The following is a 241,493-nucleotide window of genomic DNA, read 5'->3' on the forward strand; positions in this document are numbered from 1 at the left end:
TGCCAGGCACTGTGCTAGACTCAGTGAGACGGCAGTGAGCTAGAAGCCGTGCTATCTGCCGCCAGGGAGCTGGCTGTTTACCGGGGTGCCAGGTGAGGTACCAACAAATAACTGCACGGTTAGGAAATAAATCAAAGGCAGAGATGGGAGGGGACAGGGGCATTCCACGCAGAGTAAACAGCAGGGGCAAAGGCCCTGGGGTGGCATTTAATTCTGCCATCATCATCCTTGTTGTCGTCGCCACCTCTGCTGTCATCTGCCCGGCACTCCCCCTGTGAACTCATGCAGCGCCGTGAATCTCCGTATTTCCCATCTCCTACGCTGGAATCTAAGCTTCCTGAGGGTGGGCACGGGGTCCGCTCGGCCCAGTACGGCTTCCCTGGTGACTCAGACCGGCGCGCGGCACAGGGTTGTCCCTCAATCCCGTTTGTTGAGTGAATGCAGAGTGAACAGGCACGCCCCGTGCTAAGGGCCCTACACCTGCTACCCGGTTTAATCCCCACAAATCAGCAGATGAGCTGGTTGTCGGTGAAGACACCGCAGCCCAGAGAAGGGTGTTTGCCCAAGGCCACGCAGCCAGCAAGTGACAGAGTGGATTCAGACCCGGTTCTCTCTGGGCTCTTTCTCTCCACTGCCCAGGCCTAGGGTGTGTGTGTGTGGGGGGGGGGACGGGCAAGGCTGGGGGGGGGGCGGGCTGTGCAGCAGACAGCAGGGCCCCCAGCCACCTCCCCTTGAAAGGAAGCAGGTCTAAGAGGGATGGTCCGGCGGGCTCCATAAATAACCCAGGTCCCTGGGCCCTGCCGGAGGTTTAGCGGCCGAGAGTGAGTGTGTAATACAAACAGCTCTAATCCCCTGTCAGTTAAACTGGATATCAGAGGAGACAAGCTTCCGAGCGGGGAGGCCTAATTGAATCGAATTGAAAAGGCGGAATGGGCAGCGGGGCCAGGAGGCGGGATGCGGCCGAGCGGGAGCAGGAGCGCAGCTGGCCGGGCCTCCCCGGCTCTGGCGGCGGGACTCCAGCCCCCACTGCAGGGAGGGGGTGGGGGGTCCCCAGCCAGGGCACTCCGCCCCCTCCGGCCTCCCCTTTATCTGCTGGCTCTGCCATCTTCTCTGCATTTCTGACCCTTTCTCTGTTCCCTCTGTTATCTCGAATAATGTCACTGCCTCTTTAGAATCTATTCATCAGAGCAGAAAGAAGCCAATGCTGACTCTGATAAAAAAAAAAAAAATACCATCTGTGCCTCCCGGGGAAGAGCTCTGCACCCAACCTCTGGCGCCCCCGCCCGCCCCCGCCCCCGCCCGCCTGCCATTTCGCGGGGCGCCGAGGGGTAATCGGATTCCACCGGAGGCAGGGTGCCCTCCCACAGGTGGTGCCCTCACTCCCCTCGCTCGCCCAAGCCAGGGGGAGATGGGCTCTGAAAGGGGTCTCAACCCCGGGTGGCTCTCCCTCTGCACAAGAGCCTGATTTGGCCATTTGAGCTTTTCTTTTAGTTGGTTGGCAGTATTTCAAAAACAGGGTTATTTCATCCCCAAATCTAGATTCTGAATTCTCTTTGAAAACTGGATAGGAAGGTTGGACGACCGTGGGTCCACCACCCATAGACAACACATGGCTGGAGCTTGGGGTGGGGGCACGACATCCTTCCCCCAGCCTGATCCCACCGACTGTGTCACCTGCCCAGCCCCTGGAGGTTTGCAGGGGTGAGACCTCCGAGTCGGTGGGGGCGGGGTTGTCCCTCGGAGTGGTGGTGGGGGGTGGGTGGAAACCTTCAGGGCACTTTTCTTGGGGCTGGAAATATCTTCAGGGATGATAGGAAACCAAGGCCCAGACAGGGGAAGCCATTTGTCATCACACAGCATTTCAGACATCTCCCAACTTAGGGATGCCCGGGTGGCTCAGTGGATGAGCATCTGCCCTCCGCTCAGGTTGTGATCCCGGGGTCCTGGGATCGAGTCCCGCATTGGGCTCCCTGCAGGGAGCCTGTTTGTCCTTCTGCCCATGTCTCTGCCTCTCTCTGTGTCTCTCATGAGTAGATAAATAAAATCTTAGAAAAAAAAAATCTCCCAACTTGTGGACAGTGTGTTCCTCAACCACATGAGGCAGATGGGGCAGAGGCGGTCCTGACCCTGGCCCACCATGCCTCACTCCTTGCTCCCCATCAAAGCCTGGTAGGACTCCCGTATCTGTGCATGCACTGCCAGCCCTCCCGGGAGCAGGCTCCACTAGCAGGGGTGCCAGTGTCTCCCAGGGCAAGCAGGGACACATCGCAGCCCTGGCCACTGGAATGCCCCATCTCAACCCAGAGCCCTGAGATGGTCATGCGGCCTGGGTTCAGATCCCAGCTCTGCCACAAACACACTGCGTGACCATGGGTGGGTCACGGTTCTTCCGTGTCGCCGTTTCCCCATCTACAGGGTTTATAGGTCCTTCAGCTCTATCTGGGAATGCCACTGTCTCAAATGGTGGATCTGCCTCTCTGGGGCAGGTGGTAGGACCTGGGAATCTGGGGGTGAGAGCCCTTCCAGTCGATGCCCACCCACAAGGCCACCCACATGCACAACGGTGCCAGTGTGGGCCTGAGAGGGCCATTACATGTGCTCCCCTCCCCCAGCCTGGCTGTGGCGAGGAGCCCCCCCCCCCCCCATGAAAGTCAAAGGGCATGCAGAGCAGACTGGATGCTATCTTGGTAACAGAAGGCAGGTGCTCAGTCTGAGGGGAGCCTCTTCCCTCGGAGTCACATCCCCAACTCCCAGACCCACGATGCTCACTGGTCTTGGCGACCACAGGTGTGGGGCAGCTCCACCAAACCCACCTCCTCACCCGGAGTCCCGCCAACCTTCTCCCTCCGGAAGCAGGACGAGTCCAGAAAACCTAGCCTTGCCCAACAAGGACAGTGCGGGGAGCCTGGGCTTTGCAGCCAGATGCTACTGGGCTCCAGTTCCCGCTTGGCCACCTCCGGGCGGTCATGTCACAACTCTGAGGCTCAGTTTCCCCCATCTCAGATGATAAGAGCATCTCCCACTTGCTGGAAGCCCACACCACGCACCAGCTCCAGGCTCTGTGTGATGTGCAATGCTGCCGGCATTTCCGCTCTGCGGACAAGGAACCCGGGGCTCAGAGAGGGGATGTGGCCAGCCCCAGTCCCTCAGCTACAGGTGATCGGCCGCAGAACAAGGCCAGACCTGCCTGACCCCAGAGCCACAAAATAGTGATCCCTGGCAAGAGGGAACAGGGACATGAGGTCAAAGCTCCTGACGCAGGAGGGCACTATTATCTCAACGGACGGGGTAACCGAGGCCCAGAGAGGGCGAGATACCGGCATAAGATCCCACAGCAAGCCGCCTTCCGGTTTTCTCCTCACAGCCGGGGGGTCACCCAGAGACCCATCAGGCATAGCTTCTGACCCTGCTGACTTCCTGGCTTGGAGCAGGAGCCCTCTCCCAACCCCAGCCTCAGGTTCCTGTAAAACCCCCACTTTCCTCACAGGCATGCTGTGGGTACAGGTGGAGGGTGCAGGTGTGAAGGCACCCAGAGCCACAGGCCGGCGCACCCAGGGGTCCCCTAGGCAGCCCCACCAGCAGCCTGGCTTCCCCAAAGCTCTGCCCAGTTCCTGGCATACAGTAGGTACACATTTAGTATTTGCTGATTGAGAGCGTCCAGGAGCTCCGACCCGTGGGGGCGGAGGGCAGGGAGGATGCCGAGGGGGCCCAAGAGGCCAGGTTCAAGCCAGGTGCCCCCATCAGCATTCAGGTGATACCACGGCCTCAGCCAGTACATTATGCAAATGCCTCGAAATGGATGTTTTCGTTATCAGATTTAAAACATTGTATGAGAACAGACTCAGTTAATCTCCTGAGCCAGGGAGGGGTTTGGCAGGAGAGCCTGTAAAAAAAAAAAAAAAAAAAAAAAAAAAAAAAGTCCAATTCCCGTCTCTTCCCCTGTGTAATTAGGCTGCTCCCCGCTCTGTTAGCCCATGAGGGTGGTGAGCACGGGGGCATTCGGGCCTCCCCTGACTCTCCCCCCTGCTGGGAGGGGGTGGGGATGGCCCAGGAGGACAGGAAGGGCCTTGCTCTCTCCTTCGGGCTGTGGCTCCCCAATTCCTGCCCCACCTCGGTTTATAGGAAGGAGCAGACCCCCCGCCCCGCCGAGCCCCACGCTGGCCCGTTTTCCTGCAGCCTGGTTTGTCACATTACAAACTTTACATGGAAAAAAGTAAAACTGATTGATCTGATTTTTTTTAAAAGATTTTATTTATTTATTCATGAGAGACACAGAGAGAGAGAGAGGCAGAGACACAGGCAGAGGGAGAAGCAGGCTCCATGCAGGGGGCCCGACGTGGGACTCGATCCCAGGTCTCCAGGATCATGCCCTGGGCCGAAGGCAGGCGCTAAACCACTGAGCCACCCAGGGATCCCCTCTGATCTGATTTACTAGCTTGAGCCAGTGTACCTGGGGCCCTTGTCTGCCTCTGTTTTGACAAGTCACGGGGTGTGGCGCTTGTTCAACCCACCACCTGGGTTTAAATGGGGTGGCGGCTCCGGGTGGTGCTGAGAGGAGAACCCACTGTGTGCTTCAGCAGCTTGGGCACTTGGCCTGTTGCTGTGTTGGCAGGACTACAGGGGGTCCAGGGTGTGGGCGGCAAGGATGGCCGAGGGGCGGAAGAGGTGAGCTGAGCTGGTGCCTCTGGGGTGGAAGCAACATTTTGGCCATGACGATTAGGCAGGGATTGGAGAGGGGGCTTTGGGACGTCCCTGGTCATCTCCTGGAGAACAGTGCAGAAGAGTGGCCAAGAACAAGGCTCTGAAGTCACACACACCTGGGTTCAAATTCCACTCTGTCGCTTGCTTGCCTTGTGATCCAGGGGCAAGTCACTTCCCTTCCCTGGCCTCGGTTTACTCATCAACAGAATGGGGAGAAGGAGGACACCTATCTCATTGAACTGAGCGGATTCACAGGGTGAGGCATACAGAGCAGTAGGCAGCATGCAGGGTGTGCACAGGTGTTCAGGAGGGTTGGCTGTGAGCAACTCGGGGGCTGACAAAGCCACCAGGAGGGGCTGGACTCTGAACGATGAATGCAGCTGATGGGACGTTCTGCAAGCTAACTGGCCAGGTCTCTTGAGTAAGCTGTGTCATGGAGAAATAAGGTGTGCAAACACGTGTAGGGCTGCTGTGTGGACTAAAAGAGAACTTAGGGCTGTAACAGCCAGATGTGTGGTCCTGGACAGGATTCTGGGTTTTGGGGGGACAACTGGGCAGAGATGTAACTGTGGCCTGGGAATTAAGGGGCAAACATATTCTAGGCATGTTGCTTAACCCCTCTGCCTTACTGCCTGGCACACGGTGGGGCAAAGGCACTGGCCCAAGCATACCGGGATGGCAGGGCGGGCCAGACCTTGCGTGCTGACCTGCAGCCAGCTCCCCTAACTCCACAGGCTGCCAGCTGCCAGTCCGTGGGGGGAGCAAACCGTTCCCGACAGAGAGAGCACGGGTGCAAATCACAGCAGCTACTGTCTGCCGTGAGTCACAATATTTGCTGCCTGTCTCCCGACGTGAGACCTCTGCCAGCCTGGAGGAACTGTGAGCTTGAGGCTGTGAGGGTGGGTGTTAAATCTACCATAGGCTGCAGAGGCTGGGAGCGGCTCCAAATGCTGACTTGAGAGATTGTTCTTCTCCAGTTGGCAAAGTGGGCACTGGCTATGTGACCACCTCTTCGGGGAGGGAGCCAGGAGGGAGGTTGGAGAGGCAGTGGGCACTGGCTGTTTCTCTCCAGCAGTGATCCCCGGGGTCTCAACCTAGGGGGCTTGGACAACCAGGGCTGGGTGCTTCTAGCCAACTCTGCACCGCTCTGAAATTCCTGAGCTCTGAGAGACACTCAGTCTCTCAGCACAGGACAGTTACGGTGATGAGCATCCGCGAGCACCTCCTGTGTGCCAGGCACGGTGCCATAGGCTTCGCGTGCACTTTCTCACGCACTCTTCACAAAACCTCTCTCAGGGGGGTATTACTAGTTTTTCCACCTTCCAGAAGAGGAGTCTGTGGCTTCCCGAAGTGGATGGGCTTGCCTGAGGTCATGTAGCCAGTGGGTGGTAGAGGTGAATGGAAGCCCAGGCAGAGCTTAGTTGACCTCTGGGGTCATCTAACTCAGTGTCCTCAGCCTTGACTCTGCATTAGAAGAATCACCTGGGAGCTTCTGAAAACTATCCAGGGCTGAATCTTGGTGAGATTAGTTATATCAGAACACTGGGGGTGAGGCAGGCATTCCAGGGTAGTTTTGATGTGCAGCTGGGAGTGAGAACCCCAGGCAAGAAGGGGGGTGCTCCCTGCAAATGCAAACTATCTACAAATGCAATGGAAGAGATCAGTGGCCAGGAGTAGGCACCACTGAGGCTGGGGGTGATGGCTGGGGTGAGGCGGTACCGGCCAAGGCATGCAGGTGCTGCTTTGCTCAGGCATGAGTAATGGGTTGGCCTCTGCTCCTGGAGAGACACAGGGTCCCCAGGGAGTGAGGAAGAGGGAGGGTCTCAAGGAGGAAGTAGATTCTGGGGGCCTCAGCCTCTCTGGACACCTGGTACGGGCACCTCTGATGAAAATACCCAGACCCTGGGCCCACTCTGACCAAGTACAACAGAATCCAGAAGAAATAAGGAGCCCAAGTGTGGAAAGCAGCAAGAATCGCACCAACCTGTGTCCAGGCGGAAGCACGCAGGGGTTGAGGACAGGTGCTGTAGTCAAGCTACCTGGGCGGGAATCCTACCTCTGATGCGGATTAGCTGTGTGGCCTTGGCTGAATTACTCAACCTCTCTGAGCTTCCGTTTCCCCGATCTTTAAAATGGGGCTGAGACTAGCAATTATGCTCCAAGCCTGAGGTAGATGAAAAGAGATGATGTATCTACAGCGCTTAGAACAGCATCCTGCACATGGTTAAGTGTTCAGTATTAACATTATTGTTTTATGCATTATTTGTGTTTCAAAGGGAACCAGGCAACCCCCATGAGTGATGCCAGGACAGGCAACCTCCGTATTGCCCTCATGTCCCTGGCAGGGAGCCCAGGCGCAGCCCAGGAGGCCTGGCATGGCAGGGAGGGTGGTGGGGGCGGTGGGGCTTAGAGCTCAGATCCGGCTCCGCAGGCCCGCTCCCATTCACCCTCCCTGGGAAAGGCACCCGCTGCCCCCTAGTGGCCAAGGGCAGCAGCGCAGGGCCTTTTTCAGCACGCCCTGAACTCCCTGCCCAGCCCCCACCTCCTTGTGTGCCTCACCAAGGCCCAGGGTGGCTGGAGCTCCCCACGGGAGGGCTTTTTGATGGATTCTCCGGTTTCAGAAGGAGCTTTGAGTAGTAATATCCAGTTCAAATAGGGCCAGGTAGGTGCCAGGCACTGGGCGACTAGCACTTGAATATTTTTTCCCCCACCCAGGCAATTTCAGGAAAAAAAAAAAAAAGATTCCAGAACCTACAGGTTTTTGTTTTCAAGTCTGTGAATGTTTTTTTTTATTTTTTTAAAGATTTTATTTATTTTTTCATGAGAGGCAGAGACAGAGAGAGAGGCAGAGACACAGGCAGAGGGAGAGCAGACTTCATGCAGGGAGCCTGATACGGGATTTGATCCCGGGCATCCAGGATCATGCCTTGAGCAGAAGGCAGGCGCTAAACTGCTGAGCCACCCAGGGATCCCGAAGTCTGTGATTTTGTGAGTGCTCACGACTCCAGGGGCCAGGAAACTTAAAACTCCCCTTCCTGGAAAAGCAGACAGAATTGTGCCAGAGGGCTGATGGCCCCAAGACACACAACAGAGTGACCCAAAGCCCTTCTTCTTCTTCTTTTTTTTTTTAATATTTTATTTATTAGAAACAGAGAGAGAGGCAGAGACACAGGCAGAGGGAGAAACAGACTCCATGCAGAGAGTCTGACATGGGACTTGATCACGGACCTCCAGGATCATGCCCTGGGCTGAAGGCGGCACTAAACCGCTAAGCCATCGGGGCCACCCCACCCAAAGCCCTTCTTTCCTTCAACTCCTTAAGAGCTCCATGGAGACAGTGACCAGAGAAGGGACAGGACAGAGGAGGCAGGCATGGACGTGAAGGAGACGGTACCAGATGGTCATCCTTCTTTCTAGACACTGAGTAAAGCACTGGTTTACTCAAGAGCTTTTTATTTCCTCTCTGCTGTGTTTTCTGCAAATCCCATGGGTACAGACTGGAAGAAACCGGGTACATCCACCATGCCTTTGGCCAGCTCTCAAACGGGAGGGCGGAAGGCAAAGACCACCACCCAGACCACCCCTCGGAAGCCCACAGTCTCGCCGGAGAGCAGACCACACAAAGTGCTGAACGGTTCAAACAGACGGGATGTACAGGAGGAAGGTGGGACTAGGGTCACCTCCCTGCCAGGGGTCAGCGAAAGCTTCCTGGAGGAGGTGGGAGGGGCCAGGCCCTCAAGACAGGTAAAGAGCAGAGGCGCGGGAGGGAGAAGGCACACTGCTCCAGAAGCCAGACAACTGCATCGGAGCCGCCAGCCCAGTGGGCAGAGGGTGTCAGAAGGCGACAGAGGCCCAAAGCAGATGGGTGTGTGGGAGCTTCGGGGAGGATAGGAAGCTCCTCACATCTCACAGGACCCCACATGGTCCCACTGCCCGGTGGCTCAAGAGAAGGCAGATCACAGACGGGGTCTTCCAGGGCACCCCTGCCCACTGTAGGTTCCGCGTTGCACTGCTGGGCCTGGAGGGGTGCGGCTGCTGGGAAGGCCGTCACGCAGGGCTGCGGCCCGTGGCCAGCAGAGGTGGACTCTGGCACCCGGAATACTCCAGGAGGGGCTTCTTGGTGGGGCTGCAGTGGGCGGGCTCATCTCAGAGGCCATCCAGGGCTCGCTGCACCTGCGTGTCCAGGGAGGCAGCCGAGTGGATGGAGATGCCGGGGGCCCCGATCCTGGTCTCCCAGCAGTCAAACCCGCAGCTGGTCAGAGCCTGCTTCATGGCCTCTACCTTCGGCTGCTCCAGATCTGGGCGGAGGGAAAGTGGAAAGCGGCAGGTCACCCCACAATCGTCTGTGCCCTTAGAGACTGTTCAGCCAGGAAGAGGCCTGGGACCAACCAACCAGGTCTTCCTGTGGGAATGTCGAGCTCTGCACCCTCTTGGTGGTGGGGGGCACTGGGGTGTTGGGTACAGAGCAACCGTTAAAATCACGAGTCACATGGACCTGGCCTTGTCATGGATCAGTCCTGGGGCCTCAGACGAGTGACTTCCCTTCTCTGAGCCTCAGTCTCCTCATCTGGGAATGAGGCTAAGAATCTGTACCCCTCACAGGTCCCTGTGAGGCTCACATGGGAGAATGCAGGCAAGCCGCCTGGCACAGCGGACATGCCCCAGGAGCCTTCTCTCTCATCACCGTCAGTGGCCATGAACTAGGAGCCCACGGTCAAGGTCGGCCGCTGGCTGTGCCGACCTCTTGATACCTGGGAGCGCACAGAGAGCCGTGGAAGGGGCTGAGGCCACAGTGGGCTCACTGCAAAGCCACAGTGAAAGGTGGGAATGGGAAGACGAAGGAGGCAAAGGTAAAGAAGGGGAGAGAAAGCCCTTTGTTTTGTATTGTAGCAAGGTCAGTCCCTGTCCTGGCCACATCACGAGGTGACAGCAAGGGAGAGGGGTAAGGCTGACACGAAAGATGACAAAGTCCTGGTTATTTCTCAAGCTCGTGGGAGACTTGGCCAGTAAGGAGGTGGTAGGGACAGCCACCACAATAAGAGCCCCTACCACAGCCCAGCCCTGTGCCAGGCTTTCTACATGTATTTTTCTCCTGGAATCCAGACAGCAATCCCCTAAAGAGAGGTCGGCATCCTCATTTTACCACTGCAGCAACAGAGGCCCAGAGAGGTTAATTAACTTGACCAAGGACACACAGCAGAAGGGGGACTGTCCTCCAGCTTCTTCTTCCTCCCAAGGCAACTGCCCAGGTAGGACCTCTGCATGAGCCCCGGGTGGCGATTGTGCCCCGCCCCCAAGTACCTGGCCTGAGAAGCGTAATGCCACAGCCACCGCCGCCCGCACCAGTGAGCTTGCTGTGCAGTCCATGGGCCATGGTCACCTGGCACAGCTGGTCCAGCGAGGCATGGCCCACGCCGAGGGCATTCAGATGGTGCTGGTTGATGTCGATGAGCTCCTGGAGGAGAAGGTTCAATCTGTTCCCACTTGACATGCCTGAAACCAAGGTCTTGTGCCCACCCCATCCATGTGATAGCCGCTGGTTCGGGACAGCGAATGGCTTACGCAAGCCAGCACTGTGTCCCTCTCCACTGATGAAAGAACCTCTCCTTCCTGCAGGACTCCTGTGGGACTGGGATGGAGCTGGTGGTAAATACATGTTCCAGGCCTGGCCAAAGAAGCCTCTGACCATGGTGATTGGTCAGGGATGGGCCTGTGACCATAGCCCTCCCAGGGTTTTCTCTGCCTCTGCCCTGGAGCTGCTAAAATTGGTTGACTTCAGAGGTAAGCTGCCAGACTTATCTGCCCTGCACATGGTCAGAGATCATATGCAAGATGGAGACTTCGGACAGAGTTGTTTGGCCCCTGGATCCAGCTATGCCTGAAGTTGTTCTTGCCAGTCTTCATAGTTTTGAGCCCATAAATACCTTTTCCGCTAACCCTGATGGAAATGGATTTCTATCATCTGCAGGAATCTGAAGTAATATGCCATCCTACAGCTGCCTCAGGTGCCCATTTTCAGAATAAGAACTGGTTTTTGGTTCTAACAGGGTCACAAAGTAGGGGAAAGAGCTGTTTTTCAGGTTTCTTTGATCCTGCATAAAATTCCTGTTCTTCTGAGGCTCAAACAAGATGCAGGTTGATGAAATACCAAAACTGACAGTTAACACAGCCCAGGTGCCCCCGACTACATTTATTATACCAGTGTTTGCCAAACACTGTGCTAGATGCTGGGGCTCTAAGAAGAGCATCCAGCTATAGTCCCCGCCAGGCAAGTTAAGAATGTGGGATCTGGAGTCAGGGGGGCCTGGGTTTGAGTCCCAGCTCTGTGACTTCTTGGTCCTGGGGCGAGGTCTTCCATGCTGTGCCTCAGTTTCCCCACCTATAAAACTGGCATTATAAGATGCTCTGTCTCATCACTGTGGGGATGAAATGAGGTGAGTTTTCACATGATGCCTGGCCTGAGATTAGGGCCTCTGGAAAGTCTGCTGCTATCAGTACTCTTATGGTCACATCACCATCATCGCCATTTTAGGGGACGCTAAGGCTCAAGGAGGAAAGTGACTTGCCTAAGGTCACTGAGCTGGTAAGGTCCTGGGCCAGCACCGGCAGCTGGTCTGCCTGATGCAAAGCTCATGTCTACCCTGCCTCCAGGAGCGCCCTTGGCATTCCGGCTGCCACCTACTTCTCATGGTGTGTGGCTTGACAGCACACAGCTCTGCTCTAGGGAACAAGGAGTGCCGGCGTGCCGCGAGGGTTGCCAATCACCGAGCTGTCTGCTGAGGCCCACCTGGTTCTCCTGCCCCAGGCTGTCGGGCAGGCTCGGGTCAGCCCTCCCCTGCAGCCCGCCTCACACACCCCAGCACTTCTGACAAATGAGCAGACAGGCGTGATGGCCTGGTGGCAGCCCTGGGTGCCTTTCCCCAGCCCCAAGGGCTGGATGGGAGGGAAAACTTCTGGGGGCTGCTCTCTATGCCTGAGCGCCAGGTGTCACGTTGCCGAGGCAGGTTTCAGACACCTGTCACATTCTGATCCAAAATCTGTCAAGGATCAGATGACAGGTTGTGACACAGGAGAACAGCTCGCTGGTTTGAGCACAAAGCTGTCCAGGAGCCGAGCTGCACATTTCAGCAGCTGCCACAGCCAAAAATATACACAATGTATAATCAACGTGCTGTTCTGTGGCATTCTCTAGGGGCTCAACAGGGTATATTTTAGGCAGTACTCTATCATTATTAATTTCCTACTCAGGAGGACTGTGTTCCCTCCTTTGTACATGAAAGGAATTGAAGCCAGCCATGCAAATGCTGGGGGACTGGAGGCAGACAGCTATGGAAATGGGGAGGTAAAGCACAGAAATGAGAGAGGGTCACTGCCCTGGCCCGGGTGGGTGGGTGCTCATTAAAGATCTGTTGGCCTAAGAGACAAGCAAGTCATTCAGTTTGATGCCTGGCATGTCAACCTACTAGTTGGTGAACCTTGGAGAAAGTTGCTCCTTAGGCCTCAGTTTTTATATCTGTAAAATGGGGACAACATACCTACTTCCCAGGGAGGTAATTATAGAGATTAAGAGAGAAATCACTTGTAAGAAGGCTTAGCCTAGGAGCTGCTCTTTAACGTCGACCCATATTTGCCAGCCACCAGGACTGTGGGGATAAGCCTGCGCCCTCTGGCTTACTGTGCTGGTGGTTCATCAGGAATGATGGCTGCACGTCACCTCCCAGGCCTTGCTGTGTTAAGACGCTCCAGTGAGACCAGCAGGAGTGAGCCTGGGATCAGATCGTGACCTGATCTAAACCCAAGGTCTCAGCCTCTATACGAGAATTATGCAAAGAGTGGTGGCTCAGGGAACAATCAGGAAAGAATTGTGTTAGAGTATATCTGAGCTGCGGTGCCTGGGTGGCTCCGTTGGTGAAATGTCCCGACTCGTGATTTTGGCTCAGGTCGTGATCCCAGGGTCATGGGATCAAACCTCATGTCAGGCTCTGTGCTCAGTGCAGAGTGTGCATGTCCCCCCTTCCTCTGCACCTTCCCCACTCCTAAGATAAATACATAAAATCTTAAAAAAAAAAAAGGGGGGGAGGGACAGATGCAGTCAGCAAGGACAGCAGGAAAAGAGGTGGCCATGCAAGAAATTGCCCCTGGGCCAACAGAAGATGGTGTCAGCACTAGCCCGGTGCTCCTTACAGGCATGAACCCAAACCTGGCCCCTAGCACGCGCCAGGCCCTGCCCTCGGTGCTTTGCATGTCCTGGCTCAATGGCTTTGAAACATCTATGAAAAGGCCTAAGAAGGAGGCAGGCTGCTGGCCTTTGTGTGTACAGGAGCCCAGGCTTAGGCCCGGCCTCTGTGCTTCAGCTCAGGGGATCCCAAGGTCAGATGAGCACCCGTCCCAGACAGTGGTGTGGGCGAGACCCTGAATCCTGCAGAAGGGCTCTTACTTCCAGCACGAGGTAGTGCTCTGGGGCTGGGGCCGAAGCCATCTCCTCCAGTGTCCGCTCGCATTCCAGGGAAATAGCGTTTATAGATGTCAGCAGGGGGGCCACGATCTCAGGGAACTGGAGGGAGAGGAAGCAATGGCCAGTGAGGTCTGGGGTTGGGCAGACACCGGACAGCTGCCGGGCACCAGGAGGAGAGAGGTGTCCCCCCAGGCCCCCACTCTGAGGAAACCGCCTCCCCTACCCTCTGGGTATCTGCCTTGCCTGGCCCCCTGACGTAAGTGGGGGATTCTCATTGCCAAGCCAAGGGGTGGGGGGCACACAGCACCTCTCTGCCTGCCAAAACCACCTCCCTCCCCCGGTCCCCATCACCCATCTCGCCCCCCCACGAAGCCCTGGGGCAGAGGGAGAGCTTGAGCTCCCAGACCTGGCTGGCCTGGCCCGGTGAGAACCCCGCCAGTGGTGGCACGGGATGTACCTTAAGTAGCCTGCTCCTGACGCTGGCCACGAGAGCCTTGGTGCTGCGAGGGACTTTGGTGTTGGTCAGCAGGATCTTCAGAGCCGGCAGCCTACAGGGCGAAGCGGGGCCACGGTGCACTCAGGGCGGAGGCCCGATCCCAAGTGTCACCCCACCCTGTCCCCGAGGAGAGAGCGGAGGCCCAGGGAAAGGACATCGGGGGCCAGAGGGATAGTGAGGGGAGCAGGGGGCTCCTGCTGCCAATCGTAGCTGCATCTCCGCTCCAGCCCTCAGGCAGATGGACACTGTTTTCTGGCTCGCCACCCACCCACCTGATTGCAGTTGGGCACCTACTATGCGCTGGGGACACGCGAGGGGGGCCTGGCTTAGCCTGGAGCTGCCAGAAGACGCCAGGTTCACGGGGTTGGAGTTCAAAGGCACGACAGCCAAGAGTATAAGAAGGGGTGGAGGCTCCGTCACATGGACCACCTTGGCGTGCTGGAGTGGAAGGTTCCAGGGATTTAGGAAGAAAAGCGAGCGGGATGTAGGGCAGAATCTGGCAGAGGGGGTGCTCGCAGGGAGGGAGGATACCGCGTTAGTGGGTACCGGGGAGGGCGGGCTCGTGCAGGCGTCGGGATCCCAGCACGTGGAGCCCATCATGCCCTGCCCAGACCAGCTGCCCTGGCACAGCCAGATGTGGTCAGAGGGAGTCGGTCGTCCCTGCTCAGCTGCCCCAGGTAAGCTGGCTCTGCGGCATGACCCTGCTGCCCTCACCAGCCCTCTGAGCTTTCGGATACCTCCTAAGGTCACAATCCCAATTGTCCCATGGCTAGTGGCCTTTGGAGGCTCGGGGCACCGTTTCTGGTCATCCCCAAGCTGCCTGTCGAGCGCTGTGGGCCGGGGATGGAGGCTGGAGCATCTGGACGAGGTCTGGCCCGAGACAGCTGGAGACAGCAGACCCCCTGATACCTATATCCGTTTTTCTTTTCACAACCCAAGACTGTAAAATCCAATAGGGCTGAGAAAGGCTGCCAGAAACCTGCTTGATCTCACCGCCCATAAGCCCATGAAATTAATATCGATTCTCAGCCTTGGAGGCTGGCTTTCTTTTTTTTTTTTTTTTAACTTTACAAAAGATGAACATTCTATTTGGCTTTTCTTTTCCCCTTAAAGACAAGCTGTTCTTCAAAAGGGCAGCGTTCTGGGAGGCCGCATCTTGATCCACTTCGCAAACAATGCATTTTTTTTAATGGAGAAGCACCATACGTCGTTGGGGGGGGCGGGGGGGAAGGGTTCCTCTTGAAGCCATTGGTGGGATTAATGTGGAGTCTGGCCTCCCGGCTTCTCAGAGAATCCGCCATCTGCTCGCCGTGGCGCCCTGCAGCCAGCACTGAAGGTCGGTCTGCTGTGTTCCCATTCATCCGGGCGGGAGGAGTTGGAATATTGGGTCTTCATCTTCCTTAGATAAGTCCTCTGCGAGCAGGCTTGCTGCCAGCCCCACCAGTCCCACAAACCCCCATGGCTTCTAGGGCATCTAGAGACTACCACCCAGGCTATGCCCTGTTAAGTGCTTGTGCCTGCTAGGCCTGGCTAACTCTCCCATTTTAGGTCCTTTCTGCCCTCCCCGGGTGTTCACTCTGGCCATCCTGGCTTCCTATTTGCTGTTCAACATGCCAGGGACGCCCCTGCCTCAGGGCCTTTGCACTTGCATTTCCTCTGCCAGGGACCTAGCACCGTCCTCAACAGCTCCAGGACTCACTCTAGGGTTTCATCCAGGTCCCTGCTCAGATGTCATTTCATTGGAGGCTCCCCTGGTCATCCATTTGACTGCCTGACAGGCTCTTACAGAGCCATTTGTTGGCTGTCTTCTCCCACAAAATATTAGTTTCATGAAGGCAGGACTTACTCTTCCCTGCTCAGGCCCCAGCACCAAGGATGCGGTATTTGTGGAATTAAATATGGTCAGCAAAGGGCAGAGCACCCTACAGATACTGTTTCTGATTCCATGCGCAGGATTCTCATAATATAAACCAGGAGACATCTGCCTCAGGAAAAGTGACTCACTCAAGAGCACCTGGCTCATGAGTGGCAGAGCTGGGCTCAAAGAAAGGCCAACAGACCCCAGAGCCTCCGTCTATCACACCACCACCAGCTGGCCTTGGGGCCTCTCCTCCTGCCTCCCACCATCTGGAAAAGCCTGTATCACTCATCTCTCTCAATTCCCCTCCAGTAGAATGTACCTATGTGCCCACACCATGTTTTAGCTGGTCTTCTATCCCTGGGGCCTACTGCAGTGCTCAGGATACAACTACCTCTCAGGAAACACTGAACGAGATGCCATTGCCCCCATGAAGGACCCCCACATCTGTCGCTGAACTTCTGACACCTCTCACTGCCATCCACAGCAGCTTCAGTACTTCCTGGATGGCTTCGCTCTGAAGATGAGTGACTGCCTTCTTGGACGGACTGTGAGCCCCATGGGCAAGCCCAGGTCTGACATCTGAGTCCTGACCTTGACTCCTGATGTCACTGCATGGGGCGTCAGTCTACCTGGCAGAGGTGCCCCCCTGGGCCCCGAGCTCCACTGCCCTGCATGCACAGCAGCCAGAGCAAGCTGGTTCTACTCTCCCCAACAGCTCTGCTTCCTCCTCTGTGCAGAGTGGAGGTTGTCATCCAGGGGAGATCTTGGCCCTTTAGGAGACATGTGGCAATGTCTGGAGACAATTCCGGTTGCCACAACTGGGAGATGGGGGAGGTGCTACTGGCATCTTGTGGGTAGAGATCAGGGATGCTTCTAAATATCCTAAACATGCTGCATAAGGCAGCCGCCCATCATAAGGAACTATCCAGTTCACGATGTCAATGGTACCAAGGTTAAGAAAAAAAAAACCCTAATGTAGAGGCTCAGAAAGGCAGGCTTGGCTCATGGAAGCCAACAGAGCTGAGGCAGGAAGATCTCAGAGGTGCAGGTGGAAGCAAGAGTACAGCACCACTATGTCACGCCAGCTCATAGAGCCACTGACAGAGCAGCCCAGTTGGTGAGGGCAGCGGGCTAGAAGCCCATCCACAGTGAAGAGGACTCTCATCACCATGGAAAGGCCACCAGGGTGGGGCAAAGCGCCCTGGGACAAACACTACCACTCAACTTGATCGAGGGCTCAAGGAACTACCAAAAAACACCCACTCCTGGGATCCCTGGGTGCTCAGTAATTGAGCATCTGCCTTTGGCTCAGGTCATGATCCCGGGGTCCTAGAATTGAGTCCCACACCAGGCTCCCCGCAGGGAGCCTGCTTCTTCCTCTGCCTGTGTCTCTGCCTCTCTCTGTGTGTCTTTCATGAATAAATAAAATCTTAAAAAAACACCTGCTCCTGCTTGCAGAAGCACATGAATATGCTTCATTCCCCACATCCGGCATTTGCACTCCGAGTTCAAAGAGAAATGTTCTATTTTAACATGCACGTTTGTAAGTGCGATTCCTCTGGAGGGAGGGGGTCAAGGAACATGTGAAACAGGCTGAGAAGTCATCACAGGTCGCCCCCGCTTGAGGCTTCTCACAAGCTCTGGAGCCCAGGCTCTGCCCTGAGGGTCTCACTGTGGCAACTCTCATGTTTCCCCACAGGGGCTCTGTGCGAATGTCTGTCGGCCTTCCCCTACTCCACCCCTACTTCCACGTCCCACCCTGCCAAAACTGTGGCTGAGACTCATTTTTATAGCCGTAGACCCTAAGACAGTGTCGTTAGGAACACAGGAAGACATCAGTTCTTGTTTGCTAAATGACTACATGATCAAATGAATTAAATGAATGAGAAACCAGGGGTCTGGTGGGGATAGTCATGCTCTGGAAGGTGAACGGCATGGCCACGCACAACCTCTCCCTCTAAGCTCTTGGCAATTTAAGGGCCATAGCACAGAAGGTAAGAACAGGGTGCCCTCCTGGCCCATGGCCTGTGAGGGCCTCATGGGGGAGAGGATGGAAAGCCTGGGGACACCAGGCCCACACATTCCCTCCCCTAGAGGTACAGCCCCCCGCCCAATGGACGTGTTGATGCAGCCAGGAGCCAGGAGATGCTGCGCCACCCCACAATTACCTCTTTATGGATGAGATCTTTCCTTGTTGGTATCGGAGTGCTCCTCCTAAAGAGAAAAGGCAGTGGGTTGGGGCTATAGAAAAAGCTATGTAACTTTGCCTCCTGATGGAGAAACCAGGCTGGAGGTGGGGTGAAGGTGTTGGCCCATCCAGTGAACAGACTGAACCCCACCACCAGTCATCCCAGTTTCAGTTACAACAAGATCCAGGAAGGTACAAAGGAACTCCATGCTCTGCCAGGGAGCCTGCCCTCCCCCCAGGCTGCCCAGCTTCACCCACAGGCCACGTGGGGAGGGTGAGCCTGGGACTGTGGCCAGGTCCCCTAAGCCAGTGTCCTTACTGGAGGGTGGCCAAGCTCGTGTGGCTACCAAACACTCCAGCAATGAGTGGCTCTGCAACTTTATCCCAGAGATCCTTGTAAGGTCCCTGAAACTGTGGCTTCCCAGACCCTACCCCAACCCCCCAGAAATGCCCCCAGAGATTCGGGGTCAGGAGGGGTGAGGCAGGGCCCTGTAATTTCTCCCACCCCTCGTCCACCCCAAACAAGAAAATATTATGTTCTTCAGAATTTGCTGATTTCATTCACCCAAACCAACAGCCTGAGCATCTACAATGATCCTAAGAATTTCTAAAATAATAAAAATAAAGAAAACAAGCCTGAGGCAGCCCCTACCCCAAGTGCTGATGGTGTTGTCCACTCCAGAGGGGTTCCCATGAATCATTCTCTCCCCTTGGAAGGCCCACTTGTTAATTAATTCCAAATCCTCCATGGTCCACCTAAAGAAGACACAGAAGTTCATCTGGACCTCGGTGGAGAGTAAGGGGCCAGGGCCGCTGGCGGTAGCAGGGGGAAGGATCCACAGGTGGAGATCAAAAAAGTCAAAGGGGCTTGGGCACTTGAACTCAGAAACAGAAAAACACCAGAATCTCTCCACTACCGAATGTGCTGGACCTTCCCTTCCCTCTAAAACCCTCCCACCCGGCACAGTGGAAGGAGACCAGGCTTTGGATGCACACAGTCCTAGCAGCTGAGGGACTCTGGGCCCGTTACCTAAACTAAGCCCCATTGTCCTCATCTGTAGAATGGTCACACCTGTCGAAGGCTAGTTCCAAGTGTATCCAGGGCCAGCGAGGTGGTCCGCAAGCAGTGGGCAGTGTTACTACTGTAACAGACCCCTACATAAGCTCCTGTTCTGGAACATAGCCTCCTATGAGGAAGAGTGAGCAGAGGCGTGACTTTTCCCAAAGCCCGACTGTTAGGAACGTGGATTCCAGGTGCCCCAGACACTGTTGATGGGTCAAGTGTGCACTGACCACCTCCGGATCTTTCCTGAGCACATGGCCATGCTGCCTTCCTCGGGAGAGGACAGCTTGAGTGAGCAGACCCCAAGCCCATGAGTATCGAACAAGGATACATGGTCAGCCCCTCCCCCGCCCCTGTCTCTCAGCTTTCATTTCCTTTCTGAGGACCGCTTGCCCCCAGGAAACAGGGTGCTGTGGCCCCAAGAATGCCAGGCCCCAGGGCAGAGCTATGCAGCAAGCAGGGACCCAGCCTGCCCCTGACTCTCTGGGCATTCCTGAGCAACGGCGTCACATCCGACCCCATTTTCTGATCTGTAAAACATGGGTAATCATGTCTCCCTCATTGAGGATGTCTGAGATAGTAACACACCAAGTGCTTTGTAAAAACGCCGGGGAAACAGTATGGGCTCTGGAAGAAGGCCACCTGGAATCGCAGCTCCTGGATTCACCCCAAGCCCAGCGCAATGCTCATTTGCTGTGAGGCCTTGGGCACAGCCACCACCCCCTCTGAGCCTCTTTCCTCACTGGGCAAAAGAGAATTTGATGGCCTCGCCACTCAAGTGGTGGCTGAGAGGCTAAACACCATCACCAGGTGCCAAGCACTGTGCTTTTCTCAAATGGCCTGTCTCTGTAATCTGCAAAAAACCCTACAGGGAAGGTACGGTTACTCTCCCTCTCCTACAGAAGAGGAAACTGAGGCTCAGGTGAGTAAAGCAGATCCCAGTGTTATTGACTGCTACATTAGGACCACATCTGTAGGCTGGAGCCCAAGCTCTCAACCACTGAGCTTTATGGTACCAACGAGACTCCCTCAATTGTCCACTATTTACTGAGCATCTACTACATGCCTGTGACTAAGCTCACAGCAGGGAAGGAACCAGACATGGCCCCCAATAGCTTGAGGCTTGGTGTCTTATAGAGAGTGGATGCCTAGAAGCAATCAGCACTTAACGACCAACCTCCAGGAGATGGGTGCGATGCAGGGTGGATGGAGTGCACCCCATCTGGATTGTGGACACCCTGAGGGACAAAAGGGGGTGGTCAGCAAGGCAAGACATGTGAGGGAGCACTCTAGACTGAGGCAGTACAGCATCTGGAACTGGACAGGAGCTGACCTTCACTGGGAACTGAAAAGTGAATGAGCAGCAGGGCAAAGGGGCAGCTGGGCCTAGCCCAGGACCTGGCCTTCTCCAAGGAGAGTCTCCCTCCCCTTCTGTATACTGTTCATCCTTCGGAGGCTCAGATTTCTAACCCTGTCTTCACGGGAGACCAGATTCCAATTCTGTATGATTTGGAAATGCTGGGGCCAGGGCAGGGGCTGGGGCCTGCTCCCATCAAAGGTCAGGGGAAGGAATGACTGACTGGGCCTTCAGGGGAGGCGAGGAACTGGTTATAAGGAAGCAGCGGGGGAAAAAGCGCACACACATGTGCACACACGTGCACACACACTCACATGTGCACACGTGCACAAGTCACTTGCATCTTCTGAATGGCACAGCTAGTCTGCTGGCTCATATATACAAGTCTATTTGGGGGACCCCAGGCGTGCAGGCCTTCACCGATGTAGGTTACAATCAGTGATCCGCACACATTAACAAGCACCGTTGTCTCTCAGGATCACTAAGTGTCAAGGTTGGAGGGCCCCCCAAAGGGCCATCAGGTGCAGTCCCTCGTTTCCAGATGAGGAAACAGAGCCCAGAGAGACAAAGGGGTGGCCCAGTGGCTTACAGCGAGTTAACAGACAAACCTCACTGAAATTACTGAAAACTGTCACCTTGCACTAGCTGCAGGTGCGTCACTCATTACCTTCTGGATTCTTGCCCTGACAGAAGCCGCCTCTACCCTCACCCCTGCTGCTTCCCTCGTGCACAGGAACTATCCAAAGCGAGCCTGAGGAATGCTGACAGACGCATCACACCGAGAACCCTCAGATCCGCTGTGGCCACGAGGATCAAAGGGACCTTCAGGCTTAGTCTGAATTCAACTGTATTTTAACCTCCGTGTCTCAGAAGAGAAATCATTGGTCCTGACAGGGTGCCCAGAAGGGCCTGGGCTATCTGAAAACCACAGCACTTTCAGGGCAGAGGAGGGAAACCTCAATTCAAAAGCAAGTTCGGAAAGAGGAATGAGGTCACGAGCTACAGCTTGTGCAACATGTCCTTTGGATCTTGTTTCAGTGCGTGCCCGTCTCGGGCGTGGAGGGCTCTGGGAGGAAACACTCAGCCACATCCAACCTGGCACCCAGCACTGCCTGAGTGGCTTTCTCCTTTGCTGGCTACACAGGGAGGTGGACGAGGCCAGCAGCGCCCCGCTCCTGATGCAGCACGTAGTGGCTACTGACAGCTCCCCAGTGGGAGGGCTCCCCTTAGCCCTAGCAGGGCCCAGGAACAGGCCTCACCGAGAAGCTGCCAGGCTGGATTTTGGACTTGGGGCGGGGCCCGGGACAAACTGCATAACCTCCAATCCTGGGGTGGCTTCTCGAGGTGCGTTCCCCAAGCCACAGAAATGGATGCCGACAACACTGTCCCAGTGAGCCTCACTGACTCCTGGTGGGGATGGCAGAGGCGATACCCCCTCCCGGAGTGAGGCTGAGGGCTGCTACGAAGGGAGATGCCTTAATCTAATAAATACCCTGTGTTGATTTCTTGGCACACTTTACTTCTTCTCCTTCTTTTTTGCATAACCGTCTGGTAGGACCTGTTACAGAGAAGGACACTGGGGTCCCAGGAGGTACAGCGGCATGGCCAAGGTCCCACAGGGAGTTGATGGGAGAAGTGGGCCCCATGGCTTCCTACGTCTGGGCTCAGGTTCTTTCTCCCACACCACAGATACCTGAACCCAAAAGAGGCAAGGTGGGGGTGAGGAGTGGGGGAGAAGTGGCTTAGCAAAGGGGCAAAGGGGTCGGGCTCTGGGTCCAGGCCACCTGGGTGGCAAGTCTCGTCCTGCCGTCACTAGCTACATAGCCCGGGCCCACGCTCTGCCTCGGCTTCCTCATCTGTACAATGGCCACGTGACACCTCTCACCTCACAGGGTGGCAGGGAGTCCTCAGCGAGGGAACACACGCTCGGGTTGTGGCGCCCAGGGAGGACTATGACCAAGACAAAGGCAGTGATTACCTGCTAGCGGACTCGCCATTGTTCTGCGGGTTTGGAATCGCCTCGCACGCGGTCAGGAGAGCAGCTGCCAGACACACAGAGTAGGCGGCGCTGGAGCCCAGGCCAGCCCCCGTGGGCAGCTCTGACCACACCGTGATATCCAGGCTGGGCAGGGTCCTGAAACACAGTGGGGCACAGAGCATGGCTCCCTTGAAGGGTGGCGAGGTGCCAGCGTCAAACTGGCAGTCATGGTCCAGGACTGGACATTGGCAGGGTCTGACCCCAAGCCTTTGCCCTAGGTATCTGAACTTGGGGACACTTGTCGACCCCAAAAGTGGCCCTATGGGATAGCAGGAAGTCATGGTGAATCAGCTTGGAAACAGGTACCAGAATCACTTTTTTTTTTTTTTTTTTTTAATTTTTGATACCAGAATCATTTAAAGCATGATGTTCTCTTGTGAACCACCAATCATTTCTCTAAACCCCATCCTGTTCCCTGCAAGAGTGAGACCCTTCTGTGGCCCTGCTCTGTATCCCCGCCTGGGAAAGCTCTGTACCGCTTTTTCCCCCAGGCAAATTCCTTCCCATCCTGCAAAACGCCTCTCAAATGCTCCTTCCAGGGATCCCTGGGTGGTGCAGCGGTTTGGCGCCTGCCTTTGGGCCAGGGCGCGATCCTGGAGACCCGGGATTGAATCCCACATCGGGCTCCCGGTGCATGGAGCCTGCTTCTCCCTCTGCCTGTGTCTCTGCCTCTCTCTCTCTCTCTCTGTGACTATCATAAATAAGTAAAAATTAAAAAAAAATATTTCAAATGCTCCTTCCACTATGAAGCTTCCCCTGGCCACCCACAGGAGCCATGCCTAGCAACCCTCGACGACCCCCTTTCTCTATTGCTGCCTTATCCAGGCGATGCGTTCTATCAGGCCTCCTTTCTATCACTAGAAAGTTCGGAATCACGGCATCTTGCATGTATTTCTCCCAAGCGAGGACTATCAAACTTTGTGTTCTGTATTTTCTATTAAGCAATGCTGCTGTCTTCCAAAATGTAAAATGATAATGCCTAATCTGCTTTTCAAACTGCACCCACCCGCCCCACTCAGATCAGGAGGTTCTGAAAGGTGCATCCCTTCCCGGAAGGCGACATGCCCCACTCAAGTTGAAATCCTCTGGTGGGGCAGCCCGGGTGGCTCAGTGGTTTAGCGCTGCCTTCGGCCCAGGGCGTGATCCTGGAGTCCTGGGATGGAGTCCCACATAGGGCTCCCTGCATGGAGCCTGCTTCTCCCTCTGTCTGTGTCTCCCATAAATAAATAAATAAAATCTTAGAAAGAAAAAAAAAGAAAAAAGAAAATCCCCCGGTGGACAGCAACAGTTGAGACATTTATGAATGTGTCCTCTGCACTGTGCCTGGCCCAGGGCCTGCTCAATGCATCTGCTGTCTGAGTAAAGGGGTGCCCCCTGAGGCTTTCCCTTTGGGTCTGGGACCAAAAAAAAAAAAAAAAAAAAAAATCACAGTGAAAAATCTCTATGGGCTAGTTATAGAGCTAGGCCCATTTTATATATAATATTTCTAACCCTCCAATAGTTTTCTGATGAGAATAACCTAACAATATCTCGTATTTCTCAGGCAGTGTGCCAGACACAGCACTTTAGATAAATTAACTCACTAACCCTCACAAGAAGCCTAAGAGGTAGGTACTATTACCACCCCCATTTTACAGATGAGGAGACTGAGGCCCAGGAAGGGTAAAAACCTCAAGGAAGGTGGTAGGCAGCCGTTGTGGAGTCTGACCCAACCTGACCCAACTCTCCATCACCATGTGACGCTGCCTCAACAGCACTGCCATCCTCTGGGAGCTGGCCTCCCCGAGGGCAGACAGCCCAGATCCTATCTTAAGGGGTGGAGTGGACGCATGCTTCACTTGGCGAATTACAGGGTTTCCCTGGAGCCCGCAGGCCATGGAACAGGGCTGCCTCTGTGGACACGGCATGGGAAAAGCCGTGTGGTAGATTCAGGAATCTGGCTTTGGGTCTAGGCCACGCACACACCTCTGCTTCCGGCAGATGGACAGGTACAGGTAAAGGAAAGCCAGCACAGCCAGACACTCGGGGTCGGCGCCATCCTTGGGGATGCCTGCCACCTCCTTCAGCTTCTCCACTTGCTCTGAGGTGGGCGCTGCGGCGTCCCCCGTGGCGTTCCCTGGCTCTGTCACAAACAACACGTGAGGCTGGGTGAGAGGGGTTCAGGCGCTTTCATAGATCACACAACACAGAAAACTGAGCAGTAGTGAGAATCAGAATCTGATGGACATGGATTCATGGCCTGAGCACCAGGACCGCATCTGCTGTTGGTCTTCCGGCTTTGCAGGCACACAGACTTGGGTGTGGGTCCCAACTGTCCCATCTATCGGTGCTCTGGCCTTGAGCACATGCCTTACCCTCTCTGAACCCCACTTTCCCTCATTGGTAAGCAGGAATACCTCCTCTAAGATAAACTGAAATAAAGGATGCAAGACCCTCGGCGTACCTCCTAGTGTGTAATACATGCTCAATTAACGGTAGTCTTGAAACACTGATGCACACAAAGCGAATGCTAGCTCGACTACCCAAAGGTCTGCATTTGACGCCCACAGTACAAAACCAAAATGAAAGGAAGCATTAAATTATTCCCTGGGCACCTGGGTGGCTCAGTGGTTGAGCGTCTGCCTGTGGCTCAGGTGGTGATCCTGGGGTCCTGGGATCAAGTCCCACACTGAGCTCCTCACAGGGAGCCTGCTTCTCCCTCTGCCTGTGTCTCTGCCTTTCTGTCTGTGTCTCTCATCAATGAATAAATAAAATCTTTAAAAATATAAAATTATTCCCCAAATGTGTCCCTCTTCTCAAAACTATTCGTGAGGATGGGACACTCACAACCAGAGAACGGGAAGTGCTGAGATTTGCTTGGACCTCGGGGAGAAACCCGGGAGCAGTTTCTCTTCCAGTGCACAGAGGAAGCTGGACCACTGTCCCCCAAGAGCCTGACGAGGCCAAGCAAGCCCGACCAGCTCATCTTTACAAATAGCTCCCTGAGTCCTGGGTCCAGCTGTGAAGGGGACAGAACACTGGGCTTGCTGTACTCATGCTGGGAAACACTAGGGTGGGGACACACGAAACGCTAGGTGTTCCCTGAAATTAGGACACACTAAAAGTGGCCAAGCCAGTTAGCAGACATTTCAGGGCCCTACAGGGGAAATAGAATGACTCACTGAGACTCTGGAGAGTTTAGAAAGATCTGGTTCTGAATCCTTTCTGCATCACTGACAATGCTGTGGGACCTGAACCGCTTCACCCCTGAACCTCGATTTTCTCATCCATAAAATGGGGATGGGGGGGTGCCTGGGTGGCTCAGTCAGTTAAGCATCTGCCTGTGGCTCAGGTCATGATCCTAGGGTCCTGGGATAGAGCTCCGCATCAGGCTCCCTGCTCAGTGGAGAGTCTGCTTCTCCCTTTCCCTCTGTCCCTCCACTTGCTTGTGCTTTCTGTCAAATAAGTAAATAAATAATCTTAAAAAAAAAAAAAAAGCAACAACAGTGATGGCTACCACCATCTATGTCCAAGGCGGGCTGGAGAATTCTGAGAATGCCAATGTACATGAGACACTAGTCCAGTGCCTGGCACACATAAAGATGCCCAATGAGACATTCATGGTGGTTGTAACTATTAGGAGGCAACCAAACAACACTGGAAGAAAAAGATGGAAGAGCCTGGCAACCTAGTAGAAAACATGTCTCTGAAAGGCTCGTGTTCCATACTCCTTTTCCCCTTGGGGAAATCACTCCCAAGCCCTCACTCATGTCCTGCACTCTGCCAGGCCCGGCCCACCTCCCAGCTGGCTGGGTCCTCACAGCAACCCTCCCAGGCAACAGGACTCTGCTCAAGGAGGCTCAGGGGGTTAAGTGATCCGTCCAAGCTCACACATGCAGGCGGAGGGGTCTGGGACATGTGCCATGCCACCTGCCTGCTCCCACCAGTGCTACTGACACACGAAAGCAGCAGCCAGCCTCGAGGGGAGGCCCTGTGCACCATGGAAAGCAAGGTCTGGATTGCTCTGGATGGCCATTTTCTGAGGCCTGCTCCAAAGCAGTACGGGCTCTTCATGGAGGATATTTCTGGAATCATCCAGGGAACTTCTTTCAAAATACACCTGCCTGGGGGTGCCTGGGTGGCTCAGTGGTTGAGCGCCTGCCTTCGGCTCAGGGTGTGATCCCAGGGTCCTGGGATCGAGTTCCACACCAGGCTCCCCACGGGGAGCCTGCTTCTCCCTCTACCTGTGTCTCTGCCTCTCTCTCTCTCTGTCTCTCATGAACAAATAATCTTAAAAAAAAAAATACACCTATCTGGTCCGGTTTCACCACAACCCCCATTCTTTTATTTATTTATTTATTTGTTTGTTTATTTATTTATTTATATTTTTAACTTGATTTTATTATTTTTAAAATATTTTATTTATTTATTCATAAGAGACACAGAAAGAGAGGCACAAACACAGGCAGAGGGAGAAGCAGGTTCCATGCAGGGAGCCTGGAGTGGGACTCCATCCTGGGTCTCCAGGATCACGCCCTGGGCTAAAGGCAGTGCTAAACTGCTGAGCCACCTGGGCTGTTTTTTTTGTTTTTTTTTTTTTTTTTTTTTAGAGATTAACAATTAACAAGTATGTTGCTTTTATTTTTAATGATTTTGAATGATACCCAACACCAAACGATATCTTCTTCTCGTCAAAACCATATTCCAGAAGGAAGGCTCCCTTTGTCCACTCAGACCTTAGGACCCTCTCAGAGGTAACTAATCACCACTGTGTGTACATATGTACTGATACTAAAGCTGGGCCTTTTCTCAGATACACACTATTTGCATCTTGTGGCTTTTCACCCAACAATGGGCCTTGAGGATCAGTCCACCACAGCCCACAGAGACCTAGTGCATCATTTGACACTCATTTAAAAAAATAGGTAAGTAAAGGTAACTTTACAGGGTCAAGAGAGAAAACACTCCTGGAGTGGCTGGTCTCTAGCCCCCTCAGGGATGGCTGAGGATAACTACCCAGCTCTCCCCTTCCCCGTCTGGTCAGAGCCCAGGCTCTTGAACACCTGGTTCCTTCTCACTGCACTTACCCAGAAAGCTTGTGTCCTGCAGCTGAAGCCTGGCCACATCCCAGGCCCGCTTGACGCCAATGTTCGGCAAGTTGAGGCACATTTTCCCATTGCTGTGGGGCTGAAGCCGGAGGAATGTTCTCAAGTTCAAGGCCACAGCCAGGGCTATCTGTAGAATAAATGGCAAAAGCAATGAGCCTGAGCATGGGGTAGGGGTGGGGTTGCAAAGACTTTGGCTCCAGTCTTAAAAACAGGGGTTAATGTCAATGTGCTGAGGAGAGAGACCACATACTAGTATACAGGGCATGCCCACCTATGCCCTTAGCAGATGCCTCTGATCAACCTTGGCATGCCCTCTTCCTATGTGGCACAGATGCTTCCTATCAGTTAGGATAGTTAATATCTTATATTTTCCCTCCCCATGCAAAACCTCAGAGGTCCTCAAAACCAAGGAATGGCTTCCCTACAATCACCACGTTAGCAAGGATAAATATAAGTTAAGAACATAAAGCATGACAGAGCAGAGGAGCGGAAAAAGCATGAGCAACGTGTTCAGACTCAGGTTCATTCCCAGTTCTGCCAAGGTGCAGAGGACCCTGGTCAAGTTACCAATCCTCTCCTAAGCCTCTGCTTCCACATGTGCAAAATGGGATAATCAAAGTTTAACTTCAGGGGGGCCCTCTTAAGAGTTAAATGAGATAATGCATATCTCAGATTCCTTTGCTGGATCCTACTCATCTTCTCCATTTCTGAATGTTGGGGTGCCCTAGAGCTCAATGCTCCCATTGAAGCCCACCTTCCAGGTTGACTCATCCCACTGACACAGCTTTTTTTTTTAAATTCATAAATCTTTTTCTTTTAAAGATTTTATTTATTTATTTTTAAAGATTTATTTATTTATGATAGACATAGAGAGAGAGAGGCAGAGACACAGGCGGAGGGAGAAGCAGGCCCATGCCGGGAGCCCGACGTGGGACTCGATCCCGGGATTCCAGGATCGCGCCCTGGGCCAAAGGCAGACGCTAAACCGCTGAGCCACCCAGGGATTCCTGACACAGCTTTACATTTCAGCTTTGTGCTCTTACTGGGTGAGACCAGAGAAGCACTTTGGTGGGTGTAAGACCCATCTCTTCCCTGCTGTGTTGCAGAGAAACTGGTCTTCTCTCTTATGTATTCCCAGGCGATGCCTTCAGGCTTCCTTTTAGCTTAGGGTCAGAGAGAAAGGGTGCCCAGTTCTCAGAGGCTCTGGGGGGGGGGGGGGGGGCTTTACCTTGCCATGGACCACGGCATGCTCTCCATGAAGGATGACTTTCCCTGGGGCGGACACCAGCAGGACTTCTGACAGCATGGCTCCGGAGAACCCTGAAACACAGAGCCAGAGAGGGGATGAAAGGACCCAGATCTTAGAGATATTAGAGATGCCCGTTCAAACTTCTCATCTAACAAAAAAGGCAGCTACCATTCAGCACATGCCATGCGCCCCAAAGACTGTGCAGTGCAGCAGCACATTAAACACATCAGCAAGACTCAGGTTCAAACCCCAGCTCTTCCACTCCCCAGTGAGGTCTTCTTCACGAACTCACTCAAACGCTAGGCAACTTGATTTCCTCAGGTTACAGGAGAAGTAGAACTGTACTTACCTCGATGGGGTTTGGAAAGGTTACATGAAACAAAGCAAGCGGAACACCTGGCAGCTCTGGCATATGATCATTCCACTACGGATAGCTATTTATTGCTGGCTCTGTTCTTGGTTCCAGCTTTTATCATCGCTACTGCCGAAGGTGGAAAGTTAAGTGAAATCAGGGGCCAGAAGGAACGCCTCCCTGGACTCTTAGGCCGTTTCCCATGCCTCACGATGCTTTACCATGGGCTGCACAAACAGCTGTCGAGCCCCCTCCTGCGCGCCCACGCCAGCATCTCTGCATCACAGAGTCCCAGAAAGTGACTCGCTCGGTCTACAAGTGTTGTAGATTTTTACACATCAGGCAGAATTACCATCCGTTCAAGGCCTCACGTGCACTACCTTAACACGGTAAGGCCCGAGCCGCACTGTGAGCCGAGTACTATCGTGATTCCCCCGTTTCTTAGCGGGGGAAACTGAGGCAAGGCGCCAGGAAATCCATCCACTTGCTTGCCCAAAGCTCCGGATCACTTCAGACTCGAGCTCGCCCGGCGCTCGGGACGGACTCCCAGAGTCGGGGAAACTGAGCCAGAGGAGCCAGAAGCGCGGCCCGAGGTCGCGCTGGGGCTCAGCCTCCAACCTCGCGCCGCCGGCCGCGCGAGCCCACGTCCTCACCTGGCCTCAGGTGGTCCTGGGACCCCAAGCCCGGGCGGCTCTGGATTTAGTCCCCGAGCACCGCCCCCGTCCGGGGAAATCGTCCTATCTCTCCGCCAATCAGAGCGCTCGAGCCGTTAAGCAATTGGCTTGGCCATTGGCCAATAGATTGCTCGACCAAGCTGTCACGGGGTTCCCCGCCCCTGCCGCAAGCCAATGGGAAGCAAGCCCCTGGGCTTGTCCCGCCCCGGGTCGAGAGCCGCGAGCCAATAGAAAACGGCGGCGGAACGGTGGCGCGGCCAGCGGTAGGTGGAGTCGCCCGCGGTGCCCGGACGGGAGCCTGGCTGGGTCAGCCCCCGACGAGCAGCCGCGCGCATGGCTGTGTGGGGCCTGGGAGGCCGCGTGGGCCTGCGCGGGGGCGTCGGCGCCCGTGGGCTACTGTGTCCCCGTTTCCAGAGCCGCCGCTCCCAGGGCGTGGAAGACGGGGACGGGTGAGTGCCTGGCTGGGAGGGTACCTGGACACCTGCCGTGGATTGCGGTGTCGTCGCCGTGGTGACGTCACACCGCTGTGAGAGCCGCTCTTGGTCGTGACGTCACCGCGGCCACGTGGGCGCCGTGGAGGCCAGACACCGAGGGTTCTTTGTACAAATGAGAAGGAACCTCGGCCCTCATCATCAGGCAGGGCAGGCACATCCACGGGGGCCAGTTAGGTCTCCTTGCCCGGCCTCACGCTCAGGTGGGGTCTCCATTCAGAGTTTGACCTGCCTCCAAGGCACCTCATACCTCAAGACTCAGAGGCGCGCCAACACGATCCGGAGAGGCCGTCATCCTAGACCTTGAAGCTTGCACCCCCATTCCTGGGCCTCAGGACCTGCAGAGTAGCATGAATGAGTAACTGGGTCAGTGTACGTCATAGATCCAGTGACAGGACGTTTCCAATGAGCTTGTGATGCCACGTTTTAGTGTTGAAGCCCGTATTCAAGGTGTTCCCTTGCTACTTGAAAATGCCGGAACCCGACCCTGTTGTGGCAGTTCTTCATTCCTGGGTCTACTTGGAGCTTCATAGGATGGAAGTGGCCCAGATTGCCTTCTCTGCAAGAAGCCCTGGCGTGGCGGACTAGAGGCCAAGAGTTTGGGCTGGTACAAGTCAGCGTGGAAGTAATAGAGTTTGGGTGAAGTAAGGTAGTCTTGGGCATGAATCCCAACCTTATGGTTTCCTTCCTGGGTGACCTGGGAAGGCAAGTCATCCCATGAGCTCCAGTTTTCTCAACAGTAAAATGAACGTCGTAGGTAGTTCCCACCTTCTGGGGCTGTGGGAAGATTCCAGAGATGATTCCAGGAGATGAATGCCAGCAATCCAGTTAGAACAGTGCAGAGGTTATGGAAAGGGGTCAATAAACTCTTTCCATGTTTATTAAGCATGAGCTACTCTGCAGATACATATACGGGCAAGACACAGAGCTTGTCCACAAAGGACTTAATTAGGAAGAAAGGAGGGGAATGATGTCAACAGAGATCCAAGCAGAGGAGGGGTAAGTGCCGCCTCAGGCCATAAGCAGCAAGCTGTGACCCACTGAGGGAGGTGTCGCCCTGGGCAAGCCATCCCCACTCACCACATCTTGATGTCTGTTTCTCATCAGGCCACAGTCTTCCTCAAAGACACCCAGGATCCCCAAGATATACACCAAAACAGGAGACAAAGGTAGGGGGGCAGGTGAAACATGCAAAAAAAAAGGTTAACCACCTTTTTAACGCTATTTTAAAGTTCTGCGAAATCATTCACAATCATTAAAAATTATGTAATGGATCTCACTAAATATCATCAAGTGGGGTGTGATATTTAAAAGATGCCAAAGATACCGGGAGAGAAGTGAGGATAGTGGTTACCCTTAGGATTGCAACTGAAGGGGGTTGTATGGGGGCTTCAGGGGTGCTGAGCATATTCTATTTCTTGATCTGGGTGCTGGTCACAGAGGTGTGTTCAGGTAGTAGCAATTCATCAACTTGTACATTTATTTTTTTTTAAGATTTTATTTATTTATTTGAGAGAGAGAGAAAGAGCATGAGTAGGGAGAGAGGGAGAGGGAGAAGCAGGCTCCCCGCTGAGCAGGGAGCCCCACGCAGGGCTCAATCCCTGGACATCATGACCTGAGCCGAAGGCAGACACTTAAGTGACTGACTGAGCCACCAAGCGCCCCCAACTTGTATGTTTATGGTTTGAGCACTTTCCTGATATATGTCAGGTGGAAAGTTTTTTAAAAAGAGCATATCAGGACTACCAAAAAATCTTAATTTGGGTGGCTAAACATTTTTTCACAGGGTTTTCTAGCACTTTCACTGGAGAAAGGAGACCTAAAGATGACCAAGTGTTTGAAGCCGTGGGAACTACAGATGAATTAAGTTCAGCTATTGGGTAAGGCAGACAGCATTGGCCTCGAGGTTGGGTTTGAATTGACATCAGTGTAATTCACGTGGAGCTCTTGAGAGTGCTGGCTGGTCCCCGGGGGGCTGCCAACCCTCGATGAGCGTGCCTCAGCATGGCAGCACAGGCACATGGGGTCAGTGCCACCAGGCTCCCGGGCTGCGGGCACCTTTGCCTCCCAGCACCGCCTGCTCCTGCCTGGCATCTGTCCCACGCCACACGAAGCTGCCTCACCCCTCCATCCCTGGCTCCCCCACCCTTCAGGTGCGCGTGCATGGCCGCGGCTTCTAATGCTGCATCTGACTAGGTGAGATACTCAGGGCAGATAATGAATGACAGGTGCAGAGGTCCTGGCAGCAGAGTAGAGAAGGCCGACTTGTGGGTGTGTGTGTGAAGGTGGGGGTCGGGGGCAGAACAAGGTAAAGTGGGCAGGGGGAAATGAAGGTGCATTCTAGCATCAGCTGTTTAGAATTAGCCCATCGGCAAGCTACCCCCCCCCCATCTTTGTGGGCAGGAGATCAGGGACACCAAGCTGTGGACTCTTTGTCAGATAGTGAGCGAACATCTCCATGTGCCAGGCACCACTAAGCAGAGCACCTCAGCCCACAGGCTTCGCAGAGTGCACAGTCCAAGGGGGCTGCGGTTGGGGGGCAGACAGACCTCAGAGGGGCTCCTACAGGTGGTGGGGGCCCACACGTGGCCCGCGTCATGTGGATGCCCTCAGTGAGGTTGCCCCTGAGTGCCTGCTTTGTGCCAGGCAGGAGGATACTGCTGTGCTCAAGGCAGACTGGCCTACAGACTCGTTCCCTGCCATCCGAAGGGGGAGACCCACACTAGATGACAGACACATTTGTCTGTTTAGTCCTGACTGTAGGATGGGCTAAGAAGGTGCACTGGGAGTTCTTCATAGGCCCTTTGAGGCCATTCTCCCTTGTCTTTGCTGGTGTGCCCAGGAGGTGGCCTTCATCACGTGGTGACCCTTTGACACACACACACACACACACACACACCCAGTCCCCTCTCCCTCTGGCTTCCAGGTGGGTCCAGCCAGTGGGAGGCACCAGCAGGAGATGGGACGGTGATGGGGACAGATGTGGGAGCATTCTGTCCCCCATTCCCCAGTGACTCTCATGCAGCCAGCTGCATGGCTCCTGGCGGTGGCCCCACTGAGAATCCAGCTCTTGTGGGTCGGTAGCGCCGTTGACCCTCCCTTGCCTCTTCAAACCCCTATTTTTGCTTATCTTCGCCATCTGTTGTCAGTTTCCATAACTTCCCACACCCTGTTCATAGTCCCTTCACCGGCCTTTCCTCAAGGAACCCTGCGAATGCACCTGCCAGGCCCTGAATAGTACAGAGAGAGGGAGCAGAGTTTGGAGAGAGGCAGAAGCTGGGGTCCTTCCTGTGCCTGGGGTGCTTAACGTTTCTCGTCCCACCTGCCTTCCCAGGGAACTCCTACTCAGCCTTCAAAGTCCCACCTCCAACACTGCTTCTTCCAGGAATCCCTCCCTGAACCCCAGCCAAGGCCAAGGTTCCCAGGACTAGGACTCCGGCCCTTCCTTCTGGAGCACTAAGGATAGTTTGCGACTTCACATTGAGTCCTGTGATACCCGGTGCACATCTCCATCTCCTGCTAAACAGAGCCTGTGTTACATGCGCTCACACTGGGTTGCCTAGATCGGGCCAGAGTAGGCCCTGAAAAGGGAAGTGTTCATTGGACGAGTAACGAGTATAGAAAAAGGCATTTGAGCAACAGACACCCCCCACCCAAATGAAAGTTTATGACGTTCTTCCTGTCAGCAAGAAAGGTAACAGTGTGTGTGTTAGAGCTATGTTAGCTAGGGGACCTACCACCTGAGAACTTGCTGCCTTATGTAAGGCAGGGTCCAGGGACGTTATATTAGAGGCACATTCTTTTCTTTTTCCTCATAGATTTGCTTTGGAATTCATCACAGAAAAAGGCCACCCCTTTGCTGAAGAGCTTCAGAAAGTGAGTAGCAATGTGTCGCCCCACGTTGGGATATTCATCTGTGCGGCCGGGTGGCCATGCCTGGGTCTGCCGTCTGACCATGTCTTCCTCTCTCTGCCACCTGGGGCTCATCACTCTTTCTCTGGGAGCCTCAGTTTCTCCACCTGTGAAATGGGGATGCAGATCATCCTCCCTCCCAGTGCTGAGGACAGCACCGGGAGGGGGACGTGTAAAGCAGTGGATTTGATCCAGGGCGATTCTGTCCCCCAGTGGAGGTGGGGCGTCACTGGCATCTAGTTGGTAGAGGCCAGGGAGGCAGCTAACTTCCTGGCAGGCATAGGGGTGCCCCTACGGCAGAGAATGCCTTGGTCCCGGACATAGGCAGCCTGGAGGTGGAGAAAGCCGGGAAGGCCTGTGTCAGCTAGCCCTCAGCCGGGGGAATTTATGGCCGTTAGTCTCCGTGTTCTGCTCCTTAGGAAGCATGGAGGCTCCAAGCCATGGACAGCACTTCAACAGTGGAGGCAAGCACACTGCCCTAGAATGCACAGGAGCAGACAGAGGGCCATGAGGGGGCTGCAGAAGGACAGGAGGCTTCAGTTGCTGGAACGTTCTGTGAATGAGGCACCTTCTGTGCACTGGAGGCTGGTTAGCAGCCTCATGATGGAAAATTGTTCACATCCACCGTGGTTCTTTCTAGACGTCGTGCTCATCTCTGAGCAGAGTTTGCAGAGGGAAAAGGCTGGCAGTGATGTGACGAACCTACCTGTGCTTTAGGCCTCTGTACTCTGGGTCACAGCTTCAACATCACCTGTTCTGGGGCCTTGGCTGGCTACCCGGCCTCTAGCTGGGTTAGGCACCCCTGCTGGTCTCCACAGCTCCTGCCCTTCCGTATCTGACAGCAGGCACCACAGAGGGTGTCACATGTCTGATCCATCTGTCTCCCCACTGACCTGGGCCCCCTGAGGGTGCAGACTGTGGCTTCTTCACCTGGGAGTCCCACCAGGGCCTGCTTGCAGGGCCTATGGAAGAGTGCTGGGCAGCCCACACACTGCTCTCCCTGCAGAAGCCCGTGAGCTGGAGGTTAACGTCCACATTGCATGGGCAACACAGAGACTCTGAAAGGGCCACTTGCCCCAGGCTCCCCAGCCGGGAATCAGCAAAACTGCGATCCGATTCCCAAACTGGTGCCAGCTCCCTCCTGTCCTGGGGGTAAACGCTGCAGTTGGCCAACCAGTGGGGTAGTAAGTATTGTTGTTCTGCCTCTCACCAGAAGCCCCAGAGACACCAGGTGCTCAAGAAACTCACCCAAGTGGCAGCCCAAGGAGGATTCCAGTCCACTGCGGGCAGGCAGTGTCTGATCTCATCCCCTATGTCCCGCTCCTGGCCTGCTGTCATAGGGGCGGTCTTAGCAGGTGTCACGGACCTCCGCCCACCCCACAGCCCCCCATACAGCTCAAGTGGACTTTGGCAAGGCACAAAGTCAGGGGCAGTGTTTGAAGGTGTCCCTGGCACAGGCTCCTGTGGGCCATTAGTCACATGGGGGCTGACCACATTCTCAGATACTTGTCCTTTATAGTTCAGAAAGCACTATCACATTTGGTGACTTGGCCCAGCTGTTACAGGTCAGACAAACCAAAGCCATCAGTTTGGAGAAAAGGGGTCACAGGGTCCAAGCAAAAGGGAGACGAGGACAGAGTGAAGGTACTCATCACTGGGCTATCAGTGGGCCCATTGTTGCTCATTGTGTACCCCAGGTGTTCCCAAGGGACCTAGGGATGCTCAGAACCACCATCCAAGGTTCGGATGCAGAAGGTTCGGAAGGACTTTTTAAAATTCGTTAGCCTTCAAATGCCGGCTAATGGAAGGTTCAGATAATCCCCATCAGGTCAGCCCCTGCTCGTCTTGCTGGTGTCAGGCGGCACCTCTGCATATGCAGTCAGGTCATCTCTGCTTGGCCCGCTGGGAATGGATCTTCATTCTCACCTTCTCTTGCTTCCCCAGATCCAGTGCTCGCTGCAGGACGTCGGCTCTGCCCTGGCGACACCGCACTCTTCGGCCAGGGAGGCTCACTTAAGTAATCTTCTCTCTGAACCTATGGCGTGTGTTAGAGGGCCCTGGAGGGGCCTCGGCCTGAGGGGGTGGGGCTCTGTCCTGGGTGTCACCTGGGACCCCTGGCAGCCTGGCCCTTAGACCTCAAGAAGGAAGGACTTCCTGAGCCAGTGGGAGTGGTTTGCAGAGCATCTGGGCAAAAGACATAGGGTGGTTTCCTTGGTCTGGCGGACGATGGACCTCATGGCTGTGTCCTTCTGCTTCTCAACTCCTCAGGACATGCTACATTTGAGGCAGGGCCCATCCTGGAGCTGGAGCAGTGGATTGACAAATATTCCAACCAGCTCCCACCACTCACGGCTTTTATTCTGCCGGTAGGTACCAAGTGGTCTCAACCAGGGGATGGCTACAGGCCAAGTGTATTCACAGAAACACAGAGGCATTGAATAAGTCCCCTTTTTAATTTTTGCCAGCAACAGGAGGTGTCCACCAGCCTCCCAAGTGCCCTCCAGACCCTTACCAGCCTCTCCCCACCCCTGCTTGCTTTGGCTTCGGGGGGGTCACACAGCGGGTGTGCAGGGCCCCCTCGAAGCATAATGCTGCCCATTTGGGGGGGGGGCAGGGCCCTATGTATCTGTTGGTCCAGCTGTCCAAGGGGCTCCCTGTCTGCCCTGGACACACCTGCACCCCCACGCTTCCCTCCTTCCCCCCACTCCACTCCAGCCAATACCCACTTTCTACAGTCAGGGGGCAAGAGCAGCTGTGCACTGCACTTCTGTCGGGCTGTGTGCCGCCGAGCAGAGAGACGGTAAGGGGGCCGAGGGAGAGGGTGAGGGCGGGGGGGGGGGTGGGGCGGGTCAGTAGCAGGCAGGCCTGGGGGGTCAGCTCTGTGCCATCCAGCTGCCCACTGACGGACTTCAGCTGCCACCGTCACCATACCAGGCTCTGTCCTCAGAGCCCTGCAGAACGGAAGGGAGTCAGTGATCCAGGGGCAGATGAGTGACAGATGATGTCACCACATCAAGATCTGAGCTTCCGGAGAAACAAGAGGTTACAGGTGAACAGGGTAGGAGGAGAGGAGGGGGCCTTGGCAGGTTTAGCTGGTTATTTATAATTCTATATTCGTGTGGTATGAAAGTCAAGAGGATCCGGGTGAGACTCCTTGTTCCTGGGGGTTAATGTAAGTGGGGCAGTGGCAGCCGGGCTGAGGTGAGGGGAGAACCCCACACCAGGGGTGGTGCAGTGGGCACAGGAGGGCCTCTCCCAGGCACACTGTGTCAGCCAGGAGTGGAAGGAGTGGGGGCAGGGGGAATGGTGTGCAGGGCGAGGGCACAGCAGCAGCAGAGGCAACATCCGTACTGAATAGACACAGAGGAGGCCGGATGTCGGGATCCAGAGTGAGAGGGAATGTGGGGCACGATGAGGCCAGAGGCCCAGCAGAGCCTTGTAGGTGCAGAGGAGTCTGCACCATCCCCTGAGAGCAACAGGAAGCCATTGATGGGTTTTAGGCCATAGAGTAGAGAAGGGCCCAGAGGAGCCCACATGGCTCTGGGGGGCCCAGGGGGGTAGCTGTGAACAGAGCAGCCCAGCGCTGTGCCCACACCCTTGACTGAGTCAGGGAGAGGAGGGGCCCCCAAAAGCTACCGACGGGCTTTTCAGAGAAACTTTAAAAGAGCTCCCTGCAAAGTGTCCATTCGTACCACTCCTAGGCCAGCTGGCACCCAGCTTTCCAGAGAAATGGAAGTAAAGCACCGCCCTGACACAGTAGGCAGGGCTATGCTGGGCACTTCTGTGCATCATTTCATCGAGGCCTCACAATAACCTTGGCAGAGAGTTGGTAACAGCACCCAAGACACAGGAGTCAGGATATTGGAGCGCAGAGAGGTGACATCATGGCCAGGGCGGTCCCCCAGCTGGTCCTAAGCAGAGTCCAGATTTGAGCCCAGGTCCATCTGGTCCAAACCTGAGCTCTGTCCACAGCCCTACATCATGAAGGTCTCACCTCTCATGAAACGCTCTTGGGCCCCTATGGTCCCCAAATGGATCATGGGTAACAGAGCTCCAGCCTCAAAAGAAGAAACAGTCATTTGTACAAAACCATCCGCCTCAGCAATGCTCATCATAGCAAAAAACCCAAAGGCCCAGCAGTGGGGTCAGTCGAGTGGAGGAAGGGTCCTGAGTACCCCAGGCAGGGAGATGGAGGTGTGCCTATGGGATGAAAAAACCCCTGTGGCAGGGGCCACGAGCCCAGAGCCCTGGTTTGGGGGAGCGTACCTCCTCGCCAGAGTTCTGTGGCAGAGGTGACACACGTGGTAGGTGTGAGGGCCCTAGGAAGGACCCACCACATCGCTGGTGCTCAACAGAAAGTAGGCCACCGTGTGGGACGTCTGTACCCAGACTGGCGAGGACACCCGGGAGGCTGCTGCGAGCTCTGGAGGTGCTGCTGTGAAAGCAGCCCGGGGGGGCCCCGGGACATCAATCCCGTAATGTACGAGAGACCTACGTTGTTTCTTCTTCCAGCGTGGTGCCGCTTGTCCAGATGGGTGAGACCAACGCTAATGTGGCCAAGTTCTTAAACAGGTACTTAGCTGGGGTTCAGAGGGTCTCACACCTTTGAAAAATGAGGCCCCTTGTGGGAAGTAACCACAGGCCTGGGGCCCCACACACTTCTTCATTCCTCTCATATCCTCTGAGGACCTGCGATGTCCCAGGTGCTGTGCTGGCCACAGGGATGCTGCTGAGAACAAGGCAGGTACCATCTCTGTCCCTGGGGAGGTAAAGGTCTCACTGGGAGACCTACTATAAAAACCAACAACACAAAACAGAACAAAGGAACAATGTATAGCTAGGGACCCCACTTTCAGGACCAGGGAGCTCAGGCAGGAATCTCTCAGCCCTTCCCTGCAAATCCCCGGGGCTATGTGAACTGAGAAGAAATGGCCAGGCCAAGCCAGTTCAGTGCCCTCTGAGCTGGACTGGCCCAGGGAGGGCTTCAGTGGATTCTGTTCCAGCCTTGGCTCATGCAGTTCCAGTGTGGGCCAGGTCAGGGCCCAAGGGCAGGCTGAGAACCCAGGGGCCCCTGAGAGCTGTCCTGGGTGTCCAGAGACTTCACAGTCAGGGTCTGGCCCCTCACTGTGGTTGCTCCTCCCACTGGGATGTGACCTGACCAGCTCCGTTCTTCCTGGGAGGTGGGTGGGCCCCAGAGGAGCGAGGAAGCTTCCAATCATCATCACAGCAGTGACCTTTGGGGAACATATGGTCTCTGAGTGTTGTGTGGGTTGAGCCAGTTCATTTCCTCAGCAAGGAAGGCCTCACTAAGCAGATGAGAAACAAGTATGTCACCACCACCACCCCCAGGAGCGAGAGACGCCAAGAGCAGAATCTCTTGTACTGCTCCCTCCAACCCCTGCCTCCAGAGAGACAGCCAGGCATTGCTGGGGAGGCTCGATCCCGGGGAGGGTGTGGGTCAGGGAAGGTTCCAGCCAGACTGGGCATGGCACTGGCCTCAGAATAGGATTGGGGCCAGGAGAGGTGGAGGAGGGTGGTGACAAGGAAAAGTGGGGGACAGTTGAGAGGTGGGTGGCTTCCTGAACTCACTGCAGGCTCCCTAAGGGCAGGCTGGATGTCTCCATTTGGGGTGTCTCCATCCTGGTCCCTGGAAGGTGCAGAAACCAGCCTGGGGAGGGGCCTGACTGGCAGGAACCACCCCAGCCCTGGCACTAGAGTCACAGAAGCTGGCCTGGAGGGCCATCCATCAAGGCCAAGTTGGCTGAGCACCCGCCATCCCGCCTGATGCTCCTAGGGCTGGTGATTTATATTTCCTCCTTGAAGGCTAATATGGGAAGGACCTGGTTAGCATTGACCTCTCATTTCAAATCCTCCCGTTTGCTTCTCTCTGCCCTTCCAGACTCAGCGACTATCTCTTCACATTAGCCAGATATGTGGCCATGAAAGAGGGGAATCAGGAAAAAATATACAAGAAAAATGACCCGTCGGCCTGAGCCTGCGGCACTTGGAAGTAGTGCAGAAGGGGAGATGTGCAGCCCCCTCGGAGGTGAAAACTTTGTCCTTCCTGTCCTGATCCCTGCAGATCTCCGCCAGGGGCGCTGGACGAGACTCCTGCCCACTCCCCTAGGCTCTCCTGGGTGGGAATGAATGAGTTCAGTACTGCAGAAAAAGAAGGTAAAGTGACTGCTGCAAGGAAGAGCCACGTAGAAAAAAATAAAAGTGGGAAAAGCTTGAGCTGTGTGCACACGTGCGTGCATGCGTGTGCGTGTGTTGAGAGAGCCCTGCTGCTACCAGCTCAGGTGCCATGAGGATTTGGAACGGTGCCAGAGGCCCTTGGACGCGTAATTGTGATTTAGCTGTGCCAAGGGGGATTTAAATGTCACATTTATAAAGGTGAAGGGAGACAGGATTTGGAGGTTCGGGCCGCTTGGAGCCACCAGTCCCACCTCTGTAGGGGATGGACAGCTGGGGTGCATGGCGGGAGTACAGCCCAGAGAGCCCCCTCCTGGAGGGGAGGCTCCCTCCCTAGGGGTGCTGAGGGGAGAGGGACAGCATCGCTCAGAGGAGGACTTCTGTCTGCTGGTTTAGGCCTCTCAGATCCGTGCCTCCGCTGTATTTTATTTCTCTTGTCACCACTCCCCACCCCCAACCACGAAAACGACACTGCCAGTGCCAGCTGTGTCCTTGGGAAGGGGATATTTATGCAGGGCAAGGAGGCGGCCCGGAGAATGTGAAGGCTGCACGCTGCTAATTGCAGGAAATGACTCCAAAAGGGCAGGCTCTTGCGAAGTGCTGGGGCCGAGCCGCCTGGTGAACTCAGTTCAGCAGTCATTCCCTCAGCGAGCCCCTGCTCGGCCCGGGGAGCCGTGTCACTCTGGCTGCCGCCTTGCCAGCCGGTCCGTGGACGGTAAAACAATCAGAGCCTGCTGTGGCTCTCATTCTTACCACCGTGTCTGTTAGTTTTGCTGCAGGAACAGGTGCCCCTGACTGATCCTGCTGGGTCCCCGGGGTTTCCCAAGCCAAGAGTGGGCGAAGGTGAGGTCCCTCCGGGGCCTCCCCAGCCCCGCCCAGCGGTCAGCGCCAGCTCAGGTACACAGCAGGTGCTCAGAGCTGGTGAGCAGGGCCCAAAGCGTTGAAAGCACCCACACTTCAGGAGAGACTGAGGTGACGAGCTGCCCTTCCGACACGCAGGCTGGCCCAGGGGGCAGCTTGCTCAGGAGCTTACTGGCGCCCGCTCCACTCCGTTCTGCCCCTCCTCCTCCAGATCTTCCTGGAAGGAGCAAGACGTATATGCTGAAACGACAACTCCACCCTCCTTCCTAGCCACGGTCAGACACCCTACAAAGGACCAGAGAAGCATCAAGTGAGGCTTCGAAACAAAGCAGCTGGCCTGTTGCCAAATCCTGGCTCCACAAGCCCTTGCTGGGACGGGCTGGGGCGGGCCTGAAGTTCACTCCACGTTCCCAGGCCCTGCCTCAGCCTCCTCGCTTTGGCCGGCAGACATGCCCCCAGAAACGGGCCAGGTGCAGGGCAGGCGTCGCAGCTCTGGAGGGGCCTCCCGTGTGGCCAGCCCGGGAAACACAGAAGCGGCCTACTCTGGGCACCCAGGGACGGACTGGTGTGAAACGTTCGCTGCTCTGCAGTGCCGTACAAAGCCGCTGTGGAGCCAGAAGCAAAAGGAAGACCCTTTTGCACACCCCTGTGTGCGCTCACCAGAATCCCTCCCGTGCCTGAAACATTAACACCAAGCTCCACAGTAAAAACACACAACTAAGTACAAAGCCCGTGTTGCCCAATCTGTCTACACTCACAAGGGATAGTCCCCCTTGCACACAAGTGCAGGGTTGGGAAAGAAACAGTGAAAAAAAAAAAAAAAAAAAGTGAGCTGCTTTTACGTAAAATTGTGATGCCTCAGGGCACGTGGCTGGCTCAGTCGGAGGAGCCTGTGACTTTTGATCATGGGGTTGTAAGTTCAAGCCCCATGTTGAGCATAGAGATGACTTTAAAAAAAATTGGTGATTCCTCATTGATCCTAAGTCTTTTGCATAATTTTGATTTTTTAAAAAAATACTGCATGAAAATTGTATTTACCTTGATTCCCGGGGGTTTGGGCACTCCCCGACACTGGCACCCAGTAAAGTGCCTCGCCTGCCTACCCCTAGCCCAGGCTGGGTTCTCAGGACGTGTTTAGTACCCTTGCAGAGAGCAGCTGGTGGTTGGGCCGTGTGTCAGAGAGAACCGCACGTAATCATCCTGCCGGCCAGCAGTGGGGACGGCCTGCCCTGTGCTGGGCCACAATCTGGGGGCACCACAGACTTCATGCCCCTCCAGACCTCACAGCAGCCCCGGAACAGGCACACCCTGCGGGGGATAAAGCCGGCTCGGGGAGGGGAAGCCTCTTGTCTCAAGGAGTCTGCACCAAGGTGTGGGTCCTGGGTGGGGGGCCCCGCGACTCCCCCTCCACCGCCCCTTGACAGCCGTTTTAATCATGACCTGGGCCGCCGAGAACAATGTCACACGTTAATAGATTCTGCTGTCTCATTTCTCAACCTAGTTTCCCTTAACTGATATCTCCTGGCTATTGTTAATGTGCATTTTTCACCGAGTAATTTTCTCAGCCCGAACTTGTAACACATCCCCGTGACAAACGTCCCGGATCTGAATCCCCCGTCAGCTGCAATGTCACCCTTGCCTCCTCCCCGACACCTTCCTCCGACAGCCCATCCAGTTTTATGATCGCTCTGTCCCAGTCATCACTACTGAACCTTTAAGAATCCAGACGCACTTCAAGTTTAATTGAATAAAATTCATTGTATAATAAATTCCGCACACACGCTACATACCTCAGTACCTAGAACCATTCATGGCTCATCCCTCCCTTCCTTCCGCCTGGGCTCACGAGCCTCTCCGGTGATGCTGGACCTGAGCTGGCCCAGTCTTGCTTATTTGAGAGGACTCACCTCTGCAGCCCACTGGACGTGTAGTCCCCCTCTCTGAGAGTCCCTCGTGGAAGGCCAGGCTTGGGCCCGAGGCAGGGAACAGCCAGGTTGGGGACATCCGAGGCCTCGGGGATGGTCCTTGTGTTCCCTTGCATGCCACAGAATCAGACACTTTTTTTTTTTTCAAGATTTTATTTATTCATGAGAGAGAGAGGCAGAGACACAGGCAGAGGGAGAAGCCGGCTGCCTGTGGGGACCCTGGGATCACGACCTGAACCGAAGGCAGATGCTCAACCGCCCCTGAATCAGACACTTCTGATGGAAGGTACGTGCACACTCTCCCGAGACACGTGTGCACACATGTTCGCAGTGTGCATACAACTTGAGGAGTTCCTCGGAAGCCCTGTTTTAAAATAACCAGTTCTGCCCGCTGTGCAGGAGCCCACCCGATTCTCAGGCTGCCTGCTCCTGCAGCCTTTTCTGGGGTTTGCGGAGCTCCGGCGTCCGGTACGAGCAGCTGCACTCGGGGCTGGCCGGGGAGGCCGCCCAGTGGCCTCCGACGCTTATGAGAGGGCAGTGAACACCAGTCAAATGTACGGCTGGACATCAGCCTGGGCAGACTCGGTCTAAGACCAGCTCTGAAACCTCAGCTTCATGATTCTGGGTGGGTTGTTCCGTCTTTCTCAGACTTGCTTCTTCATCTGTGAAATGGGAGTGACAAGAATACCTACCCCATAGAGGCCACCAAGCTCAATAAAGCAGTATTTAAAAGGAGTTGGGGCCCCTGGGAGGCACAGCCAGTTAAGTGTTCAACTTGGCTCAGATTGTGATCTCAGGGTTGTGGGATCGAGCCCCTCATTGGGGTCCATGCTGAGCTCAGGCTCTGCTGGAGATCCTCTCCTTCTCCCTCTACTCCTCCCTCCATTCTCTCTTTCAAATAAATCCTCAAAAAAGGGGGGGCTTAGCACATCCTCTCAGCAAGTTAGCTGTTTTCATAGCTGTTACGATTTGAATTCAAGTTCCAGCTCTGCCGCTTGCTGGCTGAGCCACCTCAGTCAGTTATTTGACTTCACTCAGCCTCTGTCTTCATCTTTTATGACTGGGGATGATTCAGCTTCCAGGTGTTTGGGGAATAAGCTCGGTTTGGCACCTGGTAGCAGCTCAAAAAAAAAAAAAAAAAAGTAGATATTGTTGAGTTGTGTCTTCTCTTTTACAAAGGAACTTTCAAGTAGCTCAGGCCTGGGTGAGGTGCAGAGGTTTGGAACTGCTGAGGCTGAGACAGGTGGGGGGGGTGTGGTGAGGGGGTGGGAGCCCAGTCAGACCAGGGGCCCTGGCTCCAGGGACACCATGCCTCAATACTCAGTGACAGAGCAACGAGAACCAGAAGGGATCTCAGAGATCAGTGCTCCATTTTACAGATGGGAAAACTAAGGCCAAAAGAGAATTTAGTAAGTAAACATTAATAATGACCACAAATTGAGTAGTAATTGTGTCCAGTCATCTTGCTAAGCACCTTACATGCAATAGTTCATTTAATTCTTCTTTTTTTTTTTTTAAGATTTCATTTATTTATTCTTGAGACACACACACACACAGAGAGAGAGAGAGAGAGAGAGAGAGAGGCAGAGACACAGGCAGAGGGAGAAGCAGGCTCCATGCAGGGAGCCCGAAGTGGGACTCCATCCCGGGTCTCCGGGATCACACCCTGAGCCAAAGGCAGACACTCAACCACTGAGCCACTCAGGCGTCCCCATTTAATTCTTCTAACAGCCCATGAAAGTGGTCCTAGTAACATCTCTGTTGTCTCTGAATTACAGGTGAAAGCCAGCCCGGAGCAGAGAAATGGCTTTCTCAAGGTCACACGGCTCTAGGAGGCGGAGCTGGGCTTAGAATCAGGGTTCTACACCCTCAACACCACGACTAACATTTACTCAGCACTCGGCCACATGCTCAGGTGTGCCCCGATGCCATAGTTAACGCGTCTGACTTCTCAGAACCCGCTGAAGTCTGTGCACATATTCTCCGTTTCTCAGGTAAGGACAGTGAGGCTCAGAGAGGTGGGGTCACTTGCTCAGAATGACACAGGATCTGCTGGGCAGATGTGATGGGAGGAATACTCTATTGAGCAATAGGAGAGAAACTTCCGTGTGCACTAAGCACGTACTACTCCTCCCCCTCAACGGGCCCCTTGGGTAGATACTAGTAGCTTTGTTTCAGGTGCAGACACAGAAACTGAGGCACAGGGAGAGAGCCCTTTGGCCAGTGTCCTGCAGCAAACAAGAGGCCAAACTCAGATTTGAACTTGGATCTGCCTCCAGCATGTTCTTACCTCTCCACAGTGACTCACGCTGCCTGGGGGTCTGTCTGTGGACAGCAGCAGAGCTGAGACAAGAGCCCCAGTCTCCGAGTTCCTGTGGAGGGGGGGGTGTGATTGACAGTGAAGTAGGGGTGGAGATGAGAGAGGGTACCCTAAACCTCAGGGGAAGGGACCCTACTGGCCCTGCTGCAAGCTACCTCTCTGGGGAAGGGTGAGAAGCAGGCACCGGTTCAGGGGGCAGAGGGGCAAAAGTGGCCTAGAGAAATGATTGAATAAATGGCAGAAAGGCGTCCAGCTGCCTCAGGACCTAGGGGTGATGGGGTGACCTGTCCCCCACCAGATGCTCCCAAGGCACAGATCCTTCAGCCCTCATCACTGGCCATCTGCAGCACCCACGTCCCTCCCCCCGCAAGCAGGGGCCTTTATTTACGATCACCTTGGAAGGGTCGAGCAGACATATGTTGCTAAGGGTCGTTTATTCTTGTTTATAAAATTTATGGCTTCACCTCGATTACACACTGTCAGAACGGGAAGGATTGGACCCAAAGTCTCTTGCCGCATGACTGCCTCAGACGTGCGTACATCTGTTAACTCCGTAGGAGCTGTAGAGGGAAATAAGGTGGGTGATAGCTCAAAAGCTCGCTGTCCCGTCACAAGGTGTGGGCAGCCCGCCTCCAGAAAAGGCATCCGGGCACATACGTGGGAAGGAGGGGGTCAGGGTCTGCGATGGCTGCGCCAGGTGGCACCAGGACCCTGCCCCCTCCTGGCCATGGCCTGTCTCGGGTGCTCCGGGTTGCCTAGGGGGAGAGGAAGGGCTTGATCCTGAGGACCCCCGGGTCCGGCTGCAGGGCCTGGCAGCTGGAGAGATTTCTCAGCCTGTGACTCTCTCCACCTCCAGGCTTCAGCGGGGAGAGAGAGACACGGTCTCTCCACCGCTGGGGGATCAGAGACAGGTACGACTTTTCGGGAGAGCAATAGGGCAGTGCCTACGAAGCCCTAGAAATGTGCGTCATCATGGCCTGGCCAGTCCGTGTCCGAGAATTTTTCCAAAGGCAACAGATACATCGGTGGAACCAGCAGGATTTTTTCACACCAGTGCTGCTCATTACCATGAAAAACTGGAAAAGGTGTCCCACAATAGGGAGTAAATTGTCAAATAAGGAAAATGTTTAACAATAAGGGGCTGTAAGAAACACAAAACTACTGAAATTGATGGTGTCTGTGTATTTATGACTATGGAAAACTGTTCAACATCTCTTAAGTGAAAAAAAAAGTTATAAAATGGTATAGTATAGAATGACCTAATTCCTGAAAAAGAAATGTGTGGTGTATATACACCATGGGAAAAAATATGCAAGGATCTGTTCCATGTGTTAAAAATACCTCTAGGGGCACCTGGTTGAGCATCTGCCTTTGGCTCAGGGCGTGATCCTGGGGTCCCGGGTTCAAGTCCCACATCAAGCTCCCCACAGAGAGCCTGCTTCTCCCTCTGCCTGTGTCTCTGCCTCTCTCGGTGTGTCTCTCATGAATAAATAAAATCTTTTTTTAAAAAAAAAACCCTCTAAATCATGGGATTATGGGTGATTTTAACTTTCACTTTCATTTGTTTTGTTTTGTTTTTTTTTTTTGACAACATATTTGGGTTGGATTTGACAGAGGCTTACTTGTGTAACAAACATGAGTGCAAAAGAGAAGAGAAACTGACAATTGCTTGCCAGGCCTGTCATAAATCATCTACCTCTCTTGGGGTGTTTGGAGCCAGGGGAGGCTGCCAGAGCCATGGGGCCCCTCCAAAGTCTAGAAGCCTGCAGGACATGCCCCTGGTTGTTATCTAAGCCAGATGGCTATCTGGAGTGCAGCTCCTGTGCAGTCTGAACGTGGATGCTTGGCTTCCGTTCTAGGGCAAGAGAGGAGGGAAGAAAACTGACCCTGGCCCCACTGAGGATTGGGTCCGGGGTTGGGGGGGAGATAGTCATGCCAGCTTTTCACAGGATGCTCGGGATGCCGGCGTCCTTCTTTCTCCTCTGTTGGTTGCTGCATCTTTAACTTGTATGGGGTTTGAGAATAGACAGAGGACATTGACATCTATTTCGTTATATGGATCTTCACCATGGATTATCACCCCACCTTCACTGGGACAGACTGGCACCCTATCTGGTAAAGTGATGGAGTCCAGCGTGCCACAGTCAGCAGGTGGCAAAACCAGCACTTATCCCGGGCCTTCTGTCTCCAAGTCCAGCTTCCTTTCCCGACTATGTTCTGCAGGGACAGTGGGAGGGCTTATCCCAGGGAGAGAAGCACCAATGCTGGGTGATTGGAAGGGGCTGCCTGGAAGGAGCCGGAGGCTGGGTCCAGATCCAGCAGAGGGTGTTGGTAATCCATTAGTGATACCTAGCATGGTTTCCGATGGAAGTAGTGGAACAAAGGGTGTGTAATGGACATTTTGGGATTCCTGGGCCAAGGCCCTCACAGATTTCAAAGAGTAGGGACTCTAGAGGCAGGTATATAGTCTCCAAGCTGTCTGAGCGTGGTCAGACCGTCCCTCCAAGCCGGCTCTAAAAGTGGCTCTCTCAACCCCACGGTCCCTCAAGAGGGCCAACTGGCAGGACAGATTTCCCAGAGCTTTGAGGTGACGCATCAGGGTCATAGATCTCTGAGAACCAAATACTTATAAATCTGACTAATTGATGAGTCAGCCCTGATGAGCTCGCCACCATAATTCAGAATCTGTAATTACATTTCACATTAAAGCATGCAAAGTTCAGATTAAAGCTGGTGAGAAATAGTGTGACACCTCTCATTTCCAGCCCACCCCAGCCTCTGGCACTATCGTCCCCCCACCTCCTCCTGCCAGCAGGCAGCTGTCCTACGGCCAGGGGCTGTCATTCTAGAAGCCACATCTTCTCTCAGTCCTCTCTGGCGGTGCTTCCTTCCTGCTATGCTAGGCACCAGGTCCAGTTCTCCCTGCACCGCTGCATTTGGTGGAAGCAAACACTTCATTTAGGGAAACATTTTGAGTTTATGGTTTACGATGCCCTCCCACCAAAGACCGCTAAGAACGCACCCATAGTTGAACAATGTCAGACTGTTGTTGCAAGGAGAGAGCACACACACCCAGGGAAATGTGGGGGTGTTTCAGGAGGAGGATTTTTCTTTTTTTAAAGATCTTATTTATTTATTCATGAGAGACACAGAGAGAGAGAGGCAGAGACACAGGCAGAGGGAGAAGCAGGCTCCCTCTGGGGAGCCTGATGCAGGACTCGATTCCAGGACCCAGGGATCACGCCCTGAGCCAAAGGCAGATGCTCAACCAGATACCCCTAGAGGAGGATTTCTTTAGCTTGTATTGGGTGCTTTGGGGGGTGGTTCAAGGAAGCAGGGGCAGTTCTCAGGCAGTTAGCTACCTTAATAAATCTTATCTAGAAGGAGGAAGGAATAAATCACGTTAAAGCTGTAATGGCTGGGCTCAGTCGGTAGAGCATGTGACTCGTGATTTGATCTCAGGGTTATAGGTTCAAAATCCACTTGGGTGTAGCAATTACTGAAAAGAAAAAAAATCTAAACTCAACAATCTACCTTAAAAAATAATAAAGCTGGGGTTGCCTGGGTGGCTTAGTCTGACTCTTGATTTCGGCTCAGGTCCTGATCTCAGGGTCATGTGATTGAGTCGCCTTCTGGGCTCCCTGCTCAGTGGGAAGTCTGCTTGAGATTCTCTCTCTCTCTCCCTCTGCCCCTCCCCCTGCTTACATGCTCTCTCTTCCTCTCTCAAATAAATAAACAAATCTTAAAAAAAAATAAAGCTGTGATGGATATGTTGGAGGCTCAGCAGGCATAGCCCCCAACCTCAAGGACCTGGCTTGGCCACCCACCTTGCACACTCACATCCCCGTACTCCATACCCAGGGCATGACTGAGTATTTGGTCTGGGAAGTAAATGGAGTATTCATTATATGCCAGGCGTGGGACATGGCTGAATTCATTTGACCTCACAGCAACCCAACATGGGAAGAATTATCATTGCTTTGCAAGCTTGCAAAAGTTAGGCGACTTGCCCCATAGGGGCCATGGTAAGGAAGTAGCTGGGACCAGATACGAAGTCTAGTCTACTTCCAGACCCCGAGTCCTTGCCACTGCCCTGGGTACTGAGCAGGCTTTTGAAGTCCTAAAAATGGCAGGAACCATCTCGTGGATATTCGCTATGTTTGGGGACCCCTCATCCGGTCTCTTCTCTTCATAGCCGTGCCTCAATTCCCTTTGGGGTTTACTTTTCCCAGTGGGATACAATCTCCACGGGGGTCGCTGTCTTGTTTTCAACACACTGGAAATGATCTGATGGGTTTCCTATTAGTGCCTGTCTCTCCCAAAGCCGACCGTATCCTAGTGCTTGGTTAGTACTTGGCACACAGCAGGTGCCTGACAACATTTACTGAATGAGTACACGAAAGAATGACATCTGCGCCTTGCTCAATCTTTTTTCTTTCCCTGAAGAATGCTGGCATGATTGGAGCAAGGATGGGCTCCTGACTGGGGCCGAGCCATTCCTGCCGCGCGTCCCGAAGAGGCTCAGCTGAGGTCTGCTCTCTCTGACTCAGAACTGCCCTGGCTCCCGCTCTGGCTCAGCTCTGGTTCTTCCATCCTCAAAACCTACCGGTAAATCCCTTCTCAGTCTACATAAGGCAGAGCCTGGCTTCTGTTGCCTGCAGCTCAAGAACCCTCGCTGATAGGAAAGCTCCTGATGGCAGCTGGAGGTGGGCAGTTCCCAACTCCCAGTGTCATGGTGTGAATCTGTGGGACAAGACACCAGCTTGTTCACCGGGGGCCATGGTTACAGCCAACCCAGAAGGAAGACCAAGGAACTCTGGCCATTGCTGCGGAAGCAGTGGCAAGCTCACTGTCCTTATTAAGCTGGTTTGAGGGCTGAGGGGCAAGGCCTTCATAGACACCCCAGTCCCAAATGGAAGGGCACTGACCACGTCCTCCCTGGGTCTCTGGCCCAACTGGTGAGGACAGGGGCCCAGCTTGTTGGGAGAGGAGCAATGAACTAAGGAAGTGGTGGGGCTCCTGAAACTCCCACAGTCTGCCCCCAGAGCGGGTCACCTTTCGCCCAGGTATACTCTCAACCCAACTCAGCTTTTTACCTGTGTAGCTGGGGACAGTGCTGTTCTGCAGACTCACCTGTCCCAGTTTTGCCAGGACGCAGGGAGACTAGAGCTCTGGGATCCTCAGTGAGTCCTTAAAGATGTTATAGGGCCTTATCTGCAAAGGGGTGCAATTCTGTTTTCAGCAGTGCCCTCAAGGGTAGATGGGACAGGGATGAGCATCAGATGCAGGAGGGACAGAACGGCCCCGGGGCTTTGCTCAATCTTGAGCCCGTTGTGTAGAAGGCTCTCCCACTCCTCTTCTGTCTGCTTACACTTTGCTTAAGCGCTTTGGAGTGCGGCAAATCAGGGTTCGAATCTTGGGTCTGCCACTTACGGACTCTAGGGCCTAGGACAAGTCTCGTCGTCTCCGAATCTGTTTGTCCAGCTGTGAAGTGGGCACCCTAACAGTGCTGCACCGCGGGAGTGGAGCCATCACAGTACATGCTCAGATATCTCTTCCTTGGTTTAGATATGCCTCTTCCCCAACCGGATCGTGAGCTCTGTAGGGCAGCGGGGGCCGCATTCTTCCCGGCTAGGCCTCCAGCACCCGGCACAGCCTGTGGGTCTACTTGTGGGTGGACAGAAGCAGGCCTGAACACCCTGACAACCTGGCTACCTGGGCTGGCTCCCGGCTGCAACACCCACCAACTCCCAGGCCCATCGGGGGTCACGTGTGCTGGTGACAACCGCCCCACCCTGGGGGACGCTTCCTTCCTGGCAGAGTCCCTGGGGGGACACAAGGTTGGGGGCCAGCCTCTGTGGGGAGAGGGTCATGGAGCCCAATATCTGGTACAGGTGCCCAGAGCGGGCACCATATCAATAGGACAAAGTGTCACTCTGTCATGTGCCAGTCCCCACCCCCATCACCTTTAGGCTCAGTGGTGTGGAAGGCTGGGCGCCGTGCTCTGCTTGTGGCCAATGAGCAGCTACGCCACTCCCAGCCGTGGTGGGACAGCCTCATTCCTGTCCTTAGTGGGCGACGTGATGGGACTCCCACTGCTTAGCACCTCACCCTACGCCTGGCTGCCTCTTCCATCCCAGATGCCTCCCTGCCATCTCGGAAGTGCAAACCCTCTTTCCAGGCGAAAATAAAGGAACGCATTCTTATGGCCCCCTCCCCCTAAACATGGATGACCCCTCTTATGACCCCCAAGTAATGCTTGTCCCATTACCAGAGACGCTTTTTAGGGTGGGACTTACGCCCAGTTTTCAGACGACAGCGAGGCTGGGAGGGTTGAAGCCCCCTCGGCCAGTGGGAGGTGGGGCTAGGCTTGGTGCCCAGGTCCGTGTGACCGCACAGCCCCAAGCTGTCTGTGAGGTAATCAGGAGGGTCATGAATACTGGGAGTATTCTCACTGATGAGGAAAGAAGGCTCCAGGAGTTGGAAACTTGCCTAGAGTCACTCAGCTGACTCGAACCAGTTTTTGATGCCAGGCTCAGGGTCTTACCCCACCTGCCTGAACACCGGGCCCTGGCAGACGACGTGCTCCAACCTTTGCTCCTAAGTGCGGTCTCTGTTGTAGTGCAAAGCTGTCAGGGATGCAGGGCCCTGGGCACCCCTGGGCCTGCTGAATCAGGATCTTCCTGGTGACTCGTGGGCATGCGGATGTTTGGGAAGCTTGGATTTTGATTTCCTCTGCAGGCCTCCTTAGGGTCAGAGAAGCAGGGCACATCTTGTGGGATTCCTCCTGCTGTCACTGGGTTTTCTGTCATGCTCTCTTGGTGGAGGGTCTGTAAGACAACACAGGTCCCATCCCGGTCCACCCAAGTCTTTGAGTCTCCCTATGGCTCAGAGACCACCTAACTGCCAAGGGCTGGGAAAACAACAAAAGGAATGTGGGTGCTGGTCCCAGGTGCAGGGAGAGACTGGGCAAAGTGTGTGATGGGAGCTCAGGACATGGCGAGGACCCAGGCGAGGGAGCCAACAACCCAGGGCAGAGGGTGAAGCCCAGCAGGCGGCCTTCAGGATGTCCTGCTAACACCTATGGATGCCTCCTTGCAAGGACTCTGAAAAACAAAAATAATTCCAGAGAGGACATTGGCTAGGTCTCCAGGAAAAAATATGACAACAGTTACACCAGCCACGAATCACTGTCCACAGAGGGCCCGGCAAAGGCTGGGGTGCTCCAGGCCACGCTGCATCGTGGCAACTGCTACTCCTAATGTACAGAAGAGGGAAGGGCAGCTCAGAGATGCCAAGGGCCTTATTGCCGGCCTCACGGCGAGTGAGCGGCAGTGCTGGGGTGCGAACCCAGTTCCAGAGGCTCCATGTCTGCACTGTTCCGTGCCCTCAAAGCCCTGAGGGCTTAGGCTCCAGAACCAGTTGCCATGAGAGCATGAGCTTGCAACAAATATTAGCTCTCATGATCATAACGAGCAAGCGACTTCACTCTGACTCTGAAGTAAGAGAGGCCCAAGGATCCCGTCTAGGGCTCGTGAGTGTGTGTGTGTGAGGTGGCTGGAGGGCACGTGAGCCTGGAAATGTTCCGGCCAATTCCCCACTGGCAGCGTGGGGTGGGAGTGTGCCTTTCCGCCATCCTGCAGAAGTTCCAGAGGGAGATCTTGGAGAGACTTCTCCATGGGATTTCTCGCCACCCTGCTGGGACTGTGGGTGGCAGAAGCTACTGGAGGTTAGGCCAGGGCCTGATTTTTTTTAACTTTAAAATTTATTTTTTATTTTTTAAAAGATTTTATTTATTCATGAGACAGAGAGAGAGGAGGGGGAGAGAGAGAGAGAGAGAAGAGAAGAGACACAGGCAGAGGGAGAAGCAGGCTCCATGCAGGGAGCTCGATGTGGGACTCGATCCTGGGTCTCCAGGATGACACCCCGGGCTGCAGGTGGCACAAAACTGCTGTGCCACCAGGGCTGCCCCAGGTCAGGGCCTGACTGATGGGCCACGGTCAGCTCCGTCTTCTTCTAGTGCAGGGTGAGCAGATGTGGGAAAAGGACTGACCTGGTGCCAGGAACTGAGTAGGGTGCATGTCACACATCGTTCCACTTAATCCCCGCACCCCCTGAAGTGGGCACTGAGATTCTCAGGAGGCACATGCAGAGGCCGACCCCGGGACTGAGCCAGAAAGTGAGGGTTTGGGTGTGTCCCTGTGGTCCTGAGCTCTTGCTCGGCTTCTTGAAAAAGTGCACCAAACGAATCACTTTTCAGGTCTTTAACTATTCTTATGGATCCAGGAAATAAGTCTAAGGCCTAAGGAGTCCTGGCTCTACTGCAGGTTAGCTAACCTTAGAGATAACCCATCTGCCCATAACCCTGCCACACACTTTTAGCAGCGCGACATTTGCTAAGTCAATAGGACAGATGGGCTGGTAACTTGGCTGCAGTCAGAGACATGGTGGGGACCAGTCTTCCTCCAACTGTGATCCACCTCAATATTCCTAGGCACTTGCTAGTTCTGTCAGTGTACTAAAATTGTCTTCATTTAAATAATTTTTAAAAACCCACTTGTTTTCCCTGGTTATAAAAACTTTCTCTTTGCTGTGATAACTTGTAAAGGCCAAAATGTCACAGAAAGAGGCTTTAGATTTTATAGGTGGGAGTCTCTCACTGAACACTACCAAAATATTTGGGGGAGGTTGACAGTATTCTTCCCATTTGGTGGTATAAACGCTCCGTGTGGGAAGACCCAGCACCCACGAATTCCCCAGATGCCCAGGCATTTTGACTCGTATAAAAGGGCTGTCAGGTTTTTAAGACTTCTTTGCCGAGTCCCAGGATTTCAGTAGGCCAGCCTTCTCCTTCTCCAACCCTCCGGGGACTCCAAGCCAGAGGAAGAAGAAGCAGGGGTGAGAACTCATAGGAGGATGAGGGGAAAAGCTACCTGAGGTGAAGCTGGAAAAACAAGCCAGTTTGAGATGGGTTTTCTACTGAGCATAAGTGTGGGCTGCAGAGAATGACACAGGGCTATGATCCACAGTGATGAAGCAAAGCCCAAGAGACTCCGAAGTGGCTGTAAAATCTGCCTTCGTCTGCTTGAGTCGTGGATGGTTTTCAATGAACACACATCTATTGGCTGTACCCATGACTGTAAAACACAAATCTGGGCTGCCGCTGGGAAGGAGGTGAGAAGGACAAGGGCCTGCCTGGGTGGTGCTGGAGAGGACCTTAGCTTTAGCTGAAACGTGTTACCTCTCAAAGCAGAATTGGAAGCAAACAGAACATTGTCGACAGTTACTAACCCTGCTTCGCCGGCGAGACTCAGGTATCTGCTATGTTATCCTTTGCATCTTCTTTCCACCTTGGAAGCCTACATGCCCCATGAGCTCCAAGCAGGTGGCCCCTCATGAGCAACCCAGGCACATGGTCGTAAAGCGCTCCTTCTCCGGATAAAAAGCAAAACACAGCCATCATGTGCTGAAGTACAAATTTAATAAAGCCGTTGATCACGTTTTAATCCCTAGGTTATCTATGAACAAAAACAAAACAAAAACCACCCCACAACTTTTTAGAGCCATCAAGAGCCATCAAGGTGTCAATGAACACCAACCATAAAGTACAGATTCAGTGTTTTAGTGCAATATTTCCAGCTGAAGAGAAAAATTTAAAGAAATTACAAACCACACCTCTCCTTGTTGAAAGAACAAATAAAGTTGATGTCAGAACTTAGCAACCGCTCTCTCCATAGCCCCACACTGGCGGATCCTCAGGCCATCAGGGTCAAGACAGAAGCAAATGTCTTTGTGCAGGCTGACAGTCATCTGGGCCCCAGCACAAATGTACAAACCTGCTCAGTGCGTGCATGAGCACACACACATGCTCAGAGGAGGTCCTCAGAGGAGGTCTTCAAAGGAGTCGAGTATTTAAAGTGGCAAATTCATAGAATCAGAGGCTGCTGACAAATTTTAAATAACAAATTCCTGTCTGTCTTTAAATTCCGTGTCATCTTTCCATCAAAGTAAAACATAAACTCTGTTTTCCAGAAGCCTGGGGACCCTACTAGAGCCAGGCTGCAACCTGGGCAGGACATGGCACCCAGCTGCAACCCTCTGATGGGAAGCCATGGAGATCAGTTTCACCCACTTTGCCACCAACATGAAGATTTTTGCCGGAGGGTGCTTTGCTGCTCGGTAGAAAGCTGCACACACCCCCAGCCGGCTCCACAGAACAGAGGAGGGACCAGGTACTCCTGGCTTTGATCTTGGGGATGCAGGAGGAACTTGATGGGAGGGCGAGGGGTGATGGCTGTCAACATAGACCACAGACACGGCCTCTGTCTCAATTCCCTGGATCTAGGATAATGTTCTCATGATAAGGGGGAAAAATGAGGGCAAAGGAGCACAATGGGTTGGAAGAGAAAATGAAGTAAAAAAAACCAAAACCCCAAAAAACCTAACCCAGAGTCTCCTCGGCCCTTTGAGCTTCTGTAAGTATGAAGGGCTCCTGGTGCCCCATGCTGAGGAAAAATGAGTGGCAAGACCCAAGTTTCTCAGGATTTTCCCATCAACAGAGGAAAGCCAATGCCCGGCCGGGCTGGGTGACTCGGCTAGTGTTTGTTCCTTACTAAACAATGAGCAGGGCAAACAAGCAGGGGAGGAAGGCAGCTGCCCCCTTAGGAATCAGCAGGCTTTAGGGAAGAGCCAGCACCCACTGGAAACGGACCTGCTTTTAAGGGCCAGTGGGTTTTTTTTTTTTCCCCAAAGCCAGAGTGCCAATGTGAACAGACGAGACGGGATCAAGCCAGTGGAGGCCTCCTGGCAGCTCAGCCTGCTGAGGACTCAGAGCTTCTGAGGTGAGACGGGAGGAGACACTGCCGAGTGTGGAATGCGTGGTTTCAAGGTGGGGGCAGTGCCCCAAACTTCCTGGGCTCCACAGGCTTCCTGGCAGGCACCTCTGCTTCCCTGGGGAGCAGGTGAGCCTGACTATGTGGAGAGAGGCCGCTGCAGACGGGACAGAGGCAGAGACTTTGTCGAGTGCATAGAGGCTTGGCCAGCCCTTACCTGAGTAAAGAGTTTTCAGAGACGGAAGGAGAGCATCTCGCCCGTAGTGGGCTTTGTGCATTTAGGACCGAATCATGAAAACTGCTCTGGACCCTTGGAGTTCCTGGGACTTGTTCACGCACAGCTCATTCAGAAAGTTAAGGAAAGAAAAGACTCACCAGAAAACCAAACTATCAAGAGGAGAAGGCTCTCTGTGGTCACTGGCCTGGGCTTTAGGCCCCAGAAAGCAGGAGAAAAGGACCAGCGCTGGTGAAACCTGGAGGTTTATTCTCAACACCCTTCCCATCAGTGTCACCTGGAGAATGCTATGTAGTCGTCACGTGCGTCCCAAGTTGTTGAGGCCACAGGGGAGTCTCATGGCTATAGAGAGTAAGAGGTCACCTGGCTTGTTGGTCACCCACTCCCAGGGCGACGCTGTCCCCCTGGAGCTGAAGGTTCCTGGGCTCCCAGGAGCCAGCCAGGGAAGGTGATGGGAGTGAGGGCTAGGAGAGTTCGAAGCCCGTGTTCATGCTGATGGCGTACCTCAACTTCTCCCGGAGAACGCTCTTCTTGCTGTAGTTGGGCAGCTTGAGCAGGTTGAAGCAGGTGGAGGAGGTGGGCAGCCGGCCACCTGGCTCCCGCTTGCGGATGGTGAAGAAGCCCCGGAGGACACTGCCCAGGGTGTCCCCAGTGTCCTGTAAGCACACACCACAGCCTTGGTTGGGAGGCACCTGGCTTGGGAGGCACCTGGCTTGGGAGCCAAAGTGGGCGACCCAGGGGAGGACCTGGCTAGCCTTCGGGGCTGAGCAGAACACCGGGCCGGTGAGTGTGCCCCTAGCTGCCTGAGGCCAGCCCACAAAGGGAAGACAACTGGTCTTGAGTGGTGAGTGCACAGAAGCAGCCCCAGCGGCCCAGGCCTGCATGGGGGACTGCTGTGTTAGCTAAGTGCTCAGAAAGGGGGCCTTCTGGATAACTGCCAGTTATTGGTTAACCAATTTTCAAAGAGCCAGACTACTGCAAACATACTTTAGGTACAAAAACACATCTAAATGCAGCCTCCCATTGCCTCTTGCAAATGCCGTAGCCCACAGCAGACTATAATATGGGGCAGCCTTCCTTAAGTAAGGGGGCTGAGGGTTATCCAGAGTCACATCAGGGACCCGGAGCCCAGGCTGCAGCATCCTGAAAGGCAGCTAGGCTCAGAGGCTGCTGGGTTTTTGCAGGAGGGGGAGAGGGGCTGAGACATTTTTAACAATGGCTACTATTCGAGCACCCCTTCCACAACGTATGATAACCCGAGCCATTTGTTCTCCCTTACAGGTGAGGAAATGAAGTGGCTGGCCAGACATGAAGGAGCAGCAGGTGGAGGGCTGGCACTCAAGCTTTGCACCTGCCCCACTCCTGAGCCAGTGTCCGTATCACTCTCCCACACAGCCTCTCAGACCTGGAGCCCAGGCCAGCCCATCAGCTACTAAAACCACCCCAGGTACCTTTCCTGAGGGAGTCAAGAGAAAGGGCCTTCTGAGAGGACTGAGGCCCCCGAGTAGCCCGGGTCATCCTCTACGGGACCAACTGTTCCCCTGGCTGGAGGACTGTGGAACCTTCTCGCCTAGAAGGTGCCCCACCCTGCCCTGTGGACACAGACTGGGTGAAGGCTCCAGCCAGGGGGCACAGCAAACCAGCCCCAAGAGCAGCTGATGTCCCCCAGTAGTGGCAGTACCTGATCATCTGACACTTCGACACAGCGGATGGAGAAAGGAGGCTTGAGGTAGGCAAATCCCAGGAGCGGGGGCCTGGAGCAGCTGGTCACAAACTGCAACGCAAAGCAGGTAGGGGGACAGAGTGGGGGTCTCGTTCCCTCAGCAACAGGCTCCTTGCAGGCGAGCCACATTTTCTTTTGCTTTCTCCAGTCACGGTATGACAGGAGGGTGACAACTGGTACACATCTCACGTCTCTCTTAAGGGCATGGCTCTTGAAGGTTAAAACCCATGAAAACCCCACCAGTGGATGTGACCAGTCACTGGTGTGTGTGGAGAAGGTGCAGCTGAAGAGGTCCAGGGAACTGATCTCCTGTGGGACTGGCATGCAGGTCCCTGCTTAGAGAGATACCATGCACGCAAGCACTGGGGGTAGGGAGACTTGGCACAGGAGAGAGGGTGTGCAGGTGCATTCCCCTGACCTGGCCTGCCAGCTTCACAGAGCAGTTTCTGTGAACCTGGCTCCTGGGGCCTCAGCATGTGGACAACAACCCAGTCTCCAGCGCCTGCAAGGCTGAGGGGCACACCAACACACCCAGCACCCGGAATAGGGCCTGTGGGCAGCCAGCCATGCTCCCTTGCTAGACTCTTGGGATGCCTTGCACCTTTCAGATGGCAGCATCTGTTATTTCCTCACACATGATAGCTCATGTCTGCATAGAGGAATCGGAACAATTTAGAAATCCAAGTGATAAACCATTTACTTTTTAGAACTGAACATCAGCTGAAAAAGGCTGTCCCTTTTCCAAGGGATGCATGGACCCACTACTCACACTAGGCTGTGCTTCAAAACTCCACGGCAAGCTGAGTGTTTGGGTCTTAACATAAATACTACCATTTAAACTGTGTTCTAAATGGCAGTGAGAATCCTGAGGGCATCCAAATAGGTTTCAAAACGCATTTTAACAGGTTTCAAAAACCACTTTTATACAAAGTATTGATGTTACTATCTAGTACATTTTATCTCCCACCAGCCAAAGCACAGCAGCAGCTCCTATTAAGAAGGCAGGGCTGAGCACTGTGCTGAGTGTTCTGGGACCTGGCCTCATCTAATTACTCCAGGGAAGCGTGTGATTCGTTTTTTTTTTTTTTTTAAGATTTTATTTATTATTCATGAGAGACACACAGAGACAGAGAGGCAGAAACACAGGCAGAGGGAGAAGCAGGCTCCATGCAGGGAGCCTGATGTGGGACTCGATCTCCGGTCTCCAGGATCACAACCTGGAGCTGAGCTCCAGGCTGAAGACAGTGCTAAACCATTGAGCCACCCGGGCTGCCCGATACGCTCTATTTTAAGGATGACAGAGCCAGCAGAGCCAGTGCCTATCCCAATTGAGGCTGCTCAGACCTACTGCATGCCACAAGCCACAGCTGGTCAATGGAAGGAGTAGTGCTTTCACTCTCCTGGGACAGGAAGAACAGAGGGCATAGGAAGCTGCCATCTGCTATTGTTACATCTAAAGAATGCATAGTCAGGCCCACTCCTGTATAAAACTTGTGTCTTCCACCTGACGCTGGGGCCTGTCTGAAGGAACCGCAGGTCTGGCTACCAGCTATCCAGAGACACAAACATGCCTGCTGTGTGGGAAAGACGGTACACAGGAGACACTGGCTCTCTCTTCTTTCTAGGAGGGGCAGGGTGAGTGCAGTTTTACAGGCTGCAGGGAGGGTTTTGCCTATACAAGAGGCACTGCTGGAAAAATGGAATTGATTCTCTTAAGAATCAATTTCTGGAATTACGTCCACCTGCCTACCCCAAGTCCTTTAAAACCTGTAGGGATGACCCAGGAATTGCTGCATCTGTGAGTGGGGGGCCTCCTTGATGGGAATGACCTCTCCTCAGAATGAAAATCCAAAGAGAAACAAAACCTACTGCCATTTCAACTGGTGGTGATATTGTTTGTGTTGTTTTAACAACCAAGGTCACTGAAGACCATTCTAGAAACCCAAATGTCCAAAGGAAAATATTTCAAGGCACTTAAATTTACTCCCAGAATATGGTGACACATTCATGATAAAATACCAAATAGAAGAGCAGGTGGCCAAGTGATGATTCCATCTTTATAAAAATACACAGGTAGGTAACACATACACAGACAAGTATATATGTCATCCAGGGTCCTGTAAGATGTTTTGTCAATGTCAGGAATGGGCACCAACACGGTGGCATTGGTGAAATGTTTTGAACTTTTACAACCTTAAAGACACTGGTATGAAGGAACTGGTTAACTGGTTAACAGAGTGGCTGCACTCTGTTTGCAAAAATACACATTGCTATCAGCCTACTCAATCATGCATGTTTTCTTGGCACATTGTATGTGTTCATGCTTCACACTACTGAGGAAAGGGGTACACAAAGGCAGTCCCTGGAAGGTAGGAATGGAGACTGTGCAAAAGTTTGCTTGTCTGGGGGCACCTGGCTGGCTCAGTCAGTGGAGCATGTGACTCCTGATCTCGGGGTTATAAGTTTGAGCCCCATGTTAGGTGTAGAGATTACTTAAAACAAAACAAAACAAAACAAAACAAAACAAAAAAAAAACCTTAAAAAAATTCTGCTTGTCTGTGTTTCGAGGTAATGAACACCATTTACTTCTGTCAGGAAGGAAAAAATGGGATATGAGCAAGGCTGGCATCAGTGAAGGGGAAAGCAGAGTGCTGAGCTCAATGGACTCAGGCCCATGCAGGCTAGTTTCAGCAGAGGGCTACACAGCAGCCTCCTGCTGCACCTTGAGCCTGTCTGTTTGCTGCATGACCTACCAGGTAGGGTGGCCTCTGGGAAAGTATATGCTGATGATATGAGGTCCTCTTGATCATTTTGTTTTTCCCCCCAATGTAAATGCTTACATCAAGTGGCCTCTAGGTTTAGGAGAACATCTATGAACACACATATAGGTAACATAAAATACCTTCAGAAACATTGCTCTCTCGTCAGGTGTGAAGTCGGAGGCCAGAATATCCCAGAGCCAGATGATGACTCTGTGACTTCCGTGAAATCCACCGTAGTACACCGTGTGCTTCCTGAAAACAGTGCAGACGAGGGGCTCAGTCACACATTCCAATGAGTGCTCACAGAACCAGGCAGCAACGGAATTGAGACAAGTGGCACAGCGAACCCTGGCAGGCAAGGGTGATTTCTGACTTCTCTTAAAGACACAAGGTCATGCCTTCATAACCCACATCCCTGGAAGCTACGTGAGTGGGGAGCTCAAGAACTGACCCTGCTATTCCCGAGTAGGAGCCAACAGGAGCTCCTATGCTGCCATTTCCCGGAACTCTGGAGAGCCCAGCACTCCTTGAGACCTGCTTAGTCTCTACTTCTATGTCTCTCAGGAAATAAGTGGTTGAGTTTTTATTCCAGAGCAATTCACCTGGTGATCTGGGAGGAATACACTTGGGGGTGGGCTCCTGAAACAAAAGGAGCCCAGCAAAGGAACAGTTTGCTTTCCAGGAGACTCAAGATTTCACCTCCCCACCTCCCACCTCACTGGCTTCTTACTTTAAATCTTCCAGATCAATCTCAGCATTGTCACCGGAGATGAGACGCTGTAGCTCAGGGGTTGAGAACATCCGGGTCCACTCGGGCTTGATAATGGAGCGGAATCCACTAATGAGGGCAGCTGTCTGGTTTTTTATTTGAGTGTGCATCCGAAAATGTGCCATCAGATGGATGTAGCTAATCCTGTTGCCGACAGGAGAAAACAATGGGAATTAACAGGTCAGGCTGGGCTGTTACCAGCGGCTGAAAGAGGAGTCCAGTCATTTCTGGACCACTTCACAAAAACACAAGTGGTACTAGGGTGTTTCACCAGAGCTATGATGCTGATGATGATGGTGATGCTAGCTAACCTTTCTGAATGGCATGCTGGGTGCCACTGTGGTATGCACCATGCATTCAACGGCATTACTTCATTCACTCTTCCCCTAAAACCGGTGGGTCAGACATCAGGGAATAATCCACTGTACCAAGAACCCAACTGAGATATTCTCCAGGTAAAGAGAAGGTTTTTCTTCAGTACAAAGGGTGCTTTTTGGACTTTTATTTAATTTCATCTGATTAAGAGAGAATTCAGTCCTCCAATAAGTTTTAAAGTGGAAAAAAACTGATTTCATGATGAAACCTCAATCAAAGCCTTGCTAATATGGACCAAGATTCCAAGCCATGAAAAGCCTGCTGGAAGTTGTGACCAAATGCAGCTGGCTTACATTTAGGTTCAATGGGGAAGTCAAGAGTGCTAACACTGGTTCCGAGCAGATGATCCTTCTTTCCTGAGCACCAAAACCTCATCTACAACTGTATAATACAATGCAAACCTTTCAAACACGTTAAAGCCAGCCTTTAGCCAGGCTAGTATTGCTGATTTCTTAGCAAAGAACCTGAGCCCAGCCCAGGTATAACTCCCCAAATCCCAAATTAGCAGAGTCCAAATAAAAATTTTACCCCACAATGCTCAGATCTGAGTTACTGACCTTGAAAATGTGCCTATTTAAAAAAATGATTCGGCAGCAGACTCGCACACTGAAATGCTTAAATAGGATTCTCTCTCCATTATTGCTACTCCTGTCATGTACGCTTTGAAGCAGGTTGCTGATACCGTTGCATTTTATTAAAACCTTCCCCACTTAATGGCCCCCAGAAAGTGCAGATCAAATATCACCCCTAGGGCAGCCTGGGTGGCTCAGCAGGTTAGTGCTGCCTTCAGCCCAGGGCATGATCCTGGAGACCTGGGATCTAGTCCCACGTCGGGCTCCCTGCATGGAGCCTGCTTCTCCCTCTGCCTGTGTCTCTCCCTTTCTCTCTCATTCTCTGTGTCTTTCATGAATAACTAAATAAAATCTTTAAAAATATATATATATCACCCCTAAAGAGGGCAGAACTGGCATTTCAAGGCCTTTTAAGTCCATCTGTCCAACTGAATCCCCTTGCTCTTATGCTAAGCTTTTTGTTGAGAATGTTTAAGAGTTTGTGAAGCAGCTTTCCAGACAGGTCTCCTGGCAGGACGGGAGTCTCACTCCAGCACAGGCTGCAATGACCTGCTGCCTCCGGCTGTGATCTTTGCCCCTTCTACTATCACCCTCAGGCCATCATGCCTAGCAAAAACACAGCCCATCTGGGGGTGGCAGGCTCTATGTGACATGTCACATATCTGACACTGGTGACGTTCACTGTTCTCATCTATTAATACCCCCTTCTTTGGGCCAGACATCCTGAAAGGTATTTTACATGCAAGACCTTATAGAAGCTCTCTGAAGGGATGGTTCTAGGCACACGGCAGGCAGCAACAGGATACGCCCCTCCTCTGACACCCCCAGGCAGCACCTCCCAACCTGAGCTCCCGGCTCTTTTCTCAGTTGTCCAACTAATGCCCTGTAGCCAGGAGTCAAAACTGGTGTCTTTCATCCAAGAGGAGAATCTGGCCTATTCTTTGGACCACAGTGACAGTCTAAATAAAAGCTCCACAAGCATGCAGGCTGACCCAACCACCTGAGCCGAGAGGGGCAGGATGTTCAGGAACACCAGGCTGCAACGTGCATCTGATCCAAATGACTCACCAGGTGGGATTGAGCACTCACTTGTCACTGGGAGAGTGATGCTCAGATTAACAGTTCAGATGCTCAGCTGAGCCTGGCGGCAGGAGAAGATTGATAGATTGACAAAAGGGCCAAGATCTACTCCTCATGCCAGGTTCTACTGTTTTAATTAGGTGAGAATAGTGCAGGTGGAGACAGTGCATTGAGGAGTTTTGCTTCTCGGGACCAAAGAGGTTGACATTTATGATAGATTTCTAAAAGCCTGTTATCTGTGACAATGGCTGCCGGGCCTCAGAGTCTCCCCACGTCTAAGGACCTGTCTGTGGCATTTGAATTCATCACTGTGTCTTCTCAAGAACAGTGTTTTATACAACTGCCACATGCTATCATTCCAGAATGATCTGCCCCTCCAAGGTATCTTTCCGCCTCTGTGCCCTCTGGGTTCAGGACTACGTGCTTGAGCGGCTCAGAATCCATTTGTCTGCATCTCGAGCCGTCATTAAATCCCTAGGAACACCGTGGCCTGGGTGCCTCTGACCTTAGATGTGCTGCTGCAAAAAATAAATTGTCAATTCTTATTTTGCAAATCGAATTTAATACAATTTTGGCCTATGAACTGTAACCAGTAAATTCCATTATGATATTTATGGCCTCTTTCTACTTCAATCTATCTTAATAAATTCTCAAAGTAAGACCAGAGAACCAGAATGAAGTCTTTTCAAGTGCTGACCTTAAAAATCTAATTGCTATACTCACTTATTTTCATTCGTAACAGGAATGGTCTTCCCTCCAGGAATCAGTTCATGGCAAACAAGCTGGGGGAGAAGACGGGGACCAATTACTCGAGAGAATTCTAATGGGGAAATAAGGCTTCCTGAAGATGAAAGGGCCTGATGCCAACGTCCATAATAACTACAGAATGAAGACGGAACATGTTTGGGAATAATCATTTTCACAAGAAGCCAGGGCTTAAATATCAACAAGCAGACCTAGCACAATCAATATGGAAGGTTTTTTTCTCATTTGATCCTCATTGAGACATTTGTACTGAGGCTTCAAGATGCTGTGGAAGGGACCATATTAGCATTTATGAGCACAGTATGACGGTTAAATAAATGTTGGTACAATCGTACCCTGGAATGTTGTACAGCTATTACAAAAATATGATGAAAATGTGTATTTGCTGAGAAGGTGAGGAAAAAAGATTATATAATAACATTAATGGTATGATATGATTTCTGCAAAAAAAAAATTATGTACAAGCCCAGGGAGAAAAGTCTGAAGAAAAACAAACCACATATTAACAGTGGTGTTCTCCTGGCACTGCCACTGAAATGGGTTTCTTCATCTTTGTGCTCATCTTATAGCTGAATCTGTGATTATTTAGCAGTTTACATTTTTATTGTCAAAAGAGAAAATTATCAGGAGGAAGGTTCAAAACCTGATTAAAAATTTGAAAACCATAGAATCAAGCATTTTCCCTCAACTTCAGGACTTTCTGGGGGTCACCTAAAAATCAAAGAATGAAAAATTTTAAAGCTTATTTTAACAGAAATTCTATTAATAGAATATCCTGGGTCTCTAATGATGAAGAAAGGAGTGATCATGGCCTCTAGTCCCACCGCTGGCAACACCTTGGGGCAACTGGAGGATTTTAAAGCTGGAAGGGCATTTGGCAAGCCCCCTACTTCGTGTTTCCTGCAAAGGGCTCCAGGGAGTGCCTTGTCCATGTCCTATTACTTGGAGAAGTGTACTGGGGGAAGGTGGAGGTCAGCACAGCTACACTACATTCCTCCCTCACAGGCTCCTCCTCAGAGTGTTCACACACCAGTGTGCTAGGGGCTCTCTGGAGAGTGGGGCCTGCAGGCATTCATAGAGTCACACTGGTACTTTTGTACCAGTCACACAAGGTACATTTGTGAAACAAGAGAATTGGGGCTCGGGGAGACTGAGTGACCTCTCAGAAGTGATGCAGGCTTGGCTCCAAGAAGCCAGTTCTGCACTACGAAGCTCCAGGTTGGGTTTCTCCCAGTCTTTAGGCTATAGAAGCACGGAGGCTCAGGCAGGTGTTTGCTGGGACATAACTGGAGGGTGCTGAGGGCACTTTGGGGAAGAGCCAAGACAAAAACTATGGGAGGAGACTTCTCTGCTACCACAGTGTCCAGGATCTTTTCTTCCTGCCCCGCTCTTTATGATAAGCAAGAGCAAGGACTGGTTTCTGTTCGAGGCACTTGTCGGGTGGCTTCTTCCCCTCTCCAAGTCACAAGCCTTGGTGTGTGACAGCTAATCCTCACCATGGCAACGAAAAGCAATGTTACAAATGGGGAATTAGAGCTTCCATCAGGAATGACCTAAAGTGCGATCTAAGCAAAGCAGGGTCTCTGTGGGGAGCTCTCCAAGGGCCAAGCAGGCAAAGGCCAGGTCAATTGGGAACAGAAGGGGGAACGCCCCCTGCCCCCCTTGCTGGGGAGGCAGGAGTAGGGGGATGGACGAGGGAGCCAGACACAAAAGGACCGCCAGCCTCGGTTTGCAGACCTTCCGGGGAAAACACCAAGAGTGGGGCAGGTACCAGGAAGCCAGTGGAGGGCAGCAAAAAATTGCTCTGCCATAGAGGCCAACTTACCTGACCCATAACGTCCTCGTCATATGACAGAGTCAGGCCCAGGTCAGCGATGTCCCCGTCGTACCGCTAATGCAACAGAGAAGAGGCAAGTGTTGGGACCCAGGAAGGCCATATCCTTGAAAGCTTTAACACTTCCTGTCCTACACAGTGCTGCATGGGCAGGACCGCTATGGCTGCCACCCAGCCTGAAGCAAAGGGAAAGGCCACTCGTCACCATGAAGAAGTAGGAATGCCCAGAAGGGGACATAGGGGCCTATAGTGGCTACAGAGCAGCCCCTGTGGCATAGCAGGAGATTACCTTCTAGAACGCAAGAACCCTGAGGCCTTCACTTCACTGAGTTTACGCCAACCTGCAGCTAAGCCCTCTGCCATGCCACACTCACCTTAATGGACGTGAGGTTTTTATAGAACTCGGAGTCCAGTGAAGGAAGCTCATCCACAGAGCTATAGAAGATACTGTGGTGGTGCCCGAGCAGCTGGCTCAGGAAGAAGGATGCGAAGGGCACGTCTACCACAATTCCCTGTGAGAGGAGACACAGAAGCTGGCTGTCTGCCACGCAGGACCCCATCTCAGTGTCCTCGTTGGTGTGGCTTAGGCTGCAGAGGGGATCCGAGGGCACCAATGACACATCTCTAGGGGCTTCCTAAACTTTCCATGTGGAGACCAGGACCTCCCGCCACTTACTCAAGTACCTCCACAGCACACCACAGCACAGCAGTTAAGGGCACAGGCTTTGGAGTTGCACAGCTCAGAGATCAAATCCCAGCTGCGCTGCTGCCTGGCTGCAGGATGTCAGCTCTCTCCTCTGCAAATGGGGACCAGCACGGCTATCCAGTTTTAAGGATTTAATGAGCAGGATGGAGAGGAACACAAAGCATAGGATCTCACATGAAGACAGAGCAGGAGGAAGCCTCCAGGAGAAAGACCGATCTAAGCTAGACGTAAGGAGTACAAGCTCTCTCGTGCAAGGTCCATGGGCATGCCCCAGGGAGGGAACACAGAGCTTTCTAGCCATAGCACAGTGTGCAAGGAATGAGGCCAAAGAGTCAGGTAGGGCCAGATCAGGAGGGGCCTCCTGAGCCTCCTAGAGTCTGAACTGTATCTGGAGGGCAGTGGAGAGCCCTAAGAGGGCTCTAGGCAGGGAAATGCCAGGTTTGTATTTGACATGGAGAATGGACTGGAGAAGAAAGACAGAAAGCAGAAATACAGCAAGAAACCACTGCATAACACTGGGGAGAATGGACAGATTGTTCTAGATGGGGACAAGTATGCAAGTCAGAGAGATTTAGAAGGGACAGGAGCTCAGGCTCGATGATGGCCTGTCTCAGAGGATCACAAGGGTTACATGAGTTAATGCATGCTCCTCTTCACTCTGGGCCCAGCATGTCCTAATTTCTCTCTGTGCTGTTACTGCTGGAGAGGGAGGAGACAGACACCGGGTCCAGGAAATGTGGAGCACATTCACAGAAGCCATGAAGTCAGGCTTCCTTGCTGGCCCAACTCTTCTGGGTATATCACAGCTACATGTTTAAAAGAGAAATATGGCATATGGCCAGGTAGATACTCATGGGAAGTTTTTTTAAAAGTGGGAATCAATTGAGAAATGGTTTCCATTTTGCAGATGCGGAAAGCAAAGCACAGCAAAGGAGTCCAGGACCCCCAAACAGTCCAGGGCAGGAGGCAGCCTGAGAGACCCTGGGCAGGGATACAGATGGGGAACCTGACTGCACCCTGGCCAGGGTCTGAGGCCATGGTTAGAGGATGTTTATTCAGAGAGAATGAGTATGCTTGCCCCACATGGCCTCTCTCCCTGTCTCCTTCCCTCCCTCCATTTGCCCCCCAACCCCTGCCTCTGCCTGCCTTCCCCAGAGCTTGTGATAGGTGGGAGGTGAGTGCTGCTCAGGTAGTTCTGGAGCTGTGAAGATCCCAAGCTCCTGCTGCAGCTTTACTTCTTGCCTGGGAAGCAGGACCCTTAGAGCAGGGACCAAGTGCTACCAGGTGGGAGTTCCATCAGCTTGGCTTGTAGTGGACATGGACCAAGAGCTGTGTGGGCATTACCCGGAGCCTACACAAGTCCATGCCACCCTGACCGCGTGAGACTGAGGTCAGGAGGTCTGACCACAAGATACACCACAGGAGGTGTCTTACCAGTATTAGCTCACGCATTATCTAGAGCAACGTAATAATGTAGCTTTTATGATCCCTAATTTCTCTGAGGAGAACAAGTGCCTACAGAAATAAAAGCAACCTGAGTGCACAGTCACACAGCTAGCCGAGAAAGACCAGTCTCGACCAGGAGCTGGGGGCTCTGTCCTACTGTCCTGTTCTGGCTCGTAGGCAACACCCTGACACCGTGGCTTGCTCTGAGGCACTCATACCAATAACAAAAGATTTAAAAACATTTCTAACAACTATTGCACCCCACAAAATGCTGTCCTCCTACAACTGGACCATGCTGGCCCGGGTTTGAAGGTGGGGTCTACTGCTTCACTAGCACTGAGGCTCTGGCCAAGTGACCTCTCTTGAAGCCTCAGTTCTGTTACACACAGGTAAATGGGACTGCAGCCAGGCCACAGGACTGGCAAGAGGATGAGATGACATACCACATGGGAAGCCCCCAGTATTTCTGTCCAGTAATCTTGGGTACTGGTCTCTCTCTTGGGCTCCATCCTAATGATAGGTCTTCTACATGGCTGGGCCTGGCCATGACAACATGCACGAAGTAACAGTGATTTCTAACACCTTGTTTTCCCTTCCAGGGTGACGCTTGAACATGCCTACCTCATATACGGCCTTTCCCAGCATCTTGCCCACAAATTCGAAGAGCTGCAGGTAGTTCTCATGAATGTAGGACGTGGGAGAGGGGTAGAGCCTCTCGTCCCCGCTGGTTGTCTGCAAGGAAGAATGGACAGAGGTGGGGAGGTTAAATGGCTTATAATGAGCAAGCCCAGCCCTTTGCTTCTCATTTGTCACTGAGAATTTGCCTGCAGTCAGCCCTACTCCTGCTCCCCGTAAATACCTTGAACAGATTGAGTGCTGGGTCGAATACCCTCTTGATGATTTCCTCCAAGAACTCCTTGAAAACACCATCCTGGTCAATGCCTGCCTCGTCCACCCCAAGGTCGTTGACGAACTTCACTCGGATCACGCCCTTCATGGCATGCTGGGAGAGCTGCCGAAGTTGCTCATAGCCGTCCTGTTGAGGGCAGAATGGCAGCCCGTTAGGAGCAGGAGGTCTTCTGCAAAACTCACAGCTGCCTCTCCAAGGCTCCAGCTCCCCTGTGAAGCCTTCCTGGCGTAATTACTAAACACGCAAGTCAGGATGTGGGGCGCAGGGATGGGCAGTTTTCACTTGCTTTTAAATGAGCCTGTTAAAAGGAGAACTCATTTTGGGGATGTGACTCCACTGCTCTGCTGCAAGGGGAGGCTTCCCTCGAGACGATGCAGAGCACTGAGACAGGGAAACCAGATAAGATGTGTTGTGACAAGCTCTTGGTCATTAGACAAAGGATAGAAGTAACTGGGACAAGACCCCACCCTCTCTGCTTTAATGCAAAGAATAGCTTATTTAGCTCATGGTAAAAATCAGACCACTGGGAGATGAAAAATAAAAGTACCCCTCATGCCTCAACTCCTGGTATCTTTCCCCAGATCACAAAAGGCCTGGGTGAGTCAGGCTAAGGAATTTAGGGTCCTAAATTCCTTAGCCTGACTAAGGAATTCCCTAAACCTGAGGGCAGTAGGGAACCACAGAAGAGTCCAATTAGGGAGAGACCTGACTGGCTCTCAGAAAGATCTTTGTCGGCAGCAGAGCAAATGGATGGCAGGGACAAGGGTGCAGGAGTGATGATGGGCTCGCACGAGGCAGGGGCAGTGGGGAGAAGCCCAGCACATACCCTGTCCCCAGCTAGCAGCCAGCAGCCAACCTTCGAGGTACACAACCATCTAGCACCTCCCCCAGTCGTCGCTCCCCCCATGCAGAACTGGAGGACGTGACTTTAAGAGTTCTTATACTCAATCATCTTGTTTAGTCTGCCTCTCGATTCTAATCTGTTGAGGTCTTCAGGCACCTGTCTCTGTTACCTAACATGTTCCTGGCATGTGGATGCTGGTAAGAAAGCTGCTCAGGTTTTTGTTTTTAAAGATTTTATTCATCTATTCATGAGAGACACATAGAGAGAGAGGCAGAGACACAGGCAGAGGGAGAAGCAGGCTCCATGGAGGGAGCCCGATGTGAGACTTGATTCCGGGACTCCAGGATCACACCCTGAGCCGAAGGCAGATGCCCAACTGCTGAGCCACTCAGGCATCCCAGGTTTTTGAGGAATGACTGTAAGAAGCAGGGCTAAACAAGACAGCTGCCAGCGAGGGATCTTCTGGTCCAACAGAAAAGGCCCCATCATGGCAGGGGCAACCTAGCTCCTTAGATGCTGTCATGTAAGTTGCAAATCAACTGCAATATCCTACTAAGGCCGCCTGCAGGTCTGCCTCCTAGTCACAACTGTGGTACCGTCAGACATTCCACTAACACGAGACAGACCATCTCCAGGGCAGGCAGGTGGCTGCTTTCTCACAAAGCACACGGGGCCAGCATGGCAAAATCTGCTTTGGAGAAACTCTTGACCATCTTCTTGCTGATCACACTACCCCCGTGATGCCAAGGACTGTCCCCCAGTGGCTCCTAACTTCATTCTGGGGTTAAGCTCCCAAGTTAGTGAGCTAGTAACGATCTCTGGAAGGCAGAGGACCATGATTTTGGGCGTGTGGGCCTGAGAAGTGCTCTTTAAGCAGGTGGAAGTTTGAGAACACCGAGGAGATGGAAGAAGGGGAACACAGGAAGTCAGCATGCAGCTGCAGCAGAATGGTTAAACCATTCTACCTGCATTTACAGTAATTATCTTGGCACAGAGTCAGGGACGGGTGGAGAATTCTTAGCACCCTCTTGCTTGCCTGCAGGATTTCCTCCATTCTGCTTTGAAATGATACCTCCCTAAGCCGACTTCACATTGGTAGGGGTGCCAGGATCACACAGATTAAATGAGATGGTGTTATGTGCAGGCACTTAGCATGCAACCACACACATGGCAGGTACTTAAGGAATGTTAGCTGGAGTCGAATCTCACTTTCTATCAGCCCCACATCGGCCTTTTCTTTGAAGAGCTGTAGAAAGGAATCTGCCAGTTGCCTCCTCTGACTTAATTGTCTGTTGCGCCCTCTGGGCACAGGCATCATTATATAAGAACTTGATCTGTGTCCTTCCTTGTGGAAGGTAAGTGGGAAGATGGCATTCCTCTTCCCTCCTGCATCTCAAAGAGCAGATGCAGAGGACCCTAACCTGGGGATAAGAGCTGGCTCCCACACCCAGCTCTCCCCCTGAGACCTGAGTGAACGTGACTATGAATCTTAACTTCTCTGGCCTTAGCTCCACCTCAGAGTGAGGGGACAGGGCTCGGCAGAGAGGTCTTATGGTTCCTCCCGACTCTGAGATGCTAGGGGAAGCCTTCCCATAAGACTTCAGACTAACACGTGCATGTGAAATACTGAAGCGCCACTTTCAATAAACCCACAGAAAAGGAGACTGAATAAAAGACCAGGATAGCACATGAGTGGCTAATACCAGCTTTTTGATGCCCCCTTGTGTCCAAAGCAAGCAAATACTACTGGGCTTTCCTACTCTAACAACCAAACCAGCAGATAATCAGAAACTAGGGTAAGGGAAGAGTGACCTTCTCTCTTTCCTAACGCAAAATGAACAACAGTATGTATCATGACGAGAAAACTCCAGTGGAACATAAAAAGGAAAGTGGACTTGGCCTAAAACCTGAGACAGACACCCCTCCTGTGCCACCCCCTGAGAGCTGTGTTTGAGAAAACAGGCCCCTCTGGTGCATCTTCCATAAGCAATGACACTAGAAAGAGCCGGGGATTCAGTCACTCTCAGGACACACACCAGTCTCCACCACTGCAGCCTTCCTATTGGTACTGGCCATGTCTTGAGAGGGACTGAGGACAGTAAGCAACAGGGGAGCATCCAGGTCTGAGGAGGAAGGTGCAGGAGAAGGGAGTTTCCAAACACAATTGGGCTTTTTCCTCTTTGAGTCAAAGCAAAGCTTGCAGACTGGTGGCCCACGGGTAGATTCGCTGCATTATCTAACCTTCCAGATGCTTTACAAAATTTTATTCATTCACAACATAAAAGCTCTGGGGATCTGATGCAAAATTCTGCATTGTGGCCTTCTCTTAAAAAAACCCCAGAGCATAACGGAGCCTGAATCTCCTCACAGAAGTAGTCAGGTGGGACGTGCAAGGTGGTCTCTTTGATGGAGGCACATATTCCCTACCTGCCCACCCCTCTCTACTGCTTGCCAGCCCTGAGGCTGGATGTCAGGTGTTATCTGTCCACTCACAAGTGGGACTCTTTCTCTTCAGTAGTTATCTAAACTGAGGGCTGTGTTTCAAGAAGAGTAGGAGGGAGCAGTGGAAGTGAAGAATATTCCTATTGTTTAGCGTGCAAACGAGATGCTCCTACACAGATGCACTCAACCAGCTTGACCCATTCCCATGACCAGCAGGGTCCCTGTAGGCACTTAAGTTTCTTATCTCTACTTTTAAGAATGTCAAAAACATCATCTGGTTACCACATGCTGCCTCTCCCCAGGAGACCCCCATGTCAATTGCCAGTGTTCAGAGGAACTAAAAGCAGCTCTCCAGGAAGGAGAGTGAATGTCCCAAGGGGAAAAATGAAAAAGTAGGGTGGGGGTGGGGTGGGGGTGGTGTATGGAGAGAAAGGGCTGCTGCCAGTGCCATTTGCTGGTGGCTGGCTATGTGGCCATGTGTTGTCCTGGAATCCCATGATGGGCCATATGCCACAGAACGTGCTAATGAGGGGCTGTGGCTGGAGCCAGATAGAAGGTCTAAAGAGCAAGCAGGGCAACTACATCAAGCCTAGCCTCGCCTGGGAATGTGGACTTGGGGGCATCAGTCACCAATTCGACCACTGGTAGGCTCGGCACATTTGGTCAGGCTCCACACTGCACAACCCTGGGGGAGGGCACGGGACACATACACACAGTGACCTCACAGGCACGAACATTTCCTGTAACAACCTTCCAGGAGATGGTAGTGTTTTTCCAACAATATCAATGTTATTATAATTTTCTGACACACAGAGGTAAAGTGTCCTGAGGACAGGTACCTATTTCTAATTCACATGAAGCTGCCACAGAGCAGTCACCCTGGACACTGAGTTTGGCTGAGGTGGGCCACTTCATGGTTTCTTGTAAGTTCCTGTTAGGAGAACCTCTAGCTCTGTAATAAATGCACTTCCCAATATGGCTAGGTAAACTTACTACCTACACTCCAGCCTCCAGACTCACACTTGGGAGTCTGAGCAAAATGTCTACCCAGGCAAAGGGAGTTTGCACAGACATAAAAATGGCTGCATGTGGCACTTCTGTCCTCACTGCAAAGCACACAAAGTGTCTGATGTTCCAGCCCTGAGGCTCTGGTAGGGAAGAGATAGGGAAATATTGCACTATGGGTCCTCAGTGCTGAGGTCATGTTTAATCAAGCAGTTCTCTGAAGCACACGACAGGATGAACGGCCCCATTCCCACCCCAAGCCTTGATTTCAGTGCCATTAGATCAAGGAATGACAAGAGACATCTGGAAGCAACGTATCACCCACTAAAAACCCAGCACTTCATGGAGTACACCTTTTTGTGATGGGCTTCTCACCTCAAGCATCCGGGACCGTCGGATGGTAATATGAGTGACGTGGGGAGAGGCAGAGCTGGTCTCCACAAGCCCCAGTTTCTCCTTCTCCTTGGTGACCATGTTTCGGAACAGGAGAACTCTCTGAAATGAGCAAAGGTAAGACCAGAAACTGGGTCAACAACCAAAGATTCCTGAAGACACACCATACAAGATTAATGAAGTGAGTCACGTGAGAGGCAAGCAGGGAGCAGAACGGGACACTCTGATATACGCTACAGCCACTAAGTGTCTTGGAAGAATAGTAAACATTCCCCAAAACAACCTCAGGAGTTATAAACACAGCTGAGTACATGCCAAGGATGAAAGGTTCCAGAAAGAGAGGGACCCCCAGAAAGAGTAGCCAGAGACCGGTTAAGGATGGTCTCGGAGAGGGACGCCTGGCTGGCTCAGCGTTTGAGCGTCCGCCTTCGGCCCAGGGCATGATCCTGGGATCCGGGATCGAGTCCTGCACTGGGCCTGTGGGGAGCTTGTTTATCCCTCTGCCTGTGTCTCTGCCTCTCTCTGTGTGTCTCTCATGAATAAATAAATACATCTTAAAAAAAAAAAAAAAAAGGATGGTCTCGGAGAAAATCGGTTCTTCTTCAATCAGTAGGCTACTATAAAAACCTGGCAGCAGGACCGGTTATAGAGGTTGCTTTATATAGCAGTGCCTGCTTTAAAGAAAATCAGTGTTATGAATTAAAAAACAAACATTTCAAAGATATTTTTTTTCACTGTCAGAAATTTTTAAAAAATTATCCCACAGAATAAAGGTCCCTGACCTTTTATCTATCTCTTCTGTGTCCTCAAGTACATCATAACCACCCATCCCAAGTAACATTTCTCAATTACTATTAGAGAAGAAACCTCTCTCTCGCCATGGTCAAGATTCTGAGAGCTCCTTTACGAGAGCACAACCCTTCACTCCATCCTGGGTTTAAGAATCACTGCTATAAAAGCACTCAGATAATGTCAGCTGATGAAGAAATAAATCCAAACACCACTGTTTTGTTTTGTTTTTTAAGTGGCAATCTCCTAAGTCAAAAGCTTTGTCACATACAAACAAGGTCAGAAGGATAACAACAATGGTAATAAGAGTTAAGTATACACAGGGGAGGCTAGTGTGTTTACATTTGATCGTTTAATTGGCTATGAAGTAAATATGCTGTAGCGGGAAAAGCGACTGCCTACGGCCTCCCAAGGAGGAGGAATGTATTTGGCAGAAGGGTTTCTTCTCAGCAGAGCAGCTTGATGTGGCTGGTCTGCGAATCTAGAAACAAGGACTGAAGTGCTCTGAGTAGTATCAGAAGCTCTGGGGGTTTAAGGAGAACATGGAAGGGAAGAACAGACCAAGCAACAGTGAGGGAGGCTGTGATGGGGAGGGGGGAGTGAAGGGCACCATCGCCTAACAGGTCTGTGCAGGTGGGGCAGGGGGACCTGCAGACTTCCAATTTAACTTGTGTGGGCTGTGGGGCACAACTGCTTCCTCTGCCCTCAAATCTTTAGCATGAACATGAGGCAGAAGAGCCTTCCATGGGGGTAAATCCTGTATGGGGCAGAGACCACATACACAGAAGCAGAAGCGCAGAGGTGGGCGGCTGAGAGAACACCTGCCTCCCAAGATTCTCAGGATGAGGCCCTGATTTCCATGGGGCAAGGAGGAAGGTTTGGGACAACTGTAAGCACCCTGCACGGGGCTGAGAGACCTCAGCAACTACAGCAGATATCTGGGAAAGGATCCTTGTCTCTACTTTGCAGATGAAGAAAGTGACTTACTCAAGGTCACACAGCTGGTGGACAGAGGGGTCACATTCAAACCCAAGACCCATGCACAGACCACCACACCATAGAGCCCCTGCCCTCCCCGTGGGGCACTAGGCCTTCCACACCCAAACGAGAGAGAAAGTCCTCAAGTCCCAGTTGGGAGATGTATCTCAGATAGATGTGTAAAAGCAATGTAAAACAGCACAGAGGATGAAGTGTGTGTGTGAACCAGGCAGAGTTGAGGCCTTCTTCCTAGTAAAGGAAGAATGGTGTTGTGAGTCACTCACTTGAGTGAGTCAAGAACAGGAAGAGTTCTGGCATTTATTCCATATGTGACAGACGCAGGGGAGCAGACAGGATTGCAGAGACCCTATTAGCTCCCTGTGCATTCCAGCAGGATGTGTCAGCAGGGGACACAGCCCTCATAACCCCAATACACTGAGCTTAGATGCCCTCTTGGAACTGCCAGGGCCATCACAAGATCAGAGCAGGGGTCAGGAGACGAGGAAGGGTCCTCAAGACACAGCAAAGAGCAAGTTCATTAACTATGCACAAAAAGCCTTGATGACAATCTTCAGCAAAATGCCCCAAAGAAAAACACACCAGGGATTATACCACAGCCCCCAAGTCATGCCAACTAATCTCAGAGGTTTCCAGACTTCTTGTTCGCAGCATCCCTGACGGCTCACTGGTGACTTTCACAGCACTCCTAGGTCAAAAGTAATACAGTACCATTTATGAGATGGCTAGTATCCTAAACTACTTAGTATTTATATGCTAAAGGCTTAATAGCTGTATTTTAAAAATGCACGTACATTGAAATAAAAAATAATTCAGTTTCATTTTTAAAACCCAGCTTAGCAAATAGGACATCCTCGACAGGAATGCTGACATTGTAAGCTTGAGCTAGTACTTCACAGTGTCCAACAGATTTCACTGTGCTCCTCTGAAAAACTTAAAATATCCTGTGACAACCCAGAGCCACCAAGGCATGCCAGGTGTGAACTGCAGATACCCGGAACGGAGATCCCAGGCTGCATGATACGGGAATGCTATGGTCCAGGGCTGACTTCACAAACACATGGGTCCAGGGTGCGGTGCTTGGTTTGCAGTCAGACTGCACCACCCTGGACAAGGCCCTGGAGATGAAGGCCTGGAAGCCACTTCCACACGGAGCAGTTGCAGAAGGGAAAGATGCCACCCTTGGAATACAGAAGGCCCATAAGGCAGATAAGAACTGTCTGCACATCTCAGAAGATTTAGATTCTACTTTCAGTGGTTATTCAAGGACCAAAGGGTGGAAGTTACAGAGAATTAATTTAGCTTTGGGTGAGGAAGAATGTTTCATCATCGGGCAGAGTAAAGCAATAGAATGGCTGGCTTTGCCAGGCTGCAGGTCCTCTATGTGAGGTAAGGTAAGGGATATTGTTGGAGGGGCTCCCTCCAGGGCGGGGGCATGTTTCACTAAGTCATCTCCTGAGGTCCCTTCATTTCTGAGAGGCACTGCTGTCAAGTGCAGTAAGAATTTAAACAGCCACATCCACTACTTGAAGGTGAAGAATGGCAATCCTGAGTATTAAAGTCAAGGTCACAGCAATATCAGAGAGCAATGAGGGGTGCTTATCTCTGAAAAATAAGGTTCAATTTACAAAAATGTGACTTGTGCTCTTTTCTAAAAATATCTTTTGTCAAAAAAAGGAGGAAAGGAAAGAAAGGCACACAAAGACCCGTTAGAGCCTCTTCTGAAGGAGCCCGATGTTGCTGTGGCTCCAAGCAGACATTCCTGGAGCGCCCACCACAGACATTGCCTCCTGTGAAGCAATGGGATGTGGCTGTGCCTTCCTGTGCTTCCTGACACTCTCACCACAGTACCCGATCCTTCCCAAGTCTATCATGTCCCTCAGTTGATGGTTTCCTTGCTCTGATTAGCCCTCTCCTCGCACCGGCCCTCTAAAGGACAGGTCCCTTGTCATCTTACTCCTTGTCCATGGCGATGGGTGCAGCCAGATTTGGGGGGTGTCCACACGTACAGTCTCTCTCCAGCCCTGCTGTTCAATGGCCTCGAGGGGTCACGGACACTTCACCTGTTGCCTGCTCAAAGCTGATCTTACCAGCACTTCCCAGAGCTGCTCTTGCCTCTGGCTCCTACCCTAGGAATGACTCCTGCAAGCATCCAGGAGTCTGAGCCAGAAACATGCCCACTACCTGAAATCCATCTTTCCTTCTCTTCCGAACATCTTTGTTCTTATGATTTCATTACCCTCTTTCTACGCTCATAACATCTCTGCCTCTAGCCAGTCTTCTAACCCATGGCCAGAAGGATCTCTCTAAAGCACAGCTCTGACCAGGGGCCCTTGAAGCTGCAAACACTCCAATGGCTCCAGGAAGTTCACACTCCTGGCCCTGGTACAAAAGGCCCTTCTGGCTCCAACTCCTACAAACCTTCTCAGCTTCCTGGCTCCCCTTTATATTCTCCACAGCCAGAAGTGAACATCTAGCCATCCCGGAGCACCACGCTCTCAATCACCCCAGGCCTTTAACTACTGTTCCCTTCCTTTAACTACTGTTCCCTTCTGCCAATGGAAGCTTTTCCTGACTCCATTCCCCCTGTTCCCAGCTGGGTCAGGTCCCCTGGTCTGGGATCCCACAACATCCATCCCTGTAACATGCACCTCACCTGCCAGAACTGCCCGTTCACACTGTCTTCCATCTCTCTACTTGGCTTAATACCTGCTACGGAGTGAGATCCAATCACCATTTGCATCTGTTGAGAGAGTGAGCTCATTTCTTTCTTTCCAACTGCTACAGCTAAGAGGGCAAGGCAGGTACCATGTGGTAGAAGAGAAAGATGCACAGGAGCCCAGTTCTGAGAGCAACTCACGTTTTTGTGAGGGATGACATGAGGGATGTACTGCAGGATCAGCTGGGCCCGCTTCCTGTCCTTGTCCAGTTCTTGGAAGAGCACACTAGGTTTGAGATCCCTTCAGAAGAAGAAAAGCACGGGTTTGGGTTATTAGAACAGTAAAACCATTCTCTAGTTGCAGGGGTGGCCAACTGCAGCCTGCTGCCATTTCTGTATATAAATTTCCATGGAACACAATAACTACATACTGTCTCAGGCTGCTTTCACATTACAACAGCACAGCACAGTGGGATACTTGCAAAAGATATCATCTGGTCTGCAAAGCCTAAAATATTTGCTGTCTGGCCCTTTACTGAAAGTGTCTGTCAGACCACTCTAGTGCCACAACCTAAGAGCTGACATGTCACTGGTAAAAAAATCACAGACCTCTTATGTTTAGTTGTTGCAAGAGGATTTCCCCACCCCACCCTTGAAAAACCTAGCTGTAGTTTCTGTCCTGCCCATTCTGCTGAAAAAACCACCACTGAGCTATCGTAACCTGCTGCTCAGTCCAGCTAGAAGAACTTGCTTCCCATTTGCTAAATGTGACCTGGCTCTGTCACTGTTAATGAGCTCTAATCACTCTCTGTCCACACATCCTCACAAATTGCCAACTGCCTGGCGGTCTGTCCTCCCAGGAGGACAGGGGACAAAGGAGGGATGAACACCTCTTGGCTTCAGAGTGTGAGTGCAGAGCATGATGGAGGAGACCCCCTTTCCCCACCCCACTCCTCACTTTCGCAGCCAGTGGTCTTCAGGGGCAAAGCGCCGCCGGCAGTCCCGCTCATACAGCACCATCAGCCACCCGTGGACAGACTGGAATAGCTCTAACGTCTCACCCTTGGCGTTCTCTATGGGGCACACAAATAGGAGAGCCGCACACACAGAAATGGTCAGAGCTGGCAGGGAGCCAGGAGGATAGCTCCTTGTCTCTGCCTGTCACCAGGCCCCACCAACATCCTTAGTCTCCCTCACTCTGGATTTTACGCAGAACCAACAGAATTAAAAGACTCCCTGGGTATGTTCTAAGCATTGGCAGGACCTGGGTGTCTCAGACACAATCACTCCAGCTTCCTCCCAAAGCAGGTGATCCAAAAGACCTTTTTAATTTAAGGAGTTTTGTACAACTGCTTCAGGAGGTAAGCTCGGATTTGAAGTGTGCCCTGACATGTTTTCTTTTCATGGAAATCAACTCAAAGAAGTGAAAGGAGTTTCAGGGCAAAATCATCATTAATAATCCTTCACATGTATGTGTACATCCTGAAGGAAAGGCTAAGACTTCCATAACCACACTACTACCTTGAGAGGCTGTGTATATAGCAAAGAAGTACAACTTCCAATTATGTGAATAAATGTGCCCTTCCAATTAGCCATGATGAGCAATAAAGCTAAGAATTAGCTGGTGTTACAGACCGTGGCCTCCCTGTGCAGCATCAATAAATTGACGGCTGGCAGGACGCCTGGGTGTCTCAGTGGTTGAGCCTCTGCCTTTGGCTCAGGGCATGATCCTCGGGTTCTGGGATCAAGTCTCACATCAGGCTCCCCACAGGGAGCCGGTTTCTCCCTCTGCCTATGTCTCTGCCTCTCTCTGTGTCTGTCTCTCATGAGTAAATAAATAAATAAAATCTAATTAATCAATCAATTAATTGACAGCTAGCATCTTCACCTTACCTACGATTCCATCCCAGATCATCTTAAACACAAAGGAGTTCAGGAAAGAGGAGATAGTAACCAGTTCTTCCAGTTTGAATGAAATTTGTTCTTCATATACTTCAATGTCGTCAAGGATCCTAAATCAGATAGAAAATCAGTCACAATTTCCCACTGAGAAAAGCAGGAAAAATAGGAGATCTATACCTCTTACGAGACAAAACAAGCTCAAGAAACAAGCTTCATCTTTCAGATAAAAATTTACAGTTAACACAATATGATGTACAGGATCTGCTTCAGGATAACCTGGAAGGGAGAGCTTGTGGGGGTGGAAGTAAAGCAGCGGTGGCTGCATCCTGACCACTATGGAAGTTGCTGGCGGGCATGTGGGGGATTCCTTGTACTATTCTCCCCACTTTCTATTTATTTGAAATTGTCCATGGTAACAATGTTAAAACTACAACTGAGAGAAGAAAAAAATAAGAAGCTGCCCTGTGTATTTTTCTTATTCATAAGGATCCGACTGTGATGCTCTTACTTCCTGCCTGAACTCATGCCTGACTATCAAGGAATCTTGACTGAGAGTGTGTCCACTGAGGAGAGCCACGGAATCTTCCTCTGCAACTACGACAGCCACTAGTGGTGCTTGGTAGGTACCTGCTTAATATTTATGTGGGAATGAACACATGCCTGAAAGAATGTGCGAGTAAATGAATCATTTAAGATACAGCTCTATATGAAAATTTCCTAAGATTGCTCCATTCGCTTTAGGGCGCAACTCGCTCTCAGGTCACCCCAAACCCAGCCATTCACTGTGTCTTCACCAATGGCCACAGACCCCCGGCTCTTGCCTCTAACTGCTCCTCAGACCCCTCTCTCCATGATTCCTACCCAGTCACCACCTATGTCTTCCTTACTCCCTCCTACCAATGTCGTCTATCCCAAACATAACTGTCTGTCCCTCTCTCTTATAATTCTTTACCAACTTTGGAAAAATGTGGAATTAAAAAAAATATCAAAACTACAACTAGACACATAAGCTTAAAAAACAAAAGAACTGAATGGGACTCACATTTGCTAATTCCCCATTCCCTTTTTTCTGCATTACCTCCTTCAATCCTTACCACAGGGCCAAGAGGTGTGTGCTACTGTGATTCCCATCTACAGATGAGAAAAGAGAGGTTTAGAGAGGCAAGGCCTCCCTGTCCAGGGTGCCTCAGGAAGTGGCCAACCCAGGATTTGCCTCCCACTCCTCAGCTCTGGATTCTTCCGGGTAACTATCTAACCCAGTGAGTAAATGGTGGAGGTGGGATTTGAACCCAGCTCTGGGAGACCCCAAAGCCCACACTCAAGGGTACTGACCCAGCTTCCCAGAAGAATGGGAACTAAGAATAGCCGAGCCCTGACTACACGCCACCCACCTTGTACTGTAAATGTTTTCTGATTTTCCTAATGACCCTGCCACACCAGTCTGAACAGTGGTGGTAATCACATCAGCAATGGCTTCCTTATGGACACTGTGACTTGGCTTCTCCATATTCTAGGAAAGGAATGGAGCCCCACAGCAGTCAACCTACGTGATGAGGTGCCGGGAGCAGTCACAGAACAGCATCAGCATGGCCAAGAGCTGCTTGGACTCTTCAGTGTCATTGTTGAGGCATTCCAAGAAGAGCTTTAACCCTCCATGGGGCCCGAGCTCACAGATAAACGCCCACAGTTTGGGGAGCAGGTCATCAAGGTAAGTGAGACCTGGAAAAGGATAGAGAAACCCAAGCTTCAGGTGGGGGTTCCATCTGGTCCACGGTTTCTCCTACCCACTGGGGGGAACAAAATGCTTATACTTCTTTGTGGACATTTAATGTGTATGAAAAGAAGGTGGAATCACTAAGAAAATCATTATGACCCCAAGAGTAATGATCACAGTAACTGCTAACATTTCATGAATGCTTTCTATGTTTCAGATGTCGATCTAAGTACTCTGCATGTGTTATTTCCCATCTTGTGAAACCTAATGTTACCTCCATTTTATAAGAGGAAAAAAATTAAAGTAATTAGCCTCAAATCACCCACCAATAAGTATCAGAGCTAAGAAGAGAACCCACGTCTGTTTGACTCACTGTTTATATTTTAAATCAGGGATCAACAAATTTTTCCTGGAAAGAGATAGAGCCTAAGTATTTTTAGGCTGTGTGGGCCTGGCCCAGAAGGACCCTGTCACACTATTGTAGTACAAAAGCAGCCATAGACTACATGTATATGAGTGGATGGCACTGTATTCCAATAAAAACTTTATTTACAAAACCAAATGGTGGGCTGCATTTGGCTCACAGGTTGTAGTTCGATGATCCCTGCTTTCAACCACCTTTCAGGCTCACCTACATTTGGCAAAGCTTTCCTCTCCTCTACTTCTACTATTCTATCTCTGCTAAAAATGGGAAAGCAATGAATGATTGTAGCAGAGATCCTGTGAAGTGTCACACAAACATTTAAACTTGGATGAAGCAGAAGACATTTTAGGTCTGCTTTCTGATGGCCACAAGGCCTCAGACACATAAGCTACATCACTGCTACATTTTAAGTCTATTAATACAGCTATTGATTCAGAGAACCTGGCTCTGAAGTTCCATGTGTCTCTGAACATACAGCAAGGTGTGTGCCTCAAATTATTCTTCGTATTTCACTTTATATTTGAGTCCTTATAATACCTCTCATTTTACAGGGCACTTTAAATTACTTAATTTGAACAAAGAACTGCTTGCGGAAGATAGATTTGCCTGGAGCAGGGGCAGAATGACAGACTCAATCAATACTGCTAGAAATGCTTAGACTAGAGTGGCCCGAAGGGACTGTAGAAGAGGCAAAGAAACAGAGGCCCACTTAGTCATTATCCCTAAAGGTTTGAGCTCACATTTTCAAGGTAGCAGAATGTGGTTAGAGAATGCAGAAACCAAAAAAGGAAAGAAGAATGTGTAACTTTCACAATTTAAAAATAGCTTACAAGAGAAACAGAGTGAGTAGTTAAACTGTGGAGACCACAAATATACTCCCACAGGACAATCAGGAAGAGCAACTACTCTCATGTTATGTGAATAGTCCTCATGGTGTGGACAAAAATACCCATTTCCAGCCTCAGACACGGATTCAACCGGGGCTGCCTCTGGAGCAACTTGGAGAGAAATGAAGATGCGGCGCTCTGGAGAGCTATGCCAGAGGGCAGCACGGGGCTCTGGGCCACCCAGTGCACGTGAGGAGCATGAGCAAAGAAGCATATTATCTTCTACTATCTACTTTGCATGTAGCTCAACAGACAGAACATTCAACAAACACTTCAGGCTAGTTTATCTCATTCTTCAAAGGAACTATTTTCAAGTTAGCCAAGAAAACTTCTTTCTGGGTTCTCTCACTGAGACAACAGGGGATGCCTGAATTTGTGGTCTCTTTAAAAAGCTTGAGCACCGACACAGGACCTCAAAATCGTGTCACTTACAATGCTTCTCAAACCTTCACACTGGGTGCTGGGGTGCCAGGCTTGATCCAGGTCCCTCTTCATCCTCTTTTGAGCTTTCCTAATGGAGCCTACCCTGGGCCTAAGGCTTTTACATAACACTCCTCTCCTTGTTTCCCCACAGTATACTCATGTGCCTGCTTGGTACCTCACACTTGTCACACCCCAAATAGAACTCTTCATTCCCCACAAGCCCCATCCCTCGCTGGTTGTCCCCAGCTCAGCAAATGATACCACCATCCACATAGGCTGCTTGGGCCAACAATCTGGCCTCACCTTTGAAGCCTTTGGCCTTCACTCTTCCAAATCCAATGTATCTATTAGACCTGTAGACATGACCTCTAAAACCTATCCAAAGGCCCCTGCCTCCAACCCTGTTGTCACACCAGTCCCATGCTGTTCAATCAGGGACCATGCTGCCCCCTAGGCAGCATCTGGCAGTGCCTGGAGACATGAAGGGTTGGCATAGCTGGAGAGGAAGAAGTACTACTGGTATCTATGGGAAGGGGCCAGGGGCTGCTAAACATCCTACAACAGACAAGACGGCTTCCACAAAAGGAACTATAGGGCCTGAGATGTTAGCAGTGCTGAGGCTGGGGAAGCCCGCTCCAGTCCAAGCCCATACTGTCTCATTTCCTCTGCGGTCACAGTACCCATTAGGACAGTAAATACTTTTCTCCCTTGCCTACTGCTTGTCTCCTCACTCTTAGAATCCTCTTAGGAAAGGGACCCTTGGCTATCTTAGTCACCTTTTCACCCTCAGTGCCTGGCACACAGATGTTCTACTAATGCCTGAAGATGAATAAAGTAAGTGTGAAAGAGAGAAAGAAGCAATGGTAATTCAGGATAAAAAAAAAATGTAAACGTGATGTGACAGGCACTCGGTGTCATAGTATATGTTGGCAAATTGAATTAAAATTTTAAAAAAATGTAAAATGAAACAGAAAAGTTCTTGACCCCTTACGTAGTCAATAGTTTCATGGCTTATAGACTTTCAGTCCTCATAATACTAATTCATATGAACAAGTACTGCATGGCAGTAGAAAGCCCCAGTGCCCAAACTGTGTTCATGGGGGAATGGGGGAAGGGGACACATGGACACGATTTTCTTCCTTGCTTGGCTAAGAAGGAAAACATCAGGCATATCCACGTGATGAGATACTATGCAGCCAATAAAAATGAAATTTTGGAAGAACTGTTGACAGTGATAAAATGCTTCTAAAGTGATGAATGGAGGTGTCTGGGTGGCTCAGTCGGTTAAGTGTCTGCTCTTCAGCTAAGGTCATGATCTTGGGGTTCAGCCCCACATCAGGCTACCTGGTCAGTGGGAAGCCTGCTTCTCCCTCTCCCTCTGTCCACTGTTTCCTGTTTGTGCTTGTATCAAATAAATACAATCGTTAAAAAAAAGTTTCTGAGATCATACGAGATCAGGCATGTTCAGGGTGGTATGGCCATAGACCAAAGGAAAAAAAAGTGACGAATGCAAAGGGAAGGGTAAAACTACGTTATTTCAACTTAAACATCATATACATCTGTGGTACAGGTGGTTATCCTTGGACTATCGGATTAAATATGGCCTTGCTTTTTTCTTTTCTAATTTTCTAGTCAGAAAAAAATAGTAACTTTTGAAAGCAAATTGCACTCCATAATGAAAAAAAGAGCCAGGTCTCAGGAACGAACTGGCAGCACTGGGACTGAGGTCAGTGTGAGCCATTTAACTGAGGTGCAGCAATCTCTAAGAACAGCTCAAAAATATCCTCCTTCAAAACCTATCTCCTGAGCCAGAAGAAATTCAACTTTTTCTAAGAAAAATCCTTTGCCAAATGTTGGAGATGGAAGAAGGCACCTCAGGACTCCCAAACCTGTGAGTATCTGCAGCCGGATCTGGGTCAGAGTCGTCAGTGAGGTCTGGTAGAGGACACAGATGTTGCAGACCTTCTGGACCTCCACAGAGTCCACACGCTTACCCCCAACAGGCCTGAGGATATTCCGAACGGATGCAGACTTCTGAAATGCACGCTTCAGGAGATCTGGCACGGAGGGAAGGAATATGTGAGCAGACGTTCAGCCATCTGCCAGCTTTCACTCCATAAAGAGCATCTCAGTAAAGTGCCCGGTTTACAACCAGGTCTGGACAATGGGGCAGCTGCCTTGACTCAAGTCATCTCTTTGGGATAAATTAGAAAAGCATTCACAATAGGCTTTTAGGCGGCACCCAGAGACCTCTTCAGAACATCAGAAAATATCTCAGACCAAGCCAGACATATTCGACTGCTACAGGGGATTCTTTTACTGGGCCATGGGAACCTACAGGTAAAAATCCAGCAGACTATATTAGGGAAAGATGGGTGAAGGCGGAGGGCCTGGGTGACTCATGGTTCTCTGTGCTTTAAGAGGGAAGCAGCATCAACCTTGAGTACTGATACTCGGTTTGGGTACTGATACTTGACTTTAGTTTTAAACTTTCCCATTTACGTTTACATCCTGCTGAAGGGAGACTGAGCCCCTGCCCACGGACAGCCACATGATGGAGACTGTCTGAGCCACACCGGATGGCAGAAGAAAAGTCACCCTGAACCTGGAAATCTGCCACGGGCAGGTGACTCCACTGAATTCTGTGTTAGTAGCATTTCCTGAACTTTCCTCAGAGAAGGCACCAAGAAACCTTCCCACAGAACCTATGACTAAGCCAAAGAGGCAATATGGGGGTGGCCCAGTCAGTGACCCATACAGGTCCAAATGCAAAGGACCTTTATGATTAGGGGCTCAGAAAGGCTCTACTTCCCCTAAGAAATGGGCCTTCCTTCTTCTTGTTTTAATGAGTAAGAGAAGATCCACAAACCCCTTTTCATTCTAGCTACTACTAGAAATTCAGAGCCAAATGGAAGTTCAGAGATCCCCACCGTACTCCTTGTGGAATATCCCCTAACTGTGGACACTTTTCTCTACACCTGACCTTGGTCTTATTCACTTATTTGTTTCCCTGGTCCTTGTTTTCTATCCCCTAAGGGTTTTCTGTTGATCTGCTAAATGTGAACTTGGTTGAAGCAATCTTAAAACCTTTGTGGGAGAAGTCCGAGTGTCCCAGAAATGGAGGGGAGCGGGCACACAGGGACAGTAGGAACTGCACTTGAGCCAAGCAGAGCCCCAGGCTCGGCCTGCCCCAGCCACTCACTCTTTACAGGAAGCACATTCTGGGGTGATGCTGGCTGCACATGGGCTGGTTCCTGGTTCTCCACCAGCTTCTTGCTCAGGATGTCACTGAAGAAGATCCGGATCAGAGGCACCCCCCACAGGAACTGCAGCTGCTTAGTGATCAAGGGCATTGACTCGTTAAGGCTAGGAGAGAGCAGGAGACCCAGTGGGTCAGTCCCACCTGACGCTGGCCATGGAGAGCCCACTCAGCTCCCCACTGGGCCTTCCACTTGGAGAGGTGGCAAGGGCCTGCCACTCAACATGGCAGATAAGAGGGCAAAAAAGAGAAAGTGGGATCCACAAATACCACTGAGGGCCTAGGTGCACAGAGTAATGACCTCTTTGTCTTCTCTACAGCATTCCTACCCACCCCAGGGCCCCAGGCTCCCATGTCACAGTCCTCCCGGGTGCACAGTCCTCTCCTGTCTCTGTTCTTCATCCTGACCCCACCCCATTTACCACTCAGGCGACAAAAGCTAAATGATACCTGCTTACTGTCCTCTTCTTCACACTAGGCTGCAGGCCCAGCCTGCAAGTTTCCATGACCCCTAACTTTCTAATAGTCTCCGTGCCTTCAAGTGCTCCATTCCCCACTGCACATGGCACTCGAAGCATCAGACTCACTCTTAAAATCTGCCTTCATCACCTCCTTGCTCTATATCCTGTAAAAGCTCCCAGCATCACAGTAGAAACAGCTACCACCCACAACCATGGGGCAGGCCTAGAGGCAGGCCCTTGACATACTTTACCTCATTCGATCTTCTGAAACAACAGTATCTGAGGGACGGGGAAAATCGTCCTTGTGTTTCAGGAGAGGAAAGCAGGGTAAAATGGCTTGTCCAGAGCCCCCCAGAGCAGATCAGGCTGCACAATGCTATGTTCCCCTGCCCCTCCTGCCTCCCACAACATCTCTCCTGAGTCCCAATCACACATGCTCCATCCTTTTCAGGCTAGGGTGTCACACAGGGGCCTGTTGTCAGCTGGCAATTTGTCTTTTCAACTGATGACACTCAGGTACGATGAGGAAAAGGGAGACAATCTAGGGATTTCTTTTCCTGGCCCACATTCTTTGCCTCAAGGGTAGCTGCCGGGGACACAAATATCTAATAGGAAAACAGCTGGGAGCCACAGCCGCCTTTGCTCCTGAGACCTGAGACATCTCAGTCAAGAGTATAGGTTTCATTTTCAAACTTGTGATGCAATGCCGCCTTACTTAATTTCTCTCTTCTTGCCTAGGATTTTTTTTTAAGATTTTATTTATTTATGATAGACCTAGAGAGAGAAGCAGAGACACAGGCAGAGGGAGAGACAGGCTCCATGCCAGGAGCCTGACGTGGGACTCGATCCCAGGGCTCCAGGATCGCGCCCTGGGCCAAAGGCAGGCGCTAAACCACTGAGCCACCCAGGGATCCCCTCGCCTAGGATATTTAATGTTTGAGTTTTGTAACTAAAAAATTTTAAGTTAATATTCCATCTCTTGAAAAGGATGAGGTTACTTTTATCTCTTTTCAATCATGTGTCTCATTTTATTTTATTATTATTTTTTTAAAGATTTTATTTATTTATGACAGACACAGAGAGAGAAAGAGGCAGGGGCACAGGCAGAGGGAGAAGCAGGCTCCATGCAGGGAGCCTGACATGGGACTCGATCCTGGGTCTCTAGGATCATAACCTGGACTAAAGGCGGTGCTAAACCGCTGAGCCACTGGGGCTGCCCGTGTCTCATTTTAGTATTTCCAAAATATGGCAGTTTAGGGAGTCAGAAAAAGCGATATTGAGAAAGAAAAAAATAACAGTGCTAGATATGGTTCATAATTTACTACGGAATGAAATTCAAAATAAAAGGACTTAAAAAATTGCTATTTACAGGGGAAAAAAAGAAACTGAAGGGACATTCACGCAGGTTGTCTCTGGATAGTAGCTTAATGCGTTTTTATTCTCTTTTGGTCTTATCCAGATTTTATTCAGCGAAAATACATTACTCTTGTAACAAACGAAACACAAGCTGGAAGGAAGAAAGAAGGAAGAATGAGGAGGTGATGAGAGACAGGCAGGGGACAAAAGAGATGGCCATTTGCCTCTAGGACTTACCCATAGTCCACAGATTGGGAGAACCAGCCAAGGACGGGGTGCCAGTGTGTCAGGTTGGATTTCTTCTGGGACACGTACTTCTGACAGTAGCACAGCATCTGGGTGAGTAAACTCACGAACCCGTCTGTCTCCTCTTCTAACACTTTGGGGCTGAGGGAGCCCAAGTGTAGGAGGTTGCCTACAAAGAGAGGAAGCTGAGTGCAATGGGCCCAGGTGGCCTGCTGTGTCACTGTCACGACCCTGTCGCCTTGGCCTCCCACAGCCATGTCCACAAGCAGGAAGAAAGTCCTTGTGGAGAGGCACCTGGCAGTCCCAGGGCTGCAATGTTATATACCTGGCTTCAAATCCTGGCCCTGCCACAGAGGAACTATGTGCCCCTCAACTTACCTCACCATTTTGTTATAAAGATGGCAATAAGGATCCCCGCTCTTGATGTGAGGGTTATAATGAAGTAACATATAATGTCAGGCAGGTAGAGGTGTGTGATCTTTAGTGAGCACAACACTGTATTTTATTGATTGATTGATTGATTATTATGGTTAAGAATTTTATTATCAAAATTATTATATCTCTTGTGAAAGTTCAAATGTTACAGCAAGGTATAAACACTCCCCTTGAGAAAGAAGTGATATTTCTTCCCTTCCAAGAGTTCCCCACACCCCCCGCCGCCACCACCCCCACCCCTAGAGGTCTGGTCTTGACAGCACCCTGCCCACACAGAGTGGCTGGGGTCTCTGCACGTGCCAGGCAGGGTGAGGGCCGCCTGCCTGCTGGCCTCTCCCCCTGGTTAAAGCCAAAGGGAGAAGAGCACAACACTTTAATAGTACACTGATATTTGAAAATCAAGAGTCAATATAAGAACAACCTTTGGAAGGACATCTGAACATTCTGGGAAATCATCGTTGTTCAATGTTCACCCAAGTTATTTAATATGCTTTGGTGAGGACTCTCACCATAACCTCTCTTAAGATTTTGCCCCCAGAACCTTTTTCTATATAAATTTCCAAGTGATGAGAATTACATACCACTGCTAATTTCAAATGCTTCTATTTGCTCCTGTCTTTTATTCATGTACAAAAAACCATAAAACAGATGATGCAGACCCCACTCATAAAAACACCATCCAACCACACCTGCCCTTCTCTCTGGAGATGAGAATTATCCAGGCAATTCCTTGCATCTTCATTTTTCCCTTGGCTGTCAGGAAGCTGAGGGCAGAAATTTAACATTCATATACACTCACTCAACTAGGTTGCCAGATTGATAGATTTTCCATTGGTTTTCAATTTTGCATGTTTATTTTCTATCTGATTACATGTCTTTTAAGTACTTCTAAGGGTTACCAAAAACAACTCATGATTTCTAGAACAGCAAAAAACAAAACAAAACAAAAACAAAAACAAAAAAACTTGGGCTTTTTCCTGACACCCAGAACACAAATTCCAGACACAGGTACTCACCCATCAGACAGAGTGTATGGCATCCTTCTAAGCTTTCACATACATCACGGCATCGATCTTCATTTCTTAAAAATGTGATGAATTTACGAAGCATGTCATGAGATTCTAAAACAGTGAGGCGCTGCAAACAATTGCAGACTGTTAGGGTGGGAGCTGACAGGAAGAATTTCCCACCAGAACATGAACTTGATGGCTTGCAGATCAACACTTGGATGCCAAACGTGCTCTCAATGGCCAGGAAGAAAATGAACAAAGATGAGAACCTGGCTCTCTGGCCTGCTAACATGAGTGTGCCTATGGTGGTTACCTTGCTTAGAAGAACTATCAGGAGAAGAAGTGGAAATTAACAGAGAAAATATCTTACTAATTTCTAAGAAGAAAGGGAAAAACGGACTAAGGGGAGAATCACAGAGCCACTTACCTCAGGGGTCACTGTGCTGAGATGAGTCACAAGAGCAGGCACAGACATGATGTGGATGAGGAATGGCCGAATCAGATTGTCTGAAAATTGTGCGGCAATCACAGGGCTAGACACAGACAGATCACCTTATTCACACAGGTTTGCGCGTCACCCCAGAGCCAAAGAGCCACTCTGCCAATGCCCCCAACTCCCCTGGAATTATGCTTCACAGGACTTCTAGGAAAACTAAAGGCTGAAAATGGGGACACCCCAAGGTGAGTGGCTGAGTCAGTGAAAGTACAGCTGCAGGATGCAACTACGAGAAATCCATTTTGAAGTTTTACTGACATGAGAGAATATTCACGCTGTAATAAACTTTAAAGAAAACAGAATAAGAAACTATGTCTAAGGGAGGTGAGGGGGGAGGTAGTGGCTGAGAGGAAAGAAAAGAGCTTCTGGAATGCTGGCACTGTTCTATTTCTCAAGGGGAGTGGTACTTATGCAGCCATGTTTACTATGTGATAACTCACCAACAATTCACACTTCAATTAAGCAATTTATTCTAAGTATGCATTATGACAATAATACTTAGATATGTTTACATATAGATAAGCTCGTAAGTATATATAAGTGAAAAAAACCAAGAAGGACAGATTTAAAAAGAATGTTAACAACGTATATCTGGGTTGTAGAATCATGAGGGACATTTTTTTCTTCCTTATGCTTTTTTGTTTCACCCAGGCTTTCTACAATAAGCACACAATCTTCCATAATCAGAAAAAAAGATAATTGTTATTAAAATAAGATAATGACCCCTACCTGCCTTACACCGAATATAAAAATTAACTCAAAATGGATTATATGCCTAAATGCTAGTTTTATAACCAAAATTATAAAACTCTTAGAAAAAACATAGGAATAAATCTTTGTAGCCTTGGGTTTGACAAAGATTTCTTAGATAGGACATAAATATCACAAAATTTAAAACTTTGTGCTTCAAAGGACACCATCAAGAAAGCAGACAACTCACAGAAAGGAAAGAAACATTTGCAAATTATCTCCTGATAAGGGGACTTTTATTTGGGACATATAAAGTACTCCTACAACTCAACAACAAAGGACAAATAACCCAATTAATCAACAGGCAAAGGATCAAAATCGACATTTCTCCAAAGAAAGAGATACATATGGTTAGTAAACACATGAGAAGATGGTTAAGATCACTGGCTGTCAGGGAACTGCATATCAAAACAACAGGGAGGGATCACCTCACATCCATGAAGAGAACTATGATAAATAAGATAACAAGGGTTGGCAGGAACATGGAGAAACTGTAACCTCATTCATTACTAGTGGAAATGTAAGATGCTGAGGCTACTTTGGAAAAGTGTGGCAGTTCCTCAAAAAGTTAAGCACAGAGTTACCACATGGTCCAGCAATTCCACTCCTAGGAATATATGCAAGAGAAATGAAAAATACTTCCACACTAACAACTTACAAATGTTAATGGTAGCACCATTTATGGGCCCTTATAGAAACAATCCAAATGTGGCAGTCATACCACAGAATATTACTCAGCCATGAAAAAGAACCAAGACCTGATACATTCTACAACTTGGATGAACTCACTATGCAAAGTGAAAGAAGCCAAGCACAGAAGCCATACATTGCAGGATTCCATTCATGTGAAATATCCAGAACAGGCAAATCCCAAGGGAGAGAATGCAGACTAGTTGTTGCTGGAAGCGCTGGTTGGGTGATTGGGGGTGGTGATGGTGACTACTGATGGGTATGGGATTTATTTCTGGAGTAATTGACACATTCTAGAATCAGACAGTGGTGATGGTTACACGACTCCATGAATGTACTAACCACCAGTGAACTGAGTTTACTTTAAATGAGTGAAAGGTAGGATATGTGAATTATAGTTCAACAATAAAGTTATTTTTTAAAAAAAGTAAACACCAGAGGTCATGCAGGAAAAAGAAAAGTCGAACTTACAGGAGGAGATTGATATCTTCTAGCTAATATACTCCAGTGGCAATGACCAAGTATGTTACCAGTATTTAGACTATCAGAACCTGTATTATTAACTTTACCACTTTCAAGGGTACCATTTTTGGGAAAAGAAAGCTGCATAAGGCTGAAATGATCAAAATATTAGTGTCTATGTAAACCACCTGTCTATAGAAGGCTGACCAACCAAGCTAAACTCACTGAGCTGAGCTGGAAAAAGAGAGGTTCACCGCACAGTCCCCGTCAACAGAGAGTTCACACTGCAACCAAGGAGCTGGACGGGCACATAGGAAAAACAGAAACTGAGCCTGGACAAACCAGAGGCGGTTCATAAACGGAACAGGGAGAATTTTAGAACGTTTCCACATGCCACAAGTTCAATATATATTGTTCCTGGAATATAAAACTGTGTCCAATACATGAGGCAAGTGTACAGAATAAGGAGTAAAGAGTATGGGCTCTGAAGTCAGACAGCCTGGGTTTAATTGAGACCAGGGTTACGTGGCTTAACCTCTCTGGGCCTTACCTTCTTCCTCTATAAAACTGAGATTAAAGAGTGTGGTGAGGAGTCAATTCATGAGGGTAGGAATCTTAAAACAATTGTATGGCCCATGAACATTAGCTGTTTGCATAAGATTTGGTGATCATGCCTAAACATATGATCTATAATTTTACAGACTTTCAGTACCATATCCCAGTATGACAAAACCACAAGACACCTTGTTTTAAAAGGCCCTGGCCATTTTCAATTACATACAGATATTCAGAGGGGGGAAAAGGTACACTATTTAAGAAAAAGACTTTAGAGCAGCCCAGCCTTCACAAGTGAGCCAATGGACTTGAACACAGAGTGAAAAGGTCTAAAATGATGGATGCTTCCATATTCTTAATGGAGAAGAATGTGCTGGAATGGCCAGATGTGACCCTCTTGGTGAATCACACTCTGACGACCATCCCAGGACAGAGGACGGACACTGGAACAGAAGGAAAGATTTGTATTCTCAGCAGAGGAAGAGGCAGAGCTGTTGCTGTGCCCCTGAGCTCAGGCATCTGTGTACCAATTCTTTGCTGCCCCTGCCAGAGGAGAGGGTGGGCAATGCTGGAATGAGCCATCCCAGAAGGTGATCAGGAAAAGAAGTTGCCGGAAACCTCCTGCTGGAAAACCTGTTTGTACTTACATCTCATGATTCATTAAATACAACTCCTCTCAAGGTCTGCAAGGAAGGTATCATTGTTTACTAGATAATCTGGTCTACTTCTGAAACTAATTATAGCATCATTGGTTGATTCCTGCCCCTTTGTCTTAAGGATCTTGCTTCTAGAAACTTGTTGTCCAACGCAATAGCCACTGGCCATGTGTGGCTCCCAAGCACTTAAAATATGGTTAGTTAAGTGGCAGCTTTAAGTATAAAATACACCCCAGGTTTTTAAGACTCAGTATGAAAAGAAAAAAATTATTAACTACAAGAAGTGATTTAAAAATACTGACTTCATGTACAAATGATTATATTTTAGATATACTGGTTTAAATAAAATAGATCATTAAACTTAATTTCCCCTTTCTTTGGTAAGATTTCATTTATTTGAGAGAGAGAGAGAGAGAGAGAGAGAGAGAGAAAGCACGAGTGGGGTGAGGGGCAGAGGGAGAAGCAGACTCCCTGCTGAGCAGGGAGCCCAATGTGGAGCTCGATCTTGGGACTCCAGGATCATGACCTGAGCTGAAGACAGATGCTTCACTGACTGAGCCACACAGGCACTCCTCCTTTGGGCTTTTTTAATGTTCTCATTGTATTTCTATTAGACAGGGCTGCTCTAGACCAGCCTTGTCCAATACAGTTTTCTGTGATGACAGAAATATCTATTTGTGCGGTCTAGTAAGGTCATCACTGCTCAGGCATACATGGCCCCAAAGCACCTGAAACATGGCTAACATAACTGAGAGACTGAATTCTTAATTTTAATGTATTTCTATTTAAACAGTCCCATGGGGCTAAGTCTTTAGTAGAAAGCACCATCCAGACCAGGAGTAGCAAAATATGACTCACAGGCCAATTCTGCCCACGGCCTATTTTTCTAAATACAGTTTTATTGAAACACAGCCTTTCTTGCTTATGTATGTATTGTTTATGGCCACTTTGTGCTAGGATAGCAGGGTAGTTGTAAGAGACAATGTGTGGCCCACAGCACTGAGAATATGTACTAGCTGGCCCCTTACAGAAAAAGTTGTCCAATACTCTAGATCATCATGTTCCAAAATAGTATTCCAAAGAAAAGGACTCCATGGGGCATTAGTAGACATGCTCCACCACTGAAAATTAGGCAAGGGTATTTCGCATTCAGATATGTTCAAGCCAACAATCAGATTAAACAAGCCCAAAGGTTCCTATACCATGGGACTTGTCAAGAGCTCCCTGAAGTAAGGTGCCCTGTGGATTAGCAAAGGGGGCAGAGCAGAGAGCTCCACCAATCTGACTGGACCACAATACTCTCTCTGTCCCAAGTTATTATTATCTTGGGGATTAAGATTATCCGGTTACCTTATTAACATCTCTCCCAAGTTAGTGCTCCTGTCAACAGTTTAAGAATATTCTGGATCAGTTAACAGACACAGCTTTGTGTATCTGGTGATTCTCAGAATTGTAGGCATAATTTCCATATAGAAATATTTAGCTTCTTATGTATTTTGTATTGCCTAAGTGAAGGCAAATAGCAAATCTTCTGAGCCTCCAGATTTGAACATTTTAAACCTGTGTTCACAACACTACTCCCTAAATCCTCTACCATGGCCACCACTGGGCCTCCTCCAGCTCTCAGGTTCTCTATATCGATTAAAAGCTCAAAAAGGAAGATGCTTGTATCTCGGGCCCTTGGTACAATGAAAGCAATTCACCTGGAAAAGCTTCCTTCAAATCATGATGCAAAAAATTCAGGGGCACAGATAGAAGAGCTGCCGCGCCAAGAGATGCATGATGATTGGAAGAACACTTCCTGTGAATTCCAACTAAGTGGGCAAGCCCACACATAAGGAACATAAGAACATAACATAAGGAACAGGAGGAAAGAAGAGTGAGAAGAGGAAGCCTCTCGAAGCACGACAACCCCTCATCTGGAGTTTACTACTTACCGCAACGCTAGAGAAAAGGTTGCAGTTAAAGTGCCTTTGGACAAACAAGGCCGGGGTCTTGCCAGGCCACGGGTTAACAAGATCTGAAAAACAATGTTTTATTTTTATTTATTTTTAAAAAATATCTTATTTATTCATGAATGACAAACAGAGAGAAGCAGACACGCAGGCAGAGGGAGAAGCAGGCTCCCTGCAGGGGAGTCCCTGATATGGGACTCGATCCCAGGACCCCGGCATCATGATCTGAGCCGATGGTAGACACTCAACCACTGAGCCACCTAGATGCCCCTGAAAAAGAACATTTTAACTGGTCAGCAGATAGTGCTGACTTTATATTCACTTGGACGTAAAGCAGCAGCATGGAAGTAAAATGAAGGCTTCAGATAAAAAACTATATTGGAATGGATTTCAGAAAAAAGGAGAGCAAAGTAAGGGTTATCTCCTTCATTATGCTACTCTGTCTCTCAGTATCGTATTTAAAGTAAGAAATAGCTAAAAAAGTTTACAGCCAGTGAAAAGGATACCAGACTTAAAATTTCACATGTATGTGTTCCCCCCTGTATTCTGGTATCCAGCAAGCTTCCTCACTGAAAAGAACAGCTGATTCCACTACTGTTGGCCATCATGCCACCTCACAGGGTTTGTGTGAGGAGAAAAGGAAACCTGATCAGGAAGGGGCCCATCTCAGTCCCAGGCAGTAGGAAGGGCTAAATCAATGCTACTTGTTAAGCTCAAGAATTCCAAAGTGCTTTTATACAACGATTAGAGTTCTTGACAGTGCCCAGGGTGTGTGAGCTGGCACAATGAGGGGCTATGTGGACAGAAGGTGTTTGAGGACAGAGCAAGAAAAGTAATTCCAGATACCATCCAAGAAGGAACCCGAGGGAGCCAGGCCCTGAGGCCTCCTTCCTGACTTTAAATGTCAAGTGACAGGGTTTTTCCTGTAGCCAAAGATAAAGGGATCCCAGCGCCACTGTCCTCCCTTGACGCAAACCACAAGTGACTCAAGTAGGGAAAGGGACAGGATAAACTCCTCCTGCAAAAAGGTTTCTGTGGGGAGTGCATCAGATGTGCCAAAATCAGCTGTAAAAATCCAAGTTCAGGTAAGGAAGAATGAGGTCCCACATTAGGGGATGGGGTCACAAACCTGCAGCACAGAGTAAAATCCATGTTGGTTGAGATGTCCCATGATGTTTGCACAAATGTGGTTCATGGCTGGTCGAAGAGTCTCCCCTAAATGAAGAAAAAAGGCTCTGGTCTTACTGTGAACTATTTATACGTGGGACAGCACATCAAGCCCCAGGCTCAAGTCCATAAAAAAAAAGTAGATTTTCTCTGGCTTGCCTTTCTACTCCCCTTTGGTTTGGTACCAGACACAGGGAGAGGCTGATCTCCAGAATTCTTTCTCCCAGAAGGTCCAGCCCAAGTGTCACCTTTTAGGTGATGGGTCCTATCACTTCCCAAGCCAGAAGTTATGTCTCGGCTTGAGTGCCCACAGCACCTTTCCTAATTCCCTGTGAGGGTCTTGTACTTTCAGCTCTCTGCAGCTGCCTCCTCTCCCCACTGGAATACAAGCTCCCTGGAACTCAAGGCCAGAATTCACCAAGTTTTAAACTACCCCCCAACAACCAGGCCTTAAAATCACCTTCTCCTCTCTGGCCGGAAGCCTTTGCACAGATAGTTGCCTCTGCTCTCAAAGTGTTGTCCCTCTTCTTGGCTCTGTAAATGCCAACCGTCCCTCAGGCCCTTAGCTCAGATATCACTTCTGCAGGATAGCCTGAGCCCCCAACACAGTGATGCAGGTCCTCTTTTAGCCACTCAACACTCTCATTTCTCTTGTACGCCTCCTCCCGTGCACACATTTGCCACACTGCTGTCATGATATGTGTTTGTGTGTACATTTTGCCTATATTCATACACAGCCACAGAAACAGGACTTCCCTTTAGTGGCTGTCTCCCTCACTGGACTCCCTGGTTCTCTAAGGAAGGGCGGGCACAAAGCAGTTGTCCAGCACCCAGAGCCCCTTCAGGGCAGTGACCTCTGTATCTCCAGCCCCTGCACAGTATCTGGCATGGAGAAGGCTATTTGCTGAGCGGATGGAAAAAGCGAACAGATGAAACACATAATGCTCAGTGCACTATCTGGGGAAGGAGGCAGCTTCACAATACAAATTTTATGAGCAAAATAGAATTATTTGCTGCTCAATGATTCTGACAAGAATGACAAGGCTTGAGGGAATATTATCGCTTGGAGGCTGAGGTGCTATGGGAGTTTAAAAAAATTAGATCAGAGGGACTGTGCCTTTAAACATAAATGCAAAGAGAGATTAGAACACACAAGACTGAACATATCCTAGATACTACATATGCTATCCGATGGAAGTAAGTGCATCTTCATTTGTATGGCTTCAGGTCCCTCCCTGAGGCTTATGGTGGCAAATATGCTTCTTAAAAAGGTGAAAAGGTCTCCAAGCTCCCTATGCAAACTTGGGAAAGGGTTTTTTTAAAAAAATATTTTATTTATTTATTCATGAGAGACACACACAGAGAGAGAGGCAGAGACACAGGCAGAGGGAGAAGCAGTCTCCATGCAAGGAGCTCAATGTGGGACTCGATCCTGGGTCTCCAGGATCACACCCCAGGCTGCAAGCAGCGCTAAACCGCTGTGCCACCGGGGCTGCCCTTGGGAAAGGTTTAGAAGCAAGTCCCACAGACCTTTCCCACGGAGAATTTTCCACGTTGAAGTGTCTGTGAAGGTGACAAGCATCGTGAGGTACAGCGTGATAAGTCTGGAATCCTGTAAAATTTCAGGCTGGAAACAATAAAGAGACTAAGAGTAAGACATATGCCCTGCAATCTCCAACAGTGAAGCATCCATTTACAACGTGCTTGGATGCACCTGGCTTCTGGTAGGTGAGTCGGTACTGTTGGGGTTTATTCTTTTTCTCTTAGGGAATGACCACTTTGGGAGTAAAAGAACAGCAATTTTGGCACACTAGTGCTCAAGCATGGAATCTGAAACGCTCTTGAGAATTGAGAATTCTTGGAAAGCAAGCTGACTGGAGCTATCTTGCTCTGTGTGTGTGTGGGGGAGGTATGCATGCATGTTCACTGAAGCAGGGGAGCAGAAATGCAATTGAACATAACAGGGACTCTGAGCTTAGACTCCTGGCTTTACCACTTCCTAGCTGTGTGATTTAGGGCAAATTGCTTAGCCTCTGTACCCATTTCCTCAGCTGTTGACTAGACGTAGGATCATTGCTTTCTTCATAGGCTTGTTGTTAGAAATGAATGGATTAATGTATATAAAGCACTAAGAACAGTGCGTGGCACGTAGAGAACTCTATGTAATACTGGCTAATATCATAATCATAATTCATGATTGCTGCCAGGTCAAGGCCAAGTGAGTCATTCATAAGTGCCTTAAGGGAGATGACTAGGAATAGATCACTGGGGTCTCTGGGGACATTTGCTCCATCACTCAGCTACTACCCAAGTCATTGCCAAGCCTCTGCCCCTGAAACCTCTCCCCACATCATGCAAAATGAAAATGACTCACACCCCTGCCCACCTTCTCTTAACACAAGAGTGAACACAGGATTAGGAAAGGCCAGTGGCAGTGTCCTCTTGCCACTGTGAGCAGCTCAAGGTTGAGACCAGGATCCCACTGGGCCTTTATGAGTCCTCTCAGATTTCTAAACTAGTTGGGGAGGCCTCTCTTTTCTCTTTGGTCAAAATAAGGTAAGGATGTGAGGCCAGAACTACTGGCTACTATGATTTCGCAGGAGAGAACTCCCTTCATTCCAAAAGGGGGAAGGGATGAGAGAAAGGGACAAGAAGTAGAATCCTAGAAGTTCCTGGCTCTGGTAATCCCTGGCTGCCATGTTACAGACACTATTCTATGAAAGATAATCTCTTTCTTGCTTAACTTGTATGTATTATTAGCTGCACTCATGCTGGGTTTTGGTACTTTTAACAAGAGGCCTGACAAGTATAATAATATAAATAATAAATTATATCAAAGAAATGGAAAGAAAATCAACAGATTCACAGGCATCGAGACTATAGTAAATATAGGCCAACGTTAAAAATATCATATGTGAAAGAAGGGCTCATTCTGATAACAGTATCTAACTTGCTCTCTTAGACTGGGGCTCTAATAATTTCTTGCTAGACTCTGGCAAACTTCCAAAGGAATAACCTATGAAGGAATCATGAAGACTCTCAAAATATACTCTAAAGGCCTCCAATGAGAAGGATATATTTATGGGTGTCTTGTTTTACCTTGAGCTGCTCAAGAAACTCACAGCAATACCAAAGAACATGTTTGATCTGTTTAATCCACAGGAGAGTGAGATCCTTGGAAAGAGCCAGGGACACATACCACACCTATAAGCAGGAAAGAGAGAAACGTAATGGGCAGGTACAGGGACCAAATCACATATGTTATAGCTCCTGGAACGGGACCAATTCACTAGGCCCAGTGCCAGAGAAGCCCACGGAGATGAACCAGTGAATAAGCAGTGAGTAGGATTTATTTTAAGGTTAAACCCAGAGATAAAATAGCCTACTAAGGGAATTTATCTTCCTGAGTAAGAGGTAGGAGCAGACCATAACTCTTAGATAATGAAGAAACTAAGAAAATCAGTTGTACTTTGTTAATGTTTTGATCCATTACTTACACACGGAAGAGGGGGTGTACATATGCAGAGTCATACTGAAAAAAATCATAATGTTCAGCAGGGACTTTCAGAGTTCAAGACACTGACCTGAGAGCTTGTGGGAAACTTCCCAGCCCCCACCCCACTTACCTTGGGTTCATTCTCAGCCTCCATGCTGCTCAGGATACAGCGACACAACTTCTCAAATCTCTGCAAAGAGGCAGAGTGGTGGTTATAAATTCCCACAACCAATGTTGAAACGGGAAAGAAGTGTCCTCTGGGCACCTGGCACTTGCAGAGACTCAGATGATGCCAGATGACTCACATATGTGACCGTATTTAATTCTCTCTCATAGATACAGAAACTGAGGATCAGAGAGGCTAACGAAAGGCTCTTGAACTGGTGGCCCATGGGCTGGATGAGCTCTACATGTGTGTTTTGGATGGGGGCTCCTTTGGAAAAATGAAATTAATCTGGCAATCTGGGCCTGCACTCCTGCAGGACAACAGCTGTCCCCTGAATTGTGTTCTCCTGTTGGCCATTCCCTAAGGACCACCAACACAGACTTTTGCCTCACAAACTATCATATCATCACTTTTCTCTTGAAATGAAAAAGGAAAGAAAGTGGAAACTAGAAACCAAGTCACACTGTCTACACCAACTCTGGATCCACCCTCAAAAGTGCTATAGCCCCAGGCAGCCAACTCATTTTTCTAAACTATAGTTTCCAAAAGGGATCACCTCACTGTACCTGCCTATCCTCATCTACATGACTGTGTGTCCACCAACAGTGTAGTTCTGCCTTTCTGGGCTACAGGCTCCACAGGGCTAGAGACCTTGCCCATCTTGTTTCCTTCTGAGGCCCCAGTGCCTAGAGGAGGGTCTGGCACAATGGGATGCTTAACAGTATCGAATGCCTAACCTCTGGGACACAGAGGCACTCCTCAATGGTACTATTTCAGCCAACTCACTGTTTCCCTGGAATTATTTCTAGGCTGATCGTTCTACTCCCAAATGTGCAACCAGCATGTCTTCCTTGGTTTATAGGATTTGAAATAAATTTCAAATTAGCTACCAATTTTTACAAATGTGCACAGGATCTCCAGCACCTCCTTTAAATATCAGAGTTGCAGTCCACCACTGGCTAGAGCCCAAGAGTGGCTGCCTACCCTGAGTGGGCCTGCCACAGACTCCATCACTCCCTCTGATGTCCTCATCATCCTCCATCACAACCACCTCCCATCGAGTTACTGCTCATTATGATTTCTCTTATGTTTTGTACTATAAATGACTTCTTTTACTTATTTGCCTAATCTGCCTGGCTCCTGTTTGCATCTGAGTCCAAGTGTTTATCATAGTCTATGTAAAAAGAACCATGATGATTCTCAGAAGCACAGGGCATAATGCCTAAAAAACACATCCCAAGAAAAAAAAGGGCAGGATGTCACAGTCACAGAGTCTATCTTGTAGGCTCACTGTGAGCCTACAATTCACTGTGTGAATTAGTATTTATAAGATACTTTAAAAAGACCTGGCCAATGGGAAGCAGAGTGTCCACCATTATTTTACCTCATTATCCTCTTTAATTCTGAACAGGAACAGCAGTTTCCTGGCAATCTTAAAAATACAAAGTGCACTTCTTTTACTGGCCTCAGCATCATCTGCTTTAAAAAACTCATCGATCTCTCTCCTGGGTAGGGCAGGGCAAGGAAAAAAAAAAGATATTTTAAATTAGGAGCTCACAGCAGCTGGAAGGCTTTTTAAGAACTGTAGAAGAAAACACCATCTTTCCTTGCTATTAATTGGGAGTAAAGGAACATGTGCTGAGTCCCTGGTGCCCACCTGATTTCTCTTTGCAGCCGACTCCGACACAGGAAACTCCGAACGTGGGCCTGAATCTCGACAGCTGCCCGCTCCCGTTCCTTCTGCACAAGCCTTTCCTCTCGAGCTTGACGGGCCCTATCGATGAACCATGCTCTCGAGGTCTGAGAAACGGTGAACATGTTTGCAAACTTGCACGAACCCTGTAGGGAAAGTGGCAAGCGGCCTCTGTAGGTTGTTACAGGAAAAACACACACAGGAAGGGGCTCAGGAGCCAAGGGTGGGCAGGCACTCGGGCAGCAGAGAGCTACTCAGGGCCCTTCTGTACCTTCCAAAAGGACTAATAGCTCTCCTGGCACAAGTCCCAACTTCCAATTGGCTCCTTTTATGCAACTCATCCAGAGCAGCAATGCTCTTTCCTGTATTAGATAATTACATTTTAAGAGAAAGAACACAGCATCTGCCATAGGATATGGGCTCTGTAATCCTTAAACAGATGAACAACGCATGAACTGATTCCATCCCTAAAGCTCTAATGCAAACCAGGCATCCTCCAGGTCAAAGGTTCCTAGATATCTGAATTTTCTGGAACAGTCTAACAATGAGCAGTCACATTTATTTTGCCAAGTCAAGACTTGAAGGGAAAAATAATCAACCATAATTATTTATTGTCATCATTATTTCAGCCATTCACTTGACAAATATTTACTGGCATCTACTTTGTGCTCAGCATAAAAGAAACCCTTAATTTTTTTTTTTTTGAAAAAGGGCCATTTTAACACTAAAAAATCCAAATGTGTGTGATTCCAGAATGCAAGACACACTGTTAAATTGACTGGTTTTATGTATAACTTACTCTGCCATCCTTACTGATCCCATCCTGCCAAAGGCCAATGAGGAGTTTGGAGCAGAACTCTGCCATCCACTGACTGGCATATTTTGGACAGAGGTTCTAAATTATCCATTACATACATTTTTACCTAAATCACTAGTACCTGTCTTTTCCCAAAGAGGTGGCTTTGGCTATCAGCCTAGAGCACACAACACTGGTCCATGGAGCCTCCCACTCTGAGATGATTTCTTTGGATGCTTGAAAACTGTCATTCTATCCCAAATATATAATCAGCCCAGCTCACAAAATTACTGAAATTGATTACTCAGAAATCCAGGTTTCTGGAAAACAATCTCTTTACCGTGTTACCTCCCTCAAAGCAGTGCCCATGTGAAAACACCATCAAAAAATAAAAAGGCACCTGGGTGGCTCAGTGGTTGAGTGTCTGTCTTTGGCTCAGGGCATGATCCCGGGGTCCTGGATTCAAGTACTGCATTTGGCTCTCTCTGGGGTGTAGGCTTCTCCCTCTGCCTATGTCTCTGCCTCTCTCTTTGTGTCTCTCATGAATAAATAAAATCTTTAAAAATAAAAGAATAAAAAGCTCATTCAGAGCTCCTCCTATGTCAACATACTGAGGTCTGTGGTCCCTCCCTTTTCAACACTGATTCACATCTGTTAAACAACAAGGCTTTCCCATGGGTCTCTCGTTGTTAATTGTCAAAACAAATGAACAAAGTCCCACATGATCACAGGAGGGAGGGTAAGAAGACAGGGTGGGAAAAGATAGCAGTCTCCTGAATCACTTGCTCTGCGCAACAGAATAGAGCTCACCTGAGGACCTGCCTGTGACACAGAAATGCCAGGTAATCATTAGTGATGTTCTAGAGGGCTCACAGCTCAGGGCAGCTACTCACTTCAGAGGCGCTGGTCTTCTCTGGCAGAAGCAGAAGGGAAAAAAAAAAATCAGATTCAGGGTTAAGTTTTATAGGTAGGACATCCTCTATCTTCCTCAGTGAATAAAAGTAACAAAAAGTGCCTCTGGTTTAAAACAACACTAGTGGGGCACCTGGGTGTCTCAGCTGGTTAAGTGTCTGCCTTTGGCTCAGGGTCATGATCCCAGGGTCCTGGGATAAAGCCCCATGTCTAGCTCTCTGCTCAGTGGAGAGCCTGCTCCTCCTCCTCCCTCTGCCTGCCTGCTGCTCCTCCTGCTTGTGCTCTGTCGAATATATATTAAAAATTTTTAATTAAAAAAAATAAAACACTAATGTCCTTTTTAGTTAACATCTGATCTAAATGTTACACCAGATCTCCCCAGGCCTTCAGTTTAAAGGGAGCAGACTGAAAACCATCCCAGAGAAGATGAATTAAAGCTGTACATGCAATAAATAAATAATAATAATAATAATAATAATAATAATAATACTGTACACATTTTAGGATAGTAAGCAACAAAGGGGATGGAATGTTAAAAAACCACCGAAAATTATGTTTGATGTTTTTTAATGTATGATAAATGTTTATTCTGGAGAAATGAAGAAAGAGTTGGCAGTGAACCAATATGATCCCAATTAAGAAGAAAAATGCATGTGCACAGAGACACAAAGCCGGGGAGAAAAAAACAAGTGTTGAGGGTAGCTGTTTTGAGGTGGAGGGATTATGGGAAGTTCTGCATCCCTGAACTGGTCTGTTTTATAAATTTTCTGCAGAAAGCACATGGTGAGGCAGCATGGTACTAAGAGGCACACATGCTGTGGAGTCACACAGAGCTGGAGCAGGTCCCCAGCTCTGCCAAGTACTGCAGAGAGATGCCTCAGAGGCTTTCTGTGTTCACGTCTTCGTTGGCAGAGGCTGAGGAGGACCAAGTGAAATGGTGTACGTCAAATACCTATCAAGGTGGCTGATAGATTGCAGTCAATAAGTCTAATCAATGAATTATTTTTTAGACTTTCTTAAAAACTCTTCAGTAGAGGCTCTCATCTGCACAGTCACTCAGGTTCTTCGGGTAGGAAATAATGCTGCAACCGTTACATTCCTCACCCATTAAATTTTGTCCTATCCTTGGGTGCACTAAGATTCACCAATCCTGTCACTTGGGCTATGACCCTGTTTAGATTGGGTAACAGCTTCGAGCTCCTGAGAGCTGCAAAAGAGAGGGCCCAAGCTGTGAGCACTATGGTATGATAGTTCCTTAACATGTAGACAGTCCCTCATTGTGGTGGAAGAGGAGGAACGCTGTGTGAGGGGTGAGGAAAGGGAGCTCTTCTCAGTGGAAAAACAGGAGGTTGCATAGGCAAACTGCGACAAAGTAGCTGTAAGACTATCTCAAAACTTTCACTTCTCCCAGGGGGCCTTGCAGGAGAAGATCTCTTCCTTGAGATTACCATCCCCTCAGGAGGCTGTATGTTGGTTTCTGTTTACACCATGTAATAGCCTATATACTATGCAGTTTTTCTAATTCCTTCTTATTCACCTATCTGCCTAGAATCCACTAGTTTACCAAACAAAACATATTTTGAAGTCTTAAAGTATGTATCCAAAGTAACTGTAATGAAGGATTACACAAACTTTGACATAATCAAACAAAAGGCTGTATGTAGTAGAAAAAGCCTTGCATCAGACAAAGTACCCTTGGTTCTTTTTAGTTCTGGTTCTACTTCATTTGGTCAAATTGCTTATCCTCTCTAGGCTTCAGCTTTATCTATAAATTGAGGATAATAGTACCTACCTCCTAGGGGTGCTAAAAGAATTGAAACATTTACACTTCTATTCTGACTTAGTCATCATGACACTGTGATTACGATTAAGTGGGAAAACATTAACAAGGAGTATCTCAAAGCAGATAGCATGTAACTGAGCTTTGCTATATATAGCACCTAGACTTTAAAAACAAAACCCAAATTAAGGAATTAACCCAATTTAGGAAACAATGATATATGTGGAAAAATTAGAAACACAAGAGGGCAGTGATAAACCAGGATTATTTATAAAGGAAAATAAATTAAGTATCCACTACGTGTCCCGTCCTTCTACATAGTAAGACCAGCAACCCTGTAACATCATTTAGTTACATCCCATAGTCCACCTTAGACCATTTAGTAAGGAGCAGAGCCAAGATTTTAATACTAAGAGACAGGCCTCAGATGCTTTTCTATGTCTACAGTCCCATGGTAGCTGCTCAAAATCAGTCTTCCCTGGATGAGGTCAGCTTCATGCAGAATTATGAAAGAGTCCAGAGGGCAAAACTCACAGTGAAGCATCCTAAGTATCAACTGCTGTCTGAGCCCAAGAGGATTTTCCCCCTATGGACTAGCTGGGCAGCCAGGTTTAGTGACCACCACCAATCTGTTAAGGGCAGATCATGTTTCAGACACTGTACAGATATTTAACCAATTTTGTCTTTCCAACAGCTCTTGAAGGCCTCAGTGGCCCAATTTTTAAAGAACAGGCAAGGGGAGGGGGGGCAGCCTGGGTGTCTCAGGGGTTTAGCGCCGCCTTCTGCCCAGGGCCTGATCTGGAGACCAGGGATCGAGTCCCACGAGTCCCTGGTCCGGCTCCCTGCATGGGGCCTGCTTCTCCCTCTGCCTGTGTCTCTGCCCCTCCCCCCCATGAAAACATAAAATCTTTTAAAAATTTGTTTAAAAAAATAAAGAACAGGCAACAGGACTTAGGCCATTAATAACAGCATTTACTGAAGGCTACAGCCCATCTAGGAGCATGTTACGGATCCCACCTTCACACGGAGAAAATGAAATGTAGAGGGAGCACGACTCAGGAGAGGTCACTCGTCTCCCGAATTTGAAGCCGCGTCTAACTCCAAATCAGTTAAGTGAAACAAGTAAGACCCAAGGGACTCGGCCACTCCCAGGACAGCGAAGAAAAGCTGAGAACGCAAGGCTGCCTGTAGGGCTGAGCAGAGTCCGAATAGACCAAGTTTTTCCTATTGAAACCATTAACACCAGCTGCCTACCGAGCGCCGAGTGGCAGACGCTAAAACTTGCATTACACAAACTCCTATGCGAAACGAGCTGATCGCTCCATTTTACAGAGCAAGAAACCGAGGCTCCGAGAGGTGAGGGAGCTCACCCAAGGTCACACCGCGAGTCAGCGGGGCCCGAACTCCGGTCTGGGGGCTCCTGGGCCCAGCATCTCTCCTCGGCATCGACAACCACCATAACAAACCTTCACCCAGCACCGGTCTGTCTATAAAAGCCTATTCTCCCCACAGATGAATAGGGGTGGAAAGACGACGAAGGGGACACCCCCGCCGCCCCGAAAGCCAGCCCCTATAGCACCTGCCCTTCGACTTGGGGAGGCAGGGACCCCGCCAAAGGGCCCCTTCCCTCAGAGTCCCCGCCGTCACCTCCACCCGGACACCCCAAGACCCCGTTTCCACTCGCTACCCGCAGGCCGTAGATCTTTACCCGCTCCAGGCCCCCCGCGCTCGGGGTCAGGGCCGCAGCTCCCGCCGCCTCAGCCCAATACCCTCGAGCTCTGCCAGACCCGGGGCAGCGGCCGAGGCCCGACCGCCATCTTGCCCCGGGGTGTCCACTCTGAGAGCTCCGCTGGGAACCAATTATCCAGTTCCGGGAAACGACAGTTCCGCAGAGCGTCTGCCCTCGGGAAGGACGACCTCCTTGCATCTTGCCCTCTTCTCTGGAAGGTGGGGGGGGAAAATGGACCCCTCATCAGGCTAATGCCTGATCCAGCCCAGAAGTGATGCCACCTACTCCAGCCGCAGAGGCTGGAAGGAACGCGGCCGACGTGTAGGTTTACGACGGACCCTTTACGAAGGCGCGCTCTGCGGGGCGGAAGCGCGCTGGCGCAGCGGAAGTTCCCGCCCCGGGCCCGCCTCTGCCCCCAGCTTGCGCGAGCTGGGTGTTTCCTGCCTCTCAGTCCGAGTTTGGAGACTCCTGCGTCCTCCGACTTTTCATGGTAGGGAGGGCGGTGCCCACTAACGGGGGGCTCTGGGCGGCCGCGAGAGCCCGGCAGCAGCAGAGCGGAGAGGGAAGGAGCCAAGGAGGGGTGGGTCGCGAGGAGGGGCCGTCGCGAAAAGGGAGAGGCCGATGGGGGGGGGGGGGGGTCGGGGTGGGGGAAGGGCTGTGGTGAGTGACGGGGGCGGTGCCCCTGGCTGTTGGGGCTCGGGTAGAGCATCTGGGCTTGGGGGAGTAGATACGTGTGGGTGAGCTGGGGGGGTCTCTCGAGTCTTGAGGACCCGTTGGGTCGGTGAATGTGGAGAGAACAAAGAGGAGTTGTCGAAGATGGACTCTGGGGTGGAAAGTGAGGGTGGGAGGGCGCTGCGCCAGAGAACGGTTAGGTTTAGAGAGCGGCGTGGGATTCCTTGGGGCGAAGCGTTTGGGGGGGGGGGGTCTTTGGAAGTTGTGGCTGCAGCCTCTCGGTTCCGGGGAAACTGGAGAAGGAGCTTCCAGGTGCTTCTGAACACGAGGGCGTGTTTGGGGGAGAGCAGGGAAGAGATAGAGGGGAGGGATGGCGGGGGCCTGAGCTCCAGGGACCTTGGCCTCGGAGGCCAGCGCCTTCAGCCCGCGCCTTGGTCCCTCTCCAGTCACTTCCGTCCGAGCCCGAAGCGGCCACACCTAAGGAGTTCAGAACGGATCTCCGGCTGTCACCAGCGGTCGGAAGGGTTCCGCAGGCGTGTGATCCTTGAAGGGTCTGTTCCCGGAATGGCTCTTTGGCCCTGGCTGGGAATGACCAAAGCCTAGCCTAGCTCTCTTACTCCTTTGCCTCTTGGAACACTGCCGAAGACGACTTAGCCAACCTGTATCTGATTTTGCTGCATCTTATGCAAAATAAGGACCACCTGCAGGGAAGGAGGCATTAAACCAGCAGTTCTTAAACTGACCTCCAGACTGGCAGTAGCAGCTGCAGAATCACCTGGCAACTCGTTAGAAACGGCCAAATCTCCTGCCTGCCTGCCTGCCTGCCTTCTTTCCTTCCATCCATCCATCCATCCATCCATCCAGTTATTCATGAGAGACACAGGCAGAGGGAGAAGCTGGCTCCTTTTAGGGGAGCCACAGATCAACACAACCAGGCAGACGCTCAACCACTGAGTCACCCACGTGTCCTAGAAATGACCAGATTTTTCAAGCCTTATCACTGACCACTGAATCAGTCTGGGGGTTGGACCCCTCAATCTGTTTTTTTTTTTTTCCTCAATCTGTTTTAACACGCCCTGTTAATGGGAGATTAATGATTTCTTGATTTGGGCTATGTAATGAAAGGAGCCTGAGTCAGAGAAACCTTGTAGTTCTGATTCTTCATTTTTCTCCCCTAAAAAGTGGGATTGGTGACGTCTTCCTCGCTGGATCCCCTGGGAGAAATAGGCCAATAGTTTGCATGATACACAGAGGGAGGGAAAGTAATTTAGCAGAACAATTGGAAATAGCAGTAGTGGCCCCGTAAACAAATTTTGGATGCAAAATAATGCCACGGTTATGTGGCTGATTTAATGCAGTTTGGTTGAAGTGGAACAGCAGATTTTCCTGAGTTGTGGAAATGCCCTTAGTTTGGGGAAGTTTTATAATTAGCTAAAAGGCAGTGACTCTTAGATCAAGCTGGTTAAAGGAGCACCTTAGCTCTGTGACTCTTAGCTGGGACCACATCTTAGATCACCTGAAGAGCTGCCTTTTTTTTTTTTTTTTTTTTTTTTTTTAAGATTTTGTCTATTAATGAGAGACACACAGAGGGAGAAGCAGACTCCATATTGGGAGACTGACATGGGACTCCCATGTCACAACCTGAACCAAAGGCAGATGCTCAACCACTGGGCCACCCATGTGCCCCCATGAACTTCTTAAATACAGCTGAGCTGCTCCCTCCCCCTCTGATTCTGACTAATTAGCCTGGGGTGAAGCCCAGGCATCAGTACTTTTACATGCATCCAGGTGACTGTAATACAGCCAGGCTGGGACCTCTGGTCTTAAGTTTGAGGGACAGAGGGGAAACTGCACTAAGGGCCAGGTACCAAGTATTCAAACATTCATTCCCTGAAGGTTCTTATGAAGATTATGGCTTTACCTTCATTTCACAAGGTAGGAAACAGAGACTCAAAACACTTGTTTGAACCTCACACAGGAAGTGGTGGGACTGAGACTAGCCTAGGTTCTTCAGACTTCTGATCCAACCTTCCATACACACGTCTCCCCCAACACACAATGGAGACAGTTTCCACAGAGAGCTGTATGGAAAACACCCAAGAGTGAGGGGAGTGGTGTCTTTTTCTCCTATTATACTTGCCTGAGCCTCTTTTCAAGTCAACACTTTTCTTCCTTGGGCTGATTTTTATTTTTTTAAGCATGTATACAGTTGTTTCCTGTCTGTGGCTCTGAGGCTGTGAAATAGGGGCTGGCTTTTATTTATGATGCTCTGGTTTAGTTTTATGTGTGGTCAGGAATTCACTGGGCCAATAGAACAGGAGGTTGGGGGAGCTTCTTCAAGATGATGAAGTGAATAGGTGTACAGAACTATTTACAGTGGTGGGCTGCAATTTTGGCTGCATGTTGGAATCACCTAGGGGAGTTAAAAAAATTTCTGTTGCTCAGGCCATACCCCTAGATTAGCTAACATCAGAATTTACATGAATAGGACTCTGATGTCAGGTTTTTTTGTTTTTAAGGGGGAGAGCCACTGTTTAGAGTCAGCAATAGGATACTCAGGGGAGATCTAACTGGATTAAAATTTTCAGATTGAATAGAATCCATAACCAATACCTCAAGTATTAATTTTATCTTTGTTTTTTGTAACCAGTTTTGCTCTCTCCTGCCTCACCTCCCCAACCCCATTAATGATGAAATCAAAACTTTGAAACAAGTGAAAAAAAAAAGCAGGATCCTGGTAGCAGTGGCTGAGGAGTGTTCTGTAGAGAGATGTGCTGGGGAGACTTAGTGTCTGCTGCTTTGTGTCCTTAGCTCAGTGCAATACGGGCTCAGAGACATGAACAGTCAGACTACCTTTCAACCAAAGACCATTCCCAGTATTGACCTTTAGAAGGGTGGGCTCCAGAAAGGTTCAGAGCTTTCTTTGCCTATTCTGGAGTCTCAAGCTAGATCAAGATGGTTTCTGCTTTATCTCTTAGCGATTCTGGTGGGTGTCTGTAGAGTTGGAAATGGTCTTCAGAGAAAAGATAATTGGAGACTTTGAGAGCATTCTTGAATAATCATAACGTGAGTCTTTGCTGCTGTAAGCCAGAAGCCATGCTGAGTACTCTGTGGCATCCCTCAGAGCAGTCCTGAGAGGGAGACACTGCTGTTGTCCCCCTAGACAGGGCTAGACTCAGATGATTTGCCTAGGCTCCCACAACTGGTCAGTCAATGGCAGGACTGGGCACTTAAACTCAGATTTGACTTGCAAACCTAAACTCTTAGCCACACATTTCTGCCCATCTCTTTTCAAAGCTTGTTTTGTACTTGATGAAGAAGGAGGGATGGGGCACTCCTTTCTCAATTTATGTATTCCAGCTCTGTATATCTCAAGTACGAATGTTGGGAAAATGATGGGCTCAAGCCCAGACAGGACCTGCCCATGTCCTTGCTCTGTCACTGACCCACCTCCAGTGCCAGTGCACTTTGGGAACAACTCTGGGATGTGCTATCCAAATCTACAAGCCAGGGACGCCTGGGTAGCTTAGTGGTTTGGCATCTGCCTCCGGCCCAGGGTGTAATCCTGGAGACCCGGGATCGAGTCCTGCATTGGGCTCCTGCGTGGAGCCTGCTTCTCTCTCTATGTCTCTGCCTCTCTCTCTCTCTCTCTCTCTCTCTCTGTCTCTCATGAGTAAATAAATAAAAATCTTTTAAAAAACAACAACAACAAAAAACCCACAAATCTACAAGCTGGAAATAACGATGGCGGTGTTCTAGCATTGTTTGGATTTTAAATGTTTTATGTGGTGGTAGAGATGATGGTACCTTCTGTGAAGAGGGCATCCAGGGGCTTTCTGGAACCATGAAAATGTTCTCTATTTTGATTAGAGTGGTGGTTACACGGATGCATATACTGGCCAAAACTCCTCAAATTGTGCACTTTGTGCATATACTCTGTTGCATGCAAGTTAACTTTAAAAAGGTATTGGAAAGTAAAAGTACATTGGAGTATACTTCATGCCTTTTTTGTTTCATAGGTGCCTTACAAAATGCTACACCATTTCCCAAAACACGTATTTTTGTGTAAATTTAGATCTGAAAGGGTGCTTTAAAAAGTATTTACATTTTGGAGCAGTTTTCCCTAACTGAAAAACCCCCAAGCCTCACACCTGTAAGCCTTCACGTTCCTCCCCTTCCCTAGGTATTTAAAGTTTTGAGAAACTCTTTCTTCTCTCCAGCTACTTCTGTCATCCCATGGACAGAGTATTTCTGGGGCAGGGGGATGGTTGGTGATAATCATTAGTGCAGGGTTTCTGGGGACTGATTTCAAAGGAAAACTGGAAAGGAGGGGGCACTGCTTTTTTATTACCCCTTCTATTTCTGGCATTCGGTCACAGCCCAGGTGATTTAAGCTTGAGCTTTTGAAAAATGTACCTTCTTGGAATATAGTCACTTGATGAAGCAAGAACACTGTTTTGAGAAAATACTTTTCTTTCCAGGAGCCCATTCTTCCTGTGCCATCCTGCAGGGCCCTGACATGAGTCCCCTAGTGGATGATTTCCAGGCGGCTCTTTTGGGTGGATGGAGATCGAGAGGAGGGTTGGCTCTTGCCTCTATTACTGAACGATGGACAGCATTAGTCCCTTCGCCCATTGAAAAATAACTTTTGTGTTTACCCGTTATAAATGTAATACATATTAATTGTGGGAGATCCAAGCAAGATAGGCGTAGAGAATTTAAAAAACAATCCTTGGGGTGCCTGTATGGCTCAGGTGATTGGGTGTCTGCCCTAGGCTCCTCCAGAGCCCATGTTGCCCTCCCTGCTCAGTGGGGAGCCTGCTTTTCCCTCTCCCTCTGCTCTATCCCTCGCTTGTGCTCTCTCTTGCTGTCTCAGATAAATTTTTTAAAATATTTAAAAAAAAATCTTTAAAAAAGAAATCCTTGGGATCCCTGGGTGGCGCAGCGGTTTGGCGCCTGCCTTTGGCCCAGGGCGCGATCCTGGAGACCCGGGATCGAATCCCACATCGGGCTCCCGGTGCATGGAGGCTGCTTCTCCCTCGGCCTGTGTCTCTGCCTCTCTCTCTCTCTCTCTCTCTCTCTCTCTCTGTGACTATCATAAATAAATAAAAATTGAAAAAAAAAAATTAAAAAAAAAAAAAAAGAAATCCTTTCTCAGGGTCAGGATATAGTTTTTTAAAGTTGTGTGCTGTCAAAACCCGCAGGAGCATGCTGATAGTCAAAGTTGGGTTTATTTCCTTGTGACAATGAGGGAGAACCCTGGGGGATCTCAGAGGGATTGGGGCTTGCCTTGTATGATTTTGGGGAGGATTCAGGGAAGTGAGGTTTTGCACTGTACTGAATGCTGTCAGGAAGAAGGGTTAATTCTGTGATTGGGTCTCGTAATTCCTATGTTGAAAGTGGGGAGAATGGAATGGGGCTAAAGCTCTAACTTAAAGAAGCGACAGTGAGTCAAATTGGTCAGGATATGGTGATGTTTGGGCAATGTTCTTGTTTTAGTCTGTACTCAGACATAATTATGGAGTAGTCCTGTTTATGTCTTGATCCATCAGGCACTGAGTGGCCTTGGCAGATGGTGACGTGCTATATGAATCGTCTGTGTTCAGTGGTAAACATAAAGCCCCGAAAAGAGTGCCAGGCCAGGTCCCTAGCTGTCAGGGGGCTGCTACCTCTGTACAACTCTGCCTGAGTTGTAAAGAATCAGCCCACTTCTGGGACATCTTCTCCAGCCATAGAATTTTACCTATAAAAGAAACATTCTCTTTGAGTACATAGGTACCAGCTACCAATCTCCTTTCCTAAGCCTGCTTAAGTCAGATAATATGTCCATTGCTTTGTGATGGACACAGAACTGGCAGTGCCACTAAGGAGACTGTCCTCAGATCTTGCTGTTTTGGGTGGCACTAGTACAGGAAGTCTCTAATTTTGCAGTAAATTGCTTCCAAGGGTTTTTAATGTCTGTCATGTAGTCCTGAGAAACCTCCCCCTGCCCCTACAGGAAGGATTAGGAGTGGTAGTTGGGATCCCACTCAATTTATATAAAAGTTTATTTCATCTGGAATTCAGCTGTTGAGTGGTGCATGACAAGGAAACTGAGAGAGACCCGGGCAGTGCTTTAAGCTGCTTTAGGATGCATCCAGGTGTTCGCTTATGTGTGGAACATGCAGAAGGGAAGTTCTCACAGCACAAGAGTTAGTGGTAAACTTGTGCTTGCAGGGTCAGCAGGTGAGGTCAGCATATGAGGCTATCTGGGTGGGTTTGGGGCAGCCAATACCCAGTTCCCACCAGTTGTGGGCACCCTGGTGGCTTAGTTGACCTCTGATGTTCAGAGAAGCCAGGTTTTGGGTTTTTGTTTTGTTTTGTTTTGTTTTTTGGGGGTTTTGTGTGTGTGTGAACTCTTCTTGTGTTGTCAACCTTGGCAGCCATCTATAAGTTTTAAATGCGGTATATACTTGTGCCAGGCAAAACACATCTGGAGGCCAGATTCAGCCCACAGGCTAAAAGGTAAAGCAGGCCTGGTGCTGTGACCCTGGTGACCCTGTGTCTTCTCCACTGGCAGGAAGAGATGTCAGGAGAAAGTGTGGTGAGCTCAGCGGTGCCAGCGGCTGCTACCCGCACCACTTCCTTCAAGGGCACGAGTCCCAGCTCCAAGTACGTAAAGCTGAATGTGGGCGGGGCCCTCTACTACACCACCATGCAGACACTGACCAAGCAGGACACCATGCTGAAAGCCATGTTCAGCGGGCGCATGGAAGTACTCACTGACAGTGAAGGTAAGGTTACCCTCCAGGCTCTGAGGATGCGTTTGTGGTTGAGGACTTCCTTCTAGTTCCAGAAGGCCAACATTACATGAGCAATTGTCCACATACGTACAGATTTCCTGAGAAAATATGCTCTCAGGGAGCCTTCAGAGTGAGGAACTGGGATACCAGATCCAAATGAGGGGATATCGTAAAGGAGGGTTTCCCTGATAGAGTGACATAAAGGCCGAGACGTGAAGAGGAGTTGAAGTTACCTGGGTGGGGACTCATAGTCTTGACTTATTTATTATTTTTTTAAAGATAGATAGATTTATAGATTTATTGATTTATTTATTATCGACATAGAGAGGCAGAGACACAGGCAGAGGGAGAAGCAGGCTCCATGCCAGGAGCCCAACGTGGGACTCCAGGATCGCGCCCTGGGCCAAAGGCAGGCGCTAAACCGCTGAGCCACCCAGGGATCCCCTCATAGTCTTGACTTAGTTGTCAATTTGCCCTGGGACTTTGAGGAAGTCACTTGCCCATTCCTCTGGGCCTCAGCTCTGTGAAGTGGTGGCTGGACTAGCTGCCCTGGTTGGTCCCCTGCCAGTTCTCAGTGATGGTTCTGTGACTTTGGAGTGAAATAAGAGAGAGAAACAGACAGACAGACATGAATGTCTTCTCTTGTCCTCCCGGGATGGTGATCTGACAAAAGCTCACAGAGCTGGACTTAAGTCTCAACTTCCTGTGTGGTAGCTGGTGCTCCTAACAAGGTGAGATTGGTATAGGGATACCCACCTCATGGGGCTGTTGGTGTGGGATTCGATACACGTACATTTAGTGCATGTTTCTTTCCGTTTTCTTCTGGGAAGTCACGTTTGTGAAAGGCAAAGAATTTTTTTAAATGATCTTACCGTAACTGCTTTCTACCCACCTGGAATAATCTGAGAGCACTTGGCAAGGGGGACATTCTTGCCTGGCTGGGTTGACAGGGCAGGTCATGTGAGGTTTAAAGATGGCACCATCCTTTACTACTTTGGCCTGCGATTGCTTAAGACCTGGCCAGATCACAGCCTGGCTGCACCCTGCCTTACCTGTTTCTGAGGTTGACTGTCGTGCTAATGCCTCTGCCTTCCATGTGACGTTGGTTCCTGGAAAGGTGGGCGAGTTTTGACACAAGCAGGTGGGATTGCAGACCTGAAGCATGAGCTGTGCACTAGTTAGGGTGTTTCCCTCGGCGTCCTCGACAAGACCTGGCTGTGGAGCTTGAGGTTCTGCTTCCCTGGGCTTCCTGAGAACTTGGATTTCTGGCCAAACATCAGATAAATGAGGTTTGTGCCCCAGCGCTTCCTTCTGTGTGTCTCACCCAGAAAGCAGAGTGTTTTATGAGTGGGAGGATCCCCGTTGCAGAGCCACACCCAGCATCGCTGAGGAGTATTTGTAGAGACGGAGACAATAGTGCCCCAGCTGCAGAAGGAAACAGACCTTATCTGAGAACCCAGGATTGTTGTAGCTTTTCTTCAGCCCTACCCAGTCTCTGGTGGGGCTTAGGAAAAGCGGCGGAGTCCCTTTGGAAGCAAAGTTGGAGCCTCATCTCCTTGAAGCCCTTGCTGGCTTGATGCCATACCGAGGAAGAGCTGGTCCTCAATCTCTTCCACCCCCTAGTGGAAGGACACAGGGATGGTACCAGGGGTCCTGCTCGGGCTTCTGAACAGCTACTGGAGGTTGTCCTGTTCCCAGTGGTGCCGCCAGGACCCCTGGACCCCTGGACCCCTGGTGCCGCCAGGGAAGAAAGGCTGTCTTTGGTACTCTGACCTTGGCCGTTTTCACAGGGCTCCGCTAGAGCCCCAGCCTGTCGTGAAAAGCTCACCATGCTGCATTTTATGAGTGGTTTTTACCCTTCATTTTGACCCTACCAGGGGTGGTACTGTTGCTACCTTTCAATAAGTGAAAGATCCTTTTTGAAAGCTGGTGGGGGATGGGGGGAAGCACCTACTGAGCCCAGGGCTTAGTGGCTCTTACTCTGGGCAGGCCTTGGTTCTCCAAGGGCTCAGCCCCCAGGTCATGTTGCCTGAGTGCATCAGCCTTATGGGTCAACTGCCAGCTTTGTGTCTGGTCTTCCAGCCCATACTGTGCCAGGCAGCCCGATCCCATTGGCCCCTGGTGAGTATGCCGCACAGCCTGACCTGGTGGCCTGAGTGCTCTCTCACATACACCCTCGGATCTACAAATTAGTGTAAATGTCCTGCTTGTCACAGCTGCACCCTGGGCTTTACTGTGCTCTGCAGTGATGTTTGCCACAAACGGGCCAGAATAGCAAGTGCACCTCCACGAGGCAAGCGGATACAGCAATGGGAGAACCTGGCCTGGGGGCTGAGCTCTTGGAGAACCAAGGCTCCTGTCCCATTACCAGTAAGTGATAAATGAGTCTAAATTAAATGCCACATACTCTTAGCTGTAACTATTACCCTGGGCCAGAGCCGGGGCCCCAAACCCACTTACTGTCAACTTCCCTGCTCACAGATTGGACGCACACAGTACAAAAGGCAAACAGGCAGGAGGGCATGGAGCAGAAGAGAATCTGCCACCCACCCTGGGCCCCAGACCTCACCCCAGAAGCAGTGGATTTCTCGGGCATCCTTCAGGGATTTCTAACAGCTCAGTTTATCACTGTTCTTAATGGGAGTGCCTGGCAGTTAGAAGACTTGGGAGACTTCAGTCTGTGGGGACTGCTCACTCCTGCTGCTGCCTGTCTGGTGGAGTGTCAAGGTGGAGGGAGGGGCGCTATGGGGGTGCTGGAGAAGCAAGCAGATCTTAGCAGTGTCTTGGGGAGAAGTGGCCCATTTGGCCTTGGGGATGAGTCTCTACACTTGTACCTTACTCCTGAAGGATGACTTTTCTAGGGAGTCCTTTCGTGGACTTCCCCCCCCCTCCCCCGCCGCCCCCCGAAAGGTGCAGTCCCTATAATACTGGAATTTTTGCCTGATTCCTTGTCGCATGGATTGAGGAGGCACCTTCCCTAATAAGAGTTTTGCCTCAGTACTCACCTGTAGTTGCCTGTTTCATCCCTACTCTTTGGTACAGTGCTTTTCCACCCCCCACTCTCCGTTTCTGGTCTCTTGCTAATGTTTCTGGAATGAGGGAGTATGAGTGAACCAGATTAAAGAAGAGAGTCACTGATCTTATTATCAGCACACATTCCCTTGAAATCCAGTGGGGAAGTCAGTGTAGTATGTGAGAAACTGTAGTACCTGGTGGTTTCCCCAAGATCTCCATACTTCCTGCTTAAATCGGAATGCACTCTTCTGTAAAATTCTGAATACATTGGGAGCTTTTAAAATGTGATGAATAAAACAAACTCCCTTGTGCCCCTGTTGTGAAATGTTGGGGCTGGGAGCGAATGGTCAAAAAAGAATTCTTGGGGCATCTTTGGTGCAAAAAAGGTGGCTTTTTAAAATTTTATTTTATTTTTATTTTTATTTATTTATTATAGTCACACACAGAGAGAGAGAGGCAGAGACATAGGCAGAGGGAGAAGCAGGCTCCATGCACCGGGAGCCCGACGTGGGATTCGATCCCGGGTCTCCAGGATCGCACCCTGGGCCAAAGGCAGGCGCCAAATCGCTGCGCCACCCAGGGATCCCAAGGTGGCTTTTATTAAAGCCACAGGGACAGGACCCCAGGGGCAGAAAGAGCTGCTCCAGGGTTGTGAGGAGTAGCTGGTTATCTACTTTCAAGTTTGGAGGGGTTAGGGGTAGCAGAAGTCTCTAAGGAATTTGGAAGCAAGATTTCCAGGACCTTGAGGAGCTAGCTGCTGTTAAGGTCATTTACTACTATCTGCTTAACCCTTAGTCATGAGACTCTTCAGGTATCTTTCAGTGGGCCTTATATTTGGAGGATGACTGCCCACATATAATGGGGGAGGGGGAAGGAAGGAGAGGGGTAGAGATAAAGGAACTTTCCAAAGGGATTTTTATATGTTAAAGATGATCCTGGAGGTCAGGCTAATGTCAAGTTGCTTATTGCCCCTAGCAAAGTATTAATAGAGAAGCAGTTGAGTTCCTGGAGGAAGGTCACTGCCTGTCTCAGGTCAGCTTGTCAATGAGTTGAAAGTTGTAAAGAGATTTCATTTTTTTCTTCATTTCTTTTGCCTTTGTTCTCCACATCACCCCCACTCAGACAAGGAATAAAATGCTACCTGGGCTGATGGCGCCTCTCTTTACATTCTTTGCCTCTCTCCCTTCCAGAAGTTAACCACTTGCCTGACCTTGGGGGTCACCAAGTGAATTTCAACGTCCATGGTGCAATGACTCAGTTGGAATTTCAAGATTGATGCCTGGGTTCTCCCCAACACTCTCACCTCCCAGAAAGCTAGCTCTAAGGGGCATTAGGACTTTCAGGAGCTCTGCAGGAGACTCTAATGTGTGTCCAGTGGTGAAAACCACTGATTTGAATCTGTCAGTGAATTACTTTTGCTATACTGTTTCTGCCCCTAAACAATGTGTCATTGGTGTGTTTTCCAACATTGTGTAAATGATGTAACATTGTCATCTCTTTGCTTTCACAGCATTATGCTTGTGAGATGGAATCATCTAGGTCAAACATTCCTGCTAAGTGTTCCATTCTGGGAATATACTGTAGTTTATGGGTCTATATTCTAGTGATGGTTGTTTAGATTGCTTCCAGTGTTCACTGTTTGGAATATTACCTTTCTTGAACACTCTCCGGGATATATGAGCTTCTCTATGGCAGAGCTTCCCACGTTTGCCACATATGGCACACACAGGAAGACGTATTTTTATTTTGGTAAGTGAACAGGCTCTGGACCCAGCCACCTGAGTTGCTGTAGCATTGAGCTCTTATCTACCACTGGGAGCTCTGTCTGGGAGTTATTCCCAGGAGAGGATTCCAGGATGACATCCGTGGCTTGGTTAGTATTAGCTGTTGTCCCTGTTTATGCTCCTCACATGGTCTGAATTTGTGCCAACACTGGGCACTGACAAACTTTCTAATTATTGCCAATCTGATGGTTATGATCTAGTACTCTGTGGTTTTATTTAACATTTCCTAATTTCTAGTGTGTTAAGTATCTTCTTGTCATTTGTGTTTCATCATAGAGCTGCGTGATTGCATCTTATTTACACATTTTCCTGTTTTCCTTTATCATCTTCTTTATAAAAGTATATATTCTGGATCCATTTCTTGTGATTTTATGTTGTAAATATTTTCTCCCAGTCTGACTTGTTAAAGCTTTTTTAATGGTATTTTTTTAATACCTTAAAGTTTTTACATTGTTTATTTTTTACATTTAGGTCTTTGATCTACCTCATTGGTGCTCAACCAGGGATGATTTTGACCTCCAGGAGACGTTTGGCAATGTCCAGAGACATTTCTGGTTGTCACGGTTTGGGGGTGGGAATGCTGCAGGCCCCTAGTGGGTAGTGGCCAAGGATGCTGCTAAATACCACACAATGCACTGGATAGGCCCTACGTAACAAAGAATGATCTGGTTCAAAATGTCAGTAGTGCCGAGGCTGAGAAGCCCTGCCCCAGAGATTCTGATTCTCTGGAATCAGAATGAGGCAGTTTCCTAGAATTGAATTTGTAACAAGCACCTCTGGTGACTTACGAACAGAAATAGAGTATAAAAATCTTGGGATGCTAAGGAGAGGTCCATGAAGCCCCTGCTGCCCTGTCCATGGAAGTGGAGGCAGGGAAAGGGGCTGGGAGAGGGCAAGCCTTGTGGCCCAGTCCCCTGTCCCTGAGAGAAGCCTTCTCTGGGGTACCCTGAAAGCCACTCAGACTCTCCTGAGGGCTGGAATGTGCCCCTTCTGGACACTGCCGCCACTCTGTTCTCCACTGATGATGAAGAGATGTGGGAAGGGCTCATTATCAAAGACCTCATTTGAGTGCTGCCAATAAACCTTAGGAGTTATGCTGTGTGTCCCATACATTCTCTCATCATGCCTTTGTGCCAGCCCTCAGGGGTACGAGTTTTAGGAGAGGAAACTGGTGGACAGAGAGGTTTGGTGCAGCACCCATGTCATCCAGCAAGAAAGCAGCAGAACTGGATTTCTAATATAGGCCCTTGCTCTTAACCACTGGGTTGTGTGGCACCTCCCAGACCATTCCAGAGCCTCCAGGGCTGTGCCTGCCTCTTATGCTCTTCAGCCTTGCCAGTGGGCCGCCAGACACCAGGCTGCCCTGACTTGTGTAGACTTCTGAAAAAGCCTGCATGCTCCGTGGCAGTGGGACAGGCTCTCCACAAGCAAGGAGCTGCTTAACTTCCATTTGCTTTCCTACATGCTAGGCGTTTGAGCTGTTTCAAAGGGGTCGATTCCGGCTTTGAAAGCAACTGAAATATTTTAAAATCAGAATGCTAATTGAAACCTCCTGGCAAGCCCGCCGGCTCCTTTGCCCTTATTTGTCTAAAATATGATTCCTTCACCGCAAGCATTTCCTGACAGCATTCTTGAGCTGGAGCCCAATGTCACGGTCTGCCTATTCGTTTATGGAAACTCTGGACTGTCACTTGGATAATTGATTTCAGGGGCTCCTGCTCTTTCTGAGCAGCTAAGTTATCCATGCATCAAAGGTGGAACATGGACATTTTCTTCCCCGGGTTGCTGAGTTAAATTAAGGTTGCCATTCCTCTGAAGACTGAGGCTCTACTCGTCTTCTCAGTTCTGGTGGAAGGAGCTTTCCTGTGAATTTCTTACTTGCTTTTTGTGGTCCAGTTCTGCCTTTCCAACTTTCCAGGTTCAGTGGTCCCTGAACCTCTCTGAGGCTCTGTTATCTGTGGACGGTGCAGGGGACTGAGCCTCCTTCTAAAAGAACAGTTGGGAAGATAGTATGGTCCTTCCACACCTTGTCCACTCATTGGAAGAAAAGTACTTGATCCAGGGTAGCAGAAAGGTCGCAAAATGCTGGTCTGTATGCCCAGGGTGCCCTGCAGATGGGTTTTCTTTGGCCTAGAATGGATTGATGACCTCTTGGTTTACCACTGTTTAAAAATCAGGAGGTTTCCCGGAGAAATCTGCATTTCTGGCTTCTCTTTGGAATATCAAAATCTCATGCAGCCCTAGGCCCACATTCCTGCCCAGCAGTTCTTGGCTGAATTAAGAAGAGCCTCCCCATCTCCTATCCCCCAGGAGCAGGGCACGTGCTCTCTCTAGTCAGCCTCTGGGCCCAGACCCATCTACACTCATTTATGTTGCTTGCTAAGGACCCCTTTGGGCATCTGAGCTACATGACAGATACTCCATCCATACTTGATTATCTTAAATGTAGAAAAAAGCAGTGGGATAAGGTCCAGCAGTCACTGTCAGGGTGGTATGATTTACCATGGTTGTGAAGGCCTCTTCCTTCCTTGAAACCAGAGTTTGACTTCAGGCCACGCATTTGCATTGTGTTTGCCACACTGGGAATTACTCTTCCCACTGTACTCAGGAAGCCATAGCACTGTGGAAGTACCAAGTGAAAGCCTCTGGAGAGACAAGCCCAGACCTTTAACCAATGGTCCAGGAGCCATGGGCTGAGGAGTTTGTAGGATGGGAGTATCGAAATGGCCTCACAAAACTCCTAGTGATTGTTGTAAATACCAAATAAACATATTGCCCTATAACCCTGAGAACATCTTGTCAAGGCTGGATTGGGGAAGGGGGCAGTGGATGGCCTTGTGACTCTGGATATGAAAGAGGTGTCTTTGCTGCCCTCGGGTTTTGTGTCTGAGCCAGAGTCTGGGATTCTGCAGAGGACTTGGGGCAGAACACCATGGTGTTAAAAGTGTAAGTGTGGGCCCCTTCTCCCAAACTGAGCAATGGACAAGGAAAGAGGGAATAAAATTACGGATTCCTGTTTAAACCTAAATGCACTGTGCCTTCGTATCCTCTCACCTGACCCCAGGGGACAGGAGACCTGGGGAAGCCCCTCACTGGGGTTGCCCTACTGGCCTGGGGGAGGGGGTACTTCTCTACAACCTGGCTTCTTTCTGAAGCCTCCTGTCATCTCAAGACATACCAGGTCTTTGTCTCATCCCTACCTCTCCTTTTATGTCCCTCCACTTCTCAGGCTCTAGTATTGTTTCCTCCTACAAGTAACACCGCCCCCCCCCCCCCCAATAATATTGGCATTTCTGAAGAGGAATTGTAAAAACTTGGAGATTCCTATGGAGGTATAGCAGCCCAGTCCCCCCAAATGGAGAGGTCATCAAGAAGCTAAAGGGCTCAGCAGTTGACACATTTTCCCATAGTTAATGAAAACAAATTCCATCTCCCCATGCTAAACTGAACTGCCTAGGACAAGTTCTTTCTGGTTTACCGTCTTCTCTCCAGTGGCTGTCACTAGCCAGTAAGTACTTATTTGGGGGAGTTAAAGATGGAACATCCTGGGGTGGTATTAGTGAGTGTCAGGGATCCCCCTTGGGAGCCAGAGGTTGCAGTCTTCTGCCTCCTTAGAAGTGGCTCTGTTATTTGGGAATCTAAATAAAGCACTGTAGAAAGAGGGAGAGTAGATATTTTTACCTCAAGCTTTTCCCCTACCATTGAGTTGTGTGGTCATTTGGACCCATTTTATCCAAGTGTAGTGTACTTTTGGGATGTCTAAGGGATTTTTGAGGATATTTTAGAAACACACTTTTAGGCCTCAGAGGTTCTGGCATCCAAAAGAGCCTGAGACCAACCGAGTCTGTGGTTGTGGCCTGGAGACCATTGCAGTGCTTCCCAGGCAGGGCTTAGTCAGCCTTTTGCTGATGGCTGGGCAGGTGGTGCTGCTCCCCACTCTGTGGTCCTGCTCTTCCCTGGGAGGTGGAGGGGGCCAAGAGACACCCCATTTGTCCTCAGCACCTTCCAAGAGAGGAGTGCCTATGTGACTAGGCCCCCCTTTCTCCTCCCACTACAGGCTGGATCCTTATTGACCGGTGTGGGAAACACTTTGGTACAATACTCAACTACCTTCGTGACGGGGCGGTCCCCTTGCCTGAGAGCCGCCGGGAGATTGAGGAGCTGCTGGCAGAAGCCAAGTACTACCTGGTCCAGGGCCTGGTGGAAGAATGCCAGGCAGCCTTACAAGTAGGTATTACCCTTTTTTCCCTGTAAGAGTTGGGAGGTACCAGGCCCAATTGCTCTCCTCATTTTCTTCCTCTACAAAATGGGGGCAGTTCCTACTTTATTGAGATGTAAGAGTTCACAAGTAACCCTGGAGCTTCTGTCTTCTCTGGTCAGTGACTCTTTAGAGGCTTCCCTGTAATGCTTAGGCCACTCTGGCTTTCAGTCGCTGTCATGTTGGGCCATCATATTGTATATCGAAACTCTTCAGTATGGGGTATAAAACCTAATCAGTTTTCTGGACACATCTCAGGACTTACTCTTACCCAACCAGTTGTCATTGAGAGCCTCATATAATCTCTGTAGATTCAGACACCCCTCACTCCTCAGGTGGACCTCGGGAAGGACCATTGGGATCAAGTCATGATAGTAAAATCCCTGTAAAACCAAAATGCTTCTGGATATAGCCAGCAGCCATTTATTTCAAGCCAAGTTCTAACATGGCAGAGAATCAGAAGAGTCCCTTCAGGTTGTCATAGGAATTGGATCTGTATACCTGAGGCTCTTATGTCGGGCCACATGTCTGGCCCTCCACTGGAGCAGTACCCATACTGCCTACCTCCTTGAGGAGCTATTGTTTACACATACCACCTCTACCCTGAGAGTCTACAGCCTTTAGGTTAGTATTTTTAATTCATTTTTGTTTGTTGAGGAAATGTATACACATCATACTTTTTTGCTCCATTAATTTTTTTTGAAGATTTTATTTATTATTTATTTGAGGGGGCAGGTAAGGGATGGGGAGAATCTCTAGCAGCCTCCATGCCAAATGCAGAGCCCGATGTAGGGCTCAGTCTCACAACCCTGAGATCATGATCTGAGCCAAAATCAGGAGTTGGACGCTTAGTCAACTGAGCCATCCAGGCGCTCCTCCTCTGTTAATTCTTTCAACAGTTCTGTTTACTTTCGTATTTCTTACGCTATTCATTTCAGTTTTCAATATTATCTACTGGTGTACAGAGAATTAAAATTTAGCTCATGTACTACCACCACCCCCAGTCACTACAAATCTTTTATGTACGCATATTCCTTCTTCTCTTTTCCCAATATAGAGTTTATCACAGCTTTGGTTAAGTCAGTATTCAGAGTTTACTTTGGGATCTCTAAATATTGTTAACAGTTAAGCCACAGAGTATACAGTGAAAAATGTCTTTATTATGCAACTTTCAGTTTGCCAGGGTTAGTGATTGCCTCATTGTTTTGTCTGCTTGGTTTTCTAAGTACATATTCCTGATTCATCCCTAAATGGTCAGAAAGGTCAGTCTCCTATTGGTGTGTTCAGACACACCAGTGAATCTGTTCTCCTTCGTCTTAGAGACAAGCTCTCTGGGTTTCCTTTCTGTGTTTTCTATTAGTCTAAGGTTGAACCTCCAGGACTACCCCCTCTCAGTTTCTGTTGCTTTTATCTTCCTGTTCTACATTCTCATAGGTTTTCTTCAGCTTTATCTTTTCAACCCTTCTTTTGAACTTTGCATTTCTAAAGTTCTCATATTTCTAACTTCCAAGAGCTTTTTCATGTTCTCTGAGTGTTCTTTTTTAAATATAGAACACTGCACTTTGTTTCATAGGATTCATATCTGTTTTCCTCTGTCTTGGAGTTTTCTTTCTGCTGCCCTCATCATGACTCCTTCCCTTTTCCTCTTTATTTTGATTTCAGTCTCACGATTGAGAGACTTTCCACATATAATCTGATGATCTTTGGTCTGTTAAAATTTAAGAGTAAGGTTCTGAAAAGCTGTGTGTGGGTGGGTGGGCTTTTTTGTCCAGTGGGCTTTAGTGTGGGTGATAAGGCTCTTTCAGCAGGGACTCCCAGTGTCAGAATCTGTAAGCCTTTTCCTGAACTGATCAGATCCCCACGGGGGAATGTTCCACTCTCTTGCCTGGGTATAAGCCTGACTGGCTGCCTTTAAGATCTGAATAGGAGGGGATCCCTGGGTGGCGCAGCGGTTTGGCGCCGGCCTTTGGCCCAGGGCGCGATCCTGGAGACCCGGGATCGAATCCCACGTCGGGCTCCCGGTGCATGGAGCCTGCTTCTCCCTCTGCCTGTGTCTCTGCCTCTCTCTCTCTCTTTCTGTGTGACTATCATAAATAAACAAAAATTTTAAAAAAAATCTGAATAGGAGAAGGGGCTGGGAGCTGGAGCCCACCATTTAGTTTGTGGACCATTCACTTAATCCCCCCTGTTTTCGGAAGAACAGCTCAACCCTGTCCTCATCTCTACAAACCACTCCAGAAGAGTAGACATTTCTTTTGCTGTTGGCAGCGGCGATAGCTACAATGGTGGTAACGGTGGTGGTGGGGTCTCACTGGTGCTTCTGCTGACGGGCTGGCTATTCCCTGCTCTTGCCCTCTGCCCACCAGCAGTCAGAACTGTTGTTTGAAAAACTTCAGGTTCTTTCCCATCTGGTAACTTATGTTTCGGCTTTCTCTTTCCCCTCAGTATTCCTCATCTGCTTCCCATCCTCAGATTTTCAACATCGTTTGTCTGCAGACTTACCTTCTCCCGATCTTTTTCTCCATATAAGCTTAGACTGTTGAAATTCTTCTACAGTTTTGCAGTGGAGTGCTTTAACGGCTGATATTATATTTCATCTGTTGTGTTTAGAGTTTATTTTTAAGTGACTCCCTGGGCTGTGTAAATGTGTCTCACCATCATTAGGATTTACTGAGCGCCCTGGCCAAAGAGCAGACGTCTACTGGAGAACTCGACTCTTGGCCGTCCCCCACCCTAACTCCTTTCTTCCCAGCGCTGGCAGTCCCATCTTCCCTTGCCAGACCCTGTCTTTGCCTGGCAGGCCAGCTAAATAATCTGATGTTGGGCAGGCCTCCTAGGCTGAAAGCATGTTTTGTTCCAGCAGAACAAAGATACTTACGAGCCTTTCTGCAAAGTTCCTGTTATCACCTCATCCAAGGAAGAGCAGAAACTTATCGCGACTTCAAATAAGGTATGTTGGAGGCACCCTTGTGGCCGCTTTTTTTAAGCTATTGAAATCATGAATGAGGTTTGAAATAGAAACCTGTAGACATGCCTGAGGAGGGATGAAGAATGGGCACCTGCAGTTCATCTTGTGTTGCGTTTTCCCCCCTCCTCCCAATTGTGAGTCCTACAGTCTCCCTCTCTGTCCTCCCACACCATCCCCCAGTCTGCCAGCTATGCTTAGCTGCCTCCTTGACTTGGTGGTAGGGTCCAGCCCTGTGGGAAGCCCATAGTCCACAGTACCTCCACTCCAAGTGACTCTTATCTTTCTTTTTTATAACTGCCTTCAGCCAGCCGTGAAGCTGCTCTACAACAGAAGTAACAACAAATACTCATATACCAGGTAAGGTGTCAGTGAGAAAAACTACCCACATTGGCTAGGAAAGTTTCTGCTCACACAGGCCAGGCCCAGGTCCTCCTGTTATCTTCCAGGGAGGGTAGCCCTCTGTACCTCAAGGATGCCCAGGGGAGGCAGATGACAGATACTAGATTGAATTCACACATATCATAAAGGCTGCCCTTTTAAAGTATATAGTAGTTTGGTGGTTTTTAGTATATTTACAGAGTTCAGCCATTACCATGTGCCTACTTTGTGAACATTTTCATCATCTAAAAGAGACCACTAGTCACTCTTCTCCCCACCCCCTGGCAAACGCTGCTCTCTGTTCTGTGGATTTGTCTACTGGACACTTCATATAAATGGAATCCTACAGTACATTGCCTTTTGTGATTAGCTGGCTTCTTTCACTTAGCATCACGTTGTCAAAGGTTCATCTTTGTTGTGGCAAGTGTATCAATACCTCATCCTTTTTATGGTGGAATAATATCCCATCATATGGATATTAACTGCATTTTGTGGATCCATTCATCAGTGCACAATCAGGGTGGTTTCCACCTTGGGGCTATCGTGAATATTGCTACAAACATTCACGTACACGTTTCCGTGTACATGAAGGTTTTTATTTCTCTTGAGCATATCTGAGAGTGGAATTTCTGGGTCCTGCGGTAACTCTAGGGTTAGTCATTTCGGGACCTGCCAAACTATTTTTCCAAAGCAGCTGCACCATTTTATGTTTCCACTAGCAACATACATGAGTTTCTAGAATGCCTTATGGCTCTTGGGACCATGTGGTCTCAGCTGCAGAGGGCTTAGTGAGGTGACTCAAGACCCATAAATGGACCCAAGATGAAGAGCCTTCCTCGAGCAGTTGCATTCTGCCACTCCTGGGGCTCCCTCCACACTCCGCACCTGGTGCCTGTGCTCACAGGCCCCAAGTTGTCCACATTTCCTCCTGGCTACAGCAGAGTACTGGCAGAGAGGTGACCTTAGAATGGGATGTAGAGACACTCAACTGCACCTAGTAGCAGCCTGCACTCACCTTCTCAAATGCTCTCTTGCAGCAATTCTGACGACAATATGTTGAAAAACATTGAGCTCTTTGATAAGCTTTCTCTGCGCTTTAATGGAAGGGTCCTGTTCATAAAGGACGTCATTGGGGATGAGATCTGCTGCTGGTCCTTCTATGGGCAGGGCCGCAAGATTGCTGAGGTCTGCTGCACCTCCATTGTCTATGCCACTGAGAAGAAGCAGACCAAGGTAAGTGCTCTGAGGGGGTGGCTCTGGGTGACTAGTCTGAAATACTACTTGTACAGTTTCCCTTTCCCCGGAACAAAAAAACTTAAGGAGAGGTTTTAAAAAGGCTTTCCTTGACACATCATTGCTCATTGTGAAAATACTCAGCTTTTTGGGGCCCCGGACAGAGTTACATGCAGGCCTTGGAGAAACAGAATGGTATTTCCTCTGACGATTGGCAGACAGGGACAGTCCTACTGCAGCCCAGTCTTTTTGCCATAAACATGGATTCAGAGCGGTGCTAGGCCAGCTCAGTCAGTGGAGTAAGCAAATCTCGATCTCAGGGTTGTGAGTTCGAGCCCTACTTTGGGTATAAAGGTTACTTAAAAACAAAACCTTAAAAAAAGTCAATTCAGATGTATCCTTTTACCGCTGTCACCAGGCCAGCATGGTCTCCTGTCAGTGACGGTACACTGCCTGTGCTGTTTCTCACCCTCTGCGTACCACCATTTCCCGCTAGCATAGCTCCCTCCCATCTCAATCATCAGAGGAGCCGTGCTATCTTTAAGAGCTTGGCCTTGGCCTTCTAGTCATGACCTACGATTTACTGCCGTCTGTCTGTCATCTGAATCTGACCCCCTGACCTAGAGTGGCCCTCCAGCCTCACAGGCCTGCTGGGGGTTCTGTAGCTCCCAGGCTTGTTGGCTTCCATCCGAGCACACAACTGCCTAACAGATCTGGACTCTGGATCCACTGTGTCATCCTCTCCCAAACCGACGGACTTGATCTCTGTCACTGTGCCATCCTACAAAGCTACATCATACCACAGTGTGCTGTTGGAGATCTGATCCTCTGTGAATTGAACTTCATCTCCTTCAGGTCTTCTGCTTGCTTACCCTTCTTGGGCTGTGCAAGTTGGTATTCTTTCTTTTTTCAAAAAAAACCCTACAGTGTACTCTGTCACTTCTTCTGAACCTTTCTAAGGGAACCCTGATCAGGGACTTGCGGTGGGTCTGCTGGGCAGGTTTTCATGCACAGATCTGTAGACCACCCTGTCAGGCTACCATCATCACTGCAGCTCCAGGGGTACACAGTTCTCTGATTCTAGAGCTGGCCTCAGGAGAAAAGACGAATGAGAGAGTGAGACCACAAAGTAGACACCAAAGCTCTAAGCATTTTTAAACTTTTAAAACATCGTATCATCAGTATTTAGAATATATCCCAAAAGATACTTATTGATTTAAGAGAGCCAGGAAGGGAAAAGCACTGAGGCTCCCTCTTTTTTTTTTTTTCTTTTTTTTTTTTTAAGATTTTATTTATTCATGAGAGACATAGGCAGAGGGAGAAGCAGGCTCCATGTAGACTCCATCCCGGGACTCTGGGATCACATGCTGAGCTGAAGGCATACGGTCAACTGCTGGGCCACCCAGGCATCCCGAGGCTCCTTTTTCTTTCAAACGATCCCAGGGAGACCAGAATTGCTTGCTTCTCTTTACCGCATTAGCCACCCACACCTCTTTTCTCCTGTGAACTTTTTTAGGGCTGTGAATTCTACTGGTAACTAATTTCCCTTTCTTGCCAGTTAAGTTTTGTTATATACACGGGCTGCTTTTGTCCTTGGATATTAACAGGATAGTCACTGCGTTGATTAAACTTTAAAATACTGATTTTACATTTTCAGAGTTTGACAGGGAGGAAAGAATTCAGAGACCACACGATCTGATCCCAGTCTTTTGTAGATGAGCCGACAGGTTCCAGAGCAGCCCTGTGCTTGTGTTTTTGAAATTGGCTAGAGGCAGGGCCCAGGATGGCAGGCCAGGGCCCCTAGCCACAGCTCCCTTTGCTCTGCCATCCTGTCCCCAAGGGCTTCTTCCTTTCTCTGGAGGAAGCTTGTGACTGGCTTTCTAAGGGGTTCATGTTGGAGAATGGCTGCCCCATAGGGGTGCCTCCTTCTGCCCCATACCTCCAAAGCTGAACTTTGGAGCCAATACATGTTCTCTTGTTTCAAGTAATTGGGCGGATGTTCCTTTTGGGGTTTTTTTGAATTGCTATTTCTTTCCTGGTACAACCTTCAGGTGCTCTGCTAATTTATTTATTTACTTATTTATTTAAAGATTTTACTTGTTTATTCTTGAGAGACACAGTGAGAGAGGCAGAGATGTAGGCAGAGGGAGAAGCAGGCTCCATGCAGGGAGCCTGATATGGGGCTTGATCCCAGGATCACGCCTTGAGCCAAAGGCAGATGCTCAACTGCTGAGCCACCCAGGTGCCCCTCTTTTAATTATTTAAATGTCTTCCCTGGTTCAGCTGGAAAGGCTGTGGCTTGCTGAAAGTATGCTTTAAGTAGATCTGTAATACATGTCATCCTATTTGGTTCTGGATTCTGACTTATTGGGGACTCAGTGGTAGTACAGCACAGAACCCACCCTCTATTGGTCTGTTTTGTTCTGTTGTTCAGATGGTATCACTTCTTTTGTTCTTCTGTCTTCAAGTTCACAGACTCTCCTCAGTCATCTCCACACTGCCGGTGAATTGGGGCTTTTTTTTTTTTTGGTTTCTGTTTTTGTGTTTATCTTGGTTACTATATTTTTTTTTTTTTGGTTACTGTTTTTTTTAATTGTACAATTTTTATTTCTTTCTTTGTTCTCTTTGCTGAAACTTCGTATGTCTGCATTTGCTTTAATAAAGTTTGCCCTTGGGATGCCTGGGTGGCTCAGTGGTTGAGCATCTGTCTTCGGCTCAGGGCCTGATCCCAGAGTACTGGGATCAAGTCCCACATTGGGCTCCCCCAGGGAGCCTGCTTCTCCCTTTGCCTTTCTCTGTGTTTCTCATGAATAAATAAATAAAATCTTTAAAAAATTAAATTTAAAAAATGTTTGACCTTCCTTGTCGGGACATTTTTATAATATCTGCTTTCAACTCTCTGTCAAATAATTCCAGCATCTTGTGTCATCTTGGATTTGGCATCGGCATCTGTTGATTATGTTTTCCCTCAGGAGTTGAGATTTTTCTGGTTCTTCATTATGCCAGGAACTTTCGAATTGTATTCTGAATGTTACAGGGCTCTAGGCCTTTTTTAAATTCTAACAAGCACATTGATTTTGTTTGTTTTAGTGGGCATTTGGCCCACAGGTTCCAACCAGCTGTGGTTTGCAGTGCCAGTGACAGCCCTGTTTCCAAAGCCTTCAGGCCTGGGCTGCACCGAGGGCTAGGCTGTGTCCTGGGCAATGATCTCCCCCATGGCTCAGTTCTGGGTGTGCTGTTGAGGGACAGATGGACAGCTGGGCTCAATCCCAGGAGTTCATGCAAAACCTCAAGACACTGCTTTCCCAGGCACCCCTCCTTCACCATCTTTTAGTGCTTCCTGCTTCCCTGGGGCTCCCCTTGTTCAGTCATCTGGCTGGAAAGGTGGGGCTTCAGTTCCCCAATCTGCCTCACACTGCCTGGGACCTGATCTGGCCCTGGAGCCAAGCGGCATAAAGAAGCAAGAGAAAAACAGAGATTTGCTCCATCCTGATGAGACCACAGCTCTCCTAATCAGTAAGGAAGGTTCCCCTTCAGAGTTAGGACTCCCCCAGGCTCTGGCCATTGCTGCCGCAAGATTTTAGGGGGAACAGATAGGGGTGCAAGAAAAAGGAAAGGAAAACCGGGAACACTCTCTAGGTGTTGGGAGGTTCTGGTGGCCCCCCTGGAGCTCTCTATGCTGATGACCATTGCGGGGTTGCAGGCTGCATTAACATCCCTCTGGGCAGTAAACTCACTGCTGGCCAGGCATTATTCCAAACTCTGGCCTCTCCGCTGACCCCCGCTCTGTCTGCTGTGATTTCTGTGTCTCAGTCCTCAGCCACTGCACTCTTTCTCCTGGTTTTGTGGCCTCAGTAGAAAAGACAGAGTAGAGCGTGTTCTCTCCATTTCTCTTCGAACCTCAGAACCCTGCCTTGAGAGCAGAGGGTGTCCACCCTGTGAGTCAAGTGCCCAGGGCCCATTTGGGCAGCCCCGTCTGATTCACAGAACCTAAACCCCGAAGGGCAAGCAGCAGACATGCAGCTCTGCCAAGCAAGAGGCGTCATGTCCTTTTCAGCCAGTCCCTGTTCAAAACATGGGGCTGCACTAAAGGCTGCCTGAAGGTGTGGAGCAGCTCCAAGAGTGCAGATCTGTAATTAATAGAAACCTGTTGGAAACTACCTAATTGGTTAATTTCATTGTTACGTTGTTGTAATTCCGTGCTATGGAAGGATTTCCTAAGTTAGGGGAAAACAAAAGGTACAGAGGAGTGTGTGATGGGCCACCTTTTGTGTGTTTTAAAGTGCGTGAATATTCATGTATATAAATGTACATTTGGATGTACTGTTTCCCTTCTGTTTCTTGTGTAAGCACTGTGTGTAAGTATTGCCTCTTGAAAACAAAAATTACTATAAAACTAATAATGGCAGTGTTAAGAGGAATCCCAGGGGCCTGCATGAGCCAGCGGCCCTTCTTGGAAGTACCAGGTGGCAGTAGAGGTAGTGGGGTATGTGTTTGTGATGCTAACTTACCTGCCTTGTGTTTTGTGGGAATGCAGGTGGAGTTCCCAGAGGCCCGGATTTATGAGGAGACCCTCAATATTTTGTTGTACGAGGCCCAGGACGGCCGAGGACCTGACAACGCGCTCCTGGAAGCCACAGGTGGGGCAGCTGGTCGCTCTCACCACCTGGATGAAGACGAGGAGCGAGAGCGGATCGAGCGTGTGCGGCGGATCCACATCAAGCGCCCAGATGACCGGGCCCACCTCCACCAGTGAGCAAGCAAGCAAGCGAGCCACCCTCCTCCTCCCTCCTCCCCTGTCATTCACTCCAATTCCTGCAGGCTCTTGGGCACCTTCCACTTCCCCTGGAGTCTGAAGATACTTTTGTAACAAGCCAGATGATTATTTTGATATTTCTCGACCAGGTGACTGTCTTTCCCCCAGATGAATGCACCCCGTTCTTGACCAAGCTATGTCCAAGGTCTCCCCCTTCCATGGGGATCTGAGAATCTTTGGAGCCAGGCTTTCTTGGTTCTCGGAGAAAAGTATGAATGGGTATGAAGTGGATGTGAGAAATTTTATTTGCAGTATTTATTTTTGTGGGTGTTGACTATGATTTGGGCTTTGGGATGGCATGCCCCTGGGGTTCAGTCTGACAGCTCTGGGAGGGATCCTGCGGTTGGTGGCCACCAGAGGATTCTCTGAGCTCTCTATTTCCTAATCCTTCAGCCCACATGCTGGCTGCTAGTTTCTGTGCCCTAGGTCGGGCCGGCTCCAGGGCTTTGCCGGAAGTCCTTCTGCCCCAGGACTTTGCACCTCTAGCTCATGTGGGTAGATGATTACAGTTTGTGGCACGGAAGATAGGACTGATGAGCTTCGTGCCTCTGATTGTTCTAGTATAGCTCTGGGTGTCCGGCTCTATTGAGGGACAGGCCTATTAGGACCTCACGTGGCTAAGGCAGAGCTGGCCCTGGCAGGGAGTGCACGGCTCTGTTCCTGGCTCCCCCTGCCCCTGCATCTGTTCTCCTTGTTGGCCAACTCCCTTCTAGAAGGCCTTGTGGCCTGTTTAACAAGTGGAGCTCGTATACTGTCACTTCTTGGGCTCTATTCTTTCTTCCTCAGCCTTCTTCCCTGTTAGGCTGGGCTTCCTATCTCCAGGAGAAGCCCTGCCTTTTGCTTAGAAAGTGGAGGTGGCCCGGCCTCTGTCCACCAAGCCTGGCATCCAGGCAGGAAACCCATTCACACCAGCAGTCTCAGGGCAGCTCCCCTGCTGTAGATGCAGCCATCACCCGGAGATCCCCTTTTTGTCTTTGCCTCTGATTTTTACACAGTATGGAGTAGCCACAGCGAGCAGAGTTAGAGGATGTGCAGACCCTTTGAGGTCCAATAAAGTGTTCGTGTTCATGTTTAAGGGACGTGTGCGACTATGGATGGGGATGTGTGCTTGTGGGGCGCAGGGGGCCTGCACTGGAGCCCGGCCGTCCACATGGTGCTCGTGTAGGACGGACGTTCTCGGTTACCTACCTCCCAGTCTCCTCTGCGCCTGTGAAGGGACAGAAGTGAGTGGTGACTGACGTGGCTGGTTGCAACTAGACTACGTAGAGTAGTTACAAGGAGATGTGAACGTGTGTAAGGTAATGGATGGGATTTGTCTGCTTTTCAAGGGAAACATTACTGTTTTATACCAAAGGTATTAATATGGGCAGCCTTTGACACAGTGTATTCCAAAAAACGAGTTTATATTTTGAAATGGTTTTTACAGCTTAGGCTTTGTACACACTGCCCTTCTTGGGACAGTTGCATGCCTTTATTTGTATCCAGCAGCAAAGCCTACAATAAAACTTTAAAACAATCTTGACTGAACTTAAAAAAAAAAAAAAAATCATGTTTCGGGGTCGATGCCTTTTAAACTGTTGTGTGGGAAACTTTCGTATTAGGCCATTCGAGTTTTATTAAGTGCTAAGGAAAGGGGGGGGCTTATACTGTTTCGTAAATATTTTATATACCGTTTCAGTTTTAAACACCAACCCTAGCGTTTGGGTTGAACTTTTTTAGAGAGTTAAAGTGAATGTCAGTTCTGATGTTTTCTGTAGGAATGGAAAAGCCATCATATGAATTGTTTTTTTAACATATTTCTGTGAAGAGTAAGTTTGTGGAACAATCGGATTCGTTTGGGCTTCCACACCATATGAGCTAATGTCTCTGGCAGTCTTTACACTTTTCCTTAACTTTGCACTTGTAGTTTTGAGTCTCTGCTTTCCTGGGATCTGAACAGATTCCTGAAACATTCCGTGGTGAATGATACACCGTTAGCTGCATAGTCTTGAGCTGACAGCAGTGTTGGCTGGTCCAAGCTCTGTTAGCAAATGTATTCTACAAGGAACTGAATTTTATGATAGCATGAAGGGCAAACAAAGGTCAATATTTGTACTTAAGAGCCATGTAAGTAAAACACTGGCCTAAGATTTGGTAAAGAGTTAAGTTTTATTACATTGTTAAGAGCTTACAGTTGGAGAACAGCTTTTGGTCCCTTGTCAAGCTGTTTTTTCAAAGAGGTCCTTGTTTGTGGTGACTGGGGGCCTGTGCCCAAGACAATCCTGGAGTAGCCTCTTCTATCGTCGTCCCCTCCCCCCTATGATAGGTTGCAGATGAGCTGCCTGGCTGAGGTGCAGGGACCCCACCCTTTGCTTCGGTGGGATCGCCTGCACCTCCCAGCAGGTGCTCAGGACCCAAATGTCAACAACACTCAGCCCTCCTCTGCAAAGTGGGCTCCTGAGGGCTCCACCCAGCATCACTGTAGCACACCTGTGTGTCACTAACCTTTCTTTTTGTGCTATGGAAAAAAATGCTATAAACGTTAGAAGTAGTCACTGTATGTTGTACAAGCATTTGTGGACGTGTAAAATAAAAGTTACATATAATGCTTCTGTTTAAATGTTTTCTGGGTGTTTTCAGAAACCTAGCACAATCCAGCCAGTGCGATGGGGGTTCATGGCAAAGAGGATGGCATCTGTCCTCCATTTGTTCTGCTTCATTGCCTTGATGTTGCTGGGGAAGGTGGAGGTCATTATTCTGTAGTGTTTGGATTTAATCACTGCAAGGAAATCTTAGGTGGAAAGCAGAGTGAATCAGCTGGAGTTGCTACTGCCTTAATATGAGGGAGGGAGGCAGGGCCTGGGGAGATGGAAACACACCTAAGACCTTAACATTTCCACTACAGCTCCCCATTCTAGAACCCAAAGTGTCTCAGTTCCATTTAATTAAAACAAAATTCAAAATTTGCAGCTTTGTCAAATTGTATGGGATCCCTCTCAGACTGTATATACTCCTTAATTGTTCTTTGGTGCCAGCTTGACAAAGGTAGAGGATCTGTTGCCCAGCCTATAATGACTTGTTCAAGTCCCCGTTGAGTGAAGGACCTGGTCGGGACACAGACCCATCCCCGCAGGTGATGTGAGGTTGGGCGCCTGAACAGGACCTTCTCGTATAGTGCTCCAGGGCAGCCAAGAGCCAGGAAGTGGCATATGCCACTCAGTTTCTTCAGGTGTGCTCCTTTTCCTAGAGCTGCTGGGAACTTCCCTTGAAGGTGTAGCTACCTGGACAGCCTCTCGCTTCCTGGGGGCTTTCCTCAGCTGGAGCAGAGACGGCCATGGGAGAGGTCAGGAGGACTTCATGCCGACCGACACCTTGGGGGAGTGCCCACACTTAGGTTAGAGACCCCTTATGAGCCAGCAGCCACGTGGACGAGCTTCTAGAAGCCAGCCCCACCCACCAGCCACTTAGCATTTTCAGCCTGAGCCAGTCCAGCCCATGAGCTGTGTGACTCCCAAGACAAATTCCTTCTTAAAGGTTATACCCCTAAGACAGTGTGTAAGCTGAAAAAAATGACGTGTTACATTCAAAATTACTTAAAAGATTTTAACTGACCCCCAGGAGTTTAGAGGCAGTTATGTTAGAAAAGCCTTTTGGGTCGGGTACTACTTACACTCAGAAAAAGTTTCCTAGTTAAGGGGATGCAAATGTAAATATGTACGTATGAGATACTTTATTGACAAACCGTTTGCTCATTCATTTGTATCGAATAATACTGGGTGCACCTACAAATACAGCTGAAAGGTTCAGCCCACTGTTTTAATCTGTCATTTCCCAGCAAAATGGGATCAAATTAAGCCCTGTGAGCTGCTTGCCAGTGAGGACTGTTGGGATGCCCGACCTAGCACCGGTGGGACCGGCAGGGAGGACAGAGCACCGGGCACCCAGCCTGGACGCCGCCAGACAGCAGTCAGCTCTGCTCTTTAGCCCCAAGCTCGTGCCCATTCCAAAGCCCAGGCTGCACCCCTGCCTGTTGCATCACAGCGCCCAGGGCTGACACTCAGGCATGGGCATTTTCCGAAGATCTCCAGGAGTTTCCAATGTCAGAGACAGGATAAGGCATAAGGCCTCTGCCATCCAGCGGAAAGTTGGCTTCGACATTTAAAACTGAGGATTTAACATCACCTTCCTGTTCACTAACCAGAAATAGGAGGTAAACCCATTTGCTTTCTTCAAGCCCTTTCATTCAGTGTGTGAATCTATACCTCTGGCATCAATACCTTCCTGTCCTTTTGATGTAGAATCAGGAATAAAGGGGAAAATGAACAGTCTATATATAGGAAGCTGAAATTGGTCAAATCTTTATATTCTCATGTAAAACTCACTTCCTGCCACAGCCACTCACCACGGTTAACTGTCCGTTTTTATTTTTATAGATTTGTTCTTCTGGTCCTGTGTCGAAAACTATTGTGCCTTCTTTTCCAGGACCGATATAAAACTGTAAACTGGAAAACACACAGAGTAATCAATTACTGACATTCTTAATTTTCACCTTCTGTCTGCAAAAGAAATTCACTTATGAAGATTTACTAGTTTAGAGAGCGAATTCCCATTTTATTACAGTTGTATTGTGTATTTGATAATCAAACGACGACCCTTGCCACAAGTAGGAAACTTACCACGTGTTTCTGGGGTTATTTCCAAATCAATTTAACACGTTCAGTTCTTCAAGGGGCCAGCCTGCTGTCTGAAGAACCACCTACATAGCATCCTGCTGAAACTCTCACGGGGTGGCCAGGTCTCCCCTCAGAGATCCCACAGAACACTCCTCACTCTCCCTCCCTCTTGCCCGTATGAATTTGCTCCTCAGGCTACACTGGCCTGAGACCCATTAGCAGCAGCAGGGGGGCAGCCTGCTTGCATGGAGGCTCTAGGGGGCACGGCACCTGATTTTAGCCTGAGAACAAGAATCCAGTGTGGCCTCAAACTACCCCCTACCGTCCCTGACCAGCCAGCTGACACCAGGCTGGCTGCTTAGCCACCTTGTGCCACATAGTTCTATGTCCTAAAGAAATTTTAACGCTGCTGTCCTCTCATCAGTTGTAAGCAGCCTACAAAGCTGCAGCCCCTGTGCTCAGCCAAATATCCCAGACAACAGGCCTCCACAGGACAGGTGTGGCCGGCTCCTGCACTGGCCCAGAGGTCCACCTTTCACCTGGTGATGACTTCCCCCAGGAATGGAAAGGCCCTCGCTTTGAGAACTGGGCCCTAATACTCTGGCTGCCTTGGTGAACAAGTGATGGTGGAAAAAACCCCTACCTTCCCTGGACAACATCTACAATGTTCCCCCTCTTCACCAGCATGACGAGCTTCGTGACTGCTTCGAAGATGTGTTGACACTGGAGGATGGCATCCCCCTGACGAGGAGAGGACACAGCAGTTCTAGTAGCAGTGGCTCCAGAGGAAAGCACTCTTCCATACTGAGGCTGCAAGGCAGGCAGCTCAGTAGCGTGGCAGGGTTTCCCTCCTCTGGCAGACACTGGGGGCCGTCACTTACCTTTTGTTTGTGGTCCTCCGGCGAAACATGAATGACTAAGATTCCATCGCTGAGGCTGCTAGTAGAGACACCTGAGGAGTAAAGACACAGATCCAGAGTCAGAAACCAGGAACTGGACAACTTGGCATTCATACAGAAAAAACGAGGTGGTGTATCTAGGAACACCCCCACCCCACACTTTGTCCCTCCTCACTGGGCCCCCGAGGATGAAGGGCACAGCCCAGCAATCAGCAGGCCCTGAGGCTGGGAGGGCAGTGCTCAGAATAAAACAGGTCATCGGAGAAGCTGTTGTCCGGCCAGGATACCTGGATGAAGGGGTGGCCTCTGACATTTACTCCAGAAAAAAGGCACAGGCCAGACCCGGGCAGCCCCAGGCTTTACAGGCACCCTACGCTTCTGACTTCCAGTGGAGGGTGTCTTCCTTACCGATGTTCGCCCAGGACCTAAGTCAACCCAGTGAATGGTCTGAAGATGGCCCATGTCTTACCTTTGAGTGTTGAGTATTCCATTTTCTGCTTGATTTTGGCAAGCTCCACCACATAAGCTGCATTCTGAGTAAGGAGGAGTTGGCGCTGCCGGGCCTTGAACCCTTTCCTGTCATATTTGATGACTGGGATGCCATACTGAAAGGAGAACACGGTGACTCCGTGGGAAGAGGGGGTGGAGTACAGAACTCCTTATTACACCAGACTCTGGTAAGACTAGTTCCTTTAAGCACTCAGAGAGGCTCAAACGTCCTGCCACACAGCGCTTTCCACCCTTGACCCCTTGGGCCTCTCAATACCCCTGTCCTCCCCACTCACAGAAGGGTGGAGGCAGCAAGAGCTTAAGGAACCTGCCCAGATTGTGTACAGCTAAGTTACGAAGCCGCTGGCACCCTGCCACACTTCTTCGAATAGGGGATATTCAGTGATTAAGTTCATGACTGTTTTGCTCAATTTCATTGAAAACCAAACCCATGGGGTACCCCGGTGGCTCTGTAGGTTGGGTGTCTGCCTTCAGCTCAGGTCATTATCCCAAGGGTCCAGAGATTGAGCCCGGCATCGGGCTCCCTGCTTAGCAAGGAGTCTGCTTTTCCCTCTCCCTCTGTCCCTTCCCCTACCCTATTTGTGCTCTCTCTCAAATAAATAAATAAAATCAAAAGAAAAAGAGAGAACCAAACCTAGTTCCTAGGGTGACAGATAAGGACCATAAGAACAGCAACAGGTACCTAGTGGTCACATGGGCCCCACAGTCTTCATTAATACCCAGAACATTACAGTTGAGAGCCCAGCCCACCCTCCCAGCCCCCTGCATGTCAACAGCACTTCCAGACGCTCTTCATACAGAAAACAGACCCTGTTAAGGGAATCCGGTTTGACCCAAGGACACCCATTTCCTTACCTGGATTTTCTCATTGCTAATGAGTTGAAGCACTTTGGGATTAATGTCTCCTTCGTCTGGGGAGGGAACCAGAACACAGTGAATCAGCACTAAATACCATCTTGGTGCAAAAGCCACTGGTATCTGCTGGGTTTATGTCCCTCTGACAGAGACCTCACCTATGGTCAGGAAATGCTACGAAGTCAGGCATCTTCTTTTGACTCTTTAAAACAGGAGAAGCAAGAGCACAGATGGAAGAATGTACTCACCAATCCGACTGTTGGCAAAGGGCTGGTTTAAGACTTCTGCATAACCTTCTTTCTTTCCCCTGAAGAGTTCACTTGTAACCACCTTTTGCTGCATCTGGTTAAACAGAATTGGAAGTAAAACAGTGGTAGCCTGAGGATCCCTGGAACAGAGGCCCCTTAGGTCCATGGGGTGGTTTACTTTCCTTGATAAGCTGTAGAAGCCTTGTCCTGATTTGGCACAGAAATCACAACATGTTCTAGGCTTTGGCCAAGGTGCCCTAAAAATGACGCCGGCAGAGACCAGAGCAGGCACTTAATGCTGGTCTCTTGCATGCTCTTCCCAGAAGTGGAGTTTTCAGAATTTTCAGAGAGCACTTCTTTTCTTCTGGGTCAGAGATCTATCTATAAACTACAACCTGAGGGCCAAATCCACCCTGCTGCCTGTTTTTTGTAAGTTTTTTTTTTTGGGCGGGGGGTTATTTTGTTTGTTTGTTTTGGCAGCATGGCTCTGCCATCCATTTATATGTTGTCTCTGGCAGTTTTTGTGCTCCACTGGCAAAGCTGAGTGATTGTAACAGAAATCATGTGGCCAGCAAACCCCAAGATATTACTCTTTAGTGCTTTACAGAAAAAGTCTGCTCACCTGCAGATAAGCATGAACAAAACCCTCTGGCAGAAAAGGGGTCCTGCATTCTGTGCAGTACAGGGACCACCTGGGTTGTGTTCCCATGGCAACAGTGTGAGCGGCACCCCCCCCCCCTTAACAGCTGCCCGCGAACGAGGGTTCTGTGCTAAGTGGCCTGGGTGTGTTTAATCCTCAACACACGTATGAGGCAGGGGCCCAGGACGACCCTTGGCTCCCAGGTGAGACGGCGGGCAAGTGCCGCTAGTCCTGGCCCCTCCACCACCTTGCCACCTGCCCATGTTCCCTGTCCCTACCAGTGCTTTCCTCTCGGCTGTGATCCCGCGACAGTACTTCCGGACCAGGTTCCTTATGCACATTTTCCTGAGCAGGTCCGATGCCTGTGGGGAGAAGACATTTCTGTTCCATGTACCTCACTCATACCGAATCTTGGGTGGTGGCCACAAGACAGAAGCTTTGAAAGTACAGTGGAATCCAGTCTCATATAAATGACAGCGTTGGTATTTTAAACTCCAAGAAGGCAGTGAATTTGCTAATCTTGCACTACCTTTTCACTGTTGCTAGACCACTGGTTCTTTTTTTTGTTTTTAAAGATTTATTTATTTATTTATCCATGAGAGACACACAGAAAGAGGCAGAGACATAGAGAGAGGCAGAGACATAGGCAGAGGGAGAAGTAGGCTCCCTGCAGGGAGCCCAATGCAGGACTCGATCCCAGGACCCCAGGATCACGACCTGAGCCAAAGGCAGATGTTCAACCACCCAAGTACCCCTAACCTATTGGTTCTTAAACATGAATATGTCTGAGTCATCTGAGAACTAGCAAGAAAAAAGAAAAAGAAAAAATAAAGGACTCCTAGAGATGCTCAGTAGACCCAGGCTGGGACCCAAGATCTTACTTACATGACCCCCACTGCTCTCTAAGACCCTTGGGCCCTTGGGCCCTTGGACCATCTTTTGAGAAACATCTAGGTGACAGTCATTAAAAGCTATTGGGAAGGGGGTACTTGGGTGACGCAGTCAACTGAGCCTCCAACTCTTGACTATCATGAGATCGAGCCCCATGTTGGGCTCCTGGCTCAGCACAGAGTCTGCTTCTCTCCCTCTCTCTCTCTGCCCCTTTCTCTACTCCTTCTCAATCTCAAACAAATCTTAAAAAAAATCTTGGGGTACCTGGGTGGCTCAGTGGTTGAGCATCTGCCTTTGGCTCAGGTCGTGATCTCAGGGTTCTGGGATCGAGTCCAACATTGGGCTCCCCATGGGAAACCTGCTTCTCCCTCTGCCTGTGTCTCTGTCTCTCTCTCTCTCTCTCTGTGTCTCTCATGAATAAATAAAATCTTAAAAAAAAGAGAAATTAATCATAAATGCTCTGTGCAAACAGACCTCTGTTGGCTTTAGCGTACGAATTTAGAGGAGTGCCATTTCTTGTGTAACAACCTTGCCAAGAAGCATTTCGCTAAGGCAGCCCTTTTGAGCCAAGGGAGGCCGTACAAGTACATATAGAAACTGAGCCCCATCAATGCCCAAGTCACTTGCAACAGGTGTCCCTGTTCAGTCCTCACATTTTCCAAGATGCCAGGAGGCCTCAGCCAGCTCTTGTCCAAGACATTCTTTGGGACATGGTAGCGAAGATTCAAGATGTAATTCTTACGCACGAACACGATAAACTCCTCATTGTCAGGGCAGAGGGGCTTGTTGCGGTTGATGAATCCCTTTATGAACCTATAGGGGCAAATGTTTCGTTAGCTTTCTGGCCCATTTCTTTACTGAGACTCTCTCCACTTGTTTGATTTCAAAGGCCAAAATGGTAGCAACCGCTCCAGTCGCCATGCAGGGTGACACCCATGTAGCCTGTAGGTCAAGTCTGCCCCCAAAGATATGTTCTATTTCACCCACACCATGCTCTGTTTTGTGTTGTGTTGAGTAGTTTGAATTAGTTGCTAACAACAAATGGCATAGGAAGGCAGTTGTCCTTGTGACTTTTGAACTAAGGGGAATCTAATCAACATCATGAATTATGATGACTGGCAAATCAGGGAGCTCAGAGGACAGCAATGGAGCTGAATCCCTAAGGCCTGACATCCTGAAGGAAAGACTGGCTATCTGCACAAAGCCAAATAAGTCAACCAAGTCCACGGTCACCTTCTGTAGAGAACTCACTTTCTCACGGTCCGCACAGCCCACTTTCTCCTTTTGGCCACCTTCCGAGCCAGGGCCCCACGCCAGTGGGCTTCAAGTCTGATGGCTGAAAGAGTTCACTGCAGGCATTAGAAGGTGAGCACAATCACATTTAAATACAAAGGGCTTTCTTCAGAATCATTCACCCGCCCCCCTTTCCCCAAACATCCGGATGCCCACCACAGCTGTCAGCCGGCCCCAGAGATGGAAAATTGATGTGTTCCAAGTTCCTCTCTGGGGGTGCTCAGACCACTGAACCAGAGCGACAGGAACACCAACAGTGCTGTGGGAAGCTTTTAGGAGAGTCCCAAAATTACAGGAAGGGGTCCAAGCTTCTCCAGGTCTTCCTGAGGGGCACGTTAATTATGGGGCTGCGTTTGGTTTGTCTCATCCAGTGTGTGCTTTAGTTGTCTACACTTAAGAATTGAGATGCATCAATTGGGACACACAGAGATTCCTGGCTTGCTTCCCAATTTTTAAATGCTTTTCATATTTCGTTCAGTTATTCAGATTTTTAAAAAATGTTTTCTGGGGCACTTGGGTGGCTCAGTCTGGTTAAGCATCCATCTCTTGGTTTCAGCTCAGGTCATGATCTCATGGGTTGTGGGATCAAGCCCTGCGTCAGGCTTTGCACTCAGTGAAGAGTCTGCCTGAGATTCTCTCTCTTTCTGAGTCTCAAATAAATGGATGAATAAAATCCTCTTAAAAAATGTTTTCTTTCATTCCTCATAGCAGCACTGTTTGTTACAAAACAAACAACGGCAACAAGCCACACGTCCATCAACAGAACAGCTAGATTATGGTATATGGTATATGGTATATGGTATATGGATTATGTGCTATATGAATAGCACAGGGGTCTGCAAACTATGGCCCTTGGGCCAGCCACCTGTTTTTGTAAATAAAGTTTTTTTTTTAATTTTTATTTATTTATGATAGTCACAGAGAGAGAGAGAGAGGCGCAGAGACACAGGCAGAGGGAGAAGCAGGCTCCATGCACCGGGAGCCCGATGTGGGATTCGATCCTGCGTCTCCAGGATCGCGCCCTGGGCCAAAGGCAGGCGCCAAACCGCTGCGCCACCCAGGGATCCCTGTAAATAAAGTTTTATTGCAACAGAACCATGCCCATTTATTTATGCATTGCCTATAGTACCTTTGTGCTACAACGCTGAGTAGCTATTGGCAGAGGCCAGATGACCCACAAATCTAAAGTACCATCTGGCCTTTAAGAAAAAAGTCTGCCAACATCTGACATAGTACAATCCTGTGCAGCTATGAAAATAAACAACCAATAATACACAGGCTGACTGGTTGAATTTTTTGCTCATTGCAAACGGGCAAGTTTTTGTTGAATTCTTACCTGCTTGTCTTTTTTTCACATACACTCTCCTTTCTAGGCAGGCTTTGTATGTGGCTTGGATCCTCGCAACTTAAAATAAAACAAAAGTTTTGGTGAAAAGGCTTTTGGTTGTGCAACCCTGTAGTTGTGCTCTTGGAGGGCAGGTCGGAAGTGGCCTCAGGGTGTACAGCACAGAGCAGAGGGACCAGTGCAGCGGGGCAGGAGGGGAGGGGGGTGGGGTTCATGAAGCCTGGCTGCCAGAAGCTTCTGGCTCCCCTGTCCCTCTCCTTCCCTGAGAGTAAAGAACAGACTCAGTGGTAAGAGCCTCCCCACCCCCACCCTGTCTAGTGAGGTTCCAAGCAAGGCACTGTTTCATCCTCACACCACCCCTAGATGCAGGTGCCAAGCACAAGCCACAAATGGGTGTGCAGGCTCAGGCGGTGGAAACCTGAGTATGGGCAGTGCAGCTACTGTGGAGTGTGAACCCAGGCATGTGGGACCACATGCATGCTCGCCCTGGAGCTTCTCTATCCACGTCTCTCCACCTGGTGACTGAGTTCCCATGACAGGCCAAGCTCATCAGGCTCCCCATGCCCCCACAGACCAGTAGCAGCCCATCCCTTGGGGACTGATTAGAAACACTGTCTGAGCACCCCTACCCCTGCCCCACCTACAGCGAGCACCTGCCCAGAAACCAGGTCCTAGGATCAGTGCTTGCTGCTGTCAGGGTCAAAACATGAGATCCTCAAGCACAGTGGTTACAAGCCCAGATCCTGAAGCCAGAGAGACCCATGTTCAAACCCCGGCTCTGTCGCTTACTGGCTGTGCAGCCTTCAGCAAGTTCCAACATCTTAGAGCTCAGGTTCCCGGAATATAAAGTGGAGATAAGAGGGGCACAAAGGTTTGTTCTAAGAACACAATGAGGTCCTGAGCACAGAGGATATCATATGCAGCCAGCACACAGCAAGCATTCAGATTACTCCACAGGGCACGTCTCAACAGAGCAGTTGAGATTTCAAGGAAGAAGTCCCATCCCACTGCAGTAGTTTTTAAATTTGGTTGCTCTCCCCCACCCCCACCACCCCATAACTTTCCTTATTCACCATGCACAAACCCCCTCCACCCTGGCTGCAGGCTTTGAAACGACACCTTCCAACATCAGATACAGATATGAATGAAGTTTTCAAAGCTTCATTTGAGATTTAGGCCCTGGCATAGCACAAGATTTGGGTCCTGGGTGCCTGGGTGGCTCAGTCAGTTAAACATCTGCCTTCACCTTGAGTCATGATCCTGGGGTTCTGGGGTTGAGTTCTACATCAGGCTCAGCGGAGCCCGATGCTCAGCGGAGAGCCTACTTCTTCCTCTACCTCTGCCCCTCCCCACTGCTTGTGTTCTCTCTCTCAAATAGATAAATAAAATATTAAAAAAAAAAAGAGTTGGGTCTTAACTAGAACTGGGACAGCAATCCAGTGTTTAACTTTCCTTTTTTTTTTTTTTTTAAAGATGTTATTCTATTTATTCATGAGAGACAGAGAGAGAGCCAGAGAGAGAGAGAGAGAGAGGCAGAGACACAGGCCGAGGGAGAAGCAGGCTTCCCACAGGGAGCCCAATGCAGGACTCAATCCCAGGACCCCAGGATCATGACCCAAGCCAAAGGCAGATGATCAATCACAGAGCCACCCAGGCGTCCCGGGTTTAACTTTCCATATATATCCATGACTGCCCTCTGAACACACATTAGGGCATAAATCCATGTGTGTCTTATCACAACCCCCAATTTTCAGAGCCAACGCTTCTGATGCTTATATCAAACAGCAGATGTAAGGTGTATCCCAAGCTAAGCTGGGTTCATTTCACATTCTACTGAAATCAGGACAGAGAAACATTACCTAATTGATGTTTACTAAATTCAAAGGCATCTTCAGTAGCAAACAGAGTTCTGGGGAAACGAATAAATATTTTGGTTCTAGAAGTGAAAAGAGAGATGGTTGTAATGGTTAGTTGGTCAGTTACCATCTGCACTGGCTTGAATAGCAGTGTCTCCCCCAGAGCCTCAGAATGTGATCTTATCTGGAAATAGGGTCTTTGCAGACATCATCAAGGTAGGGATTGAGAGGAGATCATAGAGAATGATGGGTGACCTAAATCCAGTGAGTGTGTGCCTATAAGGGACAGAAGAGGACACACACACACACACACACACACACACACACACAGATAGGGAAGTTCATGTGAAAACGGGCAGAGACTGGAGGGATGGGACCACAAGCCAAGGAATGTCAGGGGCCACCAGAAGCTGGGAGAAGCAAGGAAGTCTCTCTCGCAAAGCCCGCTGACACCTTAATTTTGGACCTTGAGCCTTGAGAACTGTGAGAGAGTACTTTCCTGTTGCTTTAAGCCAGCCAGTCTGTGGTCATTCATTTATCCAGTCTCAGGAAACTACGACACCAATTCAACCTGAAGTTACTTCTTGGGTTTTGAAAACTGATGACAAGGAATAGGAGTCTAAGTTTAAGAGAAGATCCCATCGACCAAAAAAGATAAATCATCAATGTCCATCATCGCTTCCTGCCTGCCCTACCCAGCTTGTGAGGGAAACTTCCCAGGGCAGCCACTGGAGGAAGCAGTGCCTCATGTCCCGTGATCCCAGGTCCCCATCCCACACAGATCCCACCGGTGACCTCCATGGTCTGCCTCACTCAGGATGGGCTAAGCCCCATTCCCCTCAGGGATCTGGCTTGGAGATGTAATGAAGTCTTGAAGCAGGGCCCAGGACAGAAGCATAAGGATGGAGAGGGACCAGGGTGACCACAGAGGGCTAGGGGGTTGGCGGGCAAAGTTCATGGATAGATACGAAGGCAGAAATTCTCTGCAGCCTGGGAATGCCCATCTACATCCTTGGGCACTGTTCCTTACCACCACACACCAACCCTGACCAAAATGACTCTAAGGACAGACCAAAATCTTCCTGGTTCACCACACTGAGTTTGCCTCAATACTATCAATGGGTATGAAAGTTCTACTGATCCTGGACAATTAGAGCGATAGCAATGTGCTCAGAGTTCTAGAACACCACCTTCTGGAATGCCACAGGAGCTTTCACATTATGAAATCCCTAATAGCCTCCTCTGAGAAATCCTGCATGCATTTGAACAATAAAAAGTCCATGCAAACTCATTTTGCAGGCAAAGAGGTGCCACGGAGCTCTAAGTCAGGTTTAGAACACAGGGCTTCCAACTTAATCTCCTCAACAGGCAGTAATAGAGCCCTTCCAACCACCTGGAACCTGTGATACTGTGATTTGTAATAGGAAATACATATTTGGTCATAGTTCCCCAAACCCTTATAATTAGAGCAAAAGGGACATCTTTTGTTATGATATTTGGATTTTGTTCCTGAGATGGTTTCAAAGTGATAAAAGTGAAATGGATGTCTTGCTGTTTATAATAGATCCCTTCCGGCCACACCACACCTGAATTTATGCCAAGGAGATGATGTTCGCAAAGCCCCCTGGATAACCTCAAGATGATGGCTCATTGCTGGGGGAACCAATCTTGAGATGAGAAGCTCAAAACTCTCAGCCCACATCCAGGTAGGGGAGAGGGGCTAGGGATTGAAGTGATGACCAACAGCCAATGATTTTATCAATCATGCCTGTGTAATGAAGCTTCCATAAAACCCCAAAAGGACATGGTTTTGATGTTCTGGGTGGGTACACCTGGAGAGGGCATGGAAGCTCCATCCTTTTTCCCCAACCCACCCTATGCATCTCTTTCATCTGGCTCTTCCTGAGTTCTATCCTTTTGTAGTAAGCCAATAACCCAGGAAGTAAAATGTTTTCTGAGTTCTGTGAGCCAGTCTAGCAAATCAAACCTAAAGAGGGCGTCCTAGGAACCTCCAATAGATATCCAGTCAGTGGTCAGAAGCACAGGTGACATAGAGACTTGCAATTGGCATCTGAAGTGGGGGGTGGACAGTCTTACAGGACTGAGTCCTTATCTTGGGGATCTGACACTACTCGAGGTAGACAGTGTCAGCATTGAGTTGAAGTGTAGGACACCCCAGCGACTTTCAGAAGTACTGTGGAATGTTCTGAGTGTGAGCCAAGTACTGAGAGCAGACACACACAGGAGTTTTGTCTTTACAGAGCTGCATTGAAATGGAGTGGATAGAAGTATCTGTTTGTACCTCTACATAAATTCCTTAAAAAATTCATCTCCAGGCTCTAGATGCTTATGGATCAATGCAGAAAACTTTCTAACGGGCATTTCTTGGCCGCTTACCTCCCTAACTTGTACTCTTCCGGTGTGTAGCCAATGTACTTGATCAGCCGTTCTACGCCCTCTGCTGGAGGCCCATGCCAGTATGGCCAGGTGTCTGGGCACAGAGACTTGTACCTGGGGAGAGGAACAGCCCTTCCAGAAAGCCATTGGACTTTACACTCACCCACCGAACCCTCCACCAGAGGTCAGCTTTGCTCAGCTGTGGCATGCCAGCCACTCAGCACAACCTAGCGGACTCATCACACCAAACTTCCTTGAATTCAACAAGTGTTACATACACTTGGCAAGAAAGATAAAAGAGAGAAGCTTTCAGTAGGGTGGGTCTGACCTGTCTTCATGAAACAATGACATCATCAGATAATCCACCCAAGCAACTCCATTCCACTTCTAAGTATATACATGGAGACATGAAAATATGGGTCCACACACAGGCTCATACATGAACGTTCACCATGTCATACTGTCATTATTTATCATAGACAAAAGATAGAAAACACCTAAATGTCTGTCTACTGATGAATGAGTGAATAAACATGGGCCAGCACAGGAGGACAAGGTACCATGCCTGGTAAGTAATGTGGGACTTGGACCCAATAATGACTAAGATCCTGATTTCAGCATACATTTCTAGTATGTGGTCACTATAAAAAGAACCATGTGGTCTGTAACATAATGAAATAAGCCAATGCAGAATTCAAAGTGCCTATGGACTAAGGCTAGAAGCTATACAACCGGAGCTGCTAGACCAGGACCACACTGCCTGGGTTCAGGTCCAGCTCAGGAGCTGGACAAGTCACTTTGCCCCCTCACCTCTGCAATGTGAACAATTAACAAGACCTTCCTCGTGGGGGCATCACAAGGTCGAAGTGAGATAATCCATGGAAGATATTGGGCACAGTCCAAGACTTCAAAAACTGTTAGCTATGGTGATCCTATTATGCTTCTTACCCTTAATATTGTGAGATACGGTTTGTACTATTTTAAAATCACATTAAACTGTTAAAAAAACATATTTATTTTCCTGGAACTATACTTTATGAAAAAGTCCATTAAGGGCATTGCCATGGAATGAATGTCTATGTCGTCCCCTCATCTTGAATTCACGGGCTGAAATCCTAACCCACAATGTGATGGTGTTAGGAGGTGAGGGCCTTCAGGGAGGTGATGAGGTCATCATGAATGGGATCAGTGCCTTTATAAGAGAGACCCGAGAGCTCCCTCACCCTCTTTCTACCATGAGAGGACACAAGAGAATGGCACTCTGCATGCAACCCCAAGAAAATTCTCCCCGGAATATGACCATGCTGGTGTCTTGATCTCAGATTTCCAGCCTCCAAAACCATGAGAAGTAATTCTCTGTTGTTTATAAGCCACCCAGTCTATGGTAGTTTGTTATAGCAGCCCAAACTAAGACAAATATTAAGTGTCACATGTTCTTCCCCGATTATCTCTCTAAGTCTAGCCACACACACAAAGGCGCAGGTGCATTACTACCCCAGAGAATGCCATTGAGCCTCAGGCCTTGCTCCCACCTGCCCAAACCACACCCATCACTAGCACATGCCATCAAAGCAGTCCAAACATGGGACAGACAAAGTCGGGGATGGGGAGATGTCTTAAACACCTGCAGAGTGGAGGGACTAGGAACTTCAGTCTTTTTCAACTCTGAGATGCAATTGCTTCCTGATCAAGGGAAGTGGTGCCAGGCAGGGTACACATATATTTGATCATCTTCGGCCCCTCCCCAGGGCCACTGATCTGCAGCCATCTGGCCCTCCCAAATGGTCCTCCAACCTTCCCATTTCTTCCAGGCTCTCCTGCCTGGATTGTTATCCCCAGATAGCCTCATGGTTCCCTCCCTCCTTTGCAAAGGCCCTCCCAGACCACCTTACCTAAAGAGGTAAGGCCTTCTATCTTTCCACCCTCTTTTTCCCTTACCTGCATTCATTTTCCTTCAAAGATACATTCCCACCTGACCTCGTATATCCTCTTTATCACTAGCAGACTCCCCCAATGGGAAGTAAGCCCCACGCAGGGGTGGGGGGTATGTGGTCTGTCCTGTCCCCTGTTGTTACACAGCACTTAGGACAGCACTGGTGCACAGCAGGTGCTCACTAGTATTTATGCAGAGTAACTGAGCCTCAGATGACAACAAGATATAAAAAAGATGTATGAAGAGCAAAAACTGCAGAAAAATGGTAACATCAAGTGCACGTGTGTTTGGGGGTGGGGTGGGGCAGGCAGCGGCTGCTGATTCTGGCCATCTCCAGCAAAGATGGAGATTCAGAAAAAGATGAATCAGTTAAAAAATGAACAAGTTGCTGATGAGCAAGAACAGCATACAAAGGAGATATGTTTTTAAAAGTGGGGGGAATAGGCTGGTAGTTCCTCAACCAATTAACTCAGTAGTGACTGATTACCATGACGTAGTAATCTACTCCTAGGTACACACACCCCCCAAATAAAAACACATGTCCACATAAAAACCTGTACGTGTATGTTCCTAGCAGCATTATTCATAATAACCTGAGAAACAACCCAAATGCCCATCAGCTGATAAGTAAAATGTAGTCTATCCATACAATGGAGTATGGTTCCTCACTACAAAGAAATGAAGCACTGATGCTATGACAAGGATGAGCCTTGAAAACACTGTGTGAGGTGAGAGAAATCAGTCATGAAAGGCCACCTACTGCATAATTCTATGCGTATGAAATGTCCAACAGGGAAATCTATAGAGACAGGAAGCAGGTTAGTGGTTGCTTAGGGCTGGGGCTGGGGTGATAAGGAGATTATAGCTAAAGGATATCAGCAGGTATATAAATCATTAACATAACAGTGAGACTGGAGAACAGTATGGAGATTCCTCAAAAAGTTAAAAATAAAGCTACCCAAAGATCCAGCAATCACACTTCTAGGTGTTTGCCCAAAGGAGATGGAAATACACATTCAAAGACGTGTATAGCAGCATTATCAACGATAGCCAAACTATGAAAAGAGCCCACATGTCCACTCACCGACGAGTGGATAAAGAAGATGGAGTGTATATATACAATGGAATATTACTTGGCCGTCAAAAAGCATGAAATCTTGCCATTTGCAACAACATGGCTGGAACTAGAGGGTATTATGGAGAGTGAAAGAAGTCAGACAAATACTGCATAATCTCACTTTTATGGGGAATTTAAAAAACTAAACAGGTAAATATATGGGAAGGGGGAAGGAAAAAAAGGAGGGAGGGAAAAAGCATTAAGAGATTCTTAATGACAGAGAACTAAGGGTTGATGGAAGAAAGTGAGTGGGGGATGGGCTAGATGGGTGATGGGCATAAAGGAGGGCATTTGTGATGAGCACTGGGTGTAAGTGTATGAATGTAAGTGATGAATCACTGAACTCTACTCTGGAAACCAATATTGCGCTGTATGTTAACTAACTAGAATTTAAATAAAAATAGCAGCGAGGAAATGGATTATTACTTAGTAAGTGCATATAAGGAGATAGCACTTACCAAGACATGAGATTCATGGGAGGAAAAGCAGCATGATCCCTGGTAGAGAGAGATCTGCGATCACTAAGTCAGGGGTTAAAAATAAGAGCTGCTAGGAAATGCTCAATTTTCAAAAGGCAGAATCTTGACACAAGTTGCAAAATAAATACAAGAAATTAGAGGAAAAAATTATAAGCTCATGTACACTTTAATAAAGTTGTAGTTCAAAAGAAGCCTAGTATCAGATTGCAATTTGAAATTACCAATCTTCAACCATGTTGACCTACAAAAATAACCATTATGCTTCCCTTGAGAGTATGAGAATATGTTGATTTTTTTTTTTTTTTTTGGTAGCAGAAATTCACACACAGCCCACCACCAATGAAGTATTGGTGCACAAATGATTTAGGTGGTGGTGAATTTATCGTTAAATCCTGATAAACTCTCAGAGATCAGACAATTTAATCTCTATGTTACCTATAAGGAAAGAGATCATGGCTAGAAGAGACAGGACAGGGATCCCCACCCAGCTTTGTGTGACTTCAATGTCCATGTTCCCATCATTACACTTGCTTCTCCTGATAGCCCACGATGCCAAGGGGATTGCTCTTAGATTGACTAAACGAGCACTTACAGTCACCTTGGGGAGGGGCTTCCCCAACTACAGACAGACTCAAGTGGCACCCTGCCCATGTCTGTCCCCTAGTGGCATGTCTATGCATCAGTCTTGAGCTTCCTGGACTCCCAAGAAGTCACAGGCTTAGGGAAAGGAAGGGAAGAAGGTAAACTGATTTAGCTTTTATTCTCCAAAATGTTAGTGTTAATCATAGTTATGGCTACAGTAGAAGTAGTTCTGAGTTCCTGGGGGGATGGCCTTTTATTCATCATCACACCCAGAGACTCCCCACACAGTAGGTTTTTGACTGTACTGGCTTCAGATCAACAAAACAAACTTTACCTTTGCAAGAAATGCTCGTATTTCCGCCGGTATGCAAAGCCGGCCCGTCTCACCCGCAGATGCTCCATCAGCCCCAGGTACTTGATCTGATGCCTTACGAGCAAGTCATCAAACTTGTCTTTGGAAACACAGAAGGGAGAGTGACAGTAAAGGGCCCCATGGCTCTGTTTCAACTAAGACCACAGGCTGCAAGCTGACAATCCATGGGCTAGATCTGGCCACAGACTTATTTTGTCAGGTCCTAATTTGTGTGTGTGTGTGTGTGTGTGTTAATGGGGGAATTTTATAGGAAAATCTGGATTTCTGGCTTCTTTTTAAAAAACTATGGTGTCCAGCTGGGATGCCTGGGTGGCTCAGCATTTGAGTGCCTGCCTTAGGCTCAGGGTGTGATCCCAGGGTCCCAGGATTGAGTCTCACATCAGGCTCCCTGCATGGAGCCTGCTTCTTGCTCTGCCTGTGTCTCTGCCCCTCTCTCTGTCTCATGAATAAATAAATAAAATCTTAAAAAAAACAAACTATGATATCCAGCCATTTGGGGGTAAACTCCCACATGGCAATAACTTGTTGGAAGGGAATAGGATTGCCCTTTTTTTTTTTTTTTTTTTTTAGGACTGCCCTTTTGGATAACATGTGCCCTTTGCAGTGTTCCACAGTCCCCTTCACTCCCTACTGCTTTACAACCAGTCTGCTTCACTCATTTGTTCTTTCCACCTGCCTTCTGTACAACTGTGTTACCGACCATGGCAGGTGCTTGGAAGATACCTAAGTCATAAACCATTTTGGAAGACTGTTCCCTGGCTAGAGAGAAACAACACTGTTTCCCTCACCTGTGACATCTGTCTGGCTCAGCTGTGTTGTTCCTGAAACTGGTCAGGATCTAAGCAATGCTCACTCAGGATCGCAAAAAACAAAACAAAACAAAACAAAACAAAAACCCTCTCCCTCCCTATTCATTTGCCTTCTGGTCATTTAAAAATGAAAAGAATTGGGATCCCTGGGTGGCTCAGCGGTTTGGTGCCTGCCTTTGGCCCAGGACGCAGTCCTGGAGTCCCGGGATCGAGTCCCGCATCGGGCTCCCGGTGTGGAGCCTGCTTCTCCCTCCTGTGTCTCTGCCTCTCTCTCTCTCTGTCTATCATAAATAAATAAATCTTTAAAAAAAAAAATGAAAAGAATTCATGTGTAAAGGACAAGGCACAAGCCTGTAGGGATTTTTAGGATTTTAACCCACTGCCATCTTGGCTTTCCTCTCAGATTTATTTTCCTGAGCTCAGTGTTCAGAACGATTCATGACTCACTGGGTTCTTTCCTCTCATTGGGTTTGATGCAACGGATGTATGAAGGTTCCTTAGAGATGAGGATTTCCAGAAGGCTGCTCAGGCTGTTTTTAAACTGAGTCCCCACCTTCAGAGAGAAAGAAAGAGAGAGAATGAACTAAGTAGATATTGCTTCTCTCAGTCAATACAGAGATCAGCTAGGGCACAAGACTCCAGCTCTTTAGATCCCAGCTCCTGATAGATTGCCCTACCTGTTACCATCTTGCCCCCTAAGCAAAGGTTTTGGGTGTCCTGGCCTGAGAAGTCCAAGCTCAGACTGGTTAAGCAGAGAGGCTAGATGCTTTCTTCATTTAGCACTTATGTGGTACACGCTTCATAGGAACTCGTATCACCATTGAGACAGTCATCTCCAACACACACCCATTTCCTTGTTACCAAGCTTCCTTTATGACACCTGCACTACTATACATTCTTTCTTTTTTTGGATGGTATTTTTCCTATTCTTTCCCACTAGATACAGGGACCTTGTTTTTTTTCTTGCTAAATTTCGTGCCCCCCACACAGTGCCTGACACACAGTAGGCACTCAGTGAGTGGTTACTACTACACTTGGAAAGTATATATTTAGTAGTACATGTTAGAGAGTGATGCTTTCAGGAAAGTGGAGGACAGTTTTTTAAAAATATTTTATTTATTTATTCCAAAGAGAAAGAGAGAGAATACAAGAGGGGGAAGGGGCAAAGGGAGAGGGAGAAGTAGATGCCCCCCTGAGCAGGGAGTCTGACTCAGGGACTCTGGGATCATGACCTGAGCCAAAGGCAGATGCTTAACCAATTTAGTCACCCAGGCGCCCCAAGGGAGGACAGTTTAAAATGTACAGGTGATTGAGAATAAGTGCACTCTCTGGCTGATTTTAACAACCTTCTAATTCTGCACAGGCATTTTTCCCCCCACTCACCGTTGGCGGCCTCCTCCGGTTTTCTAACTCAGCCACTAGGAAGCATTCCTTTAGGATACGGTTTTTGGACCTGCATAGCACCTGCAAGTAAAGGAAATGAGCTCCACATTCACTACTTCAGAAGTCACTAAGGAGACTTCAGGAAAGCTTGCATAAGTGTGCACGACAGCCCAGAGCCATTTGCTTTAGGAGTGCTTGAAGAAAATGGGGAAAAAATACAAACATGGAGGGAAATGTTTAAATACTGTATCTACTGCACTTGCTACATGGTAAGGCTATCTGAATGGTTTTCTTCTGACACGGTAAAGCAATCACTTGTTCCCAGTCCAGCCGCTACAGAGAATGAACCAGTTCTTTAAGAATCATCTCCAAGATGGTGTCAAGTGAAAAGAGCAAGACGAGGATCACATGTACAGTGTGGGATTATTGTGTGAAGAGAAAGGAAAAAGAGGGAGATACATACACCCCTTGGTTGTACTATCCCAAAAGAATACACAGTCAAATGGCTAGAACAGTTGGCTCTCAGGAGAGAGAGTTAATGACATGGGGTCAAGGACACCAGATTTTATAGTTTGATTTTTCCCCTTATGCACACATTTTCAAAATAATATGTATTATCAAAAATCTTTAATTTTGTTTATATTTTTTAAAGATTTATTATGGAGGGGAAGAGAGCAGAAGGAGAGGGAAGGAGAGAATCTTAAGCAGTTTCCACACCCAGCACGGAGTCCGATGTGGGGCTTGATCTCACAACCCTAAGATCATAACCTGAGCTGAAATCAAAAGTCAGATGCTCAACCGACTGAGCCACACAGGTGCTCCAAAAAGCTTTAATTAAAAAAAAATTAATTTGACACTAAAATTATTTTCCTTGTATCCACACAATGAATTAGAATTATTATTTGGCCTTTAAAACAGAAGGAAATTGTGACACGTGTGAGAACATGAATGAAACTGAGGACATTATGATAAGGGGAAAAAATTAGACACAGGACAGATACTATATGACTCCCACTTCCATGAGGTTCCTAGAGGAGTCACATTCAGAGAGACAGGAAGTACAGTGCTGGCTACAGGGGCTGAGGGAGCAGAACAGGGGAGTTAGTATTCTAACAGGGCAGAGTTTCAGTTCTGCTAGATGGAAAGGATTCTGAAGATTGGCTGTGCAACGATATTATGGTGCTTAATGCTACTAAGCTGCACCCTTAAAAATGGTTGAGATGATAAAATTTTATGTTATGTGTATTTTGCCACAATTCGATGATTCTTAAATTGAAATTTTTTTTAATTTAATCCACTCTGATTCTGCACTGACAATGGCATGAAAAAGCAATTTGAAGGCAGGCGTGAACACATTAGAAATAACCCATCTTGGGGCACCTGGGTGGCTCAGTGGTTGAGCATCTGCCTTTGGCTCACGGTGTGATCCTGGGGTCCTGGGATCAAGGCCTAGCATCAGGCTCCCCATGGGGCCTACTTCTCTCTCTGCCTCTCTCTCTGTGTCTCTCATAAAATCTTTAAAAAGAAAAGAATGCATCTTGAAGTTAAAAGGAAGTCCAAGAACCTTCATCCCTGGCTGGTGAAGTGGAGGACTCTGAGATTTTTCCATGGGAAGCACACTCCGTGGATGGGTTTGAGAAGGGTGTGGGCATGGCGGGCAGAGGCATAGCCAGGAGAGGAGTACTATGTTCCCTGTGTCAGCTGGGGCCCTTTCACTCCTATGTCATTTACAGTGACTTGAGGATGGAGGCCCCACCAGATCCATCCCACCAGTGGGGATATTTGCTAGACACCCCCAGTTGGGAAGAGGTGGGGCTAACACTCAGCCTCAGAGAGCACCTGCATGGAGCAGAGATCCAAAGTTAGGCATAGTTCTCTCTCCTGAACCTCAGAGGTTGGAACAAGTGGTCCTAGGAGTGGCAGAGAAAAGATCAGAAAGGCCAGAAGGTACTCCGGAAATGAACAGTCTGTGTGTTTACTTGAAAATGTCTTCCTACATTTATGCTTTTTTGTAAACCAAGCTAATTAAATAAAATCCAGTTTTTAATAAAACAGTTAACTGTTTCAATATAAAGTAAGGCTTTAAAACACAAGGTTAAAAAAAATAAAAATAAAAATAAATAAAACACAAGGTTTTTCTGATCAGTGAGGTATATGAAAGGACACTGGGACTTGTACCAACAGCCACAGAGGCTAATCTCAGTTCCACCTCATGATGTGACCTTGAGCAAGTTGAGACTTCTCTGAGTCTCAGTTTTCTTGTCTTCTATTCATACTACCCTGGTATATTCTCACTGCAACAAAATCTCTGCTCCTGCCTGGACACCTCACCCTGCAGGGCTCAGTCCCCTTTCCTAACATCATACCACTCCCTGAACACACAGTGAACTCTTCTGAGCCTTAGGGCCTTTGTACATGCTGGCCCCTCAGCCTGGAGTAACCCCGATCTTTCCACAGCCAACAGCATTCTCACTCAGGTTTCAGCCCAAAGTCACCTCCACAGAGGTGTTTTCTCTGATCTCTTAAACTAAATTGAAAATGTCCTTCTTGGCTACCTGGGTGGCTCAGTAGTTGAGCATCTGCCTTTGGCTCAGGGTGTGATCTTGGGGTCCTGGGACTGAGTCCCACATCAGGCTCCCCACAGGGAGCCTGCTTTTCCCTCTGCCTGTGTCTCTGCCTCTGTGTGTCTGTCATGAATAAATAAATAAAATCTTTTAAAAAATGTCCCTCTCAACCATGTTGCCTTATTTTCTTCAGAGCACTTGTTATGGATGGATAACTTATTCATATGCAGTTGACCCTTGAAGAATATGGGCTTGAACTGTGTGGATCCACTTATATGCAGATTTTTTTTACAGTATCAGGACTGTAAATATATTTTCCTTAGGACACTCTTAATACTATTCTCTTTTCTCTAGTTTACTTCCGTTGTAAGAATATAGTATATAATATATATAATATGTGTTAATTGACTGTTTATGTATAAGTAAGGCTTCTGGCAACGGTAAGCTATTCGTAGTTAAGTTTTAGGAGAGTCAAAAGTTATAAGTGGATTTTTGACTGCATAGGAGATTAGCAGGGTCATGTTGCTCAAGGATCAACTGTATATATTTATTCTTGGCCACTCTCCAGACCCATGGCAAACTCCATGAGAACGAGGACTGGCCAGAGTTAGCATGGTTCCTGGCACACAGCAGGGGCAACATATATTCTTGAATCAAGGACATATCATCATACAGATGATCTTGAATATATATTCTGGCCATGACATGCTGGAGTTCTAACATAATGCATTGAAGAAAAATCCAGAAGGCCAAATCTACCCCAAAATCAGTGTCATGGGTGATATACCTAATAACCATCAGAAATACGTATAGTTAAGTTCCAGACTTACTTCTTTCAGATGTCTGTAGAGGAGATCATTGTTTTTTTCTAAGAATCCTATAAAACATTGAAAAATTTTTGAATCAATGGTTTGCCTAAAAATGCAGTTCTATCCCAAATGACTGCAAAGGGAAATCCTGAAAATAATTTCATAGGCTCAGATCAGTTTCTCGACCTTGACGCTATTGACATTGGGGCTGGAGAATTCTTTATCGTGGAGACTGTCTTATGAATTGTAAGATGGTTACCAGCATCCCTGCCCTCTACCCACTCAATGCCAGCAGCACCTTCCCCAGTTTGTCTCTAGACATTGCCAGATGTTCCTGGAAGTGTAATCCCAATGCTGGTTGGGAATGAGGTTCTCAGAATTGAATCTATCTCTCTCTCTCTCTCTCTCTCTCTCTCACACACACACACACACACACTACTCTAAACTCTCACCAGTATCACACTAATGTAGAGCCTTTATGCTAAACATTATACACATATCCTAGTCCAGTAGCAATGAGTTATGCATAAAAGGAATGACATCTAGGTGCACCTGGATCACTGAATCGATTGAGCATCCAACTCTTGGTTTCAGCTCACATCATGATCTCAAAGTCATGGGATTAAGCCCTGTGTTGTGCTCTGTGCTCAGCTCAGAGTCTGCTTGTCCCTCTCTCTCTGCTCCTCTCCCCACTCACACGCTATCTCTAAAATAAAGAAATAAATAAGATGTGGAGGGAAAAAAAAGGAATAACATTGAAACAATGGAGCAGCAGCAGTTGAGCATCTGCCTTTGGCTCAGGGCGTGATCTGGGATTCCTGGGAGTCCTGGGATTGGGCTTCCTGCAGGGATCCTGTTTCTCCCTCTGCCTATGTCTCTGCCTCTCTCCCTGTGTCTCTCATGAATAAATAAATAAAATCTTAAAACAAAACAAAACAACAACAACAACAAAAACAATGGAGTGGCCAGGTGAAGCCTGGTGAGAAAATCTTTCCCACCACTGAGGAAAGTACCAGGACTAGAGGTATCCAACAGTATCTTCATACAGAGGAGGACGTGCCATTTCCGATTTTAACTTCGTTTTTAAGCACCCACTTAAAACCTAATCAGTTACTAATAATTAGATTAGTAGCTAAATGACATTATAAAATTGGCACCAGGGGTGCCTGGCTGGCTCAGTTGGTTTAATGTCTGACTCTTGATCTCAGCTCAGGTCTTGATCTCAGGGTTGTGAGTTCAAGCCCCATGTTGGGCTCCATGTCAGGCTTGGAGCCTACTTAAAAAAAAAAAAAAATCAAAATAGCTAAAAAAAACATGTCTAAGATAAAAAACATCTAAGATACAATCTTTTTAGAAAACTATTTGGAGTTACCAAAACTAACATTTTTATTATGGGAAAATATACATAACATAAATTTTAGCATTTTAACTATTTTTAAGTGTTCAGTGGCATTAAGCATGGTTGCATTTTTGTGCAACTATCACCACCATCCATCTCCAGAATGCATTTTCTCAAACTGAAAATCTGACCCCATTAAACACTACTTCCTCATTCCCCCTCCTCAGCCCCTGATAACCACTATTCTACTTTCTGTCTCAATAAGTTTGACAACTCTAGGTACCTTGTAATTGGAATCATATAGGTTTTGTGTGACTGGCTTCTTTCACTTAGCATAAGGTTTTCAAGGTTCATCCATGTGGTATGAGAGATCAGAGGATCTCTAGGACTGAATAATGCTCTGCTGTTTATGGTATAGCATATTGTGTCAATCCATGCATCCATTGATAGACATTTGGGTTGTTTCCACCTTTTGGCTATTGTGAATAATGTTGTAATGAATGTGGGTGTACAAATATCTATGCAAGTCCCTGCTTTCAATTCTTTTGGGTATACACCCAAAAGAGGTCCAAACTAACTTGTTTTTTTAAAGATTTTATTTATTTATTCATGAGAGACACACAGAGAGAAGCAGAGACATATGCAGAGGAAGAACCAGGCTCCCCACAGGGAGCCCCATGTGGGGTCCAATCCCAGGACCCTGGGATCACAACCTGAGCCAAAGGTAGGCACTCAACCACTGAGCCACCCAGGAGTCCCTGTATAAGATATTTCTATTTTCCTGAAAAGATACAAGAAACTATTGGTTCTTGTGTTTACCTCAGGGAGAAGCTAGGAGTAAAGGAGGCTTTTAGTTTCTTTTTTGGACTTTTCTGTATGGACAACAACTTCTATACATGTAATATGCATAGCCTTACATGTTTATTATTTTTTAAACAAAAATCAATTGATTACCTGCACAGAGAGTAATCCTATTTTAAAATGTTTTCTATTTTTATACCACTGGGAATTTAAAAGACAAAATGTATTAAAGATTCTTAAAGAAATAAACTTATTTAGAAGGGAAAATAATTCAGGGGTGCCTGGCTATCTCAGGTGGTAGAGCATGTGACTCTTGATTTCAGTGTTGTGAGTTCAAGCCCCAAGTTGAGCACAGAGCCTACTTAAAAAGAAAAAAACAGTAAAAATAATTTTTTAAACAAAGAAGCGAAAATAATTTAGAACCTAAAGCAGAAATAACCAACAAAAATATTTTTTAAATGTTTTGAAAGAAAATGCACATAGGAGAATTATTAGTAATAGCTCAAAAGTGTAAACAAACCCAAATGCCTATCAACTGATGAATGGATAAACAAAATGCATTCTATCCGTAGAATGGCATATTATTTAGCCATACAAATAACAACAAGGGTGAACCTTGAAAACATGATGCTAGGTGGAAGAAGCCAGACACAAAAGACCATATATTGTGTGATTCCATCTACATGAAATACTCAGAACAGGCAAATATGCAGAAACAGAAAAAAAAAAAAAAAAAAAAAAAAGAAACAGAAAATAGATCAGTTTATAGCCTAGGGCTGTGGGGGATGGGGCTGCGGAAGATAGAATGGTTGCTAATGCATACAGGGTTTCTTTTTGGGGTGAGGTGTTTTAAAATGCACTGTGTTGATGGTTGCATAACTATCACACGAATATAGTAAAACTAATATACTTTATGCTTTAAGTAGGTGAAATAAAGTGGATATGCATAATAAAATCATGAATGAAATAACTTCAAATGGCATGCTTGCAAGCAGGGCTAGCGAACGTTTGGGATGGACATGCAGCCATTTCTCCACTGGACACAGGCGCACCTCATGGCTTGACCTGCACACCCTGGACACTCGCCTTTGGTGCAGTAGGTGACCTCTCCCGCGTAGTGGAAAAGCCGAAACTCCATCCAGCCAATCCTCTTCCGGCCCTTGGGCCCTGCCAGCTTCCGGCTGCAGCAAGACAGAAATAGACTTGCACTGAAACTTTCTAGTTCCCGGCAACAAAATGCACCAATATATAAAGCAAAGAGCAAAAGAGAAGTCCTGACAAGCGGGTTAAGAACATGACAATGGGTGGAAGCCCAGCATTGGAAGCCAAACACACATGGCAGCCCTAGTTCATCTGACTACAGACCAAGGTCTCCCTCATGTTAGACCCTTCCCTGTGCAGAAAGGGGAACCCTCGTGCACTGGTGATGGGAATGCAAACTGGTGCAGCCACTGTGGAAAATCAGTATGGAGGGGCCTCAAAAAGTTAAAATAGAGCTACCCTATGACCCCGTAATCGTACCACTAGGTATTTACCCAAAGAATACAAAAACGCTGATTCAAATGGACATATGCAACTAATGTTTAAAGCAGCATTATCTACAATAGACAAGATATGGAAGCAGCCCAACTGTCCATCAATTAATGAATGGACAAGGAAGTTGTGAGATTTTATATCCATCTATCTATATCTATATATAAATCTCACATCTTGGGCAGTCCTGGTGGCTCAGTGGTTTAGCACCGCCTGCAGCCTGGGGTGTGATCCTGGAGACCTGGGATCGAGTCCCACATCAGGCTTCCTGCATGGAGCCTGCTTCTTCCTCTGCCTGTGTCTCTGCCTCTCTCTCTCTCTCTCTCTGAATAAATAAATAAATCTTTTAAAAAAATAAATCTCACATCTTCTTTGTAATATATATATATATGTGTGTAGATGTATACATAGATATAGATATGTATCTATATGTAGATATAGATATATGTAATAGAATATTATTTGGCAATAAAAAAGAAAAAATTTGCCATTAGCAACAACCATTTGGATGGAACTAAGGAGGATAATACTAAGTGAAGTCAGAAAAATACAATGCCATATGATTTCACTCATATGTAGAATTTAAGAAATAAATGAACAAAGGGGAAAAAGAGACAGAAAGACAAATCAAGAAACAGACTCTTAACTATAGAGAACACACAGATAGTGACCAGAGGGGAGGTTAGTAAGGGGATCGGGGAAATAGGTGTTGGGGATGAAGGAGTGCACTTGTGATGTACAGAAGTGTGGAATCACTATATTGTACACCTGAAACTAATATTATACTGTATGTTAACTAACTGGAATTGAAATAAAAACTTAAGAGTAAAATTAGATCCTTCTCCTAAGCACTGAGGAATGAAAAAACATGTGAACCACGGAAACACTTATACGATTAAATAAATTCTATTTTTTTCAGGTGATAACTAAGAAATAATTTTACTATCCTACATTTTTGTGATATTGACTGACTAAAATACTCATGAAACATCATTTTTCAGATCTGGTAATTCCAAAATTTTAACAACCTTTTCCTGAAATGTATATACATATATACTGACAGTGCAGATATCCTAAGTGTACAGTTCAGTGAATTTTCCACAAGAAACACATCCATATAACCAGAACCCAGGTCAAGAAACAGAACATTACCAGTTCCCTGAGAACCAAACCCCCACCACCTTGAACTCTTTCCAGTTATGACCTGACATCTAACATAACAGGTTGGTTTTTATCTGGTTTTGTGCTTTATGGAAAGGGAATTGTATAGCATATACTCTTTTGTGTCTGATTTCTTTTGTTAACGTGTTCTGTGATTTACCTACATGACTGCACGTAGTTATAGATTGTGCATTCTCATGGCTGTATGTTATTCCATCTGTGAATATACCACAATTTATTTTTCCATTATTGATTCATTTACTTATCATTGCAATATTTAACAAAAGTCTGATAAGGCCACTACCATTTACTGAGTCTTTGCCATGGCTAGAAATTGCACTAGGTGATTGATGTAGTCATTCACAGCGCTACCCACTAGGTATAGTAATAAGACACATGTCTTATAAGGGGCTGATCCAGGATTCAAAACCAGGGCTTTAGGACTCCTGTGCATGAGATATTCAATTCTCTTCCTTGTCTCAAAGACTAAGTTAAATTTCTAGTCGATTTTCTGGGATGCTATAAATGCTCTATATTTTGACCTGGTGGTGGTGATGTGGGTATACACAAATATGAAGATATGCTGGCTGTACGCTTCAGATATACACATATCACTGTATGTATATTATATTTTTAAACCTAACTTTAAAAGAAGACTATTTCATGCATGTGATCCTATCCAATATGTAACAATCATAGACACATTTTGGATAGGGTCACATGCATGAAATAGTCTTAGAACATTTTGCCTGAGATTCATTTGAATTTTATTGCTACTAACAAAAGGTATGCATGTATATGAGTTGGTGTATCATTATGGTACATCATGTTTCAACATATGAAGGAGTGGCTGTACTCTTGAGGTCCACTGCCCACCCAAGAAAGTGGATATATGATGACCTTCCCCATGCAACAGCTTGTCAAGCGAGATACATACGTTTGGAAGTGTGCATGTTTGCCTACTTTCTCTTCCAATTTCTCCAGGAAACTCAAGTCTGTAGCAGGACCAGGACGGATACATTCTTCATCCTTCCAGAGAAAAAGAGAAGCCTCAATGCTATGGATTGAGGTGAAGTTTAAATGCCTTCACCACTTGTGTCATCTAACACAAGTTCAGGTGAACACTGGGGGTGGGAGTGCAATGATCCGTTACAGGTGCTTAGTTGTCTCAGAAGGGCTGGAAATTCTTTGAAAAGTCAACTCTTCCACCCATCTAGGCCCATATATGGCCTAGAACATATATTCCCTTTTACTAGAAGCAAAATCCTCATGGAAAGAAAGCTATAAAACATGTGCATCTAATTTTTCACATTTCTCCAACTATGTCTATTTCCTATCTCAAATCCTTAACAGTGTTAGGATGTTAACATTTAACTGACCATCTTAACAAGTGAATCAACCCTCCAGCTTTTATTAAAATAGCAAGAAAAAAAAAAAAAAAACAAGGTTCAGGTTGGTGAGACAACCCTCTTGAAGTAGTATCTCTGTTTCCTGATTCCATTAATGGAAAACCACATAGAAGCAAGTATTTATTACTAAAATATTTAAAAATGCTAGTCCAGCCATTCATATGAGCATTGAGTACACATAGAATAACCTATGCCAGTCTGTGCTTCCTGGAACATGCTTCCCCAGAAGTCTATACAATCCTTCCCAGACCATCACACCTAAAATTGAATCATCCTCCCCAGCACATCTAATCCTTTCTGTTTTTTTTTTTTTCATCATTGTACAACGTACTTATTTTACCCATTAACCTGTTTGTTGTCAGTGTCTGTGCTAAGATTTAAAGCCTCGTGAGTGTAGTGGTATTGATCTATTTTGTCCACTGCTGTGTCCCAAAGCACAGGGCACAATCATGGCACCAAGTAAGCACTGCTAAGTATTTGTTGAATGAATTGAGTGTGCATGCTTACCACACAATAGCATAATTCTGAGCCCTGTGCATATACAATCTCAACCTATCCTTACACTTCCTCTTAAGATAACCAGTATCATTGCACTCATTTAAAGACAAGGAGATTGGAGCTCAGAGAGATTAGAACACCCACCTAAGTTTACACAGCTAGTAAGGAATGGGGCTGGGATCTGAATCCAGGTGATACCCATGTTCCTGGCAACTATAGTCACCACCCATTAATGTCCTGCTGGGCTTTAGAATCTTGTTCACACAACAGTTAGATGGAGGAGGAGGCAAGAGGAGAAAAGGGACTTGTAATTTTTGTTAGAAGGGAGATGATCGCGAATGAAAAGGCAAAGAAATAATTTCTCATTGGCTTTTAGATTTAAAAAATAATGTTTAAATTGGAACAACTGTGGATTGGCAGCCATGGATGTTCTCAGAAGGTGCAACTGTTCAAGATAAAGTCACAGGTGCATCCTGAGGAGTCTCAACTCAGGATCACCTGACATTCTTTGTAAAGCCTTCCTTTATGTTTTCTGGCTTTCTGCTCATGCTAAGCAACCAACCCTCTTGAAGCCTGGGAGAAAAAGTCTTCTGCGTGTTGGCAACACTGTTTGAAGACTAAGCCAACATTAATTTTCTCACCAGAATGGAAATGATTCCTTTGTGTCTCTCTTCCACCAAATCACAGATGATCTTGTTGTTGAAATACTGAATTGGTTCCCACTAGAATGACAAAGAAAATAATTCTCTGAGGAGGATTTAGATGAACATGAAAGAGTGAAAAATAATTCTGAGTACTAATGAGGATAAAATCTCCAGTGAAATACTATTGCTTGAGTGAGTCTCTTTCACTAGATTAAGAAATTAAAATGTTTTACCTCTATGCCTTCCATTTCATATTCTGCTTGTTCCGCTTTTAGGGTTCTCTCTATTAACAGTTGCTGGAGTTTCTCATTGCAGTAATTGATGCAGAACTGCTCAAAACTAGAGATGCAAAAATTTAAATAACTAAAGCTACACGAGTAGGCCAATTAAAAATTGTATTTACTTATTTTAAAAAAATTTTTTTAAATACAGAGAAAGTAAAGTCCTTATTCATCACATCATTTACTAAATAGATCAGAAGAGTCAAGCTAAAAGATGATTTTTTTATGGTTATTCCAATTCTGGACCAGTCTATGAATTTGCTGGCTATGGAAATCCAGAGAATTTCTGAGGATGGGAAAACCACTTCCAATAACACTAGAGATGGCTTAAACCAGACTCAGGTCCTAAAGAAGAACAGAGGACCAATAAGTAATGACAAACTCACCCATTCTTGTCGAAGACCTCAAACCCATAGATATCCAGCAATCCAATCACGGTTTTCCCGGTGAAATCCTAGTCAAAGAACACACATTGCTTAGTGAGGTCTTTTACTTAATGACTCTTAAAAGCTGCCCCAAAGCTGAGACTTGGTTCTAAAGCTCACACCTTCTCTCTTTCCAACACTGGATCACAGAAGTCTTATAGGGTGGAAACAAATCTCCCAGCCTGCTCGTTTGGCCTGAAGCCTGCCAGAATCCCACAGCAGCTTCCACGTCTACCACCCAAGAAGCGAGACCTTCCCCTTCTGATTCACCCCCTTGCTTCAGCCCCTCTTGGTCTCCTGAGACCACATTGAAACTCTCTATAGAGAGTAGCAAAGATATTAATCCAGGAGAGAGGACAGTGGTTTGAATTTTAACAGAGGACCTCATTTTAAACAGAGGACCAAGCACATCAGACAGTATGGCTATTTAAAGAAATGATGACCATTTTTTTTGAAAAGGCCACAATTCACATCTATGGCCTCCTAAGCCGATGCCTTCCAAATCTGTCCTTTACATACTCCCACCTTGAGTTTTACATCTATGTACTACTCTGTGCCCAATATCCTTTCCTAAATTTCCAGCTTTGAATAAACTCCTCTTATTACTTAAGTAATTCCACTGAGGGTGAGTTTGAAGGTTTCATATTTTTTTCTTACACATGTTAAAATATACTACCACTGAAGTTAAAAGTTTATGTCTACACTAGAAGCCATCTGGTGTGCTGCAAAGACTGTGCATCCCACACTTTGGGACACACTGCAAAAATCATTCAGTGGGCATTTTTGTGAGCCTACTGTGTGCCAGAAATGTAGACTTGGAAGGACACTGTCCCTGCTCTTTAGGAGCCAGGAGTCGATGCTCACAAATTCTTTAGAGTGACTGTGTCAGTGATAAAGCATCACCACGTTAGTGCATCATCCAAAAATGTGTGGACTAACCTTGTTCACTAAGGAGGAATTGATTTTGTTGACCAGCCAAGTAAATGTTCGTCCGTAAACGGCCTTTGCCATTGCATCTCTAGCATAGACAGAGAGTTCCAGTGTCAATGGGCATATTACCTGAGAACAACAACAGATGTATCATTAGAGAGGTTAAGAGAAAAAAAAAGCCCACCCCTCCTCCTGAGTTTTCAAATTAGACTTTAATGATGGCCACTGAAGGATGTGTGCTGGGAGAAGATGCCACCCCAACCTGCACATGCTCAGGGAGTAGCCATTTCTTGAATGCCCACTACATGCCAGGCATGGAGCTGCTGAGATACAGCCATGACCAAGATAAACAGTTCCAGCCTCTGCAGGCTCACAGTTGGGGAACAGGACATTGACACATCACACACAATCATGTTGCAAGATGAGAACAACGTGAGGAGATATGTATGATGCTTTAGGACAGGGGTGGGATGATCAGGAAGGCTCTTTGAGGATGTGACCCCAGGAACTGAAGGATAAGAAGGTGTTAATTAGAGAAGCACAGGGAACAGCGTTCCAACAGAGGGGACAGCATGGGCAAAGACATCATGAGGGAAAGGCATGGCAAAAGGGAAGCATGGCAAGCTTGGTGTAATGGTTGGAGATGGGGAGGTTGAGGCAGGAGATCCCTGAAGGGGCTGGAAGGCTGGGGTCCAGCCTCCTCTAGGACCACATCCTGCTCTTACATGAGGCAGGCAGCAGCAGTAGCAGGGAGAACAGGTACATTTCCACCAGAGACATTTTTACCTCCTCAGTTTTGGCTTCAATCTTTCTATGGGTGAGAGCTTCCAGAAGGATTGATGGTTGGACCCCCAGGAGCTGAGAAAATGGAAACCGAAACGCCATTCAGTGATTAGACTAGATTTTTGCCAAAACAGATCACATTCACTGTTCTGACTAGCTGGCCTTTACCCACTCCCTCATCTGCTCCCACACTCTTTAAATATCCTAGCCAGTATCAGCCAGAGAACACTGTGTTACCCACTTGGGGACCTGGGCATCCAGCTGCCTCAAGCTCCCCTCTCCTGCCCCTCCACCTCAGAAAAGGGCCGGGTCTTCCCTGTGCTCTTCAAAAGTGGAACATCACCTTGGCGATCCATTTGATCTCGTGGATATCTGGTATGGTGGCACAGCCTTGGTCGTTCTCTTCAAAACAAATGTTCCCCAGGTGTAAGACACTGGCAATAATTCCAAAGAGATTCTAGGAATGTGGGAAAAGGCAAGAATAACAAGGAGAGAAGAGCGGCTGCCTAACTGATGAATGTCATCACAGAAGATCCCCCAAGGAAAACTGCCCCCTTCCCCATTCCAGCCCTGAGCTTTAGCTTGATTTCCTCCTTCCCCAGAAATCAGCCTCTTACCCACTTCAGACATTAAGGGAAGTAGGATAAAGAACCTCAGCCCAGGGTACCCTAATCTCCAGCACCGGACACTCTTGTTTTTTATATCTTCCTCACCCCCTTCCCACCAATAAACCATTTTATAAGCAAATGCCATGATCTATATATCATGATCGCATGATATATAGATAGATATAGATATTTACCCACACACATATATAAATATATTTTAAATTAATTCTCATCTTTGAAAGAACAGTAGTTTTAATCATCAAAAAAGGACGTAAAAACACAATGTTTATAAATCCTACAATTTGCTCCCGTTCAAAAATAGAAGAGTAAATAAATGATAATCCTATAGTTCCAGGGCATCTAAATATTTGAGATTGGATTTGAGAGGAAGAAGAAACATGATCTCCTCCTTGCACACAGCACTGGGAAATGTTAGGGTTGCCAGATGAAAGGGAGAATGCACAGTTAGCATCTGAATTTCAGCTAAGCCATGAATAATTTTGGTCCTAAATGGTGCCCCCAAATAATGATGCCCATTAAAATGTAACTAGGCATCCTATATTTTTATTGGCTGAATCTGGCGACCCTACTAAGTGGTCACCAAGACATCAGGATTGTTTCATCAATCCCAGACCATACAGGCAGTTCCATCCTCAGGGATCATACCTCGAGGTCACCTTCAGTAAAATCGATGACAGAAAAAGCACTGGAAACAGTTTTCCAGTCGTTCTTGTCATTGATAGAGGACTCTTTGGCACAATGACCCTGTGGACAGAGAATTGGGTTGCTTTAAGTCATTTTTATAAGGACAGTTAGACATGCCCATACCTAGTTTTGAATAAAAATGGTTTTCTCTATAAGCATGTAAGAGCTAGTTCTACAATGTTCTGAATTGTAAACAGGTAGGTTTAACTGATTGTCTAGCACAGGATGATTCAAAACTGCTCCTTTTTTCAAACGCATTTAGAATTTTATCTCTGTTCTGGGAAAACTTTCAAAGGTACACATTAGTGGTTTATCTCTTTGAATGTGTATTTTTAAAAAATAGTTTTCCTTGTCATATTTGCCAGATAAATTGAAGATGTCTGTCTCAATAAACATCTGCTAAAATATGCAGGGAGAGGACAGCACTGAAATTGAGAAAGCAATCTTTCTTTAAAAAATATTTTATTTATTTATTCTTAAGAGACAAGGATAGAGAGGCAGAGAGAGAAGCAGACTCCTCATGGAGCAAGGAGTACAATGTGGGACTCAATTCCTGGACCCCAAGATCATGACCTGAGCCGAAGGTAGATGCTTAACCACCTGAGTCAGCCAGGCACCCCAGAAAGGAGTCTTGATGCTTTACAACCTCCAACAGAAACAGCAGTGCAGGACCAGGTAGAAGGAGACCCTTACTCAAGAAAATAAAAGTTTGGCATTTAGAGAAATGCAGGCTATATAGACATGATCAACAGTGGAGATGTGATGACACTTCCACTACTTTAGAAGTTGTCTGTTTTCTATTCTTTTTTAAAAGATTTATTTATTTGAGAGAGTGAGCAAGAGAGAGAACACAAGCCAAAGAGAGAGGCAGAGGGAGAAGCAGACTCCCCACTGAGCAGGGAGCCCAATATGGGGCTCGATCCCAGGGCCCTGGGATCATGACCTGAGCTGAAGGCAGACACAAGAGTCCCTAGAAGTTGTCCTTTAGATAAGACACACACCACCAAATGTCACAATTTAAAGGGAAGATGTTCTAGATAAGGGTTTTTTAAATTTTGCTTTTGTAGTACAGGGTGTTCTTGGATTCCTGGCTATTTGAAGATTTGTCATCTTAAAGATTTCCTTGTTGCAAGGGGAAACCAGAGGTGCCATACTATGGATATATTCACCAGTCAACTGGACGTTGTTAAATCTTCAGCCTCCCAAATATCCCTCCCCGTTCAACCAGCAGCATCTGCTCCCACCACCAACAGGGTGGGGCCAGCTTAGGTCAGTCCTTGGAAGATACCTAAAGGTTTGGAAGCATTGTGGATATACTGCAAAGTAAAGCCACAAGGTTTGTAAAAGTTATGGGAGAACACAAAGTTGAACAAAATAATTCTGGCAAATTGCCTGAAACATTTACAAAGCCTCTGTGGCATGAAGATCTGGCCAAATTAATCAGGCTAGAAAAAAATCTGCAAGTATAAAGACAAGATACGTTCCAAAAGGGAATGATTTGAATATCAAAAGGGTTAGTTGAAGCCCTTGGGAAAAGGATTGAACCCCTCAGATACTTTTATAAATTGACCCTCTCTGATCATGTTACAAAAGTATGTGATGCTATCATATACTTTGCTTTGTTAAAAAAAAAAAAAAATTAGTCCTTCAAAAAAAAATCAGATTTGAATTACTCTTCATTCTAACAATTAGTACAAAGCTTGTAAAGGGGGTTATGAGATTCTTTTATTACGTAGCTTTATTTTTCAAGATAAATTTCAGTCATTCCCACTTTTCCTCCATGACTTACTATATATGTTTGTCCTTATTTTATCAGATTCACTTCATAAAAACTTGTTCTCTTTCTCAAATGATGTCCTCACTTGCACTTTGCCAGGTGACCTCCATTTGAAGCCAGACCCAGGAAAAAGGAAAAAAGTCCAAAAAATCTTGGAGCAAAAAGATGCCAGTGACATCAAATACTGTCAAATACTGACATCAATACACTAGTGCTGGCTGCAGAAAGACTAACGGTGGGGAGTTACACTCTAAAAGTCCATTTTACAGCACTGGATCCTAGGACTGTTTATGGGAATGGCCTGGACTCTTTCCTTACTCCTGAACATAAGGAAGTATGTTCATTTTGCAAACAATTCTCAGAATGGGAGGCGAGAAGGTGGAGAGTCTTTTCCTAACTAGTATTGAAAGCAGAAGGAGGCAGCACAGGTTGTTGACATGGATGGACAATGAGGTACCCTCACACCTAGAACAACATTTCTCACTTCTGCTGTGCTTTAGAATCACCAGGGATTCATTTAATTATACTGAACCACAGGGGAGTATTTAACGCAGCCCTGATGTCTAAGTCCCCACCCCAGACCAATTAGATCTGAATATCTGGAGGGTTGGGTGTGTGTGCACGTGTGTGTGTGTGTGTGTGTGTGTGTGTGTGTGTGTTGAAAAACCTCTTCAAGTGATTTGAATTTCAGCCAATGCTGAGATCCACTCACCTAGATGATCTACCTGCCAGGCATAAACAGAGAGGTTATGATAAGTGTCAAGAAACCAGTCCATAGGATTACCAAAATGGTAATGAGAAAGTTCTTGACCATCCTACAGAAGCCCCCACTAACCCTTGCTCCCTGCCATCAAAGGGTCACCCAAGCCAGGTGCTGGTCCTTCCAACCTGTGAGAGGTATTTATACAGCTGGGGGTCCCGCTCCAGTCCCAGATAAGCAAGGAGCTCCTCTTCGCCACCCTCCAGCAGCTGGTAGAAGATGTGGAAGTTCCTCTCCCCCTGGTTTTGATAGACGACTCGAGACTTTTCTATCAGGTAACTGATGATATGCCCGCCTACTGGAATGCCCTTCAGAACAGAACAAAAAATGCACTATGACAACAATAAGTAAGCCACTCTCTTATTAGTGTCTTCCGAGGAACGGAAATTCCGAATTCAAATGATGATTCTTCTAAGCCTAGTGTTTTCTGGGCTCTTTTCAAAAACTATTTTTTGCCTACCCTGAGGTCATGAGAGATATTTTCTATACTTCTATCTAGAAGTGTGATTATTTTACCATTCACATTTAGGACCACAATTAAAATTTTGTTATGGAGTGAGGTAGAGGGTCAAAGGTCTTTTTATTCACATGGATTTCCACTTGATAGCACCATTTATTGGATAGGCAATCCTATCTATTCAATCACAGTGGTGCTTTTGTCATAAGCCAGGTGACCATATCAAACATGGATGCCTTTGTAGACTCCATTCTGGTCCACTGGCCTTGCACCACTATATATCCTTGTGCCAATATTACAATGTTTTATTTTTAAGATTTTATTTATTTATTTGAGAGAGAGAGAGAGAGAGCACAGGCAGGGGAGTGGCAGAGGGAGAGGGAGAAACAGACTCCCTGCTGAGTAAGGAGCCTGACAACTCAGGGCTCCATCCCAAGACCATGGGATCATGACCTAAGCCAAAGGCAGATGCTTCACTGACCAAGCCCCCCATGCCCCTCATACCATCTTATTTTTAAGAATATTCCAATAAAGGATTTGCATTCCAGAACATATATAGAATTCCTGCAAATCAATGAGAAAAACCACCTATTTAAAAGAGGGCAAAAGGCTTTAACACAAAATTTTTAATTGGCCAGTTATCAAGACTTCATTTGTAATCAGGGAAATACAAACAAATCACAGTGGGAAACCACTATACTCCACCAGAATGTCTCAAACCAAAAGGACTGGTGATACCAAATGTAGACAAGGGTGTAGAGAACCCTGCTGGCAACTGGAACTGTCATTAACTGTCCTAACATTGTTGGAAAGAACCCAGCAACACCACTTCTGGGTGTACGGCCAACGTGAGTGAGTACTAATAACATCTACTCAAAGACATGTGCAAGCACATTCATAGCACTATTTACAATAGCTCCAAATTGGAAAACCCAAATGTCCATCAACAGGAGAACAGATTAAGCATAAGGAGGTCACATAAGCCAAAAATGGCTAACTGCTACAGGAAGCGACACAAATGAACCTGATAGAATGTTGACTGAAAGGAGCCAGACACAAAATAGAACATACTGTATAATTCCATTTACATGAGGCTCAAGGAACAGCAAAATTAATCTGATTATAGAGGTCAGAAGAGTTGGTAACCTTTGGGAAGGCAGGTACTATCAGAGAAGGGCAGGAGAATCTTCTAGGCACTAGAAATGTTTATGTCTTGATCTGAGTGCTGTTTATCACAGGCAGATACATGGATGTAAAATCCATCAAGCCATACTCATGACTTGTGTCCTTTTCAGTATGTATGTTGAATATCAATAAGTTTTATTTTAAAATTTCTTTAAAGATTTCATTTATATATTCATGAGAGACAGAGAGGCAGAGATATAGGCAGAGAGAGAAGCAGGCTCCCCATGGGGATCCCAGTGTGGGACTCAATCACAGGACCCCAGGATCATGCCCTGAGCCGAAGGCTGAAGCTCACCCACTGAGCCACACAGGCATCCCAATAAGAAGTTTTAAGACATAACTACTCTTTTTTTTTTCAAAGTCTAGGCATGCTTCTCCAGAAGTCCATATACCAGCTTCTAGAAAACCCTGAGCCAGTCTGTCATCACTACACTTAATGCTCAGCCAGTGACTGTTCTCCAGTCTAAGTGATACTTTGTCAACTGGGATTCTGTGTCCTTGAGAACTCTCTCAATCCTTCCCACCTGCATCAGCCCCATTTACATTTTGTGCAACATACAACCATACTCTTTCATTATGTATGGTCTCTGGTTGCTTCCATGCCACAGAAGCAGAGCCGAATAGCTGTGACCAAAACCATATGGTCTACAAAGTCTAAAATATTGACTATCTGGCCCTATCCGAAAACATTTGCCAACATATGCCGTATAATTATGTATGCCTAAACAATACATTGTTTAACGTGGGATTGTTCTGGGGCATTGTAAGAAATGGCATTACACTGACACCCAGGACATTCCTAAGACTTGACCGTGTTATGTGTAGCTGCCATTCATTTGTTCTCACTGCTATGTGACACTTCAATGGGTGGACATCCCACCATTTAGCCATTCTGTCACTGGACCCTCAGTCTTCCAGATGTGTTGGTTGTTTTCAGTGTGCTTGTGAATCTATAGGAGTATCTCCAGGAACAGAATGACTCTACCTTAGATTGATTATGTGGTTTCAACTTCCACAGGATAATATACTGTTTTCCAAATGGGTTGCACCAATGTACACCCCCGGCCCCGGCAATGTGTTAGAGTCCCTAGTTAGCTACATATTCACTAATGGCTGGTATCATCAAATTTCTTAATTTTTGGCCCCCTAGAAAGTATGAAATGGTAGCTCATTGTGGTCTTTATTTGCATTTCCCAAAATAGTACTGACCCTGGATTTTTCAATTATTTGAGCCAATAAAGCCCTTCTTCCCTTAGGGTACCTTGGGTCAGGTTGCTGGCATTGGCCAGTTAAGGGATCCCCATGAACCAGTAATAGGAACTTCAGGATACCTTATAGTCAAACTGTATGTCCATGTATTTTCCAAATCTGCTGGAGTTGTCATTCCGGAGTGTTTTGGCATTTCCAAAAGCCTTGGAATACAAAGTGAGGGAGACAGGGACAGGCTGAGCCAAACTGTCATGCATGGTCATTTAAGCTCTTTGTGCTTGTCAACTTCCCAACCCCAAATACCACGACTATGAGAATGGAGGAGAGAGGGGAGCCAGGGATGAAAACCATACTTTATCTTCTAAGAAGGAACCACCAAGTACAGAGGATGTGATGCCAAATACTAGGGATGGAGTTGCAGAAAACGGAAAAGTAGCTTCTCTCTAGCATCCAGTCTAGGGAGGACTAAGGAGAGGTATGGAAGACCCAAGGCCCTTGCTGTTCTAGAAGACACAGTTAATGGCTCCCATTACCAGACCCCTTTTCATATCAAAGAGGTAAATCATTCAACTCATAGGTCTAGTGGGAAGATTCTTTCAACCACAAACATTTAACGTGAAGGGCAACAAAAAATACAGGAAAAAAAATAACTTGTTTGAAATCACCCAGCAAGACAGCCAATGGCAATAGGAGAATTATCAAAATTATTCCAATTAAATAAGAAAAAATATGAATAATAGAGCATGACTTTAGAGCTTACTAATTAATTCTGCCCTGTGCTTTTTAATTGCATTCATCTTGTTTTATTCTCAAAAATCTCCTACGTGGTAGAAACTATGAATAGACCCATTCCACAGATAGGGAAACAGGATCCGGGATCTGGAGTGATTTGCTGAAGCTTGCTGGCATGTGGCTGCCCTGGGATTAGCATCCATGCCTGCTGAACTTCAAAGTTACACCCTTAACCACAGTACTGCCCTTGAGACCCTGCTGCTTAATAGCCAGATGGTGACCTGCCCATTCTGATCAACTTGCCGGGGCAGAGAATTCTTCTTAGTGACCTCCCTAGTACTCCCCTCCCACAGGTTCTCAAAGATTACTTACCTCCAGCACTGGGTTGGAGAGCAATAGTCTGTCACGGGCTATTTGTAGTGACTCAGTCATTGGGCAGGTCACAGCAAAATACTGGAGAATCTTCTTGGAGGCCTCTGTTTTCCCTGCACCACTCTCTCCAGAAATTAGGATGAAGTGGTTATTTAGCTCAGAACACATCATGCGGTAAGCGTTGTCAGCTATGGCATAGCTGGAGAAGGAGTGGGGCAGAAATGGAAGGGGTGGGAAGTGGCTATAATGCTATTTCCCTCAGCTGTGACACCACCAGAGCGGAAGGACAAAGTACCCTGTCTCCAGGAAGCCACATCCAGACAAGTGGTACAAGAACACTGAGCTCAGATATCAAACTCCCACCGCAATCCATTGACTGATCACATACAAAGTGTTCTAGAAATCAAAACTCCAACGGTTGAGTTAAAATAGAGAACTTGAGCAATAATGGACATTTTTGATGTAACGAATTTATTTTGAAAAATCCAACATTTCTTAGAATAGGCCAGATACTAAATTATATCCCCAGGAGACGTTCTATTAACTGTAGGTGGAAATAACATCTCATCTAAATATTTTAAACACTCAGTGGATACGCCAAGATCTCATGTTTCTTCTTTCCCTCAAAACCTAGTGTATTAAGAGTACAGAGACAGAAAACCGAAAATTTCTTAAAAGCTCTGTGATATCTATAGGACAAGAGAGAAAATTATTATAAAGGCTTTAATCTTCAAGATCAGAAACCAAAGCATAAAAATCTCTCAGGACACTAATCTTCCCATATGGCTGACTTTGAAAGCTGGCTATTTTGAAAATTGTTGGTGGTAGTGGTGCAGAAAGGTTTATAAATGCCTTAGGAGGTGAATAGATGAGTCACCAAGACAAATGGAGGAAGAGCCCTAAATATTAGTCTAGAAGTCAACCAGGGAGAACTCAGAAATTCAGCAAACCCTGAATCACATATAGATCAGACACGAAATTGCTTGTCCTAAGGATCTGAAATCCTGCTACCAACAGGGATGCTCCTTAGCCGCCATGATACTCAGACACCAGTAGATGGCACTACAGCAAACCTCTTTACAGAAAAGACACCTAGACAGGTGTCACACTCTTGGATCTCTCAGCAGTTACGAAAGATTCCACCTCTCATGATATTTAAGCTGAGACTCAACAATGATCTGATGTTTTCTTTTGCACTGAAAGACGTTTCACAAGAAGGCAGCTGTTTAATGACATCCAGAATCCAATGAGCATGCATCAAAGATTTAGATGGATGGGTAGATGGGTGGGTGAATAGGTGGATGGATGGATAGGTGAATAGGAAGGAAGGAGAGAAAATAGATAAAGAAGAAGGAGAGAGATAGGAAAATACTATGGATGAACTCCATACATGCTACTTACACATGTGGTGGCAGTTCAAAGAAATTGACCCCTTGATAAAGTTCCATCTGGCTCACAGTGTAGATTCCAAGCTCCTGGTATGGATTCACAGACACAAGGAGGGTCCCAATATAGGTCTAGGGGAACAGACCAAACACTAGTGAGGAACCCTGGGGTACAAATGGCTACAGCAAAAGACCATCATATGGTATGATCCCCAGGTGTTCGTTCCATGCTCAAGATATAAAACAATAAATAAAGCGGTGTCTCTTCTGTCATGGAGTTTCCATGTGGGTGCATGGGACAGGGGACCACTGACCAAGGGATCAAGACTGCCTCCATTAGAATGGTAAGAAAGGTGTACCTAGGGCACTGGGAGACGGAACGACCAAGGAAGTCCACCTTAGCTCTTGGACTTGGGGAAATCTTCTTTAAGGAGATGACTGAGCTGAGACTTGAAGGATGAGCCAGTCATGAAAAAAGGAAGCAGAAGAGGGCCAACTGCCCTCCGAGAGGGCTGAAGGGACGAATGTGGCAAGCTGACTGCCCTGGAGGGCAGTGGGGGAGGGGAGAACAGAAATAGTAAGACACGATGTCTGAGATGGAGCAAGTTCAGATCACACAGGGCATGAAGAATGGGGGATGTATTCCAACTGCAATGCATAGTGGAGACACTTTCCCTGCTGATATGAAATACTTGGCTTAAATTGTTATGTCAAATGGATAGCTTTAAGAAGGGAGCACAACAATCTGATTTATATTTATGTTTCACAGAGGTCTCTCTGGCCACTGGGTGAAAGGGGTATGCATCCCAGCTGTCTCCAGCTGGGCAAGCATTCCCACTGTTGGTATCTATTTTCCTGGATTTCAATGTTGGATTCTATGATGAGTCAAGTTTTCCAAGTGCTTCTGGTTGAAGTAGAACCACTAATGTAAAAGCTCCTTGGAATACAGTTATGAATAAACAAAACTTTAACCTCTTAAATAAAAAAATAAATATTTGGGCTCCTTTAAAAATACATCTGGAAGTTTCAGATTCTGTTTGTAATTGGTTTTCATTTCAGCATCTCGATATTGGAGGTTCCCAAGGGTATGCTAAATTACACCTAAAATCATTCTCATGAATGTTTCTAATCTCCAGGACAAAGTCACACAGACAACTAGAACAGATAAGAGCATTCTATTTTGACTAAAATTCTGCAGTCCTTCAATCAGTAGAAATCTTCCAGAATAGAATAGAGTTTCTGAAGTCTATCTGTTCAAACTGGAAATGATTTATTATGATGATCTTATCATCCCACTTATACTTCTCCAAACCATGCTCTTTCTCCTTTGCTTATGCGTAACATCCCTTTCCACAACTAAAAATATATACCATGAGAAGCCCTTTGGTTCTTTTTCCTAGTAACCTTGGTCCCAACATGCAGACCAACTCATAGTCACCATTAAACACAATATAGCTGCAAGACAAATATTTTTAGATTGCTTTTGTCTAAATTTACTCTTAACAAAAGCTAATAAGATCTCAGTAAAGTTAATCAAATGTAATAAAACCCCACCACACACACTGAGACACTGTGCAGTTTACCCTAAAGAAATTTACCTGGAAACTGACCAATCAGATCAAGGTGGGGACTGACCACCGCTAGAAGCAACCAGGTCAAGCTAAGAACAGCTCTGGTAAAGTGCTGCAGCCTTGACCCTAGAAGACTCATGGGATACGGTGAACAACTCTTATGTTTGCCTCTCTGATATCTAGACCTCTTTCTTCCAGCAGATTCCTTTTAGGTACCTTCTCCAGGCTTATCCTAAAGCCCCCTCACCTGCAGGGCTGGGCCTAGGTAAATAGCCTGGCCAGTCAGAATAGTCCTCATTCTAGCTATGGGGATTGGTTCAGAGGTAGGCACATGACCCAAGATGGGCCAATCAGAGCCAACCAGTGTGTGTGTGTGTGTGTGTGTGTGTGTGTGTGTGTGTGTGTGTCTCCGGGAGGACTTACAATCCTCTATCTTGACATCAGTTTTGTCCTGCTGGTGCCAACTTGTAGAGAGTCTGCCCTAGAAAACGACCATTGCAAAAGAGAGCAGAGAAGTGGGAAAGGGTCCTCCAGATGGAGAAGAACCCTCAAGGCTTCAAGACTCATCACCCTAGACCCTAAATCTATTTCTGATCCCTAAAGTGACATAGGTCAACAGATTGCGTCTTGGGGGTTAGGCCTGTTTAAACTGGGTCTCTGTCACTGGCAGCCATAAAGGCCTCAACACAAGGATCAGGGCACATCTGGCAGTGGTCCCTTCACACCTCCCTTTAAGGGCTAACCTATAGGGGGTAGTATTTGCTATCATCAAGGCTGTGAAAACAGGCAGGGTTGGGCGGGGGTACCTCCAGTCTAGGAAAACAGTTGAGAAACGGGTTACGTTACATAGATGAGGTTCTCGCTGAAACGCTTGCGAAGATTGTCCAGAAAAGCAGATTCGCTGGTGTAGGCGTCCAACAGCACAAAATCCTGCACCCCGACCCTGTCCCTGGCGGTCAGCGCGCTTTCCATGTGCAGGCGAATGTGCTTCCTCCTCACTTCTTCTTTCTGCAGCAAACAGAACATTTCTCATCAGCTTCCTTATTCTGTAGCTCCTACTGCTCATCTAATATGGAAATAGCAGGATACCCAACCCTGGGGGCAGTGTAGCCCTGACATTAGGTTATGCTCTCTGCTTAGAATTCATGGGCTGGTTAGGGTTACAAGGGGATGGCAATAAAAGCATTAATAGTGGGACGCCTGGGTGGCTCAGTGGTTGAGCATCTGCCTTTGGCTCAGGGCCTGATCCCAGGATCTGAGATGGAGTCCCACATCAGGCTCCCTGGGAGGAGCCTGCTTCTCCCCCTGCTTATGTTTCTGCTTCTCTCTGTGTGTCTCTCGTGAAATAAGTAAAATATTTTTTTTTAAAGCATTAGTGGTAATAGTAGCAGCTGACAGGCACTGAGCAGTTACCGTGTTAGGCGGTACACTAAATACTTGACTTGGATTATCTTCTTTAACCCTCGTTCTGACCCTACAAAGTAAGTGCCATCACTGTGCTCATTTAACAGAGACAGAAACTGAGGACAGAGCCACTACAAAACATGTATACACCCTGCCAAAAGGGAGAGCCAGGATACGAATCTTTTTTTTTTTTAAGATTTTATTTATTTATTTATGAGAGAGAGAGAGGCAGAGACAAAGGTAGAGGGGGAAGCAGGCTCCCTGCAGGGAGTCCCACGTGGGACTCGATCCCCGATCCCTGGTCTCTGGGATCACGCCATGGACCGAAGGTGACGCCAAACCGCTAAGCCACCAGAGCTGCCCCAAGGATAGGAATCTAGACAGCCCGGCCCCAGAGCCTACCTTCCTGACCATCACTTACTCAACTAGATGTTTGTTGCCCAAATTTGGTATGTAATTCCGACATGAGTGATGAGGAGTTTGGTTGGGATGGGAATTCCTTGTTACAGAGGAATACTCAGTGAAGGACAAACCTGGAAGGTCCTCTCCCCAAGACTGGGCTTCAGACCTCCCTGGAAAAGGAGAGGTTGCAGGCCCACAGGATGGTGGAGAATCTGTGTTACTAGGGGGCCGAGCTGGTCCACTGTCACCAGGCAGCTGAACGACCCTCCCGGGCATAGCTGAGCAAAGGGAGTCAGATCAGCACTGGGCAGGAGACCAGATGCTACACTGCTGTCAGGAGGACTGGGAAACAGCTCCGCAGGTCTCTGGCAAGCTGGGGCTGGAGGGTGTGCAGAGAGTGGGGGCACGTCTGCAGGAGGTGGCCTGGGAGTGTGAGGTCTGTGTTGCGCAAGGTGCTCACATGGCCCAGGCTGCAAGGGCACTGAGGGACTGTGCTCTGGGCACACACAGTCTTTGCATGTCCCCCACCCATGTACCACCACGCTGGTGGCTGTGCAGCCAAGAAGAACAAGCAAAACAGCAAAGGGAGCCAAACCTCTGGCTGTCCCTCTAGCGCTCTCTAGTGACAAAATTAATATGCTCCCTTCAAGGAGAAATGCTTAAGGGGGTCAGTTTGTTATCATAGAGCAAGGACTGAAGGATAAATCTGGATCTGAGAGACAGGCAGTTGACACCTGCTGTCTTTGGATATGCAGAGGCTCTAGAATAGCTGAAGCAGCCTTGAAAAAGGAAGACAAATCCCTAGATCCCAAAGTGTTGTTAAGATTTAGTGGATGTTAGATGCAGCCCAGGTGGCTCAGCGATTTAGCATCGCCTTTGGCCCAGGGCATGATCCTGGAGACCAGGGATCAAGTCCCACATCAGGCTCCCTGCATGGAGCCTGTGTCTCTGCCTCTCTCTCTCTCTCTCTCTCTCTAATAAATGAATAAAATCTTAAGAAAAAAAACAGTGGATGTGGGACACCTGGGTGGCTCAGTGGTTGAGGATTGGCCTTGGGCTCAGGTCGCAATCCGGGGTCTTGGGATTGAGTTCTGCATTGGGCTCCCTGCAGGAGGCCTCCTTTTCCCTCTGCCTATGTCTCTGCTTCTCTGTGTCTCTCATGAATAAACAAAATCTTTAACAAGGGTACCAAAACAATTCAGTGCAGCAAAGGAAAATCTTTTTAATAGTGCAGGAATAACTAGATATCGTAATGAAATAAATTTCATTTCAACCTTATAAATATATTTTATTATAAAACCTCATAATATATTTTTATTATAAAATATGTTATAAAATAATGCATTTTAATAACATACCTTAGAAAATATATGTTCATTATTTAATAAATGTATATATTATATAAACTTCTATATGTAAAACTACATATAGAATTTTTATATACTATATACTGTATAAACTGATACATGAAACTAGAGAAAACCATTATTGTGTGTAAACTTTATATATAAACAACTATTTCATAATATATGAAGATATAAATTTATAAAAACATGCATATGTTACACATATTATAACATTTTATTTGGATATATAAAAACTTGAGATGACTCTTAGACCTAAAAGTAAATGCATAATCTGTAAAGCTCCAGGGAGAAAACAGGGGAATACCTCTGCAACCAGAGGAAGGTAAAGTTTTCTTATGACATAGGAAGAAATAACTATAAAAGAAAAAAATAAGAAATCTGACTTTATCAAATATGAAACTTCTCCCAGAAGACACCATTAAGAAAACAAATAGGCAAACACGGACTGACAGAAGGGGGTCACAAAATATAAACCTGTGAAGGATTTGTATCCAGAATAAAAGACTCCTATGTCTTAATACAAAGTCAAATCCAGTAAAAATTGGGCAGAAGACTTGAATGGACACTTCACAATGGAAGATAGATAAATAGTAAATAAGCACATAGGAAAATGCTCAACATCATTAGTCATCAGGCAAATATGAGTTAGAACCACAGTAATATAGCCCTAGAATAGTTCAGATGGAAAAGACTGACATCAACCATGAGTGAGGACGTGGAACAGATGGAATGCTCCTACATTGCTGCTAGGAAGGCAAAATGATAGAATCACTTCGGGAAAAGGTCTGGCAGTTTCTAATAAAGTTAACTGTGCCTCCATCCTTTGATCCAGCAGTTCCCCTCCTAAATATTTACATAAGGGAAATGTAAACATATAGTCACAAAAAGACTTGAACATAAAGGTTTACAGCCACTTGATTCATAATGGCCCCAAACTGGAAACAATCCAAATTTCCATCAACTGGAGAATGGATGTGGAATCTATACAATAGAATGGGTACAGCGCTAAAAGAGAAACGACTGGTACGCACGACACGGATGACTCTCGCAGACATGCGGAGTGAAAGAGCTCAGACACAAAAGAGTGCATGCCCTATGATTCCATTTATATGAAATTCTAGAAGCAAAACTAATCTGCAGTGAACAATTGTTGCCTGGTTAGCAGGATTGTCTGACAAAGGACAGTTTTGGAGTGATGGAAACATTCTCTGTCTTGATAGTGCTGTGAGTTAGTTACATGGGTGTGTCTCTTTGTCAACATACCTTATTAAGATTTTGTGTATTTTCACATATGTAAATTTTATTCGAAAAAGAACCACAAAAGATAAGTGGGGAGGGGATGGAAAAATGGAAACGGAGTGGAAAAAAGATAATAACTGTTGAAGCGAGGTGATGGGTATGAGGGGGATTTATTATACTACTCTGTTTACTTTGCATGTATTTGAAATTTTGCATAATAAAAAGTCTAAAAAAACCAGAATGGCCACCAGGTGTCTCTCTACTCTAGTCAAATGGAGCTGGAACTGCTCTCTAAGGATGAAAACCATGCATTTCGATCAAAGAGTATCTTGGTGATACCAAATATCCCCATCTTAAAGTGTTTATGTGTGTATAATAGAGGCAGTATAGCATCATGATTAGACACAAGGACTCTGGAACATGAGCCTGCCTCCGTTTAAATCCTGCCTCTATGGCTTCCCGGTGGTACAACCTTGGGAAAGTCTCTCTCTCCAAGGCCCTGTCTGTTTCATGTCTGTAAAATGGAAACATAATTGTACCTACTTCACAGGGTTGTTGGTTTGAACAGACCATGGAAAGCACTTGGAACAGGGCCAGACACAATGTCAGCTCTGTGAGCACTTGCTTCTATCCTCATTAGTATTGCTAATACGATTATTAGAAACAAGAAAATAAAGCGAAAAATGGGCTGGCTAGTAGTTGGTGAGCCCCTATTCAATTGGGAGTGGGCTGGAGTCTGAAATCATGTCTGGAGCTGTGCCCACAAATATCTCTGCAGTCTGATCTCTGCAGGTGGTGGGTGCGGAAATTAAAATGCTTTCTTATTCTGGTCCTAGAGATAGGTGTGTGCTTACCAGAGTGGGCCCTGCAATCAGTACCTAGGGCTTTATGTGACTTGCAGCCCAAAAAGATTTGACAAAACCTCAAAGATTAAGGAATGAGACAGTGATTTGAACTCGCAAGGGCCAAAGCATACTTTATCCACTTCAGACTGGACTTTTGTTTGCTGCAACATTTCAATTCCTATCTGGGTTCTTTTTATCTAGTTCATTGAAAGGGCATGAGGAAACTAGAGTGGCCTAGTAAGACAGGGACAAAGGAATGAATATTGGGACAGAAGGGATAGGGTAATAAAGAAATTTGAGTGGTTCAGCTTTGACCAAAAAGAAGATGACTAAAAGATTTTATCATGAAGAGAATATTAAATTCAGAAATGACCAAATAAGAGAGAAGAAATTCAAGAGCGATATTTTTATGACATCTAAGAATGAACGCCTTTGGGGTGCTGAAACTTTGTAGAGGATGCTGTTGTGCAAACTCACAGATCAGAGCTCACAGACTCTGCTGCCTACAGGGTCCTGGGTGAGTTCTAGGATTGAATTAAACTGCTGCTGGTGAGGATTCACTTAGACTAGGGAATGAATAGGCATCTAGGCTGTGTAGCCACTGCTTGGCTCCACTAGGTGACACCAGGTGCGAATGTATGGCCTGTGTTGCCAGGCCTTCCAATTATTCAAGAACAGTCAGAAATTTAGAATTTTATGTGAAATCCTGTTGTATATATTTAGCACAGTGGGAGACTGGTCAAAAGCAAGCTAGCCACCCTTTGTCCTGGATGGTTTAGATAATTCACTTATCTGTAGGTGGGAGATTCAAATAGATCCTTCCATCAGGACCATTACTTTGGAAGCATTATATACTCAAGGGTGACCTGACTGTATCACCTTCTACATGATCTAGCGCTTGACCCAGTGTGTGTGTGGGTGGGTGAAAGGGGGTGCAGTGTGTGTCAGATGGCTGAATGCTATGACAGAGACCAAAATGCCTGCCATATATTCCGTGCATTTCCCAATATTTCCTCCTGCAGTTAGGTACCATTTTTGGCCAACAGGTAGTGAATAGAAGTGACATTTGTGCTAGCTCCTTTGTTGGGTTATCTGGACTCCTTCAAGGCTACAGTGACTTAGAATTTCTCTTGGAATACCTGGATGGCTCAGTGGTTGAGCATCTGCCTTTAGCTCAGGGCATGATTCTGGGGTCCTGGGATCGGGCCCCATATCAGGCTCCCCATAGGGAGCCTGCTCCTCCCTCTGCCTATATCTCTGCCTCTCTCTGTGTCTCTCATGAATAAATAAATACAATCTTTTTTTAAAAAAGAATTTCTCTTGTTGAATGGACAAACCACAAAATCAATATAGCTTAGATCCTGGAGTCATCACATGGAAGAGAGATCTTCTAAAGGTTCAAGACCCAGGGGCACCTGGGTGGCTCAGCTGGCTAAGTGCTCTACTCTTGATTTCAGTTCAGGTCATGATCTCAGGGTGTTGAGGTCGAGCTCTGTGGTGGGTTCTGTGCTTAGTGTGGAGCCTGGTTGGGATTGTCTTTCTGCCTCTTTCCCTGTGCCACCCCCAATGCTTGCTCATTCACTCTCTTTCTCTCTTTCTCTCTCTCTCAAAAAAAAAAAAAATCATCAAGACCCACAGTAGGCTTTGTGTAAGCAAGAAATAAACTCCTGTTATGGCAAACTTCTGAGAATTGGGGGCTGTTTGTTATTGCATTTGATGGCTGCTTATCCTGACTCACATATATGCAGAAAAGGGTTTTTCCACTGGGACAACAGCCCTTTGACTGGGAGTCACAGCTCTTGCACATTCAACTCTACCAACTGTTCTGGCTACTACTCTAAAGTCAGGAATATAAGAAAGGGACATTTTCTTAAGGGGAGAAGATAAGCCCTAGAGTTGTAGCTTTTGAAATTTTATGCATCAGGACCCTTTTTTCAAATGAAGTCATAAGAAATCTCAATATGTAAAATTAAGGAAAGCAAAGCCTTTCTGGTTAAAGGGGAAAGTCTCACTGGGTTACTCACAGATGTGTGGGAGGGAGCCTGGGAACCCCCAGGGCAGAAGAGACTTGGCAAACCTCTCCACAGCTCCTGAATCAGGTACCCTGGCTTCGCATAGTACTTCCTTCACATTTATAGGCATACGTGTGCACCACCAGTATTATTCTTTTATCTCATAATTTCTTTAGTTTTTTTTCCTGTAAATATATACAGTCATAACTTTTATTATGAAAAATGTTCATGGGATCCCCAGGTAGCTCAGCGGTTTAGCACCTGACATTGGCCCAGGGCGTGATCCTGGAGACCCAGGATTGAGTCCCGCATCGGGCTCCCTGTGGGGAGCCTGCTTCTCCCTCTACCTGTGTCTCTGCCTCTCTCTCTCTCTCTCTCTCTCTCTCTGTGTCTCTCATGAATAAACAAACAAATAAATAAAATCTTAAAAAAAAAGAAAAATGTTCACACACAGAAGTAAAGTCTCAAAAGCACAACAAACCCAATGTACCCATTACTCAGCTTCAGTAAATACCAACCTATGGCCTTTGTTATTTCAGCTATGCCCCATCTCTCTTCCCAACAACAGATCCGTTCAAAGAAAGTCACAAACCTCACATCACTTTATAAATATTTCACTAGGTATCTCTAAAAGATAAGAGTTCTTTCAAAATATATATACCAACACCACTGCCATACATAAAGGACTTCGAATTACTTTTTTATTTTTTATTTTTTATTTTGTTTAAAGATTTATTTAGTTTAGAGAGCAAGCAAGCATGTGGCAGGAGAGGGAGAGAGAAAATATCCAGCAGACTTCCCACTGAGCATGGAGCCTGATGCAGGGCCTGATCCCATGCCCTGAGATCATGACCTAAGCCAAAATCAAGAGTCGGACACTCAAATGACTGAGGCACCCAGGCGTTGCAATAATTTCTTAATGTTATCATACCCAATGTTCAAGTTTCTCTATTTTTTTTTTTTTTTTACTGTTGGCTTGTTCAAATCAGTATCCAAACAAAGTCCACATATTGTCTTTAGTTGATATATCTCCCAACTTTCTTATTCTACAGGGTTCCCCCCTCTTTATTTTCTTACAACTTGAAGAAATTGGACAATTTGTCCACACTCTGGATTTTGTTGATTGAATTCTTCTGAGTTCATTTAAACAAAATAAGGCATATTCAAAGGACTAACTCCTATTACTGTCCCTTCAGCACTTTTCCCTTCCATCTTCTGTAAGTAACCATTTAAAAATTGTTAAAATGCTAAATTTTTTTCTTAAATATTAGCAAGCACATGTAGATTTGTTTCCCTCCTTTCTTAGGCATATATTTGCAAATTCTACATTCTATTTTTCCAATTTGTCTTTCACTGGAAAACCTCCTGGTGATCACTTCAAAGTTGTTAGTAATGACATTCCTCCTTCCTTTGTAGAGTTGCAAAGTACTCCAAGGCATATATGCACTGTACTGTAGTTTATTCAAATAGTCCCACAGAGGAAGATCTTAAATAACTTTCTCAGAAACTGACAGGAAACAATGGCAAAAAAAGTCAGTAGGACACAGAAAATCTGAACAACCGAATTAAGTATTACAAGTATAACACTGCACCTGACCATTGCAGAGTATATATTTGTTTCAAAAGCACATAGAATATATTTGATTTACTTAATTTTTATTTAAATTCAATTTGCCAATATATAACACCCAGTGTTCATCCCATCAAGTGCCCTCCTCAGTACCCCTCACCCACTTACCCCATCCACCCACCCAACTCCCCTTCCACAACCCTTTGTTTCCAAGAGTTAGGAGTCTCTCATGATTTGTCTCCCTCTCTAATTTTTCACACTCAGTTCCCCTTCTTTCCCTTATAATCCCTTTAACTATTTCTTATATTCCATGTAACCATATGATGATTGTCCTTCTCCGATTGACTTATTTCACTCAGCATAATACCCTCCAGTTCCATCCACATCAAAGCAAATGGTGGGTATTCGTCTTTTCTGATGGCTGAGTAATATTCCATTGTATATATGTAGGCCACATCTTCTTTATCCATTCATCTGTTGAAGGACATCGTAGCTCCTTCCACAGTTTGACTATTGTGGACATTGCTGCTATGAACATTGGGGTGCAGGTGTCCCGATGTTTCACTACATCAGTGTCTTTGAGGTAAATACCCAGTAGTCCAATTGAAAAGCACATAGAGTACTAACCAAAGTTGACCACAGCCTGGGCCATAAGGCAAATATCAAAAGATTCATGTCATACAAAGCAGAGTCTGACCAAGGATCTAGGTCAACACTCCCAATATAATGCTCTGACATGATAGGAATGTTCTATAGCTTCACTGTCCAATATAGCAGCCACTACCCACACATGGCCTGGGTGGCTTAGGCAGTTAAGTGTCTGCTTTTGGCTCAGGTCACAATCTGGTCCTGGGATCCAGCCTGGTGTCATTGGGCTCCCTGCTCAGCGGGGGTCTGCTTCTCCCTCTCTCTCTGCTCCTTCCCCTATTCATGCTCTATCTCTCTCAAATAAATAAATAAATAAATAAATAAATAAATCTTTTTTTTTAAAAAAAGAAATCTGATGAATGAGACGAGGAATTGAAATTTAATTTCAATTAACTTAAATAGCACAGGTCAAGACCTAACTTCCCATTGGAAGGATAACAAAGAATGAGAAACACTTTAGGCAATGTTACAAGTGAATAATCACCTCAATCCAGACTGGAAAATTCTACAGAACAAGCGATCCAGTTTCACCATTTTCTCAAGTAAAGCACAAAGAAACCTGGGTATTAAGAGAGATGAAAGAGAGGAGATGAGGGGATGGGCAAAATGGGGGAAGGGGAGTGGGAAGTACAGTTATGGGGATGAAAGGTACAGCACAGGGAATATAGAAAATGGCATTGCAATAGCAATGTATGGTGATAGCTACACCTGAGCAGAGTGCAATGTAGAGTTGTTGAATCACTATGTTGTACATCTGGAAGTAGTATAACACTATGTATCAACTATATGTCAATTAAAAAATTAAATAGAAGAGGTGAATGAGGAAAATCAAAACCACAATGAGATACCACTTCAAGCCCACCCAGATAGATACAATTAAAATGTCAGATAAAAATGAGCATTGGTGAGGAAATGGGAAAATTGGAATCCTCACCTGCTGTTGACAGGGATGTAAACTGGCACAGCTACTTTGCAAAACAGTCTGACAGTTCCTCAAAAGGACATGGAGCAAGAGCAACTTCCACACTCTGTGGACAGGACTGTAAATTGGCACAACTACTTTGGAAAAACAATTTAGCATAACCAGGTAAGGTTGAAGATGTATCTCCCGTGACCAAGCAACTTCATTCCTCGTGTGTATGTGTTATGGGGGATAAGCACAAGAAGATAAGCACGGCAGCATTTGTTGGTTGATTTTTTATAAAGATTTTATTTATTTATTTGAGAAGAAGATAGAGAGAGAGAGCACGACCAGGCAGAGGGGCAGAGGGAGAACAGACTCTCCGCTGAGCAGGGAGCCCAAGATGATGCATGCTCAATCCTGGGACTCCGGGATCATGATCTGAGCCAAAAGCAGATGCTTAACGGATGAGCCACCCAAGAGTCCTGCACAGCATCCCCAATTTGTAACATCCCCAATTTAACAGAATACATTGCTATTGTCTAGTGGTGGCATCGGACCACTGACAGTTATACCAAGTTACAATGCACCAGGCACTGTCTCAAGTGCTTTTCATAAATGAGTTCATTTGAAACTTTTCAACAAACTTAGGAGGTAATAGGTACTTTAGCTCTCATTTTATAGGTGGGGAAACTGAGGCACAGGGAGATCAAATAACTTGCCACATAGCTAGTATATGTCAACCGAGATTCAAACCTAAACAGCCAGACTCCAGAATCCATGCTGTTTTTAACACACTCCAGAAGGACACAAAAGAAGACTTTTTTTTTTTTTAAAGAAGACTTTACGAAACAGAAATACATGCCAAATCCTGGGTAGTAAGAGTCAACAAAGATGTTTAATTCAACCATTATGCTGTGCACAGTTGTGAAAGTGAATGAATCACCATGCTCATCAGCATGGTTTAATCTCAAAACAAGTCTGTTCAAAGAAAGGAAGTCATATAAGAACATATACATGGTTTGATTCTATTTTAACAAATGTCCCAAATAAGCAAAATCAAGCAATGTATTGCTTGAGGATACAGGCCAGGTGATAAAACTACCAGGAAAACCAAGGATTGTGTTTCATATCTTACACTGGGTGGAAGCATACAGGTGTTTAGTATTGTTTAAGTTATACATACATATACTCTTCTCCGTGAATATTTTCTAATGAAAATATAAAAGAAATTAGACCAACTTCACTTAGGTATATCAATACTAAATTCCTCGATAAATGATTAGCAAACCAAATATAGTAAAATAATCAAGAAATAGGGGTGACTGGTTGGCTCAGTTAGTTAAGCATCTGACTCTTGGTTTTGGCTAGTCATGATTTCAGGGTCATGAGATCAATCTCTGGAGTGGTGCTCTGCTCTCAGAGCTCCACGCTCTGCCCCTCCCCTCCGCCTCTCCTCTTGCTTGTGAAAATAGAATTTTTTTTTTTTTAAATTTGGGCACCTGGGTGGCTCAGTGGTTGAGCATCTATCTTTGGCTCAGGTCGTGATCCCAGGGTCCTGGGATCAAGTCCCGCATCAGGCTCCCCACAAGGAGCCTATTTCTCTCTCTATGTCTCTGCCCCCGCCCCTCTCTCTGTCTCTGTGTGTGTGTCTCAGATTTTATTCATTTATGAGAGAGAGAGAGAGAGAGAGAGAGAGAGAGGCAGAGACACAGGCAGAGGGAGAAGCAGGCTCCATGCAGGGAGCCCAACTCGGGACTCGATCCTAGGTCTCCAGGATCACCCCCTACGCTGAAGGCGGCGTTAAACCGCTGAGCCCCCCGGCTGCCCTGAATAAAATCTTTTGAAAAAAATTTAAAAAGAAAAAAGAATGACATCCTTTAAAAAATAACAATAAAAGAATAGTCAAACATGCCCAAGTTGGATTTATTTCTATGTTAATAAAATTCAGTGTTAATAAAATCAATTACCTTAAGAATTCAATATTGGAAAATCTATTTAAAAATAAGCAATAGATTAATAAATATAGAGAAATTAGATTAAAATAGACACATAATAGATTTACTGTATCAGTAGATTAAGAGTGAAAGATTATACCTATCCATTGATTTTGAAAAGGCACTTGATGGGGATTTCTGGGTGGCTCAGCAGTTTTGCACCTGCCTTCAGCCCAGGGCGTGACCCTGGAAACCCTGGATTGAGTCCCACATCCAGCACCCTTCAAGGAGCCTGTTTTTCCCTCTGTCTGTGTCTCTGCCTCTCTCTCTCTCTCTCTGTGTCTCTCATGAATAAATAAATTAAATCTTTAAAAAAAGAAAGGGCACTTGATAAAATTCAGCCTTTGTTCTTGAAAAGTATGTTTATCAAAAACAATAGATACTTCTCATGAATAAATAAATTAAATCTTTAAAAAAAGAAAAGGCACTTGATAAAATTCAGCCTTTGTTCTTGAAAACTATGTTTATCAAAAACAATAGATACTTAATGTTTTTTTAAAAAGCTAGCACCATACTTGATAGTAAATATAGAAGCATACCTAGTAGTAAACACAGGAGCATACCTATTAAAATAAGGAACAAGACATGGATATCCTTTATCATCCTATTTAACATTGTTCTGGAAGTATTAGCCAGTGCAATTACATGCCAGAAAGAAATAAATAGAAATATTGGGAAAAAAATAAAAGTATTTGCAGATTGTCTGAGTGCTTATATGGAAAATCCAAGAAAATCAACCAAAAATTATACATGATTTATAAGTTCAGGCCAAATACAAAGTTAAGGGATCCCTGGATGGCGCAGCGGTTTGGCGCCTGCCTTTGGCCCAGGGCGCGATCCTGGAGACCCGGGATCGAATCCCACGTCGGGCTCCCGGTGCATGGAGCCTGCTTCTCCTTCTGCCTATGTCTCTGCCTCTCTCTCTCTCTCTCTCTCTCTCTGTGTGACTATCATAAATAAATAAAGAAAAAAATATTTAAAAAAAAACAAATACAAAGTTAATCCTCAGAAATAAATAGTTTCAGCATAACCAGATAATTATTCGTTTGTAGATGTAATGGACAAAGAACAAGAGAGATGAAATACAGAAATAATCTTACCAACAAATGTGTCAGGTTTATGTAAAAATAATTTTAACACCCTCTTGAGGACTATAATAGATTTACAAAAGGAGAAACACATCATGTTGTACAGGAAGATTCAACATCACACAGATACCAGTTTCACTAAGTTCATCTATAAAATAAATAAAACCCACTTAAATTACTACCAAGGGGGTGGTCTGGCTGGCTCAGTCAGTAGAGCATGTGACTCTCAGGGTACTCAGTTTAAGTAAGACATGTTCTTCTTCTTCCTTTTTTTTTTTTTTAAAGATTTTATTTATTTGACAGAGAAAAAGAGAGCACAAGCAGGAGGAGCAGCAGCAGGAGAGTGAGAAGATGAGCAGGGAGCCCAATGCAGGGCTCAATCCCAGGACCTTGGGATCATGACCTGAGCTAAAGGCAGACGCTTAACCAACTGAGCCACCTAGTCTCCCCATAGAAATATTCTCCTAAGTATGATAAAAAAAATTAAGGAAGACACATGCACAAAGAAAAAAATTTATCAGTTCAACTACATAGAAAAAATTTGCAAAAATGTAAGCATAGTCAAACGACAAAAGGAATTTTGGAAAAAATGTTTGCAGCTCACATTCTAGGCAAGTGACTAGATTCCTTAATATATGAAGATAAAAAGCTTCCATAAATCAATAAGAAAAGTCCAAGATCTCCTAAACACACACATACACACCAAAAATAGACCAAGGATAGACAATTGACATCAAAGAAAATGAAGGTTTGTCTCTCAAACACAAGAAAAAAAATATTTAACTTCAAAGGAAAATGCTATTAAAGTGCATTGAGCTATCATTTTTTGTTTTTGGCAATCTAATAGGCCATGGCTTGAGAATACACTCTTGGTGATAGTATGGCAAAGAAGTACTGGCATTGATTACACATGAGATGGTCTATGTATTACAGAGCCTCTATGAAGTATACTTTGATAATATATTTAAAAATTATTCTTTGAGGCAGTAATTTCATTTCTAGATATTTATCCTATAGATAGGCTCTCTAACCTTTTCATTAGACAAAAATCTAAATACCCATTAATAAGGTACAATTAAATTATGGTACAGAAAATACAATGGAATAGTACATAGGTAATGAATCCCCTGAATGGATTGCTATAATTTTTAAGACATATACATGCACATACATATACTGGCATGTGTGTGTATATATATATATATGTCTTATATATATATGCACATATATATATATGCTTACAAATTCATGACATCTCCCTAGAAGAGATTGGCAACACTGGTTCCCTTTGGAGACAGAGGCTTAAGTCTCCTTGTATACTTGTTTGTGCCTTTTGAATTTTGTATGTTGTATCTGTATTATCTATTCAAAAACAAAAATTAGGGGCGCCTGGGCAGCTAGTGTTTGAGTGTCTGTCTTTGGCTCAGGTCGTGATCCTGGGGTCCTGGGATCAAGTTCCACATCAGGCTCCCCACAGGGAGTCTGCTTCTCCTTCTGCTTATGACTCTGCCTCTTTCTTTCTATGTCTCTCATGAATATATATATAATAAAATCTTTAAAGCAAAACCAAAAATTATAAATAAGTAAATGTCTCTAATATTCAAGATCTTTGTACCGCATTTTTATAGGACTTTATACAACTTGCTGTTAATTCCATCATTTCTCAATCTTAGGCTGACCCTTTCTAGAAGCCTCTCAAGAGTAAATCTTATTCATTGTTGTATCCCCAGCTACTAGTTCTATTCTTGCCACATAAGAGGCACCCAGTAAATTAGTTGAGTGAATTAAAATTTTATGCCAATCCTGTACCTTATATAGATTGGAAACAATCTAGAGAAATCAAAGAAGAGGCATTGTGGTTAAAGCCATTGGTCTGGGAGATATCACAGTTTATGGAAAGATAATCAACACTGGTTTAACCCAAATGTATTCCTCCTGCCAATAAAACATAATATTGATGAGGGTAATAGTGCTTTCTATTTACTGAGCATGTACTTTGCACAGTGCATGGTAACTGGACTGTTTATAAATAACTATCTCATGCAATATCCATGACCATTCACCCCATAGAAGGTATTTTCCTCCCTTGGTGAAAGTAGAAACAGAAGTTTAGTGACAGGATGCAGAAAGGACTGAGGCTTCGGATCACTGCTGTGTAGCTATGTGACTGTGGCCATGTCATCGCCCCCTCTGAACCTCAGCATGGTACAGCCGACAGGAACTGCCTCCCCGCCTACACTCTTCCAGAGGAATCTGCTCCCTTCCCAATCCTGCTGAAGAGGTGAGTTGAACTGGTCACAGATGGGCCAGGGCATGGCTCTTCTCTGGAAAAGGGGAAAAGACGTAAATAAGGAAGCAGAATGCAGCCGGGGGTATCTAAGATTATTTTTATCACGGAGGTGTAAAAAGTGCAAGGTTATGAACACAGTGATGCCGGCCGTGCTGGCCCACACAGATGCAAAGACATGCACTGGCAGCCCTAGAGATGGATACATACTAATTGTTCATAACTTCTTTGTTCCGTCAGATCTGGCCATACTTCCTACAACACGTCATGCATGAGCATGGAGGAGGGGGAAACTTTCATAAATCACTATATCTGTACAATTTTTAAAAAGATGTCTTTTTTATTTGAGAGAGTGAGCAAGCATGTGCCAGTGGGGTGAGGAGCAGAGGGAGAGGGAGAGAGAGAATCTCGAGCAGATACCCCACTGAGTGTGGAGCCCGATGTGGGGCTCAGTCTCACAACCCTGAGATCATGGCAGGAGCAGAAATCAGGAGTCACTCAATTTTGAAATGTCAAACAGTCTCCCCCAAATAAATAAGATTTTCTCATCTTTTTAAACCTCAATTCCTCTTCCCAAAGGTTTACATTTACACATCTATAACAGTATTCCATTTATACAGACAGAACCTTGTACTACATGGCATACTGCTGCTTGCTTTTTTTCTTTTAAAAATACTATGTAGATTTATTAAGATTTTATTTATTTCAGAGGGAGAGAGAGAGAGAGAGCACAAGTGGGGGTGAGAGACAGAGGGAGAGGGAGAAGCAGACTCCCTGCTGAGCAGGGAGCCTGGCATAGGGCTTGATCCCAGGACCCTGGAGCCAAAGGCAGATGCTTAACTGACTGAGCCACCCACATACCCCTCTGGATAGCTTTTAATATTAGCAAAAATGATCTTTCTTTCTTTCTTTCTTTCTTTCTTTCTTTCTTTCTTTCTTTCTTTCTTTTTCTTTTTTTAGTGACTGCATACTCATTGTATACTACCTTTAATTATCCACCAACATTTATGGAGCTTTTTTTTTTTTTTATGTGTCAAGTTCTGTTCTAGATGCTTCACTTGGGATACATCAATGAACAGGCCAGAAAAATAGCCTTGTCCTTGACGAGCTGACATTCCTACAGATGGACATTAGGTTATTTTTAGTTTTTGGTGTCACGGACCATTTGTAATGGGCATCCTGCCAGTAGGAACTTGGCATTTTTTTGGCAAGAGAACCAATAGGGAGCCTTTACAGTGGAGGAACTGCTGCATCGAAAGACAATTTGGAGAGCCAACTTAGCAAACATGCATCAAAGATCACTCCAACTTCCCCTGCAACAAAGTGGGTATGAAAATGCAGTTTTCCCCCTAAGTCTCTTTTTGGATCTTTTTCATTGTCACCACATAACTGGAGATGGGAGTATTTTGTGAATTGAAAGCAGGCGGGAGCATCTTTTTTGCAGGTTTATTGGGCTTTTGTATTTCTTTTTCTATCACCTGCCCACTCATATCCTTCCTTTATTTATTTATTCATGAGAGACACACAGAGAGAGGCAGAGAGAGAAAAGCAGGCTCCCTGCACAGAGCCCAGTGGGGGGCAGGGGGGACTCAGTACCAGGACTCGGAGATCACAACCTGAGGCGAAGGCAGTCGCTCAGCCACTGAGCCACCCACCCTTAGCTTTGAACTAAATTGTAGCACTTAACTGGGCTGATGAGGGGCACCAGGCTCATCGGTTGAGCATCTGCCTTTGGCTCAGGTTGTGATCCTGGGGTTCTGGGTTCAAGTCCTGCATCGGGCTCCCTGCATGGAGCCTGCTTTTCCCTCTGCCTATGTCTCTGCCTCTCTCTCTCTCTCTCTGTGTCTCTCTATGAATAAATAATAAAATCTTTTTAAAAACAAAGAAGGCAAATAAATAAATAAATAAATAAATAAATAAATAAAAATAAAAAACAAAAACAAAGAAGGCTGATGAGGCAGTTTTAAAACGTTTTGGCAAAAGAAATAAATTGAAAAGAAAAAGCATGACAAGTTCTAGGAAGGCATGTCTGGGTGATGGGGAGCCCCACAGAAGCAGCTCATCACCCTCCCATCATGGCTGATTGGCCACAAATATTCCCCACGTGTTGGCACTGGGCACATAGCCTCAATGATGTTGATTGTCTCATCTCCTTTAATCCTCACAAAGCTCACTCCTGTGAGATGAGTGCTAGTACCTCGATTTTACAAAAAGGGAAAACTTGTATTAAGTGATCCAAGACCCAGAGGAGGTAAGCAAGGGAGCCAAGATTCATACCACCCGCTTGACTCTGGACCCCCCTGCACCCAGCTCCAAGCTCACCATCTCTAGGGAGGCTCCAGACACCCCAGGAAAGGAAGAGATGGTAGGAAAAGCACTCAGAAGAACATCTCAGAGCCATTTTTCTAGACAGAAGCCTGATCTACCTTGGTTTTGCCTGGATACCATCATCTGCCTGAGAAATATTTTCAGTTTTGCAACAAAATTAGAATAAGGAAGCTTGCCCCATGTTGAGTTGTATTATTGCTTTGGCCATTTCAGTTCCTGTCACGCTGGCCAAAGATTGCCTTTTGGTCCTCAGCATCAGTAGCAATTAAATTCATACACAGAGGAAAACTGCAATAGCACCATGTTGTTATCATAAAATGGCAAGGGAAATACTACACAATACCACTCTAGGCTTCAGCTCGGGTCATAATCTCACTCAGGGTCCCGGGATAGAGCCCCAATTTGGGCTCCAGGCTCAGCGAGAGGTCTGCTTGCGGAGTCTCCCTCTCCCGTTGCCCCTCCCTCCACTGGTAGGTACATTGTCTCTCTAGTAAATAAATAAACCTTTAAAAAAACAGCAACAACAAAGCTGCATGCTGCACGTTGATATAGCCAATTTTTTAAAAGACTTTATTCATGAGAAACAGAGAGAGAGGCAGGGAGAGAAGCAGGCCCCATGCAGGGAGCCTGATGTGGGGCTCCAGGATCACGCCCTGGGCCGAAGGCAGACACACAACCACTGAGCCACTCAGGTGTCCCTGGATAGAGCCACTTTTAAAGATGCATACCAAATACACTGGACCTAGGGAGTCCCTAAATGGGGAGGTGAATAAAGCAAAACAAATCAGTGGAGAGGCTTTACAAAGACCATAGTGACTGTGTGATGTGAACTGGGGACATACCATCTTCACTGCCTACATCTAAGGTCAAAAGAAAAAATTTCCTTTTCAGAATAAAGGAGGGTTGTTTCTATTGCTTGTAACCAATGAAACCAAACAACATAATAGATAGAGGTTTTGGGGGGTTTTTTGTTTTTGTTTTTTTAAATAATAGCATTTAAATTCAGAAGTAAAAAAGAGGATGTTTTGACTCAGACTGGAGCTCAGACTGCAAATCTAAACGTTGAATACAGGGATATGCCTGTTCAGTAAATCTCAGTCAGTGGAGCCCCGCCCGCCCTCAGTGAAATAACCAAGGGCCCAAGGCTTACCCTGGTATCGCCCAATGGCTATTTGGTGACTTGTAGTATAGGGGTAAAAGCTCTCAATTTTGCGGACAGAATTACAAAGCCTTTAGTAGCTGAGCAATAAATACTACTGGATGTCTGCTTTCTCTTTCCAAACTCAAACAGAAAGCAATCCACTCCCCTCCACCAAAAATACCACACAAAAAAAACCCCAATTATTAATGAATCCTGTACACTTCAGTTTAGATTTGTGTGTGTGTGCGCATGCACTGAGGCAGGATTAACGACAGGCTCTGCTTTTATCTTGTCCTAAGTAATAGTATCTAAGCAGTGATGCATTGGGTTTGCTATTTTTCACAATGCACATTAAGACACAACAATGATGCTCATTTCTGTGCCAGCTAGCCTCATTTAGAGGCTTCCACTTTGTGAAAAAAGTCTGATTTTTTTCAAAGCTATAAATTTTGTTTGCCAGTGCTTAGCAAATGATTAAAAAACGGATCATGAACATTCCAATAGTGGTTATCTTTAAGTGGGTATGAAGGAAATTGAATGAAAGAGGTACATGAAGGGTTTCTGGAGTGCTAGCATGTTCTAGGTCTTGCCGCAGATGGTGGTTACCTAGGTGTGTACCTTATAGTAATTAAGCTGCACAGTTATTTTATATACTTTTCAGCAAGTGGGTTGTGGGTTATATCCCACAATAAAAAGCCTTTTAAAAACATCACATTGTCCTAATTCTATTGTGTTTCCTCTAAAGGAAAAGAATATGACACAGCATTCCCTGTGATGAATTCCGTGCTTTCATTTTTCACTTATTCTTTATAAAATCGTAGGTGGGGAAGCCAGATTGCTAAAAGGTCTTATTTCATGTGGAAATTCAGTTAAGCCTATAGAGATGGCAGGTAAAAAGGATAAACCAAAAGAGAACATCTCTGCAGACAGAAACTATGTCTGTGTATGGGAAAGGCCACTATATCAATTCTCTGCGGTATCTTCCAGAAGTGTTGGTTTTGTTTCTATTTCTCCTCCAACATGGAACCCTGTGTTAGTCTCATGTCTAGAGCTTAAAAATCAATGAGGATTTGAGGCAGAGTCTTGCAATCAAGACCTCTTTCTGTTGACATCTCTAATTCCCAAAAGTGGAATGCTTATTGGTTTCTTTCCTCCGATGATACTTCATTATGATCGTGCTTGTGGCGAAAAGCTACACAGTGGATGTTTTCTGTTACGTGTCACACTTCCTCCATCAGGGCCAAGGTGGCTTTTTCTGGGAAACAAACACACTTACCTTCTCTCCTAGGAAGACAGATAACCAAAGAGTTGGAAAACTAGACCTTTCCCAGAAGTTGTCGACCAGTATCAACAAACCACAGCTGTTCTACCTCTAGCTCCCTACTAGTAAGGTGACAGAGACAGAGACAGGGAGAGACAAGACCCTTACCATGGTGGTTGGCTAACTGGCAACCAAACAGCACTGAAATTCTGAAGCTGACATCACACCGATGGAAGAGGCACAGAAATTCCCATTAGTTTTGTTATAAACCAATCACGGCTGGTGCACAAACCCAGGGGTTCTCTGTCCTTAGACACTGAAGAGCTGCTCAAATCCCAATAGCCTTCCCAGTGAAACCCACCGGGAACTTACTAAGTTCAGGACAAGGTGTCATTTGAAATTCCCTGCAATCTCACATTTACCCACACACATCCAGAAGAAGAAGAAGGAGGAGGAGGAAAAAAAAATGAAGCTAAGCCACAGAAAAAGCGTCCACCACCCATTCCCGGGACCCCTTGCTTGTCTCTAAGAAATAGGCTCCAAGAATCTTGTAAAGGCTGACCATTCGGCCGCCAGAACAGGACAGAGGTCGGGGGGAGCTGCTTCACTTTCTCAAATCAAAAGGGGGGAAAGTAAGTGAGAAAATCTCCCGAGTTCAAACATTCCTTTAAAACCCGCAACTTTAAATACTAACTGTGTTTCATGGCTGCCATCTTGAAAAACATGAGTTTGCCAAAGGCGCCTTTGATTCCCATTTGGGATGGAAACGCTTGCAGATAATCCATTGAAACAGGTCCCGTCACAAAGGCCTTTTTGCAACAATCATGGTGCTTGTGAAGGACAACATTTTTGTGCGCAAAATAAAACATTTTAATGCGCTACAATCCATTACACATATAGTCCTCCATTTCCTTTCAGGAATTATTCATTAGAAAACATTTAACGTCACTGTGGATTTCACACTGGGCAGTCTGGACACAAAGAACAAGAGATGGCCCATTTATAAGGGGCTGGGGCCTTCTTTTCTAATCTGAGAAACTCCAAGGAGGTGGGGCCCGCAGGACACAACAGGCCGGCTAAATTGTGCGGTTAACGGTCAAAGCCCCCCTGCCTACTTTGACACTCATTTAAAGATGACAGGGAACAAAAGAGATTTGTTCTGTGCAACCCTTTCTTGTTACACAGTCTACATCGGCTCCACACATGAAACCATCCGATATTTTATTCCACCTGCCATCCCACTCCCGCCTTCACCGGCTCTCCACTCTGTTCCTTTGCTTGTTCCCACTTTAACACAAAGAGACAGGTAAAGAATATCGTTAAAAGCAGTCCATTCAGCACGTCAGCTTTCATAATACAATTGCCTGTCAGGTTCCCCATGAGCTATGAAGCGCTCTAACGTCTGGGTTCAGGCCAGAAATCCGGCCCACAGTTGGGTTAGCCAGCAGGGCAGCTCCCCAGCCTCCTCCCACCCTCCCGTAGTGAAGGGCCACCTCTCAAGCGGACACCAAAACCCATCTCTAATAACCTCAGTTTGAAACATTTGCTGCATCAGGAAGGGACCTCATGCTGACCCCCGAAGGGCCTGTAATGTAATGTCTACATTTAAAGATTTAATGAAAAACTCAGACCAAAAGACCTAGAAGCCTGTTAGGAGAAAAGGCTGGGAAATACTTATAGCCATTTTCTTAGATGTTCTCAACAGGGAAAAATAGTTTAACACCAGAGGACCCTGTGCTAAAATGGAGGGGGCGGGAGAAAATCTATCTTGCAAGTCTCATCAGATTAATGGATGCAGCTAAATATACAGGGTTATGTACAGACCCAAACACTGTTAGGATCATTTCTACCTTGCATACTGCAGGGTATACACCACCTACTGATGTTTTCACAAAGAAGCGTGTATACCACCTATTAGTGTTCTTGTTGTCGGTTTTCATAAGAAACCAGCAGGCATAAACAGGCATTGGCTTTCCTAGATCATAAAAAATGACTCATGTCACTGTATTGTTCTTTATCCTATCACGGCAATCCTGAGGTTTGAACATTACACTTGTTTCTAATTATTATGATGTGCAATGGAAAACTGCTTCTGGCCACAGTCCAATAGCAGAAACATGATGGGTATTATCAGTGGGGATTTATGGAGAAAGCAAATTCATATTTTTGTAGAAGCTTGGCCAGTGGCAAAGGAAATTCTAAAAACAAAATGGTTTTGATCCTCCGTCCAAAGACTAGAGAACTATGTCCTGCAGGCCAAACCCAAACAGCTGCCTGTTTTTGCTACAAGCTATGGATGATTTCTACATTTTTATTTTATTTTTTAAAGATTTTATTTATTTATTCATGAGAGACACAAACAGAGAGGCAGAGACACAGGCAGAGGGAGAAGCAGGCTCCCTAAGAGGAGTCTGATGTGGGGCTCGATCCCGGCACTCCGGGATCATGCCCTGAGCTGAAGGCAGACGCTCAACCGCTGAGCCACCCAGGCGTCCCAGTTTATACATTTTTAAATGATCAGGGAACAGGGTGATGGGTAATCAAGAGAATAATGTCTCATGACATGAGAAAATTATATGAAAATCCAATTTCAGGGTCATTTATGGGAACACAGCCACACTCACTGTTTATGTAGGTCTGTGGCTGCTTTTATACCACAGCAGGGATGAATAGTTGCAGCAGAAGCTGTGTGGCCTCCAAAACTTGAAATATTTACTATCTGGACCTTTATGGCACAAGTTTGCTGATCCCTGCTATGTATCTTGGTTTAGCGCACATTTGTTTTTTCCTTAGGAACCAGACTTCTGAGTCAATAGTAGTAAAAAGAGAGAAAGAGAGAGAGAGAGAAAAGAAAAAAAAAACAAACAAACAAACAACTGCACATACAAAGAGACTCAAAGTGGAATTTCAAATGGCATGCTTTCCAAATAAGAGTTCAATGGTTTGTTGACACGTGTCTCAAATTTGGAGGTGTGATACCTCCTAATTAAGATTTTCTGTACTCCCAGCAGCTCTACTTTCGCAGCGCCTAACAATCTTGACAAATAAGGTCATTTAGAACTTGATTGGAGATGATACCTTCCCAAACCCATTGTTTTCTTGCTTGCCCGATCACAAACCAGAAATTCACTGCAAGCAGCAGGTAGCAGTTTCAAGCACAGAGCTCACTGAGTGTCTGCTCCCTGAACGGACAGACTTGTCTAGCTCTCAAAAGAAACTCTTCTCGAGGTGCTGTCCCCAATTCTGAATGACCATCCTCAGCGGCAGCTAAAATTTAAATCAAACACCCATTAAGAAAGCATGGTCCAATATTTTGATTCAAGAGGTCTTAGCTGTGGGACTGACAAGGATCAAACTTGAGTAATAAAAGCATTATAATACCACAAGTTTTTATGTATCTGATTTGCTCAACAGTGACAGCTCAACAGTTGAAATGAGGGACTATTTTTTCATCTCACGACAAGAGGACTGTTGGTGTTTTATTATCCAACTGCAGCCTCTTAATCACTAGTGAATGAATATAATTATGAATATCAGCAAACAGAACAGTGCTCCTAAATTACCTTAGGGATTAGATGGTCTCCTCATAAAAAAAAAAAAAAATAGAGCAGTTCATGGGTTCTTAATCTCCCCATGGGAGTTGCAGGTGGAGAAAACATTTGCAGTTACAGTAAAATGGCCATATTTTTCAGCCTAAGCAAGGACTTTAAAAATACCCAAGGCAAGACCTAGATGTTGCTCACTAAACTCCCAACCATAAATAAATACATTAGAAAAAAGTTCTTAGAAAATACATAGCAGTGTTTTTCCTTCCTACACATTTTTTTAATTGAGCTGTAATGGACATATATTAATCTCAGATGTTCAACATAGTTCAATATTTGTATCAACTATCAAAGGATCACAGAAAAGTCTAGTCAACATCTATCACCACAGTTACAAAATTCTTTTTTTGTGATGAGAACTTTCAAAGATTTACTCTCTTAACAACTTTCAAATATGCGGTGCAATATTATTAACTATAGTCACCGTGCTGTATATTACTTCCGCAGGATTTATTTATTTTACCACTGGAAATTTGTACCTTTTGACCCCCTTCACCCATTTTGCCCAGCCCCCACCTCTGGCAACCAACAATCTGTTCTCTGTATCTATATGCTTGTTTGTTTTTTTTTTTTTATATATGCTTGGTTTTTGTTGTTGTTTTAAGAGCAGGCATATGAATGATATTCTACAATATTTGTCTTTATCTGATTTGTTTCACTTAGCATAATGCCATTAATGTTGTCACAAATGGTAAAATCTCCTTACGGTTGAATAATAATACACACACACACACACACACACACGCTTCCTTTATCCATTCATCATCAATCAACACCTGGATTACTTCATGTTTTTGTTTTAAGATTTTATTTATTTGAGAGAAAGAGAATGAGTGAGAGAGCACGAGCAGGGGGAGGGGCAGAGGGAAAAGCAGGCTCCCCAAGGGGCAGGGAGACCTACTCTGGGCTGGATCCTAGGACTCTGGACTCCGGGCCCATGACCTGAGCTGGAGGCAGACACTTAACTGACTGAGCCACTCAGCCACCCCTGTTTTGGCTGTTGTTAATAATGCTATAATGCATATGGATGGGGGTGCAATATAGCAGTTTTATGTGAAGGATGAGTTACATTTTGCCTTTCCTGAAGTCCATGGAAATCTTGGTTCCCCCAAATAAATAAATAAATAAATAAATAAATAAATAAATAAATAAATCTTGGTTCCCTGAGTTTATAGATGAAATTGTACAAGAGGCATTTTCTTGCCTTAGGAGGATCTTCCTGGCATCCTCAGCATTTCCCTGGAACAAAGGATATTTCATGGTCTGGGAGCCTTACAAACACTCAGAGGAAATTGGATATTGACCATGGATTACACTAAGACCAATTTGGAGGGATCCCTGGGTGGCGCAGCGGTTTGGTGCCTGCCTTTGGCCCAGGGCGCGATCCTGGAGACCTGGGATCGAATCCCACGTCGGGCTCCCGATGCATGGAGCCTGCTTCTCCCTCTGCCTCTGTCTCTGCCTCTCTCTCTCTTTCTTTGTGTGTGACTATCATAAAATAAATAAAAATTTAAAAAAATAAGAGATGTTTGGCAAATCCGATAAAAGGAAAAAAGTTTCGCGAACACACATATGACAACAGTAATGAAAAATTAAATATAACTACAGATGGGGAAGACACTATCTTTAATAACATAATGCTACTTACAACCTTACACCAATAATGTGAAAGCCAAAAAAAAAAAAAAAAAGACCAATTTGGATCAACGAATGTAAAAGTGTGGCTTGAAGTTTTCCCAGGATCTTTTTTCCCTCTATCTTGGTCCACATCCCTTTGAGGACAATGAGGAAATTAACAGATGTCCCACAGTAGACAACTTTCTACGTGGCTTTTTAAAGAGTCCCCATTTGGACATCTGTAACACTCTGGTGAAAATAGCTAGGACTTCCAGCAGGTTTAGAAATCACTGAAACTGGAAACTGTGGTTCTCAAACGTGAATATGGCAGAGGATTACCTGGCAAAACCTGGGGAAATGCAGAGTATGAGCCCAGGAATCTGGATGGGTTAACAGGTGCCCTAGGCCATCCCAGAGAATAAGTCCAGGTAGCCCAGGACCGTACTTAGAGTCCCGTTTCTTTTTTTCTTTGTTAAAAAGATGTAATTATTTATTCATGAGTGACACACAGAGAGAGGCAGAGACATAGGCAGAGGGAGAAGCAGGCTCCCCACGGGGAGCCTGATGTGGGACTCAATCCCAGGACCCAGGGATCACAACCTGAGCCAAAGGTAGATGCTCGAGCACTGAGCCACCCAGGAATCCCTAGAGCTCCATGTCTGTAGACCCACAGTATCAACATCACCGGAGCAGCTTACAGTTTAAGCTGCAGTTTACGGTGCAAGTTGAACTGTTTTTCTTTTCCCATGATGAGAATTCATTAGAGATTTCTTCCATGTCCAATGCCAGTCAGGTTATTTCCCTTTTGTGATATTGGACTTGCCAGGCAGGACAGACCCTCTTCCCCTCTTCTCACTTTTTTTTTTTCTTCTGGGGAGGTGGGCCAAAAAGGACTCATCTCACATCTATAGAAGTAAAGGGTAGGTAGACACCAAAATCAAAATGACACTGCCAGTCTTTCAGATTCCTCTTTCTGAAGAAACATACATTTTCTGCCCCAAATTTTTAATAATAATAATACAGTATGTGTAAGCTCTTTAGCCATGGCTGGATAAACTTACTAGACACATTCATTCCACAACGGGTAGAATTTTGTGCACATACCCCAGCAAGTTGTACCATGGGTGTCTTCGGCTGGGATTTCTAGGGCTTCTTATAGGAAAGGAGGAGAAAGACCGCATGCAATAGGCTCCCCTTAGAGACAAATATGCATGAAATAAAGACACTTATGTATGGTTTTTTAAAATTCACTTTTCTGGGGGAGATACGGGCTCCTATTTATGGAATGAATGTTACAGGGATAAAAGGCACGACATAAGGAAGAGAGTCAATGGTATTGTGATAGGAATGTATGGAGACAGAGGTAGCTGCACCTGTGGTGATAGCATAACGAATGCACTTGTCAAACCATGATGTCCTACACATGAAATTAATGTAACACTGTGCCTCAACTAAAGAGAAAAAAAGACTTTTCCAGATTTTGATGACACTGGTTTGTGATGAGATTAAATAGGGAAAGGAGAATCAGAAGTATACTTATCACATAAACACCTATTAAAAGCCCCCATGGATATAGCTCTTTAAAATGGTATCTTCTCTGATTATAAAAGAAGTACAGGGCAGCCCGAGTGGCCCAGCGGTTTAGCACCGCCTTCAGCCCAGGGCCTGATCCTAGAGACCCCAGATCGAGTCCCGCATTGGGTTCCCTGCATGGAGCCTGTTTCTCCCTCTGCCTCTCTGTGTGTCTCTCATGAATAAATAAATAAATAATTTTAAAAAGGCGGCAGTACATACTCATTTTAGATATTCTGGAAAGATACAATAAAGAGAATAAAAATCATCACTATTCAGAAATTACCATCGTTTTCATTTTGGAATATTCCTTTCTAGTCTTCCTCACCCTGGGCATGTGTGTATGTAAAAATACTGGGATAATATTTTATATACATGGTTTTTTGTCTTTTAAAAATAACATGATTGAGATGCCTGGGTGGCTCAGTCGGTTAAGCGTCTGACTCTTGATCTTGGCTTAGGTCATGATCTCAGGGTCCTGGAATTGAGCCCCTGGGTGGGCAAGGTCTGTTTGAGATTCTTTCCCCTCCCTCCCCCTCTGCTCTTCCACTGCTCTCTCTTAAATAAAAATCTTTTTAAAAAATAATATGATTAATCCTCATAAATTGAGGATGATACTTTAAAACATCACATAGTGTGAAGTGATCTGGATTTGAAGCAATCAGAATGACTTTAGAATAAAAAATTCAGGCAACAGTTAATTTCCCGATATGTTCTATGGAGCACAATCGTAGTATTCAGGAGTCTTCTGGTCAAGTGCGCCTGGTTAAAGTATTAGTACTAGGGACCAGAATTATTCTCATCAATAAATATCATCTTTGGAGGGCGCCTGGGTGGCTCAGCCAGCTAGGCATCTTCCTTTGGCCCAGGTCATAATCCCAGAGTCCTGGGATGGAGCCCCCCCTCCTTCGCGCCCCCCATGGAATCCGGCTCCCTGCTCAGCAAGGAGCCTGCTTCTCCCTCTCCCTCTGCCACTTCCTCTGCTTGTGCCCACTCACTCTATCCAATTAATGGGTAAAATCCTTTTTAAAAACCCCACAATCATAGGACAGTGAGGACAACCCTGGACTCCATGCCTAAACTCTTAATGGCTCTTATTCAGATGCCAATAATGGTTAATTAGGAAATTACTTAAAATAGTGTAAGTTCCTGCTGTCAAACTGTGTGAGTTTGCTTTTCTTTAACATTTCAATATAAAACGTTTACTTTGTTAGTCAAAAGATAAGATAGGATAGTGGTAGGGAAGCAAGTGTTCAAAAGAATTCTTATAGGAATAATACAAACACACACACATCCCACACCAGCCTGTTTAGATCAAGTTTTTCTTTAAAAATAAGCCATACCAAATGGATTGCAAAATTTTAAATGAAGTCATCAGACATCAGAAATAAGAGCCAATAGCTTATTGAACCCAACTATCCTCTGAATCCAATGTATTACTTGGATATTACTTTACCTGTCTTTTAGTGAAACTGCCTTCTACCCAGACAGGAAAATGAGTCTACCAAAGGCATAAGGAGCTTAGTGAATTAGCACTTACAATAACGAGGGTGAAAAAAATTACTCTTAATTGTGGCAGTTGCTCTACAGATCTATAGATGTGCTAAAATGGTGTGTCACTGCTCACACATATTAAACCAACATCATTTGTCCTGGTTTAAATATTGGACGATAGTTATGTAAGATGAACCATGGAGAGACACTGGATAAAGTATACATGGGACCACTCTGTGCTATTTTTGCAACTTTGTGAGTCTATATTTGAAAATAAAGTTGTTTTTCTTAAAGATTTTATTTGATAGAGAGCATTCAAGCAGGGAGAGGGACAGAGGGAGAGGGAGAGGGAGAGGGAGAGGGAGAGGGAGGCTCCCTGCTGAGCAGAGAGCCCGATATGGAGCTCCATCCTAGGACCCTGAGATCATGATCTGAGCTGAAGGCAGACACTTAACCAACTGAGCCACTCAGGTGCCCTAAAATAAAGTTAAAAAAAAAAACTGCATTTGACTCTGATGTGTTATAAAGTCATAAAAATATATACTTACAAAAATATATTTGAATTATGGTAAAGTACTTATTATTTGAAACATGGTGTGTTGAAAGAGACACAGAAAGGCAATATATAATCATAAAGGGGACAGCCCAATAAGAAGATTCCACAACTTTAAATAGTTATGCACCTAACATGGGAGCACCCAAATATATAAAGTAACAAACATAAAGAACTAACCGATAATAACACATTAATAGTAGGGAATTTTACATTCCATTTACATCAATGGACAGATCATTTAAACAGAAAATCAACAAGGAAACAATGGTTTTGAATGGCACACTGGACCAGATGGACCTAGCAGATATATTCAGAACATTCCATCATAAAACAGCAGAAGAGATACCAAAAGTGACAAGGACAAGAAAGGATCAGAGAATATCTCCAGAAACAATGACAAAACGAGTAATAAAATAGCAAGAAATATATATCAAATTTTTTTTTTTTTAGAGAGAGAAAGAGCACATGCGAGGAGTATAGGGAGGCATGGGGGGTTGGTGGAGAGGGAGCAAGAGAGCCCCTTATGAGACTCCATGCTCAGCAGAGTCCAACACAGGGCCCAATCTCATGACCCTGAGATCTTGACCTGAGCCAAAAATCAAGAGTCAGATGCTTAAATGACTAAGCCACCCAGGTGCCCCTCTATCAGTAATTACTTTGAATGTAAATGGACTAAATGCTCCAATCAAAAGACATAAGGTCTCAGAATGGGTAAACAACAATAACAAACAAGACCTGTCTATATGCTGCCTACAAGAGACTCATTTTAGACCTAGGGACACCTGCAGATGGAAAGTGAGAGGGATGGTGAAACATTTATGGATGGATGCCAAAAGAAAACCAGAGTAGCAATACTTATGTTCTAGAAACCAGACCTTAAAACCAAGACTGTAAAAAGAAAGAAAGAAACATGATGAAAGCCATTCTGTACAGACATTGAACATGGCTATAAGTCATGAGTCGCTTCCTCATTATCCCACAGGGGAGCTTCCTGATTTCTGACCAAACGCAAGTTCCTACAATTTAACTAACTTGGAGGAAAGAGGCAACTGCCCAGATGATTTGCACAAAGTGAGCTTTTGAATAAATTACTAAACTTGAACTAAAACATGAACTAAAAATGCCAACATGTGGATGATGGACACTTGGCATGAACCAAGTGCTCAGTTTATGTTAGCATCTTTATTCATTTTGTCCTGTTCATCAAGCCCAACTCCTTCAGAGGTCATTTCTAATGGCTCCATTGCTAATATTTCCAAATAAGACTTTAAGAAATATTTTTATCTTGAAATAATTATAGACTCACAAGAAATAGTACAGAAGGATCCCACATATCCTTCATCCAGCCTCCCCCAAAGTTAATAACTATAGTACCAGGAAATCAACACTTTGATAATCTTCAGACTTTATTCAGATTTCATTAATTTTTATATGCAGTCATGTTGTATGCTTCTATATAATTTTATTCCATGTGTGTATTCATGTAACCACCATGACAATCAAAATACAGAACTGCTCCATCATTTCCTAAAGTCATACCAACCAGTTTCTCTACCTCCTGGCCACCCACATTCCAGTCTTCAGTTCTATAATCATATTATTTCAAGAAGAATATGTAAATAGAGTCACAGAGTACATAACCTTTTGAAGTTATCTTTTTTTTCCACTGAACATAATGCCTTTGATATCCATCCAAGATGCTGGATATATCAATAGTTGGCTTGTTTTTATGATGAAGTAGTATTTCTATTGAAACGTTTACCAAAGAAATTTGAGAATTAATTCACAGGTTAAGAAAGGATGACTTTCCTTCATTTTTTAGAAAATATAACCAGATATAGATGAATCTGCAATGTGTACTTCTACGTGGATTTCATATAACCATGATAATAGAAAAAGCCATATGACACCTTGCTTGAGCATAGTCCTACCTGTTACATTTTCTCTGCAAAGCCTGCTCCACAGTGAATACTCCTCTCCAAGGAACCAAATTATTTCTCCCTGTGAATCATGCTTCCTAGAGTTACTATTCTAAGACATGGTCTTAGAATATGCAGGAATGGTCGGTGAAACCAAGACCTCTGGGGGTTCAAGTACATTTTCGGCCAAGGACAGTGCCATTTGGAGTTAACCAGTTGCCAAGGTGACGGTATTAGGTGCTATATAAATGGATCATTGACTGAATGGATCTGTGACAGGCTGTAGCTAGAGTTTCTTTACTGTGTGTGAGAAGTCAGTGGCTGGCTACTAAATTATTCTAGCTACATACATCAACGCTTTTGTAACCTTTTCTGTCTTTCTAGAGAAGGAAAAATTATCTTTCAGAAGATAGTGTTTTCCAAATAGACAAACAGAGATGGTCACGCAAAGGAAAAAAAAAAGAAAAGAAAAAAAGAGGTCAGGAAAAAAATTATCCTTTACATCTTTAAGCTTTTAATGAACTCCTGGAAAAAGCTAGTAGGCTTGACACTCAAATTCTGTGTAATGTAATTCTTCCATTACCCCCAGGAGAATTATTGTCATTGTCTACTTGCCTAGGAAAATAGCTCAGTTTAGGCTTCTCAGGGTGATCTTTCCCTGGGACAATTTGGGGTTAGTGCATCTAAAAGTAAACACAATGTATCTGGGATCGGTTTGCAAACAGTCTCACATATGAGGGTAATTACTACTCATGATTTTCTTCAAAAATCATAGGTGCCTACCTATTATTTAAGGTTCTCCTTATACTGTCCAACACAGCAGCCACTAGCTGCATGTGGCTCTCCAAACTAATTAAAATTATTTAATTTAAAATTCCGTTCCCCAGGCATACTAGCCACATTCCAGGCACTCAGAAGTCACATATGGCCAGCAGCTACTGCATTGGACCTCGAGAATATAGATGATTTTCATAATCACAGAAAGGTTGATTAACAGCACTGCCTAGGGCAATCCGAAATGAATTGGTAACACCTCACACACTTCCATCCTAAGGGATCATGCACCACTGTCCCAACCAATAAAAGAGGGATGTCTACCAATCATCTCAAAATGTCCACCAAATAAATTCAGAATCTTAACCGTGATCCTAGTTCTGGCTCCAACCCAGCTGAAGGCCCAGCTGTCACTGTTGTTTCAACAGCTCTTGATACAAGAGAAGGTGTCAGAGGGAGGCCACTTTCCACACACATTACCTTGGATGCCATCCTGCAAGGAGAGAGAGAGCATGGGTTGTTAAGAGTTATTGTGCTTGAGCCATTCAAAGCTTCCTGCCCGCTGGCTTAGGATCCTGCTATGCATAGCAGCAAGGTATGATGCGATTCTAGCTCACTGGGCGGGGCGGTATTAATAATTTATCCTGGGAGGTGGTGACTGCACCCTATGGCCGCCCACTTGCGGCCTGGAGCCGCTTGCAAGCGATAAGAACTGGAAACCGGACCTCCCTCAAGATTACGTTACAGCCACTGCTGATCTTTGATTAGTCACCTACATTTCTGACCAGTCACAGAACATTGAAGTCAGGACCCTCAGTGAGGCGTGCTGAAGAAAAGTCAAGATGCTTTTGACTTCTCAGCCAAGATCCAGGTAGGTCTCTCAATGCACAGTTCTCACCAGAGTCTCACCAGACTAGCTCCCATCTCACCCCTTAGTTTCCCAGGCCTCTTGATACGCAGCCATTTGAATGACTTCTTCTGCCATTCTGCAGAGTTATTCCATGCTGAAGTATGGTTGTAGATGGAAGTGCATACCTCACTTAAAATGCTCGCAACTGGGAGCATACAGTGTATGCACCCTGTATTCCTTGCTTTTGAGGCTTCCCTTACCCCCTCTTGATGAGCATCCCGTGGTGTTAATACACTTCCAGAGACATACTGGTGGGGGACTGGGGATAGCAGGAGTGCCCCGGGGTCTGTAGAGAATTTACAAATCATAATAAAACCAACTAACTGTCAATCAGTTCTTTTATATTGTCACCAGGCACCAGCAATTCTAGGCAGTGTCAGGGATTAAATATTCCATCACCAAAAGTATCTCTTGTTCCTCTAAGTTGTTTTTTTTTTTTTTAAATGTTGGTTTATTTATTATTTATGATAGTCACAGAGAGAGGCAGAGACACAGGCAGAGGGAGAAGCAGGCTCCATGCACCAGGAGCCCGATGTGGGATTCGATCCCGGGTCTCCAGGATCGCGCCCTGAGTCAAAGGCAGGTGCCAAACCACTGCGCCACCCAGGGATCCCTGTTCCTCTAAGTTGTAAATGATTATAGCTCAATGATTTCTGTTGAGTTTCAATAATGTAGTTGTAAGCTCCAAATAAGCACACTTGTGGACTATCCTTTAAAAGGCATTGAATTCTACATAGCATTGGGAGATTCCCTAGTTACGTGGTCATCCTCTGACACACAGACTCAGCCACTTATGTTCCTTTTTTTTTTTTAAGGTTTTATTTATTTATTCATGAGAGACATATAGAGAGAGGCAGAGACACAGGCAGAGAGAGAAGCGGGCTCCATGCAGGGAGCCTGACACGGGACTCGATCTTGGGACTCCAGGATCACGCTCTGGGCCGAAGGCAGGTGTTCAACCACTGAGCCACCCAGGTGTCCCACCACATGTGTTCCTATTCAGAGTATCATCATATTGAATTATAATTGTTTGTACTCACTTTGGGCACTGGTCTGTCTGTCCAGGCTCTGTTGTATCATCCATTTGTGAACTTAAACAATGGATTAGAAATAATGATAGCTATCTACGTCTTTTTTTCTTTTCGGAGTTCTTTTTCTCATGTGCAGTTTTAAGTGAAGTTCATCAATCATAAAAAAACATTTGTCTAGAGGCAGAATTAGCCTTTAGAATGGTACCCTGAAGATCCTCACCGAGAAAACTGTGTGAAAGCTACTGTGGCTTAGCAAGGGAGAAAGTCAATAACTATGCAACAACAAAATGTAAGGAAGTGGATACATATATAGGAAAGAAAAAAAAAGCAAGTTTCAAAGAAGAATAGCAAGAGAAATGGTAGAAGATCCTGGTTTTACTGGTAGAAATGAAAATGACAGCATTTAAATGTCTCCATTTTCACCAACTTGAGGCTTGTTCTAAAGCAAAGAATGTCATAATGTTAATATTATGAGCCTGGCTACACAAAAGGACAATGACCAGCCCGTATATACAAACAGAAGCCTGGCCCACAGCCCTGCAGCAATCACCCCAAGAAACCCAACCCATTACATATAACAAACAGCCTGGGAAGCCAGCCTGCCAGGTGAGACTTGCCAGGAGCCAGACTGCCGCTATCTCTAACAATCCAGGAAAACCAAGAAATAGCCCGGATCACCATCAGCTCAAAATGGCCAGGACTTGATTAGTAATTGCCAACCCTCCCCGCCTTTTTGTTCCCACTTCCAACTGAGGACCAACCAGGGACAGTCAGATAAGCTCCCTAATTGCTCACATAGAATGCCCGGTTTCTAGTTAGTCTCTGCTTTCAGCTTCCTGAGCCAACAGCCACCGCTCAGAGCTGACCTAAAGCCTTCCTCTCTCCCCACTCATAAAGCTTCCCCATTTCTCTGCCTGCCTTAGATTCTCTATCAAAACGCAAGCGATGGTGGCCGAGTCCCTTGTTACAGCAAGCTCTGAATAAACAGCCTTTGATTAGAAATAAACAAAGACCAACCAAATGAAAGCAATCAGCCATGAGCTGATTTTTATAGAAGGAAAACTTCAGAAATTTTTATCAAGTGTAATGAACTCTCTAGTGAATTGTTTTGGTGGAAATTTTCAACTATGGAGACATCCGAAAGCTGCAAGAATTGATCTGAAGATACAAAGACATGGATAATACTGCCATTTCTGGAAATGTATTGTGAAAAGGAATTTTTGTGAATCTCTACCAAATTTATCCTTTTAAGACTTTTCCCTCTTGGGTGTGCCTGGCTGGCTCAGCCAGTGGAGTGTGTGACCCTTGATCTCAGGGTTGTGAGTTTGAGCCCCATGTTAGATATAGAGATTACTCAAAAATAAAATCTTAGGGCAGCCCTGGTGGCCTAGCGGTTTAGTGCCGCCTTCAGCCTGCGGTGTGATTCTGGAGTCCTAGGATTGAGTCCCATGTCGGGCTCCCTGCATGGAGCCTGCTTCTCCCTCTGCCTGTGTCTCTGCCTCTGTCTCTCTCATGAATAAATAAATAAAATCTTTAAAAAATAAATAAAATCTTAAAAAAAAAAATAAAAGACTTTTCCTGCTTGTGTATCTGTTGCTTCATATCCATTGAACATGCATATGCAAAAAAAAATCACTATTAAAGTCATTGATAATTCTGCAGAAAGCCTAAAAACATAACATAAAGTTATTTATTATTCATTATTGTGACAGACAAATGGTGCAGGTAGAAATTTTTCCCCCTTCGGTCAAAAGACATATTACTGTGATTATAAAGTACCAATCCATTACTTGTTTTCCTATTTTGGACTGTAATATTTTAATTGGAAATGTTTTACTGGCATGATTTATATATACAAAGTTCAATGAAGCAAATTGTACTCCATTTATTTTCTGACAATTCTATAATTTGTTCCATTTCATAATTATTAAGGAAAATAATTTTGTTGTGGAGAAAAGGAGGATATTAAAAGTGACCGCTGCAGGGGCCAGATTTTCCAGGTATGCAGTTGTAATGTCCTTTTTCATGGCCACGTGAGTTACTGTTGTGTTGAGTCACCAAAAAATATTGACCCACTGGCACCTGGGTAGCTGAGTCAGTTGAGGGCCACACTTTTGATTTCAGCTCAGATCATGACCTCAGGGTCCTGAGATGGGGCCCTGTACCCAGCTCCATGCTCAGGAGGGTGTTGGCCTGAGAATTCTCTCATCTTCTCCCCCAGCTTCCGTGCATTCTCTCTCTAAAGTAAATTTTAAAATCTTAAAAAAAAAATAAAATAAAGATAAAATATTGACTCAGAACCCAGAGGAGAGTATTTAGAATGTTCTAAGGTTTTTGCTACTATAAATAATTCCATACATCTGACTTTGAGGCACAAATATACCAGAAACTGCAGGATACTGATTTCCCAATTGAAATTGCTAAATCAAGGTTTATTTCATTAATATTTTGCTCAACATTGCCACACTGCCCTGCATCAAGTATGCATGAATTTAAATTCCCAGCAGGGCCCAAAGATGCTTGTTCTTTCCATCACAGCATGGCTTGGTATGTATTACCAAAAGTCTTTCTAGTTACTTCTTTGACGGATAAAAAAGGAGCATTTCTTTAATTGTAAGGAAGGTTAAGCCTCTTTTCATGTGCCTAAAATCCATATGAATTTCTTTGTTTTTAATCCACCATCTCTCTCCTCCCCCTCTCCCCCAACCCCTTTTTGGATTATGGGTTTTTCTAATTGACTTGTAAGAACTCTTTATAACTTAAGGAATTTGGCCCTTTGACGTGGGTTGCAAATTATCTCCATTTGTTCCTTGCCCTTTGACATCTAGGATTTTTCAAAATTTGCTTTCTATTTGAATACAGTTAAACTGGATTCAAAGTCTCTTCCTCAATGGTTTCTAGGCTAGGATTTTGTTCATCAAGGCTCTAGGCTAGGCGTTCTAGACTTTGAAGTAACAATAATGGCTCCAGGTGGGAACCTTTTTAGGAGGTTTTAGGGGGAAAGAAGCCTAAAAATTTACAGAAGAAGTCATGAGGTGCTATGAATAAATTGCTCTTTTATGGAAAAATATGTAAGATTTTGAAAGCCTCCTCTAAATAGAAGCACTATGGCAGGAACACTGTTGCTCTCCCTGCCAACCCGATATACAGATGTACACACACACACACACACACACACACACACACACACACAGAGTGTTCTCCCATTCGTTTTAAGAAATCAGGGAGGGGGCACCTGGGTGGCTCAGTCGGTTAATCTGGTAATTTCAGGGTCATGGGATCAAGCCCTGTTTTGGGTTCTGCACTGAACATGGAGCCTGCTTGGGATTTTCTCTCTGCCCTTCCCTGCCCCCCTGCTCACACACTCTCTCTCAAAATAAGTGAATGGGATCTAGGAAGGAAGGAAGGAAGGAAGGAAGGAAGGAAGGAAGGAAGGAAGGAAGGAAGGAAGGAAGGAATCCATCAGGGAGGGTTGTAAAATAAGAGGCCCAAGATTTTCAGAATCCAACAAGTTGGAAATGAGATCTGTCTCCATTGCTTCCTGATTGAGTGGCTTTGGAAAAGTGTCTAATCTGGCCAAGCCTCAGTTTTTGCATCCATGAAATGGGGGGAAAAACAGTACTCCCTACCTCTCAGGGTTGTCTTTGGATTGAATGAGATAATTAGCCCATGGAGCCCAAGATGGCTTATCATATGATATGAGCCATTCCCATTTATAAGCACTTGCTATCCAAGTAGTATCCAAGTATCTTGTATCCAAGATACAAAACACAGAAATACCCACTGAGCATCATAAAATACAGATGTGGTCAGATGAGACAAGAATACTAGTAACAAACATACCAGGCCAAGAGAAAGAGATGAGCAAAAGGGCTATTGGTATACAACGTCCATTTGGAGCCTTTGTGCAGGAGGGGATATTTGAGATGGCTTTGAAGGATAGGATAAGAAATGCTTTCAAGCATTCTGGGGGAAAAAGAGGCAGAAAAGTCAGCAAATGTCTAGATTTGGGTAGAAGACAGGATACCTAGGAATAAATGGTGAGCTAGGCAAGTCAGCTGTAGTCAGTCTGCTGTGGTCCTTTGTAAGGTCTTTCAAATGTAGAAAGCACTGTCTCTCTTTTCTCTGCATTTTGCAAATAGCAAGCATTCGTGGCATGCCTCCCCCCTTCCTTGTTACAGGGTTAGAAAATCCTTCCCCAACTCTAAGGCAGGCACATGGCTGCCCGGCTAGAAACTAGATTTCCAATCTCCCTTGCAGTTAGGAGTAGCCATGTGACTCACCAATGGAATGTGAGCAGAAGCAATGTGTGCACATTCCGCATCATTTTCCTAAAAAGGAAATTGTGTAGCTTCCTCCTCCATCTTTCTCCTTCCCAGGGACATGGAGCTGGATTCCACATCCCTGAGATATAACCTGAGCCAAAGTAAGAATTGGACACTCAACCAACTGAGCCACCCAGGCACCCCCAAATGTCAATATTTTAAAGATAAAATTCCAGTTAAGAGAGGCTAAAGAGGGGAGAGAAGGAAAAAGGGGAAGGGGGAAGGAGAAAAAAGGGGCTAAAGACCTGACAACAACATGTAATCCCTGACCCTACACTGAATTCTGCACTGGATTGGAAAATGCCAGAAAGAAAGTGACTTAGGAGTAAAGGAAGCACAAATGATAAAGCCAATGGGATAAGCAGTTAACAGTCAGTGAATCTGGGTAAAGGGCATAGGAGTCTTTGTACTATTCTAATTCTTGCAAATAGGTTTTAACATCAAAAAAACATATAAAACCACTCTTTCTTTGATCCCAGGTGTGGTTTTGAAAGGTTTCTGATGATTATAAGGCTAATTATATTGGTTGCATTTCCAAAGAAATAAACTCTTACCTGTAACTATTGTAATGCTCTTTGCTCTACTCTTTGTTGTCTAAAAAAAAAAAAACAAAAACAAAAACAAAAAACGTTTCCTTTTCTCCTTTCCACCCAATCCCAAAACTGTATCTGAGACTTACTTTTCCAAATATTCTTGCCTACATTCTGGTCTTCACAGTAACCAGGGCAGTGTGAGCGCAGAAATCTCAAGATACTGCATTCTAGACTCAAAGTTCTCTAAGTCTAAGGTATGACTATTTAGAACTAATATATTGCCAATAATAAACTCAGTCATACTGTATTGTACACAGATAAACTGTATTTAAATTTTTAGTATTTTTTATTCCTCATGGATTTTTGTATTAATTTTGATTTTTTAAAAATAACGCATTAAAATACTATCTTGAATTTTTTGGTGACCCCCTAAACTTCACACTTGAGATGAGTGCCTCACTTGCCTTATCCTAGTCCCAGCCCTGTTGTGATTCAAAGCTTATTTTTTAAAAAATCAGACATAGACAGAAATTATTGCAGAATATTGGTGAGGCCTATTTGCTTCAACGTGGATGGAACTGGAGGGTATTATGCTGAGTGAAGTAAGTCAATCAGAGAAGGACAAACAGTGTATGTTCTCATTCATTTGGGGAATATAAATAATAGTGAAAGGGAATATAAGGGAAGGGAGAAGAAATGTGTGGGAAATATCAGAAAGGGAGACAGAACATAAAGACTCCTAACTCTGGGAAAAGAACTAGGGGTGGTGGGATGGGAGGAGGGCAGGGGGTGGGGGTGAGTGGGTGACGGGCACTGAGGGGGACACTTGACGGGATGAGCACTGGGTGTTATTCTGTATGTTGGTAAATTGAACACCAATAAAAATTATTTTATTTAAAAAAAAAAAAAGAAACCAGAAAAAAAAAAAAAAGAAAAAAAAAAGAATATTGGTGAGGCTATGTAGCTGTTTGGTTTATTTCTCATTTGGGGCTGATTCCTTTTACAGTATGAAAAGTGCAATTCTGTACAATATTGTCCCAAAAAAACAAAGTAATTATACATATGCTGTAAGAAATTTTTTCATTTGCTACAAAGCTTCCTAATCTAGCCAACCTCCAAAAGTCCATGTAGGAATTGTGGACTAAGTTATATAGCATGAAAAAAAAATGTCCATCAAGTGATAAATGGATAAACCAAATAGGATATATACACGCAATGGAATATTATTCAGCTACAAAGAAGAATGAAGTACTGACACATGCTACAACAAGGATAAACCTTGGAAAATTGATGCTAAATGAGATAAACCAGGCACAAAAGGTAAATTTTATATCAAGTGCCTGGAATAGGCAAACCCATAGAGACAAAATAGATTAGTGGTTGCCAGGGACTGAGGGGAGATACCAAAGGGGATTGATTACTAATGAGTATGAGGTTTCTTTTTGAGGTGACAAAAATGCTCTGGAATAGTGGTGATGGCTGCATGACTTTGTATATATATTTAAACTCACTGAATTGTACACTTTAAAAGTACATATTTTGAGATACTTGAATTGCTCAGTTGATAGAACATGCAGCTCTTGATCTTGGGGTCATGAGTTTGAGCCCCACATTGAGGGTAGAGATTACTTAAAAAAATAAGTAAAAGTACGTATTTTAAGGATATATGAATTATATCTCAATAAAGCCGTTATTTAAAGAAATAAAAAAAGGAAGGGAACAGGGAAGAGATATTCATGACAGAACTAACAAGAATGCTACATGTAAGAAGAGAAGGGAATGTTTGTAAATCAAGAAAATATCCTGCTGAAAAGTGGAGGCAGCTAGAAGTGGTGAGAAGTGTAGTAGCTTCAGCTGGTATTTTCAATGGGTCTACTTCTGGCTTTGCTAATTGTTTAACCTTTCCTAGCCATATTTTCTCATTTGCTAAAATGTGGATAGCATCTACTTCCCAGGATTGGTATGAGGGTTCATTAGGTCACACATACACAGGCTTGACACTCCATATGGGGGCAAATTTCTACCTTCAAGAGGGGATCAAGGGGACATCAGGCTTATTTTTGGAACTGTAAACATGCTCTCCATATATCCAGAGACAATAGTGCTCATGCTTGTAGACATTGACAACTACCAATCCACGTTCCTCCTCATTGGTAAATATTCACTGAGTATCCACAGAACAAAGGGTGCCATAAGACGTATTCGTATTTTTTAAAAAGTGGGAAATAAATCCACAGCTGCTCAGGAGTACCTCAGGAAGATCTGGCAAGTCTCTGTACTTTATATGGTAAATTTGTCCATGAAAGACATAGTGCCTTAGTTGAACTATCTACTTGAGATAAAAAGATTTCAGAAGGAATCTCAAACATGAGAGGGTAGCAGAAAATCCCTATCAGGTTAAGCCACGTATAGGCTACAGAAGTACAGGAAATAGAAAAGCAAAGTAAACAAAGCAACTATCCTCAGCCAACCCAGGAGCTCATCATAAAACTGAATGTGGGTGGGAGAACTCATTGCATGGGAACTGGAGGAACTGACCCCTGCCATATTGATTCTTTCACATTCCATGGAAAGCCTGCCCTGGCCTTTCTTTTCTGAAAGGTCTAAAACGTATCCCTGAGGAGGCAGAGCAAGTAGAAGCTGCTTCTAAAATCCCCCTTCCAGGGTGGTCTGCTTTGCTTACAGCTGTTGGCTCTAAGGAGGGCCCAGATTTTGTCTGAATGTTTGCTAAGGCATCTGGGGACTTCAGAGACACCCCCCCTCCCGCCCTGCCCCATACAGGCACACTCTCTCAGGGGATTGGAGTGATGCTGGATTTCAGAGTTTCTAACTCCTGTGGCAACAAGTCTCCGAGAGCCTTTGGAAGGCATCTGAGCTTGTCGAAAAAAGAAAGTATTTGCCATCTTGGATCGTTAAAATATTATGAAAGCTGGGGCAGCCAAAAACTCTAAAAATCAATACTGGAGACAGGCACTTCTGGATTTTCTAGAATGGACTTCTTACTTCAGGAAAGTAGGAAATGACTGACTGATGATTTCGCAGGATAACAAAGACATACAAAAGCCTGTGATATATAAAGGATTACTTATTTTATAGTAAATTAGAATTAGCAAAAATGAGTCCCTTTAAACAAGGTAAATTTATACATGGCATAATGCCATGCCCAAAGCAGCATTTAAATGATACTTAAATGAGCAATCTGCCGAATTATATCTAGTATTATAATATTCATTAATTTTGAAAGAAAAACTTCCATTACGACTACCCGTGTGCTAACAACAACAAAAACCCTCTGATATAAACACAGACTGTCCCAATTCAATGATTACTTTTTGGTTTAACAACCCAAGACTACAACTAGAAAGCTAGGTGAAACAAAAGGACAGAAAATAGTGTGATTTCCTGGAAATCCCACAATGCAATTTCACTTTGAACTTGCCAGCACATATCCCCGCATGATCTGCATGCAACTGGGTGGCGTTTTGTTCTAGAATGATGGGCCCCAATTAAAAATAATGAGGCCTGTCTCCAGCTGCCAGACCCAATTAGAGATAATGAGAACTGATAGGTCCTGAAATAGATTCATTTTTCTCTGATAGACGAATTGGGACAGGGGCCTTAGTAGGGGTCATTGGGCCAGGCCTGGCAACAAAGCATGGGTCACTCAGGCTTAAGAAGCCCTTACGAATCCAGTTATTAAATAAGGAAGTAGGAATAACCCCGCAAGTCGTTCATCCATCAGCCACTTATAATCTGCCACATTCAGATATGCGCTGCTAGCCAAATGCTGTGTCTGGTAATATTAAAACTTTCTGATAATGAATATATCACTTAAATGATTGTTTTTAAAAGCACCAAGAAGGTGGCTGACTTCATGTATGTCTGTGTATGTGTGCCTGTACACATACACACACACACATTCGCAATCTGGAATATTTATAAGCTTACAGGACAGTTAGAAAAACAATACAGAGTTCCCCTAGATCCTTCATCCAGTCCCCCCTAACAACAACATCTTACATAACCTGGCATATTTGTCACAAAAAAGAAATGAAATTAACATTACTGTCAACCAGACTCATGAGCCTGGGAATGCGAGAAGTGAGACCAAGATAGCAAAATGGGATTGGAGTAGGGGAAGGAGGCAGCAGGAAGTAATTCTGGCATCTACAAACTGCAGGGGATCTGGGCAACTGGGACAAAGATGGAACTGCTCACCTGGTGGAAGAGGAGAACCCTTGGACAGGTACAAGCAGGCAAGCAAGTTGTACCAAGGATTCTGATTGGCCTCTTCACAAAGGCCACTGCAAGCTGTATTTTTTTTTAAAAGATTTTATTTATTTATTCATGAGAGACACACAGGGAGAGGCAGAGATACAGGCAGAGGGAGAAGCAGGGAAGCCCAATGGGAGACTCAATCTCAGTACCCAGGGATCATGACCTAAGCCGAAGGCAGACACTCAACCACCTGGGGCCAGGTGCCCCAAGGCCACTGCAAGTTGATAGCAATTCTCTGTCTTTGAGGTCCTGTCTGGACAGGCCCATGACATAAGAATGAAGAGTAGTTTTCAAGGAAGCAACTTGTGAAAGCCTGAAAGGAGGAGAACCAAGGTGCTCAGGATGATACATTTGGAAAGACTTCAGTGAGAATCCATCATCCCCACTCCTGGGTCCCTGAGTAAGATTTTTTTTTTAAGATTTTATTTATTTATTCCTGAGAGACACAGGGAGCGTGCGGCAGAGATACAGGCAGAGGGAGAAGCAGGCTTCATGCAGGGAGCCCGATGTGGGACTCCATCTCAGGACCCCAGGATCACGCCCTCGGCCAAAGGCAGGCGCTCAACCCCTGAGTCACCCAGGCATCCCCTTGAGTAAGATTTTAACCTCTAAGAAAATGACAACTTTAATATCAAAGAGACGTACTGAAAAGGTGTTGTACTTTGTCAAAAACACCTTAATCTGGAAGAGGGAAAAAAAAGGGTTTTAAAAAAAAGTTTGGCAGACTGGATTTTCTTTCTAAAAATGGCCATCACAAGATGTCCCATTCCATCTGCTCTAGATCTTTCCATTCCTCTATAAAAGATGGAGTTTAATCCCCTCTCTTGAATTCAGATGGGCTTGTGACTCACTTGTAACCAACAGAATGTGGCAGAAGAGACACTGGTGGCTCTGGGCTAGGTCAAAGGCACAGTTGCCATTGGCGTCTGGCTGCCCCAATGCTGCCATGCTGTGAGGAAGCCCCACTATGTGCCTCACACAGGCCCTCTGGCTGGCAGGTTCTTGTCCTTAAGTCCACTCCATCAAGGGGCCAGACTTGAGAGTGAGTGAATCTTCAGATACTTTGAGCCCAGCTGTCAAGTCACTTCCAGCCCCAACCCTCCAGTCTTCCCAGCTGAGGACACAGACATCAAGGAGCAAAGACAAGACCAGCTGGGATTCGTTACCCACAGGATCAGTGAGAACAAGAAAGGGTGGATGTTATATGCCACTAATTTTGGGGTGGCGTATTACTCCCCAGTAATAACAAAAAACCATGACAAATATACTCTTAACTGACCTCCATCAACTGAATCCCAAAATTAGCCACTGCTTTCCCAACCCTGATGAACACACGGAGGATACCCACCTCTGCTGAATTCTCAAAAGCAGCAAGAGACCTTCTAGACCCGTGCTACCCTAAGGTCTGGGAACCAGCAGCAGCCGCAGCAACTGGGAGCACACAGAACTGTACAATCTCAGGCCTCATCCTAGACTTACTAAATCAGAACTTGCCTTTTAATAAGATCTCCAGGTGACCTACATGTATTGTAAAGTTTGAGAAACAGGGCTTCCTGCTTCTATCCCCACAGGTTGAACTGAATGCTTAAGGGTCCACCTGTATTTGTTCCCAAACCTACTTGTACCTAATCAAACTTGCTGTTGTATTTAAGTAATTCATTTCAACACCAAGCAAACTGATGAAATTCAAGTACACAGACAGTCCTTAATACGTCTTACAAAGAGAATGTGGCCCAGGGGTTAATTTCCATTAAATGAGTAAAAAGGAGAAAATTGTAAAAGATTTAGGATAAAAATCTAGGATTCTATTATGGACCATGTTTATATCCTCCTCAAATTTCTATGTTGAAGCCCTAATTCCCAGTGTGATGATATTTGGAGGTAGAGCCTTTTTGAGAGGTAACTGGGCTTAGAAGAGGTCACCAGAGTGGAACACCCATGATGGGATTGGTGTGCTTATAAGAGCAAGAAAGAAAGGCCACGTGAGCACACAGCAAGAAGATGACCCTCTGCAAAAGCCTTCACCAAGAACCAATTCTCATAACACCCTGATTAGACTTCCCTGCCTCCAGAACTGTGAAAATTAAAAGTTTGTCATGTAAGCCACTCAGTTTATGGTGTTTTCTTATAGCAGCCTGAGCAGACTAGAACAGACCCTGTACTCCGGGCCTTAAAGAACAGTCTCCCTGCCATATGCTCCAGCGATTTCCCTCCTAGGTATATACCCCCAAAAAATTGAAAACAGGGACTCAAACAGATATTTATACGCCCATATTCATAACAACGTTATTTGCAATAGCCAAAAGGTAGAAATAACCCAAGTGTCTATCAACAGATAAATAAAATGTGGTATCTGTATGTATGTGTACACAGATAATAGAATAACTTCATATACATCTACATACATGTGCAGTGGGACATTATTCAGCCTTAAAAAGGGAAGAAAATTCTGACATATGCTATTATGTGGATGGATCTTGAAGACATCGTGCTAAGAAAAATAAGTTGTAAATGGACAAATCCTGAATGATCCCACTTATAGGTGATTCCTGGAGTAGTAAAATGCATATAGGGCAGGCTGGGTGGCTAAGCGGTTTAGCGCCGCCTTCAGTCCAGTGCCTGATCCTGGAGACCCTGGATCAAGTCCCATGTCGGGCTCCCTGCATGGAGCCTGCTTCTCCCTCTGCCTGTGTCTCTGCCTCTCTCTCTCTCTGTCTCTCATGAATAAATAAATAAAATCTTTAAAAAAAATACATACAGAAAGAATGGTGCTCACCAGGGGCTGGGGAGATAGGGAATGGGAGTTAGTGTTTGATGGGGACAGAGTTTCAGTTTGAGAAAATGATTAAGTTTTGGAGATGAATGATGGTGATAGTTGCACAACACTGTAAATATACTGAATGCTACATAACTATATACTTAAAAATGGTTAAGACAGTAAATTTCATATATACTTACCACCATAAAAATGATCTCATCCATGAAAAATCTCTGTATTTATTCCTGTCTTCCTTCCAGACCTTTAAGAGTTTTAGAGCCTTTCTCCATAAAACTCCTTGGCAACAATGAACTAAAAGAAAAATTAAGAAAACAATTCAACTTACAGTACCATCAATAGAATAAAATACTTATAAGTTTAACCAAGGAGGTAAAAGATCTATACACTGAAAACTTTAAGATATTGAAAGAAGGGACGCTTGGGTGGCTCAATGGTTGAGCTTCTGTCTGGCTCAGGGTGTGATCCCAGGATCCAGGATCAAGTCCTGAATCGAGCTCCCTGTAGGGAGCTTGCTTCTCCCTCTGCCTCCCTCTCCCTCTCTCTCTCTCTCTCTCTGTCTCTCATGAATAAATAAATAAATCTTTTTTAAAAGAGATATTGAAAGGAGTTGAACACTAATAAGTGGAAAGGTATTTCACATTCAGGATTAGAATATTATTTAATGTCCATATTACCTAAAGGAATCTATAGATTCAATACAATCTGTATCAAAATTCCAATGCCATTTTTCACAGATATGAAAAAAATCCTAAAATTTGTATAAACCAGGGCACCTGAGTGGCTTAGTCAGCAAAGTATCCAACTCTTGATTTAGGCTCACGTCTTGATCTCAGGGTCCCAGGATTGAGCCCTGCATTGGACTCCACACTTAGTACAGAGTCCGCTTGTCCCTCTCCCTCTGCTCCTCCCCCTGACTGTGCTCTCTCTTACTCTTTAAAACAAATAAATAAAATATTTTAAAAAATTGTATGAACCACAAAAGACCCCGAATAGCCAAGGTAATATTGAGAAACAACAAAGTCAGGGGCATCACACTTCCAGATTTCAAACTACATTACAAAGCTCTAGTAAACGAAACAGCACAGTATTAGCATAAAAACAGACACAGATCAATGGAACAGAGAGCCCAGAAATAAACTCATATGTATATTAATTTATGAAAAAGGGGCCAATTAATATACAATAGAGCCAAGAATATATAATAGGGAAAGGATACTCTATTAAACAGTATTGGGAAAACTGGACTGCCACGTGCAAAACAAACTGGACCAGTATCTTACACCATACACAAAAATCAACTAAAAATAGATTAAAGACACAAAAACCATAAAACTAAAAGAAAACAGAGGATCAGCTCCCTGACATTGGTCTTAGCAAATCTTTGATTTGACACCAAAAGCAAGGCAACAAGAGCAAAAAGAAACGTGTGGGACTACATCAAACTAAAAAGTTTCTGCTTCGCAAAGAAACTATTAACAAAATGAAAAGGCCACCTACAGAATGGGAGAAAATACTTGCAAACCATATATCTGATAAGGAATTCATATCTGAAATATCCAAGGAATCCATACAACTCAATAGCAAAAAAGCCCAATGAAAATTGGGCAAAGGACTTATATCCCCACTTTTCCAAAGACGTACAAATGGTCAACAGATAGATGAAAAGAAGTTCAACACGATTGGTCATCAGAGAAATGCAAACCAAAACCACAGTGAGATCACCTCATCCTGGTAGGGATGTCTATTATCAATAAAGACAAGGAATAACAAAGGTTGATGAGGATCTGGAGAGAATGGAACCTCATACACTGCTGGCGAGAATGTAAATTGGTGTAGCCACTGTGGAAAATAGTATGAAGTCTCCTCAGGAATGTAATAGAACTACTACCACATGATCCAGCAAGCCCACTCCTGGGTATGTATCTGAAGGAAACGAAATCACAATCTTTTTTTTTAAATTTATTTATTTATTTATGATAGTCACAGAGAGAGAGAGAGAGAGAGAGAGAGAGAGAGAGAGAGAGAGAGGCAGAGACACAGGCAGAGGGAGAAGCAGGCTCCATGCACCGGGAGCCCGATGTGGGATTCGATCCCGGGTCTCCGGGATCGCGCCCTGGGCCGAAGGCAGGCACCAAACCGCTGCGCCACCCAGGGATCCCCGAAATCACAATCTTGAAGAGATTCCTAGACTCTCATGTTCACGGTGTCATTATTCACAATAGCCAAGGTATGGAAACAATCTAAGTGTCTGTCAGTGGAAGAATGGATAAAGAAGACACGGTGTGTGTGTGTATACATACACACAATGGAATGTCATTCAGTTTCAGAAAAGAAGGAAACCCTGGGATTTGCAACAACATGGATGGACCTGGAAGATGTTATACTAAGTGCAATAAGCTGGAGAAAGACAAATAAGGCATGGTATCACTTCTATGTAGAATCTAGAAGAGTCAGACTCAATGAAACAGTAGAAAAGTAGTTGCCAGGGACTGGAGGAGGGTGGAATACAGAGGGCTTGGTCAAAAAGGTACAAACTTTCAGTTATAAAATAAATAAGATCTGAGGATCTAAAGTAAGACATGGTGACTATAGTTGGTAACACTATCATACAATTAAAGTTTGCTGAGAGTGCAACTTAAATGTTCTTGCACATATAAAAAATATGTGAGGTGATGGACAGGTTAATTAACTTGAAGGAACCCTTTCATCATGTATAGGTGTGTCAAATCATCATGTTGTACACTTAAATATTTTATAATATTGTTAATTATATTTCAAACTAGAAAAAACTCAATGATTTGTATTCTTTGCCTAATTTTTTCTGTTAGCCTATAACATTTACTTTTATTGTTTTATTGTTTTTTTTTGTTTTTGTTTTTGTTTTTGTTTTATTGTTTTATGTACTTCTCTAACATGAGTTCCACTGTCTTACCAGATATCTACAGCACCATGTTGTACCAATCTGTAGGACTTACGTAAATAATTCAACCTTTACATCTGTTGAATCAAGTCCCCATGTGCCCTTTCCCTACTCCCTGGCAACCACCAATCTACTGTTTCTACAAGTTTGACTATTTAAGTAAAACTATGAAGTTTTTGTTCTTCTGTGACTGGCTTACTTCACTTAGCATATTATCTTCAAGGCTGGCTAATTTCTATTTATTTCTTGTTTTTTTGTCACTAATGTTGTATACTTTTTTTAAAAGATTTTATTTATTTATTTATTTATTTATTTATTCATGAAAGACACAGAGAGAGAGGCAGAGACATAAGCAGAGGGAGAAGCAGGCTCCCTGTGGGGAGCCCGATATAGGACTTTATCCCAGGACCCCAGGATCATGATCTGAGCCAAAGGCAGATGAGCAACTGCTTAGCCACCCTGGAACCTTATCATGTTGTATACTTATTTTTTTTAAATCCTAATTTGTTACTTAAAAAAAATATCAGCCAAAGGTATACCTTACACCATACCCTACTCCTTCATGCCCCTCTCCTACCAGGAGCCCAGTCCTTTCCAAAATCTGATAAATAAGGTGACAGTAATTTAACATTTGAGTTTTAAAACATCAACAAGGAATGAGATAGAGCATAAGAGAATAACTTCATCCCATCCCTGACAACTAAAAGAGGACATTTTTTTGTAGAGTCAACTGCCCACCCCCCCCCCCCATACTCTGACCACACAGGGATCTTGCCAAGTGCCAGATCCCACAGAAGTATTCTCATACTGACAGACCCAGCCTAATGCTACCGTGTGTATTTTTGTGACAAGAGGTCTTGGGAAAGAGGAGGAGGAGGAAGTCTGCATTTCCTGATTCTGAGAACTAAAGGTGTGTTTGAGTATTAACAGCTGGTTTTTTATTATCTAAGAGAAGACAAACTCTCTCAATGTGCTTACAGAATGTGAAGGATCGTGTATGATCCTTCCCCCTTCATCTTCATGACCAAACAGACCTTGGTTTCCATCTGCCTGTCTGCTCCTTAGATCCAGCTGCAACTTAGATCCAGCTGTGTGGAGAATACACCAAGATGGCCAGAATTGGGAGGAATTGCAAACCAGGATTATTTTCAGCTGATAGGTGCTGTTAGATTTTTAAGAGACAAAACAAAGGAGCTCTGAGAGGTGTTTTCTGGGATCACTAACAGGTAGGTAAGCTCAACTCAAAATTGTTTGCTTTTTGTCTTCCCCCTCCCCCTTTTTTTTCTGACTAGAGCAGTTGTGAGCCAGTAACAAGGGGCAGCTTTGTTAACAGTTACTGGTCTGGCTAATGGCAGGTCTGCTCTGTCGTTCACTATCAACATCACACACATTGATAGCCTGGAAAGGACTTTATAAAAGGAATACACACACCAAACGGGTGAGAGGAGAAATACAGCGACTAAACATCTAAATTGTGTTGTCAATAGAGCTTTCTAGGATGATGGAAATGATCTCTTTATGTGGTCTCCAATTGGTAGGTAGCTTGTGCCACATGTGAGTTTCAGTAAACTGAAACTTTAATTATAATTGTTTAATTTTAATAGCCTCATATGGCTAGGGATTACCATTTTGGACAGTGAAGGTCTAGACAATTTTTAAAATCGGTTTCCTTTCCTCCCTCACCTTTCAATAGACCAAAGGTTCTTGGCCAAGGCAACTTTCTCCCTGCACCCCAGGGGATATTTATGTCTGAGAATATTTTTGGTTGTCATGATAGGGGAAGGAGTACTATTGGCATCTGGTGGGTAGAGGCCATCGATGCTGCTAAACATCCTACAACGCACAGGACAGCTTCCCCATCCTAAAGAATCATCAAGGGGTGCCTTGGTGGCTCAGTTGATTAAATTTCTGACTTTTGGTTTCAGTTTAGGTCATAATTTCAGGGTTGTGGAATCAAGCTCTGCACTGGGCTCTGCAATCAGATCAGAGTCAGCTTGTCCCTCTTCTGTTCCTCTCACTGCCTGAGCTCTCTCATAAATAAAATCTTTTAAAAAAAATCATTAAGGGAGAAGAAATGGGTAGGAAATATCAGAAAGGGACACAGAACATGGAAGACTCCTAAACGAACTAGGGGTGGTGGAAGAGGAGGAGGGTGGGGGGGGTGACTGGGTGGCGGGCACTGAGGGGGACACTTGACGGGATGAGCACTGGGTGTTATTCTGTATGTTGGCAAATTGAATACCAATAAAAAATAAATTTATTATTTAAAAAAATCATTAAACACAATTGTCAATAGTACCAAAGCTGAGAACCCAATCAGAGGCATTTTTTATGGTAAGCAAAGGCTTTCCTAATTTGTACAACTGTCATGCATTTCCTTGATTTTTCAAAAAAAAAAAAAAACTACCCTAATTGAACATAAATTTTGCCATATTATGTCCAATTTGATAGTGCTAAGGACATTTGCATCATTGCAAAACAGATCTTCAGAACTTTTCCATCTTTTAAAACAGAAATTCTATACTCATTAAACAATAGCAACCACCATTCTACTTTCTGTCTCTATTGATTATCCTAAGTATCACAAAGAAAAGGAATCCTAATGGCTTATTTCTTTTCATTTCATTTCATTCATGCAAAGTTTTTCCATGTAGCACATGTCAGAATTTTCTTCCTCTTTTAAGGCCGAATGGCCCTTTGTGTAACCAAATTTACCCACTTCTCCACTGTTGAGGACTTGGATTGCATCCACCTCTTGACTATTGGAAATTATACTGCTACAAACATAGTGGTTTCATTTACTTGATTTTAAATGAATGGCTTTGGAAGGATTTTAGGTTTACAGAAAAATTGCAAAGATTATACAGAGACCTCCCATATATCCCTCTCCTAGTTCCCCCATTGTCATTTCACATTACAATGGTATATTTGTCACAGCAATAGTGGTACATTTCTATAAATAGACCCCAGAATTGACTCAGATTTTAGTGGTTTTTCCACTATATTCTTCTTCTAGGATCCAACCCAGTGTACTACACAGCATTAGTTACCATGTCCTACCCAGTCCCCTTTGGTCGGAGACAGTTTCTTATACTTTTGTTGTTTTTCAGGACCATGACCATTTTGAAGGGTACTGATCTGGTATTTTGTAGAATGAGTCTCAATTTTGGTTTTTCTAATGTTCTCTTCATGAGCAGACTGAAGTTTCAGATTTTTTTTAGGAAGACTACCCCGGAGGTGGAGTGCCTCTGTGCCTTCTCATCCCATCACATCCTATCAGGGGGTGCATGGGATCCCCAGGCCATCACTGCTCACACTAACCTTCATCACTTGGTAGAGGTCATAGATGCCAGGCCACTCCACTGTCAAGTTACTATTTTTCCCTCTCTAAATGCTGTAAATTGGAGGGAGGTCACTAAGATAAGTTCAACAGGGAAAGGGAGAGAGTGGAATCATGCTCCCTTTCCAGAAGATGGAGGTTGTCTACATATAATATTTGTGGGATTCTTCTGAAAGGAATATTTGTCTCTTGTAGATTTATCTATCATTTATACCAGAACGTACTCATGGATATTTAGCTTATACTGTCAATTAAAATCAAAGTTTTTCAGTTTTTGCCAATCCTTCCTTTTAAGAAAGAAAGAGGAGAGAGCAGAAGGAGATAAAGAGAGAGAGAGAGAGAGAACACATCAAGCATGGGAACTGAAGGCACAGAGAGAATCTTAAGCAGGCTCCATGCTGGAGCCTGATGCAGGGCTCAATCTCATGATCCTGAGATCATGACCTGAGCCAAAATTGAGTCAGTTGATTAACCTACTGAGAGCTACCTGGGTGCCCAGCTGATCCTTACTTTGTCTCACCAACTACATATTTTACATCTGATGCTATAAAGGGTTTCAAAGCTGATAAAACAGATTTCTTCCAAGGAATGAGCCTTGCCTCCATGTTACTACTATGATAATAAAGGCCACAGTGATCATTCTGCGCTATCTGGTCTCCAAACCAGCTCCTATAAGGCAGGACTAAAGTAAGGACCAGTTGCAAAGCACCTCTAGAATAATCCTGAGAAGCTTACAAGCGTCCCCTTCAAGATGGAGCTGTAAAACCATCTGGGAGGGTAATTAATTGGTCTGATAGAGTGGACATGGTCATTATCACTAAGCTGGCCCATCAGGGTTACAAATCCCTGGGTTCAGGAAAAGCAATAAAACCAGTGTGGGGTACATTTGCCTAAAAGCAAAAACAATTTCTCCAGTCAAAGACAACACCCACTCGTACTCCCATTTTACTCTGAGCACTGTTAACAAAACGATGCCTGGATAAAGAATATTTGGAATAAAATGTTCACTTGCAATGAAGGGTTTTTGAGAAACAAGTTCTAAAAAGCCAAAAGAATTTTATTAAATTCTTTTAAGTATTCTAGCATTTCGTTTGTTTCTGAGACAACTTGCTCTCCCCCCACCCCCAGCTTCTTTTTTTTTTTTTTTTTTTTTAATTTCTTAGTTTTACCTCTGAAATCAAAGCAGAAGTGGCGGAGGGGACTTATTTGGGTATATATAGAAGTAGCATAGGAGTCTAAATTGACATTGAAATGGCTATTCTGATTTTTAAATTTTAAGGAGTTGGGGCAGCCCTGGTGGCTCAGCAGTTTAGTGCCTGCCTCCAGTCCAGGGCGTGATCCTGGAGACCCGGGATCGAGTCCCACGTCGGGATCCCTGCATGGAGCCTGCTTCTCCCTCTGCCTATGTTTCTGTCCCTTTCTCTCTGTGTCTCTCATGAATGAATAAAATCTTTTAAAAAAAATTTTTTTAAGGAGTTATTTTTAAGCATATAATTTAAAAGAACTCACTGTCACTTGCTGAATCAGGTCAGAGTCCCAAGCACATACTGGCTGGTCACTTACTATAACATGTTCTGTACTCAAGACTGCATGTCCAAGTACCCCCTTTCCTTAACCTGCATGCCATGGGGTTCCCAGTCTGGAGCTCTGCCAAAGGAGTTTCAAAATCAGGGGTGTTGTACTTCGGGGTCTTTTCCATTTCGGGTACAGATTCATTTCTGAAGTGCTGGGCCCTCCCCGGCCCCCAGTCCACGCGCACGACAACTTTCTTCCTGGTGATTAGTGAACAGCAGGTACTGGTTTTGATAATGAGCTCTGTTGGCTGGGCACATCTGCCAAATTCCCATTGTACATCCCACTGTGAAATTGCTCCTTCAACAAATTCTAATGGAATTTAGAAGGGTTGAAGCTAAGCACAGTGCGACAACCCTCGGTAGGTTTCAAAGCACACACAGGACGCACCACAGAATGTCACGTCGGGTAGGTGATGAAGCAGGCATTCTTCCCTCGGAACCGAGAGTCCCAAACAAGTCAGGCGCTAGGACCTCCACCGAATTCTCCACGCCGAAGTTGTGGAGGCCTTTTTGTCCGTTACACCCATGCATGTAATCAGTGATTGTTCCTATTGTAAATCCCAGATTCACCATCTGTATGCTCCAAAGGGCTGGATGATTGTTAATACCCCATCCCTATGGGATTAATCTGCAATTTCACACTAAATGATTTTTAAGTATAATTTGTTACAATGATACAACATTACCATTTCTAAAACAAACAGCCGGGATTGTTGCCTTCCAATAAAAAGCAGAGAGTGTCCACAAAGTGCTATATTTGAACAAGTTTATGTGCCATTCTGTTTTACAATCACTTCACTTTAGACACAAGTGGGGAGAGATATGAAAAAAAAAATAAAAGGGCGAAAAAGAACAACAGTCCAGAGCCTTGGGAAGGGGCTTTTAGTCAGTGAGCATGCTGCTTTTTGTTACTGGGGAGCAGGACTTAATATGAAATGGTGATAGGAGTTACCCTGAACCGTCTTTTAAAACCATTTAGGGTGGTTTGGTGTTTTCAGGAGAAAGCCACTTGCAATGAAAAAATTGGAGTTTGGATTCTCTGTTGAACAATGAACTATTAAAGATCTTTTTTGTGCCCACAGGAAGATCCCCCCAATCAGTCTGTAATATTAAAAAGAGCTGCTTGAAGCAAGCAGAGTATTCTTTTTAGAAATGCATGCTTCCCTCCCAAGTCTTAATTACACAAAAGCTATTATTCCAAATGTTGTAACTATCCATTTCAAAATATATCACCCCCCAAATTAGTATTTGAAATAAGTTTAACCAAAGTGAGGATATCAGATATTTTCAACTATTTTACTAATAAAGCCTTTCCATTAGATTAAAACAAGTATAGCAAATTCATTTTTCCTACACTTTTCAAATGTTCCCTTATGAATCAGATAGATGGTTGAGAGGCTAGATCCAGTTATTTAACAGAATTATAAAGTAGTCTGAACATTGTGCTGCCCAGTATGCTCAACTCCATTTATTTTAATTTAGCCTGTAAACTGAGTGTGTGGCCTTCATGGGGCCAGTGTGAGGAATAGCAATTCCCTGACACATAGTTGCATCCTTACCAATGGGACCTGCCTTGTCCCAAGCCACACATACTAATAAGAGGTGCCTAAAATGCCCAGTCCAAGAGAAACCATTTGGTGTGGGAAAGTACAAGGGAAGGGATGGGAGGGGGGCGGAAATCCTAGGAACTTCTTCCCCATCCCCTGACACTGGATGGAATAGACCAAGGAAGGCAAATCAGAGTGATCACCTCATCTCTCCTATGGGTGCAGTAACACCCACCTCACAGCATTGCAAGGACTGAGCTGGATGTGCAAAGAACATTGCAGAACAGAGGAAGTTGCAGTAAAAGGGTAGATTATTTTTATTACCCACTGATAATCCTTCTCAGATATTAATAGCAACATGAGTGCATGTGTGCACATGCATGCATGCACATAGTTTTTGTCTTTACTCCAAGAAAAACAAAACAAAAAACACATTCAAAGACAAACAGCCAAGACCTAGGCATTAGGATTGAACACTAAAGGAGTGGCTAGGCCTGTGGCAAATTGAAGAGCATAAGACCATCCTTGTAACTGGGAACGGCTATGTTCAGTCCCAGCTGATGGCTACCTTGTGGGATTGTTGGTCTAGTGTGGCCAACTTTTGTGATTTCTCAAGAAAAGCTGGAAATCCCAGCTTGAAGGATTTTTAAATGCTGGCTTCTAATTCAAGGGTTGTTGTTGTTGTTGTTGTTAAATCTGTGAGCCAAACAAAGCCTATCCATGGCTAGATGGGGCTTGCATACCACTAGTTCAGGATCTCTGATAGAAGCCAAAGGAAAAAGACAAAGAAAATGGTACATGGAGTGATAGATGTGGAGTTGTATGTTAACTGCATCCACAATATAGATCTAGAGGCCGCAGCAATTGGACGAGAGCATGATCAGAAAATACAACAAGAACCACCAAGTGGCCAGATGAATCTGGAATTTAGGGATAATACAGCTTTCCCCAAATGGTGATTGCCTGGGCAGGGGGAGTGGTGGGGGGATGAGGAGGGTGGTGGGGATTTCCTCATGGGATGAAGGTAAGAGTTTAGATTGGTTAAGATTATGGATCGGGGCAGAAGGCAAGGACCTTGAAGATATCTTCATATAGACCATGGCACTGTGCGAGGGAGCATAAGGTAACTGCTCCCTGGAAGCCAGGATCAGGCTGGGTCAAGCTTTTCAGATCACCAGAGGATGGCTATTTTCAGACTCCACTTTTAAAAATTTGAGACAGCCTAAGGAGGGCACTTGATGAGATGAGCTCTGGGTGTTACATCTTGGCAAATTGAATTTAAATAAAATGTTGAATAAATAAAATAAAATGAAAGCCAAAAAAAAAAAAAATTAGAGACCGTTCCCCAAAGCAACTGAACCGCTTCCTTTTTTTTCCAGAAGATGCAGCTACCGAACAAGAAGTATCTCTAGGAACACAAAGCCACCTGAAACACAACCCTTGTTCGTGCAACGTCTACTATACGCCATGTGTGCTCTCTCAGCCTCACGCAGCCCTGAAAGATGGCTGTTGTTACCCTCCTCTAGGATGGAAACAGGAAGGAAGGGGGAGGGATCCATCAAAGCCCTGCAGCCAGGGCTGGGCGAGAGAGGGACAGCACTGAGTGGAGCCTCGCGAAGCCCTGCCCCTGGAGTACCTTCCCCACATTGCGAGTCTGCAGGGAATGGGTAGTTCTCGGTAAATACTCTGGTAGATACTCTAACTCATGTGGAATTGCTATGTTATAAGCACAGAGATTGTTCACTTTCCCCAAGATCAAACATGCTTAAGGTTAAGATGATGCCAATCAGTTTGACGGGTCTTTTCTTGATTCAGGAGCGATCTCAGTTTTCTCGAGGGCTGAGAGGAGTAGTAGTTTGCATTGTAATAATGTCATCAGTAGTACCGGCCAAGAGATGGCCCGGCTTTTAAAAACACTTTTACTATAGAAACCTGTTTTAGGGGTTTCTATACAACTGAGCCTGGGTGGCTCAGTAGGTTAAGCAGCTACCTTCAGTTCAGGTCATGATCCCAGGGTTCTGGGATAGAGCCCTGCTGTAGATCAGTGGGGAGCCTGCTTCTCTCTTACCCTCTGCCCCTCCCCCCTGCTTGTGCTATCTTGCTTGCTAATAAAATCTTTAAAAAAAATGCATTTTGGGATGCCTGGGTGGCTCAGTGGTTGAGCATCTCCCTTCAGCTCAGATCGTGATCCCCGAGTCCTGGGATCGAGTCCCCACATCAGGGTCCCCACAGAGAGCCTGCTTCTCCCTCTGTGTCTCTGCCTCTTTCTCTGTGTCTCTCATGAATAAATACAATTTTTTAAAATCCATTTTAGTCTCTAAATTTTTTGTTGGGTGATTTTAAATGTAAGCCAAATAGAAAGGTAACTGCACAATAGTTTCAGTGTGGTCATTATCACAGCTACAGGTAAATACAGAACTTGTTAAAGCAGCAGAGACTTGATCATCCACATCCTGAAAGTTATCTATTTATGTAGACAGACTTGGCATTGAAGTTCAAGGAGGAAATGTAGAATGCTGTGGCATTCTGGCAATGGGTGAGCCTCAGAGGTCGAATCCCCCTTCACCTGTGCCCCATTTCTGAATCCACAGCTGGGGTAGGGGCAGTTTTTACCATTAGGGGCCTGGAATCTCACTTTGTTAGAGTTTTTCCTTCTAGTGATTAAAATAAGCCCCTGAACCTACCACCTGCTCATAGCTCTGTTTTGTGGAGTCACAGAAAGGCTTCTGGTTTTTCTTTTGACACCCCAAAAAATTGGTCAAAAAAAAAACTTTTTCAGAAGGGAATGCCTAGATCTATTACCACCACCAACAAAATGACATTATCGCAAAAGACAGGACCAAGAAAACATTGAGGAACGCTCCTAGGACTTGCTCAGTGCACATCTGCTGGTCACACTGATGGATTTTTTTTTTTTTTTAAGTTGCTAACCACCTTTCTGAAGAGTAGGACAGGAAAGTGGTGGAACTAGGTCTGGGCAGGGGATCACAGAGATACAAAAACATCATAGTACTCCCTTCCTGGAAACACCGGAGAGTTTAACGTCCTTTTATTAAATAAGATGTAGGACAACAATTATAAGTGGCAGTTCCTCGACAAATGCGCTCCCAAAGAGAACCATAATACACATATCAGTCATGCTAACACGAGCAAAAGAGATCAACGATCAGTGTATTTTCATGGTCTCCCACAGAAAAACAACAAATTCTGTGCTTCCATCTTCGAAAGCTGTGTTCAGACATTCAACCGTGCTAGGGAATCTACCTCTTAGGAAATCAGATTTACAAGTTACTTTTAAGAGCGGCATGAGTAAAGACTGTATGTCTCCTGTTGAGAACTTTTTAGAAAGATTTTATTTATTTATTCATGAGAGACACACAGAGAGGCAGAGACATAGGCAGAGGGAGAGGCAGGGTCCCTGCAGGGAGCCCCATGCAGGACTCCATCCCAGGATCCCGGGATCACACCCTGAGCCAAAGGCGTCTAGACACTCAACCACTGAGCCACCCAGGTGTTCCCTGTTGAGAACTTTCTGCTAAGAAATGCCACCTAACTAGTCTTTAGCAATGGACAAGAGAAACACTTTTTAAAGCCTGTAAATCTCCAGCGTGTCTACTATGTGCCAGACACAGCACAGGATGCTGTGGCTTCAAGGATTTGTTGAAATCATTTATAAGAAAAAAAAAAAAAAAAACCAACACAACCACCTTGAGATTTCTGCTTCATAGATAGGCTTTGTGGTTTGCTTTACCAGCCAGGGTACTGATTATTACTACAAGTCATGTAATCTTGACCGTGCTGCCTTTCCCTCCCTACCCTCAGAAACTCAGAACAATAAGCAAAATGAAAGTCAAAAACTTCGGGATTAAAGAAGAAATGGGCATGGCCCGTAATAAAAAATTAGGCTGCTTGAGCAAACAAAAGCTGCTTGAAACTTGCTAAGTGAATTAATAGTTTTTAATCCTTCAATACAAACACTCTACTTACTGCATGGAGGAACTGGTCTTCCCAGATATAAGCGAGTTGGTTTTAATCGTGTCATTAACGTCATAAACAAATATTTTGCACACAGCCATAGGCACCCCAGCTCCGAACAGATTGGGCAAACGACTCTACTGCTCACCTATCAAAACTTCTCAAACACAGGCCCAGATGAGAACATTTTCCAGTACATCAACCCAGAGAATAAGCAGAAAAGCCAGATGCCTGTTGCTTCTGTTCCCTCCTGCAGATTTTTCTGCAAAAATCAGAGGTCTGGTGAAATGGGGCCCTGTTGAGCCTTTTAGAAATCTCCTAGCAGGGAAGCAGGTATGTATTCAAAGTCAGGATTGATCTAAGTAAGACTCTTCCCCCACAGAAGCAAATGATAAGGAGCCCAAACACCATGGACACAGGTGAACTTCATGCTCTTTCATTGAAAGAAAGGCATTGACTGGCCTATCACCTACTACAGGTGCCCACACTTACTTCATCAAAGAATCATGTGGGATACTTGTTAAACAAGGATTCCCCTGCTCTTCCCTTTTATGGTTTTAATTTCTCTCCAGGTGAATCTTATAAGTCAACAGGCTTGAGAAATACCAGATGCTTATAAAAGGGGAAAATGCATTAATGTAACAAAAAGGAGAGTTTCTGCTAAGTTACCTGGGGTTTTTTCCTGCATACCCGCAACAGGTTTTGGGCAATATTTTCACCAACCATTCCTGAAGCTAAGAACTCAAATTGTCAATTCTTTAGTAAAATGGCCACAGTTCCCAGCCAAATGTCCATGCAGAGAAGCCAGGTTCTCGAAGGAAAAGGAGAGTTTTGAGACCCTGAATCTTTAGTTTTTGGTCTTTTAAAGAAGGGTCCCTGCTTGTCTTTTCCATAGCGTGTGAGTCTATAGAACCCACAGACTGGATGCCTTTTATTTAAAAAGCAGTTTACTGAATCCATCAACTTTCAGAAGACTTTCCAAACTTCTCTAAAGATATATAAAATTATGCCTTAGTGAAAAGGGCTGTTATCTCAAGAGGAGGTGGTGAAGTCCCCTCCGTTTACACATAACTCCATTAAGGATTAACAGAAAGAAACTCAAATGCTTTGAATTCTTACAACTTAACCTTCAAATTCATTATTGGTCACGATTTATAGGTCTCTAAGGGCTCCTCAAAGCGATGTAGACGACTTTTATAAGCAAGCAAAATGCAAAATTGGAATCTACCTCGGTGGGAGAGAAATGAAAACAGAGCTTCACGACTGTGACCTTAACTAACATCTGTAAACTCCACTTTTCTCCCTAGAGAATGCAAGCTGATCTATTTACTCTTGGCAGAGGAGAAAGGAGTGAGGGCGCCCAGGTGCTAAAAGAAAACCATTCAGGAGGACATGGACCAGCGCCAAGGTCACAGCCCACCTGAATGAGAGATGAAATCCAGGTACATCCAGCCCCAGAAGCCCTGGCTCCTTCCTGGACGCGAGCACGGCCGAGGAAGGGCTTCCCAGCCACAGGTGTGGAGAGGCGGCTCCCCTGCCCGCTGCGGGGTACGGACACGGGATCCGGGACACGGGATCCGTGACGCGAGGGCAGCCGCAAGAAATTCAAGAAGCAGTGGATGCCCGGCCTGGTCCGGCCAGGGCGGCGCAGACCTGAGCCCGGCGTCCACCGGCAGGTGCATCGCTCTGGGTTCGAATCCCGACTCTGCCACTTACGGGCCGCGCCCCCCCCCCTCCCCGGCCCACCCGTGACCGCTCAGAGCTTCGGGTTCGCCGACGGCACAAAGGGGACCATCCTGTCTCCCAAGGGGCTGGCGTGCAGAATAAAGGAGGGGGCAGAAATACATAAGGAAAAGAAAAGTCCAGGGTGACGATGCTCGTTGCGGTCACTATGGCAAGTGATTCCAACGGGGGCTGGAGAGTGAGGGCGCGGGAGCCGCGGACGGTCCCGGGGATCAGCCCTGCCCCGGCCCGCGCGAGTGGGCTCCGGGACCTCTGTCCGCCCGCCCCGCCCGCAGCCCGCGGTCCGCGCCACCTTTCCCGCGGCGGGCGGCGGGCGGCGGGCGGGGCGGGCGGACGGGGCGGGGGGCGGGAGGCGCGGGCCGGGCGGCGGGGAGGGCGGGAGCGCGGGCGCACCGGCGGGCTCCGCGGCCCCCAACGGCCGGGCGCCTCCCCGCCTCCCCGCCTCCCCGGGCCGCAGCGCCCAGCGGCGCACGCCCGGGGCGGACTCCGTGTCCACGCGGGCCCCCGGGGCTGCGGACCCGCGCCCCCAACTCCGCCCCCTCGCGGTGCCGGCAGGTGCAGGCTCCGGGCCCGCGCTCCCGCCCGCGCTCCCCGCCCGCCGCGCGCCAGCCGCGGCGCAACTTTCT

The 241,493-nt window shown here is 46.7% G+C and overlaps 5 protein-coding genes and 2 long non-coding RNA genes across 15 annotated transcripts; 3 read left to right on the forward strand and 4 right to left on the reverse strand.

Moving 5' to 3' along the window:
• Positions 1-8,714: 8,714 nt before the first annotated feature.
• On the reverse strand, positions 8,715-29,654 carry MVK (mevalonate kinase). 3 transcript variants are annotated; one of them, XM_077876012.1, is made up of 11 exons: positions 28,845-28,894; positions 28,475-28,566; positions 27,226-27,373; positions 24,125-24,281; positions 22,100-22,255; positions 18,354-18,457; positions 17,682-17,727; positions 13,614-13,704; positions 13,139-13,255; positions 10,003-10,156; positions 8,715-8,999 (listed from the first exon to the last, which is right to left on the reverse strand). In XM_077876012.1, the coding sequence occupies exons 2-11, from the start codon at positions 28,550-28,552 to the stop codon at positions 8,848-8,850; spliced, it is 1,203 nt and encodes a 400-aa protein (XP_077732138.1). In that variant the 5' UTR covers positions 28,553-28,566; positions 28,845-28,894; the 3' UTR covers positions 8,715-8,847. The 3 variants fall into 3 exon arrangements, with proteins under 3 accessions (XP_077732138.1, XP_077732137.1, XP_077732139.1); XM_077876011.1 differs by lacking the exons at positions 22,100-22,255; positions 28,845-28,894 and adding an exon at positions 29,501-29,654; XM_077876013.1 differs by lacking the exons at positions 22,100-22,255; positions 24,125-24,281; positions 28,475-28,566; positions 28,845-28,894 and having other exon boundaries at positions 27,226-27,357.
• A 126-nt stretch (positions 29,655-29,780) lies between these two features.
• Positions 29,781-40,158, forward strand: MMAB (metabolism of cobalamin associated B). Of its 3 annotated transcripts, none has more exons than XM_077876020.1 (9): positions 29,782-29,970; positions 31,120-31,181; positions 31,799-31,892; positions 33,831-33,888; positions 35,869-35,941; positions 36,193-36,290; positions 36,640-36,724; positions 38,437-38,496; positions 39,824-40,158. In XM_077876020.1, the coding sequence occupies exons 1-8, from the start codon at positions 29,855-29,857 to the stop codon at positions 38,490-38,492; spliced, it is 642 nt and encodes a 213-aa protein (XP_077732146.1). In that variant the 5' UTR covers positions 29,782-29,854; the 3' UTR covers positions 38,493-38,496; positions 39,824-40,158. The 3 variants fall into 3 exon arrangements, with proteins under 3 accessions (XP_077732145.1, XP_077732146.1, XP_077732144.1); XM_077876018.1 differs by having other exon boundaries at positions 29,784-29,970; positions 36,660-36,724; XM_077876019.1 differs by lacking the exons at positions 38,437-38,496; positions 39,824-40,158 and adding an exon at positions 38,280-38,410 and having other exon boundaries at positions 29,781-29,970.
• Positions 40,159-45,637: 5,479 nt separating this feature from the next.
• On the reverse strand, positions 45,638-50,349 carry LOC144300021 (uncharacterized). The gene is made up of 3 exons (XR_013366678.1): positions 48,022-50,349; positions 46,919-47,077; positions 45,638-45,782 (listed from the first exon to the last, which is right to left on the reverse strand). It is a non-coding gene; the product is annotated as an uncharacterized LOC144300021 (long non-coding RNA).
• Positions 50,350-54,684: 4,335 nt separating this feature from the next.
• Positions 54,685-107,910, reverse strand: UBE3B (ubiquitin protein ligase E3B). 3 transcript variants are annotated; one of them, XM_077876009.1, is made up of 29 exons: positions 107,759-107,910; positions 104,169-104,271; positions 103,759-103,914; positions 102,527-102,708; positions 102,254-102,374; positions 100,834-100,893; positions 100,307-100,411; positions 98,738-98,834; positions 97,170-97,255; positions 96,023-96,105; positions 90,904-91,009; positions 90,483-90,603; positions 89,023-89,200; positions 86,912-87,075; positions 85,599-85,766; positions 81,809-81,980; positions 80,253-80,371; positions 79,318-79,432; positions 78,561-78,660; positions 73,898-74,017; positions 69,181-69,357; positions 68,943-69,053; positions 66,544-66,681; positions 66,161-66,226; positions 64,294-64,352; positions 61,505-61,687; positions 60,915-61,026; positions 57,971-58,063; positions 54,685-56,945 (listed from the first exon to the last, which is right to left on the reverse strand). In XM_077876009.1, exons 4-29 carry the CDS (start codon positions 102,685-102,687, stop codon positions 56,754-56,756), a joined length of 3,207 nt encoding a protein of 1,068 aa, XP_077732135.1. In that variant the 5' UTR covers positions 102,688-102,708; positions 103,759-103,914; positions 104,169-104,271; positions 107,759-107,910; the 3' UTR covers positions 54,685-56,753. The 3 variants fall into 3 exon arrangements, with proteins under 3 accessions (XP_077732135.1, XP_077732134.1, XP_077732136.1); XM_077876008.1 differs by lacking the exon at positions 103,759-103,914; XM_077876010.1 differs by lacking the exon at positions 103,759-103,914 and having other exon boundaries at positions 107,738-107,885.
• On the forward strand, positions 72,923-84,667 carry LOC144300020 (uncharacterized). Its single transcript, XR_013366677.1, has 4 exons — positions 72,923-74,032; positions 80,748-80,880; positions 81,361-81,504; positions 81,776-84,667. It is a non-coding gene; the product is annotated as an uncharacterized LOC144300020 (long non-coding RNA).
• Positions 107,911-108,116: 206 nt separating the features above from the next.
• Positions 108,117-136,284, forward strand: KCTD10 (potassium channel tetramerization domain containing 10). Of its 3 annotated transcripts, none has more exons than XM_077876016.1 (7): positions 108,117-108,359; positions 115,011-115,224; positions 124,090-124,259; positions 127,151-127,240; positions 127,563-127,615; positions 128,674-128,869; positions 133,407-136,284. In XM_077876016.1, the coding sequence occupies exons 1-7, from the start codon at positions 108,267-108,269 to the stop codon at positions 133,623-133,625; spliced, it is 1,035 nt and encodes a 344-aa protein (XP_077732142.1). In that variant the 5' UTR covers positions 108,117-108,266; the 3' UTR covers positions 133,626-136,284. The 3 variants fall into 3 exon arrangements, with proteins under 3 accessions (XP_077732142.1, XP_077732141.1, XP_077732140.1); XM_077876015.1 differs by having other exon boundaries at positions 108,130-108,269; XM_077876014.1 differs by having other exon boundaries at positions 108,222-108,359; positions 127,154-127,240.
• Positions 135,906-184,155, reverse strand: MYO1H (myosin IH). The gene is made up of 32 exons (XM_077876021.1): positions 184,090-184,155; positions 180,732-180,893; positions 178,331-178,446; positions 176,930-177,128; positions 175,948-176,028; positions 173,103-173,282; positions 170,399-170,497; positions 169,468-169,581; positions 169,128-169,199; positions 168,351-168,470; positions 167,373-167,440; positions 166,939-167,044; positions 166,703-166,783; positions 165,092-165,183; positions 162,547-162,641; positions 159,342-159,388; positions 155,948-156,028; positions 155,012-155,117; positions 153,717-153,834; positions 149,272-149,385; positions 146,878-146,954; positions 145,010-145,078; positions 143,632-143,716; positions 143,034-143,193; positions 141,768-141,851; positions 140,850-140,943; positions 140,602-140,657; positions 139,706-139,841; positions 139,219-139,289; positions 138,981-139,078; positions 138,067-138,166; positions 135,906-137,035 (listed from the first exon to the last, which is right to left on the reverse strand). Exons 1-32 carry the CDS (start codon positions 184,111-184,113, stop codon positions 137,009-137,011), a joined length of 3,132 nt encoding a protein of 1,043 aa, XP_077732147.1. The 5' UTR covers positions 184,114-184,155; the 3' UTR covers positions 135,906-137,008.
• Positions 184,156-241,493: the final 57,338 nt, after the last annotated feature.

The sequence above is a fragment of the Canis aureus genome, chromosome 27, assembly GCF_053574225.1.
Source record: "Canis aureus isolate CA01 chromosome 27, VMU_Caureus_v.1.0, whole genome shotgun sequence".
Taxonomy (NCBI): domain Eukaryota; kingdom Metazoa; phylum Chordata; class Mammalia; order Carnivora; family Canidae; genus Canis; species Canis aureus.

Bases quoted from the DNA above. Each gene is read 5' to 3' on its own strand.
- KCTD10 (XM_077876016.1), top strand. From the start codon at position 108,267: ATGGTAGGGAGGGCGGTGCCCACTAACGGGGGGCTCTGGGCGGCCGCG. The intron at 115,225-124,089 runs GTAAGGTTACCC...CTCCCACTACAG, and splicing joins AGTACTCACTGACAGTGAAG to GCTGGATCCTTATTGACCGG. The intron at 128,870-133,406 runs GTAAGTGCTCTG...GTGGGAATGCAG, and splicing joins CTGAGAAGAAGCAGACCAAG to GTGGAGTTCCCAGAGGCCCG.
- MYO1H (XM_077876021.1), bottom strand. From the start codon at position 184,113: ATGTCTGCGAGAGTCATCCGTGTC. The intron at 177,129-178,330 runs GTAAGTAGCATG...CTCCTTCTCCAG, and splicing joins TTTGAACTGCCACCACATGT to CTATGCCATAGCTGACAACG. The intron at 138,167-138,980 runs GTAGGGGTTTTT...TGTGTTTTCCAG, and splicing joins GTAGATGTTGTCCAGGGAAG to TTTACAGTTTTATATCGGTC.
- MMAB (XM_077876018.1), top strand. From the start codon at position 29,855: ATGGCTGTGTGGGGCCTGGGAGGCCGCGTGGGCCTGCGCGGGGGCGTC. The intron at 31,182-31,798 runs GTAGGGGGGCAG...ATTTTTTCACAG, and splicing joins CACCAAAACAGGAGACAAAG to GGTTTTCTAGCACTTTCACT. The intron at 35,942-36,192 runs GTAATCTTCTCT...TCAACTCCTCAG, and splicing joins GGCCAGGGAGGCTCACTTAA to GACATGCTACATTTGAGGCA.
- UBE3B (XM_077876008.1), bottom strand. From the start codon at position 102,687: ATGTTCACCGTTTCTCAGACCTCGAGAGCATGGTTCATCGATAGGGCC. The intron at 98,835-100,306 runs GTAAAACAAGAC...TATTGTTTCCAG, and splicing joins AGTTTCTTGAGCAGCTCAAG to CCTGAAATTTTACAGGATTC. The intron at 90,604-90,903 runs GTAAGTGGCTCT...AATTGTTTGCAG, and splicing joins TCAGCACAGTGACCCCTGAG to CGCCTCACTGTTTTAGAATC.
- MVK (XM_077876012.1), bottom strand. From the start codon at position 28,552: ATGCTGTCAGAAGTCCTGCTGGTGTCCGCCCCAGGGAAAGTCATCCTT. The intron at 17,728-18,353 runs GTAGGGGCTGCC...TTTTCTCTTTAG, and splicing joins CAACACCATCAGCACTTGGG to GAGGAGCACTCCGATACCAA. The intron at 10,157-13,138 runs GTAAGAGCCCTT...CTTCTCCTCCAG, and splicing joins AGCACTACCTCGTGCTGGAA to GAGCTCATCGACATCAACCA.